The sequence below is a fragment of the Triturus cristatus genome, chromosome 4_2 (genome assembly GCF_964204655.1).
Source record: "Triturus cristatus chromosome 4_2, aTriCri1.1, whole genome shotgun sequence".
NCBI classification, from domain to species: Eukaryota; Metazoa; Chordata; class Amphibia; order Caudata; family Salamandridae; genus Triturus; species Triturus cristatus.
Genome location: NC_140586.1, coordinates 287,534,540 through 287,822,897, shown reverse-complemented (window position 1 = coordinate 287,822,897; position 288,358 = coordinate 287,534,540). Strand labels below are relative to the sequence as shown.

Here is a 288,358-nt window from a genome sequence, read left to right as displayed (position 1 = left end):
TTGATTCTAAACTGTTTAAATCCAAGGAAATTTGTTCTTACTTCTATACATGTTGTATATTGTTGTTTAAATGTATGATTTGTCCAAATCGACCATGCTGGCTCTAAACTGTTGACCCGACCTTCATTCCATCGGGTGGGATTCTATTGAAATGAGTCTACACCTCTCAGAGCCCCTTGCATACATTTGAATGCGCCCAGTTCACCCATTCATTCACTCAACTCTGTTCATAACGGGTTGAACGAGATTGAAGAGACCGCTAGACAAATGGGACAATTCTAACTCTCTGAGTCTCCCATGTCTGATTACCTGCATGCACCATACATACGTCAAATGAGCCTGCGGGTCCCTCGACCCTTCCCCCCCGCTCTAGAATCACCTAGTCATTCAGGTCTTGACCACAAACATGAACTCAGTAGCATTAATCACAATTGTAGCTTACTCACTTTATCACGCATTGTCAGCGATTTAATGCATTGATTCTTAATTGTTTTAATCCAAGAAAGTTTGTTCTTACTTCTATACATATTGTATATTGTTGTTTAAATGTATGATTTGTCCAAATCGACCATGCTGGCTCTAAACTGTTGACCTGACCTTCATTCCATCGGGTGGGATTCTATTGAAATGAGTCTACACCTCTCAGAGCCCCTCGCATACACTTGAATGCGCCCAGTTCACCCATTCATTCACTCAACTCTGTTCATAACGGGTTGAACGAGATTCTATTGTAATGCCCCTCGCATACTTGAATGCGCCGAGTCTACCCATTAACCGATCACGCCTCCGGCGGGTAGCGCATATTGAGTCGCATACACCACGTAGCCGGTTGCCTAGCAACGAGACCGGGACGCTTTTCCTTTCCCTCCCTTGACTCGCATGACGGTGGGACGTCATACGCTTAGCGTGTTGCCTAGCAACGAGCCCTGGAGGCTCTCACACACGCTACGTACACGCGCTCTGCCCTACTATGAAATAGACGCCCAGCGGCACACTTGTTGTCAGAGCTCGAGTAGATAGGACGTTAGCCTGCACCCACGGACCGGAATTAATTCGTTTTTTTCCCGGCACCATTTTCATTGAGGTAAGCGCTGTAAAACAACAGCTGATGGCGCAATCACTCAGACGCGATTCTCACACTAGGTGACTAATCCCCTCCCAACCCCTTTTTCGCAGAATCGTAGAGTGATCTTCATTATCACAAGAAACAGGACGATTGCCTGTAATCCTTCACCACATCGAATTCTTTACAAATCGGAAGACAGGGGTCAATTCCCTTCACTGGGTAAGTCGGCCGCCACCTCGATATAAAGTTTTAGTAAATCACAGAAATTTTTAAACAATTAGAGATCTAAATAACGCTAACTTTCCCAATTAGGATACCCTCTTTAGAAGAACCCATGCAGTACACCTTTGTTACTGCATACACACCCGCCCTCTGAATCACCACGGGCCCCAGTAGGTGAGTCCTTTACCCTATTACCCTACTAACCTTGATTTATTCAGTCTTTCACGTCAACACACCTGACCATACATTACTATTCTCCAGGCTGTCCCCATTTTCCTTGTCCTGATGAAGACCCGCATTGACTAAGACAGTAATGCCCTCCTGGGTTGAAACGTCGACATATCCCCTGGACCAGCTGAAAGACTCTGTATAAAGACTCATTTATTCAGTCTACAGAACTATTCAAACAGCCGTTGTATTCTGGCCTTTTAAACGTCATTATCACGAAAGTCACTTTGTATATATTACGCACCTCACTATAGCACTGAGCACCACTCTTCACTTTGTCACACATTACAGTTTACTTTTTATAGTGACAGCCATACAAATTGAATGTGGGGATTTATAAATGACGTAATTTATAAAACTTTTCAAATACCCCCTCTTTTGGTCTCTATGTGTGTTGCTTATGAGAATTTGTCCTTTATGAAAATTAACCTTTGATTGATTCAATGTTTTAAGAAATAGTACACACCCGACAGAACCATTGTTTGTTTTATATATGATCGCCCAGGTTCTGAGGGATACTGGGTTACCCCATTGTTACTATAATTTGTACTCTACAGGCCAACGGTTCCATCGCCAGTGCGAATAGCAATGGGGACAGTGGGCAGCCCTGTCTCGTCCCCCTGCATATAGGCATCGGGTCAGACACATATCCGTTTACTCTCACTCGCGCCGTCGGGGCTGTGTACAGCAGCTGTATCCATTGCAGATAGCGCAGCGGAAATCCCATCCGCCGCATCACCTTGTGCAAATACGGCCACTCAAGGGAATCGAATGACTTGGCCGCGTCCAGGAGGACCGCAGCCGCCCTAGTCGTTGGTTGCAAATAGTGTGACAGTGCAAATAGGGTGCGCGTATTGTGCGTGGTTGATCTGGTGGGGATAAATCCCGACTGATCCGGTAGAATCAGTCGGGTCATTAGCGGCTGTAGCCGTTTCGCCAACAGTTTGGCCAGAATCTTCACGTCAACATTAATGAGGGCCAGCGCTCTACCCGGCCTACCACCTTCGCCGTAATTCCTGGCCATTTGTCGTTTCGATATATATTTCAGTTCATCCTCTGCCAGTGTTTGGTATTCGGTTATGTGAGAAAGTGGGTTTCTGTTGCAGTAACCCCCCCCTTTTTTTTTGCCTAATAGCTGATGCACTTTTCCTTGTTGTGCCCTGGGCTCCTGCCAATCAGGTGCCCAGGGCCTATGTTCCTTCCTTAAAACACACAAACTCCCAATTGGCAAACCCTGGCCACATGTCAGCCCCTGGTAAATGGTACCCTAGGTACCCAGGGCCTTGTGACCAGGGAAGGCCTCTAAGGGCTGCAGCACTCATTGCGCCACCCTTAGAGGCCCTGTACCCTTACACACACACACTGCCTTTGCAGGCTGAGTGTCTGGGTGCAGGACAAAACAAAGAGTCGACATGGCACACATCTCTGTGTGCCATGCCCATTACCTATACTGCCAAGGCATATGTCAGCCACCCCTCTGGCTGGGTGCCTTATGCCTATGGTGTGGGCACAGGAGCAGGAGCCCTGTGCCCCTACAGTACCCAGGTCCATTCCTGGGCACTGTAAGTACAGTGCTGCCTTTTACAAGTACATGGTGCTGAGAGCTCGTCAAACACGAACTCCACAGCACCATAAGGGCAACACTGAAGACTGGGAAGTTTGGTATCAAACTTCTCAGCACATTAAACCCACACTGATGCCAGTGTGGGATTTAATGTACTAAGCACCCCAGAGGGCATCTTAGAGATGCCCCCTTACAGCTAACCCACAATCCACGTCTGCTCTGAGGCTGCCCAGGCTGCCACACAGCAGACACGTTGCTGGACCCCTGGGTGGGAGAGCCCCTGCTCTCCCGGGCCTGCAACAATGCACATCCTGGGTGAGGTGAGAAATCTCCTCCCCCAGGATGAGCAAAGGGAAGCTTCAAAGGCATGCCGCCAGTTGGAGTTTCCCCAGGCCACTGCAACCCCCCACTCTGGCAGGAAGCTTGGCCGGAAACCCCATACAAGGACAGGGGATGTGCCAGCCTGCCCACCCCACCCCTCAGGTGGGGGAGGCGAGGTGAAGCACATCTCCGGGCTCTCGCCATCTTGAAGATGGGAGGCCCTACCCTATCAGGATTAGGCTACTGCCCTCCTCCCACAGGAGAGAGGCAGGATAGGGGGTGTACCCACCCCAGGACAAGGACCCATTGGTCCCTGGCCTTCACCTACCTGTAACGCCCCTAAATCTAGTATTTAGGGGCCCCCTGAACCTTCCTTCCCGAGATTCCAGATAGAAACCTACAAGAAGAGCAAGAAGAAAAAAGACCTGCCCTGCAGCTGCTAAAAAGAGGAAGACACCAACTGCTTTGGCCCCAGCCCTACCGGCCTGTCGACCCTCGAACCTGCTCCTGCTCCAGCGCGGCATCTCTTGTGGCCAGCAACCTCAAAAACCCCGGAGGACCTGGCTACCTTTGACCTCTGATTCCCTGGGACTCCCATGAGTAGAGGCTCTACTCGAGAAACCTAATCCTAACTCCTGGCAGCAGCCCGGAACCGCGGACCCAACCCACTCTGCACCAGCCAAGCCTGGCCAGTGCCGGAGTGGACAAAGACCCTGAGGACGACCCCACGGCGACTGTGACCCCGAGTCCTGCACCCAAGGACCCCCCTCGACATCCTGGACGAAGCCTGCAGCCTCAGAACCGAGTGCCACCCCAGCCGCGATCAACCAGAGGGTAAGATTCCCGACGTCAAAAGGCACCCCTGCACCCGGCGCCCTGCGGCCCCCTGTGCCCAATCCCGGGGTACCCACCTAACCTACAACTACCCAACTTACCCCTCGAAGTGGTGGTGGCACCGGAAACATCCTCGTCCCCGAGCCTGCAGCCTTTTTCCAAACCGGAACATTCCCATTGACTTCCATTGAGCGCCCGAAGGCTCAAAAGCACCCTGCACCCAGCCGCCCGAGTGGCCCTGGCAGTGCACTCTCTACACTAACTTACTTCCCCACTTGCCCTGAGTAAGTGACCAGGAGCCCAGCTCCCACAGACGCGTGGCTTGCCAGACAGCAGCCAACAACCAAGGCCCCCCTATCCCTCATAGGATAACATTGGGCCTAACTCACTCTGCACCCGGCCGTCCTGAAACCGCTGAGGGTGAACCAACTGTACCTACCTGACACTGGGGGACCCCTGAGTCTATGCCCGGAATTTCAACTCTGCCAGTCGAGTACTTACCCTTAAACCGCTAACTTCATTTTCCTCATAGGGTAACATTGACTGGCTTTTTCTTGAAAAATCTTCTAAGTGTGAACTTTTCAAAACTGCAAATATTCACTAAAAATCAGCCAAGTGACAAAAACGAATTTACTCACCTGCTCTTAGGTGAACTCCCAGTGCTGGATCTTGGTGCCCAGCCCTGACTCTGAAAAGTGTCCACAACTGTACTTACCTCTAACTCATTTTTCTTCCATAGGAAACCATTGTCTGCTTTTCTGTGAAATTTCTTCTAAGTGTCTATTTTTGCAAAATTGAAATATTCTTTTAAAATCGTACCATTTCTGCAAACGAAATTACTTACCTGTTTCTGATAAGGACCCCAGTCCTGGGTCTAGGTACCCAGTCCTGGATTACTAAAGTAACGATAAAGTACTCTACCTGCAATTTGAATTTCTTGCCATAGAGATCCATTGAATGTTTTCTTTGAAATATTTTCTAAGTGCTAACTTTTGAAATAGCTAAATATTATTTAAAAATCATTACAGTTATTAAGTCGACTTTCATCACTTGATTCTGAGTACTGACCCAGAGCTGGATCTAGGAGCCAGACCTGGAATTTCAAAAGTAATCTGAAAAGTAATTTATTACAAGATAACCTGAATTTACCATTGAGCTCAATGCATTGTTATGTTTAGGAAATAGGATTGTTTATTGCAACCAACTGTGACTGTTTACACAAATTTATTGCCTAAGACAAAAGTATTTATATTCAACCTCTCATTCTGAGAAAGTATATTTTTACTCCCTTTGTGGTTCTAAAAATAAAACAAGCATATATTTTATATATATAAATCATTGGCCTAGAGTTCAGTTATTGAGTGTGTGAAACCATTTGCTGACTGAGTGTGTACAATAAATGCTTTACACTGTCCTCTGGTACTGCCTTACTGCTCGACCAAGCTACCACTTTTGAGAGTAAGGTCATACCTAACTTTGACCTCTATCAGCCTCTGGGGGACTGTGGACTCTGTACACCCTGTACCTATTAGGGAACAGTATATACAGAGCCACTTTCTCACATTGGTGGATCAGCGGTGGGATACAAACTTGCATTTGTTGGACTACTTGGTTACCATCTGATCACACGACAGAACTCTTAAAAATTGCCTTTAGAATTCTGATTGGTTTTTCCAAAATTACTAAAAGTCTTGCTAGGGCCTTGCTTAAGTCCCATTAGAATTTTAGAAAAATAAAAGTCACTATAGTCAGGGTAGAGGGTTAGAACTGTCAGGTTAGAATGTCTCAAACAAACCCAGCTATTAGTGATAATAATAACATGGACCTGGTGGAGGAGCTCGACCTCACACCTTACTTACACTTGTCTTTCAAGGAATTGAGGTCCTTATGTAAACTCAAAAATTTACAAATGGGTCAGCATCCAACCAAACAAGGGCTCCAGGAGCTCCTGGCTGAGTATGCTAAAGACCACCCATCTGAACATGGTGATGGCCAGTCAGATGAGGAAAGGGAAACAGGGGAGGAGGACAGCAACCTCCCCATACTATTCCCTAGGGAGGAGATGGCACCCATACCCTCCAACTCAAGACATAGCATCTGGGCACCTAGAGACCACACAGGTGGCTCTGGTCCCAGAGACAACACTGGGGGTCCCCCCAGTGAAGAGGACAGCCTTATGAGGCTGGCCAAAAGAATAGATCTAGAGTCCAGGCTCCTGGCTCTAGAAAAGGAAAGGAGAGAGATGGGTTTAGCACCCATCAATGGTGGCAGCAATAATAAAAACAAGGATAGGGAGGAAACTTCTGACCTTAAAATCCCCAAAGGGATTGTCCCTAAATTTGAGGAAGGTGATGATATCACCAAATGGTTCACAGCCTTTGAGAGGGCTTGTGATATCAGGAAAGTAAAGAAACCTCTCTGGGGGGCACTCCTGTGGGAACTGTTCTCTGGTAACTGCAGGGACAGGCTTCTGACTCTCTCTGGGCCAGAAGCAGGATCCTATGACCTCATGAAGAAAGCTCTGATTGAGGGATTTGGATTCACCACTGAGGAGTATAGAATTTGATTCAGGGGGGCTCACAAAACCCAGACCCAGTCCTGGATTGATTTTGTAGATTTCTCAGTGAAGACACTGGATGGTTGGTTAGCTGGACATGGTGTGCAGGATTTTACTGGATTGTACAATTTATTCATGAAGGAACATATTTTGAGTAACTGCACAAATGAAAAGTTCCATCAGCATTTGGTAGACCTAGGTCTAAAATCCCCCCAAGAATTGGGAAAAAGAGCAGACCACTGGGTCAAGACTAGGGTGACTAGGATGTTCACTGGGAGGGACCAGAACCAAGGGGTCCCAAAACCTCCCCAGAAGAAAGAGAGTGAACCCCTTGTGGATAAAAGAAAGGAGTCCCAGGTAGCCCCCCAAAAACCTGACCAGGAGGGTGGGCCCAAAGACACCTCACAAACTAAACCAGGGTACCAAGGTAAGAATTGGGATCCCAACAGAATATGGTGTTTCAACTGTCAGAAGGCTGGACACCACACCCAGGACTCTAGCTGTCCTAAAAATCAGGTTCCTAGTACAGCTCCAGGGGTGACTAGTGTAGCCCCAGGGGTTGCCAGTGTAGCTTGGGAGGGAGGGTCCTCAGATGAGGAAGTCCTCCTAGCTTTCAACTGGGGAATGGGCCCAAGAAGCAAGCTGGAGATCCCAGAAGGAAGTAGACACTTCCACCACCTACTGGTGAATGGGATCCCAGCCACTGCCCTGAGAGATACCTGTGCCAGTCACACTGTGGTACATGACAGGTTGGTATTCCCACACCAATATGTCTCAGGGGAAACAAGAAGGGTAAGAACTGTCCCAGGGGGAGTCACTGTTAGGCCTGTGGCTATCGTGCCCCTAGCCACAGCTGGGTCCCTTAGATGGAGGAAAGTGATAGTCAGTAAAAACCTCCCCCTTGATTGTCTCTTGGGGAATGATCACTTAGATGTGGAACTGAGCCAAAGAGAGGTGCTGGCCCAATGCCAGGCCTCGCCCAAAGAACCTGTGGGGGCTCAACCTGCAGTCAGTGCAGCTGAGTCCCAAAAGAGTGAGAAGAAACAGGGTAGGAAAGGTGGGCAACTGTTAGCCACAGTTCCAGAGAGCCAGGGAGATTCTATCCCAGTAAGGGAAAACTCCCACAATGGCACTGGTAAAACCCCCCCTAGCCAACAGCAAGACCTGACTAGTCAGGCAACTGTCCAGCCTGAATTAGTGGCTCCTCAGGTGGCAGAACAAGGGGTAGAGGAGGGGTGTTCCCTACCAAGAGTAGGGACCCCCTATCCTCAAACAGACCAACAGCCAGGACCCAAAGAGAACTATAAAATAGCCCCCTCACTTGCCAGTCAGGAGCTAAAGGTATGGTACTGGGCACTGACAGCTGTCAGCAGCCTCTGCTGGGTGTTAGCCTTCATGGCAGCCCTATCATTGGCATGGTGGCCTAACCCCCTGCCAAATAGCAAGTCAGGCCCCCTGACCTTATTGGTCATGGTGGGGTTGCTCAAGCTGTGGGTAGCCTCTGTGGGTAAGGTGGGCCTAGCCCTGGCTAGGTTAGAAACTACCGAGGTATACACCTCAAAACCCAAAATAGAAAGATGGGACCAGGACAGTAAAAGACAAGGAGAGGAGCCTTGGGAGTTAGGTCCTGAAACTAATAAGACAGGCCAGCTCCCCAAAGGGACTGACCTAGGCAGAAGGATGTAAGGCAGAGTAGGCCCTGCAACTTTCAAACCACTTCCCCAACTATTCCTCGCCTGAAAGACTAGGTAGACTCTCCCAGCTTTGGCAGAAGTCTCCTGGCCTTTGGGCTGGGGGGAGCTTGTGTGAGAAAGTGGGTTTCTGTTGCAGTAACCCCCCCCTTTTTTTTTGCCTAATAGCTGATGCACTTTTCCTTGTTGTGCCCTGGGCTCCTGCCAATCAGGTGCCCAGGGCCTATGTTCCTTCCTTAAAACACACAAACTCCCAATTGGCAAACCCTGGCCACATGTCAGCCCCTGGTAAATGGTACCCTAGGTACCCAGGGCCTTGTGACCAGGGAAGGCCTCTAAGGGCTGCAGCACTCATTGTGCCACCCTTAGAGGCCCTGTACCCTTACACACACACACTGCCTTTGCAGGCTGAGTGTCTGGGTGCAGGACAAAACAAAGAGTCGACATGGCACACATCTCTGTGTGCCATGCCCATTACCTATACTGCCAAGGCATATGTCAGCCACCCCTCTGGCTGGGTGCCTTATGCCTATGGTGTGGGCACAGGAGCAGGAGACCTGTGCCCCTACAGTACCCAGGTCCATTCCTGGGCACTGTAAGTACAGTGCTGCCTTTTACAAGTACATGGTGCTGAGAGCTCGTCAAACACGAACTCCACAGCACCATAAGGGCAACACTGAAGACTGGGAAGTTTGGTATCAAACTTCTCAGCACATTAAACCCACACTGATGCCAGTGTGGGATTTAATGTACTAAGCACCCCAGAGGGCATCTTAGAGATGCCCCCTTACAGCTAACCCACAATCCACGTCTGCTCTGAGGCTGCCCAGGCTGCCACACAGCAGACACGTTGCTGGACCCCTGGGTGGGAGAGCCCCTGCTCTCCCGGGCCTGCAACAATGCACATCCTGGGTGAGGTGAGAAATCTCCTCCCCCAGGATGAGCAAAGGGAAGCTTCAAAGGCATGCCGCCAGTTGGAGTTTCCCCAGGCCACTGCAACCCCCCACTCTGGCAGGAAGCTTGGCCGGAAACCCCATACAAGGACAGGGGATGTGCCAGCCTGCCCACCCCACCCCTCAGGTGGGGGAGGCGAGGTGAAGCACATCTCCGGGCTCTCGCCATCTTGAAGATGGGAGGCCCTACCCTATCAGGATTAGGCTACTGCCCTCCTCCCACAGGAGAGAGGCAGGATAGGGGGTGTACCCACCCCAGGACAAGGACCCATTGGTCCCTGGCCTTCACCTACCTGTAACGCCCCTAAATCTAGTATTTAGGGGCCCCCTGAACCTTCCTTCCCGAGATTCCAGATAGAAACCTACAAGAAGAGCAAGAAGAAAAAAGACCTGCCCTGCAGCTGCTAAAAAGAGGAAGACACCAACTGCTTTGGCCCCAGCCCTACCGGCCTGTCGACCCTCGAACCTGCTCCTGCTCCAGCGCGGCATCTCTTGTGGCCAGCAACCTCAAAAACCCCGGAGGACCTGGCTACCTTTGACCTCTGATTCCCTGGGACTCCCATGAGTAGAGGCTCTACTCGAGAAACCTAATCCTAACTCCTGGCAGCAGCCCGGAACCGCGGACCCAACCCACTCTGCACCAGCCAAGCCTGGCCAGTGCCGGAGTGGACAAAGACCCTGAGGACGACCCCACGGCGACTGTGACCCCGAGTCCTGCACCCAAGGACCCCCCTCGACATCCTGGACGAAGCCTGCAGCCTCAGAACCGAGTGCCACCCCAGCCGCGATCAACCAGAGGGTAAGATTCCCGACGTCAAAAGGCACCCCTGCACCCGGCGCCCTGCGGCCCCCTGTGCCCAATCCCGGGGTACCCACCTGACCTACAACTACCCAACTTACCCCTCGAAGTGGTGGTGGCACCGGAAACATCCTCGTCCCCGAGCCTGCAGCCTTTTTCCAAACCGGAACATTCCCATTGACTTCCATTGAGCGCCCGAAGGCTCAAAAGCACCCTGCACCCAGCCGCCCGAGTGGCCCTGGCAGTGCACTCTCTACACTAACTTACTTCCCCACTTGCCCTGAGTAAGTGACCAGGAGCCCAGCTCCCACAGACGCGTGGCTTGCCAGACAGCAGCCACCAACCAAGGCCCCCCTATCCCTCATAGGATAACATTGGGCCTAACTCACTCTGCACCCGGCCGTCCTGAAACCGCTGAGGGTGAACCAACTGTACCTACCTGACACTGGGGGACCCCTGAGTCTATGCCCGGAATTTCAACTCTGCCAGTCGAGTACTTACCCTTAAACCGCTAACTTCATTTTCCTCATAGGGTAACATTGACTGGCTTTTTCTTGAAAAATCTTCTAAGTGTGAACTTTTCAAAACTGCAAATATTCACTAAAAATCAGCCAAGTGACAAAAACGAATTTACTCACCTGCTCTTAGGTGAACTCCCAGTGCTGGATCTTGGTGCCCAGCCCTGACTCTGAAAAGTGTCCACAACTGTACTTACCTCTAACTCATTTTTCTTCCATAGGAAACCATTGTCTGCTTTTCTGTGAAATTTCTTCTAAGTGTCTATTTTTGCAAAATTGAAATATTCTTTTAAAATCGTACCATTTCTGCAAACGAAATTACTTACCTGTTTCTGATAAGGACCCCAGTCCTGGGTCTAGGTACCCAGTCCTGGATTACTAAAGTAACGATAAAGTACTCTACCTGCAATTTGAATTTCTTGCCATAGAGATCCATTGAATGTTTTCTTTGAAATATTTTCTAAGTGCTAACTTTTGAAATAGCTAAATATTATTTAAAAATCATTACAGTTATTAAGTCGACTTTCATCACTTGATTCTGAGTACTGACCCAGAGCTGGATCTAGGAGCCAGACCTGGAATTTCAAAAGTAATCTGAAAAGTAATTTATTACAAGATAACCTGAATTTACCATTGAGCTCAATGCATTGTTATGTTTAGGAAATAGGATTGTTTATTGCAACCAACTGTGACTGTTTACACAAATTTATTGCCTAAGACAAAAGTATTTATATTCAACCTCTCATTCTGAGAAAGTATATTTTTACTCCCTTTGTGGTTCTAAAAATAAAACAAGCATATATTTTATATATATAAATCATTGGCCTAGAGTTCAGTTATTGAGTGTGTGAAACCATTTGCTGACTGAGTGTGTACAATAAATGCTTTACACTGTCCTCTGGTACTGCCTTACTGCTCGACCAAGCTACCACTTTTGAGAGTAAGGTCATACCTAACTTTGACCTCTATCAGCCTCTGGGGGACTGTGGACTCTGTACACCCTGTACCTATTAGGGAACAGTATATACAGAGCCACTTTCTCACAGTTATGTTGTGTCGTATATCGGCCAGTAGTGTCGTGTTTTGTGTACATTCATATTCTCTCTCTAACTCACGGATTTTCTGCTCACGGGATGCCAATTGTTGGCGAATATCTTTCAGTATGCCCGCACTTGTTCCAATGCAGATCCCCCTAATGGTAGCCTTAAACGCCTCCCATAGCAACCCGGGGTCCTTTGTGGTTGGCGCATTTAGTTCAAAGTACTCCGTCACGGCCTTACCAATTGCGTCTTCATATAAAGGGTCAGTTAGTGCTCTAGCATTAAATCTCCAACTAAATGGGGGGGGGTGTAATTCGGTATCACAATGGTGAGTTTTACCGGATTGTGATCCGAAAGGGTCCTAGGCAAGTGGCATACGGATCTCGTCCACATGAGCACCGCCTCATTTCCCAACCAGTAATCTATCCTGGACCAGCTACTACTAATCGCTGTCGTATGTGTCGCCTCTCTGCTCTCCCGGTTCCTGGCTCTCCAGATATCCTCAAGTTCCCTATCCGCCATTATGGCCAGCAATTTCCTCCTGGCCCTAGTATGTGGTTCAATTGCGTTACTGGACCTATCCCAACCATCCTGCAACGCTATATTAAAATCTCCCCCCCAGATCAGTGGTATGTCAGGTAGTTCACCCAGTCGAGTCCATACCTCAGCATAGAAGTCTGGGTCATCTATATTTGGTCCATAAGTGTTCACTAATGCCACTTGATGACCCCGCAGTCTGCCCACCACTAGTACAAAGCGCCCCATCTCATCTTTATGCGTGGACTCTACATCAAACTGCACCCCTTTCTTAATCAGTATCATGACCCCTCGGGAATAGGAAGAGTATGACGAGTACTGCACCGTCTCCGCCCATCGACTACCCACCCGCATAGGGGCTGCCGGCGTCATGTGTGTTTCCTGTAACATTGCAACATCAATGTGATGCCGATCCAAGTATGCCAAAACTTGCCTTATTTTCTTGGGGTTGTTCAGCCCTCGTATATTCCACTTCAGGAATGATAACTCAGTATCACGCAGCGCACTACCCTCCATCATTCACCCATTCGGTCCATAGTGTCACAGCCTCTGTCCTGACGTCGCCCCCATTGCAGTCAACCCCGTAAATCCTACCCGCACCTCGTGTCTCAATACCACCCTTCATAGCTTTGTTGCTTCTGTCGTACCAAAACCCAATAAACAAACCCCAACGCCCCCCCACCTCCCCCCACCCACTTTAGCAACCCAACTCTGCCAAAGACATTTCCCATTATCATGTAACATTTCAACCCAACTGGATTTGGGGAACACCCGCGTGGGGGATCCACCAAGAGCGCACTCTTCCATCCAACCTAATGGATGTGGTCAGTTGTGTAATCATAATACATGCAAGATCCCAGCACACCCTTCAGCTGCCAGCATAACGGTCATATATCCTAACGTCTATGGTGCTATCAGGGAGTCAATACCTCACAAGCCGGGAGATCATCCAGCCCTTTCTTCCCCACAAAGCTCTTGCACTCACGTCTGCCATGCCTTACTTCTCCGTGCATTTGCCAGAGAGCTTGTGTCCACCAGATTAAACAGCAGAGTCTGCAGCTTACCTCCCTTGTATGCTCTATCTTGCAGTATGCTTTCCGGTCGACACACACCCCCCAAAGTTCGTATTTTCCATCCGGCAGCGTGTATATCACCACACTCAATCTCCGTCACAGCCGTGACCCTTATCATCTATTATAACCAACAGTACACTTATCCACATAGTAGTTCTCAGTTCGAGTCTATGGCGGGATCAGCTCGACGTTGTTCCTTTCGCCGATTAACGATCCTTTTGATGAAGTCCTGTGCTTCCCTAGGCGTCTGTAGCAGCGCCGTTTTCCCGTCGTATGTGACCTTCAAACGCGCCGGGTACAACATAGCATATTCAATTTGCAGCTCCCGGAGCTTCTTTTTAACCGGGTTAAACTCCTTGCGTGCCATCTGGACCGTTATTGTGAAGTCCGGGTAGAACTCCAGCTCGTTGCCCTGATAGTTGATCTTGCGTTTTTCTCGGGCCATACGTAGAATGGTGTCGCGATCTCGGTAGTTCATGATCCGCGCCACTATAGGTCTCGGAGGTAGTCCAGGTTTCGGTCTCGGAGCCAGTGTTCTGTGCGCGCGTTCGACCAGGAAGATGGGTGAGAGGGATTCCACTCCACACACAGTTTTGATCAATTCCTCCACATAGGTTTCCATCTTGGCTATGTTCGTGGACTCCGGAACTCCCGCGATTCGTACGTTGTTGCGACGGGACCTCGCTTCCAAATCCTCCGCCTTGTTTTTTATAACGTCCAGCAGCCGCTCCATGTCCGTACACTTTCGGGTTGTGGCGTGCGTTTCATCCTCAACCGCCGATATCCGGGTCTCCGCTTCCACCAGACGCTCCCCGTGGCCATCCAGCTTCGCCGCCATGTTGTCCACGCGAAGCGTGATAGAGTCGAGCTTGCCATGTATGTCCTGCAAGCTTTGCTGTATGGCCTGCAGGGCACCCTCCATCCCCACTGGCGCCGTCTGTGCAGTCTCCGCAGCCTCCTCCGATGGCGCCGTGTGCGCTTTTGCAGATTTTTTTGCGTCAAAGTGTAGCTTCGTCTGGCCTCGGTCGGCCTTTCCCATGGCGCCACACACCTCCACGTATGCTTCGAGCCCCGTCTTCTGCGCACTGTGTTTCTGGAGGGGTCGCTGCGGCGCTCGCACCTGCACTTCACGGCAATATTTAGCACTCCAGGAGTTCCTCCTCACCTCAAACGGCTCTCCCGTTTCCCCGACTGTCGCCTCGCTCCCAGGGCCAGTTGTCTTTTTCAGGCGCTCAACGCACCCTCCTCCAGTTCTGCAGCGCACAGCCTCACTTGAACTCTCAGCCTGCAATCAGCCCGGCAGTCCATGCACCCGTTGTATCACCCGGTTCAGCCGCTTTCCGCCGGTCACCACCGGTCTCCTCCGAGTAACGTTATGTGTATCAAGGCTGCGTCTCACACATTGCATTCAGGAGCCACATACCTAGTTCCCCTCTCCGCTTCTCACTCGTGTTCTCCTGAAGGTAGCAGAGTTCGACATGACGGGCGCTATTTTGCCTCCGGGTCGTCCTCTCGTCCGCGCCGTCCACCTCGCTCTGCCTGAACGCCGGTCCGGAGCCGCGGCTCCAGAGATCTCCACCTCCAGCCAGCAGCTCCACAGCGCAGCGACGGCAACTCACTTCGTCTCCGCAACCGATCCCCGTTAGTCTCGGCCCATATCGCTCTGCTACTCCAGCGCCGCCATGTTGTCCGCTCCCCTGTCAGCCACGAGCGTCCGGAGCATAGTGTTCGTCGCGGGTCTGCAGCCCCAGAGTCTCCAACCATCACATATTTATTTCAGCATGTGTAAAGGGTCTGGTACGCCGTTTGTATGTCGCTAGGATCACTGCATGTCGCCGATATCTGCTGTTTCCTAACACCGACCAGCGGAGCAGACTTAGCAGGCGGCCATCTCGCCGTGCGCCCTCTAGCGCCCCCCATGTATAATCTATTCTTTAAATGTGTTTGTGAAATGGTCTAACATTATCATTGTAATAATATTTTAGTAGAAATTGATTATTGATGATGTCTAGAATTATGATGTAATGAGCTTTACAAGTCACAGGGAATCTATATTTTACCCTGTGTGATGTTAAGTTAGCCTAATGGTAGGCCTGAATATTGTTTAACTTGTTTCCAACTATCGCTTAACTTCGCTTTTGCTTGTACTGTGAAATGTTTCATGTATTTGTCTTCCCACTGCAGGTGGACCGTACATCGCCAGTTTAGAGATGGGTCTATTGTTAAGTCAACAGCTTGGGGAGAGGAGTTGGCCTAACGGCTACGGCGGGGGACCTCGAATCTGGGGAACCGGGTTCAAGTCTTGGCAATGACACTGAACATCCTGTAATTCTGGGCAAATCACTTAATCTCCCTGTGCCTAACAAAAAACAAAAAAAAATGAATGTGTCCTCATGTAACGCAACTGGTGCTATGTAAAGCGCTCTGATTCCCGATTCGGGTCAACTTCGTGCTATATAAAACTCTGTAAAATAAAAAAATAAAAAATAGGCCTGGGAAGGAATACGATAACGAAGACTAAATGGATTGGGATTTTTGTGGGAGACGGAGATGGCACCAAAGATGTGTGGGAAGTTTACTGTGTGAAACAGGAGGTGGAGAAGGGAGTCAATGAAGGTCGTTGGGACAATGGAAAGTTACCCAGTTGTAGGAGGTGCCTGTATTGGATGGTTATTCTGTATTAATGAACTTAGGGACAGCTGTCACTTCTCTTGCGGACGCTTTGAGGTACAGACGTCTCTCATTGATTGTGGCATTAGGCTACATAACCATAGTTAGAGTTTTCTCTCAAGAATTCTCCGATGGCTGACACCTTTTTGCTTTCTTTCGTGTCATGCTCAGTCTAGGTTTCCCCTTTTACGTAGTGTAGGGATATTTAGGGAACTAGGACTTTTACTTCTTTGAACACTCAATGCAATCTAACTCACATTTTTTGTATTTTGATAACCTACGAGGCTATACCTGAATTGGTAGTTTTCCTTTTGTTATATAGAGTGAATCGGTTCTGGAGATTTAGCATCATTGTATTCTCTTTATATTTTTATACTATCATGCTAAGATTTATAAATTTGAATCTGTTTTAAAAATAATTTAAAAACAGACTAACCAGAGTTTGTTGGGGACCTGAGTTCCTGAAAAATTCCTGTCTTGGAGTGAAGTGCGTTGAGGAGTTCCTTACCTCTCATACTGCTTGAAAAGAACCATCTGCAAAAGTTGAGGCAATTTTCCACGCTACCAGCATCACTCCCCTATGTTCCTCCTCTGACCCCCACTATCCATCCATGCCTGCTCTGTTTCCCAGACTCCGCCTACATCTATGACCCCTTCTTCATGCCTGGTACTACCTTTCCTCTGTGCCCCACCCCCCAACACCTATGCTCCCCCTTCTCCTCTAAGTTCCTGGTCTCCCTTTGCCTCTGCGACACCGCCCACCCATGCTTCTAGACTCCTCCCACATTGGTATCCCCTCCATTCTGTAACCCCACTCAGCTTTCCATTCTTGCTCCACTCCACCCCACCACACTCAGCATTTTTGCCTCCTCCTCCTCGTCACTATTCCTGGACCCACCCTTATTCTCGACACACACATGCACATGTGTACACACATACACACACACATACACACACACACACAGAGCAATTTGCCCATTTTAAGCAGCCTATAAATGAAACATTACTAAGCATCTGGGAAAGGGTTAGTAGCCTTTTCTTTAACTTTCACAGGCGCTATTTGACAGCTGTGTACCTCCTTCACACACTTTCATACAGAATCATGTTTATAATTGGAACACCTGATCATATGCCTCTGCTGAGAGATGTGTATTTATTCTGACCCCTTGTGATCCACTGTCATGGATTGCGAGAAATTAACATTGCCTTTGGCTTGAATTTCACAGCGCTCCTTCGTTGATCTTTATAAACACCCACCCATAACCTGAACTCATGAAAACATACACACTACACGTGAGTAATAAGTTGCCTGAAAATAAACACAGAAACAGATTCTGGAAAAATCAAGTACTCCTAGGGAATTCAAGTGTAAGTAAAACGGGGTGCCGCTCGAGGTCCGTTTCCCTGTTGCTGGACATTGGGGCTTGTCAACCACAACGGACATAGCACTCTGGAGCCATAACGCTGTTTGGAATCACTTGCTGCAGGGGAGAGTCTGCTAACTGAAAACCACGCATTCGGGACTGCGAGGACCAGGGAGCTGTGCGTGCTCCACACCGGCTGCACCTGGCCCTCTTCCCGACTCCTCCCCCGCAGAGCATATCACGACTCGCGGCCCCCGCTTCGCGGGTGCCGCTCGAGGTCCGTTTCCCTGTTGCTGGACATTGGGGCTTGTCAACCACAACGGACATAGCACTCTGGAGCCATAACGCTGTTTGGAATCACTTGCTGCAGGGGAGAGTCTGCTAACTGAAAACCACGCATTCGGGACTGCGAGGACCAGGGAGCTGTGCGTGCTCCACACCGGCTGCACCTGGCCCTCTTCCCGACTCCTCCCCCGCAGAGCATATCACGACTCGTGGCCCCCGCTTCGCGGGTGCCGCTCGAGGTCCGTTTCCCTGTTGTTGGACATTGGGGCTTGTCAACCACAACGGACATAGCACTCTGGAGCCATAACGCTGTTTGGAATCACTTGCTGCAGGGGAGAGTCTGCTAACTGAAAACCACGCATTCGGGACTGCGAGGACCAGGGAGCTGTGCGTGCTCCACACCGGCTGCACCTGGCCCTCTTCCCGACTCCTCCCCCGCAGAGCATATCACGACTCGCGGCCCCCGCTTCGCGGGTGCCGCTCGAGGTCCGTTTCCCTGTTGTTGGACATTGGGGCTTGTCAACCACAACGGACATAGCACTCTGGAGCCATAACGCTGTTTGGAATCACTTGCTGCAGGGGAGAGTCTGCTAACTGAAAACCACGCATTCGGGACTGCGAGGACCAGGGAGCTGTGCGTGCTCCACACCGGCTGCACCTGGCCCTCTTCCCGACTCCTCCCCCGCAGAGCATATCACGACTCGCGGCCCCCGCTTCGCGGGTGCCGCTCGAGGTCCGTTTCCCTGTTGTTGGACATTGGGGCTTGTCAACCACAACGGACATAGCACTCTGGAGCCATAACGCTGTTTGGAATCACTTGCTGCAGGGGAGAGTCTGCTAACTGAAAACCACGCATTCGGGACTGCGAGGACCAGGGAGCTGTGCGTGCTCCACACCGGCTGCACCTGGCCCTCTTCCCGACTCCTCCCCTATCTCCGCCCCCCTCTTCTATACCATCACATTACTGTTCTCACGCGCTAGCGGGACGCGTGCGGGACGAGAGCCGGGGCGAAGACCGGGCAAAGAGCGGGCCCTCTGAGGCCCTCAGAGTCACGAGGAGACTGGACTGGGGCAACTCCCCATCTGCAACATCTACTAACCGTGAGTCTGCAGCTTGACACTGCCAGTATCAATATGACTGATATTGTAGCTATTAACTCTCCTGCTAAACATGGCGTCCTAACTAAAGGTACATTGGTAGACTATTTTAAAAAGATGACAGTACCCACGGACAAGGAGACTACACTCGCTGAACGAAGGGCCGAGAGACGCCGCTCCATAGAGTGCATGAAAAATAGGTCATTACTGGACAGTATATCACCTCTGAGTCCGTCCCATATTGTGTTAAGTCCTTCTACCTTGACGCAGGAGGCGCTAGCCATGGACAACGTCCCAGAGTTGTTAAGAACAATTGATCCTGCACCCAGTAATTTTAACTCGTTACCAGTTTTAATTAATTTGCCTCCCGCTAGTACTTCTACTATTTCTGGAAAGGAAATCGATATTGTTGTTACTCCAATTGAACCGAGGGCTAAGACCACTACTAAAAAGACAGCGAGGGTACAGGTGTCCAAAGTTATAAGGCCCCCCCCGTATAAGAGAAGAAAGAGGCTAGGCAACTTGCCAACTCGCAATAGTAATCACACTGATTTTGGCAAGGGCCCCACACTAAATGAGAGCTCTGCATCGCTGATAAAGGCTCTATCACCACCCTCAACTACACGCGATCTGGCTGTAACACCCTCCACCTCCCTGGTTCTTCCCCCTCCTGACTTGTCTTGCTCTCCATTGCCCCTACCTGAATTGTGTACAGTGACATCACACCTTGAGAGCATAGAGAAGCTGATTAGATCATTCACTCTACCTATTATAGAAAGGTTAAAAAATATAGAGTCACGACTGGGGAATTTAGAATCTTTATTCTCAAAACATCCAGGGACATCGAAAGATTCCACTCATTACCCGTCTCTCTCTATGGATTTAGATCCTTCTTGCACGCACACTAAGATCAGCAAGATAGGTAGCTCCAATCCTCAGTGTAGGGATAAGCCCAATCCTACTGCAATTAATTCAAGTCATGGCCAACACGTAGATGGTGAAATAAGGGAAAAATTAGTAAACGCTAACAGAGTAATATCCCCAAATGAGAAGGGGGAAAATCACCTCTCAGTTAGAGTGAGTGATTCACGTAGCCATCAAGTTAATTTGCCCCCAGAGGCGGTACCATATGTGGTGGTGTTAACTGAAGTTCCACCTCTGGATAAGGGCAGAAATGAGGGTTATTATAACCTAAAAAACAAAATCGTGCACTGGCTTAGGACAAATAGACCCCTTCCCCCAAACATTAATGGGGAGATATTGCATGTACGGAGACTTCCTTGGTTGGGCCGTAGAATCAAAGATCTAGAAGGGGATGTAATCATTATCAATTTTAGAGACCCTAATGCAGTCAAATACATCCTAGACTATCCCTTGGGCTCTACACGGGGATCTATAAACCCCCGTGTATTATCCTATTTTTACCCAAGATCAATGGTCTCTTATAATGCACATCCCAGGGCTCCAAGAAAAACAGTGGCCCTCTTTCATCCATTTGCAGCACCATTTGTTTCCCTTGCTCCACATTGTAACACGCATGCATTTAGTCAGGTGGCATATGAAAATGTAGCAGAATGGACTACGGTTCCTCCTAGGAATCACAGAATGGGACCTCGGAGGGAGAATTATACGCTACCATTTACTCCCCTCGAAGTTGCTAATAGATTTGGGGCCTTATCAGGAGTTGATGACTGTGATTGACTCAGTAACTCTTTTGTTTGTGGGCATAGCACGCAGGGGGACCAGGATGAGGGTATGGATCTGATTCTCAAACGGTCAACTTGTTGTACACATCATTCTACCTCTGACAGGCAACTTGTGCCCTCACTGGCGGCTCACTTAGGACCCCTGGAACACGCTCTGGTGGCCATAGATGAATTAGCCACCGAATCTCACCGTTCTGCATACAGGGAGAACAGGGTGGAGGCGGTGGGTGGCTGCCTCCCACGAAAGGCTAAAGAATTACAGGGGTTCTCATGTAAAGCACAAAGTGACCGGGAGGTCTGTGCTCTCCAAAGGATAGAAGAAATTTCTCCGCATGAGGATTTTTTGTCTGTAATTAGAACTACGAGGGCTCTAGAGATTCTGTCATGGAACGTGGCTGGGCTTCCCAATAAGTTAGGCAATACTGATTGGGAAACCTTTATTAAAGAACATGATATATGCATGTTCCAAGAGACGTGGGCTAGAGAAAATCTTAGCCACCCCGGTTTTGCTACCTTTGATATTCCAGCTAGATGGGGAGGGAAGGGACGCCCGTCTGGTGGCTTATCAACATGGATTGCTTGTCATTTAGGTTGTACTGCCGAGGTGGTAGAAACTAACTCTCTGGATATCTTATGTGTTGTCTTGCGATGGCCCAATGGGGTGGGTTTGAGACTGGTAAATATATATTCTAGACCGGCTGGAGTTGCAGCCACCTCAAGGACACTGGAGGATCTAGGGCTTTTTCTTGACTCCCTCACTGGCCCAGATATACTCTTGGTCGGAGGGGATTTCAATATTCAGTTTGAACCACTCCCGACGTATTTAGATGGGATCAGCAGTGAGGAGGATGATTTTTGGGGAATTCAAAGAATTACAGGTCCGCCAGCCAGGGTAGCATCACCTCTCTTATTGCAAGTTCTAACATTAATGTTGGCAAATTCACTCAGAGCATGCAATGGTAGGTTCAAGGGGGATAACCCGCCCCAGCCAACTTTCAACAGACCAAGGCAGGAGTCTCGGATCGATTATATATTGATTAGACTCCAAGAATGGAAATTGGCACTAGACTTTAAAATAGATCAAAGGGCTGACAGTGACCACAACCCCCTAATCCTCTCATTAGCTGCGGATGGCTTCCTTAGGTCAGAAATCCGCGGAAATGGTTTACCTGCTCCTAGCCTTACTCTGTCTAGCAACAGACGAAGACTAAGGTGGGAGAGACTACTAGAGAAACCGAACCGCATAAGGGCCATATATGAGCAAGTGGCTGCAACTCTGGAAAGCATGGAGAACCTACTCCCTCAATTGCCCTCGTTGGAAGGCTGTTCTCCCCTTGAGGGTATCCACCAGACTCTCTGTGCCAACCTAGCTGAGGTATTGAATCCTGTAGTCCGGGGCAGGAAACCGAGGAGTGAAAGAGCCTCTTGGTTCAATGCCAGCTGTAGGGTGGCAAAGAAAGATCTCCTCCAAGCACTTAAAAACAAGGAATCATCCTCTGTGATCAGGGAAAAGAGGGTGGCTTATAAGTCCAGTCTTGAAGATGCGAAAATAGATTGGGACTGGGAGAACTGGTCAGAAATAACATCTGCTCTCAAATTTAGAGATTCTAAAAAATTTTGGCACATAGTCAGACATGGTTCTGCTGAGCCTGTTAAGGCTATAGAAGGCAATGTTACAGCTGAAGTCTGGGAAAAACACTTTTCGTCCCTTTATAGTAGTGTTGGGTTAGACCAAATGGGAACTCCGCCTGAGAGCTTAGTGAACCCCATTGATAGTTGCATTGTGATGGAAGACTTTAAGCTGGAGGAAGTGGAAAGGGCAATTACTAGCCTTTCCTTAGGAAAAGCGCCAGGTCTAGATAAGATCCCAGGCGATCTCCTAAGGCACGAAGTCAGAATCTGGGCATTGTACTTTTTGATACTGTTCAACGCAATTATCCATGGGATGGCACTTCCCCTAACTTGGCTGGGGGCGGAGATTGTGCCCATTTTTAAAAGGGGCTCACCTTTGCTCCCCGCCAATTACAGACCGATCAGTCTGATAGACGTTCCACAGAAACTCTTTGCGAGGCTTCTGTTGGATCGTCTTTTGGAGTGGATCGAGGAGAGGGATGTCCTGACCCCTCTTCAGGCTGGGTTTCGTCAGAAGATCTCTACCGTGGATCAGGTCTTTAGGCTGTCCCTTATATATTGGAAAATAATACAGCTGGAGGGTGGCAGCCTCTATACTGTATTTGTAGATTTAAGGGCTGCGTTCGACCTTGTTCCGCGTGGTAAGCTCTGGGAAGTCCTGGCGAAAGTGGGGATGCCAGCTGATCTCCTGAATATGATCATCCGCCTCCATACAAACACCTATGCCCGTGTGAGGTGCGGTGCGCAGGGCGCACTCTCGAATAAGTTTCCCGTTGAGAGAGGGGTAAGACAGGGGTGCGTACTTGCACCGACCCTGTTCTGCCTCTTTGTTAACGGGGTCATTGACCATCTTAATGGGGTCCCCAATTCGGATGTCCCGAAGTTGGCGGGAAGGAGGGTCCCAGCAATTATGTTTGCTGATGATACCCTCCTTCTCTCCAAGTCACCTATGGGAATCCAGCGTGTTCTGGATGGTTTTGGGGACTTCTGTAGAGAGCACGGACTGGAAATTAACACCACAAAGACCAAATTTATGGCCTTCAATCCGCCACCCAGGTTTCACCGTATCCCTCGCATTGGGGAAAATGTATTAGACCGAGTGAGCACGTTTGAATATCTTGGTGTCACACTCAATGAGGAATTGGAGTGGGGCGAACATCAGGAGAAAACAAGGGTGAGGCTGGCGCAACATATTGGCGGAATATTAACAATGGTGGGGAAGAATAGGTCAACCCTTAAACCCATAGGCCCTCCTCTTCATATTTATAGGGTCCAAGCAAGAGGGGCAGTTACCTATGGGAGTGAGCTATGGGGTCATAAAATCCTGGACAGTCTGACAAAGGAGGAGAACAGATTCCTTAGGTGTCTAGTAGCTCTTCCTCCGAGTACACCGCTAGTGCCGTTAAGACTTGATCTAGGCATTAGACCACTGGAGGAAGAGCTGGCACTTCGTCCTGTGATCTACTGGCGCAGATTATGGACGGTGCCTGAATTGATTCACTATAGACAGGGTCTCCAGGAAGTTCTCAGCTTCTCAAATTCGGGAAACATTCCTTGGCTTAAATTCATTAGGAACAGTTTGATGAGCCTAGGACTAGATGCACTCTGGAATGATCCTGGCAATGCCTGCCCCAAACTTTCTAAAAAGGCTCTAACCAAGGTGTATCATGATTCTAAGGCTCCTATACTCCGACCCTCTAAATCTCTAGGGTCCCTAACAAATCAATTCCTTCTTATGAAGAGTACGTATACTTTCGAATCGGCCTTGGACAATGTTTACCCCGTAATGATTAGGAAGCTCTACCTGCAATGGAGGCACGGGTCTTTGCCAATTCGTGCCTTTACTAGCTCCTGGTCCATGTCAACATCCAGTATTTGCCCGGCATGCAGCGCAAGTGAGGAAACTGAGCTGCATTTTATATTTTTTTGCACGGGCTATACTGAGTTTCGTAGAAAGTGGATCATTCCCATTTGTAGGAACCTGGGTTTCGTAAGGTGCCATCAAGCCTTTAGAATTCTTAAGAGCGAAACGGCCGCGCACATTGTGTTTGCAGTGGCTAAATTTTTGGGGGCTTTCTGGCAAAAACGGAAAAAATACCTAAAAATGTCGATTTGATCTAGGAATGTAAATATTATGTATTAGCTGTCTGGATGCATTATTTTAAAGATTTTATCCATTATTGTCAAATGCTTTACACTGATTTTATGTGCTTTTATGGATTTATTCCGAAATAAAGTTTCTTTTGACTTTGACTTTGAAATGCAAACAAGAACAGCATCGCTCTTTCCAGGCTGAGAGGCATGTGCCCACTCCACGCCCTCTACCGACCGTTTGTAGCATCAAGCGCTTAACCCGCTGAGCTACCTAGAGGACATTTCAGAAGCATTAACGTTTGATATGTGCCAGTCACGTTCTCTATAATAATCAGCCTGCTCGAGGTGATCAGTATCGCACCTCCGCGTGCTCAAGCTCGCGACTGGAACATTCCGTTTCGCGGTATTACCGGCAAATGGGTTTAGCGTTCTCGTGTGCGCCATTTAGCAAACCCACTCTCTATTTTCAGCCTACTAAAAGCAAATGCATGTTTTTTGGTCAGCCCTGAAACGCGTTCTAAATAAAAACAGCTCGTTCTGTTGGAAAGACGCCAATGACAGAGAAATGGAAATTTCTGCACCTTTCGTCAGCGAAGAGAGCAAACAGGCGGGGCTAAGCTCGCCCACAATTTACCTAGGACTGGCGCTGGCGTACGTTTGGGTCTGGCATCGCCGCTGCCACTTAAAAGAAGGAGAAGCGTGCATTTCTGAGACTTCCCAGCTCTCATGAATTTAGCATGGCACGCATTACTTTTTGATGAGTTTCACGATTCTAGAACGTTTCGTCTGTCGGAAAGCCTGCGTCCTCTCATTCCGGCATCTCCTCTGACTCTCTAATGAAATGAGGGGCGTGGTCTACTGTTATGGTCACGTGACACTTATATTTGTCACATTTGAATGGCACATTCATCAGCGCGGTCTATAAAATAAGAATATAAAATGATTAAGTTGATAGAGTGTTGTGATGCGGTGGATCATCAGTGGTTTTGTGAAGGTAAGGGCAGGGGATTGGCTTTTGTGGAGGTATCACAACGAATTTTTAAGATTTGATGGGGGGGGCAGGGGGTGTTGCACATGAGGGTACGGGTCTCGGGGCTTGCGACCCCGCCCAGTGCGTGGGCTTATTACCAGTGGCCCCCAAGTGCACGGTCGAAGGCTCAATCATAGCTATGGATGGATCGCTTCTTTCTCGTGATCAAATTGACCTACGTTCCCCAGCCACAGCCTAGAGAGCTACTCGTTCCTACTTATGCACAGATCAACTCATGATGGCCACCCAGCCCGTCTTCCTGAACAAGTACGGGTTAAAGCGTAAATCCAGATATTCCCCCAACCACTTGATGGATTTTGGATCAATTTATGGGGATCCGTTCCTCTTGGCCTCCTCTAGAATCCCACTGATCACATCCAGGCCAGAAGAGAGGACATGGCATACTCAGGGTCCTGATGGGGGATACCGGCGATACCGAGGGGGGTCAGGGGCAGCGGGGCTCGCCACAAAGGATCCCGTACAGCTGGACCTCCCCCTGCTTTGACAGTAGTTCCTTGTCCTACCTGCACAGACGCGGGTTCCTCTTATAGATAGAGTCATCTCACCAAGTCGCAGTTCCTGCACCCCTCTGCACAGTGAGTTGGCATCTTCCCTTGATGGATGTGCAGCAAATCTAGCAGGGTTATAACCCAAGACATATTCACAGCTGCTTAGTGGCAGGCAGCCAGGCTGATGGCTGCAGAAGGCAAGTGGTTCTCTGGGGTTTGTAGCCCAACAATACCCTGGACCCGCAGGCAGTCCTCCTTCTCCAGGCAGTCATCAGCTCTGCTTATGTGTCCTTTCAATGGACTTGTCCCTACCCTGAAGATGAAGATGGCAGTCAAAGACCTTTGCACTGGCACTCCAGTACCTCTCAACCACACCTCTGTGTAGGCACTGACGCTGGTCAATGAAAAGCCTGGTACCCTGATCACTGTTGATTCTCCTCTTGGCCAATCAAATTCTCTGTCAAGTTCTATCCAGAGATTCCTGTTGTCAAATCTTGCATGCCCCCAGCATGATGAGAGCGTGATAAGGACCTGCTATGGGTGTCTTCCATAGGAGCACCGGTTAAAGCGATTTACAGCAGTTCTTGTACTTTGAGCAGTGACTTCAGACTGCTACTGTAACAACCGGTGTCACCCAAATGCAGCAGGAACTAGCGGTGGAGCTGGAAGCACCCATACAGGGAACAGGAGACCAACCTACTAAGGGAAGAACAATCCATCCCCTCTTCCGGGATACATCACCCTACTTATGGTGACTATCTTGGGGCAAGGGGTAGGGATTTTCCGGTGCTCGGTCTCTATTGAGGCAAAATGCAAGATATTCTTCCCCCGCACATTGGCCACCAGAGATGAACTAAAGGGAACACCTCAGAGAGCATTCCAGGCCTGCTGCTCCGGTCAAGCAATGGGACCTGGACACCTTCACATAACCCCCCATTTGTATAGCCATTGACACAATGGATCCAAAAATGGATTCCTGTGCCCATACATTTCTGCACAACACACACACTCAACACTCACCCTACCGACCTACATGCACGGTGAGGATGCACTCTCCACCCATGTCCCACTTAGATGGAGTGAATGCCCTGACTTAATGAGGCTATTAGACCATTTAACAGTAGGCGGCCCTTCATTGAAGGCGATGTGCATACAGTGCCCGTATCTTACAGTATAATGAAAACTTTTGCCACAGTTTCTCAGCCCGTTGAGAAGACAGTAGTCACTCAACAAAGGATAGGTGTGCTTTTGGGTGCCTCCCCTGACCCTAGAGCCACACTCCGGGGACTCAATCCTTTAACGGGAGGCCATCAGTGAACATGTGTGATTGTCATGTTGAGTGAGGTAAAAACAAAAACCTGCATAGACATCCCTTGACTTTGCTGACAGTCTTATATTGTGTATAGATGCAGGGCCTTCAAGCCATTTCTGCCCCGACCCTCTTGTTACCACTTTAGGTAGTATTGGGCAGATCATCTGATTACGCCTCATTCCCATATGTGCCTAGATGGGAATATTGGTCTATGGTTTGGCACTATGTGCTATGCAAATAAAAAACATATGTATGTTGCCTTGCAGAATGTGAAGATAAGTGAGAGAGGTGTAGACAGTACGTCAAAAAATAAGTTTATTGGGATCATGGTCAATTAAACAGTTTCAATCGTATTTAAAGGAAAAGAATTTAAAAAAAACATTGTTATAAAATTCCAAATCTTTACAAAAACTTAAAAATCATCAATTCTGTTAATGCCCAAAATTCACATAGCCAGATAAATTAATGCCCCATACTTTTCTCTTCAGCCATTTGTACAAATTTCTTAACTGCACTTATTACCTCCAGTGAATGCATAGTACATAGAAACTGTTGTGCTCTGTGGCATGTGTTAATATCAAATCTAATGAAAATAGGCTTTGGCATTCTTTGCTTTTCCCCTATATAAAACCAACATTCTAATAAGATATGCACAATTGTACACACTTGTACAAGAGAAGTGTATTGGCTCCCGCTACATCTCAACCTACTTCATTTCAGTGCACACAGAAATTAACAAACATTAAAATTCAAAATTTTTAGAACATTTATTGCTCACATTTTTAGATCATTTAATTTCATGTACATTTGTGTTTCTACCCAAAGTAATTTGTCCCACTTGATTTTTCGATGACCAGTAAAACTTACCTGCTACGTCTCCTCATTTCCTGGATTTACCTTCTATATCCACACTTTACATTTGGCGACGAGCTGGGCAGCATCTTCACGAATTTTGTACAGATTTCTTTGTCCCCCATCACCCGCCTTCTTCACGCTTCGACCTTGTTTCTTCAAACGGAACAAGCATCCCTCGCAGTCACGGATGTGACCTCCTCTACATTTTTTAGCGAATTTTGAAGCATTTGGTCATTTTTCGGCAACCCACATCATCCGCTTTGACATCCTCTAATCTACGTCACCTGCTTTAACCTGCTCTACCAAACTTGATGACGTAACTACGCTACATGCCGCCATCTTTGAAGTACTCGAAACGTAAGTGTCCATCTTGGATTCATTCAAACTTCACCTCTAACTCTAGCCTTTCCTTGACGTCATTACGCTGCTACGCCGGTGGCCATCTTTATTTCTATTTTCGAAGCGCAATTGTTTTCCTCACACGATCAGCAAGTGAACTGTCCTGTGATTCACATCACCACTTTCTTCGAAATTCGACACGGAAAATAAAGGTAATTTCTTTCATCAAAATTACTTTTCTATGACATTTTAACACTCTGTGACTATTGCTTTTATTCAAGTTTTGGGATTTAGCCTTTCTTCAAGTGTCCTGCAAATACGTATCCAGCCTCTTTACTTATTTTATTATGGCATCAAACCTTCAAGTTGTACATTTAAACCATTTTCTTCCGGTCCCAGGTAAACCGAATGAATCATGGAAAATATGGTTTCGCAGTTTTGAAAGTTATTTAATTGCAATTGATGCTGAGGAATATTCACCAAAACGCAAATTAGCAATATTATATAGTCATTTGGGCAGTGCAGGTCGTCAAGTGTTTGACAATCTTCCAACCTCCATTCCCCTTCCTGGAGATGGGGATGGTTGGAATGTCTACACAGATGCAGTTCGGAGACTAAATAAAAAGTTTTTGTAACAACCCAATGTAATGCTGGAGCGATTTAACTTTATGAAACGCAAACAAGACTCCAACGAGACAGTTGAGGAATTTTTCTCAGTACTTAGGAATTTGGCTGCGGATTGCAATTTTGGTGCCTCCCTCGACATGTGCATCAGAGACCAGTTTGTGTGAAGTCGTTTTCATAAAAAGATACAGGAGCGCATTCTGAGTTGTAGAGACCCCACACTATCAGAAGTTATAGACATGGCTAAGGGTATTGAGAGAGCCATCATCTCTTCGAAATGTATCTTAAATGAAAGTGTTTCTCCTGTCAATTTAGTACAAAATGATTCTGTGATTAATGCTATTGCTGTTAAACACACATTTTCCAAACCCTTTCATAGAAGAACAAACACTGCCTGTTATAGGTGTGGTTCCAAGACACATCTGGGTAACAGTCCCATTTGTTCAGCACTTGGTAAGAAGTGTACAAATTAACACAAAATGGGACATTTTCACTCTGTTTGCAGGAGCAGGCAGCTGGTTCAGGTTAGTTCAGTCTCCTCACTTGAACATCCCAATCTTAATGTCTCTTCTCTTGATTCCTCTTTACAGAGTCTTGATATTAATACCGTGGATTTAATTTCTCAAAAGTCCCCACAAAAGATAATGTTATCTATTGATTCCAGGGAGGACTTGTCTAACTCTGAACATGTTGAAGATCCCACTTGTGAAGTTTTTGTCTCTCAACATGATGGCAGATTCTAGCGCACCTGTAACCATAATTTCCGACACTGTTTGATATTCATTGGTCTTCTAATGTTTCCTTACAATGTTTAGACATCATTCCAAAGCCTACGGTGATAAACACATAGATATGTTGGGTTTCTTCCTTGCTGTTCTAACTTGTTTGGGTAATCGCATCAACACAAAAATGTATGTTGCTATCAAGGGGAAAAACATTATTGGATGGCAAGATCTCGCTAAGATGGGTCTAAAGCTGGCTCCTGGGTCAGAAAACCCAGTCCAACTCAACGATGTTTCTATTTCCTTAGTTTCAGAAGATTTGGGGTCACTCATTGATGATATAATTTCAGAATTTTCTGAAGTTTTTAACACTTGCACAGGTAAAATCAAAGATTTTGAGCATTTAATTAAACTCAAGCCTGGTGCAATACCTATCACACACAAACTTAGATCCATTCCTCTAACTTTGAGAGAGGATCTGAGGAAATTACTAGATAAAATGGTTTCTGACGGTATTATTGAACCAACCAATTCATCTCAATGGGTCAGTCCCATTGTTATTGGGAGAAAGAAAGATTCTAGTATCCGCCTGTGTGCCGACCTTCACTCCCTCAATCAAAGCATAATTGTTGATTTTCATCCCCTCCCCAGGATACAAGATGTATTAACTGGCATCAGTGGTTCCACATACTTCACATTACCCGATCTCCGCAGTGCATATCATCAAATTCCCTTATCTTCCCAATCCTCTGACCTAACCACTTTTATTACTCCTTTCGGAGCATTCAAATATCTGAGGTTGCCGTTTGGCCTGGCCTCCACGTATAGTGTATTTCAAAAATTCATGGATTGTTTATAAAAAACATTCACTTTGTTCAAGCCTATCAAGATGACGTTCTTGTTTTCTCGAAAAATAGGAATGAACACATTCACACTTTAAAAGAGGTCCTGTCTTGTTTCAAAGATGCTGAGATTACCTTGGGCAGAGACAAATGCAATTTTTTAAAGACAGAAGTTGATTACCTAGGACACTCAATTTCTGCCAATGGTATCAATCCCAAATTTTCCCTAACCCAGGCAATTTCCAGCGTTCCAATTCCCAAAGACAAAGACTCCTTGAAATCTTTTTGGGGAATGACCGAATATTACTCGAGATTTATACAAGGCTACTCTCAAATTGTCCAACCTTTATGTGTCCTCTTAAAAAAGAATGTTAAATTTGTTTGGTCTCCAGAAATTGATGTTGCTTTCAATCTCATCAAAAAGGTTATCATTGAAGCACCTGCATTGTCTTCTTTCACTCCAGGTATCAAGTGCTCGATCTCCGTTGATGCCAGTCAACATGGATTAGGTGCGGTACTTTGCCAGTGGATTGGTGCTAAAGAGCATACCATAGGTTTTGCCTTCAGAGCTCTTTCCACTGCTGAAATAAATTACAGCACTATAGAAAGGGAAGCACTTGCCTGCTCTTGGGCCGTCGAAAAATTTAAAAGTTTTATCTGCGGTTCTCATTTTATTCGGTTAAGTGATCACAAACCCCTCGTACACTTACTCAATGGCAACGGAACTGGCAAAGCATCCGCAAGACTAGTTCACATTCTTTCTAGATTGCATGATAGCATTCAACATATTTCTGGGGGACACAATGTCAGTGCAGGTTGTCTTTATAGATTACCCTTGCTGGGTAATTCCTCCGACTCAAAATACGACGATATAGAATGTGTAGTCGCTTCCATTTAAGACTCCTTCCTCACACCCCTCACACTTTCACAATCAGATTGGTTTCAGGCATATGCTGATGTCCCCACACTTCAAGCTGTCAAAATATGATAATCTCTGGTTGGCCCAAAGAGCGTTCCCTTCCTGCTCCTCTGAAATAGTACGCTCAGGTTTCTGATGAACTTTCTATTTTCAACAATGTCATCATGTGTGGCGATCGATGTGTTCCCCCACGTCCCTTCACTCCAAACTTTTTCAAGGGGCGCATGAAGGCCATTTGGGTGCAGGTGCCACTTCAAGAAAACTAAAGGAACATTTTTGGTGGCCCGCCTTAGACAAGGATGTGACACAATGGATTGACAGCTGTGATACATGTTTACTCTCTGATAAACACTGAAAAACCACCAAACTTCCTCTACATAGCATACTTGTACCGGAGGAAGCTTGGTTCAAACTCGCCATTGACTTTTCAGGTCCCTTCGAGTTATTAACACATGATAAACGTTACATTATTGCTCTCATTGATTATCACTCAAAGTGGGTAGATTGTGACTTTTGTGAGACGCCCAATACCCTTTTAGTCATTAATTTCCTTAGAAAGAGTGTTTCTATCAGAAGGATCACCCAGAGAAACAGCTATCGACAATGCCTCTCATTTTTGTTCCACATTGATGCAAGATTTGTTAGCTGTACACGATATCAAACACCTCAAAGTTGCCCTATACTCTCCCTCTTCAAATGGCCTCATCGAAAGGATGAACAGATTTATTAAGGAAGGCATACAGTCAGCTCTATCCTGCAATCTTGATGTTGAACCTTTCCTTAAAAAAACAATTTGGTCCTATCTGGTCACTTCACATTCCACTAAGGGCATTTCATCTTTCAGGTTACTCAAAAAAAGGGATCCCAATGGAAACATTTGTACTGCTTGGATTAGGCTCCTTAAAAAATGATAGCTCCTGTTTAGCTTGCCAGGACAAACTCCTTCTTAAAATAAATGTTCTGACACAACAGAATGTACAGAAGAAACATTTTGATTCCTCTTACGCCTCAGCCTCACATGATTTCCAAATTGGAGATTGGGTCTTAATTAAGAATCCCAACAAAGTCAAGAAGTGTGCTTCAAAATTTTCTTTACCCACTCAGGTCCTAAAAACTTCCAAAGGTTCCCTCTTCTTGGATAAGAAGGAGTGGTGGAATAAAAGAGCCATAGTGAAATTAGTGGCTGAACAAGCCAACAAACGTCTCTCTTCTAAGCATTCCTTTGCAGACCATTATGACTGCTCACATTTTCCTGTAGGAGCATCATCTGACAACTCCTCCCACTCTGACCAACTCACCTCCATGCTACAAGCCGCCACCACGTCCTCTTTACCTTCTGCTCCACGGTCAAATAGGACATTTCGCAATTGTTCTGTTCCTGTAAGGTTTAAGGATTTGTATATGTCTTAATTAACTATTTTCTTCATACAGGTCACTCCTTCATCTTTATGGAAAGGGGGATGATGTAAAGTGTTATTCTCCTATATTGTGTCACACTGTTCGATGTTATGCTTTTAGTCCTTCTTTCATGTTAATTCTGCTCACCACGTTCTGCATCCTATGTAACAACCTCAGCGTGTGCATCTCCAAACATGTTTGTTTGAAGGTGCATCGCTTGTGGTTCTGTTTTCCAATGAAGCTCCAACTGTTGAATAAGCCATTCAACAGTTGCGCTTCTTCGAAGACAGCTGTGCTCCCGTGATATGCTGCTGAGACAGAATAAAGCTTCACTGAAACGTACCTGCTACGTCTCCTCATATTCTGGATTTACCTTCCATATCCAGGCTTTACACCGCCATTGGGAATCCTTTCATAAATGGTTTAATACGAATGAGACCAATGTCGTAGCTGTAGAACTCATTAAAATTTTGGAATTTTTACAGGAGGCCTGGCATCTTCGGTCTGTCTTCCATCTCGCATCTTCAACATTAAGATCACAATGGGCATTCTAAGGGCATTTTAAAGTCATGGTTTTGAAATATTGGAAGCTGTAGTATTGAGACTAGTAAAGAGTTGTATTATGAAGAGGCCAGTTAATCATAACCATGTCCCAGCCTTTTGAACCTCTTACAGAGGTAGATGTAAAGTTTCTAACTTTTAAGGTTTTGTTTCATTTCTTTATTATTTCTTCATAATTGTTTTACAACCAATTTCTTGCGAAATCCCAATGCGTTTCTGTCTCACAGAACAAGGTCTCTGTGAGACCGAAACGCATTGGGATTTCGCAAGAAATAGGTTGCCAATCAAATATGAAGGGATCACAATCTACCCGTGAGGGCGACCCAAACCTTTACATTTGTAAAGCTGGAGGTTGGGTCGCACCTACTTATACAAAAATCGCCTCCTCCTTCGTAAATGAAAACGATGTTGGCACTCAGTAGGTTTGTTATCAGGCTTTATTCCATACAGTGTTTCGGCCGTTACCTCACGGCCTTGTTCATGATGTCAAGCCACATACAGATTTCAATTTAAATACTTAAAAAACTGTAATGCATAGGCATAGACATTGAAAGAGGACAGTCACTGTTCATAGTTGTACACAAAGTAATCTCACAGTAAAAAACGTGGCGGCCATCTTAGAACGTATTATTTTCACATTACTTCAATGCACTTGATTAAATGAGGGAAGTTCCAAATACAATACAACTTTTTCCTGCATTGATTCTTTTTTCAATACTCAATTTCTAGTTGTATAATACATTTAATGTGATTTAGTGCATATTTAATACTTGTAGTGACCATATTTAATTATGTAATTTCCTAATCATCATCAACAATGGCACCACAATTCCAGAAGTCATTTTTCTCAAACATTTTCTTAAAGTGCTAGTGCTTAAAATGTATAAAGTGCTAGTGCTCCAATGTGCTATAGTTTAAAGTGCAATCCTAAGGCTTATCTAAAGTGCATGGTTGTTTTTGATAAAAAAAATTGTATCACTTCCCAGCGATGAATTCCCAATGACTGATAGAGGTACATTTAATCTGTCTTATCTCTATGCATGAATTCCTGTAAATAAAAACTGCCATTTATCTTAAGTGCTCTGTACTTATTTTCTAAAGTGCAAGTGCTCAATCTCTTACTTGTGGTTCTATGATTGAAAATAATATAATTTCCTAAATTATCTTATGCTGCTCCAACTGATAAAAATACTTTGCGAGAATTCATTAAAGTTTTATTCAAAACAGGCATGTAAATAAATCCTCGTCCAGATTAAAACCATTTGGTTCCTTATCATATAGTTCAAGTAAATAAAAACTTTCCAATTTTCTCAATTCTCTCTCCCTGTCCCCTCCTCTCCTTTTCTTGGGCACTTGAGCTAGGCAGCTATATGTCACGGATGTTGGGTCACTCTGGTCTTCTTTTTCAAAGTGCCTTGCTATTGGATAGCTCCTGTCCCTATTAATGATGGTCCTCCTATGCTGCAATATTCTTTGATGGACAGGTAGTGTTATGCTCCCTATATAAACTTTCCTACATAGGCACCTTATAATGTACACCACAAAACTTGATTTGCACAATAAAACCCCTTTGATTTTCATGATTTTCTTAAAAGTTGTCTGCAATGATGACAGGTTCTCCCCGTGTTGGCAAGCCTTGCATTTCGTACATTTATAAAAACCTCCCCGCTGTTTAAGACAGGTTTGCTGCGGGGCTGTCCCTCCATACTCGCTTCTTTCTCACTAAATAGTCTCTCAGGGAATTAGATTTTCTATAAGTGATTTCTGATCTCTTTTTCACTTCTTGCCCCAATATCGGGTCTTCTACAATAAAGTGCCAGTGCTTGTTTAAAACCTGTCTCATCTCCTTGTGCCTCACATTGTACGTTGTTATAAATCTATGTGTGCTACTTTGACCTCTGTTTTTCTTCCTCAATGTCGTTCTAGAGGGTTGGAACAGCACCTCCTCTCTGTTCAAATTTCTTGCTTTTTTAGATGCTGTTTCCAAACTGTTCATCGAATAACCTTTTTCCATAAATCGGTGTTTCATATCCTGCTCTACTCTGTCCTATATACATATTCACTGGAAAAATCAAAGGTTATAGGGGCGTTATAGTTAGGTTCAGATTTCACACAGACAAAACCATAGTAATTCAGCAGTTATAGTTAGTGTTACCTGAGCCAACTAAAACTTATGCCCCCACAATGCACTGCTTTTCACCTCACATATTACATCACTCATGACATGGTCAGTGACATCACTGATGACATCATCCACAGAACCACTGACACACCCACTTACATCACCATAGCACCTCTCATTTACCCACTCCCACTCGAGCACAACCCTTCACATACTCATTCACAGACCCATACCAGTACTCACACAACCAAACACTCATCCATAGTGCTAATCACACGTCCACTCATTCATACTGCCATGCATACACCCACTCAATCACCCATACATAAACTCACACAGCCACTCACTCGCCCATACAGGTACTCACATACCCACACACTGACCATACAGCCACTCACATTGCCACTCATTCACCAATACAGCTAGTTGCACATCCACTTATCCATACAGCCATTGACACAGCCTCACACTCAGCCCTACAACCACTCACACACCCACAGGACTAGTTACATACCCATTCACACATCCATACAACCACTCCCACACACTAGCTCACCCTTACAATCACTCACAAAGACATTCAGTCTCCTATAAAGCCACTCACACACACTCACATACCTATGTAATCACTAAAACAGCTACTCATTCACCCATACCACCACTCACACACCCACTCCCTCGCCCATACAGCCACTCACACAGCCACTCAATCACCCATTCAGCCACTCACACACCTAGGTTGCCTCTCACACAGCTACTCACTCACCCATACAGCTACCCACATACCACTAACACATCCTCACAGCAATTCTCATACCCATGCAGCCACTCAGAAATCCACTCATGCGCGAATACATATAGTCACACAACCACTCAGATTAGATATGTTAGAAATAGTATCACTAATTACTAGTACAGAAAGAATAGTAATTTAACGTATGCCGTAGTTTAGTGTATATATCTTCAAGTGTCAGAAACATTTATGAAACAGTTACAATCATGGGATGATGTCATCAGTGATGTTATTTGAGATGTCAATGACCATGTTGTGAGTGATGTACTATGTGAGGTCATAAGCAGTGCATTGTGGGGGAGTATGTTATAGTTAGCTCAGGTAACTATAACTGCTGAATTTCTGTGGTTTTGTACTAGTGAACTCTGAGCCTAACTATAACGTCCTTGTAACCTTTGTTTTTTTCAGTGAATTTCTAAGCTTTTTTCTTTATTCTGTTACCTTACGGTAACATCCCTGTAACCTTTGTTTTTTTGTGTGAATTTCTAAGGTTTTTTAAATACTATTTCCAGGGGTGGCTCCTCCATGTGGATGGAGGAGCGTCGCCCCACAGCTTTCTCGCAGTGTGAGAAGCAGAAACATAAAATGGTACTATGAATACAATTTTATGTTTCCGCTTTTCGCACTGAGAGAAAGCAGAAGGGTTTGGTTGGGACGGGTGGGTGGGCGGTCCTGCTCGAGGGTTGGGGATGAGTGGCTTGCCCTCTCTGAGGACGCTGACTGTTTGGTTTCCCCGTCGACTAAACCAGTCATAAGCACTCTCCCTTTTCTCCATGTAGGCTGCATGCAGCCTACATGGAGAAATTGCAATTGCAGCTTTGTGATTGGCTTAGGGGAGGGGAGGGGAGGGAGGCTGCCTGCTTCCTGTGAGGAGCAGGGAGAGAAGGAGATGCGATGCGGCACCGGACCGGTCCGGCGAAGGTAAGCTACACTTTTTATTTTAAATTAAACCTCCCCCCACGCGACCCTTTGCCCCCCCCACCTGCAAATCATGCCGGCCGTGACTGCCTATTTCCTAACTATAACGTCCCTGTAATCTTTGGGGGGTTTTCAGTGAATATATGTGTTTTTTTTAATTTTAGTTCCTAACTGTGACCTGTAAACTTTGAGAATGGATGTGTGAGTGGCTGTATAGGTTGGAAAGTGGGTGCATGAGAGCCTGAGTGTGCTTGTGAGTGGTCACATGAGTGTTTGAGTGGGTGCATGAGTGTCTGAGTGGGTCTGTGAGTGGTGCGTGAGTCTGTGAGTGGTGCCTGTGTCTCTGAGTGGATGTGTGAGTCTCTGAGTGGGTGTGTGAGTGGGTGCATGGTTGTCTCAGTGGTGTCTGACTAGGTGCACAAGTCTCTGAGTGTGTCTATGAGTGAATGCATTACTGTCTGAACCAGTCTGTGAATGTATATGCTCAGGTTTTTAATTCCCCGAAATCTTTATGCAAACAAAAGCACCAAATGGACAGGGTAATTGGCAAGTAGACTCCCCCTGTAGCATACCAAAAGAGAGAAATGCCACTCCCAAAAGTCGTCATTGACCTTTCATGAGAGACATGTTAGTCTCTCTCTAACCCACCTCTCCTTCACTGTGCTATTTGTATGCGCTCTGCCTCACCGCTCTGTATACCGCCTCTTCATGCCTCGCCTCTAGTACAAACATATGCACCAAAGTTATGTTGTTCATTGTATTTTTTTATAGGACATGTCTTAGTTGTGGAAGTAGAGCCAGGGATGGCAGCTTGCTGTAGATTGGGGTTTTCTGCTATGTGGCTTTGACCCTCTCAGTTTGCCTCAGTTGTTTGCTGGGGTGGCTGCTGGCAGTACTGGTATTTCACCTGTTAATGAAGTTTTAGGGCGAGCTGGGCTCATACCGTTAGTGCGACAGGTGGGCTGTGTTGGTTAATAAGATGCCCAAGAGTACATTTTTGGCTAGATGTATCCCTATTGCAGATGCCATTGAGAAGGGGGCTAGGATTGGGCCTTATACAAGCTACTGTTACGAGGTCTGCTGGCTGATTTGGAAGTCCAAAATGTTAATTGGGAACTCAAGCTGGGGGTGAAGGTCTTGATACTTTTGGTCTGGATACTTTTGGGATCATTTGCTATAAGTAGTAAAGCATTGCTGACAGTGGAGTTAAACAGTCAGCACTTTAAGACGATATTCGATCTTCATTACACCACAGCAAAACTACTTAAGTAGGGTAGGAGATCTAATGATTGCTGCCACCGCTGAAGGGGCAGGAAAGGCCGAAATAGTGCATATATTGTTTTCATGCCTGGCATTAGTCCACGTTTTCCGGGAGATTTGTTCTTTCATTGGGATGATTATAGGGGAACAGATTCAGGTTAACTCTACAAAGGTGCCTATAGGGGTGCTAGATCACACGATGGGCACTGGGTCAGTTAAAAAGAGTCTTCTATGGTTTTTATTGCTATGGCAGTTGCACAGATGTGTATTGAAACAGGCTGGCTGGATTCGGAACCCCCCACATTTATTGAATGGAGGTCCAGGTTCTTGGCAACATGTAACATGGAAATTAAGCTGTATGAGTGCAAAGGGGGAAAATCACAAAGATGGGGGCTCGGATTTGGCAATCAATTACAAAATGGACGGAGAGCATTTTATAAACTGTAACATTCGCTAACCTAGCCTGACCTGGTTCTCCCCCTCCTATAACTTTATATATAATGGAATGGTTTCATTTTTTATGAACCATGACTGTATTGGTATCTGCTTTATGGCACTCCAATTGATTCACCCTTTGAATTCTTAGATTTGGAATGCCTAAGCTGTTATTGTACTCTACATGGGACTCTATGACCTGTTACATACGACCTATGCACTTGCACTTTGTTTGCTTTTCACCATTTGAGTATTGCAGGATATATCTTGTATAGAGTTCATCTATACAACAGTCTCGATTCTCTGGGTCATTTGCACTGTGTACGTCATATACGAATTTTCGTACTGTATTGTTTGTTTGTTGCTACTGGTGATTTACTGTAATTGTCTTATGGAATTCCAATCGAGTGGTCCTTTGAATTCTTAGGTTTTGAATGTCTATGATTTCATTGTACTTTACAGGAAGCTATGTGACCTGTTATGAACTGATTATGCACTTGCACTTTAATGGTTTTTCACCATCCGAGTGCTGTATGATATATCTTGTATAGGAGCTTATTTGCCCAGCAGTCTTGATTCTCTTGCTCATTGCACTGTGTATAGAATACATGAATTTTTGTATTGTATTGCTTGTCTGCTACTACTAGTGACATTGTAATGATGCTCCTGCCTTGATTTTAAAATGCAAAAATAAAAACATTTTAAATGGTGTAGTGGAGTGACTGCGGCTCTGCACAAACTGAGTGCAGGTGCCTCTATTCTGTTAATGTTCCGGTACTTATTTCCTGATATAAATGCCCTTGTTTCTGTTAAGTTTGGAAGAGCAGTAGCATTATCTATCATCTGCTGCTGGCTCCCAGAGAAATCCAGGAGTTATAGTTACCTGAGCTAACTACAACTTACACCCCTGCAATGCACTGCTTATTGACTCACACATTACATCACTCATGACATGATCAGTGGCATCAGTGATGATATCACTGATGACACCTCAAATGACATCACTGATGACATCATCAACAGAAGCACTCACACACCCACTCATATGACATACAACCTCTTATACACCCCACTCACCCATCCACACAGCCACTCACTGACCCATACAAGTACTCACACATCCACTCACTCATCTATAGAGCCACTCAAACACTCACTCACTCATACAGACACTCACACAACCACTCACTCACTCATAAAGCTACTCATACAACTAGTCACTTACCCATACAGCTTCATGCACTCACCCAAACAGTTATTCACACACCAACGTATTCACCTATACATCCACTCACATACCCACTCACTCATCCATACAGCCTCTCAATACAGCCACTCACTCACCCATGCAAGGACTCACACACCCTGTCATCTATCCACACAACCACTTATATACCCATTTACACATCCATGCAAGCACTCACACATCCGCTAACTCAACCATACAGCCATTCACACAGACACTTACTTTACAATACAGCCACTCACACACCAACTCACTTAACCAAACAGCCACTCACTCACCCATACAGCCACATACACAGCCAGTCACTCACTCATATAGCCATTAAGACACCCACTCACTCACCCATACAGTCATTCACACACCCACTCATCCACCCATACAGCCATTCATACATCCATACAGCCACTGGCACATCCACTCACTAATCAACATAGTCACACACACAGCTACTCACTCACCCACACAGCTAATCACATACCTACTTATACACCCATACAGCCACTCACAAACCCACTCACACACCCATACTAGCACTCAGACACCCAATTGCATACGGATACACAAAGTCACACAGCCACTCACATAATACATGTTAGAAATAGTATCACTCATTTGTAGTATAGAAAGTATACTATTTTAACCTATATAGTACCTTGGAATATATGTTTAGAAAACATGCACACTCACTCTATGATGCCATCAGTGATGTCATTTGACATGTTATCAGTGATGTCATCAGTGATGTCACTGACCATGTAATGAGTGATGTAATATGGGAGGTCATAAGCAGTGCATTGTGGGGACGTAAGTTATAGTTAGCTCAGATAACTATAACTGCTGAATTTCTCTGGTTTTCTACAAGTGAAATGTGAGTCTAATTATAACGTCCCTGTAACCTTTGGTTTTTTCAGTGAAATTCTAAGTTTTTTTAATTCTACTTCCTAACTATAACATCTCTGTAACTTTTGATTTTTTTCAGTGAATTTCTACCGTTTTTTTATTCTATTTACTAACTATACCATCCCTGTAACCTTTCATTTTTTCAGTGAATTGTAACCTTTGAGAGTGGGTGTGGAAGAGGCTGTATAGGTAGGTTAGTGAGTGTGTGAGTCTCTGAGTGGGTGAGTGAGTGGGTGTGTGAATGTCTGAGTGGGTCTGTGAGTGGTGCTGTGAGTGTCAGAGTGGGTCTATGAGTGGGTCTGTAAGTGTCTGAGTGGGTCTGGGAGTGGGTGTGTGAGTCTCTGCGTGGGTCTGTGAATGGTAACAAGGGCTGGGCATAACATTCCACTCTGGTGGCAGAGTTTTTGAAATTCAGCAACTCCGCATTCTGCGGAGAACGCGGAGTTACCGATGAACTCTGCAATGTAACAGAATTTTTTGAGCCATAGCTGAACACGAGCGACTGTTGCTGCAACCTGTACTGCGCCAGGAGACCCAGGCCCTTTGCAGATTGGTTGAGAAAGGGGTGTGGGGCCTCCGATGATGTCTAAATATCCGTGAGCACGCAGAACTTTCACGAAGACGCGTAGTTTACTTTTCCCGCCCGTTCGCGATGTGTTTTTGCGTGCTTGCGGGAAAATATATCTCTAACTTGCCCATGCGATCACTAATGGGCACGGCCATGTTGCTCGCGATGCTTATTTCCTGTCCTGGGTCGAATGACGTGTTCGCGATCGCAGACTCTCGCGGGATAGCGCGACCGGCTATCAACAATCCAACATCTCGTGGTGCACGTGAATGGATAGGAAAACTTGTCGGTGAACGCAGGGATCCGGTAAGTCGCTACCGCACACGCGAGAATGCATTTTTAAAGCGCAAACAAGAAAATACTTCTGCTTTCGCAGTGGATCGCTGCAGTTTCGACATCTCTGTGTTCTCCGCGGAACGCGGAAATGCCAAAACTTCGCAACTTCCGTGAGCGTAACGGAAATTTTCGCCCAGGCCTAGTAACAATAGGAATTTATGGACCCCAATGACCCTCAGCAGCCAAGGGGACATCATCCCCCAACCAGTAGTTTGCCAGGGGTCCCCTGTGCAGAGTGGTTGAAAAAGGGGGTGTGCACTCTGACCACATCTCAGCACTCCCGCTCTGGAGGACTTACTTGTCACAACAATAGGGATTCTTGGTCCCCAACGACCCTTAGTAGCCAAGGGGACTTCCTCCCCTAACCAGTAGTACACCAGCAGGCCCCTGTGCAGAGGGGCTGAGAAAGGGGGCAAGGCCTCCGACGATATCTCAGAATTCCTCCATGGGGGACTTGTGACAAAAATAGGGTTCTTGGGCCCCAACGACCCTGACCAACCAAGGGGACTTCATCCCTAATCAGCAGTGCACAAGGAGGCCCCAGTGCAAAGTGGTTGAGAAAGGGGGCTGAGCATGTGACCATGTCTCGTTTCTGACATTTATTTTGTCTATCTGCTTGTTTCTGACCTTTATTTTGCCTCTGCCTACTCATTTCTGACCTTTATTTTGTCTCTTTCTGCTTGTTTCTCACCTTTATTCACCCTCCTTCTGCTAGTTTCTCACCTTTTTTGCCTCCTTCTGCTCATTGCTGACCTTTATTTTGCCTCTTTCTGCTCCTTTCTCACCTTTATCATCTCACTTTCTGCTAGTTTCTGACTTCTCTTCTGCCTCTTTCTGCTCCGACAATTATTTTGCCTCTTTGTGTTCGTTTCTCACCTTTATTTTGCCTCTTTCTGCTCATTTCTCACCTTTATTCACCCTCTTTCTGCTCATTTCTCACCTTTTTCTGCCTCTTTCTGCTTGCTGCTGATCTTTATTTTGCCTCCTTCTGCTTGTTTCTCACCTTTATCATCCCTCTTTCTGCTTGTTTTAACCTCTATTCTGCCTCTTTCTGCTTGTTTCGCATCTTTATCTTGCCTCTTTCTGCTCATTTCTGACCTTTATTCTGCCTATTACTGCTAATTTTTTACCTTTATTCTACCTCCTTCTGCTTTGTTTTCCCATTCAATGGGACTGTGGGGGGAGCCTCAAGGCTTCCCGCCTCCTGCGGGAGTGAACATTGCTCTGACAAACAGGGGGCTGCTGGAAGGCAGCTCCCTTTTTGTCAGAGCAATTGTTCATGTTTCCCCGCATGCATATGTGCATGCAGGGAAACAGATAAAAACTCTGCTTTCTGCAAGCCTGAGCTGTTTGACAGCTCCAGCTTGCAGAAAGCAGAGTTATGTTTGCTTTTGCTTGGTGGGAGCTGTCAATCAAACAGCTACCTCCCAAGGGTGGGAACCTTGAGAGGTAGCAGGAGCCAGCCCTGGGGGGTGGCGGTCCCCAGGACCATCCATCGCTCCACGAGGGGGGGCGCACGGTGCCCCTCCAATGTTTATTTCAGCCCCAGGTGGTGGTGGTCCCCGGAGCCTGGGGCCACAATGGACCCCCTTCATTATTTTCTTTGAACCCCGGGGAGATGTCGGTTCCTGAGGTTGCAAAGGGACCATGTGGGCCCCCCTGCATTTATTTTACATTGTTTGCCCCAGGAAAGTGGCGGTTCCTGGGGTGCGGGCTGGCTCAGCGGGCCTGCCCGCATACATATTATACAGTTCCTTGGGGAGGTGGTGGTCCCCATGAGTAAAGGGGGGCCGTACGGGACCCCTGCATTTATTTTACATTGTTTGCCCCAGGAAGGTGGCGGTCGCTGGCCTTCCTGCATGCATATTTCAAAGTGTCCTGGGGAGTTAGCGGTCCCCAGGGCTTCGGGGCCATTTTACATTGTTTGCCCTGGAGAGATGGCTGTCCCCGGGCTTTCATGAGTCCTAGGAGGGGGCATTATATAATTACTCATGCCCCCAGGACCTGGCCCACCAGGGGGCTTAACATTAGAGAAGTGCAGGAGCCCTTTCATCATTTTATTTGGGCAGGATCCATGGATCCAGGGCGGCTACCGCTGATTTTTTTTTCAAAAATGCTTTTTTGCCATGGTGGGGTCCATCTGGGATCTCACCACCTCATCTAGGGGGTCAGTGTATTCCTACCCTGCCCCCTTTTCTTTTTGAAACTTTTTTTGTGGGACTCAGCTGAAACCGAGTCCAAAGGTCGCTGCCAACACTTCCTGGTTTTAAGTGGGGTTTTTTTAAATGCAGATTTATATAGCGCAAACTCGACCCGAAGGTATTGGAGCGCTTTACATGAGCACCGGTTACATTACACAAGGACACATTCAGGCACGGGGAGATTAAGTGATTTGCCCAGAATCACAGAATGTGGACGCGACCCCGAGGCTTGAACCCTGGTTTCCAGCACCAAAGTCGGCAGTCTAGCCTGTCAGACCATATCCTCGTGGCAGCCAATCAGATTTGAGGACGGGACTGTTGGATCCTTGGAGGATCCATTTCCCTACATATACAAATTAGATTTTTCCTTAATATTTCCAAAAATACTGAATGGATGTATGGCAATTTACAAAAAGATCGCTTTATGGACCAACAGCTACCTTTTTGCCAAATTTGGTCTAATTCCGTTCAGCAATTCAGGCTGTAGTCATGTCTAAAACCTCCATGTGAATTAACATGGGAAATACGCGTTTTGGAAACAGCTGAAGTGAGCAAAATTACAAGTTTTGAAAAATTTGCGAGGGTTCCTCAAACAACTCCCAAATTATTGGCAAATGAACAAAAAAAGCTCTATCGGTAGAAACTAGGTCCTAACTATAACTACCTAATGGCGACTGCCAGCAAGTAATATGACATTTCAGACTGGATAAATTGACATCAGGGCGTGCTATGATTGAATGCAATGCTAAAACACTGATTTTGGCATTCTTAAATAATTATGAAAAAACCATGGTTTATGCAAGCAATTGAATCATTGCATTTAAATGTATTTATTGCAATAATAGATGTAATTTTGATATTCAGCTGAATCATGAATTATCAAACTACGAGTCTGTCTTTAATTGTCTCCACTAAAGTAGTTTTCACGTGACACGGAACAAAAAAATGTGTTTAAAAGAGATTGCATAACTTTACTGAATCGTTGGTGAGCAAGCATGCTGGGCAGGCGAAACGCGTCCGATAGTGGCCAACGAATAATAGAATTTTGACTCTTAACATGACGTTGTCATCCTTGTGTGTACGAGGTTGCTGGTGAATTCGTAGTGGACCGTGCCTGGGAGGTCCAAAAGCACGTGATCAAGGCCGTTTGCCGAAACGCGTTGTGTAAATAAACTTGGACAAAGATATTGGTGTTCTGCTTTTTTTCTACCCGAGAGCATACGGAATTAGACTTTGGATTTGGATATTAAGTGCCATTACGCTCTGCCGGCTTGTACGCCACCCTACTTTGGGTCCCAGCACTCCAGGAGGAGCAACTTGGTTTTTGGATATATATATATAAAAGTTTATTTTTTCTTCTCAGAGAAGATACCACAAACCTCCTTGTAGTGGCAAATGTGAATTTATTGGCCCATCAATCAATTATCAGTAGATTTGTAGACCACTTCTTGTCACCCGTGGGGGTATCCAGGCGCTGGCCCATGTTTACCAGTCTTTCATGCATCTGTGTTAATGTAGTTTGTTTTCACTGTTTTGCACCTTTTTTTAAACTCAGTTTGGGTGTAAACCTCTGGGCCTCTGAACAAGGAGGTTGGTCTCCAAAACAGGTCGGAAGTTGCTGTCATCAATGAATTCACACTAGTCACTACAAGAAGGTTCGTGGTATGTTTTCTGAGAGGAGAAAGGAACTTTTGGAGTACATTTGTAGGGACTTACACCCGAACCACCACCCTAAGAGGCCGGGAGTTATGTGAATTGAGGAGTCTACAAAAAAAAATATATATATATATGTGATCAAGGGCCGGAGGGCTCGAAACGCGTCATGATGGCTGGTGTCTGAAGAATCTGAATAAAATTCTTTTGCGCACTGATAACGTGGTCCGTGCTCCGTCACTCAGATCAGCGGCAGAAAACTGCAAGTGGAGTGTGCTAATATATATATATATATATTCACTGAAAAAACCATAGGTTTCACACATGTTATAGTTAGCGGAAATTTTACTGATAAAAAACCAATGAAATTCCCCCGTTATAGTTAGTGCAGGCAACTATAACTCACGCGACCGCAATCCTCTGCTGATGCTAATACTGTATTTAGACACTTATTTGCCCATGTCTTCTTCCATAAATTTTTAGCTATACAGATATTACAAATATTTTTTTTTCATAAAGACACATATGTCATCAGCAGAAGATTGCGGTTGCGTGAGTTATAGTTGCCTGCACTAACTATAACGGGGGAATTTCATTGTTTTTTTATCAGTAAAATTTCCGCTAACTATAACATGTGTGAAACCTATGGTTTTTTCAGTGAATTTGCAAGGTTTTTTAAATGCTAATTCCTAACTATAACGTGTGTGAAACCTATGGTTTTTTCAGTGAATTTGTATGGTTTTTTAAATGCTAAGTTACTTTACGCCATTCGTGGCGTGCGCGCCTACTTAACGCAGTTCGTTCCGTGCGTGCACGGTGCGCTTCGCGCACCGTGCGCGCACAGTGAGCACGCACCGCGTGCCCACTTTACGCAGTTAGTGCCGTGCACGCACAGTGGGCACGCGGTGCGTTACGCGCACCGCGTGCCCACGTTACGCTAGATGGGCCATGTACGCACGATGCGCTTCGCGCACCGTGCGCACATGGAGGACATATGATGCACTTCGTTTTGAAAGGTAATATTTTAATTTTTTGTATATGTTATAAGTCATGCACAAATGGTGTCCTTCGGGCACCATTTGCACACGGGGTGGAGAGAGTGTGGATACATTTTTTTTTTATTATTTTTTTTTTTAATATTTTAGTTTAACTCATCTTTAATAAGCCATGCTCAATTGGTGCCCTTCGGGCACCAATTGCACACGGGGTGGGGAGAGTGAGGATAATTTTTTTTTTTTTATAATTTTTTACCGTACGCGTACGGTAAGCGTAATCGGCGAAATTAGCGAAAAAATTAAAATTCCGTTTTTGGACTTGGGGGATCTTTGGGGACTCCCTCAACATTGCTATGTGTGTGGGAGCTGTCTAAACAGCCCCTTTACATGTTTTTGGGCTTAATATTTTAAACATCACTCTCAGTGCGAGAGAGAAAATGGCGGCCGCCGCTTCCTGGTTTCGGCCGATTCGAATGTTTACTAAGATCTAAGAGCCAATCAGAATCGCGCTCGCGCACGCCACCGTACGCGTACGGTAAGCGTACCGTAAGCGCACCGTAAGCTGGCTCAGATATATATATTGATTTAAAGGCTATTTTCTCAGAATCTACTGAACAGATTTACACCAAACCTACAAAAGGCACTTCCTTTACCTGAGGACTACCTCTCTGCCAAATTTCTAGTAATTCTGTTCAGCCGTTCGGGCTGTAGCCCTGTCTAAAGGTCCTATGGAAAAATGCATGGGAAAAACGCGTTTTGGGACCCCCCTTTTATCTCAGCCCCCGCTTGACGAATCCCCCCGAGACTTTCAGGGAAGGAGCGGAGCGTAGCGCCCCACCTATTTTGAAAAATTCGCGAGGATTCGTCGACCGGCGCCAAAGTTATTCAAAATAGAATGTTGCGGATTTCCTATGGAAACGTGGTCCTAACTATAACTACCTACTGGCGACCGCCAGTAGGTAATATATATATATATATATATATATATAAAAAATGCGTGTGAGCATGGCATGTGTGTTAGTTTTCACGCAGACACATTTAGGATATTAAACAGGCACGCCCGTGCCCTACTGCCTCGCTTGACTCTGTTTCTGTTCTTGGGAGATAAAATGCCAGCTCTTATAAATAGACTGCACGATGGCAAGGGTGAGGGGGGTGGGGTGGGCCTGGGAGTTTATGGGCTCAGTGCAGATTACAGCAGCCTGGAAGGGACAAAAGCTGATCAGCCGCCCGGTGGGTTTTGGCATCTCTGCTGCTGCTCTCTTTTTTAAGCCCTTGTCTACTGTACTTCTATGTGTGTGTTTTATGTTTAAGATCTCGCCATTTGTCCTGCAAAGGCCCCATCACTCAACTCAGCAGCCCCCATTTTGTCAGTCATTGTGTGTGGCTAATGGCCAGAGCTGCCGACTTTGGAGCTGGGGAACCACGTTCGATCCTGGCGTCTGCTCAACATCCTGTGATTCTGGGCAAATCATTTAATCTCCCCATACCCACTAAACCATGAATGTGTCCTTAAGTAATGTATCTGATGCTCATGTAAAGCGCTCCAATACCTTCGGGTCGAGTTCGCCCTATATGAAACTGCGAAGAAACCCCTTCTGAAGGATGAAAGGCTGCGTTAGTTCCACAAAGATTCGAGTTTGGGGGCTAGAAAAGCATGCAAGTCTCTTCAGCGACGACTTTCAGCCACTAATGTCTCCTACTTGGGCGGGATTTTGCCGCCAACCGGTTTCATATAATGTCGTACAAGGTCGCGATCGACCGAATTGCATGCGAGGGACATGGGTCCTAGAGGCTCACAGTTACATCATAAAACGCAGGCATAATCAAAGTGCTCCTCACACCTGTGGGCTGCGGTGCAACTGCACCTGCTGCACCACTGATCATTACTTCCATACTAGTCTCTCCTGCAAGTGGATTACCGCAGATAAGTATATCAGCAGGTTAGAGGCTTGTGCGCTAGATGAGTGGACTCAGTGGGAAGTGCAACTGAATTTCCTGAAAGAGTCTGGGGCCTGCGTCCGGCAATTTCCCACATTTGTGCAGTAGGTGCATTACCTTCCGAGCTGTCTCACTAGGGCTGGACCGTCTGAACTGCAGGTTGTGGACAGAACTTCGCAGCAGGCGCATCACCTGAAGCTACTATCTTACTCGGATTACAAACAGCGCACTACTCCAGTTTCCAGGCACCCTCCGAAGCAGGTGGGCGCATTAACCAAGCGAGAGCCCGTGGTTCCGTGAAGGGGATGGGGGAGGGGCCGACGGCAGAGGGGGCGGAGCTTGCGGCGGAGAGCAGGATGCTCTGTAGCAGCGGCAGCACCGGCAGCGGAGGCATCCCGTTCATGCCAGGCTGCACCACGGACGACGCGCCCTCCGGCCGGGCGTCGATGAGGGGCTGCGGGGGTGTCCCGCCCTGCCTGGCTGTCAGGGTCGTCAGCTGCCGCCCGCGCAGAATGCGCCTCTAATTATAGATCATGTGCGGAGCACAGGGCTCCCTCGGCGCCCTCGCCCTGCCTCGCTGCCACTGCGGGGAGACTGCAGATGGCGAGAGACGGAGCCGGCTCGCATCTTCCTCCTCGGTGACGCTGCTCATGCCTCCGTCCGCCACCTTCGCTCCTGCCTGCCCGCTGCCCGGAGGCTGCCCGGCGGGGCTCGACGACCGAGGACCGCTCCTACCGACCGTGCCGGCGCCCGGCCACTAGGTGCGGTGGTGTCCCTGGATGGGGGTGTGTGGAGGACTCCGGAAAGAGCAGGTGGGACAGCCGACCTCTGCAGGACATGGCCTTTTAATGCCAGGCTCCAATGGACATGGATATTGAACTCCGACCTCAATAAGACTGGCATAGATTTCTGCTCCCTGCAAGGCATGGGTCTTTGATCGAAATCCGCATAAGACATGGGTTTTGAATTCCGATCTCGATAAGAGCTTGGCGTTGGCTCGTGATGTCTACAACACATGGGTCTTTGATCCCGAGCTCCATAATGCATGGATATTGAATTCCCATTTCAGTAAGACTGGTGGGAATTTCTGGTCTCTGTAAGAGACACATCTTTAACCCCTCTAAGACATGGCCTTTGAAATTCGACCCTGATAAGACATTGGCATTGATTCCTCATCTCTACGAGCCATGGCAATTTGATCTCCATCCCTATAGGACATGGGTTTTGAATTTCGATCCTGATGGGGCATTGCCATTGATTCCTGATCTCTTTAAGGTATAGGTCTTTGATCCCTACCCCTATAAGACATGGGTTTTGAGTTTCGACCCTGATAAGACATCGGCATTGATTCCTGATCTCTTTAAGACATGGGTCTTTGATCCCAATCTTTATGAGACGTGGTGTTTGAATTCCGATAAGACATTGGCACGGATTCCGAAACTCACTAAGACATGGGTCTTTGATCCGGAACTCTATATGGCTTGGGTCTCTGATCCCATTCCACATAAGACATGGGTTTTGAATTCCAATCTCAATAAGACATTGACAGAGATTCTGAAACTCTAAAAGGTATGGGTCTTTGATCCTTAACTCCAAAAGTTATGGGCCTTTGATCCTGAAATCTCCTAAAACATGGGTTTTGAATTCCGATCGCTGAAAGGCATTGGCTTTGTATTCCTTCCTCAATAAATCATGGGTTTTGAATTCTAGTCGCATTAAAACATTGGCCTTGAATTCCAATGTCTGTAAGGCGAAGACTTTGAAATTGTTGTAAGACACTGTTCTTTGATGCCACTTTCTAGAACGCCAGCGTCTTGACCGCTGATCTCTGTAAGACATGGACGTGGCGCTCCATTTGTTTTAGGACACGGTTATGGAACTTCGATCGCTGTAGGACATGGCTCTTGGACACCGGCGATGAATGGCCCGGGACCCGCAATCGAACCTTTGCCCCTGCTGAAAAGGCAGACACAATCTGTATGTTCAATCGTCTGCAGGATTTGGTGGTTTTATTTTCTCACCCCTAGGATGCCGACCATTTTAGAGGGGCTTTGATGCAATTGCTCAGCCAGGTTACGTGGACGCCTTCCCCCCCTGGCCTCTCCCCTCCCCCCACGCCATGGGCTGCATCCAGAGCATCACCTGCAAAACACGGATCCGGAGGGAGAATATCGTGGTGTATGACGTGTCGGCCACCATTGACCCCTGCCCCACTGTCATCGAGGAGACCTCGCCCATCGTCCTGAGGTACAAGACCCCCTACTTCAAGGCCTCCGCCCGGGTGGTTATGCCCCCTGTGCCCAGGAATGAGACCTGGGTGGTGGGCTGGATCCAAGCCTGCAACCAGATGGAGTTCTACAACACCTACAGCGACCTGGGCATGTAAGCGAAGCCGCGTTGGTTCATTTCAGTCGTGTAGCTAGCTGCCCCTCCCCCACCCTCTTGAAATATGAAAAGCCCCTCAGTGGTCGTCATGCACGTGCTTCCCCCTCACTGCATGCCTGGGGAGGGGGCTGGGCTCCATATTCAATTCATAATGCATGAGCCCCCTTCACCTCACCACCACCCCCTCACGCATGCATCATTCACTCTCTCCCTCACCACACACACCCACACCTCAGGACACCCTGAAACACCGCCAGAGCCGCTTGAATTAATGAAGCCACTTTACGTTTGACAAGGGAAGGAAAAAGACGAATGTGCTTGGGGCAAGCGTGGCGAGCAAGTGCACGTGGATGAGAACCGGACAGCTCATAGTGTCACGCTTTGGGGAGGCAATACGGTTTCTAGAAATTCATGACTACACGGTAATGAATATATGGGCACTGAGAGGTGAAGGAACAGGGTGGGGGCTTCCGTACCTCATTAATTGTTTTCTTTTTTTGTCACTGAGCATGCATTATGCAGCAGTGGTGTAACGAAAAATCATGTGGCTCCTGCAGAATGTCACCAGGGTCCCCTGAGTCTCACATATATTTATTGGCCTTGGGCTGAAGGGCCTCCCTTGTGAAAGTTTGAGGGCCCCCCTTAAAGTGCTGTCCCCTCCATTACACCCCTGCTATGTAGGAGTTTACATAGGGCAGAATAGGGCCACCGTTTCCCCAGCTATCGCACCACCTGCATTCCTTGGTCTCCAGCTGTATCCTAGTTCTGCTGTCTTTGTATACACAGATTTTGAAAACGCTTCTTTGCATTCAGCACAGGAGAAGACTCCATTAAGTACATCCTAGTTCCCGGCAGGGCGCTCCAAGACTTATATTCTATTTAACATGGCTGCTGTTCTTCCAAAGGCATTCTGGTACTTGTAGTCTGTTTTTTAGCCTCATCCGATGAAAATGTGGGAGGTGTGTACATGCACAGGCCTTATAAAATCTTCTGGTACTTTTCAGTTAACTTTAGTAGTCAGACACTTCTCGGTAAATACTGGAATTCTCATGTGTATTTCAAAATTCTGGGCAATCTTAAGAGACAAGTTTTCATAATTATACCTTTCTATGGCATGTGTGCCCCCTACTGATATACCCAAGTTGCCCTGGGTCCTGACGCAATAAAGGAGAATCCCCCCCATCTATAACTGGAGTGCAGTGGGCCCCTCAGACCTCTGGGCCCCTGTACCACTGCACCTGCTGCACTAAGTATAGCTACAGACCTATTGCCCAGTGGTTAATTTGTAAAAAATAAAAATAAAGTGCCGAGGCTCTTGTCAGGATGCAGCTTGCCCAAGCCCATTTTGCCTGTTAGCGATGCCTAAAACAGAACCAACTACTAACCTTGAAATTGGGGAAAGGATGTGTCATACTGGCCGGGGCTGCTGACTTCGTAGCTGGGAAACAAGGTTTGAGTCTCGGCGTCGGCTCAACATCCTCTGATTCTGGGCAAATCACGTAATCTCCCTGTGCCTAGCATAAAGGAATGTGTCCTTAAGGGGTGCTCATGAAAAGCGCTGGCTTTGATGTTTAAGTGCCGGTGCTGAGCACCGGAAACCACCAGCTCAAATTAAGCACTGCCATTGCCCTTTACACTTTAACAGTCTTAGACTGAGAAGCGTGAACAGTACAAGTGCAGAATGCCCGGGGAGGCCAGCAGCTGTGTCAAATAAAAGACAAGTGCCAATATTCCTAATCGGGTGCTACTAGATTCTGAAATGTGTTTTATTTGTAAACAGATAAAACGCCCTCAGTGTTATCTATAGGCAGGGCCTCTGGAATTATGCAATTTTGTGGCTGCAGCGTTTTGTGCACATTTATGGATTTGCTGCATTTGTCACATGCAGCATCTGCTACAATATCTGCAGAAAATATGTTTCAAGCTGAAACCGCTCAAAAGTTACTAAACACGCAGTGACACGTCTTGCAGCGCAGTGGAAGGTCCTTTGCAAAGGTTGACTGATATCCTTTCTGTTGCTAATTGCTGTATTTGGGTGTTAAACGGGTTCTAATGATGTGAAACCATTTCCCAGACTGTGTCAACCTGTGTACAAAATGATAAAAAAAATTGAGAAATACTATCACAAAATATGCCCTCTTGCACTGCATAGCTTGCCTTTTCTTGTCGCATAAGTTTGTCAATCCTGCCACATAACTTAGCCCTCCCATACTGCATAATTATAGTAGCCCTGTCTATAGGCACAAAAGCACCCTGGAAGTACTAACATTTGCACCCAGTATCGAGGATGTTTTTGCACCCATTTAATGTCAAGGTGACATAAAATGTGGGAGTAGCATGCCCAAACGGGTTTTGCATCCAACTTGCATGTGTCGATGCACCATTATGCACACCGAGGTGCAAAACGTAAATGCAAATTGTGCTCAGCTCATGATAGGCGCTTGTTGAAAGCAAGCAATCAAAGATAAATGATGCTATATCTGTCTGAATTTTGTCTTCTCTCACTTTGACAATGACAAGAGGCCAACAACTCATATCAAGTCCAGAAAAGTCCCAAATACAAGCATTTTCTGTCAGCCCTCACCAATTACCTCTCCTAGTTAAGTCATCCAGAAAATACGAGGGTGGGAGCAGGGCTTAATTTGCACCGGTGGTTGGCACAGGCATTCTTTTTCAGCAATCTGGACTTATTTTTCCTTGTCAGACTTTGACCCAGCGCAAAAGAGGAAGGCAGCAAACTGAGAAAGAAGAAGATATAGAAAGATATGAAACCAGTAACAAAGGTTGAAAGCAGGGAGGCAAAAGAGCCTGCAATAGTGTGATAAGAGATAAGTGTAGGGTCGAGGAAGAAAGAGGCTTGAGGTGAAATCAAGATTTGGCAGCCGTTATTTGCAGCTCCCGCCCAGGGAACAAGCGCTAGTACTTTCAGTACAAGAATAAAGCGAAACCAATCTGAAAATGAATCTTGAACAGTGTAGAAGTTGCCTATCTACGAGTTTAGATGATATTTTGAAAAGTGTGGTGCGATCGGTTGCGGTCCGCATTAGACAGTTTAGAATTATCCACAGTAGTTAACTTCCATTTTTTTAAATACATCCTCCTGCTGATGTTCAGGGCTGGCTTTAGCACTGATGGCGCCCGCTGCGACAATCATTTTTGGCGCCCCCACACTCCATGACCGCCTCCTCTGATTCTCTCACCACCACCAGGCAAAAGTGCCCCCGATCTCTCCAATTATAAGTTATTGCTAAACACAGCACCCCCCGCCACTGAGGTCAGTGCCCCCTCCGCAGGTTAGCGCCCAGTGCGTCCGCACTGGTCGCACTGCCCTAAAGCCGGTCCTGCTGATGTTCTGTATGAGCGCTCCCGAAGTTGGCAGTTAGTGCTCTATGGGAAATGGTTTTGCCCAGTATGACACAATTTGGACAAGGGGGGAGCCGGGATTAGAAGTGTATAGGTGTGGGTATTTAGAAAGAATAACCCTAGCAATCGAGCAATGTACATTATGAAGGTGTATGGGAACGGTGATGAGGTGCGCCCCTGAATAACGACTCAACAGTATTGAATATCAGGGACAGAATCCTGAAAATAAAATATCAACAGGTAAGTAAATCTAGATTTTCGATACCTACCAGTGCTTAATTTGTAAACATAGGTGCCAGGGCCCTCCTCCGGAGGCCACCCCAGCTGGCACCACCCTTTGCCCCTGCCAGAGTTGCCAGTGGCAGCACCAACACAACCACTAACCATCACACTCTTGAAAGTGTGACAATTCCAGGCCCCCAAAGCTATAAAAATGACCTGGGTGGTAGGCATTAGTCATTGTTATTGTGTATTGATTTAATAAACAGCTGTTGTCCTTATCTCAAAATTTAACTGACAGTGCCACCTCATGGCAGACTGCCATAATTGCCGGTGCTGAACACCGGAAACCACTAGCTCAAATCAAGCACTGGTAATTCCACATATATGCACCCACGCAGTACATATATCTTCAAGGTACATAGATGTAAAGTTAGGAGCAGTATATCTATACTTGCCTATATGCACTTATCTTTCAATATGTTGTCCCTTGATATTCTGTCCTTAAAATTAGTATGCCACAATATTGTTGGTACAGATATACAGTACTATAATCCAGTTCTTGGATTATGGTGTCGATTCAGGATTGTGTGGAAGTGGAGGCAGAAAAAGGAGAAGCACAGAGAAGCTGAATATTTCTTGCCAATGATGACTGAGAAGTTGTTCCATGAAAATAAAAAAAGGCCTAGGGGCATATTTACAATGAGGATTACGCCACCAGAACGTCACGTTTACCAACTTTCCGATGGGGCAATGAACTGCACATTATAAGCAAAGTGGCGTTAAGCCACTTTTTTGTGGTTTACCGCTGCTTTGTAAATATGGGACTCTTTCACGCAGGTATCTGCGTGAAAGGGGTTGTGCAATTATTGCTGCTGTGGGCGTTCCTCCGCAACACCCATTGCTTTTTCATGTTGTCCCAGATTTACAAGGATCTGTAAATCTGAGACAGCACCAAAAACGAACCTCATGTAATATCAGGCGTTAGAATGGCTCAACGAGGAGAAATACTATTATTTCTCCTCCTTTTTGCTTTTTCGATGTGTGCTGCATCTGCACATCTGCCATTAGGGATTCTGTATGTGCAATAAGGTGTCCCTTCCTGCACATAAACAATCAGAAAATAATGGCAATTTGCTTCATCAATGTGTACTGCAGAATGCAGGAAACATAGAAGTAACAAACCACCATTGTTAATTGTTTATGTGCAGAAAGCGACACCTTCCTACACATCAACAACCATTCCCTGCAACAAAGGCACCCTTGCACTACGGCACAAGGGTGTCTGTGTTGGTGCTAGGTAGCTATTTTTAGTGCCAGCTCTAGTGAAAACACAGAGGTGTGCAGTATTGTTGCAAATACGACTCATCCCAAGAAGTGATGGAGCGCTCTTCAAGTGTGGAGAGATGAGGGCCTGATTACAATTGGGCTGTCAAATTGCCATACCTGCGTAAGCACCTGTTTGCGCAGGGATTGAAGTGAAAAGTTGTGCGATGTGCATTACTGATGATAATTGCCATATGCGATAAAGATTGCACTCTTCATTACATTTCGGCAGCTCAAACCTCCTGGAATTGAACAAAGGGAAAAGGCCAGGCACTTAACAGTTTTTTGGTGTGGTAAGCATAAAAATCCACGTTAGTCCCCAGAAAATCAGAATATGCAATAATTATCACATCCAATAAATTCGGAACAGCTCTGTATCTGATTTTTATCAGATCATTAATAAGGCCTTTGGTGCGTAGAGGGTGAAGGTTTGTCTCCTGATCTTTTCTTAGCTGTATGTCTGGATTTCAACTCACCTCCTTGGGTTACATGGGCTTCCTGCAGGGATTAGTCTTTTGACCAGGTTGGTTGGTTCACTGTTCATTACTGCCTTGTAGGTGAAGAAGTCGTTCTTTAAGATAATGAGTCTCCCCAGGGACAGCCAATCCACTTTGCTAGGAGGCCAGTATTGAAATCATGTGGTTCTACTCTTTGAGGAGTCTAGCAGTGACCCACAGGACAATCTTCACAAGTACGCCTGGAAGAAATTTAAATTACGGAGGTGTAATTTGCATAATTTTTGAAATTTTGCATTACTCTTGCGACACGAAATTCCGTCACTGAGCTGCTTCGTGTAGTTATGCGCCATTCGCTGTAAAAATTGACAGTGAAATGTGCCATTCGAGATTACCACAAAAGCACAGGAACAACAGAATGTGAGCAGCTGTTGTTCGCTGTCTTTTATTAAATGGGCCCTTGCGCCAAAAATTGGCATGAGGATTCATTTGACACTAATATATAGTACAAAATGACTGAGTTGCATTTTGCATAATTACGTGTAATTTTGCTGAAATTTCAGGTAATTACAAAAAAAACAGATACATGAATTTCCCACACTCCTACTCACAAGGATCAGGGTCAAGTCTGGAGCTCCAGGAGGGTCTTTGGCCCACATTGGAGTGAGAGGATCAGGGTTTAGATGGCGGTTCTGAATCCTAGTTTTGAATTATATGTTTTTATCCTGCGTAGTAGTGAGAATTTGTTGCAGGATCCCTGGGTTTTCGTTGTTATTAATGTTTTGAAGAGGAGGCAACTGCAGTGGCAGCTCCTCCGCTATGGCGGAGGCGCATCACCCGCTGCTTTCAAGCAGTGCGAGATTGAGAAGCAGAAACATAAAATGATAATAACTTTCAGTTATTATCATTTTATGTTTGTGCTGCTTTGCAGGTGGGCGGGTGAGCGGGGCTGCTCTTTTCTCAGAGCAGGGCTGGGAAGGAGTGGTTTGCCCACTCCTAAGTGCGCAATGACTCTTTGGGCGGCCCTCTCGGGCCGCCCAAACCAATCATGCACACTTTTCCCATTCTCCATGCAGGCTGCATTGCAACCTGCGTGGAGAACATGCCCAGGCCCCCATTCCCGGGTTCAGCGTCAAACCAGGACGCTCAAAACCAATCACAACACTACATTGCAGAGTTGTGATTGGTCAGGGGAGCCTGGGTGCCATCCAATCACAACGCTGCATTGCAACATTGTGATTGGTCAGTGGGGCCTGGCTGTGCTTCCTATTCCGCTAAGAGAGCAGGAGCAGAGACGCGGGACCCGGCGACAAGGTACGTTAATTTTTGTATCTATTATTATGCGCACTCCCTCGCCCACCATCCGCGAGCCATGCAGGCCATCACTGGGCAACTGTTCATGGTGAATCTAATTGAAATGGGCCCAATTAAACTAAAGTTTAGTATTGAACCAACTGTTGTAATGAAACGAAGATCCAACTCCAGGGTAGCTTAGGTAGTATTTATTAAGATGGTAAGATCAAGAGTAAAAGTACAGACGGCCCCCACCAGGAGCAGCCTTCCTGCTGCTCAGCCCATGCACCAACTGCCAACCTAACTCATCCAACATTCCACAGCATCATTACGCGCCAACATTCCACACCACACTCACACTGGCTAAGCAGCAAGTATAACACATCTCCCTTCATTACGGTGAACAAGAAAACAATGCAATGGTCCAAGAAAAAGTACGCATTGGTAAAAGGTGCATACATAGAAATAACATGAGAACCAATTGCAAAGACCTGAAGATGACTAAAGGGCTTTCAAGTTAAGATCAAAAACAAAGAAAGCACAGTACAATGGGCATGCAAGTTAACACCAAGAATGTAGCAGTTGACTTGAATCTTAACATATGATATGAAATGATGCAAATATGACAATGCCCACCCATGTACTCACAATAATGAAAGCAAATAACTGGGCAAGAAAAGAACAGTCTTTAAGGAAGCAAAAAGACTACACCTCCCCACATCTTCTCCCTTTCCACACAAAACAAACAAACCCACATTCTACTACACCACACCACACATAACCAACCAAACCCCTTAAGCTACAAACAAACCAGCTGGCCAGACTGGAATGAAAGTGAACACACAGGGAACCAAACCCTAATGGTGCAATAGTGATGTCAGTACAAGTGGGTGTTACCTAAAGTCATCCACCAACACATAACGGTGGTAGATACGAGTGACCCTACCCAGTCAACTCAAGCACCACACCAACAGGGTGATCTGCCTAAATCAACCCACAACCACAAACAATAGTGGTAGACCAGAGAGGCTTAGCACCCAAAAGCCTTCTCACACACACACCACCAACAGTGAGGGATTCACTTACATCCCCCAACAACCACACCATGGTGGTAACCCAGAGTGACTTAGTACCTAAAAGTCAACTCACACATCATACCAACAGGATGATCTGCCTAAATCAAGCCACACCCACAAAAATAGCAGTAGACCAGAGAGGCTTAGCACCTAAAAGCCTTCTTGCACACACACCTCCGACAGTGAGGGATTCACATGTATCCATCCACAATCACACCATAGTGGTAACCCTGAGTGGCTCAACACCTACTAGTCAACTCAAAACGCCATACAAACAGGGTGACTTACCTAAATAAAACCCACAAACATAGTGGTAAACAAGAGAGGCTTAGCACCTAAAAGCCTTCTCACACGCACACCAACAATGGGTGATTTACCTAAATCCTCCAACAACCACAGAAAGATGGTAAGCCTGAGTGACACAACCACAAGTGGCACAGTACTTAGACCTTTCGTCCAGTTGCAAGACGAACTATCCATACATGGCGGTTTTGTTTTGTTAAGGGGCGAGAGGTTTTTACCACCTGAATCCATGACGAATAGGGTGATTACTTTGGCCCATGAAGGGCACCTGGGACAAACTTTAACTGGCAAGAGAGTCACAGAAAAGTTTTGGTGGACAGGTATGGATAAGCAAGTGAAGGATTAGGTGGAGCTTTGCAGTAGGTGTAAGGAGTCAGAAAAATTTTGGGAAGTTGGACTAGCTAGACCTGTTCCTTTTGAGCATGTCGTTGGATTGGAAGAAGTTTGGCAAAAAGTTTGCATGGATTTTATTGGTCCGTTCGGTGACTTGCAAGATAACGTAAAGTTTGCGGCAGTCTTGGTAGACGCTTGTTCAAGGTGGGTGGATGTGGTTTTCATGAGAAGTATGCCCACAGAATCCACTATTAGTCTTTTAAGTGACATTTTTAGGAGGGAGGGCATACCAGCTATTGTTGTTACGGACAATGGTACACAACTCAACTCAAGAGAAATTGAATTTTTTTTTACAAAACTGGTTTGAGACACGAATGTACTTCACTGTATAACCCACAGGGAAATGGTCTGTGTGAGAGAATTAACAATCTAGTCAAAGGGACAATGCAATTAGCGGTCGCTTCAAACATACTTGTGCAGCGTGCCATCAAGGACATGTTATGGGTGTATCATACCACTGTACATCAAGGTATGGTCAAGACTCCTTTTTGAGTTAATGAGGGGAAGGCAAGCTGGCACCAAAATAGTTCCAACTTGGTTGCACAGCGATTCGACCAATTGTTTTTCTTCTAAGCACAGCAAAACTTTGGTTTGTGGTAATAGAAACATACAGCAAGGTGCCTGGGTGAAAGTCAAACCAGGTGGTAGAATGAGGGGCTTTAGCAAATTCAGAGGTCCCTTTCAAGTGAAGTATGTAGGGGGGAGTTGGGTGAAGCTACAGAATGGTCAAACATGAAATCTAAGAAGGGTGGCATTGCACCAAAAACAGGAAAAGGGTGTGCAGAATCCCATGGAGGTGCATGAAGAGGTCTTCGGATGTACACCCATAGCACGTAATACCCTCGAGCAAAAAAAAATAAAAGATCATTCCTCTTCTCCGGAGATATCTTTACCTGAACCAGGGGATGGCAAACAGATGGGAAGAGTTCTCAGGGAACGAAGGATGCCGCAGTATTTGAATCCTTATGTCTGTTACTAAGTTACTCTACCCTCAACTCAAGGGAGGGAGTGGGCATATTGGTATGTCTTCTAGGTCTGTCTGGACACTTTCACGTGTGTCGTGTATGGGTTCACACTCTATTTTACCTTCCTCCATGCATAATTTGTTGTTCTACCCATTTTACTTTCTTGTTTTTACTCTTTTCCTTACATTTATACTTCTCCAAACCCTGGACTTTTGCTTATGCTGTTCAACATATCAGAAGGTTATGTCAGTTATTTAGTATCATGTTCAAAGATGTATTCTTTTCATTTCTTTTTATGGAAGACAAGGAGATGTGTTAAAAATTGTATAACATTATGCAGCTCTCCTCGTGCTGCCATGCTGGTGCTGCTATCACATGTCCATCGTTCTGTGACGTGGTGTTGTTCTGTGACGTGGTGTTGACATTCTATTGTGTGGCGGTTGGGAGTTGGATTTATTGCCGCTAAGCTTTGGGTGCATATGGCACAAAGGAGCATAAACGACATCTGTGATCAACTTCTGCATGCATAAGATAGTCGGGAGGGTTGCAGAACCATCAACGCCTGGAGTTGCACAGGCCTAATTCCTCTTACTAGTGTATGCACAGTGGGTGTAACATAGACGGACAAGCTCAAACTGGCCAGCCAATCAACTAAAACAGTGTGGACGGCCTTTGCATGCGATTCTAATGGCAAAACAAACCAGGTGCAAACAAAAGGCAAAAGGGATATTGTGAGATATTCTGACACATAATGTATAATTTAAGCAAAATTGCATATCTACGCAGTTTATAGTTTGCCAGCTGCTATCGCGTAGGAGTTTGTAGACAAAGGTGAAAATAGCCTACAGGCAGCATGCAAGGCACCGCTGCTTCGCCTTTGCATCGCAGCACTAGAGCAGTGTTAATACACTGTTTTGCATGAGCACCAGTGACGTAGCAATAAGTAGTGCAGCAGGTGCACCGGCACCGGGGCCCATGGTCCTAGAGGGCTCCTCTGCATTCCAATAATGGCTGTGTATTACTATGTAACTGGTACCAGAGGGCCAGGTTTCTTGCTTGCATGTGTTGCTGTGGCACCCTTGCGACACCACTGACGACCACTCCAGATAACTCAGCGTGCAAATTGTAATAGCTTTGATTCTGCACAATTTTTCCATAAATTTTCACGCACTTCATTATGTGATCAACAGTAACTGATGGCCTTAGAGTTCGCGAAGAGTAGGTAAGTAAATCTCTTCAGTGTTATGTTGCGGAGCCAATCCTGGATGTCTTCTTTTGTGGAACTGTTGGCTATAGGAATGAGTCTAGTTTTAGTCAGTCGTGGCTGTTACAGTTAAGCGGGTGGAGTTGTGGGACGGGCTGGGGGCGGGTTGGGTGGGAGGGGGGAGTCGCCAGATGATGGAATAGGGAAAATTAAAAAAATAAGTAAATCCTTTTCCGTAGTCTGTCGACTCCCCCCCCCCCCGCCCCACCACGCTTACTTGCACCGGCCGCAACTGGTTTTAGTCCAGTTAGATTCGAGGTATGCGCATGACACGGAGGCTTGTATGAGAGTGAGGCAATCTCTGTGTGGACAGCTGTCTTTCGTTGTGGTTTTCAGAGTTGAGGGCGGGTTCTTAAGGTACTTCACCAAGGCCGGACTGGCCATAGTGGGCACCGGGCGTTTCCCCGGTAGGCCCCTAGGGTAGGGGCCGGTTTTGTCCCCAGGGGCGGCCATTTTTGTTACCAGGGGTCGGCAATATCGGCCCCCTGTAGCAAAATCGGATGAAAACTGCAAACTGCTCGGCTGCACTCCCCCTCACCCCAGGGGGGTGGCGGCTGAGCAGTTTCTGTTCCCAGTCTGGCCCTATACTTCACAGTCAGAGCCACGGAAATTATGCAGCAGGGGAGGACCAAATTATGTGGCAGTGTTCTCTAAATTATGCGGCAACAAAAGGCCTCTTATTAACCTCAATGAGGCGCATTTTGTGACAATGTTACTTCCTTATTTTGTCAGTTTTGCACGTTAACACTGTCTGGGCAAAGGTTCCAGTTCATTAGTTACAGTTTAACACTAAAATATATTAAATATCAAGAGAAAGATCAGCCTTTATGAAGGGCCTTCCATTGCACAGCAATACGTGTTGCTGTGTTTTTAGTAACGTTTTGATCCGTTTGAGGTAGAAACAATTTTTTTGTTAAAATCTTCCAATTATGGAGCAGATGATCTATGTGGCAAAGGCAGCACATGCATAATTATGCAGAAAATGCAGCGGCCGCAAAATTGCATAATTCCAGTGGACCTGTCCGCAGGTAATTGGCCACCACTTAGATCTGAGAAATCAGGGTTTCCACTTTGCATTTATCAATGTGAAACGTGCCTACCACAGGTAGGGGTGGATTGGAGAAGGAGTGGGGCTAAATCCTTGTTTTCTGGGTATCCTTAAACTCCTCCCTATATCCTGCCTCTTATCATAAATGGCGAGGCAACAACCTACAGCAGAGTACCATCTTTTCTTAAAGTGGGGGAGGGGGGCGTGAGTCTACGGAACAGCGCACTGCCACCAGTAAGACATACTTTTAAGTAGCCAATGCTCATGTCTATGAGGTTTTACAGATCTAAAACCTCATAGACATGGGCATTGGCTGGAATGTCCTGCCTCCGTTCAGTTCACTCTCATCACATAGCCCTACGGTGGACACTGCAAAGATGTGTGTCATATATTGAAATCCCAGCAGAGTTGACTCAACTTTTCACTCTATAAATATCAATAACAAAGAGTACTATTGAGTTAGGTCTGTAAATGCCAATATAACACATGCTTATTACAGTGCCTCGAAGCTACATGACTGTTGCAGAAAGCGCTGTAGAGAACCAAGTAATTACTACTGGTAATCTTGTAGGTAGATTTTTCTGGGATTGTATATATGTCGAATCTCTCTTTTGTTTTGTGGGACAACAGGGAATAGATATGTAATGTTTTTTCATGTTTTGGTGAGTTGAAGTAGGGATTCACATGTCTGCAGAGCAGCTGCTATACTTTCCATATGTACATGTGGAGGACGGGTTGTATATTCCGGAGACTGCGCACACTGGCTATACATTTACCCCCACTGGTAAATATACCACGAGAACAAGCACTCCCCCCAGCCAATTGAGTAGTTTCCAGTCCATTTTTAATCCCTCAATTTCTAGTAGCTTTTACATTGATTCTAAATACTTCCAATCTTGTTAAAAGAGAGGAGAGGAATCAGATCAAAACGGAGAAAGAATGAGAGGATAATGAACCAAACTCCAAGAGCAAAACATGACAGGCCGGAAGTGTATTCAAATGACACATGAATACAAATTCGACCCACAATCCTCTCAAAAGAGTGCCAATAACTCAAATCCAGGCCTTCACACGATTAAAACAAAGAAGGGGGGATTCTAGCCCTATAGACTGACAGGACATGCCCAAGATGACATCGCCCACAAATTTTATAAAGTCTGTATAGGGCGTTGACCTGAGAGAGGACTCTGCTTGGACAGAGCTTCATGTGCTCAACATCCCTCCCATTCTTAGAAAAAACCTCCCAGAGGTAAAGATACAAGCCCACTATTTCTAATTTGTATGTACCCAAATACCAATGAAAATTCCTCTTTAGTCCTGACGCCTTCTTATGAAAAATCAAGATTTTGCTTTAAGAAATACTAATCTTCAAAAAGTGTTCTGCATAGTTTGCTACAAGACGACGCACCAAGCCAATATGAGTTAAGTCCATAATGGCTAGATTGTTAGGGTATAGGAGGGAGCCAATGGACATCGCACCAATTCTGGGGGGATCACCCTTCACTTGATTTAAGGTGCCTGGAAGATCATAAATATATAAGGAAAACAGAAGGGGAGCCAACAAACAGCCCTGCTTAAGATCGCTCCAAGTTTTAACCTTATGGGATGAACCTTGTGTCCCCCCGATCAGGTATCCATATGTAGCTCCATAAGAAGACCCGCAAGGTGGTGAGGAACACCCAAAAGAAGAAGCTTTCTCCCCATCGTTTGATGACCAACTCTATCAAACGCTGTGGAGAAATCAATAAACGCTGTGTTTGCTGACATACCTTGGGAAAAGGAGTATTTTTCCACTATCGTTTTAAGGACCGCGATATTGTCAAATGTACTATGATTCCTCCTATAGCTAGCTTGTTCCGGGGAATAATATTCTAATCTTGATCCCACTGTTGTAAATGACAGAGTACACTCTTGGCAAAAAGTATGCCAGGGGCGCCCAGCAATGCTATCTATCAAAAACGTGCCGGGCAGGATTTAGGACCCTTCTTAAACAGTGGTACAATAACACTGCCCCCCCCAGGATTGGGGGATTTTCCCGGAACGATAACAATAATTCAATAATGGGGCAAGGAAGGATCCCCAAGCTGCAACCTCCTTTTTAATGACTGTGATGAACTTCGTCAGGCCCCAAAGTGCCAGAACCTATGGCATTCTTTATAAACCCCACAATCTCGTTAACAGAGGGAGCACCAAACACGGAACACAACACCTTGTCCACACAAAGAGTCACGGGGATATCTAGCTCAGTGTTACTTATGTACAACTGGGAAATATATCCCACCCAGACATTTTCGGATAAAGGGATTTCCTGCGCGTTCACCCTAGAGTCACAGTATTCAGCAATTAAATGCCTCTCTTAGATTGATCCATTTTAAATTGCATTCCCTCCTACTTTCCTAGAGTTTACGTCGGGTTCTTAACCATTTGAGGCGGTCGATTTCATGCTGTCTAACTAGGGAAAACAGTAAATACTGTTTTCTTATTAGTAAATGTATTTCCTGGTTTATTGCCTTAATCGGGAACAGTTGAGGTACTGATGCTAGAAGGAATGTTATTGACCCCACCTGCCCTCAAACTCTTCACATTATAATCCTTAGGGAAATGCAATTTTCTTTTTCTGTTTAGGGGTTCTTCTTACATTTTATTTTTTCCTTTTCTTAGTCAAACCCTTTTGGCTCCTTACAGGAGACTCCACCTTACCCTCCATTATAACCCTACTTGACTCGGCCACAATATGATGCAGTGCAGTCGATGTACTAGCAATGGCGGATTCCCCTTTCAGCCCCACTCCTTACTGTGGTACTAATCCATTTACTTTCCCAGCTTCTTGGTACCTTTTTTACCCCTTTTTAAATATTGGAAAGATCTCTATCTTGTCTATGCCAAAAGAGGGGTTCTAGTTCCGGTCCCCAAACAACATACTTAAGTCTAGCTCTTCATTTTCAAGAATACAACCATTTTTTTGGGGACATCACATAAGGTAGCGGTGTACCAACTTGAACAGAAATATCTTTTACCCTTCCTGGGTGCACAATCCTTTTAGTTTCGTTTTTTGTTTCACAGTATTATCCTTAAATGGACTTACAGTTGACTTTAACTCGGAAGGGCCTAACTTGTTTACAATCTGCACTTCGAGCAAAATTGCAGACATCAACTCCAATACATGATCAGAGTTTAACACCGTTTTTTCCAATAGAGACAAAATAGAATATAAAATCCTTTCAATAAAAAATAAAATATCAGATTAAACACCATCTCCTTCATTGACAGAATTCAATTGAGTGCTCAGGAGGAAGACTTCATGGTCTAATTCTGAAAGGGACCCACCCCCAAAATAACACTTGGATTTGTAGAGTGCGGCTAATCACCCGTGAGGGTATCTAGATGCTGTTCATTTTTGGTAGGAAAGGGGAGATTAAGTGATTGGATGGAATCACAGGATGTTGAGCCGCTGTTGAGACTCGAACTGGTATCCCCAGTTGCAAAGTCGGCAGCTCTGGCCGTTTCCCCCAAGGGAGAGTAGCTACAGTCCAGTGGAGGTAATGATGGAAGCTGAGAACCGGGGGGGGGGGGGGGGTTGTGTTAAGAAGGCTCTCAGCATTCAGCGTTTTCAAGGAGGGTCCATAAATGGAGGAACCCAACTTACCCTCCATAAGCAAATAGAAGACAATTTCAGGAAGAGTAAAATCTTCACCAAACACCTCTTTGATGGCAACTGTAGCAGCTTCATTATAAATTTCGCTTCTTGGGGACACTTCTGAGGCTAAGCATAACCCCTCACGGAGGCCACCTTCCTGGGGTGAGCTTGAAAAACAATCTTTGATAAGGATATCGGAGGGGTTAGAGGATGTTGAATAGGCAGCTGCAGGCGACTCATAGAAGATGAAGTCGGAGACAGATGAACTGGACCCTCCTGTATCCCACTACCCACCAAGGCCTCAATGTCATCACTGACCGTCTTTGGACATCCACGAGCTGAAGATGAGGACTTAGCTAAGAGTGGAGACAAGAAGAGACAAGAAGTCGAGGCTTCCACCACTGCCATGAAGGTGACTTTAAGCATTTTCTGTAAACAAAATATTAATACTGGGATGAGATTTGTAAAGCTATTGCTGGGAGCTTCTGGTGCCACAGATGGATTTCTTTACTTTTGAGTTTTGACTCGGGGAAGAGGACATTACTCACCCAGAAAGCAATTTCTTCAATGTCATCGTGTTCTCACGAACTCCCCCCCCCCCTAAAGACCTTCTAAGCCTGCACCCACTGACATTTAGGCTGCTGAACAGGTCGGGGAACTCATCGCACACTGTTCAAAAACTCAGAGAACGCTCAGCCAATTCCAGAAGGCCATTGGATTACACAGAACAAAATGGGGAGCAAACCTCCATAAGCCAAAGGGAGGAAGCATACAATATGTGCGTCTCCTGGACTCGACCACAAGTCACACCCAGACCTAGCTGGGCCGCTTCCGTGGATCCGGGCTCACTTTCAGACAAAGCAACTAACAACAGACAGTGTTAACATGTGAGCAAACAGCAGGCAGCAGGGTAGAATTCAGGGTAGAAATCAGGATCAAACACTGACTAGTTTGTAAAAAAAAAAAAACAAGTGCCAGGTCTCTCGTCAGGAGGCCACTGCAGCTTGTACCACACAGTGCCCCTGCCATGCCGTCACTGGTAGTAGCAACACAACTACTAACCATCACACTCCTACAAGTGTGACAATTCGGACTGTTCCAGGACCCCAAAGCTATAAGAATGACAGAAGGTAATAGTAATTTTTAATGTACACTAAATTAATAATAGACCGTTGCTTTGCTCATCTCAGACAGCGGCACCTTGGGGTAGTCTCTTGCAAGCGCCGGTGTTGACACTTAAGTGCCGGAGCCGAGAACCGGAAACCACCAGCTCAAATTAAGCACTGGTATCAAACTGCCAAACAGCAAGTGAATGGATAAGCCTGTAGATGAGTAGATGTGCAGAGGGCAGGCTCTCCTCCAGGAGGCACAAGCTGCACAGGCCTTATGCCGGCCGCCTCTTCGCCACTGAGGAGGCTTGCAGCCTAAGCCTCTACCTGCACACTGCTGTCCTCAGAGTCACGGATCACAGCTGTCCGACTCAGACTCCCTTGGGTTGCCGTGTGTCACTGTAGTCTGTCTCCTACCTCACAGAGCGGGGGAGGAAAAGGCAGCAGGCCAGCAGAAGACAGGAAATAGGAGATAGAAGGCTGGCCATAAAATGCTCCTACTGCCGGCCACTATTGTCGCCACTATCGTCTCTGTGCCAGGGTCGGACTGGCCGTAGCGGGCACCGGGCAATCCCCCAGTGCGCCGCACGGTGGGGGCCGGTCTTGGGCCCCTGGGGGCCGTTTTTGTTACAGGGCCGTTTTTGCAGCATAGCTGCAAAATCGGCCCTGTAACAAAATCGGCGGAAACCGGCCCTGGCAAAGAGCTCGGCGGCACCCTCCCCAACCCCTCCCCCGTGGGGGGAGGCTGGCCAAACACTTTACCAGGGCCAGTTGTGGTACCCAGTCCGGCCCTGCTCTGTGCTCTGTAGGCTGCAAAAGATGGAGCACACCTCTGCCAAAGCAGAACGTTAGCCTTGCTATGGCGCATTCTATAGCCGCTCGCTTCCTCCGTTCGCATATGCTGATTCTGGTACCTGACGTCAGTAGGCGTGTTGGCTCACCTGCACAGAGGAACCATTCTTTGGTGAAAACGCAAAACATGATTGCCCAAGAGCACACAATTTTGTCAAATGGGAGAACAGACTTTAAAAACATGTCTGCTGGTTCTATAGTTTCCAACTACTCAACTTGGCCAATCCAAGGAATTACCCTTTCCAGATAAATGTCACTGTGCTTTGGGCCTTGTCCAGATTTAAAATTCAGTGCTTATTTTTAGCATATTTTGGTAAAGTGACAAATCTGGGATTAAATGCCACGTCTTTTAGTTCTATGGTTAAAGGAAGCCTTATTGCCTAATTAGACTAACAAACTTGACAGTAATGATTCGTAGGTCAAAACTTTAGGATTGCAGAGAGTGTGTGTGGTGACCCGTATTTTGGTAGTGACCCTACTACTGTTAGTAACTCTGTCTAATGTCAAAAAACTTAACTCGGGTATTTAGGCCTCAATTATAACACAGTTTAAGTCTTGGTCACGGCTCACAGTCCCTTTCGTTGCCTTCTAGTGATCTCACCACTGGATTTTAGGAGTAGTTTTATTTTGGTCCTTGTCTTAAAAATGTCCCTACAGTCCCTGGTAACTCACTGCTCCCCGTCGTTGCAGCACCTCCGAGAGGTTTGGGAGGGGGATGTGGGTCAGCTGGAGGAGGAGGACTGGACAGAGGCTCTGGCCTCGCCACGCGGGGCGGCTGTTGCTGTGAGCCTTCGGCTCATCCAGTTTAAGTATTTGCACAGAGTCTATTTCACTCGAGTTAGGCTGTATAAGGCGGGCCTGGTGGCCTCTCCGCATTGCCTCCGCTGCCTGACTGCTGAGGGGACGCTGCTCCACACGATATGGGACTGTCCTGTGTTAACTAGGTTCTGGCGGGGGGTCTTGACCTGTCTGTCGGAAGTGCTGGGGTGGGATCTCCCACGGTCCCCCAAACTGGTGCTCTTGCATGTGATGGAGGATATAGGGGGCAATGTCTATAAGCGCCATCTGATGCTCCTGGGTTTTACGCTAGCTAAAAGGGATATAGCGAGGGCGTGGAAGGCGCCAGTTGCACCGTCCATATCTGTCTGGAAGACCGGTCTCGATTTTTGTATGGGATTGGAGGCCCCCATCTATGTGGCGCGGGGCTGCCCCCGTAAACATTATAAAATATGGAAGCGCTGGGCAGACTACAGGGGACTAGATTTAGAGCCCATGTTGGAGGAATAGTTGGGTGGGGGGTGGACCGTCTCCTTCCAGCCCTACAGAGGCATGGCACACTGGAGTGCCGGGCGCAGCCGAGCTTGGGGGGTATGGGTCATGGACGGCACAAAATAGTGGTTGAGCATAGATCTGCTGCCTTGACTGGATGGACAGTGCGATGGGTGGGGGAGGGGGGTGGGGGGTGGTGTTATGTTTTTTTAAGGGAGGGGACTGCATTGGTTCTGCATGTCTCTTTTGTAATTTACACACGATATCTCATGAGGAAAATGTCAAAGCTGGTATGTTGTCTTCTGATATGGCTGAAGTCTCTGGGTCACGGAGCTTCGCATGACGTGTCTTTGACGAATAAAATTTGTTTACAAAAAAAAAAAAATGTCCCTAAAGCAGATATGGTGAAGTCACTTGAGGAGGTAGCCATGTTTAGGTGTCCTCAGAAAGTTGAAAACAAATTGCTTAGTCAAAGGGGATGCGTACACACCCCAGCAGGAAAAGGGTCAAACTTCACTGCTGTGACCACTGTGTTCCCCTTTTTGATTGTTTTTTCCTAGAGCAGTGGTTCTTAATCTTTTGACTTCTGTGGAACCCCACGTAATCATTATTCAAATCTAGAGATCCCCTCTGATTCATTATTAGAATCCAGGGCCCCCAACTGAGTCATTAGTGGAAGCTGGGTGCCCTGGTTGAAGCAATATCAATGATTTGATACTTAAAACACTGCCCACAAATACAGAAACAACATTCATCAAAACACATATACACAAGCAATGAACTATTTTATTTAGTCCACAAACATTTTTTTACAAATCTCAATTTTCATTTTAATGGGAAGATTGAGGCTTATCTAAATTCAACTGAAGCCACCCATCATCCACGCTGTATTCTGTAGGGTGCGTTTGAGCTGCTCCCACGAATCAATCCGAGCACAGCAAGTACAGTTTTAGCCTCCAATTTCAAATTCCTTAAAATTTTCAGTTTTACATTTTGCTTCTTTATTCATAAAGACTTTATTAATATGTTATTACTTAATTTCCTAAGTAGTCGCTGGCCCCCTGAGTAGGCATCATGCACCCCCATGTGTCCCAGACCACAGGTTAAGAAAGGCTGCACTAGAGAGTTACAAGAATTTATTTATACGTTTTATATAGCGCTAGCTAGAACCGAAGGTATCAGAGCGCTTTACATGATCGTGAAAGAATACAATAAATCAGGCATGCAATAAACATATGAAATGAGACGCAATAGATAGTAGTACACATCAAAGAAAATAGTAGCATAAACTAAAACAAAAGAACAATTCAATAGGATCTGATAGACAGCATAGGCAAATTATTATTATTATTATTATTATTATTGAGTCTTGTATAGCGCGTGGTTACCCTTGGGCATCCCAGCGCTCGTCCAGAGTACACACCAAACCAGCAGAGCACTAAGCAGGGAACAGACGAGTCTTTAAAAGACTCAGCCAAAATAAACAGCCAACTATGACAGAGGGTCTAGTCCTGTACAAGAGATGATTAACCAAGTTCGGTAATCTAAGAGTTAAAGTATTTGTTGAGTTTTAAGTGTCGTTTGAAGCAAGGGCAGGAGGGGTTGCATCTAAGATCGCAAGGTACAGAGTTCCATATACTCGGAGCATTTACGGAAAAAGAGCGAGCATTGGTTGCTGATTTTTTTAGATCGGGATGTAGGAACAAAAGTGCGTTGGAACTTCTCAAAGATCTAGGAGTCCCTGCTTTCGTAAGCTTGTTTTCTAAGTGGTTGGGTGTATGTGAGTGAAGGGCTTTGTGGGTGATGTAGGCAGTCTTGTAAGTACATCTTCTTTCGATGGGAAGCCAGTTGAGGCTCCTGAGGGCAGGAGTGATGTGTTCAAACCGTTTAACGTCTGTAATGAGCAGGGCTGCCATGTTTAGAACTGACAAGGGGGGCGAGGTAAGAATGAACAGTCTCACGCAATTTTCACAGGTGTAGGAAAGTTTGATGTATTTATTCTAAGGTGGTTTTAGCCCTGTGCTGAAATATGCAGAATTGCTGTTATTTTGGGGTGGGACAGCCAGGCTAAAAAAATCATGAAAATTGTAGTCTGACTAAGACAAGTGTCTGACTGTCAGGTAAATCTGGCGCACCTTTTTATTTCTCTCCCACTTGTGTCTGAAAACATCTTTTATTCTTCCCAAGAGGCCCCTCCGCCTTGATAATAGGCAGGTTCTTAAGGCAGAAAGTCAAGGACTTGTTATTAAACGCTTACTGGGCACGCAGAAGGCCCCCGAACGCAGTGACACATGAAAGATTACCATAGAACCATCTATGGAATAGTAATTCTGGATCTATGTATGGGACAAGATATCGTTTTGCATACATTGTGAGGATATTGCAAGTCACTGAGGATTTGCACTAACATATCGTGCAAGCACACCGACATACAACTAGTTATGTATTATAAAAACGTATTTGCAGTTCAGTGCAAGCCCCCTTCAAGAGCAGCTACCGTTTATAATGCAGGCAAAATGCAGAGAGAGGGCTGCTTTTGTGTAATGAAATATATACAGCCTGGGAAAAACCCGAACATGCTTCCATAAAAGGCTCGTTTCTGCGAACAACTATTAATTTCAGGAAAACAGTTCAGAAAAGTTGGAAATCTATTTGTGTTCGCCGTTGAAACAGCAGTTGTAACCCTGCTCTTACCTGAACTGTGATATCTTCTCTTGAGCAGCTTCGCCGGTTTCGTATTACCGGCGAGTAGTGATGTCACAACTAGACTGTAATATGAAAGGCAGCGAAGGGGTTTTATGCAGGGATTGCTTCCTCCTCTCTCATACATAGGCACTGAAAGGATTGAAGTGCTGCTCTGGGTTAACTTTGTTTTGTCATTGCTTCTGTGGTCTTGTTGTTTCGAGGAAGAGATTTTTTAGGTCATTTTGCAGAGAGGGCTCAGAGTGGGGTTTTCTCAGAGGGTGGCCATGATCAGGGTCTGAACTTTTGGGTCTGATCACTGATAGTGCCTTTGAGTGAGTGGGGGTGGGGAGGGAGAGAGAGAGGAGAGAGGAGAGAGAAGAAAGAAGAGAGGAGAGAGACTGTGTGTAAGCTTCTTCCTCCTAAATTTGAGGTTGTGCGGTGGTAGAACATTTTCAATATGGTGGTGAGGGCTTCTAGGATGCCAATTCTTGTCCAATCCTGGGCTACAGCGGTTTTGTCAGCCATCGATCAGCTCTTACGGTGTCCTAGCTGTTGTAGATTGTTGCTTCTAGTCTAACCCCAGATATGTGACACGTTTCTAAGCCTCTGTCTTTCCCATCTAGTCAGCTTCTGTTTGGTTCATGGGGTGGTCTTTAGTTTTCTAGTGCTGTACCCACATTGTGAGGCTAGTTGCTATGCCTGAACATGCTGTAAAAATACAGGACATAAATATGATGGGAATGCCGGAGTTAACATTTCCAAGCCAGTGGAAAAACCTAGCCAGTATTTGGGATACTTTTTAAAATCGCTGTGTTCTTTCCCATGCATAATTCCAATGTTTTTCTAAAAATGCCTCCACCAGTGCTGCCAGATGCCAGTGTTACCGACTACCAAGGATGCTTAGTTTTGTTTCCACCTTATGCCTCCATCGTCCACCACCCTACACTTCCTATCTCTGTGTCTCAATTTTGCAGGCTTAGTTCCCTCCTTTCTCCCTTTGTCACTGTGTTCATATCTTTCTCTTCCTCCTCACTCTTTCTCACTTTTCTGCCTTTCTGTCTCCTCCTCTGGGTTATAGTCTGAGGATGAAAAGTAAATTCTGAGGGCCTTATTTATGAGGCCCTTGCGCCACCGTTGCGTCACTTTTTGTGACGCTGCGGCGGTGTAAAAAATGTGCCACACTGCCTTATATTTACAAAGTGGCGCATCTAGGCAGATGCATCACTTTGTAAACCCCTGCGCCACATAATACCTGCATCAGCAGGCATTACACCTTAGTGCCAAGACACCTCCGGGTATTCGTGCACTGTATAAATCTCGATAACATTAACATCAGGTATAATGTATGCAGGGTGGATGTCCCGTCGCAGCAAAGCCATGTAGAAGTAACTCCACGAAATCTATGAGATTTCACAGCTCCACTTCTAGGGCGTTACTACGTCAAATCCTTACTCCTGCTTGAACAGGCGTAAGGAGTGATGCAGGCCTTTTCACATGGGGCTTGCCCCATGTGAAAAGACACATTGCTGGAGTTGTGCCTGTTTTCAGACACACTCCAGCAATCCACCAATTTTGCACCTACAAGTATGTCAGGAATACTGACGTATCTGTAAATCCTTCCGACATGGAGCGCCATACAGCAAATATGGTGCATCCATGGTGTCGCAAAGATGGCGCTATGAAAAGTGTAGATTGGCTGTTTTCTCGCAACGATGTGACACTTTTCATAAATTAGGCCCTGAGGCACAAAAATCGAGTACCGGTGCCTACCACCTACATCCACCTGCACACATTAAGCACTGGTTATTTCAGGAGCGCACCCATGTGATGCTAAGCGGTCTAGAGCAAGCATCAAAGGAAGGTGCCCAAAATCCATCGGTGTATGAGACATTTTGTGTCCGCTTTATGCCTCATCACTACTGTATCTTAAATCTATTGTGGTAAATGAGGAAGGCGTCCACAACTGGACGCAACCATTCCTCTTAGAGATATATTTTTATAGCATTCAACTACCCGAAAGCTTGTTGGAGCGGAACTGACTTATAGAAATTGACCACAGAGCAGAACCATGATAGAAGCCATTGTGCTGCAAAGAGGTCTTTAACTATTGACTGAAAGCAAGATGGTCCACTGGCATCTGGAGACAGGGGGAGGGAGTTCCAGAAATCAGCGGCCTGGAGAGTAAATCCTCTTCCCAGTACATAGTCAGTCAAAGGGCCAAATATCCGTGTGCATGCCTTTTAACTCCGTTTGTCACATGGTATCAACACTCATGGACTCCAGATGAAGAGACTGATGGAAACCCTCGTCGGGCGTGGGTTTCCAGCTCATGTGTGAGCAAACTGGTGTACTCATGTAGTCCATTGCTTGTGTTTCAACCTCTACAGGACTGACAGGCACTGTTGGGCCCTAAAGCAAATTCAGCCTAATCTCACTGAGGACAGGCTTCTGGCCATAGATACTCCCCCACCCTCCCTTTCCAGCCATAACACCCCCCACGCAAATACACACGGTGGTGCATCAATTGCCATCATCTAGTGCACCCCCCCACAAACACACACAGGACAACACCCCTGTTCCCACACGAGCAACGTTCTCTCACATGCATCTCGCCTACCACTCTCTGAACCTTGATAACGACCCCACAGGAGGACATTTAACCAGTAGTGGCCCATTCCCTACCAAAGTGACGGGGCGGGCCGGGCCGGAGGAGTGAGGTGGGTAGAGGGAGGGGAGGTCCGGGGGACAAAAAAATAAATTTTAATAAATGTAAAAACTTACCTTAATGCTGCCGCTGTCTCCCGCCGCATTGCGCTCTTCCTGACTCTGGGCATAGGCTCCCAGAATACACTGTGTCCAATCCTGACGCTGCATGAAAGCTGTGTCGGGATTGGCCTGAGCACCGGCAACTTGTGCTCCCAGGCAGACTGGGAGCCTGTGCCTATTCTCTCCAACCCCTGCAATGCAGCTGGGGCTGGAGAGAGCTTTGCTGCGCATGAGGATTTGGCTAGCCTGGGATGGCAGGCCAAACCCTCATGCACAGTAAAGGGAGGACCCACCACTCCCCCACCAGCAGTGTCATCCCCTGAACCCGCCCCCAAGACTCATCAGAGTCCTGGGGGTGGATCCAAGGGATTCAAATAAAACTGGTTTAAAACCTGTTTTATTATTTGCTGGTGGTGGTGGGTGGTGGCGCTCCTCCGCTCTAATGGAGCAACCACGGCTGAGTTTAACCTTATCAACAACAGACCAAAATACAGAGTCCAAATAGGCAGGTTGATAGATATCCGAGCACCAAGGCACCAATCATTACTTCCAGTTAATTCACATAGATCAAAACTACCAACAAAGCAAACCAAATAACCCAGTTTATACGTCAGCAACAAGGTTTGTCCTCTGATCACACCCAACAAATGTATAATACATATGTTAGCAACAAAACATCAAATATCTTTATACCCTCATACTGCCTGCATCTTACCACAATTTACAAACAAGTTTCAAACTGTGATGAATCATTAAAGCGTGCATGTGAAGGTACCAAACCAAAATGGCACTCCGAGGACATATTAGTGTCAGACTAAATGGCAGATAAATGCCTCGGCCCAGACTTTCTAAGATTTTGCGTCGGGGTTGAGTCACTTTTTTGACACAGCCCACGATGCAAAATCTATTCTGGGATTTGCAAAGTAATGCAAAGCCAGATTTGTGTGACTTTGCATGGCTTTGTAAAGAAAAGTAATTCAACACAGCGCATAGCACTGCCATGTGTTCCCTTGTGTCAGGTAGGCATTACATGGTTGGGGTGTTGGCATTCCTGTGAATACACCCATGTATTTTGATATAAACCCATATTAACAAACATGTGTAAACACAGGTTTGTGCCAAATTGGTGACCCTATCTGAGGCTGGTATAACGAGGAGAAATATCTTTATTTCTCCTCGTTATTTCTACGTTGCATGTGTGTCGCATTTTGCAGAACACATACAAAGAGGAAAAAGCCTCAAAGGATAGTTTTTATGCAGAAAGGGAAGCCTTCCTGCACAAAACATATCCTGACCACATCACTGGCACCCTTGCGGCATGATGGAAGGGTACCTGCATCAATGCTAGGCAGCTACAAGTGCTCCATGCTAGGAAAACGCAGAACTGCACCTTATTTCTGTAAATAGGACACAGTTCTGCTCTCTATCTTTCAGGCAATGCAGCACCGCACAGCAATGCAACTTCCTTTGCTACGCTATGTTGCATGAAATCTTAGTAAATCCGAACCTTACAGCATAACAGGCATTCAATCCTAAAACACCACACAGTCTTATTTGAACTGTCCCTCCCAGGCGGCAGTGACATTATTGCTGATGGAAAGATGACTGCACGAAGACTGCTTCTGCGTGCACACAGACTATTAGCGCAAAACACTTCCTAAACTTCAAAACAATTCACTCTTGTTCCTCCTAGGGCCATATCCCAAAAAGTGCCCCAGCGGCCTACCACAGGCCCCTGCAGCCTCTGTGTCACTGGTGGACCCCCAAGTCATCAAGGGCCCACAACTCTGCGGGGGGCCCATTCAGCCCAACACTAATGAATTTATGTGAGATATGGGGGACTCAAAGGTCCCTCTTCATATGCTGCAGGGTGGCACCATCATTTTGTGTTACGCCATTAAGGAGCCCCACAGGCTCAACGGGGGGTGTGCCTGCTTCATGTGGGCCCAGGCACCATGGTATTATAAAAGAGGCTACAGATGCTCGTGTGGCCCCATCTATGAATGGATGATGACAGCACATATTGTTGACCATTGCGATCATGAGGGGGCATTGTGGCCTCATGCAAATAAGGGAATATTTTGCCTTTGTGCCCATGTCATATTACAGATGTGTATGCAGAGGCAAAGGAGCTGTCTGGAGGCGTACGCACTGCGCCACATAAAGGTGGTGCACTGTCAGTGTGTCACCCTGAAGGGTGCACCTTGGGACTGGAGCACTGTGGCCCAAGGGACCCCCAGGGACTCCCGGGTCCCCATGTAGGGAGGTGCATCTCTGGCCACGTTCTGAAACACAGGCTGGTTTGCAACCTGCAGTGAAAGGTGGACCAGCTTCAAACAGCTGATTCTCCTTCCACTAGTGAGGTGAGATCACCAGCTGAGGGTGTGCTATGGCACAGACTGGGACAGTGTTCCCTATACATAATACGTCTACCAGACAAATACCAATTAGCCCAGATTTGCAGACACCGTCACAGACCTTGTAACAGGCATCATAACAGATCCCTGCATGTTACTACCTGAACAACGCCACAGTAAGCTCTCAGACAACAGGACACTGCACCACGGACAGTCAGCTAAGGCACAGTTACTCGGCGGGCCACACAATGACCACAACTTGTAGCCCAGGCAAGCTCAGAACATTAGCCCCTCCACTCCCATGACTTTGTGCCATGATTTGGAAATCTTTATCAGTCATGGCTATCAAGTGCTTTCGAGCTAACCTAGTGCCCTCCTGTATGAAAACATTGAACTCCCAGGCAACAAACATTCCTCCATCCTGCAATTCCATGACTGCTTGGTGCAGAGGTGGGTATTGTTAAATCCATGAGCCCTCATTGGTAGATGGGATTCCAGGGTCACTTGTTGAGAGGAGCTTTTCAATGCACATCTTGGTCCACATATGGTGGGGGTATGCTGAAGGCCTAGGAAGTAGGAACATGACAACTTCCTAATCAATAACACATATTCTTCCCAGAATGCCCCTCTGTAGTTAAAACCCATACAAGCCTCTGTTCTTTTTTCTCATCCTCAGGCTTTTAGCTACTTAGGATGATGTTTGAGCTAGTAATTGTATCCGTTTTACTTAGCTTTGGAGATAATATACATCTCAGAGAGATTTGATCTAAAATATCTATTTCCAGGATTTAGAAGCACGTCTGTACTTTGAAATAGTGCCTTGTGTATGCATGCAAGCATCTCTTTTAAAGAAGAATTGACAAAGCCTGTAGTTTGGGCATCTGTAGAGTGCATACACACAGCAAAATAAAAGACATTCACACACCGGCACCTAGATCCTACACACACACACACACACATTCAGGGACCCCTTCACATGGATCAACAGGTACTATTGCACAAGGATGGACATGCTTGAAGGTGGTCTGTAATTAGGTCAAGAGAGATAGAGGCATGTGTGCAAACAGGGCAAAAGACAGATGACACCAATGCACACTGTTGAATAGACATACATAATCCAGCAGGCAAACACCCATGCAAAACAGGCTAACATATAGAGAGGCATCCATATACATATACATAGAAAAATACTCACTAGGCCTGGGCGGAGTTTGCGGAGTTCCGCATGACCAAAAAACTCTGCATTGCTATGCAGAGTACCACAAGTGACTGAGTGCATTTAGTCGCACTGTTTTTTAGCGTGAGGTGTTTTTCCCGCGCTGTAAAATCAGCACAAATGGTACCACACGCAGCGTAAGAGGGCACTGCTTTTTTCTGCCGCTCAAGTAGATGTTCTACTCGAGCAACCGCTTCCTCAATGTGAACAGAAGGTTTCTCAATGCGAGCTGTAGCAACCATCCACGATCGCCCGTGTTGAGAAATCTCGCCAGGAGGTAGTCTGGAGTAAGATTTCCCTGCTCATGCTCGCCAACTTAACGTTGGTGAGCACGAACGAGGAAAAAACTCTGCTCCACTACACGGAGCAGAGGTTTTTGGAACTCTGTGCGTTACGCGGAGCACAGAGTGGGAAAAACTCTGTAAACTCCACGAGCGGAGCAGAATTTCACACCCAGACCTAATACTCACACACACAGAGCACCCATGCTTGTTATCACAAATCATGTATATAGAGACAACACACACACATGCACAAATACAGGGTGTCAGAGATGATGGAACAGAGGTCTGAAAGTATAGACACATGGATGCATTGAGGCAATATTGGTGTAGGAGAAAAGGAGACTCCACTTAATCTTTAGCCCCTTTTTAAGAAATTGAAATGTAGATTAGAAATGAGGGGATGTCAATGTCCTTTCAATCGTCAACCTCTCATTGGAACTTCCTTCTGTTGGTCGATAGAAGACTTCATTCTCCATCCCATTCAATCTTTCCTCTTTGTGAAGTGATCTACAGTGGGTTGCAATACACTGCAGTTTGCATACCCATTTGAACCTTGGCCTCTTTGGTATAATCATACACATGCCGCACTGCACCTCAGTTCCTCCATCTCTCCAATGCTAACAAAAGTCACACTTACGGCTGCTGGACCGTTCCATGTATGTTGAAACCTGTCTATTGATTCCTGAGCTTCGCATTTTACAAATCATTGTCACCGGGCGTGTCGGCGAAACTGGAGGGAAGACAATTTGAACTTCCAGATTGGTTGGTGAAAGCCCAGGACTTGAAACTTGTTGTATGACATGTAAGGAGAGATCTGGCACCCCTAGTTACACTGCGGTAAACATGCATCAACTTTAATAGCTTAATTTACATCACCAGAAAAAGATGTGGTATTTATGATGTTGACAGTGTCACTTGTGTTTGTTTCTCTGCTTTCAAATGAATTAATTGAATTTCCTATTGCCATTTTTGAATAGTGTGGAATGTGGAAGAAAGGATGACAGTTTATTTTAGCCAATGACAAGCAAAGACAAGCAAATGGTTGGCTCTAAAATGTTTCCTGTGAAGACACATCTTTTTTGACTGGACCATCAATGAAAACAGCAGATTCCACCGTAACATAGTGGAAAAAAACCCATGAATCCACTCCATTCGCAAAGTCGACAATTCCACATAGCAAATGTGAGTCTCTTTATCCTATGTTTTTGAAGATTTAACAAGATTACAGTGCTTAATTTGAGCCAGTGCTTTCTGGTGCTCAGCACCAGCACTTAATTGGTTTCCGGTGCTCGGCACTGGTACCTAATTGTCAACACCATACTTAGAACAGTCTACCACATGGTGGCGCTGCTCATCTAATTTAGAGATGAGCAGAACAATGGTAGTTTAGGAATACAATATACATTAAAATAGTACTAATACCTCCCTCCCCAGCAATTCCTTTAGCTTTGGGAACCTGGAATAATCTGAAATGTCGCATTTACATACGAGAGAGTTGGTTAGTAGTTGTTTTGGCAGCGATGACAAGGGCAATAAGTGTTGCAAGCAGCAGTGGCCACCTGGTCAGAGCTTTGGCACTTAATATTTTACAAATTAAGCACTGCGCAAGAATACTGCTTTTGACAGTCACTTAGCCAAACCTAACAATCTCTGACAAAGCCAATAGGTATGATGTTTGTATGGCGAGCAGATCTTATGTGCACTTGCCATACAATCGTCAAAACTATTGGCTTTGCCAGTGTTCCTCTGCTTGACACCACTAGGGAGTGAGCATAGGCAAAAACATCTAAAAAATGAATGCTAGTAAATGACAGGATTGCTTTCTTTTCTTTTGCATCCATTTCACAGATGCTTTTGTCAACGCTTGCTCCCCAGTGCTTCTGGCACACCTGTTATGTGATTTCACATATAAAATGGTCTTACATGCATTCCATTGGAGGCAAAAGGACACACCTGCACAGCCAATAAAAAAACAGTGAGACTAAAATGCTCTTGTAGGCAGACCAAACAAGTGATTACCATTCCCACTCCAGTGAGTGCAACAGTAGGTAAAGTGTTGGATAGCGTAGGGGTAAAAATTACTATTCCCACTCCCGTGAGTGCAACAGTAGGGAAAGTGTTGGGTAGCTGAGGGGTAAAAATTACTATTCCCACTGCAGTAACAGTAGGGAAAGTGTTGGTTAGCGTAGGGGTAAAAACTACTATTCCCACTCCAGTGAGTGCAATTGTAGTAAAGGTGTTGGATAGCGGAGGGGTAAAACTAACTATTCCCACTCCACTCAGTGCAACTGTAGGGAAAGTGTTGGATAGCAGAGGGTTACAATTTACATAGTTAACATTTCAATAATTATTCAAAATAAATACCCAATTAATAATTCATTATTTGTAAATTATTTATAAATACGAATAAATAAATATTAATAATTACTTTTTATAATTAAATTACTTCCCACCCTATTCCCCTATAAACCCACAACCCACTCATATAAAAAACACAATTAATTTAATTATCAATACATTAATTAATACTAATTAATAACTAAATGTTTAATTAATTATAAATAATAACAAATATTAATAATTACTTTATTAAAATTAAATTACTTCCCACCCTACTCCCCTATAAACCCACAATCTGCTTCTATAAAAATAACAAAATGAATGCAATTATCTATTATGTAATTAATAATTAATAACCAAGTAATAAATAATTATCAATTAATTATAAATACTAATAAATAGTTATTAATAATTACTTTATTATAATTAAATTACTTCCCACCCTAGTCCCCTATAAACCCACAACCCACTACTAAAAAGATTAGACAATTTATATAATTTTCTATTAATTAATTCATAGCAATTAATAACCAATTAATAATTAATTAATAATTAATTAACTATAATTACACTAATAATTACTTTGTTACAATTAAATTACTTCCCACCCTATTCCCCTATAAACCCACAACTCGCTACAGAACTAAATTATGCAAAACTTATTTTACATAAAAATATTTACTGCTAAAAATGTTACACATACATTAAAAAAAAATACACTTATACACAAAAATTACCTCACATTCTTTTAACACACATACTAAAATACAGAACACTGATATAAACATCGATATTATTAGCAACAATATTTCTACAAACGATATTACTGTCTTTGATATTAAATAAAACGATATTTCTTACCTTACTGTCGATATTCTGCACCACGATATTCTTGATGTTGATATTCTTGACCTACGATATTTAAAACTCGATATTCTGGTAGGTCAAAATAAAAAACTCGATATTCTGTCTGTTCACCAAGGAAATGCTGAGGTTTGTGATAGGGAACCTGCCACCCTGATTTGGACCCCCGGCCTTTCTTCCTAAATTACAACAGAACTCACATATTTTCCAATATAGGCCCTGATTCCGAGTTTGCCGGAAATAAGGTGCAATTTGTTGCACCTGATAAATAACAAATACGATGCCGTCCATTATTTATCAGTTGAAATTAATAACACCTATCACAGCTTTTTGAGAAATAACCGCACCCTTTTTCCCCTCTTAAATTACGGCGCGACCCTGCCGAAATTTAACACAGGGCGAGATATTAACACACCCGGTAATTACTGGATGCAGTAAATATCACCCAACTTGGAATTCCTATCCTTGTGGAAACAGGGGTTTAGGAAAGGGTCGAAAAATTCTGATCAATGTGTAACCAGGGCAGGGCACAAGTCGGGGGTACACGCAGGTGGACGGCGTCCACCCACTTTTTTCACAGGGTGGATGCCGTCCACCCTGCCAAGAAGTTGGGCCCCACTGAAAAAGATGCTGAATTCGTCCCGGTGTAATTTACAAACACCGGGACGCTTTCAGCAGCGCCTGCACGTTGTTATTTGCTTTTGATCCACAACAACGTGCAGGTGGGGACGGGGCTCTCTTATTTCTGACTCCTGCTGGGCCCATAACAAAGGCCTAATTTGAGGGGTGATCAGGCCTCCTTTTGTTCAGTTTCCTGGCTGGGAGGGAGCGGTCAGGAGCCTCACACCTGGAAGCAAATGCAGCAGAAGGGAAACAAAGGCTCACACCTTGTTAGCACTTCACACATATTTCAGAAAGGCAGCTTTTCACTTTGTTAAGTTCAGTTTTTTTTTTATCTCGTTTGTCATGGTTTTTATTAATCAACAAATAAAGTATTTCTCTCACTTTGTTCAGGCTCTGTTTAGGAGATATGCATTGACTGTAAGAATGTCAGATGTGTTGATCTTTCCCAGTATTTGCACAAAATAAATAGCATTAATATAGTGCTTACTGCCCCTGAGCAGGCGTTGCAATAGTTTAGATATCACTATTTTTTCTTGTGAAGCACTATGGGTGGAGGAAGTTTACGCTGACAAAAGGCAACATTGGTTTATGTGAAGCTTCCAAAAATGTGAATCTTCTACCTAAATCAGGAGGGTTTGCAAGTATACTCGAAATGTGCTCAAATGTAATCATGATAGACCTGCTAAGCATATACCTGAGGGCTTATGATCTGATGTCACTTCATGTGATGCCGCTTCCTGTGATGTCACGCGCCTTACGCTCCGCGATGTCACGCGCCCTGATGTCACGCGCCGTGATACTACTTGCATACTGATTAATTAGGTTAGTCCCCCCGCTTATGTTTTTTAGGACTTCTGCCTTGAACCAGGGCCGTAATGTGTACGCTGATGTCACCTTCTCAACCCCCTACCTTCAAAATAATAGCGCCATGCAGTGAAATCAAACCCTCCTCAGCCCGTAAACAAAAAGTACAACTGCACAGTCATTTTATTTCTATTTACAATGTTTGATATTGGGCTAACTTTCTGCCTCGCGGCAGTCGCTTCGAGGGTCCTTGGGGCTCTATAAACGTACGTGGGGTTTCACCAAACACAGTTTAGTGCACAGGATGCGCGCTGCATATCACGAGAGTGCGCACGACAGGAACGAAGCATACTCATACGTACCCTGGTGGAAACTCTAGTTGGTCAATTATAAACGGTTTCTCCCTCATGTGGTTACTGGCAAAGAGAGGGGTTTGGAACGTTTAATTTACAGGGGGAAGAGCGCTCAGGATTTCAGCACTCGGACAGCTCCGCTGGAGAGCTGAGGCTGAGCGAGGCAGGGTGGGCGGGGCGCAGGGGCGGGGTGTCGACGCAGAGAAGGGAGAGGGGCTGTTGGGGTGGCGCAGGCTAGAGAGGGCCCTGGAGTAGATGGGGCAAGTAGGGATGGAAGAGAAGGCGGGGACAGTGTTGAGGGGAGAGGTGGAAGGGGACTCAGTGCTCAGGTCCACGTAAAGAGGATCATTTAATGTCTAGGATTGTGTGGATCGAAGAAAGGTGGAGCTGGGAGGAGGGGTCCCACGGTGCACTTTGGAGGGGGCTCTTGATGAAGGTGTAGACAAAGACACATAGGGGTGGGGACGGACTCGATGATGTGGTCATGAGTTGCGGAGGAGAATAAGATGGGTTAGTTGAGGTGGGGGAAGGATTAGGCGAGTGAGCTGTAGGATGTACGCGGGAATGCGACCAGTGATCGACGGAGGGGGAGGGGCCGGGGCGGTTGAGGGGAGCTTGCACATGGAGCCAAGTTGAAGTAGACTGGGGGCAGAGGCTGGGGTGGATTTGGCTACGAAGCCAGGGATCGGGCCGGGGTTGTAGCGTGGGGGTGGGTTGCGTGGTAGTTGGGTGGAAGCCAGGGATGGGGTTGTGGTGACGAAGGGGGATGAGCGTGAGTTGCAGACAGATGGGTTTAAGAGGGAGGTGCACGTGGAACCAGAGATGGGTTTAATGAGGTGATATTTGTGGGAGACACTGCAGACATCCTGCGCCTGCTTCTCCCTCCTGCCCTGGTCTCGCTGCAGATCTGCGCGGGCCTCGATCAGCCATGGATGGGGGAGGGGCTCCGATGGTAGGCCGCTCACCCGTTTCAGCCTCTCAGCTTCAGGGGCTTAACTATCAACAGTGCAGCAGGAGCAGTGACACCAGGGGTCTAAAGGGCCTACTTCACTCTAATTATAGCATTTTATTTATTTCCAAACCTGGGATGGCGGGGAACGTTCCTTGCTTGCATCAGGGCCCATGGCGCAGTTGCTACAACAGAGCTATTCAACACAGTGTGTGGTCGTTTCTCATTTTAGAGAGTTTTTTTTATTTTACCTCAGCTTGACTTCTGAAAGAGGTCGATATTTGCCAGCCTCATTACACTGAGCAGTGACATTATTTTTTTCCTTTTTATTAACACTTTATGCCACCCTTAAGTTTTATAGCTCTAAGGAGGAAGCGGGACTAGGGAGGAAAGGAGGGCACGAGAACAAGAGACAGAGTTTTTGGTAAGAGGCAGCATTCTGCTGTGACATGCAGGCTACTTCTCTGTTGCTTACAGTTGGGTGCGGAAGGATACCCCCTTCCCTCCTTTGTTGAGAGAGTGTCTCCTGACCCACCCACCCCTTTCTAGTTTGAGTTTTGACAGTGCAGCTGTCAAACAGACCTACTGCTAACAACATAGTATGTGTCTGTCTGTTTCAGCCATTCGCTTTCTTCATCTAACCTCTTTCAGCCATTGGTTTGAGACTTTTGTCAGTTTCATCATGGCTCAGCCCAGAGCAGTATTGATCTCTCATTGATCTCTTATCCAATGCTTGTGTTAAACTACATAAGAGACTATTTAACAACCGCGCCCTCTCTGTTTACTACAATTGGCTCCCTCTCATGTGCATTAACACATTCATTCCAGACCTACTAGTTTTACCACTCCTTGCTTTTTAGGTCGAGCCTGGGCAGTGCATGCGAGTCATGCTGTATTGGAGTATGTACTTGAAGCTCCGCCCACTCTCCGCCCATATTTGTCATTGGCTTGTGTCATTGTCCTTCGTAAATGCTGGCTTCTGATTTGTTATTAGGCTTGTTAGTCGCTCCTTAGTACCACCTTGTCTTCATTTGTAACCTCCCATGAGGACTGGCTCTTTTACTTCGGTGTTTACATGGTACAGCTTCTTTAGTCTGAAGCACTATTTTTTTAAGAGATTCTCTTACTGCAGGAGGGCAGTAGGGTCTCTTGTGCGCAGTTGTGACCACCGGCATGTTTAACTCGTAGCAAACCGGGAGCTCTTCAGGGGCCATGGGAGACAGAAGGGGGCAACTCAGCAATGCCTTCAAGCATTTGGAATGCAATAGGTCTTGCATTTGCGAGAGCTTAAGCTATTGGCATTGTGAATGACAATGCCTTTTATTTATCGTTTTTTAAAAACAACACATAAATAAAAGGCATTGTCATTTAACAGGCCAATAGCTAAAACTCGCGTAAATGTGAGACCTATTGTATTGCCTATTTCCCAGATTTCTTTTCTGGCTAAGGTGCTAGAACAACATGTGCTGAAAACCCTATCCCACCACTGAGAGAGCAACCAGCTCTCTCATATGAAACAGGCCGGTTTCAGGGCTCACCACAGCACAGAACTGGTAATGCTGGCAGTATTGGACAAACTCAGACTGATGGCCGATAACAAGAAACCTTGCGCCCTGGTTCTCCTAGACCTGTCTGCGGCATTCAATACGGTCAATCATGGCATACTCTTGTCGCGGATCAGGGAGCTGGGAGTCCAGGGGGTAGCATTTCAATGGCTGGCGTCCTTCCTGTCAGGCCGCTCTTAAAAGATCCAACTCACTGACCAGGTATCTGATGCGGGTGAGCTAACATGCGGCATTCCTCAGGGATCGGCACTGTCCCCCCTCCTCTTCAATGGCTACCTCTAGCTATTGGTGACCGCATTATCTTGTATGGAGTGCCAAGTCTTCAACTACGCGGACGACACTCAAATCCTCATCCAGATCGACAACTCCCCCATGGCACATGCACGGCTGCAGAATATCCTAAAGTTCACAGTCAACTGGATGACCGCCAACTACCTAAAAATCAACCCCGATAAAACCGAGGTCCTGGCCATCACCATGACTACTAATCCTCGGAGTGACCTCTTTTGGCCACAAGAACTTGACCCCACTCCAGAGCCCGCCCCAGTCGTAAAGAGTCTGGGTATAAAAATAGATTTAGGAAATTTGAGAGATAAAGCAGCAGGGTTTTAGGCGAGTGCACAGCCTAGACTTGTCACTAATCAGTAGTGAAAGTATTGCCCACCTCAAATGGCCAGCTGCTTAGGTGACCACAAATATAACATATATCCACAAGTATGAAAGGCAACACAAAAACAAAAGTATTGAGTAATTTTCAAAGTGAAAAACTGAGTGTTGAGTCCACACAACTGTAGAATATTTTCATAAATCCATTTATTTCAAACTTCAGTGCGACCTGATCCGCAGCCAACGCGTTTCGACAAACATGGGCTTCTTCAAGGCTAGGTTAATAGTATATGAGCGCACGTCAAATTGAATTACGTAGAAGCGTAAAGAGAACAACTGGACCCAGAAATGAGTCTAACTAGGTGATAGGCCAGTGATCGTTGAGCGTCCGTTTGGGTGTGCACCAAAAAGAGTCTATACTGCCAGGTTCTAATCACGCCGTCTCAACACGACGTGATTCATCGCGCCTCGGACTCTGGCTGAACTTTACTCACGGAGATTCACACAATTCGACCGATTAGAACCTGGCAGTATAGACTCTTTTTGGTGCACACCCAAACGGACGCTCAACGATCACTGGCCTATCACCTAGTTAGACTCATTTCTGGGTCCAGTTGTTCTCTTTACGCTTCTACGTAATTCAATTTGACGTGCGCTCATATACTATTAACCTAGCCTTGAAGAAGCCCATGTTTGGGCGAAACGCGTTTGCTGCGGATCAGGTCGCACTGAAGTTTGAAATAAATGGATTTATGAAAATATTCTACAGTTGTGTGGACTCAACACTCAGTTTTTCACTTTGAAAATTACTCAATACTTTTGTTTTTGTGTTGCCTCTCATACTTGTGGATGTATAAAAATAGATGCCAAACTCTCCATGTCCCACCAGGTTTCTACCGTGGTGGGGACATGGGTGAGCCTGCTGAGATTGCTGCCGAAACTGCCCCCCCCTCCTCTCATTCACGGCACTCCGTATGGCAGTATCAGCACTGATTATCTCTCGCTTTGATTACGGGAATTCTCTGTATGTGGGCCTCCCGGAAAAACTGTTGTCAAAACTCCAGGTAGTCATGAATGACGCTGCTAGACTGGTTATCAGGCTCCCAAGGCGAGCCCACGCCACCCCCTTATTGCAGCAGCTACACTGGCTACCGGTTAAGCAGAGAACCAGATTCAAGGGGCTGTGTATAGCCCACAAGGCCATCCATGGTCAGGCCAAACCTTTATTAAGTAACGCCTAGTAAATTATACGCCAGGACGGCCCCTCCGGTCCTCGGCTGCTGGCTTGCTGGCCTGCCCCCGTTTCTAGACCTCTTCCAAAGGGGGCAGAGCCTTCTCTACAATGATCCTTCAACTTTGGAATGAGCTGCCGGCAGAGCCCGCCCTCTTCTCATTTAGGAAAAAATAAAAAACTCTCCTCTTTACCGAAGCCTGGGGCATAATCTAAACCAAGTCGGGGCGTACACTCTACAGAGGTGCCAAGGCTGGGCTTTCTCTCAAAGCGCTTAGAGACCAGTGGGTGATGATGCGCTATAGAAATCCCAATTAACATTAACAAACAAGTCGTCTGTTGGACATGCCCCCTCACCCCCCCCTCTAACCTGCACCGTGCGGCAATCTTAGGGTCTGCAGTGGCAGTATGTCTAGCTACGCCACTGCTTCGAGTTCAACCAGTATTCATTTTGGATTGTGATTTTAGTTTCCCTTGCACTTTTATTCTTATTGCAGGGTGCTCTCACAACCCTCTTTTCCCAGTGCCTTATGTGTGCCTCTTTTTTTTCTGTAGGTGTCTGCCGCATGCATCCCCTTTGATTCTATGCTGAGGTTCCACTTCACTGACCTTTCTTTTATATCTCTAGCGTACTGTGCTTCCCTTACTTCAGCCACTTTTAATATTGTACCTCACCTCCCTCTGACAAATCTTATTCTGTTTTCTGCCCCTGGCTGTGTCTTGTGACCCAGACTTTATTGAGGTCATACCTGGTCGACTTCCCGAACATCAAAAGGAAACAGCAATCTTTTCAGAGAAAAGGAAAACTGGCGGATGGCTTTCACCTTTCCCCTCAGAGTTATGCTTCTATGGATAGGCCTGCTCCCTAGAATCAGAATATACACATAGGTATTGGTATTTTATGTTATATGAGTATTTATTATACAGTATTAATGCACATATAATGTGAGTAAAAATTATTGTAAATAATATAAACATCTTAGCAATTAATATACACAAAGTGGAAAGGTTAGATGCACTCAAATCATATTCCATCACACATCCCTAATCAGTTAGTCTAATGCCTACTGATTAACAGGTAGTTGTGTTAGTTTATCTATGCTGACTCTACATGGCTCATACCGAGTCATTTATAATTTCCTACTCCTTACCCTGCATACCTTTTCATGCTACCAACCCTGAAGTCAGAACTGCCTATTTCAGCGTCTTTCTAGCAACCGGTCCATGTGTGAGAAACCAGTCCAAGTCACTGGTATCTATATACCTTGTTAGGTTGAAACCTACCTGAGCAGCTGTTTGGTTTGCTAGAGACATCTTGGGTACATTCAGAAAGCTTCCCTGGGAATGCATTCCGCCAATTGCTTACCATCGGCTTTGTGGTTTGTAACTCACTTTTGCGTGGATTCTATTTTCTGGCTTTATTTCTCTTAGGCTGTCCAGTTTGAGTTCTTCTCTTCCCTGGCCAATACCTTATTTACTCTATCCTTTAATCTATCTGTGTTGGATTTCTGTAAACAGGCCTTTAAATCGTGTTCTTATCTTGTCACATTTACTGTGCATTCAAAAACAGAAATCAAATGCCAGGCACTGTCTTCCAAAGGAGCTTGGTGTTTACCTTTCTTTCTCTGACTTCAAAGTGAGAGGATTTATATGACAATCGTTCTGGCTACTGGGGGTTTGCTAGAGGAAGGCTGGTCGATGTTATTTTTTTTCTAGTACACAACACAATAAAAATGTCTATAAATGAACTGTTCACACATTTAAGAATATATCAGAATTAGGAAAGCACAAATTAAATCAATACACTAGGTGATTTTGTATATCGTTTGTGTGCTGTATGGTTTTATCAGTACAACTGTATGTCTGTGCGAATGTAACGGTCATTTTAATTGAAGATATGTTTTCCCTAATGGCAGTGCACTACCTCACCATGCATACTCCACATTATACCACTCCACTCTACACCACTCCATGCCACTGCACTCTACTCTATGTCACTGCACCACCCTACTCTACTGTGCACCACTCCACTCTACGCCTCTCCACTTATGCTGAAACAATCTACTTTATAGCACTACACTCTACACCACTCTACTCTACACCACTGAAACCTATGCTGCACCACTCCACTTCACTCTGTACCACTCTACTTGATGCCACTGCACTCTACTCAAACCACTGCACTCTACACCACTTTACTCAAAAACAATGCACTCTATGCCACTGCACTCTACACTAATCTGCTGTGCACCACTGCACTCTACTCCACGCTATTCTACTCTGCACCACTGTTCTCTACACCACTGCTCTCTGTCACTCTACTCCACACCACTACACTATATGACCCTCTTCTGTGAATCACTCCACTCTATCCCACTGTACTCTACCCTGCACCACTCCACTGTGTGACACTCTACTGTGCAACATTGCACTCTCTGCCACTGACCTCTATGCCACTCTTCACTGCACCACTGTACTCTATGCCACTCTACTAGACTCTATGCCAATGCATCATTTGTCACTACACGCCACTCTACTTTGCATCACTCCACTCTATTCCACTGTACTCTGTGCCAATCCACTCTAAGCCACTATAATCTACTCTGCACCACTACACTCTATGCCACTGCACTCTAATATGCACCACTGCACTCTACCCTGCAACACACCACTCTATGCCTCTTCACTCTACTCTGAAACAATCTATTCTACACCACTGCACTCCACGCTAATATGCTCTACTCTGCACCACTGTACTCTTTGCCCCTCTACTCTGCACCACTCTACTCTTCGCCACTGCACCCTACGCCACTGTACTCTACACCCTGCACTCTATGACACTCTACTCTGCAACACTGCACTATCTACTACTGAACTCTACTCTGCACCACTGAACTCTATGCCACTGCACTCTATGCCACTACACTCTACTCTGCACCACTCTACTGCATTTTATGTCAGTGCACTCTACACCACTACACTGTACTCCACTCTACTCTGCATCCCTCCAATATATGCCACTGCACTCAACACCACAGCACTTAAGGCCAATCCTCTCTACTCTGTACCACTACACTCCATGCCACTCTACTCTAACCCACTACACTCTACCATGCACCAATCCACTCTACCCTGTACCACTCTACTCTATGCCACTTTACTCTGAAAAAATCGAATCATTGCCACTGCACTCTACTCCACTCTGCGCTACTGTACTCTATGCCACTGCTCTATTCTACTCTTCACCACTCTACGCCGCTGCACTCTATGTCAATGCACTCTACGCCACTCTACTCCGTACCACTGCACTCTACGACACTCTACTCTGCTCCACTGCACTCTATGCCGCTGCACTCTACTCTGCATCACTTAACTCTACAGCACTCTATACCAATGCACTGTATGCCACTACACTCTACAATACTGTACTCTGCATCACTCCACTCTCTATCACACTGCAGTCTATCCCAATCCACTCTATGCCTCTCTAATTTACTCCACACCACTGTAGTCTACCCCACTGAACTCTACATCACTACACCACTGCACCACTGTACTTTACGCCACTTCACTCTACTCTGCAACAATCTACTGCACACCACTGCACTCTATGCCACTCTGCTCCACTGTGCGCCACTCCACTCTGTGGCACTGTAATCTAAATGCACCACTTCACTCTGTGCCACCCTGCACTTCACCACTCTACTCTATGCCACTTCACTCTACTCTAAACCACTGCACTCTGCGCCAATGCACCTTTCACCACTTTACTCAAAGTTGATGCATTCTCGCCTCTTCACTGTACGCCTATCTATCATGTATCACTGTACTCTACTCCACTTCACTCTAGGCCATTCTACTCCACTCTACAACATTACACTCCATGATACTCCACTCTACGACACTCTTCTCCATGAAACCCTACTTCAATTGTATGAAACTCTGCTCCACTCTATGCCACTCCACTCTACAACACTCTAATCCACTGTATGCCACTCTACAACTCTCGACTCCACTCTGTGTCACTCTACGCATCTCTCTCTATGCCATTCTATGCAACTTACAACACACTACTCCACTCCATGCCACTCGACTCCACTCAATTCTATGCCCCTCCACTCTACGACACTCTACTCCCTCCACAACACTCTACGCCACTCCACACCACTCTGCAACAGCCTTTAGCTATGCCAAACAGCAGCCACGCTGGTGTACAACATGGCCAAAACACATTGGCAAAGCTAATAGCTATTGCATAGGTGAGACCTATTGGCTTTGCCAATTCCTGCTTGTATGTGGTGCCCTGTGAAGCGAAGAGGGATCAGCTCACACTCTGTCCATGTTTTGATGCTTAGGACAGGATACTTCCTTCAGTTTATAGAAAATACACAGAAGCCAACTGCTCTGAAAACTTCTCTCCTTTCCTCAAGACCAAACGTAAACACATTTCAGCTGCATGTTTGTTCAAGGCCTTCAGAGCCTGGAACAATCCCTTCTCCACCAGGTTAATGGGAGTCTCAGAAAATATGACAACTGAGCACGTATTTAGTTAGTTTGCACAAACTGAATGTCTCGTTATAATAAAAGTAGGCCTGTTTTCTAGGCCTAATCCCTCACTTCAATTCATTCATTGTCTGAAAAATGACACTATTGCCCTACAACAAGGCCGGTATTGCATGGAATAGTATAAAGCACATAAAAGTCATGTCACAAGTCATGATAACTTGTGAAATCTTTTGCAGAGTACAGGAGTAGACACACTAGACAATGTACAAGAACTGAACACATTTCGGGCACTGCAAAAGTGTTTAGCGATGGAGACTAGACACTGGTAGAGGACGGAACAACTGGGTAGGCTTTTTACAGTGTTTAGCAGTAGACAGACTAGACACTATTGAAAGACTACGGTGCCGATTCCGATCCTGTAAAACCCGGGTACAAATGGTCGTACGGAGCGTTTTCTCCATACGACTCGTACCCGGGAATTCCACCGTACAAACCAGCAAGTACGATTCGTACTGAAATACCTTTTCCGTACGAATCGTAAAAAACACCGTGCGGCTAAAAAATACATACAATTCCGATCCTGGACAGCGCGTACACGACGTCCGCACGGACTCAGGCAGCGTTTTACGGACCAGCAAGTACGATTCGTACCCACAGCACTCCGCACGGTCATATTTTTACGGGAGCCAAAAAGTGGCGGAAAAGCTAAGTACGCCGCGATGCACGAGGAAAAGAGGGCCCGGTACGTGCCGTACCCCCACCCCCGCATAGCGCTGGGGGTACGGCGCGTACATACGGGGGGCTGGGGGTATGGCGCGTACATACGGGGGCTGGGGGTACGGCGCGTACATACAGGGGGCTGGGGGTACGGCGCGTACATACGGGGGCTGGGTGTACGGCGCGTACATACAGGGGGCTGGGGGTACAGCGCGTACATACAGGGGGCTGGGGGTACGGCGCGTACATACAGGGGGCTGGGGGTACGGCGCGTACATACGGGGGTGGGGTACGGCACGTACATACAGGGGGCTGGGGGTACGGCACGTACATACAGGGGGCTGGGGGTTCGGCGCGTACATACGGGGTGGGGATACGGCATGTACAGGTGCGGGGCTGGGGTACGGTCCTGAGGTACGGGGCGTACAGGTGCGGGGCTGGGTTACGGTCCTGGGGTGCGGCGCGTACAGGTGCGGGGCTGTGCTACGGTGTTGGGGTACGGTGTGTACAGGTGTGGGGCTGTGCTACGGTGTTGGGGTACGGTGCGGAGGGGGGGTACGGTGCTGACATACGGGGGTACGGTGCTGACATGTGCAGGGTGAGGGGGGGCTGTACGACTCGTATCCGGGCCAAGTTTACCCTTGTACATGTGTGCTACAGCCTTCATTCCGTACGGGGCCTTTTACATGCGGTTGTGTATTCGGACGGGCGGTACGGATCGTACTTGCGCGCTCGGACTTCTGTTTTACGATTTACACGTAAAAATGTCCGGCTCCCTATTGGACACTTTTCCCGACGCTATTCGGACGTAAAATTTTGCGGCTCCCTCTCGGACCATTTTCCCGACGCAATTCGTATGTATTTTTCACATACGAATCGTACTTCGCAGTTTGTACGGTACTTGTACGATTCGTACGTGAAAATATACGGATATGAGTCGTACGCAAAAATTTTACCCGGAACGTAATCGGCACCTAAGTGTCTGCCTAGTCTATCTACAATGGTTAGCTCCTGTTTCAGGCTTATTCCGAGTACCGCAAAATTATGAAATCAACCACAACTAGTGTTTACACCTGAATTCACATTCTACGTCAGGCATATATTGCATCAGTTATAAAAGGGGAAACACTTAGGTCATTCCCTATTTTGAATTGGAAACTTGGTATCAGCTTGTAACACCACCAAGGATATTATCACCATCATGTGGTAAAGGCATTACCCCATGTTATTTACATGCCCAGTAACTCAGTCCGCCTCCAAATCATGGCTGAGGTGCCCACTGCCAGCTAGGGGTTGCTGCAAGTTTTCTGTTCAGATATTGGTTCTGTTACTGCTGTTGTCTTAACTTGGGATGAAAGTAGAATAATCTGAAAAGGTCCCAAAACTAAGAGCGGTCACCCACCGCATACATTTAGGCCCTCCTTATGGTATTTATGGTAATGAGGGGTTTTCAAGGTGTGCAGGAACACTGGACCTCAAGGCCTTACCCCTTGTGTCATCATACCGGCTCTTCCAAACGGGATATAGAGTGTAAGGTATCTTCTGGTGCATCATCCAATCACGGGGAGATATTCACAACAAAATGACGGAGCGCGGTGTTATGTCAAAATTGGTAAGGCCGCGCTCCGACATTTTTTAAATGCAGGGATGCGCCTTATTTATAAAAATACTGCACACACCCCGGGTTTCACCTAGCGCTGGAGCTAATAAAGCTGCCTAGCACCAGCGCAGGCAACCTTGCGCCCTGTTGCAAGGGTGCCTGCACTGCAGAGACGATTGTTTATGTGCAGAAAGGGGCACCTTCCTGCACATAAACAATCTTGAAAGGTGATTTGCTCTTTCTATGTGTGGTGCAGAATGCAGCAAGCATGGAAAGGGCAAAAATCGACGAGAAATTTGTATCACCAGTTTAAGACCAGGTATTCCCTGGCCTTAGTTTTTGGCGCTGCCCCAGCCTTGTAAATAGGGGTTAGCATCAAAAAGCAATGGGTGTTGTGGTGAAACGCCCACTAAAACACCCATTACAAGCCCCTTTCACGCTAGGTGAAGCGTGAAAAGTGGCCTTATTTACAAGGTGGCGTTAAGACACGTTAAGTGGCTTGACACCGCTTTGCAAATATGGAGAAGGGGATATCGCCACTAGAACCTCGCTAAATGTGACGTTCTGGTGGAGATATCCCCTTGTAAATATGCCCCAAGTTTTCCTGGAAGGGTATGCAGCCCCAGGTAGAGAGGTGAGGACATTACATAAAATGGAAGAATTCCTTGAAATATATATGTTTTAGCAAAACACGTTTGCTAGGAGAAACCTAATGAAATATGCACGAGGAAAAGGCTTTTAAATGGGGAAAAACCTGCAGAAATGGGTGTGCAGACAACAATTAATGCAGCAACTTCCTATTCCTGCTATGAAAACGGTAATAGTTAGTGCTTAATTTTAGCTGGTGTTTGCAGTTGGGGGGTCACCAGCAGTAATTTTTTCTTACCACACTCTGATTCAGAGCAAGAGAGGAAAAAACAAACAAGGGGGAAAGAAGGAGGAAGAGAAAAGTTTTTAAAAATCACCTGTGCCGGCCGGCCACCGCCTCTCCTCTGTCCTCTTCTTCCTGATTCCGGTCCTGCGGCAGGAAGCAGGAAGCAGCAGGGAGCACCCGGCTCCCAGCTTCCCGATAGCCAATCACAACGTTGCACTGCAGTGTTGTGATTGGTCTGAGCACTGTGAATTGGTGCTCGGCCAAGGAATGGGGACCTGGTCATGTTCTCCATGCAGGCTGTAATGAAGCCTGCTTGGAGAAGATCCGAGAGGGCCGGCCAAACAGTCATGTGCACTTAGGAGTGGGCAAACCATTCCTCCCCTGATCCTCTGTCATCAGAGCAGTCCTGCCCCAAACACAAAGCTGCAGCCGTAAGAAATATAAAATTATAATAACGCAAGATAATATCATTTTATGTTTCCTTTTCTTCACTGCTGTGAAGCAGTGGGCGGAGGAGCTGCCACCGCTAGAACAGGCTCCCCTCTTTGCTGCTTTTATACCCCTTAAGTACTTGCATTGATCTCTAGCTCTCGTCTTTGAGGCTGTGCACTTCTCTTAGCAGTCCCTTCTTCAGATCTGCACTGTATCGCGAGCCCTCCATTGCGCGGTCTCTAATCTTTCTTTATTCTTTAAGTGACAATGAACAGACATAAGCCTCAGGGCCAGATGGGATACTCTCCAGAGTGGGTTTTAAAAGGCTTATTTCTGTTTTACCCACACCCCTTGGTCTATGTTTGGAATTAGTAACCTAATCTGATTCCACTCCTGAACACTGGTGGAAGGGATGGGTAGTGTCAGTTTAAGGACGGGCCAAAGTGGAGTCCAGTATCTGCTAGTAGATTTAAAGTTTGGTTTAATACTCAACATCTGATATCCAGTATGAAAAACATGACATTGGTTATAATATGTTTTGCTGTCGAACATCTGCAAAGTCAGGTGCTAATCTCTATTAACGCTGTGATACAAGGCAAAATAGGCACAATCCAGCGTTGTGGATGCTACTCTATGAATGCCATTAAATCAGGCATTATAAATTAAATATTTGAGTAGTTGGACGCTAATGTGTATGAAACTATACAATTATACATAACGGTTCTGTTGTTGAACATCTGGAAACTCATTTGCTAATCTGTATGAAACACTGTGAAACTATGCCCAATTAATTCTATTGTCAACCATCTGGACGTTCAAGGCCTAATTAGTATGAAACACAGTGTAATTGGGCCCAACCAAGCTGATCAATTTAATCGTCATCTTAGTGGTTGACAAAAGCATGGCTCTGGTTTGGTGGATGTTGTATACTTGAATTTTACATACTCCTGTGATGCCTTGCCTGTGATGAAGTCATATTTGGTAATCAAGTGTGCTTTTCAAAGGTTGTGAACTCTGCACTTCCAGGCCAGATTACATGATTACCATATAGTGGTTTGACTTTTAGGATCCAAGTCTTTTTCGAATTATTAGTCCACAAGGTGCTGAATACTTCCACTTATTCTAACCTACATTGTAAAGGTCAACTGCATTTGAAGACTGTGATACTCCACAATCTCCCTTCCGATATGGGTGTCAGCCCCCTTGCCAGATGAAGGCTTTTCCCATTTATTTTGCCAAGCCGAAACATGTCCACATTCAAAACGCACAATGTCATATTTTCCCTGGTATGGAAAACAAGAGAATTCTGATCAAACAAGTAGAAGAGAACTGATGGTACCACGAACAGGGATCACCACTTATTCAAGATATTTAACAATCAAGGCTGCTGATGCCTTTAAGTTTTTCACTTGAACATTGCATCACTTTCTTGTGTTTATTATGCCACATAACATATATGATTTATTTTACGATGATCTCAATAAATACCATCAAGATAGTAAATCATTTCACTAATGTTATGAATTTAGACAGGCACATCACAGAATGTGAGACTAATTGATGAACCCAAAACTAATAATAATTTTTAATTCACTTATATCTCTCAGCCTAAATATTGCCTTCTGGAACACATACTTGTTAAATATGAGAAAATACTTGTGCCAAAGTTACTGGCAGAGGAGAAGATGAATTGAAACCAATGATTCTCTGAAAAGGAGTGCTAAAGTTTTTTTTTTTTTTTTTAAATGTGGCTGATCAGAGGTGCTGAGGACACCAAAAATCAACAAGTAAAATGTAGTGCAATTAATATGTAGAGAACATAAAGGCGACGTGTACCTTGATATAAAAATAGTTAAAACGTGTCAGTTAAATACCGCTAAAAAGTTAAGTGTAAAACTATGAGCAGTTGGGATAAACATTTTGTATATGGGCCTATGAGTGGGTCAGTTAATTCTGACCCAACTTTAAACCCTGTTTATGCATGGGTTGGAATTATGAATTTGAAGGAATTCAACGCATCCGATAATTATCGGATGCATTAAGTAACTCAACCTTTGTTCAATTTTGGCAGGTTAAACTTACCGAAAGTTAAGGGGGAAGAATATTAACTGAGTCATTTGGACTTTAGTGCGTTAAACACAAAAATCCACATATTATTCCTCACAAACTTCTAATAGGTGTTAAATACCACATCCAATAAATAACGTACCCCTTGGGATCATTAATTGTCAGGTGCATAAAATAACACCTAAACTTATAATTCGGCCCTATATATTTTATATTATAAAAAATCTAAAATCCCTTAATTGATTTACAGAACATACAAAAGAGGGAAAAGAAAAAAACATCAGTTGGGTTGTTAAGGAAAATTACTGCGATTGGTGGAGGAAATGCTACATTCTGAGGTCAATCCGCAGGGGGAACTTCCTCCGCCATTTGAAGAAGGATATTTGACCAGTGGACTCCCCTAAGTATATAGAACTTCTAAAAAATCGGAGGATTTTCTCTTACCACTCTGAAGCAAATCAGCCCACTAGATGGCCTTACCGAGTGCAGCAGCTCAGGCTGGATTGTTCCTATGAGAAACAGGATCAAGACAGATTTGCATATGGTTGGGTCCAAAGTACTGAGGTGTCTTGGTGGGCAAAAAATTATGGATTGGAATGCAGCCCGAGCGATTGCCAGTGGCTAAGATTAATTCTAGCATTCCATCCATCACCTTGTTATTTTTGCTTATTTATTTATTTTGTTTATAAAGTTTTATATAGCGCAAACATGACCCTTGCAGGTATCAGAGTGCTGTACAATAATCAAAGCCACATGTATAGAAATAACAACCTCATCCAGGAGGTATGAGGTATGGTAGAGTCCCCTAGAGAGAAAGCAACAGTTTTCCAGGCGGACAACAACCTGTAGAATAACATAAGAACAGAGTCTGTGAGAAATAAGCATGCATGCAGGCTACAGGCTAAATCATGACCTGGGGTATAGATCATGCGTTCTATGGCATCAATTTGTTAATCAGTATCCTTTAACTTCTTCCTTGAATGCGGCAGTTGAGAAATTTATTCTTTTCAGGGGGAAGGGCATTCTAGATTCTCAGGGCTATGCCTGAGAAGGCTCGCTTATAAGTTATCTTTTTATAAAGTTTTCGTGTTTTCTGCAGTAGGGAGCTAGAGCCTCTGGATGCTCTGCCACCACCAGACAGCTCTGGGTTTTTGTGCAAGGTATCTCGGAGTGTTGAAATGGAGGGCTTTATGGGACATGCAGGCAATTTTCAAATGCATCCTTGCCTCGTATGTAAGCTAGTTAAGAGATTTCAAGTCAGGAGTGGTGTGATTGTTTCTTTTTGAAACTGTAATGAGCCTAGCAGCAGAGTTGAGAGAAGCCCTTAGAGGGGCCAGCTTACCTCTGGGTAGGCCTCATAGGGTTACGCCCCCATAGTCCAACCTGGAAATCACTAAAGGTTGAACAGCAGATTTGAGGTCATCCTGGGGAAGGAAGAGATGTATTTGTTTTTAAGATGCTCATATGGAAGCTCGCTTCTTTGGTGGCTGAGGTGATGTGCTCCTACATGTTCGGATTATTGTCCAGCGTTATTCCCAGAGATCTCGTTGACTCTATAATGTGACTTATGCAATTCAGTGCTGTTGGTTCTTTCATCCATTCTGCGATGTCCGGTGAATGTTTGGGTGGGACAATTAGGAGGAATTCTGTTTTGAGAACATTTAGTTTGAGGTGGTTACCAGTCAGCCAGCTTTGTGTTTTTGTAGGGTTGAGTTTAGAGACCTAAAATCTTCAGGAGAAGAGATTTTTAAGTACAGTTGTGTGTCATCTGCGTACATGTGATAGTGGATGTTAGATGAATTCAACAATTCTGTAGGGGTTCCATGGTTAAGTTAAGGAGTGTGGGTGAGAGTGAAGACCCTTGAGAGAGCCCTAGTGTGACTTGTGGAGGGTTGGATAAGGACATATTGACCTTGATTCTTTGGGTTCTGCTCTGGAGAAAAGAGGCAAACCAGTTAAGAACGGTCCCTGATATTCCCATCCAACATTTCAGTAGGTCTAGGAGGCTGTCATGTTTGACTGAGAGCAGGTCCTCAAACAGACCAAGTTACAGGCAAGATAGTCTGCTCTGCACAGGAGGACTACCTTTGAACACACCTCAGTTCTGTATGATTGTTTTCTTTCCCTTTGGGATTTTTGGTGATTGAGGTAATAAGGCACAACTGTAGGGGTGGGCCCATGTCAACCAGCCGTAGAGTCCGGAATGAAGCCTTAAATGAAGTACTTCTATACTCAGGAGCACTGGAAGTACACGACTGTGCAGCTGCTGTGATTTGCGCATATAATTATAGATTTGTCTCATTTGCCACATAATCCATCATCTGCTGCATAATCTGCAGAATTTAACCCAAGCAATTGTTTCTAGCTCAAACAGTTCAAAAGTTACTAAAAATGCAGTGGCATGTGTTGCCTCGTAGGGTAAGGCGCATTGCAAAGGTTGACTTGTCACCTCTCTGTTGCTTATTGCTATATTTGGGTGTTAGACTGGTACTAGTGAGTTGCAGCCAATGCCCAGCCAGTATTAACAAGTTTTAAAATGTCAAAATAATGACGTAATTGTGTCACAAAATGTGCCGCATTGTGCCGCATAATTTGTCTGTTCTTGCCACATAATTTGACTCTTCCCTGTCACTTAATTTGACCCTTCCCTGTCACATAATTTGACCCTCCCCTGCCGCATTAGTCCAGTGGCCCTGCCTATACTCTGCAGACATGTTTGTAGGAATCCACTGGACTCCCATGGAAAACATCTAAGTATCATAGTTGCGATATGAGAGGGTCTTGTATCACTTTTTTTCCTGAGTACGCACCTTATGTAAAACAAAAGTCTTGCGATATTTCGGCAGGAGACTTGTTAGTGTAGAAAATATCTCTTCACAAGACATTTTCTGTGCAAACCAATCTCCTGCTGGAAGACTTTTTCAGCATGTTCATGTATAGAAAAAGATAGGTGAAATGGCATCATTTTGCCGGCTCCAGGGCCAATGGATGGCACGTGACCTGCACCCATCACAACTGTGATCAGGGGAGTACGTTCCACCAGTGCAGTGGCACCAGGGCTCAAAGGTCTCAGGGGCCCACTCATCCCTGTTTATTGCTGTATTTCATTATTCAAACCGAGCCAGGGGGCCACTTACTCCATTACACTAGGGCCCATGACACACTGGCTACTGTCTCTCTCTCTAGCTCTCTCGCTCTCTCTCTCCCTCCCCTTCTCTCTCCCTCTTTCTCCCTCTCTCTCCCTCTCTCCCTCTCTCTCCCTCCCTCCATCCCACCCTCCCTTCTGTTCTTCTTCTATTTTCTTTGTCGTTCCCCTGATCTTACCCTTCCCATCCCTCTCTCTCTGTCCTGTTAAATCTCGCTCTCACTCACCCCTCCCTCCTCTCTCTGCTCCTACAACAACCTCCATATGCCAGGCCTGTATTTGGCTCACCATTTCCAGACAGGAGGACACGGCGCCAACGCTCATTGTAACACTCCAGTGATTTATGCGGACCAAATTATTCGGCAGGATTAACAAAATTATAAGGGAAGAAAAGGCAAAATATATGACATAATGCAGAACATTTTGTGCTAGTATTACTTAACTGTCATCTTTTCACGTTAACACTGTCTGGGCTAATAATTCACCTCATTAGTACCAGTTTAATATCGTAATACAGTGCTACGCAACTGAAAGATGACCAGTGAACCTTTGCACAGGGCTTTCCACTGGGGTTGTCGCATTTTTAGTAATTCTTGATCCATTTGAGTTTGAAAACATTTTTTTTGTTAAAATCTGCAGATGATGGATTATGTGGCAAATGGGGCAGATCCATAATCATGCGGAGTACGTCCATTAGAACTGACTTAAGTGTATCTTTAAAGTTACATTGCAGCCTTCTGATGCTTCTATGTAGGGTTTTAAAGCAGAAATAATATGTTTTACACAGTGGCACTCATGTTTCAAGTGAGTATGCATTCTAGGGAAAGAATTGTAAATTATACTGACTCACGAGGGTTGAGCAAAGACATAGAAACAGACACCTTCATTTTAGGGTTAAAGGGTACAGCTAGGCTAAACAATCCTGGATACAGGAGAGGGAAGAAAAAAGATGCATCAGGAATCTGTGCCACCTCGTGAACAGACCACGTGCCTCTATGTTGTCTCTCACACAAACCATGGATTTTTGCGCCCAGGGGTGCATGGGGGATTCTCATGTGGCCTGGGTGTTGGCCAAGCGTGGCACGTATGGTTACACCAGACTGGTGCTCACAGACAATGGCGTTGGATTCATATTTAAAACAGGGGTGCATGTGGGTGCTGCTCACACTGACCTTGAGTCTAAGGCTAATGTGGCAGTCAGGGGTGTGTGAGGGGCCTCCTACGTTGACCACAAGTCATCCATGTCTGCTACCACCCTGTGGTGCAGGAAGCGTTTCCCACACAGACCACAGGTCACCCGAGGCTCCTACACTACCCTGGGGTCCCTGAGGAGTCTCCCACACAGACCACAGGTCGCCTATGTCTGACAGCACCCCAGGGTGCCTGAGGGGTCTCTCACACAGACCACCCTGGGGTGCATGAGGAGTCTCCCACACAGACCACCCTGGGGTGCATGAGGGGTCTCCACACAGACCACTGGTCGCCTATGTCTGATAGCACCCTGGGGTGCATGAGGGGGTCTCCCACACAGGCCACAGGTCGCCTATGTCTGACAGCGACCTGGGGTGCATGAGGGGTCTCCCACAGAGACTACCCTGGGGTGCATGAGGGGTCTCCCACACAGACCACAGGTCGTCCATGTCTGATACCACCCTGTGGTGCATGGGTGTCTCGCACAGAGACCACAGATCATCAATGTCTAACAGCACCCTGGGGTGCATGAAGGATCTCGTTCCCTGAGCACAGGTCGTCAATGTTTGGCAGCACGCGGGGCTCTTGTTCAGCCTCTCGCGCCCTCCTCACTTGCTTTCCATGAATGGGGCGGGGGGGGGGGGGGGGGGGCGAGGGTCAGTGTCTCCCTCAGTCAGTTCATTGATTTAAAGCCAGCATCCGGAAGCCTGGAATTAGATCATCAGCTGAGAGCTCCGTCCTCATCGAGCAGAACTGGGACGGGTGTCGAGTGAGGTAATGTGAGGGGGAGGGTCAGGGGAACGTGAGGAGATCTTACAGTAACGTGAGGGGAGGGCGCGCGCAATCCCTGCGGATGTTAAGGGTAATGTTGTGATGGCATGGGGGAGGGGCCGGGTCACCTAAAATGTAAGGGAGTAATGTAGCAGTGACGTGGGGGAAGGGCGGGGTTGCTGGAGATGGTAGGGGGTGATTGATACTACAATAAGGGGCGGGGTCACTGGGCATGTGCAGTCTGTTTTGCAAGCCTTCATTTCCCAGGGGCTTATTGTATGTGAGTGATGCATGCGGCGAGTCTACCATCCTGGGTTCTTGGTGGGGGTCGGGCCGTTTCATGGTCGTGAAGGCTTTCCAAGTAGTCGGGCGTGTTGATGGCTGATTGGCTGCACCAGCACGCGCTTTAATTTGCTAATGGACATTTAGCTGCTGTATTGAACGCATTGCAAATGAATCCACCTTTTCACCTCAAAGTAGAAGCGTGGAAGGCGACACAAGCAACGGAAGGGGCTCCAGGCCCACCGGAATCGGCCACCCAGGGCTCAGGGGGGCCACTATGTAAGACCGCGCTTCCCAAATCTTTTAGAGCCAAGGCCCAGTTTTAAAATGGGCAAACTTTCGCGACCCACATGACTAACGGACACGAGGAGGCGGGATGATTTTGGAATGAAACTAAAGCATCGTGTGGTAGCGCTTTGTCATTTAGAGAGAGCACATTTTCCATTGAAATGGCCACAAAATTTGCGCACACATACAGTTTTACTGGTAAAAATATCTAGCAAACACATGATAACGCGTGGAAATCGGGCTTCGGTGAATGTTTATCATTTGTGCATCACCAAGTAAAGTATTTTGATTTGTTTTGGTCCTAATAAAATCTGTTTCCAGCACATTCAGAATTACAAAAAAATGTGCTTCATTTTTGCTTTCCCAACTGCTGAATGCATAGAGCTCCTTTACAGGTATTTACATTTTGTTGTGAGTTGCAAAAAAGTGACACCCTACAGCCTTTCCTTGCCACCCCCTGTATCCCAGCAAGAGTGTCACATAATTCACTTTAAAGACTTGGCAGTCAGAGAAGGAAAAGTAAGCACCAACTCACATGGTATAAGAATAAACAGCAATTTGTCAGACAACATAGTATGACATTTGACTTGTGTCTTTGAAGCGAATCAAATGTGATAAGATAAACACAGAATTTGAAGACACAATTATTTATTGCTCGGATGTTCCCGACTCACCAAAAATCGGCTTGAGACCGTTTGGGGAACACTGATTTAAGGGGTTGCATCCTAGGGGAGAGGTGACTTCTGATCCCATACCGATAGTATCTACGGCCTTTCACTCAAACCTGTTTTCTTGGAATAGAGGACAAGATGCCCTCTAGTACTGAAGATGAAGAGCTCTCTTTACCCATTCAGTCCTTGGCAGTGGTTAGTTTGTAAAATTAAAAGTGCCGGAGCTCTCCTCAGGAGGCAGCGCTAACAGGAGAAATGTGCTGGTGCAAACTGCCTCCTGACTAAAGCCCCAGCACTTATTAACCTGGAGAGGACTTGACCTAATGGGTAGAGCTGCCGATTTCGGAGCTGGAGAACCCGGTTCGAGTCTCGGCGTGGCTCAACACCCTGTGAGTCTGGGGAAAATCACGTGCCTTCTAAATAAGTGTGTCCTTAACTGGTGCTAAAAGCACCGGTGCCGAGGATTAGGTGCCAGTGCTGAGCACCGGAAAGCACTGGCTCAAATTAACACTGGTCCCTGGCCTCTCACTCCAGGCATCTCCTCTAGGATAAAAGAAAGAGAATGAGAGACGTACGTTCCTATGCCAGCGTTTCCCCAACTGTGGGCCGCGACTTTGGTTTGACGGCAAAATCTAAGCAATAAATGAAGATGCCTTTAAATTTTGTGTTTATATTTGGCACATTTTATTTGCTTCAAGACACAAGTCAAATGCCACACTATGTTGTCTGACAAATTGCTGTTTATTCTTATAGCATGGGGACTGGGGTTTACTTTTCTCTCTCTGAGTGGAGGTTTTAAAGTGAATTATGCAACAATCTTGCTGAGGTACAGGGAGTGTGAAAGGAAAGGCTGTAGTATATCATTTTTTTTGCAAAACACTACAAAATGTAAGTTCCTGTAAATGAACTGTAGGCATTCAGCAGTTTGGATGCAAAAATGAACCTCATATTTTTTTTGTAATTCTGGAGTGAGCTGGAAAAAGAGATTTCAATAGAGTCAAAACAAATCAAGAAACTTTGCTTGGTGATGCACAAATGATAAATATTCACAGAGACCAGATTTCCAAACATTATCATTTGAATGCTATATACTTTTATCTGTAAAACAACATGTCTGTGCAAACTTAATGACCATTTCAATGGAAAATGTGCTGTATGTAAATGCCAATGCAAAACTACACGATGCTTTAGTTACATTAAAAAATCACTTTCCTTCATGTCCATTAATGGTAGGTGAGTCGTGAAAGTTCGTCATTCAAAAGATTGGGTCATGGTTGTAAAAAGCTTGTGAAGCCCTGCCCTCTGTCATACTTGGCCTCTCAGTACAGGCCTGGCCTCTATAAAGAGAGTACCGTTTGTACCAATTCAGTCCCTTTCATCTCACCCCATGACGTCTCTCTAGCATTGGCGATTGAGTGTCCTCCGTGCTCAAGAGTCCCTTACTCCAGGTTTCTAGCGTTGTACAGCGTGCACTCTTTGCCCGTGTAATATAGGACTCTGCCAAGCGGCCTTCCCACTTGGATCTGGTACTGGGTCATTCACGGGTCATACAACCCATAGCTTCAATGTAGGTAGTATCCATGTGGACGGTGAGAAAGTGGTCTTTTCATGCCCAGTCTTTCCTTGACCTCTTTCTAGCAATGTACTGAACCTCGACATTGAATGGACATTCGATAGAAGTTGTGCAAAACTTCCGATATTTAATTCAGCAATTTATTGTTTGCCCGTTTATTATCGACTAGACAGAGTTATCTTTAGTCAAGTGCTGATTCAGATTTTTTTTTAATTGACCTGCAATTAACTATTACCAGGGTCACTGGAATTATGCGATCCTGCAGCAATTTTCGCATATTTATAGATTTGCCGCATTTGCCACACAATCCATCATCTGCAGCATATTCTGCAGATTTTAACAACAAAAAACTGGTTAGCTTTCTGTTGCTTATTGCTATATTTGGGTGTTGAACTGGTACTAATGAGGTGCAACCAATGCCCAGACAGTGTTAAGTTTAAAAATGACAAAATAATAATGTAATACTATCACAAAATGTGTGGCACTACGCTGCATAATTTACCTTTTCTTGCCGCATAATTAACTCAACCCAACACATAATTTGGCCCTCCCCTGCCGCTTAATTCCAGTGGCCCTGACTATTGCTTACAGCTAATTTGTTATTTTCTGCAACATTGCTTTAACTACCTGGGAGGCGATAAAAGCAAAATGTATTAAAAATCGCAATGGAAAAATTTGCACCTTGGCAATTATTGTGCTACACTAGTCGCTACTGCACTATTAATTGCGCCGCAGTTCAGTACAGATATGCAGGTGATGTACTAATTAACAGTGTTGTAACCCAGTACAGAAGTGGCAGCAGCGTACCAATTACCAGTGTTGTTGTCCGCGACAGAATCGCTGTGCTGTACATATTACATTTTATGGTCCAGTTTTGATGCGCCGAGGGCAGCACTAATTAACAATGTGGTAGAGCAGTACAGAAGTATCTGTACTGTACTAATTAACAGTACTGTAGTCTAGTGCATACGTGTGAGTAGCATAGTAAGTGACAGTTATATATTTAGCCCAGAAGTGCTGGTACCTAGTTAAAACTGTCGTTATCCAGTGCAGGGGAGCTGGTAGTGTACACATGTTTGTACTGTACTAAGTATTGATGTTACAGCCCAGTACAGAAGCATCAGCACTGTACAAGCTAATAGTGTGTTTGTCCAGTACAGAAGCATCGGTACTGTACAAGCTAATAGTGTGTTCGTCCAGTACAGAAGCATCAGCACTGTACAAGCTAATAGTGTGTTTGTCCAGTACAGATGCATCGGCACTGTACAAGCTAATAGTGTGTTTGTCCAGTACAGATGCATCGGCACTGTACAAGCTAATAGTGTGTTTGTCCAGTACAGAAGCATCGGTACTGTACAAGCTAATAGTGTGTTTGTCCAGTACAGAAGCATCGGCACTGTACAAGCTAATAGTGTGTTTGTCCAGTACAGAAGCATCGGCACTGTACAAGCTAATAGTGTGTTTGTCCAGTACAGAAGCATCGGCACTGTACAAGCTAATAGTGTGTTTGTCCAGTACAGAAGCATCGGTACTGTACAAGCTAATAGTGTGTTTGTCCAGTACAGAAGCATCGGCACTGTACAAGCTAATAGTGTGTTTGTCCAGTATAGAAGCATCGGTACTGTACAAGCTAATAGTGTGTTCGTCCAGTACAGAAACATCGGCACTGTACAAGCTAATAGTGTGTTCGTCCAGTACAGAAGCATCGGTACTGTACAAGCTAATAGTGTGTTCGTCCAGTACAGAAGCATCGGCACTGTACAAGCTAATAGTGTATTCATCCAGTACAGAAGCATCGGCACTGTACAAGCTAATAGTGTGTTTGTCCAGTACAGAAGCATCGGTAATGTACAAGCTAATAGTGTGTTCGTCCAGTACAGACGCATCAGTACTGTACAAGCTAATAGTGTGTTCGTCCAGTACAGAAGCATCGGTACTGTACAAGCTAATAGTGTGTTCGTCCAGTACAGAAGCATCGGCACTGTACAAGCTAATAGTGTATTCGTCCAGTACAGAAGCATCGGTACTGTAAAAGCTAATAGTGTGTTCGTCCAGTACAGAAGCATCGGTACTGTACAAGCTAATAGTGTGTTCGTCAAGTACAGAAGCATCGGTACTGTACAAGCTAATAGTGTGTTTGTCCAGTACAGACTTTCTGCTACTGTGCAAGTATGTTTTTACTCCAGTACATAAGTGCTTGCACTTTCTTACTTAATAGTTGCAGTTCCAAAGAGCAGTGTTGTCCTTATTTATTTCATTTCTTACTTTTATAGGGAGCTTTATTGGCCAAGGGGCGCAGCAGAGCGGCTATAGGAGGAAGGGGGAGAAAAGATGGAAGGAAGGGTAAAGTCATTCAGGAGTGAGCTTGGGGCAGAAGAGGGGGTCTTCAGTTTCTTTTGAAAATATCTGATGTTAGTTTTATAGGGAAGATGTGGTGGAAGAGGCAGTGCTTGATTTGTAAAAAAATAAGTATTGGCGCTCTCTTCTTGAGGCCACTGTAAATTGCACCACACATTTCCCCTGACATGCTGCCAACCATAGTAATACACACAACTACTAAGCATCACACTCCTGCAAGTCTGACAATTCGAGCTGTGTCAGGCCCCTCAAACTATAAGAATGGCTTGGGCAGCAGGTAATAGTTATTTTTAATGTATATTGAATTAAAAATTAACTGTTGTTGTGGTCATCTCTAAATTAGCCAGAAAGCGCCACCTTGTGGCAGACTGTCACAAGCGCCAGTGTTGACAACTAAGTGCCTAGCACCGGAAGCCACCAGCTTAAATTAAGCACTGGAACGAGGGCTCCAGGGGGAGGAGCCTTGTAGGCAGTCATTGTTTTGAAAAAACATAAGTGCTGGGTCCAAGGTTTTTCTTAGGAGCCTGCAGCTGGTGCACCCAATGCTGGGACTGCTCGCTCTTAGATTGCACCTCATGCCTTTTTAGGTCTTTCCTAGGCAGCATTTGCGCTGTCTCTTTGAGACATGTTGTGTTCAGGATATGAGCTTTAAGCTCCACCCATTGCCCGCCCATGTTTTCAGTTGGCTCTAGTGAATGTCCTTTGTCAATGCTTTATTGTCTTTGGTTACTTTGCTTACTAGTCCCTTCTTGGTCCCTCCTTTTCTACTCTTGTAACCTCCTATAAGGACTGCCCCTGTTACATGTGATGTTACTCACTATGTTTTATTTACAGTTTGTGAGCACTTTTGTTTATGAGTTCTTCGTCGTAGCTGCAGCTGTAGGCACAACAGCTACACACTGCCCCAACCGCACTTTCACGACATGTTGTTCTTGTAATTGTTCTTGTAATTTTAGGTGTGTTTTTCTATGGTTTTGGTTGCATTAGTGTGCAAGGTACCATTTTATTTATTTATTTATTTTTCCAGTGCAACGCGCCTCGCTTGATCTTTAATAATGGCGGCTGCACTTCTTTTCTTTTATTGTGCGCGGCTCACCCAACTCAACGTTTTATTTTTATTTTTAACGCAGGATGCTGCACTTCATCTTTGTTGAGTGTGACTCGCCCAACTAAACGCATGTGGCTGTATGATATCTAGTATTATCCTGCTTCAGGCGTCAAACAGGGGTGTCAGAGGGGATGTTTTACAGATAATATTGAGCTAATTGGGTTGGATGCAGGACATCCGTTCACACATCTACGATGTGCCAATCATCCGTGCAGCAGTTTTGGAAGACAGTTACTGTTTATGTGGGAGTCATGGAGCGGCAAGAAAACACCTGGAGTAGGTGTGTACATGCCGCCTTCATGTTGCGTCCAACCCTCTATAGAGTGTGCTTGGATTGGTTTCTATATCTAACACTTGGTTGAAATGTTTTTACAGATGAGGCTTCCGTGTTTCTTGGCACCCTTCCTAATAGCGCGGCAGCCAGCGATCCGACGATATATTGTCTTTCTGTTGTTTTGTCCATGGCATCACCATTGGCAGATCCTATCCTTTAAACGTTGTTTCAAGTGATATTTTCAATCGAATTATGTGGTCCCATCTCTGTTCTCATTACAAAGTGAGTGGTCCTTCTTCTCTGCCCACTGAGGCTCACAGTCCCTCATCTATGTCGTTAATAATTTAGTAGTCCTTCCTCGAAGGCTGAGTCCTGGCATGCAGTGAGCCGAAAAGAGCGAAGAATGCAATTTTCAGCTCTCTGGGTTCAGGAGCCGATTTGTAGGTGCATCACCAGCAAGGTGCGTGTGCTTAATATTTTTATGCTTCGTGCTGCCTGGTATTCAGTTGCCTACTTACTATATGACATTTCCACTTTTGCAGTTTTTCAGTGTCTGACATTTAAGTACTTTAGAGGTGACAATAGGTGAGATGTATCGCAGTTATGCAGTTTAAACAAATCAATTACAAAATTAATGTTTTATCTACATGCTTACAAAATAATGTAATCTGGTGTTCATGTTAAGCATACTAATTCCCCCCTGCAAAGTTCAAGCTATATAAAACTGCACAAAATAAACAAGAGAAAAAACACCAGAGGAAAAGACAGCAGGGGTTGAAAAGCACTGTAAGAGTGAAATAAAGGGGCAGACGGTGTAATGTGGTGGAAGAAAGAGACATAAGGGGGGATCAAGCCTATGCAGCCGTAACATTCTTTGGTGCAGGCTTCTCAGAAAAACCTTGTACACCACCAGCACGTAAAACAAATGTGTCTACTGCCTCACCCGTTCTCATCTCACAATCCGACTGCCCCCTTTCATCCTGCTCACACATACTGAGAACATTTTTTTTCTCGTGCCTTATTAAGGTTTCCTTCCCTCAAACCCACACTCTCCAACTCTTCTTAGGTCTTCTGCATACACAGGTCTTTCCACTATATGCATCTGTGGACTGCTCTCCCCTTATTTCTCCTTCTCACACACTCTTTCTACTGCTCTGTCTTGAGTTCATTCACATCTTCCAGCACAAACTACCTATCCATCTCTATCTTACTTTCTACCTGTTCTATGCAGCTCTCACCCCTATCTATTCACCATAGCACATAATTTCACTACACAAATACACTCCACACCACACAATTCCACAACTAACAATTCCAGTACAACTCACATAAATCCCCACCTCATACATCCACTACACTCAAAACCAAAACATATAGGCAAAAGACACTCATTTACAACGCCAATAGCTCTAACTTTACCAAATGCAAGACCTTTTGCATCGTAAATGCTTGTTCTTCCTACTCCCTACTCTTGCTGTCATGTTAATTTACTCTTGTGGATTCTTTTTCATTTTTCCTTACTCCTTTTCTCTCTGTTTCTATATCTTTCTCTTTCCTCCTTCTTTCTCCATTTTTTACCTTCTCTCTGTTGCTCTGGGTCAAAATCTGACGACGAAAAGTAAGTTTTAGTTCCCCAATACGAGTGCTGGTGCTTACCACCTGCACAAATTAAGCAATGTCTGTGGGTGCTGAGCCCTTTCCCTATACCATTTCAGGTTTGAAATTGGTCCCTTGATGTACAGGCAGTGTTGTGATTTTGATGTGAGGGTGATGTGGAGCTTTCAAGCAACAATGGAGTACAAAAGTGATGGTCTGAGGTCTTTGCAGTTTACTCATGGTTTCGGTTGGGTCCCCCATAAACTACATTGTTATGTGTGGCTTTCAATGTGCGCCACTAGTGTGAAAATAGTAATTCACTGCTATATCATAGGCTCTAAGTGACATCTTAATCCACAGGAGGTACGCTCCCCATGTCCATTTCATGTCACTCAGACCCTCTTGATAAAAATTATCCCTGTAAACTACTTTTTTCCATCATTAATTCTACATATAGTATTCAATGCATGATAGGAGAGCCTCTCTGGCTTGAGTTTGGGAGAATTCTGCAGAGGCATTAATGGTTAAATAACACATTCCTGGTCATGAAGTTGCCTGGGGTGGAGAAGATGACATCTATATTTTTAATTGATTGAAAGAGGTGATATGAAAGCTGAGAGAGTGAGGCAGATTGTGGCAAGAATCTCACATTTTCTGGGGCCAATGTTTCTGGTGACTTAGTGGTCTAATGCATCCACAGCAGAAATCTGTGTTTGACCTTCTGGTTGCAGGTTTAAATCCCGGTGGGTCCACTCAGCCATTCATCCTTCCAAGGGTGACAAAATGAGTGCCATTCTGATGGGTAACAATAAACATCTGTTATTTCAGCACCAAGATACCCTTCTGGGTGAACGTGCACTACAAACAACGCATTATGTTATGTACGTTTTTTTCGTTGTTTAAGCAACACCATTAGTCTGTCATCAGTTTTTGGACTTGTGTACTTTACTACAGTTTTCTGGTTCTTTTGGGATCTTTGTGTGTAGCTAAGCATTATTGATATACATATGGTAACGAGGACTGTCAATTGCTGCAAGGGGAGTCATGTAGGCGTTGAAGGCACACAAGGCTCCACATAACCAATGCCCCACCTACATTAACCACCGCCTCAACTTCCACCAACCAGCGAGAAGACTACTCTCCGCCTCCAGTGGATGCGTCTAATGTAAGGGGAAATATGCTGACGGAAAGGCACTCTGTGACTAAGCCTTGCAGCCGCGTTCTGCATCATCTGAAGTCTGTGAATCAGATAGCTGGGCACTCCAAGGAATAGATCATTAGCATAATCCAGATAGGATATAACCGCAGCATGAACTACCGCCCTCCTGCTCTCCTAGTTGTTGTTAACACCAGTGCAACAATGCAAATACTGGAATATGAGAGGTTATTTCGCATGTCATTACTTTGCATGCTATTACTACGCGGTTATTACTTAGCAATAACTGTTACTACACAAGTTTTTACTTCGCATACCATTACAATGAAAGTGTTAATGTATGCGAAGTAAAAACTTACCTAGTAATAAGAATGGTATGCTGAATAACGTGTCATACTACCTTACACCTCTAAAACACTAAAACACTACAAATACACTAACACACTACACTACCCTACACTACTGAAACACCACTACACTACCCTAAACCCTAAATCACTACCGCCTGCATAAACATACACATTCCCCTACTCCTGTCCCTACACTCATTCACTACCTATCACAACCCCCTGACACTACACTAAACCCTAAGACACTACCCTACACTTCACTAATCCCACAACACTACCCCAAACCCTAAAACACTAAACCCAGCATGACCCTGACCCTACCCCCAGTCCGTTCCCTACTCCCAAACACTACCATTCACGACCCCATACAATACACTACAACCAAATACACTACTTTACACTACACCTACAAAACCGTACACACAGCTTCACTTACATCTCTCTCCTTGTGGATCACCTTCCACTGCTCCAGCTTCCTGCGTCTTCAGAGTCGTGCTACTTTTTTTAGAAACGGATGCACCTAAATAAAAACAACGATGTGGATATCCTGCGAAGTAACGGTCATGCGCAGTAAAACCATGCGAAGTAATGGTTTCTGCGCATTAACAATGCGAAGTAAAGGCAATCCGAAGTAGTGGCCGCGTAGAAAAGGTCACCCACCCAATACTGTACTAATGAACAGTGGTGTAGTCCAGTACTGAAGTCATGGCCTTGCATTAATTATTTTTGAAGTCCGCTACAGAGTGCCGGTGCTGTAGCAGTTAATAATGGTAGTATGGAGCTGGTACTGTCCGAAGTAACAATACAGTTTCGCTCAACCAAAATACTGGTTCTGTATTCATTAACAGTATTTGATTCCAGTCCAGAAGCACTGGTACAAAACTAATTAACAGTATTGTAGTTCAGAACTGGACTAACCCCGGTACCTTACTAATTGATCAAGTTGTAGCCCAGTATAGAAGTGCTGGTACTGAACTAATATAGCCTACTATGTGTGTGAGTGCAGTGCAGCCTAAGTGGGAAGTGTTTCTGTGTTATGCATGGATGGGATTGCCTTCTCGGCCATCTAGCTGCACCTATGCAATGGGTGTAGAAGAGATTCCTTCATGTATGTGGATGTATCATCTCTGGAGACGTTTGATCTATACAGTATACGCCCACGGTGGCTAGGGAGGTAAAGATTGCTACCGTCTGAGGTGCAGTTTGGATCAAGCGTTAAATATTGTCTGACGTCCACCCATGGGCTGTGGAGGAGCAGCCTATCTGGGTATTATGCCATAAGAAGTGGTACATGCCCTGAAGATTTCCCCCAGGAGAGGCAAGGAGCAATCCATAGAAAGGAGTAGGGCTTTGAGTGGGACAGGTCACTGCCAGGCCAAATCCATGTCTGGGATGCAATCCCTCTTTACATTTTACATGTTTTACTTCATCTTGCATCCCTTAAGATAATTTGCTTTTTCCAGATGTTGTGTTTCTCTAGTTGTGTTTCATGCAACATGTGACTCTTCTGTACTGGGTCACTACTAGGAGTATGAGTGAGATCAGCATATGGATGGGTGTTCCTAAGGGGCATGATTGAGATCTCTGGAGTTGAGGCTGAAAACATTGATAACAGAAATGTTTATGCTAGCGGAGGGCTCAGCCAACTCTTTCAGAAGACAAAGTAAGGCATCATCCTTAGGGCACAGAGCAATAGAAATTTGCCTTCAGCGCTGAGAATCCTGGTGTCATTCCTGGTCGAGGAATAAGGGGAAGCAAGAAAGCGACCAGGATGTCTGCGGCATCTGCCCTGAGATCTGCCACGAAGAGGTGGTATTTTGCACCAGTTCCTATCTCACTTCCGGGGTTTTCGCCAATGGCGTCCAGAGGACTTGACTTTATTGAAGTCTCTGGTCGGAAATCATGTTTTCATCACATCTCAATAGTTAATTTCAGAGCTTTTAGCACAGCTGGAAGCTTGTTACCTGACAGTGTGGGTTCGAGGTGAAGTGCTGCTGATCAATGAGGTAATTGATTGGCTATTCGGGCAGCTCTTTTCAGATTGCTAATAAGCACTTAGTCAATTGTACCACATGGGACAGATGAAAGAGTGACTCTGGCATGGAAATTGTGTGAACGAATAACACCAGGTATAGAATAGGCCCAGATGAACTTTGTGTAACGCTGGCATAATTAGTGTAATTTTGTGTTACTCTTTTTATGCAAAATTCCTGAAATTACGCTATTGTGACACATCACATAGTTACACGCCATTCACGGTAAAAATGTACAGTGACTGCTTCATTTACTGTAAAAATTTACCACACATAGATTGATACAGCCCAAAAGAAAGAGTGCACATCTGTTGTTTGCAGTGCTTTTGTTAGGTCTCGCCTGAGCTATCGCGTAAGGGATGCTCTGCGAGACATTTAGTAGGTGGGTTTAGAAAGTGCTACCCACATTTTTGTGCTGGCGACAAGCTACAGTGCACAGCTGCTACCTGCATTCCCCCCTCCCTTCTCGCCCAGCCATCTGCCTTTCCTGCACCAGCCTTCAGCACCATACCCCTCCCCCACCCCCCCGCTGCTGCGCGCGCATCCCTAGCGTGCGTCATCGTGATTACGATCACTTTCGCTTTTAGAGTGATCGCCATCGCGTGCGCACCACCCCATCCCTACTGCCTCTCCATTATTTGAAAACAAATGTGCTTTCACTTCATTCAGACTCCATAAACTACACACACAACTTTCCGCTGAGTCAGAGGCAACACTCCAGACACCTCTCACAGCAGTTACCATGTAGGAGGTTTAAGTTATAGGTTCTCTATGCAGTCGTCTTTTTACGCGAGTTCTGTGTTCTGTAGGTTGCTCTTGAATATAACCATCAATAACTATTGATGGATAAATATTTTAAAACAATTTTTTTTTTTTCAAATTGAACATATGTTATTGGGTTTATCATGTCCTATTTTGCAAATACTGAGGACCAGAGACGTAGGCATTGCCCCAGGGTCAGGAAGCACATATATGAGTCTGTCTCTGTTGCATTTCACTGTACACTGCTATCAACAAAGTCATGTGCTGGCCCAGTAAAGAGATCATACTTTCAAGACTTTTTAAAAAAAAATTATTTATTCAAAACCTATTTTTGATATAGCGGAGATTTCATCCCATTTTTCGTGAGACAGCTCTCTTTTTCTATCCAATTAATGACCCCTTGCCGAGTTCGATAGCTCAGATGAAGAAGGGCTTGCTTGCAAGTTTTATGTGTATGTTTATGTTGTTTATGTTTATGTTTATGTGTAGCCTACAGGTAACTCATTAAAACACAAGCAAATAGGTCTTTACCTTTTATCATTCTTAGGGTGACAAAATGAGTGGCACGCATTTGGGTAAAAATAACCAGCTTTTTACATTAGCGCAACATGCGATTTATTTTTTGGAGCTGAGTAGTTGAAATGCGGTGCTTTATGCTAATAATAACCATCACGTTTATTCCCTTCTTCATGTCTAGTGCCTCTCTCATTCTCACACTCCCTCCTTGCTCCAGAATCTCACTACAGACACACTCTGCAGAGATGAAACTAATAGCGTCTATGTACTGGCGTCTTTCCTCCCACCTCACTCTTAACTTGTTCTCCTTCTGTCCCCTTCGCTGCCCCTGTGATTCTGTGCCTTTTTTCCTTCTGTCCCCTTCGCTGCCCCTGTGATTCTGTGCCTTTTTTCTCCTTCTGTACCCTTAGTTGCCCCCCGTGATTCTGTGCCTTTTTTCTCCTGTCCCCTTCGCTGCCCCCCTGATTCTGTGCCTTTCTCTCCTTCTGTCCCCTTCTCTGCCCCCGTGATTATGTGCATTTTTGCTCCTTCTGTCCCCTACGCTGCCCACGTGATTCTGTGCCTTTTTTTCTCCTGTCCCCTTCGCTGCCCCCATGATTCTGTGCCTTTTTCTCCTTCTGTCCCCTTCGCTGCCCCCGTGATTCTTTACCTTTCTCCTTCTGTCCCCTTTGCTGCCCTGTGACACACCACACACACAACCACACAACCACACAACCACACAACCACACACAAACAACCACAAGCACACACACAAGCACACACACACAACCATAACACACACAACCACAACACACACAACCACAACCACACACACAACCACACACACAACCACAACCACACACACAACCACAACCACACACACAACCACACACACACAACCACACACACAACCACAACCACACACACAACCACACACACAACCACACATACAACCACACACAACCACACACACAAAACCACACACACACAACCACACACAACCACACACAACCACACACATGACCACACAGTCAGTGCACACTTTCACCAAGCACAGACACCATCAGTCGTCAGTGCACGCTTTCACCGGGCACAAACAACACCAGCCATCAGTGCACGCTTTCACCAGGCACAAACACCACCAGCCGTCAGTGCACGCTTTCACCAGGCACACACACCACCAGCCATCAGTGCACAATTTCTACAGGCACAAACACCACCAGCCATCAGTGCTCACTTCCACCAGGCACACACCACCGGACATCAGTGCACGCTTTCACCAGGCACACACACACCACCAGCCATCCGTGCACGCTTTCACCAGGCACACACACACACACCACAAGCCGTCAGTGCACGCTTTCACCAGGCACACACACCACCAGCCGTCAGTGCACGCTTTCACCAGGCACACACCACCAGCCGTCAGTGCACGCTTTCACAAGGCACACACACCACCAGCCATCAGTGCACGCTTCCACCAGCCACACACACCACCAGCCGGCAGTGCACACTTCCACCAGGCACACACACCACCAGCCATCAGTGCACACATCAATTGTTAACGCATCCACAATTAAATATTGTAGCAATCGCAGTATGGCGCACTTTACTTTTAAACATATTCGTCTAAAGCGCAGCATGCCACCATTGCTACAAAAATAAATACACATTTTTTGGGCCTACAATTTATAGACTTTGGTTGCAATTGGTGTTGCAACATTTAGCAATGCCAATAGCTCAAACTTAATTAATGTGAGACCTATTGGCTATGCCAATGCTTGTTTTTTTGTTGCCCTTTTTTACATTAAAATGCATTCTTGCAACTGAAATAGACGCAAGGACGTATTTCATTCTCAAATACAGCGCCAAATAGCAGTTTTGCATTTCGCATAATTATATGTGCCACATTGTCCTTCACCGTGTGTGACACTTAAGTCAGTCCTTGTTTTTTAGCCTACAGAAATGAGCATGCTGGGTCAGTTAGACTAAGGACACTTCAATTGTGTAGCAATGGAAGATGAAATTATGCGGAAGGGTTGACTTAATTACATGACAAGAAAAGGCAAACTATGTGGCGCATTCAGTTGTAGTAATATTTCACTAATTTCTCATTTGAACAAACATTAATACTCCCTGGACAAAGTGATCACCTCATTAGTACCAGTTTATCATTGGGATACAGCAATCCACAGCTGGAAGGTGACAAGATAACCTTTGCAAAGGGCCGACTTCTGGACTGCACTGCGTGCTGCACTTTTCTTAGTAACTTTTGATCCATTTGAGCTGAAAATGATTTTTTGTTGAAATCTGCAAATTATACAGCAGGTGATGGATTTTGTGCAGGGCCACTGAAATTATGCAATTTGCGTGCACGATCATTTTTGCATTATTATAGATTTGCCCCATTTGCTACATAATCCATCATCTGCTGCATAATCTGCATATTTTAACAACAAAAAAATGCCTCAAGCTCAAACGGTTTAAAAGTTACTAAAAACACGGTGGTACAGGTTACCATACTGTGGAAGGCATTTTGCAAATATTGACTGGTCACCTTTCTGCTGCTTATTGCTATATTTGGGTATTAAACTGGTACTTATGAGGTGTACCCAATGCCCAGACAGTGTTAACAAGTGTAAAAGTACAAAATAATGAAGTAATACTATTAAAAAAGTGCCACAGCATGCTGCATTATTTGGCTTTCCTTGCCGCATAATTTACTCGACCCTGCCTCATAATTTGGCCCTCGGCTGCAGCATAATTGCAGTGGCCCAGATTATGTGGCACGTGTAGTAAATTCATGTGCAGAAAATGCGGCAGTCACAGAATGCCATAATTTCAGTGGCCCTGGTGTGGTGCCATGTTTATAACATGTTGGTGAAAAAGATACTACTTTCTGGAGGTCTGACCTATGAGATGGGAACTCTGATGCATTTGCTCTAGGTCTCAGGTACAGTCTATCCGTCTTCCTCTCTGACTCCAGTTGCCAAGGGCTACAGTGAATCAGACTGCACCAATCTAAACTAGTTAGTTGCACTCCCCACTTTGGAACTATGCGCAGATAAACCGTTTTGTAAAGCGCCTTGACAGCCAGTTTGCAGGGTTTTGATCGTGCTATATCAAGAAGTGTATTTTAAATTTTGGAATCCACTCAAGCTGTCGCCAATCCAGGTGGAAAGGCCACTTAAATGCCGGGATCCACACCCTGTATGTTCACCCACAGCGCATCTGCAGGGATTGTAAAACGCAGCAGCACTGTAAAATTCAGGGATCAACCTTGTGAAAAGACGGCCTTACGAGAAGACTCACCCTTGTGAATTCAGATAGGGTCCTGGCTGTTACTGCAGAGTGACCTGGGAAAAATGAATAATAGGCTTCAGTCAATAATTTGCCTAAAATCCACTTGTATTGGCGTAATATGCGGGGCGTGTCCAGGGTGAGTTTTCTCGTAAGGCTGTCTTTTCACAAGGTTGATCCCTGAATGTTACAGTTTCACTGATCCTAAGGTTTGTATGATAGATATCTATCCAATCTGTCAAAGACCACACCGGCAATCACCAGAACGGACAGTGTTTTCATTCTGGGACACGGGTGAGTCTCGCCTCCCTTATGCAACCGCCCTGAGTTGTTTTAAGTTAATTCTCAGCAAACATGATAGACCTCAAAATCCCAGGCCTAATCTGCAGTTTTACTCACCCTACAGGACATGATTGTACTCAACATTGTCCTCCCCAACCAACAAGCATTTATTTTATCGCTTGCTTCGTTCGCTCTCGGTGAGTTCCATTACTGGCTCTTCCTTTTCTACCACAAGGTCAATGACACACCCTAACATGTGTCCATTTTTGTACCCGTTTTAGGCTGTTAATAGGACATCACACAGTCCTGAAGAAGACCCCAGTGATGTTTCTCCAATAACACGTACATCTTGGGTCGAAACGTCGACGCTCAATAGTATCATGTCCAGAACCACTACACCCTTGAAATAAATGTGAATAATAACACATGGTTTAGTTGGCAACAATTGGATAGATAATCCCAGCAACATCCTTGTGTATTTTGATTCTTGTATCAGTTACGTGTTTTATATATATATATATATATATATGTGTTGCACTTCCCAATATATGTTCTGTCACTCTGGTATTATTATTATTTTGTGTCCTCTAAAACCATGGTACAGCAGCCTTATATTCCATGTAGCAATTAATGGATATATAATGTCTTTAATCAACACAGTTTGTTTTGTTTGTGGTATGTCTCCGTATTTAACTATCTTTGAACCTTGCAAAATTTCGCCAACAATTAGTTCTTGTTTAAAAGCTAAGCAACTATTATACCCGACAGAGTCGTTTATAGCAATTATGAATTCCACCCAGGTTCTGAGGGACACTGGGTTGCCCCATTATACTTTACGACAACACAGTGGTGGCCGGCATGGCTTGCGGGTGGCTGGGCGGGTGCAGGGAAGGGGTGGCACGTTTGGGTGATGGGGTTGTGGTTTATGTAAAAGAAAACACTTACCTTGCCTCCGGGTCCCGCGTTTCTGCTCCTCCTCTCCTTGTCTTGACTCGAGGAACAGCAAGCACAGCCAGGCTCCCCAGACCAATCACAATGCTGCAATGCAGCGTTGTGATTGCTAAGTACCCAGGCTCCCCAGACCAATCACAATGCTGCAATGCAGCGTTGTGATTGGTAAGCACCCAGGCTCCCCTGACCAATCGCAACGCTGCAACGCAGCGTTGTGATTGGTTTTGAGTGTCCTGATTCGACACTCAACCAGGGAATGGAGTCCTGGGCAAGTTCTCCATGCAGGCTGTAATGCAGCCTGCATGGAGAATGGGAAAAGTGCACATGACTGGTTTGGGTGGCCCAAGAGAGCCGACCAAACAGTCATTGCATACTTAGGAGTGGGCACACCACTCCTCCGCTGCTCCCCTTTTATGTTTCCTTTACTTTAACGTTGCACTGCTTAAAAGTAGTGGGGCGACGATCCTCTGCCATAGCGGAGGTGGCGCCACTGTGGGCACACCAACCCACTCCACTCCACATCTTCATGTCGATAGCTTTGGTACCTTAGGGGCCATCCAGTGGGTCAAAATGTCTCTTTTAGCCACCAGCAAGGGTGTACCTAGAACACCCTATCCGCCGGGGAAGCTCCCACACCTTCGTCTACCTCCAACAGGACCAGGAGAAGGGAGAGGTCCAGTGTCAGTTCTAATAGATGTGAGAGCTAGGATAAACCCACCTCCCAGTAGCGTGTTATGTTTGGGCAGGACCATACCATGTGAAAGAAATCTGCTGGTGCTTGAGAGCAGTGTCCACATCCAGGACCTGTTATAAGGCCGGCTCTGAACAATCTGGCAGGGGTGAGGTAGGCCTATCTTTATTTATTAATACTACAGTGAGTTCATACTGTTTCACTAAAAAGAGTTTTCTCAAACAAAGCCACTAAATTATTCCAGCCTGTTTCTTTACTAATGCTATTTTATCGAGAAACCTAATCCAGAGAGAAAAATGCAGTTTTATTCACCCAGCTGAGAGCCCTGCTTCTTTTCTCCCTCTCCAAAACAACATCCCAAAGTCCACCAAGCATCCAGAGGAGCTGGCAGATTATCATAAAATGGCTGCCAGTGTGTCGCTTTGACTTGCCATCAGATGTTGTGCAATCCTTACATTAAATTAAATACATTTTGCTCCATATCCCCTAACTCCTATTAACGGACTCTACGGAATTAAGAGGGTTCCCCTAATAAGGGTATTAAAGCTAATTCTTCATTATCCTGGCTAGTTTACTTTGGAGAGGGGCCAAGTGCTGAATGAGCAAAGAGGCCACCCATAATCCATTCTGGTTTCAGTGCAGGACTGGCCATAGCTGACACTGTTAATACGCCGACTAGGCAGATGGGGGAGATTGGTTTCATGGCTGGAGGGGCTGATGGCTTCTCAAAACTCCTAACTCTCAAAGCAGCCCTCAGGGAGCAAAATGTTGTTTTCTTATAGGCACATACATGATTTGCTGCTGCAGAGGACTCATTCTCACCAATACTGTGCCAGACCTTGAAACCCAGGAATATTTCAGGAATTTCGTTTAGGAACTTGCTGTAAAACACACACATTTCATGCAATAAAATTTAAAAAATATGATGTAAAATAAATAGTTTTATTCTATTAAGAAAAAAATGTTTTAGTTGCATACTCAAAGCACCCTCCCAAAAAAATAAGGTCCCAGGAGAAAATCGGGCTCACTTGTTCCGTGCATTTGCTGTGACACTTCTGTGTAGAGTTTGTGCACCTGGTCAGTGTCACTTTCTTACAGCCTCCGCCCTGACTTTATCTGGCCTACTGGTGAAATTATAGCCCAGATGCCTGCACCTCTTGTGATCAAAAAGTTTGTATAAGTTGCACATTTCAAATAGAGCTGTGCAGAGTTCACAGAACTCTGCGAAGTGCCAAAAAAACTCCACTGCGCTCCGTGGAGTTCTGCAAGAAGTGGAGTGTGATAATTCGCGCTGCTTGCGCTGATTTTTAGCGCTGGGAGTTTTTCCCACGCTGTAAAATCAATGCAAATAGCACCACGTGCAGCTCAAGAGGGCGCTGCTTTTTTCTCCAGCTTGAGAAGATGGTCTACTTAAGCGGCAGCTTTCTCAACGCGAGTGGCAGGTTTCTCCGCGCAAGCGGTAGTGACCTCCCACGACCTCCTGCAATGAGAAATCGCGCCAGAAGGTGGTCTAGAATATGATTTTGCTCACTCGCCAACTAACCGTTGGCGAGCCATGTGAAAGGAAAAACTCCTCTCTGCTCTGCGAAGTTTTTGGGAAATCTGCGCATAGGCAAAATTCTGTAAACTCCACCAGAGTTCATCGCCCACCCCTAGTTGTGAATAGAAAAGAAAAATGCTAAATAAGCCACAGACACCTGAGGAGGCTAATGTTCCTGCTGCAGAGATCTGTGTTTAACCGGTAGTCAGAGCTCGAAAATTAGATATCATTGAGTTGGGTGATTGTAACACCTGTTACTTCGACTGCTGTGAAAAAATAAGACACTGAGGCGCTATATGAAAATGCATTAAATACTACCTGTAGGAGGTCTCGCCATCCATCCATCATAGCTGTAAAGGAAGACTTTAGACGAGGGTAAGCCAGCCTTCCTCCATGCAAAGTGGACCAGACCCGGAATCAACCCCCCAATAGACCTTCTGCAAGTTTCGGATAACCTAGCTCAGTGTGTTAATGCACCTTCAGATAGCAGCAGATCACAGGCTTCAGTCTTTGCATGGAAGGCTCAGCCTTTCTTCATTTTTAAGCTCATCAAAAGATCTCCTGGAGGCTGAGATAAGAGGAACACCTATAATCCTAGCGCCAGCCCATCGCATGGGTTGGGATATGTAAGCAGTGTATCTAAGAACTAGAGGCTGTTGTTTACCGAACCATGAATATCCCTTCGCCGCGATGCTTTAGGTAGTAGCAGTTACATCACGTATCGTTTGACCCCCAACCGTATTATAGGGTTTGACCACTCGGTGCAGCCATAGCTCCTCAACAGACTCCCACTTGTTTCTTAGAGCAGTGCTTCAAAAGGGCCAGAACACAAAAGTCATGAGTACCTGCATTTCTTTATTTTGAGAGGGAGAGCACCTGCACTTCTCAGGGAGGGTCAGGGTCAGACTGGACGTAGTGGGCACTGTGGGCCAGAAGGGTGGAGGGCAGTTTTGGAGCAGTGGGGTGTGTTTTTTGTTGTTGCTGGGGGCCAGTTTTGAAGCAGTGCTGCAATATCGGCCCCCTGTAACAAAAGCAGGAGCAGTGTTGCCCACCAGCACCCCCCTCAAACTCCCCCCCCCCAACCCACTCGGGCCGGCCCAACTTAATTGTCAGGGCTGGCTTGAGTCTCAGTCCAGCCTTGGGGGGGAGTTCCATACTTTTAATGGGAGAGTTCCAGCACTTCTCAACAGCACACATGTATTTTTGGCTGGTGAGTACCTACACTCACATAATTCCATTTCAACCATTGACTCAGGGCGTAGGATAGGGTGAGAATGGAAGCATCAGCCCTGTTTGCTTTCCTTCTGTCCCTGCCTTCAATACAGTAGTCACCTCATTCCAAGCTACCATAGACACTGTTTACTGCCTTGGGTTTTCATTTGGGAACCTATTGCATTCTGGATATTGTATCCCTGGGTTGCTTCCATTTAACGGATTAAACAAACACACCTGATAGTGGTAACCGTGCTTAATTTGAGCCAGTGGTTTCCGGTGCTCGGAACAACACCGGAGATTATGACAGCCTGCCACGGGGTGGCACTGTCTGTCTAATCTGGTGATGAGCACAACAACAGTTGTTTATGAATTCGGTATACATTAAAAATGATGCATACCTGCCACCCAAGCCACTGTTGTAGCTTTAGGGGCGCGGATAGTCTGAATTGTCACCCTTGCAGGTATGTGGTGGTTAGTAGCTGTGTTGGTACTGTCATTGGCAGTGCTGGCAGCGGGAATGGATGGATCACGCGCCAGTTGCCTCCTGACAAGAGCCCTGGCACTTATTTTGTTACAAATTAAGCTCTGTACGAGTAGTGGAACGGGGTGCTAATACTGACCCCCTATTTGACATCTTTGGGGCTGACCCGCCCCTGCACCTCCTTCCAGGATGTACATTACTGAACATGATATTACAATGCAGTCTAACGTGCAAAGAACTCATTCACCTCTGACTTCATGCCTTGGCGTTTCTAGCTGGCGTTTTTTATTTCTTAAACAAGTTATGAATATTTTGTCGACCAAAGATGATGAAAGGCTGAGTAGGTCCACACAATATCTAGACTTTAATCGCACTGTTCAACGCAGCCGCCTGCAGCGGATACGTCATGACGCCGCCCTTCTCTTTGGCGCCTTCCTCTAATATGGCGGCGCCGCAGACAGGTGACAGATGCCGTTAATTAGTCTGAGACCTGCTCTGATCACAGGAGACCAGGGGAGGAGATCAAGGCGCTCATCTGCTCCAAGCAACGGGAAGAGCACTTCCGCGGCGTGGCAACACCGTGCTGTCAGGAGAAACAAGGAAACTCAAAACGAAACCCAAAATCTGTCCCTCCATCCACCAAGAAGTACCTAGAGGCATGTTAGTTTGGAAGGATTCACTGCACACCACCCTGAGCGGTTTACCTTCCCCAACGCCGCCCCCCAGCGTTCGGGGATAAGCATCGAGGGTAACAGACTTCTTTATGATATATGGGGGGATGGGGGCTACCATAGACCCTTCTTTGCGGCTCTCCCAGCACAGACACCTAGAAATGTTATTCCAGAGATGTATGGAGTACACTAAACCCGAATGTAGGGATCGCTAAAACACAGGATTGCATTGGCCATATATAAGACTACTATTATCAGGGCCACTGGGATTATGCTGCGGGAGGGTTGGAGGCACCAAATTATGCGGCAGGGCTGAATAAATTCTGCAGCAGGAAAAGGCAAATTATTAGGCATAATCCGGCACATTTTGTGTAAGTATTGCTTCATACTTTTGTAATGTTTTCACATGGTAATACTGTCTGGGCAAAGATTGCACCTTATTAGTACCAGTTTAACAACCAGAAATAAACTACTGAGAAATGACCTGTTAACCTTTGCGAAGGGCTTTCCACTGCGCGCAGACACATGTTGTTACATTTTTTAATAACTTTTGATGCGTTTGAGCTACAGGCATTTTTTTTGTTAAAATTTGCAGGTTATTCAGCAGATGATGTGTTATGTGGCAAATGCGGCACCTCCATAATTATGCGGAAAAAAGCTGCAGACGCAGAATCGCATAATTCTAGTAGCCCTGACCATTAGATGAAGGTGGGATCGCGGTTCCAGATATGGAGTTGTATTATCTTGCAGCACAACTGCAGTGGCCAGCTAGTTGGAGGGATGTGCTATGGCGCGGCTCTGAAATATCGGAGTTTGATTTTTGAAACATTTTTAGTGAGTTTAACAACAACGTATTCTATTGTTAAGACAGCATCAGGGCTGGTTTTAGCCTCAGAGGCACCTGGTGCAACAGTTTATGTTGGTCCCCCCCCAATGTGCTCCTTCTCCACTGATTCCCTCTCTATCACCTTCCAACAGTGCAACTCATTCCTCCACAGACCCTCTCTCACATGCATTTCACTTTTTTATTGCGCTACACATACAAACCCTAGGGTGTCGGAGCACTTTACAACACCCAACTCGTTATACAGAGGTAATGAATCATACAGGTGTAAATCGGTCTATCGGAAAACTTAATGGCTGGACTGACCGTAGTGGGCACCGGGTGTTATCCTGGTGAGCCAGAAGGGTGGGGGTCGGTTTTGGGCCGTGGGGGCCGTTCTTGGTGTGGGGCAGTTTTGAAGGAGTGCTGCAATGTCGGCCTCCTGTACCAAAAGCAGCAGCAGTGTTTACCACCAGCAGCCCTCCCCTCCCCCCCAGACTTATTTGCCAGGGCCGGCTTGCATTCCCAGCCCAGCCCTGGAAATGTTACCAAAAAAGACAATGGTGTTTACCGTTCTGTGATCTGTATGTACACGTTCTTTGCAGCCTATATATTCACTCTCTGTACTACTTTAGGCTGTGTCAAAGCTGCCACTAGACAAAACTTTCATCCCTCTCCAGCGGAAGCATTAATCCCCTGGTTATCTTGACATTTAAATTGTTGCTTGAAAACTGCTAGACAGGCAAGGAAACAGCAGGTGCCTTTAAAAACAAAGGTTATTTCTGAACACAGTACTTCTTCCAAAGTCAACACGAGGTGCATCTACACTGGTCGCCCTAAAGCCCTCCTTAACATATTCACTGTAAGTTCACACCTTCTGTGCCGCATAATAGCATCTTTTAACTAGGCCCGGTAGGTATTTCAACTATGCTGGAGTATTCAGAGTAATTTCAGTAATTCCGCATTACTCTTTGACATGGAATTACCGATAATAACGTGATTACTCCTGCGTGTGTAATTAAGAGGATTTTGGAAAAAGCAATTCTACTGCAAAAGCACATTTAGCGAACCCGAGCAGCCGCTCGCACAAGCTACTCGTGCTCTGCTGCATCTAGCACTATTTCTTCGCTTAAAATGCATCCTTGCAACCATTATGGTCGCGAAGCTGCATTTTGCACTAAAAAAAATAGTGCTAAATGCTGGAGGAAAATTCAGGAAAATATACACCAAGAGCACATTTTGCAATTGCAAGAGGCTGCTCGCTATTCGTGTTCTGTTGCATTTAGCACTATTTCTTAGCGTAAAATGTATTCTCATGGCTATTTAGGATGTCAGAGGGCATTTTTGCAGTAAGAAATAGCGTTAAATGCAAAATTGCTCTTCTTATGTAATTATACATAATCTCACAGAATTCTTTGGTAATTCTGTGTGATTACACTACACTGAATTATACAAATTACACCATCCCCTACTATTAACATTGAATACACATTCCTCACATGACTAAATTTGCCATGTATCATCTCTCATGCTATTTATTGTTTGAAAACTGGTTGCTGTGGGGAGTGGAAGGCCGCCAGGCGAGCCTCCTTTTACCCTAGCAAAGGGTGGAATCTTTTAGTCTATGACTAGGACACACAAAGTTAAGTGTTGTTTAGGTGTTCAGGCTATAGCATGTTTGCAGCTGGGGTTACACCTATAGATGCCTAGTCTTTGTTTTCCCTGTGCAGGGGTTCCCAAGTTCCCTGTATTACCATGTATGTCCAGTCCTTTGTAGTCTTACAGAAGCTCTTCCCAGTCTTGTGTGTACTCCTGCTTGCCAAACCCTTCATGGCTTTCCTTACGCATTGTCTCTAATTCATTGTCAGTCCAATGCGTTACAGACCTGGTCCAATTCTGCACCCTCTGCCACCTTCCACACCATTGCTGTGCCATGTTTTGCCAGGATCAAAGCAAGGCTTCAGAATTTATGGCCCATTTTCTTTTTCTTGGATTGTAGAAGTAAACCGTACAGGAAGTATTTTGGGTCGAGGAGGGCTGATCTATTAAGAGTACCTTCTAACATGCCTGTTACCGTGCTCCAACAACACTCCATTATGTGGCAGGTCCACATCATGTGGAAGAAGCCAGTGTCAGTGTGGGTATCTCCTGTCTGTTGAAGGGCATATGAGACCTATTCTCTTCGGGGTGAGGTACGCCCTGTGCAAGAAGTGTAACTGCTGCAGTGTGAATTGCCCCTCCTAGCACCTCTCGTCGGGTATTTCAGTGTGCCCTTTCATTTACTATCAGTGGATCCTACTTCCAGGGCTTGACTCTATTTCGATCGTAATTGATTGAGATCCCTGTCTAGGTCCTCCTGAAGGGCCCTGTACAAACATGTGATTGGTTTCTTGTTGACCCTATGTCCAGCACTGCTTGGAGTGTACGACTCAGATTTGGCTCTATCGTGAGCGTGTGCCACCATTTTTTTTGCAATACCCCAAAAAGTCGCCATATATTAGTAGTCGTCCTGTAGTACTGTGTACATTTCTATCATCTGTGTGAAGGTTTTCAACACCCCTACCTGCACGTCTGCCACTTATGCTATGCCGCATTGCTCCCAGTTCTGCATTTCATACCTCCTCCCTTTCATCAAGATTTGAAGTGGTATATTTGGCAAATAGACCATGCCATCCCTAAGCCTATGTTTACAATTTGCGCAAGCTTTTGCTATTACCTCTAGGAAAACCGGTGGTTCTGCATCACTCTTTACATATCCAGACAGTAGGGTGTACAAGTGTTCATCATGCGTCATCCCCCCACAGCCCAACTGTAGGAAAGTATAGTATTATGTGTTATAGCTGGGTGACCTTAACATGATATATTTTCACAATACCCCAAAGATGGCCCTTGGGTTCAAACTGATACATCCTTAGATCAGTCCTGGTACAGTGACAAAGAGCTATCAGGCTTTACCAGAGGAACATGTAATAAGCATTTCAGAGTACCAACAAGAATGATAAGTAATTGGCACAACTTGAGAGAAATCCAATAACAATTTATAAAAACAGTGTATTTTTATCTTATTTAAGACACATAAATGAACATAATATCAAACAAATAACTAGAAGTATAGATTTTGGAATCAAAATTAAATTAGAGCAGTAAGATACAGAGACAAAATGACATTGTGTACAATGGCGAAATACAAGAGTGAAAATTGGTTGTGTGCAGATCAAGTTACTTGGAACCCTTATAGGGGTATGGTCATGTTGGCCCCAGGACCACGCCACAACAGTCAGATCAATGTTGCTAGTTCAGGGGAGGCTGAGGGGGCTTCTGGCTTCCACAAGTGTCCCTCTTTTCATGAGTGTAGAGTTTTGGCAAGAACAAGGGTATTCACTCTGTTCCAATTCTGTTGTCTCGGGGACAAAGTATCCCTCTTTTGCTATGTGCTGGTTGGCAAAGTCCTGTTGTTTGCAGCCGACATTGGTCTCCTCTTGGTCCTTCCTTGAAGTAAGTTGTTCATACCTAAGGTTCTGGTGTCAGGGGCATCCCCTAAATCCTAGATTTAGTGGGATTAGGGGTGTAGAAGCTAGTAGCCAATGAGCAGCTAGTCCCTATAGCTAGTGTGGCCCTGAGGTGACCACATCCTGTGGTGTAGGTCACCTTTTCTATCCAGAACCCACTATTTCTGCCATCCTAGAGATGGCAGAGTTACATTTTAGGTGTACTGAGCAGGCTGCCCACCCTAGAGGTGTGGCCTGCCTTCCTGGGGGTGTACACCTCTTGCATAGATAATTTCCCACCTTGCCCAGGTGCAAGCATGCCTGGGGCAAGGGGAGGGCCATTTCCTCCTCAGGGGGACAGCCCAGATGCATATTAGAGGGGGTGTAGCCTTTCAAGTTCACCCGCTCTGATGTGCCAATTCACTAGCTTTCTGGGAGGAGGGAGGTGTGACCCCTTCCTGCCCAGCCTTTGCCTCTAACTCTTGGGAGTGATCACACTGCCTGGCAGGAGGTCAGAATCTTGTCTTTGTGGCAGCAGACACTGCAAAGCATGGTCTGGTCAGCCAGAGCACAGTAAAGCTGGGAGAAACCAGGGGTTAACCTGTAAGGTGCCCTCTTAGTGCATGCCACGTCACCCAGGACGCAAGAATAATGTCAGGGGTGTGATGGCACGTTGTTTGATATCAAACATGACTCATTTTAGTGGTCTCATAATGGAGCTGCCTATCTCGAGAGTGCCTGGTTGGCAGCCCATGTTTTCCTATGGACTGCTAACATATATAGTGGTTTCCAATGGGGAAAGCCACTATAGGGACATATAGGCTTGCACTTACATGTCCACACCTGCACTCTGCCTCCTGGGCTGAGGAAGCCTTCCTTAGTGGTGCCTTACATACATTAAAGGCACTGCATGTGACTGTGCCACACATGATGACGCCACAGTCGAGTTTGAGCAGTTTGTACTGCTTTTGCAATGGCAGACCTGCTGTCAGTAGGTTGCATGGGTCACCCGGGGTGGTACAAACCCATGCTGCAGCCCTGGGGGCCCCTCTACCACCAATGCCCCAGGTACCCCTGGTACCATATACTATAGACTTATAATGGGGTAAAACCTTTGCCAATTTGAGATTACCAAGTCAAACATAACAGTTTTTAGGAACGATCACAGGCACTGGGGTCTTGGCAGCAGACTCCAGTGCACTATCAGAGTCATAACCATCAGCCTTTGGAGCAAAAAGTGAGGTGGTGACTATACAAAAAGGGGCACTTTCCTGTACCCACTGTGACTCTAGTGAGGGTGCCCACTGGAGCTGGGCATCCATCTGGTAATATATGAACTTAGGAACTCCCATGCACTCCTTCTTTGTGGGAAGTTTGGTTTTAGAAAGCGCAACTGTAACTTCCTGCCCGCAAAATCAATGACACCATCAAAGAGTCTAGTTCTTTATAATAGCTAACAATTGGAATGTGATGTTCCCTGTCGGCTTATTATGTTGACTCTCCTACTCAACCCATTTAGTAAAGCACGCTATTGAAAGGAGAACCTTTTCATATGACGTGTCGCTGTGTGGGACTAGAGCCCTTCAGAGAAGGCATAAGAAGCTTCAATACACAGGTGAACTGCCACTAGCGGTTTTATTAGCGCGGCTCGCGAGTGCAACAGCAGTGGGTTACATGCATAGGTGGGGCAAGGGCTGAACACAGCAGGTGGGCTGTTTGGGGATGGTAGACTAGTTATTAGCGCGGCTCGCGAGTGCAACAGCGGTGGGTTACATGCATAGGTGGAGCAAGGGCTGAACACAGCGGGTGGGCTGTTCGGGGATGGTAGACTAGTTATTAGCGCGGCTCGCGAGTGCAACAGCGGTGGGTTACATGCATAGGTGGAGCAAGGGCTGAACACAGCGGGTGGGCTGTTCGGGGAAGGTAGACTAGTGGCGTTTCAAGGTCTAGTTAGTGAATATGGGATTCCGGCACAGCACTTTCTCTTAGATGGGGCATTGGCAGCTGGAGTCCATAAGTGGTGGAAGTTGGTATTTTGGAACCACCAACTCATGTTTGCTTGAAAGATACACACACAATTAACCCCTTTGGCGCGGATTTCCGCGCCACGCTGAAGGTTCCGTGCGCGGGCGGGGCCATGACGGAACGGTTCCGTCATGCGCACAGCGCAACCGACGTGCATGACGGAACCGTTCCGTCATGCGCGTCGAAGGGGTTAAAGGAAAACATAGACTAATTACCCTCTTGTATAAAGCGTTGATTATGCAATCTAGGTGTGAGTTGACTGGGTTGCGGAACCAGTGGTCTGCCGATATGGTAACATCACTCAAAGAAGGGGATTGAGGCACATCTCAAAAGATACCCCCACCCTTCAGGGAATTTCAGGTTTATACTTATTCAGTAGTATTTTTTACACAGGGTTTATCTCACACCTAAAAGGATTAAACTTATTTTTGCAAATGCACATGCGGCATGACCTCGCTGCATCTCAGAGGGAGCAGACTTCTATTATATGGTGTGGGAATGTCCTATGCTTGCAAATTACTGGGAAACAGTGGTGCATTTCATCAGTGAATCCACAGGCGGGAGCATTACCAACACTCCAGCGACTTGCCTTTTCCCTCGGGCTTAGTCGAGTGCTCGTCACATCTAGACACACAGACCTGGCATTGATACGGTCTCCTAGACAGCTCTCTTTGAGCTGGAAGGCCCAGAGTGGGCATAGACAATGGGGTGGATAATCGAACAGCTGAAGAGGGCAGGGTGCAAGGGAAATCAAAACAAGGGTTGAGAAAGCATGATTGGATGCAGGCCTGGGATGCAATATTGCAGGACTGCTCCTGTATGGAACGCAACAAGCCAATACGTCCTGCTCCTGATGACGATGCTACCAGGGTATAATACGATGACAACCTGCCGGAGGCCCGCCCCCTTTTTTATATTTCGTTATTATGTATGTGCTAAAGTAGGTCCTCAAGTCATGACAAATGGATTTCTGTTTGGCTACACTATCTTTCTTTGTTCCCTCATATGCTCCCGCCCTTCAAAGACAACATTATAAATGCATATTTCTGATACATCTCCAGTGGTTTTGCTAATTTTCTGTTATTCTTTTTCTATATTGTTTTTTCTTGATATCATGTAAGTATTACGCAGTCAACTGTCTGGAAACGACATAGCGTTTTTTGTTCTCTTGTCATCAGGGGTGGCTCCTCCGTTGGAGCTGAGGAGCGTCGCCCCACTTAAATTACCCCCAAAGATGAAAAATAAAATGGTAATACATTACCATCCTCCCGTCCTGAACCGAGCATCAGGATGGGGCGGGGTCACATCTAAATGACAGCAGCAGGGAGGAGGGTGGGCTGTTGGGGCACTTTTCAACGTGCGCAGTTCTCTTTGGCCGGCTATCTTGTGACGGCCAGCCAGACATACGCAATTTGAAAGCTCTAACCCGGCTGTCTTATGACATCTGAGTTTGAGTACGTGCATGCCTTCAGGGTGGTGGGGAGCACAGAGTGAGGCCACTCCCTCCAATCGGGGCGCTGCTCTCACAGCCTGCGAGCAGCACCAGGATTGGTGTCCACAGAGCAGAGTGCAGTTCATCGGAAGTGGTCTGGAGCGGAGGATGTTGGTTCAGAAACGTTTTTTTCATATTATTTGCGCACGCGCCTGAACACCCCCCTCCCCATAGATGCCCACTGCCACTGTTGGTCATTGACAATATGATCCTTAATGGACACTGTGACAACTCCTTTTTTTATTACTTGCTCCTATATTGATGAAAAGTGTGGAAGAGTATAATTAAGTAAAGATTATATTGAAAAAGGTAATGGCTGATGTATCATGATGTACTGTAAGAAATAAAAATAAATTGTTTTAAAAAAGTCAGTTTGTAGGGTACACTATAGAAGTTCCTCCATCACTAACATACCTTTCATGTAGCCACCTAACCCAATGTAATCATGGACATGGTTTCCAGTTCTGCCTGCCATCTTGTGGGGTTAGTGCTCCCTCCCGAGGGCCTTTATCAAGGGCATGATAATGCAGACGCGCTGCAAGGTCCAGGCGCTACGCATCCTGATAATTAATTTTTAATTGTTGGGCTGAATTGTGCTACTTTATTCACTGTTTTAGGATTGTGTTGGGGATAGGGTCATTACCTTTATTTTGTGCCATGCTGCAGTGCCCACCCCTCAGTCTGCCTCAGATTTCTGTCTGTGCGGAAGGGGTTAGGCTACTGAAGTTTCTCCTCACTTCCTGGCCACCATCTTTTGGGGTTAGCGCTCCAGCACTCCCTCCCCGGGGCCTTTATCAAGGGTATGAAAACCCGGATGTGCAGCTGACACACGCAGTGGGAGTGCCACTGATGCGCCAACGTAACACCAAAGGCAAGCCTGTCTGCGTCTGTCCACGCCTGGACGACTCCAGGGGCCAGAACACCTGGTGGGTTGGTATCCGCCCCTAGCCAGTAACCTAAACAGTTACTACTGGATCTTGCAATGTCCCGGCCGTTAGCCTGCCGCCATGTGTCAGACCCAGTACAGGTAGAGCTGTGGGTATTTACTCAAATCTTGGCCAAAGAGTAATACCGTGGGTAACTTAACCTTTACACCCCAGCCCACAGCAATATTTTATTCTATTAATTGAGGGTCACTAGTTAAACATAAAGTGGAAATACATGATTTCCTGGAAGAGCATCGCCAGATGCGGTCTTCTTCACTGTTGGACCCGGCCTCGTAGAATGGCCCTCCATGCCCCCGCACCACCGAAACCTGGTGCCTGCAGCCCTAGCACGCGGCCCAGCCGACCTTTCCCACCAGGACACCTGCACCAACCCCGGACATCCCCGTCCATGGCCTCTCTCCTTTCGGCCACCCCGGGCCCGCGTGCCCACTCCCTGCAACAAGATGGCCGCCCGGCTCCAGCGTGACCCGGGCCTCGAGGCGCCACTCCGGCTGGAGGACATCACGCTTCCAGGGGATGAGAGAGGGAGGAGCAGTTTCTATCGCACCTCTGAACTCCCCTGGGACGATGGGTTTCGATCGGCCCTCCGGCCTCCCTGCGGGCTGGCTCCGTGCCTGCTGGGTGTCTGGGACTCCTCCCGACCCGGCCCTGAAGGGATCAAAAGACAATAGCAGGAAACCCCGACAAGCGGCCCCCAGGTGACAAGACCCCTGCCTGCGCAGACTCCGGACATCAAAGCGGGGTCGACCTATAACAAGGGGTGCTCTGGGACTGTCCGCCAGATTCGACGCTGGAACAACGAGAGCCTGCTGACGTGGTCGCGGCTCCTGGAACTGGAACTCACCTGAGCCCTGCTGAGTGACTCGCGGCTCCCTGAAGATCGTAAGACCTCCGAACGTGTACCTGAGCCCTGCTGAGTGACTCGCGGCTCCCTGAAGATCGTAAGACCTCCGAACTTGTACCTGAGCCCTGCTGAGTGACTCGCGGCTCCCTGAAGATCGTAAGACCTCCGAACTTGTACCTGAGCCCTGCTGAGTGACTCGCGGCTCCCCCAGACTCTCACGGTCCCGCCGGACCCCGACTCTGACCACGTATCCCCCAGCTCGAGGAATGTGAGCTGTGCGCCGGATACGTCCCTGCTTTGAACCGTTACCAAGAGACAGTCCCGCTACCCCCTACCTTTCCGAGACTCTTGAGCCCGTGCTCACCTTGTACATATTTGCAGTGATACCTATTTGATAAAGCTTGTTCTGAGAATACCCCGTGTGGTCTCTCTGTGTCGTGTGGTGCCAGAAGTACGATCCTAGTTGCGAGATTCCTCCCCCTGGGGAATCTCTCGCCAGTGCCCGGCTACAATACTACACGGGTGGGACTCAGGGAAGTCAGGACCCCTTTCCGGGCTCCTCTGAGGTCGCCGTCTAACATTGGTGGCAAGCGACGGGATTCGGGCCCATCACCTAGAGATCGTACAGTGAACAACGGACGCACGACCAACAAAGATGGCAGAAGGAAGCGCCATGAGCTCCGCAGAAACCAACGCCAACAGAGTGTTCCAGGTGGAGCATCTGGAAGAATACACACACAAAGAGCTAAAACAATTTTGCAAAGAACTTAAAATAGCTACCACTGGCCTCAACACTAAGGAAGACTTGCAGAAAGCACTGAAAACTTGGGTGGAGACCGGGGCATCCCGCCCGGAAGGCACGGGGGAGCGCCCCGACGAAGCCGAACCCCCTCCAAGTGAAAGCAGCGACAATCAGGTGCAAGGCATTGTACCAGACGGGGGCCTACCCCGGGAGAACTCGCGGACAGAGAGAGAAGCCGCAGTCATGAACTCGAGTTAGCCAAACTCAAAATCGAGGGCGAGTTGAAGTTAGCGGAGAAAAAGCTAGCGGTAGAGCAAATGCGCGTACAAGGCGAACTGGAAGAAAAGAAGCTCCAACGGGAGCACGAAGGAAGAAAGCTCCAACTAGAGCACGAACGCAGCTTAAAAGAACTCGAGCTCAAGGCCCGAAATGAGGACGGGAGGCCCTCGGGGAACCGAGAGACGGCCCCCCCAGCGGAACAGAAGGTCCACATCCCCAAGGATGTGGTCAAAGAATATTATAAAAACGATGACATTCAGCAATGGTTTCGGGCCTACGAGGTCGCCATGACCTCCCATCGGATTCCACAGAAGGACTGGGGGGCGGGGTTGTGGGGGCGGTTTCTGAGCGAAGGAAGGGACACCCTGCTCGACCTACCCCTCTCCCTGCAGACCTCCTACAGCCACATGAAAGAGGCTCTCCTCACAAGATACGGCCTCACCCCAGAAATGTACCGCCAACGGTTCCGGGACTGCAGGAAGATCCCGGGCACCACCTGGGTGGAGTATGTAAACTTTTTTAGTCGGGCCTTCGATGGGTGGGTCAAGGGCAGCAAGGTCACCACCCTTGCCGAACTCACTGACCTCATGTTATGGGAACATCTGGCTGCGAACTGCTTCGTAGAGCTACGTCAACATCTGCTGGATAGCAAGCTCACAGATCCCCGGAAGCTGGCTGTGGAGGCCGACCGCTGGACCAACACCCGGGTCTCCCGGGGCATGGTAGGAGAATACCCCAGAACCAGTCAGGGACCACCCCGCCAGAGAGGGGGAGGGAACCAGGGAGGGCCGAGAGAGTCCCAGCCTAGCCCCCCGAAGACACCACCTCCACCTTTCCCGGCGCCCCCCCACCAGTAACAGGGCCCCCTGGGAGACGAGGACACCGGGTGACCGTCACATGTTTTCGTTGCCAGAAACCCGGGCACTACGCCAATGACCCAGAGTGCCCCATGGCCACCCAAGTCACCCCTGCGAGACAGATAGCCAACGTAGCCCTGGGGGAGGAGGTTGAGGAAGCCGAGGAGTGGGAACCCACCGCTATGGCCCTATTGTCCCTGGGAGATAGGGAAATGATCCCTGGTAGCCTCCTACCATCCAACACGCAGAAATATGGGCAGCTCGTCAAGATCAATGGCCACCAGGTAGAGGCCCTGCGGGACACCGGGGCCAGTATCACCGGTGTCCTCAGGCACCTAGTTCCCGAGGAGCAGATCCTCCCCAATGTCTTTTGCCCCGTAATATCTGCAGACAATAGGGAAAGTATGTGTCAGGTAGCCCTGGTGCCATTTGAGTGGGGAGGGGTGATAGGTAAACTCAAGGTGGCCGTAAGAACCTCCCAGCCGGTCGACTGCCTCTTAGGGAACGACCTGGAGAGTTCTCCCTGGAAGCACGTAGAGCGCAAGGCCCACCTAGGAATGATGGGACTCCCCGAGTGGGTGTGTGCCACCACCCGATCTATGACAGCCCGACTCACTCCCCAGAGAGAAGTCGAGAGCCCCCCGGTCGAAGGAGCCCGCACCGTCCCCGCCGAGGGTCCTCCCGTTCCCCCATCCGAAGGGTCCGTCGCCAGCGACGAACCCGCCCCATCCGACCCCGCCCCGGTCCCCGAGTTGGGGGATCTACCCGAGTTGGCCCATTGGCGCCACGAGGGCGGGCCCACCCGGGAAGAATTTTGCCGGGAGCAAGCCACCTGTCCTTCCCTGGTCGGGCTGCGGCGCCAGGCCGAGGGCCAAGCCGCAGGTGACCAGACCGGAACGCACCGAATCTATTGGGAGAATAACATCCTGTATAGTGAGCAGAAATCAGTGGAGCTGGGATCCGGACGGGTACTGGTGGTACCCCTCCGCTTCCGGGATTTCCTCCTGGGCTTAGCCCACGATGTCCCCCTCGCTGGTCACCTGGGTCAGGACAAGACCTACAGCCGTCTCGTGACCCATTTTTATTGGCCTAAGATGAAAGCAGCGGTAGAGGGACACTGCAAGTCCTGCCCCACGTGCCAAGCCAGTGGGAAGAGTGGGGGGAAGCGCAAGGCTCCCCTCCAACCCTTCCCGGTCGTCAGTACCCCCTTCGAACGAGTCGGAATCGACATCGTGGGGCCACTGGACCCCCCCACCTCCCAAGGTCACCGTTTCATCTTGGTCCTAGTGGACCACGCCACCCGCTACCCAGAGGCTATTCCCCTGCGCACCATTACGGCCCCCGTGGTGGGCCGGGCCCTGATGGGGATCTTTTCCAGGGTGGGTTTTCCCCGCGAGGTCGTGAGCGATCGCGGCACTAATTTTATATCAAGGTATATGACGTCCCTGTGGCAACAATGTGGGGTGTCCTATAAGTTCACCACCCCGTACCATCCCCAAGGGAACGGCCTAGTAGAGAGGTTTAATAGGACTTTGAAAGGGATGATCGCTGGCCTAGAAGAGCCCCTCCGGCATAAGTGGGACGTCCTGCTCCCCTGCCTCTTGTTCGCTTACCGGGAAGTCCCCCAGAAGTCCTTAGGGTTCAGCCCGTTTGAATTACTCTATGGGCACCCCGTCCGAGGTCCCCTCAGTTTGGTTAAGGAAGGGTGGGAGGCAGCACCCTAGACCACCCCCCGAGATGTGTTCTAATATGTCCTGGCCCTCCGGAACCAGACCAGGAGGTTCCGAGAACTGGCCGAGGCCAACCTGGAGGCGAGTCAAGAAGAAATGAAGTGCTGGTACGACCAGAATGCTACTCTGGTCGAGTTCCAGCCGGGCCAGCAGGTGTGGGTCATGGCCCCCGTGAAGCCTGGCGCTCTCCAGGACCGATGGACTGGGCCCTACAAAGTGGTTGAGAGGAAGAGCCAAGTCACCTACTTGGTAGACGTCCAGTCGCCTCGGGATCCCCTCCGGGTCCTGCACGTAAACCGCCTCAAGCCTCACTTCGTGCGGACAGAACTGAGCCTCCTGCTGGCCACCGATGACGGGGCCGAAGATGAGTCGGATCCCCTCCCGGACCTCCTGTGTGTCAAGGAGCAGGATGGCTCCGTGGAGGGAGTGAACCTCTCCCCAGCCCTCACTGCCCAGCAACAAGCGGACTGCCGCCAGCTCCTCAGACAATTTTCTGACCTCTTCTCCCTGACCCCCCGGGTCACTAACTGGTGTGTTCACGATGTGGACACCGGGGACAGCCCGCCGGTGAGACACCGAGCCTACCGGGTTCCTGACCGGGTCCGGTCCTGTATTCAAGCCGAAGTCTCGAAGATGTTGACCCTGGGGGTGATCGAGCCCTCTGACAGTCCCTGGGCCAGCCCCGTGGTCCTGGTTCCGAAGGCAGCAGCCCCCGGTGTCGCCCCCGAGCTCCGGTTCTGCGTGGATTACCGGGGGCTCAATGACGTTACCCGAGCCGATGCCCACCCCATTCCACGAGCCGACGAGCTCATTGACCGACTAGGGGCCGCCCGGTTCCTCAGCACTTTCGACCTCACCTGCGGCTACTGGCAGATTGCGCTCACCGAAGGGGCCAAGGAGAGGTCTGCTTTCTCCACCCCCGATGGGCACTACCGCTTCCGCGTGATGCCCTTCGGGATGAAAAATGCCCCGGCCACTTTCCAGAGACTGGTAAATAGGGTCCTGGCCGGGCTAGAACAGTTCAGCGCGGCCTATCTGGACGACATCGCTGTCTTCAGTTCAGAGTGGAGTGAGCACCTCCAACACCTCCGGAGAGTGCTAACCGCCCTGCGCCAGGCAGGCCTCACCGTAAAAGCCAGCAAGTGCCAGATCGGGCAAGGATCCGTATTCTACCTGGGGCACCAAGTCGGGAGTGGCCAGGTCGCTCCTCTACAGCCAAAGATCGACGCCATCCTGGCCTGGGACCCACCCATCACCCAAACGGAAGTCCGGGCCTTTCTGGGACTCACGGGCTACTACCGCCGATTCATTGAACTCACGTCTAAAAAACAGCCAAAGAAGGTGCAATGGACGGCTGCCTGCCAGGAAGCTTTCGATGCTCTAAAAAAGGCCATGTGCACGGCCCCCGTCCTCCAGGCTCCCGACTACACCAAGGAGTTCATAGTCCAGACCGATGCCTCCGAGCATGGCATTGGGGCCGTCCTGTCCCAGGTGAATGATCAAGGCTTAGACCAGCCCGTCGCCTTCCTCAGTCGGCGGCTGCTACCCCGAGAACAGAAGTGGAGCACCATAGAGCGCGAAGCCTTTGCCGTGGTCTGGGCACTCAAAAAACTACGACCCTACCTGTTCGGCACTCATTTCAGGGTCCAAACTGACCATCGGCCCTTGCGATGGCTCATGCAGATGCGAGGAGAAAACCCCAAGCTACTGCGGTGGTCAATCTCCCTCCAGGGAATGGACTTCACCGTAGAACACCGCCCTGGTACGGACCACGCCAACGCTGACGGCCTCTCCCGGTTCTTCCGCCTCAGCGAAGAGAACCCCCCAAGGTGATGGGCAGTTCTCTCCGGCTTTCAGCTGGGGGGGGGCGCGTGTTGGACCCGGCCTCGTAGAATGGCCCTCCGTGCCCCCGCACCACCGAAACCTGGTGCCTGCAGCCCTAGCACGCGGCCCAGCCGACCTTTCCCACCAGGACACCTGCACCAACCCCGGACATCCCCGTCCATGGCCTCTCTCCTTTCGGCCACCCCGGGCCCGCGTGCCCACTCCCTGCAACAAGATGGCCGCCCGGCTCCAGCGCGACCCGGGCCTCGAGGCGCCACTCCGGCTGGAGGACATCACGCTTCCAGGGGATGAGAGAGGGAGGAGCAGTTTCTATCGCACCTCTGAACTCCCCTGGGACGATGGGTTTCGATCGGCCCTCCGGCCTCCCTGCGGGCTGGCTCCGTGCCTGCTGGGTGTCTGGGACTCCTCCCGACCCGGCCCTGAAGGGATCAAAAGACAATAGCAGGAAACCCCGACAAGCGGCCCCCAGGTGACAAGACCCCTGCCTGCGCAGACTCCGGACATCAAAGCGGGGTCGACCTATAACAAGGGGTGCTCTGGGACTGTCCGCCAGATTCGACGCTGGAACAACGAGAGCCTGCTGACGTGGTCGCGGCTCCTGGAACTGGAACTCACCTGAGCCCTGCTGAGTGACTCGCGGCTCCCTGAAGATCGTAAGACCTCCGAACGTGTACCTGAGCCCTGCTGAGTGACTCGCGGCTCCCTGAAGATCGTAAGACCTCCGAACTTGTACCTGAGCCCTGCTGAGTGACTCGCGGCTCCCTGAAGATCGTAAGACCTCCGAACTTGTACCTGAGCCCTGCTGAGTGACTCGCGGCTCCCCCAGACTCTCACGGTCCCGCCGGACCCCGACTCCGACCACGTATCCCCCAGCTCGAGGATTGTGAGCTGTGCGCCGGATACGTCCCTGCTTTGAACCGTTACCAAGAGACAGTCCCGCTACCCCCTACCTTTCCGAGACTCTTGAGCCCGTGCTCACCTTGTACATATTTGCAGTGATACCTATTTGATAAAGCTTGTTCTGAGAATACCCCGTGTGGTCTCTCTGTGTCGTGTGGTGCCAGAAGTACGATCCTAGTTGCGAGATTCCTCCCCCTGGGGAATCTCTCGCCAGTGCCCGGCTACAATACTACACGGGTGGGACTCAGGGAAGTCAGGACCCCTTTCCGGGCTCCTCTGAGGTCGCCGTCTAACACTCACCAAGACGTGGCTCACACAGGACACCTCTCCTGATCTTCTTCAAGCTATCCCTAAAGGTTTTGCCATCGTGAGAATGGATGGACAAGGAAAGGGAATCCGGTGGATCGCAATCATTTTCAAGCACGCGGTACAGTGTACCCTTTCCAAACTGTGCATTGAAGGCAGTGAAGCAGCTCGCTTCTCGTTGGCATTGACCAACAACTGCACAATAACAGGCAGCTTGATCTATCATCCACCAGGTCCTGCCTCTAAGTTTGTTTCACGATTAGCAGACGTGGTGTCTCCCTTGGTTCTGCGGTATTCCACTTTAACCTGCATTCTCATGATGTCATCTGTTCGGCAGCAAAATCAGTGATTGGAGATCTGGGGGGTATACAGCTGGCCCAGTGTGTGACTTCCCTCACACATAGATTGGGGCATATTCTTGACCCTGTCTTTTCTAACCTGACTGGTTTAGTCACTGACCACCCTATCCCTCTCCTTTGGTCAGATCATATGGCAATTCCTTTTTCAATTTTCTTCTGAGAAGTTGCCTGCTAGTTTTGCCTCAACCTCGTCGACCCGAGTGAAAAGGTGGGCTAAAGTTATTACTCCTAAATTGTGTGATGCTCTGAGTACTAGTCGGCCCACTTTGGATAGTCATGCACATAGGTTTTGATGCACAAGTGGACAATTGGATTAATGGAGTGCTAGACAAAATAGCTTCATTAGAGAACCAGATCTTTCCCTAGATTAAATCCATCAGGTGACTGGTTCAATGAGGATCTGCTGTTCTAAAAAAGAAGTGCAAGTGTCTCGAGCGCAGGTGGAGCAGAGAGTATGACCCTGTGTGTAAGAGGGACTATGTGGCTGCACAAAAAATGTATCACTGCCATATCAAGAAAGCTTGCCGTGAATTTTACACAAATAAAATTCAAACAGACCAAGGTTCGTCCTGTGAAATCTTTGCAGTAGTGAACTCACTCTCATCTCAATCTCGAGTTTCAGCGTCAATTGCACCCTCTGAAGAGGGGTGCAATGTCTTAGCCCAATTCTTTATGGAAAAAGTGGCCAAAATATGCAAGTCTTTTCCTGAGAGAAAGATGCCTCATGCTTGAGCTCTTGGTTCAGTGGCCCAGAGGATAGCTCTAAGCTATCAAACTTCAGGCCTATTGAGCCTGAGGAGCTGCCCCCGCAATGTGCTTCGGTAAAATCAGGGTTGCACTGGACCCGGTCTCTCCGTCCATGCTGGAAGGAGGGGTGGAAGTAATTCTACCTGTAGTAGGTGAATCGATTAATGAAACCCTGGCATCTGGCCAGGTTCCTGGGCAATGGAAGCGTGCTGTGGTGGTTCCACTATTTTTAAAAAAAGGCAGCTGGATCCAGCTAAGCCAGAGAATTTCCATCCAATTTGACTACTACCTTTTTTCTCTAAAATCACGAAGAAGTTTGTTAATAAACAGCTCTCTGCCTTCATATAGAGTCGTAACTTACTACACATGATGCAATCAGGCTTTCGCCCATCACACAGTACTGAGTCAGCCTTGTTGCTGGTGACAGAGTCAGTCTGTAAGATTTTGGATTCAGGGGATTCAGGGGATTCAGCGCCTTTGCTATTATTAGATCTTAGCACCGCGTTCGATACTGTGTCCCATAACTCCCTGCTGGAGTGACACTGCAACTGTGGAGTGGGCAATAAAGTATTGAGCTGGGTCACCTCCTTTTTGCAGGGGTGCACTTTTCAGGTAGCACAAAAGCTGTACTTGTCAAAAGTGTTTCCAGTGAACCAAGGAGTACCACAGGGCTCGTCTTTGAGCCCTACATTGTTTAATGTGTACATGCAACCGCTTGAGGAGGTCATCGAAAGCTATGGGTTTATCATCATCTTATATGCGGATAACATGCAGCTTATTATCACTCTGTCAAAAAACTCTTCCAACATTGCCTCATCCTCGTGCCTCTGCCCTGCAGAAGTTGGAAGGTGGATGGACTGGAACTGTCTTAAGCTCAGTGCTGCAAAGACCGAGGTGCTAACTCTTGCTATGCAATCCAACATCTGGCCTACAGCTTGATGGCCTGTGGAGCTAGGTGCGCTACCTGAACCTGAAGCTAAGGTGAAGGACCTGGGCATTTGGCTGGACAGTAAGCCATCTTTTGGCAGCCAAATCACTGCAGTGGCTGGGAAATGTTTTGGAATTCTTAAGATGCAAAGGAAGATTCTCCAGTGCCTGCCAGAGCCAGCTTGAAAAACAGTGGTCCAGGCCCTGATTGTGTCAAGGCTTGATTACTGTAATGTGCTGGACCTGGGGGTCACACAGAGTCGGATCAGGAGGCTCCAAAGAGTGCTGAATGCTGCTGCTTCTCTTAACCTTCCTAAGTGTGCACCAATGGGGAACGCACTTAAGAAGCTGCTCTGGTTACTGGTCCGGCATAGGTCTGTTTTTTAAAGCCTTGTACTTTTGTCACAAGGCAATTACAAACAAGCAACAATGCAATGGTCTCGGCATTGGTAAAGTTAGAGCTATTAGCTTTGCTCATGACATTATTTTTGTTTATGTTTTTGTTTTTAAAACATTTAAAGAAACGGCATTGTTATTTACAATGTCAATAGCTTAATCACTCTCAAATGCGAGACCTTTTGCATTTGCACTCACACACAGAGCCACACACACACAGCCACCCACACACAGAGCCACCCACACACACAGAGCCACTCACATAAAGCAACCCACACACAAATAGAGCCACCCACAGAGCCACCTACACACACAGATACCCACACACAGACAGAGCCACCACGCCTAGAGCCACACACACAGAGCCACACACACAGAGCCACACACACAGTGGCTTCCACAAACCTTCAAGCACCTGTGACGAGAAAAGCAATAAATCATCAAAATGCAAGTTGGGCGGCACACTATTCTAAGCACAGCTGTTTAGCTTACGTGTTTGAAGCCACGCCCTTAATTACATTGACGACGCCCCTTTGAGACCCACCCCCCCCACGCCCAATCTTTCATCCCACTTAAGGCCCTGCCTGTAACCCTTAAATTTCAACACTGGAGAATACAGGGTTACTTCCTCCTAGAACATAGACGTCACACAGAGTAGTCCAGCAGGCTCATGAAAGAACTTTTGAAGGCACAAGTCGGAAAACAGAGGTAATTGCTGTTTACGACTTGTCCTGTCTGCATTCATTAGGTTACATTTAAAGTTTTATGTGTATATTACCTTTAGACACCTCAAACGCAAAAAAAATGGCAGAGTCAACGTAGTTGTTCTAAAAGAGTAAACTGTATTTTTTTTTTTTATAAAAAGTATTGTTTTCTAAAAACCCAGGTTTGGCTGGAGATGTAGCTTGTGACACGGCCACACAACAGCTATGTTTATAAGACTGAGACACCTTAGGTTTGTCTACGTGGGCAAGTTGTTATACTGAGCGGGTACTGCGCCCCTACAAGGCAAGTAAGGTAGTAGCCTCAGGGCACCATCTAGTGGTAGCACTGAATGATTGTATGGGGAGCGCTCCAACATGCACATTTGATTTCGCCTGGAGGACTGAAAATTGTCGCAACTTTGCTATGCAATTGGCTCTATAAAACTATACAAAAGTGGATAGCAAGGTCATCTCAGAAATGAGGGTTTAGGCGCTGATGGAATTGGCAAGGACGAGGTTGTGATATTTTTAGCCACATAATTTCAATTATTTTCACAGAGAGGGAACAAAGACCTCGCTCAAAGGCGGCCACTGCGCAACCTTTATTGAGGCGAAGAGGTGGCTGAAGGCTGTCCGTGAACACGCTGCAGGAGCTCAATGGGGAAGGGGGAAAGAGGCAATATTGGTTGGGGGGAGGCCCGCTGGGGCCGCCGATAAGCATCGGGCTCGCCATAGAGCGTCAACCCACGAAGAGGCGAGTCACCTTTGAAGCCAGGACCTGCCCCGCTGCGGTGAAGCACCGAACAATTTCCCGTGTTAGGTGAAGCGGAGCTCGTCTGCATGATCTCTCGTCCACCCTAAATGCGGCGTGTCCCTCTCGCGACAGACGGCCGCGGTACAGCAGTTTTTAATTAAACTGAGACAAATGAACGCTTAACCCCACCCTCTGCTCTACACAGGCACGCAACACCCATTGGACTCACAGGGCTTCAGCCCCACACGTCGTGTGGCAGCCCGGGATGAGACCGCTTCCCGGGCAGACACAAAGCCGTGCCCGAGCACTTCACAGGTCTTTAAAAGACCATTTGCATGTTAATGAGGCTTCGATGTTGTTTCACCCCTTCTAAGAGCCCCTCCAGCTCCACTCTGCCTAGATTCAGCCCCCCCACCCCGAAATCAGCGCCACTCTGCCTACTGTTTAAAGACTCAGCCCCCCCCCCGAAATTTTTGCTTAGCCCCCCCACGAAATTTGGCTCTAGTTGCGCCCCTGGCTCTACAAGTTCGGATCATGACATAACAGGGAAGTGAAAGTGCGATTGAATGTAGTTTCTAACTGTGTCAGCAAAGAGACGACTACGGTTCTAAATTTGTAACGTTTTCCTGTTTCGCTCTCTACCGTAGCCAGATTCCCTATGCTCATGGTTCCTCACCGCGCTAATGATTCGAGTCACAGTCTGTGGTTGCCGCAGAAACCTCTCGAGGTTGAAACCGCCGCCAGCACTAGGCGCTCCATAAGCCCCTCGGGCCGCTCCGCTTCCGCCGTCTTCCATCAGCCCGAGAACGTGTACCGACCTGGCTACCACCTCAACTGTCAACCGCTTCACCGGGAGCGACCAGAATGCAGCCAATCGACTCTTGCGACGTCATGCGACACGCGCATCACGGGACCTCGGGCCAACCAGAGTCACGAGATTTTGGGCTAACCCCTACACCGGCAACTTGGGACATGCGGAAAAGAAAAACGTAGCGTCATCTCTACGAACCCCCAAACGATTTAAAATCAAATCTTTTACTTGCCAATGAACCTCTGTTCTGCTTTTTTCAAATTGCAAATGAACTTAGTATACGTCTTAAAAATTCCGCCAAGTATATTAGACTTGTTTACGCTTTGATAGTCGCGAAGTCTCAAAGAAGCTGCCATGTTTGTGTCAGGCACAAACTCACCATATCTTCGGCCCACAGGTGGCCAAGAAAAAACTTTACGCGTAACAGGAGTACTAGGGCGATGTTTGAAGAGATTAAACAACGATCATTGTCACATCAAACCTTGTAATGTTTGCGTATGGAGACGAAGTTATACCACGCATATTTAGAACAAAACAAGTGTTTCGGTATAACTCCCGTACCACAAAGAACAGGAACAAGGAAAGTGGCTGCAGTAGTTGCAAGTTCTAACGTTACCGATTTAAAATCTCGGGGTGAAACAAGGCAGAGCAAAAGGCACACCACTGCCTTTCTCCGAGGTCAAGAAGAAATGCCTCGGAGAAAGGCAGCGGCATTTTCGGATTCGGGGGCGTGTTTGTCTTTTCTCTCCTCCAGCCATTGGCTGAAGGAGAGAATGAGACTTTCTTTAAAAAACACGCCCCCGATCCGAAAAGGACGGGGCCTGATCTGAGTGACGGGACCTCTTCTCCAATGGCTGGCCAGCATTCAAGAGGCCAGCCAATGGAGAACAGGGGAGAAGAGGGGCGGGTTCAAGCCCCTCTTCTCCAAGTCATTAAATCTCGCGAGCGAGACTGCGCAAGCGCAGCCTTCGCTAGCCGAGACCTAAAAAGGACCACAGTACCTTCAATCTCTGATCAGACTATACGTACCAGCTAGAAATCTAAGATCGGCTGGGGAAAGGCTGGTGTCTGTTCCTAACATTAAAAGAACACGCTCAGGTGGGAGCTCCTATGGCTACCTGGCACGAAACTATGGAACTCCCTGCCTCTGACAGTTCGTCAGATCCAGTCGGAGTATGTTTTAAGGATACAACTCAAAATGTGGGTCTTTAAGGGTGGGAGCTAGGGGAGCTCTCTTGTAAAGTACTTAAAGAAAAATGTATCACCGGAAAAAGTGAGCAGTGGAAGTACACAAGTAATGTATCCATGATCTTGGGCAGGGACAAATACATGAAGCGGAAGGAAAACTACGAAATCTGTGTAATAAGAAGCAAGCAAATATAAGTGACAATGAGGCCATGAAAGTGACAAACAGGCCAACTAATGGTAAGCAATGAGTGGCCTCTAAGTACCCTAAAAGGCATCAAAAGGACTTGCACATGTGCCGTCTACGGAGAGACCTAAACAACCCTGTACGACTAGTAATTTTCTTTTGTTATCACGTCCACCATCTTGGATAGGTAAAGAAAAAAAGAAAATGGTGTCCCCACTAATTAGTAGGCACTTGCCTACTGAATGACGCAGAGTTAGTACTGTCATGATGCAAACACACTATACGCATGTCACCTCGTGACACATTTTATCTTTCTTTTTCTTTTGCTGATGCTGCACAGCAGCAGCAAAATGCATTTTTCCATTTAGTGAGGCTGTATAGCATCCCCAAAAATGCATTGCCAAAGCCAATAGGTTCCGAAGCAGAGACCTATTGGATTCTGAAAAAGCTGGTCCTATAGCTTATCCTCCTGGCTCAATTGACTTCCCTGCCATGGTCTACCCCCAGTCGTTCAAAAAATCCATCAAGACCTATTTTCTGATCTAGGTATTCTCCATGTTATAGGACTTGTTGATGTGGCCCACTGTTTTTGGCCATGAAGCGTCTTGACCCCTTGCACTCTATGAATAAAACTCATGCTCATATTTCTCGTCTGTAACTTCTGGTGTACGGTGCTGGTACACCGAACACGGGGTGGGGGAATACTAATTGGTTTTGTGTCTCCAATCCCCATGTTACATCATTTAAACAGAAATCTATACTGGGGCACTACATCTAGCTCCTTTAATAAGTCCCAGCACAGGTTTGTTGAAGATTTTTCCTTGCCTGAGCCAATAAGACTTGGAAATATTTCTGTCTATCATAGAGCCCTGCAGTGCTTAATTTGTAACCAGTTAAGAGCCAGGGCCCTTCTCGGAAGACCACTGCAGTCTGCACCACCCATACCCTGCCAGTGCTCCCAATGACAGTACCAACATAACACCTAATCATCGTGTGACAATTTAGACTATTTCAGGCCACGCAAATCTATAATAATGGCATGAGATGCTGATATTATTGATTTTTTATGTATATTGACTTAATAAACACGGTTTTTGTGCTCATCTCAAAATTAAAAAGACATTGCCACCATTTGTTGGACTGTCACTAGAGCTGGTACTGACAATTGAGTGCTGGTGCTGAGCACTGGAAACCACCGTCACAAATTAAGCACTGGAGCCCTGTAGTAATATACACTTCAGTTGTTTGGTCTATTGGTAGTAAATGCATTGAGGCATAATACAGCATCATGAGAAATAGGCACTGATCATCTTTCTCAATACTAGAAAATTAAATCGAACCAGCCCAGAGCCACAGCAGATTCCTGATCTGAGAAATGATATGGAGTTTGTCTGATTTCTGTTAATTTCCCCTGTCAACAGTGAGGCACAAAAATATGTTTCTTTTTAGATGGCCCAGCTAAAAGGAAATTGTTTCTGCTAATAACCTCTGTCTGCATTTGTCTGCTAATAAATGAAACACATGGGCACCTCAGAAGCCCTCAGAAGCCTTCTCTGGCAGCACAAACCCCGTTGTGCCATCCCTGATCAAGCATACATCAGCTACCATCTTTTCTCGAATATAATTTTTCCTGATTTTTTCCAATAAAATCCACAGTTTACTTTGGCAAACATCTTATTCCCAAATCGATGCAAATTCATAGCAAAGCTGCCATTCTTGGTCTGTGTCTTATAAAATGTCAATGCGTTTTCTGAACCCAATTTCTTCTCAAAATTAGGCTTCTAAATCTATACTTTAATGGGTAGGCGGCTTGATTACTGAGAGACTGTCCTAGACAATTAAAATAAACCTCTATGTTCGCGGACCCCACGGGAATCCCAAATCCCACCAAAAGCTTGCCAAAATGGGGGCGAGGACACACCAAAGCCTGATTCGAAGCACACTGAAGGAGGCAGCCAGTAGTGCAGCAAGGAAGTCATGAGCCCCAGAGCAAGTAAGGAAAATGGCCCCATAGGCACTGAAAGCTAAGGATGAGGCCAAATGTAAAAGAAAAATGGCATTGAAAGTTAAACAGGAAATTAATATTCTCAAAATGAAATGGACTGGTTACAGAAGGCACGTTAGGCCAAGCAAAGGTTGTTCTTTGCAGTTCAAGCAGCAAAGGGGGGATTAGCTGATGTGTTGCTGCATCACACCATGCCCTCACGCATGCAACAGAGGTCAAAAGTCATAGAGATGCCAAAATTAATTTGTATTTCATTTGTTTTTATATCGCGCGGCAGAGATGATCACTGGAAAGCTAGAGCTCTTTAAAGATACACCGGGATGTACTAAACAATTTTGCTGTTGCAAAGTCTGTGATTCGTAGAACTGAAGCATTGGCAGCTGCAAAAACCTGGGACCATATTTATCATGTAGTTGTGTCGCACTTGCACTACGCAAATCACTGCGTTGCTTTACCAGGGAGGCGTTCGATGGGTGGAGCGTGGGTGTTCCCACAAAACAGAAATAGATTTTTACATATTCCCAGATTGACCTTAAGTGGTAGACCTGGGAATGCACCGAAACTGCTATGCCTCCCTGGGTAGGGCATAGCGAGGATAAATGTTTTATTCCTCTTTGTTTTTTCCTTTTTCTCTGTGCGCTGCATTCTGCAGCATGCATAGGAAGAGTAAAATGCCTAATGGGATTGTTTTTGTGCAGGAAGATGCCCCTTCCTGCACAAAAACAATCTTGCACCATGGTGCAGGGGAGCCTGCATTGGCACTAGGCAGCACATTGTGCGCCAGCGCTGGGAAAAGACAGGAATGCGCTGTATAATGCTACATACGGCACATTCCTGCCCTTTCCCTGTCACACAGTGCAGCAAGGGGGCTTGCTGCGTTGCATGACTTTTTGATAAATAGGCCCCTTGATTTAGAATGTGCAAAAGGAATATTACAAGTCGCAAATGTCTTGGTGACTCAGAAATTGTATGAGACTTCTTGTGTTTCGCAGAGAAGAGGTGCCCTGAAATGGCCACTTTCCCGCCTTAGGAATTGTAATTAAATGCATCAATGCTTAGCAACAGCAATTGCAGCCCCAAGCCATTGATGACATGGCATCTTCTCAAATGCATGGTACTGCATTTGCAAAGCGGAAGCTGTCTGTTTTGGCATCGTAACAGCATTGCGACAGATAGTAGTCCGGAGAACCGCTACATTTTCCCCAAGCGATGTCCATTCACATTATGCCAGTTTTTAAAAAAACATTGCATCCCTATCCCTTTAAGGGCCAAGGGCTGCAATGTCAGCATTTTACAGATACAAATGCAGGCATGAAGATGTGCTGTCCCTCACAGGCCTCCATCTCTGCATGTGCAGCCCTTTCGGTTGAATTCACAAACAGAATCTTGCCTCATTACTGTTAATTGAGTAGCAGCCTGCAAATCCTAGCAGATGGTCATTTTTGGCCTGTGATATATTGGTGCATCCATTGAAGTGCAAAAACATGTTCAGGAAGCAAACCTGTTGGCGCTGCTTTGCGACCAGACCCATGTGGCCTAACGGCTAGGGCGCTCGATCTCAAATCTGGGGAACCGGGTTCAAGTCTAGGCAATGACGCTCAACATCCAGTGATTCCGGATGAATCACTTAGTCTTCCCTGTGCCTAACAAAAAAATGAATGTGTGCTTGCGTAAACGCTACTGGTTCTCATGTAAAGTGCTCTGATACCCGATAACGCCAGGTCAAGTTCGCGCTATATGACACTCCGAAAAGAATATATAATACATCGGGTTCCTTGTTCCCAGCAAAATGAAGGCACCAAAACAGAGAATACATAGTGAATTTTCAAGCTCAACAGATGTTTTAATGGTTTAAGATACTTCAGGTACATTTTGCCAATATTATACAGGCTGTCGGGTTAAACAACAGAACATGCTAGACAGTGCTTCCCCCATCAACACAGCTCCAAAGCCATGCAGTTGGCAAAGCAGTCCTCCCTCGCAGTACTATTCACTTCACGGCAGTCAGTACACACACACACCAAAGCTGACCAATGCAAAAGAAAACAGCAGGCAGTGCACCACATTATGAATGTGGTGCTCTATACCACACCATAGCCACTTGGGGCCTTTATCACGAGTGCCCTGCTGCAGGTTTTGTTATTTGCACAACTCTGGAGTTAATAAGAATGAGGCTGCAGAATGAGTGGGGTTACAGGCTCATCCTTGGGAGCAGGGGTGGGCGACTCGCTTAAGACTTGGTCGTTGCTTGTGCTAGAAGTCAGGCTCTGGCTCGGCCTGAGGGCTGCTGGGAGTCCTGAGCCAGAAGCGAACCAACCCAAAACGATTGTATGGCACAACCACCCATTCCTTACCAACCCGGGCGGAAAAACTAATGCTTCTGAACCACGCATTCCATTTGCAACACAAGTTGTTACAATGACTTGCCTTAGGGGGCGCTAGACTTTGGAATAATATAATTTACTATTCCAACTCCAGTCTCCGCAGCAGTAGGGAAAGCCTTGGACTGTAAAGTCCAACACCGCTTTACCTTACGCATGTCGTTGTAAATTGAATGCGTGGTTCAGGGGCATTAGTTGATCTGCCCGCGTTGCAAAGGCAACGCATTTTTCGACAGTCGTGGTATTTGCTGTTTCTCACCTCAAACACAGCTGGTTTAGCCTTTGTGCACTGTCACACCATTCTCAGGACCCCATGGGCGCAGCAGTGGGGAGGGGGGGGGGGGGATCAGTACTGCTCGTTATTTGCATTTCCACATGAAAAAGAAAAAAGCCCATGACACTGTGCAGTGGAGCTTGAAGAATGATGTGATAATGAGAAGAGGGGGTGAGGAAGGGCTTGGTGCAAGGAGGCTGATAACCGGGTCTACAGGCGGGAGATAGGAAGAGAGAGCAAGAAAGCAGAAGGAGAAACAGAGAGAGGAAGAGCAAGGGGGAAAGTGCAGAGCATAAGGGAGAGGCAGTGGGGCTAGGAAGTGAGAGTTAAAAAAGAAAGCGGGAGAGGGCAGGAGAGAAAGAGATACAGGGAGAGATAGAGGAGGGAGAAAGCAAGGGAGTGGAAAAACAGAAGCGGAGCCAGGAAGAAAGAGTGGAGAGTGAGAGAAAAAGAGAACCAGAGAACGGAGAAACAGAGTGTGTGTGTGGAGTAGAGAGACAGTGAGAAAGAAGGAGCAACGCCCGGGATTCCCATGGATCTCCATGGAAAATATGACATGTTTGTGTTGTTTCCACCACGGACGTGCGTGTGTGTGTGCGTGCGTGCGTGTGTGTGTGATATCACCTTCAGTTCCGAGAAAAAAAGACACTATTACAAATAATACCGCTGTTTTGGGAACTGGAATTCAGTGACTCTTTATTGTGATTAATATTTGCTTGACTCGGTATTTTCGAAAGTGTAATTATGAGCCAGTGGAATTGCCTACACAATCCTCGTGCTCATGTGCCTCCCAAACATACTCCTGGCTTCTTCATGGCTGCAAAACGAATTGCAGACGCACGTGCCCTCGCTAAGCTGATTCCTGCCAATCAGTTTCCCTTGGTTTTGCCAGAGTGGGGATGAATGTGGGAGGCGCACGTTTAAAAGAAATGTGTTCATTCGGGTATGTTTCTTGCCTCCTTCTAAGGACACCACTAAGATGGCCGCCCCTTTTCGGTGGGGTGGGGGGAGGACTGCTACCCAGTGTGACAACAGAGGAACCCTGACAGGCCCCAGATATAGCCGTGGTGGCGCGTGCCTGGCATACCCGGCGCGGCTGGGCTGATGCCAGCGGTTGCCCTGCCAGGCATCTTGATGTACATTCTAGTCCCGGCAGGTGCTCCTTAGCGTCCGGTTTCAGGGCGGGGGTGGGGGCTATTTCAGGCCCGGATTCCCCTCACATCATCGGTGCCTCCTCTGAGGCCAGGGATGAGCGTCGTGGGCGAGTGGAGGATGACTAGGAGAGGGGATAATCGTAAAGCCTGCTGCGTCACAGACTGACAGAACCAACACCCTCAGAGGCAGGAGAAATAAAACAAAAAGAAGCCCTTAATGTGCAGAAGAAACGATACAGAGCCTTGTTTATGAATGCCTTGAGAACTTTTATGCCACTGTTGCGTCACTTTTCGTGACGCAGCGGCGGCGTAAACAATGCGCCACGTTGCGGCACATTTACAAGATGACGCATCTAGGTAGATGCGTCACGTTGTAAGGGCCTGCGCCACATTATACCTGTGTCAGGTATATTGTATGCAGGGTGGCCGTTCCAACGTAAAAAAAGGTCGTAGAAGTGTTGCAGTGAAATCTATGAGATTTCACTGCGACACTTCTAGGACTCCTCTGTGTCAAAACCTTACGTCTGCCATGCATTAAGGGGACGCAGTGCAATGTGAATAGGTCTGCCCCATGCATTGCTGGAGTTGAGTCATGCTCGCAACACAACTTCAGCAATGCGTGACTTTTGCGCCGACAGATACGTCAGGATTCCTGACGTAGCTGTCATTCCTTGCAACATGGAGTGCGGTACATTAAAAACGGTGCATCCATCGTGTCGCAAGGAGAGCGCAGTGAAAACTGTTTTAATCAATGTTTTATCGCAGCGATGCAAAATTTTTCATAAATGAAGCCCACAGCGCGCATAATAATCTGCCAAAGTCATGGCATCCAGGCAGCACTGAATTAATGATTTTTAAAATTTGTAATCCGCTTCATCCACGGTCAAGTGTTCTCATTAATGCACAGTAAAATGCAAATAAATTAAAAAGTACGATGGAAACATTTTACTGTTAAAGAAAAAGCAAATGACAGTCTTAAAGGAATGGCGGATGTGGTTAACCAAGCAGCAGGGGTGGTGTTAAGTGAGTGCACTGGCAGGGGTAAATCAGTGGCAGTGATGGGGTATAATAGCAGAGTGGCAGCTCCAGAATTAACCCAGTAGTAGTGTTTATTGAGCTCTAATGGTAACCCAGTGGTGCTGTTAAATCAGAGTTACAGCAAGCAAATGATAGACGGAATGCTGACAATGCAAACATTCTCACCCAGTCAAAAGATCTGGGTTAAATCCATCGTTCTTTTGCCCACTACGCCACCCCAGTTTGGACCCAGCCATATGCAAGTCAGTCTTGACCCTGTGTCTCATGGGAACAGTCCAGACCGAACTGCCAGGCCAGGTCCTCCCTAGACCGGAAACAAGCATCCTGGGACCGGTTTCAGGGTATGTCACCCTTCATCAGCCAGGCTAGCTTGAATCCAAAGGCACAGTGAGCAAGGGACCCACGTCTGGGCATCCCACTTAGGGCGAAAAGTGTTACAGCAAACAAATGATGGACGGAATGCTGACAATGCAAACATTCTCCCCCAGTCAAAATATCTGGGTTAAATCCATCGTTCTTTTGCCCACTACGCCACACCAGTTTGGACCCAGCCATATGCAAATCAGTCTTGACCCTGTGCCTCATGGGAACAGTCCAGACCGAACTGCCAGGCCAGGCAGTGGTAGTGTTAACCCGTGGCAGCAGTAGAGATAAGTGAATGGAGAGGCACAAATAAATCAATGGCTGTGGTGGTGTGATCCCAGAGGCAGTGTGAACCCAACGCTGCAGTAGTGTCAGGTAAATGGCGGCATTAGCAACCGGTGTGGTCGGTAAGGAAGAGCTTTGGTAGATATTAAAAAAGATGAGGATGGAGGTTTTGGTGACCTGCAAGGCGATGAGGGAGTGGATATAGCGGGCATGATAGATCGATGACCTGCAACACTAAAGGTAAAATGGCAATGTACTGTTGGAGTGCTCCTGCTTCACTTAAGATACCCCTTTTTAGTCCATTTGTAATAATTTGGCACTGCCTAGTGGAAGCACATAGCATGCAGTCTCACAGTTGGTTAGGCCTCGGTGGTGTAATATAGCATGGAAAGGCACCTTACCTGTTGTCTGAGGGTGTGATGAGCTACCCTGGATGCAGAGACCAATACCCTAGGGAATGTTAGTGTTAGTTACTGTGAACAGTGTGGGACAAATTGCCTTGTCTCTATAAAAGAAGGATAGCTAAGTCCTAGCCCATGGTGCAAACAGGCACTTGCAAAGGATTGCTTAGTAGGCATGTCTTCATTTACTTCCTGAACAGCATGGCTGAGATCTCAGAGTCCAAGTTAAACCAAAATATGGACCCAAATGCCAGAAATGCCCCTTTCCTGTTCTGTTGCACCATTTGGGCAGATCCTGAGGCTAAACTGGACCTCAGATTCTGCTTGGGGCGCAGGGCCTAATTTGTAAAACTGTATTTGCCAGGGCCCTAGGGACTCCACAGAAGCCAGCACCACCCACAGCTCTTGCCATTGCAGCCGAATGGTAGTGCTAGCATTACTTACTAACGGATGTATGACGTAACAACGCGTGTGTTTACAACGCGTGCAGTTAAATCGCGGTGTTTACAACGAACCGATGTAACCACGCGATGCCATTACAATGCAAGTCTTTACATCGACTTGCGCTAGATGGCGTGCTAACATTAGAAAAGCGTAATTTACTATTCCAACTCCAGTCCACTTAACAATAGGGAAGGTATTGGAATAGTAAACTACACTATTTGTAATGTTAGCACTCCATCTAGCGCAAGTCGATATAAAGACTTGCGTTGTAATGGCATCGCGTGGTTACATTGCGTTCGTTGTAAAATCCGCGATGTAACTGCACGCGTTGTCAAAGTTTCGTTGTAAAGGTTGTTCCCCCTTACTAACCATCATGATTACAAATGTGTGAAATTTTGGACTACTGCATGTTGTAGAGATGACATGGAACTCCGAGTTTTATCATTTTTGAATATTTTGAATTGCTGAACACTTGTGCTGAGCTCAGTACATTGTCTGAGAGTGCCACCATGTGGTGTACTCTCATAAACATGTGCTGATGTTTAAAAACAAGTGCCGGTGCCTAGCACTGACAAACACCAACATAAATTAAGCACTGTTGGGGTGAGGGCCGGGGTATAACACAGGGTCCTGCATCCCCCATGGCGAGAAGGGGGTCAGGCTCCAGGTTCTGAGGGGGGCATCACTTATCTTTCATCTTCCCCCTGAACGTCTGTATGGGTGTGGGGAGCCCTTCCACTGACTCCGCTGTGGGGCTCTCACAATTCTCCATCCATCCCTGGGTGTAGGCATGGGCCCTTTTTAGGTTTCACCTGCACAGCTCTTGCGCTTTGCTTGTGAAATCTATTGTATTACATAAAAATCTTATAAGGGGCTTACGCCCCACTCTTACTTTTCATTGATTTGTGAGCATGCCACTGACTTTTCCTCTGTTTCTGTTGGCCGTAGTATACTATTTCCTGTTGTTCCTCGTGTGTTTCTCTTATCAGTGTCCCACGGCCCAAGTTCAGTTTTCATCTGCATTGCTGAAACTTCTTTTAAGTGTGTCTGCAACTCTACGTGCTTTGTAGGAAGCCAATGCGCCGATCGCAAACGCCCACGCACCAGTCCCCCCAAGGCTGAAGCAGGGACCCACTCTAGTGCTCACTAAAGTTTGAAAACCGAGCAGCGTACTCACTAGTACCCCCGAGACCAAAGCCGGGACCAACTCTAGTTAGTTAATCTGGCTGTTTCTTTACAAGTAGCAGCGCACCAAATGAACGGCGCCACTTTGGAACGCATAAATGCACTGCGTTTGAATGGTAGTCAGAAAAATGTCAGCCTACTGCGTGTGAGGCTTGAAGCACCCTAAGATCACTTTGCACACCTCTTACATAAAGAAACACTGGCACCGCCATATAACAGCAGCTTATTACAAGCGAGGTTACATTCTGCGTGCTTTCACACAGTCCAATTCAAGTGGAACATGCCTTAATGTTCAACAAATATCTGCATATTGCAGAGAATGGTTTGGCAACACATTTCTTTCTTTTTTTGGCAAAATGTCAATTATCTTCTTTCTTTAATTTAACACACTTTTACACTTGATGTCCAGGCACTGCTTTGAAATTCACTGTTAAAATGCGTTTTCAATGTTGGTTTTCAAATGAAAAGCTCTTCACAGGGAAGGGTTGACTTTCTGTGTATGCATGGCTTTCTTTAATTCCTCTCAACATAGATTTTTTATTCTATATATCAATATGTGTGCACTGCAGACCATAATGGGAACAAGCCTGGTTCTCCTTTCAAAATATGGATTTATTTAACTTAATGAGACTTTACAGACGTTTTAATTCACTAAGACATTTAATTTTTGCACAGGTGCATTTAGTTTATTTAATTTCTAACAAACGCAATGTATGTCGTTGGTGTGGCTTTGGAGTGCAGAATCAGAGCTGCTGGGTTTGAAACTGGGGAACCAGGTTCGAGTCCGGCGTCGGCTCAACATCCTGTGATTATGGGCAAATCCAAATCAACTTGACTCCCGGGAGCGTAGAAATGAATGTGATCTTGTGTAATGTAACTGATGCTCATGTAAAGTGCTCCAATGCCTTTAAGCAGAGTTCGCACCATATAAAACTGCAACAAAATAAAAGTGGTGGGGCTCCAGGCTTTCACATGGTGAGCAAACGTCTTGTAGCTTTGCATGTCCACATAATGGCCTGTGCGCTCTGGTACTGCTGTTGTATTGTATTTATACAGTTGCTCTTACTACCATGACAAGGTATTGAAGCACTTTAAGAATGGGGTTCACCTCTGACCTTCAAGCCAAGTGTCACACCCCCTGAGCCCGTGGGTTCACATGGTAAAAGCTTTGAGGTTAGCAGTAGTTCTCCAGACCACTGGTGTGCTGACCTTGGTTTTCGAGATCGTTGTCCACAGGCAGGTCTCAGGCGATAACTTCAGTCACACGTCCAGGGTCGGAGTGGCCTATAGGGCGTGAGGGAGTGCCTGATCGGCTGATCTGACATTTCAGTGTGTGGGTCACTTTTTTAGCAGATTGTGGGCCTGTTTTACGACCTTTACCTAATCTCCCCATGGCTGCACCCATTTCAAGTGTACTTATAGGGTGCATGGTTTTTATTCTTTGTCCTCCGCCCTCTACCTTATCTCTCCATTTTATAGTGCCACCAGTAGCAGCACAATATACTGTCTTTCTCAATAAACAAGTCATAACACTTTAACAGAGTTTCAGTCACTTATATTGCACAACTGCTCACCAAGGTGCAATTTACAACAAAAAACAGCTTATTATTATACGCATAGGTGAAACCTATTGCATTTACCAATGCTTGTTTTTTATTTAGATGGGTCCACACCTCAGAACACTTCCAACATGGACTACGGGATCCTGGTTCTCATTGTCTGCTTAATCTTGAGTCAGTAGAAGTGGATGGGAGTAAAGCGCCAATAAGAGACAATGAGATTAAAGTTTAAATAACAGACCGTGTGTACGATTAAATCTCCAATACCAGTCTATACATGTGATGAAAACTACTACAACCACAGACAGGTCTGGGGTTAGAGCTTCAATGACTGACAATTCTTGGGATAAAACTCCAATACTACACTGCGGTTGGGATTAAAGTTCCAATCACAGACCTTGGATAAGATTAAAGCTCCAATAACTGCCCTCATGTGGAATACATCTCCAATAACAGACTACGGGTACTGCTAAAACTCAAATAACAGATGGATGTTCGACTAACATCTCAATCTCACGCTAATTATGGCTAAAGCACCAATAACAATTTGTGGGGAGGTATTAAAGATTCAATAGAAGACTCAGTGCTTAATTTGTAAAACATTAAGTGGCAGGGCCCTTCTTGGGAGGCCACTGCACCCTGCCCAACCCACTGCCACTGCGAGTACTTCCAGTAGCAGTACTAATTGAACTTCTAACCATTGCACTCCTACAAGTGTGAAAATTCAGCCTATTCTAGGCCATCCAAAGCTATAATTTTGGTGTGAGTGGCAGGTGATGTTCTTCTTTAATGTATATTGACTTATTAAACCCTGATGTTGTACTTAACTTAAAATTAGGCAGACAGCGCCACCATGTGGTGGACTGTCTCTAGAGCCAGTGCTGACAATTAAGTGCCGGTGCCGAGCACTGGAAACCACCGACTCAAATTAAGCACTGAGAAGACTGTTGGTGGAATAAAGGCAACAACAATAATTATGAAGCAAAAATATCTCTGTTTTGGGCGCAGGGTGAGATACAGAGTATGGCAGAAGGATCCCTAACCCTAATTCAAAATCAGGCCAGTTTCCTGGTAATGAAATATAAAGCTGCTGTGCTGTCCGTGTAGTCTAGCCAGCGTGTCATGGGCCCTACTGTAAGGAACGAAATGGGCCCTCCAACTGCTCTTTGAGTCATAAAATACAGCAATTAGCAGGGTTTAGTGCAACCCTCAGGTCCCTGTGGCCCGGTGTCACTGCACCTGCTGCACCAATGGAAGTTAAGTCCCTGGTTCAGGTGCACAATCTGGATCTTGCATGATCTTGCAATCCAGCAAATGGTCCTGATTAACACCAGGTGCACCCACTAAGAGTGTGCCCATGGCAGTCCTGGACCGCATGCCCTCATTTTTCCATGAATGGCTACCACTGTGCCAGGCACGGGTTCCTTCATTCCAGAGATGGCCCCAAATGCCGGTTGGACGGCCTTTTTCAGGTGCCAAGGAATGCTCAAGACGCAGCGGTTGCTGCAGAAAGGGGTGTGGCTCTGTTTGGGGGAGGGAAGGGGAGACCAAATTTACTTGACAATAGCGAGCATGCATTATGACCAGTCACCAATTGAGCGTTCATTGAAATCTGTTCAAAATATTCTACAGAATTAATTTATTTTTTCCCTAAAACATCATCTCAACTCCCTAAAGTACTAATTGTCTTCTCAATGCCAGCTTTCATTTCTAGTAAACATGCTATTTTTGTCTCCAAACATCAGCTTGTTGTCTTCTTAAGATGCAGATTTTTGGTCCTAAATAACAGGTTTTCATGTTTGGTAAATGAATTATTTATTCCCTGATGACAGCTTTCATTTTTCTTAGAACAAACATATTTTGCCAGTTTTAGCAAATGCACCAATTTTGTCCACAAACACTTTTTAGAATTCTTTGTAAATAAGCCCCAGACTAGTTCAGAAACACTAGCGTTATGAATGTGATTATGTTGGACGCGTTGCAGCGTTTCTTGTGCACAAAGGGACTCGTTAGGAGGTCCCAGTAATCCTGATTTTACAGTTATTAGGAGTTACCAGCAGAATCAGGATTACAAGCAGGGCCAGACAGGCCTTTTATTCCACCGGGCACTTCTCCCATTGGAGGCCGGCTTTGAAAGCACAGAGCCACTCCTGGTTCCATAACTGCCGACTCACACGGTGCCACCTTGCTACAGACGATATCGGCTCCCATTTTTTTTTGTGCATCTTTTATATAGCGCGAACTCGACCCGAAGGTATTGGAGCGCTGTACATGAGCACCGTATTTACATTACACATTCAGGCACGGGGATATTAAGTGATTTGCCCAGAATCACAGGATGTGGACGCGACCCCGAGGCTCGAACCCTGGTTTCCAGCACCCAAGTCGGCAGTCTAGAGGACGGACCACATCCTCTCCCATAACATGGTCTCCCGGTGAGGAGCTGAGGTCATATGATGGCAGGGAAAACAAGCTGAAAACCTCTGTAAAGAGGGTTTTTCCAGCTGGTTTTCCAAGGCTTTGAACTGTCGATGTCCATTAAGCGTGTGAAAATATCCCAGGGGGAGGAGGGGGCCTGGAGGCGGGGTTGGGTTCAAAAGTGCCTTGTAGGTACTTCTCGGCACGAGGCCCCGTTCACTTCAAGGCCCCGTCCCCTGCTTACACAGTGAGATTATTCTTCAAGTTGGCAGGTATGCTGTTCCTCTGTCACTTTCCCCAGCTCTTCATAAAGGAACAAAATGGGGAGTGGAGAGGTACCACTCAACAAGAGTAGTGGAGGTGGATACATCCTCCCGAAGTTAAGTTTATAAACATAGTGATCCACCCACAGGTGTGTATGTATGTCAGGTCCTCCCAGATGAAGTATGTATCCCCACAGTGGTGGAAAGTACACACTAGTTGTTTAAATACCCTTCACACACCAAAAGGGCCCTTGGTGTCATGCTTCATCATAGGGGCCTTCCCGCCCCTCTACAGTACGGGGCGTGCTGCGACCTACGTTTGCGTGGAAGCACTGTTGTTGTGAGACAACTATGTGTTGTGTAGGGATGTGAGAGGAAGGGTCAGGAGTGGATAGGAAAGTGAATTAAAAAATACCTGGCTCGGTGGTCTAAAAAACTTTAATATACATTAGAGCTGGTATCAATAAAAGGTGGGGGAGGAGGTGTGTATGCCTCAATGAACTATGCCTCCTACATCTGCCGACATGTTTCGAAGCTCCCCAAGCTTCTTCTTCAGGACCTTAAGGATCCCTTCCTATACTCACAGTGATTTGTTATATAGTCATAAATGTAAGGTGTAAGAAAAAATACTACAGGAGAAAATACTGCATGTAGTTATGGAACCTCAATGGGTCTTTGTAGTCGTTAACCTGTAAAAAAGAACAAACGGGGAAAGAAAGAACGTACTTTATAAGCTAAATACTTAGTCCATTATGAGCATTGGTGACCTGTAAATAATAGTGATATAAGGTTCCATTAAAATTAATTATTAGTGCAATGAAGTGTCCTGGCGTGAGAAAATAAATGAAGGACAATAACAAAAGACAAACACACACACAACATGAAGCACACACTCTATTAAAATGGACTTCTGTTAATGAGCCCATCGAATTCATAAAAGGGCATAAGCCTGTGTTGTAGCGCTATGTTGGTGGCAAGATGGCGATATCCGATAGGAACTTCACTCTAGCGAGGATATCGCCATGGACTACCGAGTAATCCTCTCTGGTAAAAACTTGTTTTCTTTCCTAGATAGCCTATCAGGCACTCCCTCCACCCGTTCAAAGGCTCATGGTGCTTTAACCTTACAAACTTCAAGTAGGTTATTTTCTGTTGCCTTGCCACCAACAAAGCGCTACAACACAGGCTTATGCCCTTTTATGAATTCTATGGGCTCATTAACAGAAGTCCATTTTAATAGAGTGTGTGCTTCATATTGTGTGTGTGTTTGTCTTTTGTTATTGTCCTTCATTTATTTTCTCACGCCAGGACACTTCATTGCACTAATAATTAATTTTAATGGAACCTTATATCACTATTTTTTACAGGTCACCAATGCTCATAATGGACTAAGTATTTAGCTCATAAAGTACGTTCTTTCTTTCCCCGTTTGTTCTTTTTTACAGGTTAACGACTACAAAGACCCATTGAGGTTCCATAACTACATGCAGTATTTTCCCCTGTAGTATTTTTTCTTACACCTTACATTTATGACTATATAACACACCACTGTGAGTATAGGAAGGGATCCTTAAGGTCCTGAAGAAGAAGCTTGCGGAGCTTCGAAACATGTCGGCAGATGTAGGAGGCATAGTTCATTGAGGCATACACACCTCTTCCCCACCTTTTATTGATACCAGCTCTAAGGTATATTAAAGTTTTTTATACCACCGAGCCAGGTATTTTTTAATTCACTCTCCTATCCACTCCTGACCCTTCCTCTCACATCCCTACACAACACATAGTTGTCTCACAACAACAGTGCTCCCACGCAAACGTAGGTCGCAGCACGCCCCGTCCCGTAGAGGGGTGGGAAGACCCCTATGATGAAACATGACACCAAGGGCCCTTTTGGTGTGTGAGGGGTATTTAAGCAACTAGTGTGTACTTTCCACAACTGTGGGGATACATTCTTAATCTGGGAGGACCTGACGTACATACACACCTGTGGGTGGATCACTATGTTTATAAACTTTCCCCAGGTTAATGGGATGGGGAGGCTTCAAGAAAGGGAGAGAGAGGAGGAAGATAGAAAGAAAGCGATCACAGAGGGAGAAAGACAGGTGAGTGGAGCCTTGCACTGCATTCTTATCTAGGAGCACGAGCGGTTGTGCGACATCTGCTCTAGCTTTTAAAAACCAATTTGCTTTCTTTCAGAAAACTAAATTGCTTTTAAACTCAATATTTATTGTAAAATCTAATTGTGTGGAAACCAGACTGATTACGTGTTCAGGGAGGGGAACTCAATCATAGAGTTGCATTTTGCAATTTCTAGAGAGACGCTAGCGAAGTTAGCGCTCTAGATAGTTTATAGTGCCCTTAAATGTCACCTGAGGCGCGGGCACGCCTGTGAGTGAAGCGGTGCACCGCATTCTTATCTAGTAGCATGAACGGTCGTGCAAGAACTGCTTTAGCCTTTAAAAACCAAATTGCTTTTAAGCTCAATTTTTATGGTAAAATCTAATTTGTGGGTACCAGACTGATTACGTGTTCGGTAGGGGGAATTCAATCATAGAGTTGCATTTAGCACTTTCTAGAGAGATGCTGGTGAGGTTAGTGCTCTAGATGTTTTGTCGTGGCCTTAAATGGCAACTGAGATGTGGGTGTGCACAGCAAGCGTGTTGAAGGAGTGCCAAAGGTAAGCCCGTCTGCGCCCGTCCATGCCCTACCAGGGGCCAGGACCCCTGCCCAAAATGCTACAAAACAGGTAAGCTACCAAGCTGAGGCCCTACTCGCGATCCGGCCCAAACCTTCCTTACATGGCAGTTCTCTCCTGTGGCTGGAGAATGGGGAACATCACAGCTCTCAATGTAATAATTCACAATGCAGAACTGAGGAAGGCAGGACCAAATGTCCGGCCCCCTTAAAATAGAAAATGTATCTTATCAATTGTACCTCCTTACCGTGCCATAAATACAAGCTCTTAAATTTAATAGAGGATAAACAATTTGATGTTTAATTTCTAACTGGTCTTAATCAAGCCCTTCCCCCTGGATATTTTATATGCAGGAGAGACTGACCACATAAAAATGGCAGCGGTATTGCTATCTTATTAAAGGACGCATATAGATGTACTAACAACCCCCTTCCAATTTCAGAATGTGAAAATTTGTGTTTGACCATAAACCTTTTACCTACCTTCTCCTTTTCAGGAATTTTAATATACAGATCCAGCCTGGTCCCTGTACTAGATTTACAGAATCCCTACCCAACATCGCGGGCCAGCTACTTTACCAAAAAAACAAACTTTACCCTTTTAGGGGATTTTAATGAGACTGATAATCCCATGGTTGCAGGGATCCTGCAAGACCATGGCTGTCTGAAATAACACAAAGGGTAACAGGGCCTACCCAAAATAAAGGCCATTTGTTCGACCCTGTATTTTTAGTAATGCAAGCAATCTAAAAACGAATACCTCTTGTACAATGACCTGGACAGACCACGCCATTATCTCTTTGATCCTAGAAAGTCCTTCAACACTGATGAATAACAAGGACCCTCCCAATTTGAAGATGGTCTGAATTAAATAAAGAAACCTGGCTAGCTGCATTGGCATCAGCTAAACTAGAACTTGGGAATGACTCCTTGGCCTAATAAATTAAGTGGATCAGTAATTTTCTTGATGCCACTATCCCCCTTTACTACTCTGGTAAGGGGAAAGAAAGGAACATTGGCACCATGGTTTAATGCCCATCTCCTCTCCCGTAAAAAAGGTTGTAAAGCACTGGAAAGAAAGTGGAGAAAAATATATGACGAGAAGTTAAAGGTTGCCTATTGGTTGGCAACAAGACCCTATCATCAAGGTATTAAAAAGGTGCAAGCATTATACTTTGAAACCTCAATGGTTAAAGCAGTCAATGCTCCCGGGGAGCTGTTTAGGATTGTGAAAACCTTGATCACTCCCAAAGCAGAAATCCCACTACCTCCCCCTTCTGTAGTATACTGCAACAAATTGGTAGGATACTTCCAGGACAAAGAATCTAGAATCTATAGTGAATTACAAAAGACAAAATAAATCATACCCAATATAACAGAGATACCTACCAGATCCAAGGAGCTGCCCTGTTTCTCCAATTTTTATCGATTGCTTCTTAAAAACCAAGCTGGTGGTGGGGGAAAACAATTATATCCCACACACAACATTAGGCTGGCCCGACTGCTTAGGACCTTCTCCTCTCCCCTAATTCCCTATAAAAAGTTTGGATATGTGGTTGGGGGGTTCGCTAACAATGGAAGTCCAAACCAAAAGACTGACTATATCTTGCTTTGCCATGTTGAGAACCTTACAAAAAATCATAGCTATATTTCCTCAACAATCTAGGAGAATTGTGGTCAAGACGCTCATTCTTTCCCACCTGGACTACGGTAATTCTCTGTATATGTGATCTCCAAAATCGGTCATCAAGAGACTTCAGGTGGCTCAAAATGCTGCAGCAAGCACAATGTATAAGTTGTCCAAACATTCCACTGTGAAAAGTGCCCTTGTCCTCCCTGCACTGGCTCACAGAGTAGGAAAGGATAACATTTAAGGCTCTTTGCTTGGCCCACAGAGGTATAAACCATAGAGGGCCTCCCCTGACCAGTGCTCTTGTATCAGCTTACCTGCCCAACAGGACTTTAAGATCATCAGGTCTCCTGAAGGTTCCATGTGTTTCCAGATCTAGATGGGGGTGGCAGATCATTCTCCTATCTGTCCCCCAAACTATGGAATTCCAAGCCAAGGGAATTAAGAACGGAACCTATTGAGACTAAGTTTAGGAAAATAAATGGTTAAAACTTGTCTCTGTCCTCATTAGTTTAGTCAGGCATTAGCTCTTGAGGATTAAGGATACACACTTGACTAACTCAGTGCTGGGAAGCCTCAGGTAGCTATGCGCTTTATAAATCCACATAAGATAGAGATAAGAAAGAATGGATGCATGGATGGAAAGAGAATGATAGCCCCGAGGCGATGAAGGAAACATGGCTGGCATGAGCATTTTTTCATGGGCTGCTTTTGGTTCCCCAGTCTGGCTCCGATTACAGGATCTGAGGTGACTCCATGGACCTGTGGAGTTTTTCCCCAAAAAGTAGGTGGAGTCTCTGAGTGACAACAGGTCAAATATTGGAGATATTATTGTGGGACTAGGGACTGGAATTACATGTTTCCCTGGGAATTCATCATATCTCAGAGGACCTTCAGTGCCCCTGTTTTAATCCCCGTTAACTCCTCCCCCTGGAGCTAGCAGTACCCCAATATCAATAGTTAAAGGGGACAGAGTTAACAGGGAAGCTAGCAAGGCACCTCGTAATGAGGCCCAAAGTATACAGCAGCTGCTACTAGTGCACAGTATTCATGGATTTGCACATTATGAGAAGAGCAAGTTTTGCTCTACACAACCTTTTCGCACAGCTGGTGGTGTTGCCTTCCTTAGATAGCCCTATGTGTACCATTCCAGCCATTTTTAGCAGTAGGAAGGCATTCGCCTATATTTTTGCGCTAAAAGAAATTTTAAAAAGTGAAAACAAGTAGAGGGGCCATGAGACAGTCTGCACAGCAATATTTTTTCATGGCCGAAGAGGTGCCACAATATTGTATGCTATTTCCATCTTACTAGTACCTTCAGTGTGTTAACCTCTGTCACACCTTGGTGGACTTCAGGTAGCACTCCCTTAGCGGCTCAACAGCGCCAGCAAGGGGCTCGTCCTCCGTCACTGATAGGTGGACTCCATGTATCACCCCCTTGGTGGCTTAACTCTGCCTCTACTTGGCTGGTCCTCTGTCACTGATAGATGGACTCCCTGTAGCACTCCCTTAGTGGCTTAACAGTGCCAGAAATGGGCTGGTCCTTTCTCGTACCAGGGTGAACTCCTATATTGCCCCGGCATAGACTCCAGATAGCACTTCTTTGGTGATTTAACTGCACCTAAATGAGTTGGGTTTTGTGATTCTGCTGAGTGTACTCCATATACCCAAGTAGTTCCAACAGATGCACATCAAAAGCAGGTTTCTACACATAGTGTCCTCCTTGAAGTTGGTAAATTCTTGCATGCATGAGGGTACCTACTCTCACATTCTTGGCTACACTTCAAGCTTATCTGTGGAGGCGTTGGGAAGACAGTGCTTCTATCACGTTGCTCAAATCTGTCAGCGTGCTCGTCCCACATGGACCAAACTACAGATAACACCCTTTCAACCACCACTCAGGACCCCAGTGGAAATCGGAGCGCTTTGCGACCTTGCCTGGGGTATGAAACACTATACAAGTAATGCAGTTGGACCATCAAAAATTAGACTTAGGTGTTGCAATGTGTATGAAAGTGCTACAGAAACACCAAACAATACTTTCTGCTCCAGATTTTCTTGACCTGACATAACATGCATTATTTAAGGGCACCAAGGTTTATGGTTGCATATGCTTTCTAAAGGAAGGTGGCTGAGATTGAACTGATGGATGGGGTATTGAGCAAAGTCCTACACATCTCTCAACAGGGTCACATCTGAAAACTATGTTGAGAGACCTAGACATCCACAATATGAAAGCTACCTTGCACCGTAGGTGAAGGTTTTCCCTTAATGAATGTAGTGTCCTCCCTCCACACACATAAAGGCCAATTTGAAAATGGATTCTATTGATTAGTACTAGACATATTTGCTTCCTATGCAAGAGAGTATATGTTGGAGACCTCCTAACAGCTATATCACCTAGGAAGTGTTAGAGGTTTGAAACCATCGCACTTCCACTAGCACGATTACATAAGACCACAAAAAATGCACTGTTGCTCAAAGTTATTCCGAAGTCATGCAGTGACCTGATCAACTTAACAATACAGTATAGATTGGATGAAGCAGCCTCACCCACACTTTTGTGGCATGCTTCATCATAGGCATCATCATCCTACCCTGATAAGTTGGTACTACCAGAGTGGACTCAACCTTGGTGAGAGGAAGTTCTTAATAAGAAACACTAGATAGTTTAGAGATCTAGGTTGTTATATAAAATACCTCAGGGAAACACAAGGGAATTCCTTTAATGATGGGTACTAATGGTGTAATAAAAAGAAATACTTCTAACAGACCATTTCAACGAAGGTCAGCAAAAGTAAGGAATAATATATACTGTATGAGAAGTGCAGAACTACCTGGTACTGAACGGGAAACTCTCTGGGTCTGAATCACAAAGATAAACATGCACCTTTGTGTAAGTTTACGATTGTTTGCTATTCACAAAGGTATTTTACAAGTAATATGTTTACGACTGCCAAGTCTCAACACATAAAAAGATAGGAAAGTCCTAACTTTTTATGTGCGGAAGCTCCGCAGTCATAAAGATACTACTCGTAAAATACCTTTGTGAATTTTTAACAATCGTAAATTTACAAAGTGTTACTTTACCTTTGTGAATCTGGCCCTCTGTTTAGCTCCTAAAACTCCCCTGCCAACATTTAACATCTGCGCCACGACAGGGATAGCTGTTGTGAGAGTAAACACAGACGAAACTCCGTACAAAATAACAAAGATGTTAAAGGAAGTACAGATATGTACAACTGGTTGAATGACGGCTTTTGAACGGTGAGTCCATTTGTAAATATGAGCTACGTTCTCAGTAAAGTGGCAAGAAGACGCGGGCCCATTCACGAGCGGGCCAGAACACTGCCCAGTATTTCTATCCTTCTCACTCACCTTCAGAACAACTGGTAACACGGGCTTTGGTACTTCCGGCTGGGCAGAAATACTATTCTCCAGAATATATGTTTTTGGAGCACAACATGTGGAAATGTATGTTTCTGCCCAGATTCTCCACATATCTTTCTCCATTTTCTGGCAATGCTTCTGTGGTTGGGGGGGTGGGTGGCCGTGGGCTGCATAAAAAAACCACAGAATAATTAAAACTTACAATGCTGCTGCTGGGTGCCGTGTCTTTTGTCCTGCCTACCTGTGTCTGACTCCAGGTCGAAACAGGAAGCAGGCAGCCAGGCTCCCACCCCTAAGCCAATCACAACGCTCCAGGGGCTGGAGGGATGTGCATATTCTCCATGCAGCCTGCATGGAGAACACGGGAGCATTGCACACTCAGGTGTCGGCAAACCAGTCCTTCCCTGCCCTGCTCCGTAAGCAGAGCAGCCCCGCCCACCCGCCCGCTGGCAAAAAAAACATAAAATGATAATAACTGAAAGTTCTTACTATTTTATGTTTCTGCTTCTCACACTGTGAGAAAGCAGTGGGGCGATGCTCCTCCGCCATAGTGGACAAGCCGCCACTGGGTCTGGGTGAAAGGGGCCCACTGCTTGCCCTTCAAAAATTAAACGAAACTTTTTATTTTTTTATTTTTTTTAAATGCATCCCGTTTTCCTTTATGGAAAACCGGCTGTATTTTAAAAAACAACTGCTTTATTTAAAAGCAGTCCCAGATATGATGGTCTGCTGAGCCCAGCATGCCATCATACCTGGGAGGGCCTGCCATTCCCAATGGGGTCGCAAATTGCGAGAGGCTCATTAATATTCATGAGCCTCTCAATTTGCAACCCCATTGGGAATCGCTAACAATGTGTTACAACATCCAAAATAGCGCCTTGCAAATTACGAGTCACAAAAGACTTGCAATTTGCGAGGTGCTATTTTGGGCGTCATACATCTGGCCCTCGGCCTCGATGTGAGCAGTCGTATATGCCATTTTTAGCTCGAGCCTGGGCAGTGCAAGTGCTACTCTGTGAGGCATACTGTATTCAGATATGGACTTGAAGCTCCTCCCACTCTCCGCCCATCTTTTCAATTGACTGCTGTGACTGTCCTTTGTAAATGTTGGCTTTTGATTTGTCAATAGCCTTATTAGTCCCTTCTTTTGTAACCTCCCATGAGGACTGGACTTTTTACTGTGTCCTTACTGTATAGCTTGTATCAACCCTTCGGGAGAACTCTGTGCTTAATTAATGTAAAGAGCACTACTGGACACCAGCTTAAGCAATGGCGGCCGTTTTGTTTAGGTATTTGCAGCGCGCTATGTTCGCTTTCACTGTTGTTTAATTGGGCGTCACCTGTGATTTTTAAATATGCCCGACCAACTCCCCCCCATACGGACACTGCGCAGGCGGACGCTGTGTTAATTAGAAAAATCTGTGGACGCTTTCTTCATTTTTACTTATTTGTGCTCGCAGCATGACTTTATGCTTTTGCTTCAATTTGTTTCTTTGTTTTGAGCAGTAACAATGGCAGCTGCGTGGGTATGTGCAGCTTGCCAATACAGTTTTTTAGTAACTCAGTGTGGCGCCCACTTCAAATATGCTCCATTCCTTGCACTCTCACCCCGCTGCACAGACCTGCGCTTCACGGTTTGTGAAGCGGGCTCTGTAAATTAAAGACTCTGTGGAGGCTTCCACCATTTTACATTGTTCCCTCCCCCATCCATGCACTTCAAGTGGCTTGATTTTTATTTATTTTTTTACCCAAACGCAGTGTCCACTCCATAGTGTCTGCACTTTTTTTTTTTCATATTGGGGCAGCCTTTGTTAACCTGTCCTCCCGCCTCTGCACACACTGCGCTACTTCTCCTCAAGTTGCAATCAATGCTCCTGCAGCTGCCCAAGACCCATCTTCTCCACTTTCAGGATTCCAGCCCGGTCAGGGACGAGGGGGGAGGAGGATGAACCTCCCCAGGGCACGGGTCAGAACGTGGTTAAACTATATACAGACGTGGAAGATTTGTGTAGACATATAAGGTATTTTTTATTTAGATTTAATGATTATTTTTGCTCAAAAATACTTGGTTACTTTGAGTCCTTTATTAGTGTGGCGTCCACCAGCCCCTTATTTTTTCGAATTTGTGGCCTGCGGCACAACTTTATTTCATATGGCGTGCAGCTTGGAACTTATTTTTGTTCATCATGCAGTTCCTCTGTGATACGTTTGTCAAACTATGACTGCGCATTTGTATGACTCATTCTAAATACTAACAAGCATTTGCAATGAAAGGTCTCGCATTTACGCAAGTTTGAGCTATTGACATTGTAAATAACAATGCCTTTTATTTATGTGTTGATTTTTAAAACATAAATGAAAGTCATAGTCATTTTCAATGCCAGTAGCTTAAACTCTCCCAAATGCGAGACCTATTGCATTGCAAATGCTTGTTAATATTTCTAGCATGAATCTACTTGCCAGTGCTGGTTCTATAAGAATTCACCCAACCAGAACCTAAAAATAAAGAACATTGCTGCAAGAACACCTTAGAGGGAGCCTAGTCCTTATTTAATTGCTCATACCGTAAATAAACAACCTTTGCCGTTGAAGGGGACAAACCCTGCAAAAAAACACTGCACCCCTTTCAGATATCAGCTGACAGATGGAAAGAACAGCTGCAGACCTGACTTCCCTTGACAAGGGTTCAGCTCTCGCTTTGATCCCCTGGCTCTCAAGCAGGGGGTGAAGGTGACTTCAAAGAAGGGGACAGTGTACCAATCGTACTTTTTAGCAAGGTGAGATGCTGCAGTTTTAGTTTGTGGTATTGTGAGTATAAAATTACGTAGACATAGCTAGGCGTATTTAGCTGGAACGTCCTACAGATTTATGGCCCCAAGACCAAAATGGCGCTCACTCAAAATGGCACCTTCTCTGGTAGAGCAACGGCAGCATGGAATTTACTATTGATCAACATCAGAGTCCAGCCATCTCCCCTTATCTTCAGGAAGAAGCTCAAGACACATCTATTGCTAGACTCATGAGAACTCAACCACCCAGCTCTCTCTGTTTCACCTTGACCATCCTCTTTGCTTCACCTCTTCCCCCAGCATCTTCATGCCTCCTGCTCCTCATTGACGTTGACTCATAATCCCCTCTTTCTTTCTTCTTCTACTTTTTCTGTAGTTTTATTTAGGGCTAACTTGACCCGAAGGTATCAGAGCGCATTACATGAGCACCAGTTGCGTTACACAAGGACACATTCATTGTTTTTGTTGGGCACGGGGAGATTAAGTGATTTGCCAAGAATCACAGGATGTTGAGTGTCATTGCCAAGACTCAAACCCAGTTCCCCAGATTTGACATCAACCGCCATGGCCGTTAAGCTTCAACTTCTCGGTTTTCTCTCAAGTTATTCTTAAACACTGGTCTGTTCAATGTAAAGCATCTAAATGTTCTTAGGTGATAGTGTGCTATAAAATGCTAAATTAAACTAAATAAGCAGGCTTTCCTCCATGACATAGGCAGAAGTTCAGTAAAATGTGACATTCAATAGCCAGATTAAGACTTAGCAAAGGTCAATAACATTGTTGAGGGTAGTAGGTTCTCCCCCAGTCAGGGAGGAAGAGAAAGAATGGTGGAACAGATGGTGCATTCCAGCCATCAATCACCATCTAACCGGCCAGTCTCTTCAAGGGAACTGTCATCATTCCAATGTTCTAATAAAAGGATGCGGATGAAATTGTAATCTGTGTTTTTCTGTACTTTCATTTTGTATAGTGCTTTGTAGCCATGTTTGGCCCTGCTGTGCTGTCATGGGCAGTAAAGTAAGTGGCTCCCTGATTTGTTGTGCGCGGTTGGTAAAGTGTATGTTCTTAGGAAGCATTTGGTGTTGTTCCTGATGGCCGGAGGGGTACTCCAATTGAGTCGCTGCAAACCTGCCCACTATTGAAGGGTGCAAGGTAGACAGAACCTTGCTAAGTCCTACGTTACATCCTCTAATCTACATATTTGGATCCACAAGATGCATTTCTGGGTAGCAAGATGTTGTCAGGTCAAAAACAATCATGCCCTCTTTCCTTACCACATTATTCTGTCATTCCGTCTTCAAAAATTTTATATTACTCTTTGAAATGGATTACATTGCCCTTTCAGATGTAAATATCTGGAAAGGGGAGCCTCTGCAATGTATGTTTGCTATGTAATGGCAAAGGCATCCAGCATTGATCCAAGAGCCATGAAAGAGTTTTGAGCTATCACTTAACTGCGTAAAAGACTCCTGTTTAGATGCATTGCCTCTCTGTCCAGTGCACATGTTAGTCATGCTCTGTTCCACTGTACATGTCAGTTTCTTTGCCCCACTGAGAGTGTATGAATTTCCTTTTCCGTGTTTATACCTCCTTGTCGAAGTGTTTCAGTTCCTGTGTGTATCTCTGTACTTCTCTGTTCCACCATGCACTGTTCTTTTTCACCATTACCCCCTCATCCATCTGCCTTGTCCCAGTCCTTACTGGGTAAGATAGTATCTCGGCAGAAATGTTTATAAACAATGGTTTTTCTTAACGAAAAAGATACCTGTAAGATGGCTGACTTCCTCTTCCTGTTACAAACATAAACAGAGGACACCACCACCCTAACTTGCTGTAAATAACAAGCAAAAATATACGCACACCACAACAACCTTTCTGATTGCCGATACCCCACAGGGAGGGTAAAGCAGGGCTGTGACAAGGAAGACCGAATCCTGGAGTAGTGAATATTACAGATAGGTAGCAGTAGTGAAGATTACCAGTATGTAACCAAAGCATCTCCACCCCCTAATACCCGTGTTTGTCTTTCCTTCTCCCAGTTATGATGTCTTACTAGAAGTGGGTGCTAGTAAGTACCTCACTGTCGCTGTGTGTGTTATCAGTGTCTTTCTACCCAGTGCATGTGTCAATGACTCTGTCTCGTGCATGTGTTGGTAACTCTGGACACTGCACGTTAATGGCACTCTGCCTCATTGGGCATAGGCTAATCATCTCTGTTCTGGTCATTATGGACACAGGTTCCAGTCCTGGGCTTTTGTGTTTTTGCCTAATGCATTCTGGGTGTTGTAGTTTTTTTTTGTTTCCATTGAAATCATTAGAACATATCGAAAATCAATGATTTGTAGGTAAGAAGTTCAAGATTGGCTGAAGCAGCGTCAATGACCTGGAGCTAGGTGGTCACCCTGATTGGTTGTATCACTGTCTGTGTGCCCCACTGTGCTCATACCCCCCTTGTGCACGTTTCTGTGTCTCCCTGCCACAATATTGGTCTGATTCCAGGGTCATCCTAAGCCTATGTGCCTATTTCCCTTCCTTACCACCCGTGTTAGTGTCTCCCTGTCCGAGTGTCGGCATCTCTCTATGATAACATGTCTCTCTCTCTTCCAAAGCACATATCAATATCTTTCTGCTGCAGTGCGTACATCAGCCTGACCTTGTTCTACTGAGCTTGTCATTGTATTGCTTAGTTATTGCACTTCTATAGCTCATGGTACCCCAGGAAAGGTTTTGAAGTGCTTATCCCTCTGTCCTAGAGTCGGGCTCTCATTGTCTTAGTGTCAGAGCTCATGTATTACTGTCCAAGCATCAGTGTTTCCCCTATCCCAATGCGTTCCCTTTCTGTATGCTCTCGCTGTATTACACTTTTCTCAAATGGATATGCTGAAGCCCCCGGCTCATCTCCAGCAATGTGGTCAGCACTGCACAGCCCTGTCCTAGAGCAACTGGATAAGGTGCATTTGTGAAAATGAGGAAACCCAATTTCTCTTTCTAAAGATGTCTGGGGCATATTATCAACGGCCAGCGATAATTATCGCTGGCCGTGCCTAGCGATAATAATATTATCGCAGGCTATCTCTGGAATTTATCGCCCTGGTAGCGCGTTATTAACAATGTGTTTCTCCAGGGCGTTAAAAATTCCAGAGATAGCGAGGTTATCGCCCTTTTGCAGGGAACATCACTGGTTTTCCAGCGATTTTCCCTGCAAAACGGTGATAACCTTGCTGATACGACCCACAGGGTCATTTCAGGATAATACACCCCCTATGTTAGGGATGGCTAAGTCAGGATTTTAGCAGATGTTAGAGTTTGGTGAAAACTGCCGTTTTCGCCAAAATCTAATGTCTGCTAAAATCATGTGGGCTGCCTTGTAAATATCGCGATTTAAACATCAGCGATATTTGCAAGGTAGTCCATCCGGGGTACGCCCAGTGACGCCCACTTTGCATCTCACTGGAGATGCAAAGGGAGGCATTGGGAAAAAGGGTGCTAACATGCGATTATGCATGTTCGCACCCTCTTGTGAATATAGCGCTGGTTTTATCTCCACTTTTTTGGCTTTGTAAGCCAAAAAAGCGGAGATAAAGCCCTTGTAAATATGCCCCTCTAATTTTTAGAAATACCTGAATTTGTTAGGTTTCCCGGTAATCAGCTTCCCTTCAGATGAATAACTGCAGGAGCGTCACTTATGAAATTTCCACTCATTGCTAATGAGCCCCCCATGATCTTCTCTGGTTGATACCGTGCGTATTTTGTCCGCCATTACAAATAGCTTTAAAATTTGTTTAGTATTCCACTTAAAACTTGTTCTCAGATAGATGAAAAATGGAGCCTCATAATATATATTTTACAAACAAAAGTGCCCAGTGGATTAAATACTGTGGAAGACGTACAACTCTTCTGTGATAGGACCTATAAATAGAAGAAAGAGACATGTATGAGTTTTCAGGTCAAATATTATGGCTGAGATATGTATGAAATCTCCTATAGGAAATGCCGTTTTGGGTGACAACCTTATTTTTCCTCTGAGTACATATACGAATTCATTGTCTATACAGGATGAGTGGTATTTCGAACGCAGCTATGTATATTTCTGCACAGTTCATGGTATGCAGCTCTAACCCAGTCCAGATTTTATATTTAATATAAGCATACGAAAATGGTGGCTTTGATTTCCTTTAATAAAGGCAAAGTAGCTGATCTAAACTCTTCAAGCTTAATATGCACCTTTTTGCACATACTTTCTCTTTTTGCACTCCTGACCTGGCAGAAATGGTTTCCTGCAATAGATGTTTAACAAAATGAGAAAATAATGAAAATAATTATAGACCTTCATTTTTGTACCTTTGAAGATAAATGATTTGCCATCATCACACCCAAATGATGTCCCTGAATATCTATGCCATTGTATCTAATGCTGTGGATGGTGATGAGGAATGACCCTGAGGCCTAGTTCTGCTGCTGGTTAATTCAAAACACAATTCTTTGACAAACTAGAAAGGGTGTTTGTCTACATAATTAGTTAAGGTCGGAATATTAAAAGCTTTATTTAATATGACCCATAACTGTAGATTACACAAAATATATGTTTTAATTTTTCTTAGTGCAATTTTGATTGCATGGGAATTCTGACCAGAGACATCTGGGGAAAACACACAAGGCACCATTTCTCAATTCAGAAATTTGTGGTTTATTTTACCAATAAATTTCAAAAATATAGTGCATGAACATGTCTAACATAGATCCATTTTGTAGCAAAAGATGTAGTTAAAGAACTGCTTTCTGCATGACAGCCTCCATTCCACACAGAATAAGCATTGGCTAAGCCAGTGGGCCTCGCCTTTGCAACCTATTGACTTAGCCAGTGGTTTTAGCCATGCTGCACAGCATCCTAGATGCTGTACAGCATGGTTAAAAAAGAGAAGAAAAAAAAACAATATGTAGGAATGCAAAAAAAGCAAGTGCGCACCAACAAAATCACATGAGTACTATTTTTTCCTTTTGTTTACCGGTCCGAGTTGTGTCACTAAGGCAAGTTTACACTGGGAAGTACAGATGTTCAATTCTTAACTCCACATCGAAGTACCCTGAGATATGTCGATAGTCAATATTGTGTAGTAGATGTAAATGCAGGCTGATGTTATAACGTCAATATTGTGGTAGAATACCCATCAGACAGGCATTTGTTTTATATATACTATACTTTTCTCACAGCTGATTACTCTTCACTGCTTTTGGGAGAACTTTGAATAGACACATGGGTTGCCCAAGCGTTACACAAAAACAGTTAATACAACTAAAATGAATTAAATCTAGCATGTTACAAAAGCACAAATATACTTGTGAAAGGCATTCACCTGTTACAGGAGGTTCATAAAATTCTGATGTAAGAGCTGGATATCTTTCAGCAGGTGCAACAGGCTGAAGATAAAACACACCTCTTTTGCCACAATCTTTTGTTGACTTTTTGAGGAGAACATACCTTTTTTATTTTTTAAACATTATGGCATTAAGAAATATTAGGGTGTTAGAGACTAATCGGCCAGCACTCAGACTCATGCGCCAGCTACCCTTCTGGTGTTATTTTCAGTTCACAAACAAATGTTATTTTAGAGACATCACAATACAAAAAAAGAAAACTGAAATCCAAACATTAAAAAAAATGTTCTCTTACTATTTTATTTACTTCAGATGACAACTTGTCATCCAACGATCATAGTCCAATTTCTGATTCGCTTGTTCATTCTGTGGTTCATCATAGTTTTTATTCCACTATATACTTCAATACCATATAAAATCAGTTACTTTCTGCTTCACTTTAAAGCCAGCGTGTGTTTATTGATAATGGTGCGCACATCACAGCTTTATTTCAAACAAAAATGCTGTGCCGAATAAAAGAGATGTTTAAATAATGAAGGTACAACAGATATTCAAACAAGAATGAATAAAGATATCAAAGATATACTTAAATTGAGATGTGCAGAGTGTGACAATGTTTTTATAGCCTTGATAAAGCTGTAGATTAGGCGAAACATGTCAGCTGTATAAAGGAAGCAAAAGTAACTGATTTGTGGAGTTGAACCTATGCGCTGTGTACTGGTATGTACACTAGGGTGAACCACGGAAGGTATCAAGCAAGTTATAAATTGTACTAATGTCTTATGACAATGTGTTTTCAGCTGAACTAAATAAAATAATTGTTGAAGAAAAAAATTGGCACTGTTTTTAATTCTATCTAGTTTTGTATCATGTTCCACCAAAGTAATATTTATTTGATCCCAGTATGTGTGGTTTAACAAGCAGATCAACAGCAGCCTGAAAACATTGGATATTAGTAGATTATCATAATTTCACAAAAAAGAATAGTAACGTGCCTTGATATCTTTCATACAATAAAAGATTCTGAAATGTAAATGTGATAACATACATAAGAAAGGGAGCTATTGAAGTCTTATGAAAGGTGAAGGCACTTTCCAGGGAATTATTGTTTGGATTTGAAAAAGGAAGACCTGGGTTAAAGAAGAGGGGCCTACCACACCTAAGTTAATAACTACCTGAGAGCCCCCCTCGCCCCAATTGGAGGATATTGGTATTGTAAATCAGAAACAAATGTAAATGTGCAAGTCACAAAATTCTTTGTTAGATGCTGTGGTTTATCAAGGTACCATATGGGTGGGAGGTAACATGAAATGTTGGTGATACATTTTTGGATGACTAGACTGCATCATATGTTGCCCAGTGGCAACCTGAGTGTTCTATTGGAATCTACTGGAGTGGAGTGTGTGGCAATATGTAGAGTCATAGCAAAGAAAGAGCTTGTTGATGTTAGTGGCAATTTAAATCATTTACTGGTGTCACCTTACTACTTCTAGGACTGATGGAAATGTACAGTCATTGTATTATGTCTAAATGTTGCTACCAACCTGTGAGTCAATGCTCCATCTTTAGTTTTAGTATTTTTATTGATTTATCAAGCAAATAAATGCCACACAGACAGTGTCACAAAATGTAAAGAAACTTGAGAGGAGTTTATGGATTAGGTGTATACAATGAGAATAGGAGGTCAGAAAAGTCAGGAGGTCTATAAAAGAAAGCAGGGAAGTAAAACAAAGAGAAAGGAGAGACAAGGAAGCAAAGAACCAAAAAAGTGTTGTGTGTAGATCTTAGGCGAGGGGGGGGGGGGGGCGGACAAGTGCGACTAACATAATATTCAAAACCTTGCTATATTCAAGACAATATTCAAGACACTACAGAGGCATAGCTTGCTCTGTAAGATTGGTGGGGGGGGGGCTTCAACTTTTCTGACTATTAGGCTGGCATATAATATTTAAATACATTATGACAAGAAGGGTATGTGATAGGGGCATAAGGGGCATTGCAAAGGAAGAGGAATGTGATTTGATAGGGGTACTAAGAGAGAAAACAATATTTTGTTTTAAAAAAACTACATTTTGGAGGACTTTCAAAATTGCGAGTGAGAGTGTGTGTGTGCGTTTTTGTCTGTGTATATGTAAACATTCCTGCTGAAATCTGACTGGCATCTCACAATCCTTGACTAAAAGCACCCATACCCAGCTATTTATCAAAATATACATTTATTAGTGGGTGTAACACCCCAAACACCCCATGAAGCTACGCCCCTGTTGATATAAGCATGGAAGGTAAGCTTACAGCCCTTCCTATCCCCCCCTATGTTCCCCCTGCTCACATTTTGCCCTCAAGACTCCCTTCCGACAATCCTCACCCGAGCTCTCACTTTTCTCCCTGTGCCTCATACCCACTCCTCTATCACTGGTGCTCTTTTGCCCCTCTCTGTTCTCCACACTTTAGTCTAAACACAAGAAATAAGGCCTGTTCACCATCCACTTGTATTGTGTTTGCCATTGCTTGTTTACTGAGCACAGTCAATAGCTATGGGGTTCATTTTGAACTGATAGACGCAACTTGAAATCATCTTGGAATTGTATAGCAGTAATACATTCTAGAACATACCGCTATTGACATTGCCAATGTTTGTGAGCCATACATGCTTTGTCAAAGCTGATACCAACAAGTTCATAATTCTACAACCATAAGCAAAGCCAATTGCGCAAGCAACACCGATCGGCTTTACCAACGCTTTTTATATTGTGATTAAAACGTAAGACAATGTATCTGTACAAATAACTTATATTTTAAAATAAGTACCGATCTTGGTCAAACAAGGTGACTTGTTCATGCAGCAACACACATTACTGCACGGCTCCGACACAGCAGAAATAGATACAATATTGGGGAATTAAAATCCAATTTATCAATAATCATGGCACTAGTTTATCAGACAAAAGACCTGATGCAGCACTCTTTGTTAGACATCAATTTGTATTTTAGCTCAGGTTTGTGGTATTGTTTTACTCTTGTACAGCGCTGAGTAACTGTATAGCTAAATGCATGTGAGCAATGAGTAACTGTAATATATGCTTGCTTTGGCTGTTAAACGCTAAGGATGTTTCTGGTTTGAAAACATTGCAAGTACATGGTTCTCTAATTTTCTTTTTACCCACCCCACTACTTCCTCAGTTTAAACATCATTTAGACTAGGAACAGGCAGTGCTTAATTTGAGCCTGTGGTTTCCGGTGCTCTCCTCGGCAGTTAATTTGCAACACCAGCACTAATGATAGCCAACCACATGGTGGCGCTGTCTGTCTAATTCTGAGATGAGCACAACCACAGTGTTTACTAATGTAATATACATTAAAATGAACACTACCAGCCACCAACGGCATTCTTATAGCTTTGGGTGGCCTGGAATAGTGTAAGTTGTCAAACTAGTAGTTGTGCTGGTACTGTCATTGGCAGCAGGGCAGGGGCAATGTGTGTTGCAACCTGCAGAGGCCTCCTGAGAAGAGCCCCGGCACTTGCTTTGTCACAAATTAAGCAGTGGGGACAGGTGATAAGAAACCCTTGTCTTCCAACTTGTGATTTCTCCTTGGTGAAAGAGGAAGGAGGTCTACCATTGGTGTGTTTGTCTGGCGGTTTTCTTGCCACTGGATCTCTCACCAATGAAAGGTGGAACATCCCTGAGTGGACATAAAATTCTGTTGTTGACAGGGGATGAGAGCCGAGCACAACAGGGGATGAAAGAACCTCAGGTCCACACAAGCCCAAGGACAAAACACCTCCAAAGTGTCTCAATGGACTGAGAACACAGTCCTTTTAAGAATATCCACATTATGCCTTAGTGAAATGTACATTAGATGGCGTATTGCGTGTAATTTTGAGAATTTCGCTTAACACTTGTTGTGCAAAATTCCTAAAATTATGGCACTTCACATAATTATGTGCCATTTACGATACAAATTTAGCGCAAAATGCGTAATTCGCAGTAAAACGTTACGCGAGCGTAGGGACATCAGAACTCAAGCACCTGTTGTTCATAGTGCTTTGGTTTGCATGCATCCTCACACCAACAATTGGTGCAAGGATGCATTACACGCTAAAATATAGCATGACACGGCAGATTGGCATTTCGTAATTTCACATAACTTTCCTGAAATGTTTCCCAAATATGCGAAAGCAAATGACAGTGATTTTTTGATTACATGAGTCTACCAAACTCCTAAAGCTGGCTCGAGGCCAGACCTAAAAATAGTGAAGTGGACTGTCAACAACATAGCTCAGTGGCTGGGCCCCCACTGTGTATCCTGCAGGTCTAAAGTTACAGACCCAGCAGGACTAGCAGAGGCTTCACATTTCCAAAGTTTAAAAAAGTGAACATCATTGAACGGTGTTTAAAGAGGTACCTGTTATTTGAGCACCAAGAGACGATTCAATCTTTGATGTGCACTATTTGCATGGTGAATATCATGGGTACTCGCAAACATTTGTTCAGGGGCCACAAAGTACAGGCTGTGGTGTGCCGAGGGCAGCACTGATGCCAGCACGGTGGCGGTAGGGGGTCTGGGTGGGTCGGGAATTGTGTAAAGAGGTCTAAAAAATGTTTAATGAACGCCAAGCATTTATTTGCAGGGTGCTGCTGTTCACCAGAAGGGCCACATGTAAAGGTCAGGGGGGCCCCTAGGGTGCACTTTGAGTATTACTGGTGTTATACCAACACCTGTAGGGCAGCTAAAAATTGAGTTGTATCTGTTAAAAAGAAAATACATGTAAAATGTTAGGTGTACTCAATACTGGGCCCATATAGAGTTTGGCAGAGCAGGAATACCACCGTAAACTGTGCTACCACCCCATCAAGCGCAAGGTGCCCCCACTCTGTTTAGCGTCAGAGGACGCACTGCGTTTACATTGGTGGAGAATCCGCTGCCTCTGACAAGGCAAACTCTCACCCGGTTGGCTATCTGCTAAAGGGCTGAAAGGTCACAGAGCCCGTCATTCCGCCCTATTGAGAGTGGTGTAACCGGCACTCATTTGGACTGCCCGTGGCTTCCATGTAACCAGAGGCGGCTCTTCAATTAAGGCAGAGGAGCATGGACCCACAGAATAAAATGCACCCCATGTCCCAGTGATGAAAAATAAAATGCTAATACAGTTAATTTTACTTTTCAATAACCCTATCCCCAACCAAGCCTCAGGACGGGGCGGGGCAGCTGATGACTGGCAGCAGCAGAAAGACGTTATGGGCAGGGTGCTTATATTTAAAGTGTGCATGTCCCTTTGGCCAGCCATCTTGCGACAGCCAGACAGACATGCGCACTTTAAACCTCAAAACCCAGCTGTCTTGGACAGCTGAGACCAAGCAAAGGACTCCAGTGCTCTTTGGAGCGCTGGGAGAGCCTGCTCCATCCAATCCTGGTGCTGTTCTCACACTGAGAGCAGCGCCAGGATTGGTTAGGGGAGTTGCAGGGGCTCGCCCTGGAGGAGTGAAGGACACTGGACGAGAGCACGGATGTGCCGCAAGGTAGGTGAGTTTTCTTTTCATCTTTTTAATCTCCTAAATGTATTTAATGTGTATTTAATGTGCACCTAATCACCAGTATGCATTACATTACCATATTAAAGTTACATTAATGTAATGCATGTCGGCAATTTTGTGGATGTAATGTTGCCATGCACTGGCACCCATCTCCCATTTGCCTGCCTCACCACTCCCCGTAGGTGGCAGCCGCTACTGCATGTAACGCCTGGTGGACACGGACTGCGAACCCGATGCACAGAGAGAAAATTCCCAGTGAGTCTGGTCTGTTTAATTCCAGTATTGAGAAAACAAACTCCAGCTTTGAGAGTTTATTTTCTCAATAGAAAAAGATTTCGCTTTAAACATGACGCCCCCTCTGCAAGCCATCAGTGTTGTGATGGGAAACGCCGGATCGCTAAATATGGTGGGTGGTCCTCCGCCAGAGACACGAAATGCCATGTCCTTTACACCCCCAGTAGACTGGCAGCAGACTGGCAGACAGTGCCAGGCAGAGTTGAAGGAGCAGAGAAAATAGACTCTGGTGTCAGAAACATGGAACCCTACCAGAGACTGAAAACCCTACCGCACTCTTGTAAATTCACACCGTAGATTATTCGGCATGCCAGCGGCAGGTGTTGCTGTGGGTGGGTATGAGAGTGCAATTAGCACATGACAGATTGCAGCTGAAGACGAGCATATTAAAATAGATTGTATGCATACCTAGCATGTCTTGTTGGTAAAAAAGCCTCCCCTGGAAAATTGAAGTGTTTAAGCAGAATGAATATGGCAATTATTGTGCGTTTCAAGTACGTGATTGGTGTTTTGCGGGTTTGAAACTACTGCGTTTGTGTAAGTATATTGCAATTATTGTGTGATGAGGCTCGTAACTTGAAGTGGGCCTTATAGGTGTGAATGGGGAATAGAATTATTTGATGTTTCAATATAAATGTGATGTGGGGGTGACAGCCCAAAGTAAAGTTATAAGTAAGGAAGGTACAAACACATTGTTTTTTCTTTGATGCCCCTCCCCCCACTGGCCTCCGGTGGCTGGCCGAACTGAATCCACCCCTGGTCCAGCCTCATCGGCCAGAAATATGCGAATCTTGTTCGATTCAGCTCTTTCCTTTGCCTCCCAGATCAGGCGTATCTGGTCGATCTGCTTCTGGAAGCTCAGATCAGTCAGGAAGCTGATACACTTACTTCCAACTGAGACACGAAAAACAGTAATCCACACTCTTGTGAGATCCCGCTGGGATTACACTGATTGTCTTTTTTTGGGTCTGCCTGCCTATATGATCCACAGGCTTCAGATCATACAGAATGCGGCAGCTAGGCTGATAGGGCGGATTCCTTTCCACCATCACATTTCACCGAATCTGAGGCAGTTCCATTGGCTTCCTGTAGCAAAAAGGATGAAGTTCAAGGTTCTGACCCTGGGATTCTGAGTACTTGCAGACAAGGGCCCTCATTACCTGAGAAATAGACTCGGTCGGTACCAACAGAAGAGATCGATGAGATCGAACCTCCTCTGACTTATGCGTATCCCCAGGTTTTCCATAGTTCGTCAGGGTGGTAGACCCTTTGCCGTACTGAGTGCGAAACTCTGGAACACCCTACCTATCAATCTCCGCATGGCTGAGTCCGAGCACCGCTTAAAAAAAGAACTAAAAACCTCACTCTTTGATCAAAACTAGATTTAGTCCGGCCCTGTACGCAGTCTCCGCTTTGAGCACCGGGACGTTTCTTCTGAAGCAGCCAAGTGAGGTACAAATTCAACTGACTGATTGATTGGTTAACTGGTACAATAGCTCAGTAGGTTAGTGTGCCTGTATCCAAATCAGCTTGTGACCTGCCGATCACGTTTATTCCCATCTGACCGACGTATTCTTTCAGATTTTCGAGGATGGTTGAATGAGTACTATTGAAATGGATGATAGGAAAAGCCGTTAGATACTCAAGTTGGGGAAGGGGGCCTTCCAGTTCTACTTCAATGGCTGATTAAGAGGGATCATAAACACAGTGCTTGGGGGCCTTATGCCTTCACAGGGGGATTAGTCCTATTTTTATTTTGTTTGGAACTATAGGTACTCAGGGCTCTCTTTGAGTCAGGCAGATTTGAATACTTTTTTCAGGAGTGAACTGGAGGTGACTTGGTTTTAATTGTAATAATGGTACCTTGTTTCTTATGTAGCTCTTTCTCCATTTCTGAGCACTGTAAATAAAAGGTTTCAGTATCACTTAACTTAAAGTGATGGAAGACTAATTTGGCCTTGTATGGATTTGAACTTGTGACCTACACATCACAGAAAGTATCAGTTGTAAGGGTTTAATTCAATTAGCCCTCTTGCTAGCATATTGTAGGCCCATTACATTGATCATTGGCTCTCTTTTATCTTCCAGTTAAATTTCATCTGAGTAATTAGCTGGCGTTTCCTGACCTCTGGTTGTGGCATACTGTACTGTGGGGTATCTTCTCCTGGTGGTATTTTGAGTCTGTGCTCCAAACTCTTTGGAGGTGATGACAAGTAACTTGACTTTTATTCTCTGGGTCCCTCGGAGATAGTGCAAAATGTGAAATATTGAGCAGGGATTCAGGAGAATAACACAAGCGCCTGGAACCGTCTGCGGTGCAGGTGGACCCCAACCCCTCAGGTGGGGCCCCATTCTGCCAATTTCCAAAGAATATTTGTAAGATATAGAAGACTCAGGGGTCCTCTTCACATTCTGCAGGGGGTCCCATCATGTTGCATTACGTCACTAGAGGTGGTCTGATCTCCTAAGGTTGAAGCAGTGTATGGCTACTTGCTTCTGGATTTGTTGGAGTTTCTGGATTTCATTCTTCGGGCTCAAGTGTAGATTCTGTTCCAGTATACCAACCAAGACAAAATCAAAGCACTTCTAATTTCAACATGGTGGGTCATGGGAAGAGCCCATTGAGGCATCAAAAGTTATTCATTTTAAGACTAATATAAGCTGGTGCATGCAGGAGAACAGGTAGTCAAACCATATTCAGAGTCTTTTTTACGTCTGGCTTGACAGCGCAGATATCACTAGACTTTGTGGTAAAAAAGAGCATCCAAGAGGGACTGTGGCTCCGCGCTGAGGTTGGTTCATCTGAGTTCAGCTTTGACTTGTAAAAAGCTGCGTGCTTCCACAGAAAGAGCGTTCACCCTCCAAACAACCGTGATCCTTGTGTATTCAGATGCTTGACCCAGGCTCCTTATCAAGCAACGGTATTGTGTTTGTCCTCTCATCACACATATGACGCTGTGGTAGATAGAGTCCGCCCTTTAAGGACAGACAATTCTATTGTGATGCTACTAATTAACTTCTCCATGTAAGTAAATCATTTTGGTGTTTGTTCCTCTCTGTATGCCATGTGGGAAGAAAGTTTATGCTCAATACCACGGGGCTTTGCTTGTTGCGGTGGTAACCCAATGACAAAGGCTATAAGATAAATCTGTTTATTATGAATAGTCATGATAAAGTCAATGGGCTGACTGATTTGAAGAAGTATGTTAAAGCCAATAGGCATTTAAGGGTGTATGTTATTACTCGATTCAACCGCTGCAGAGAGGTATTTTGTAACATGCAATCTTGCACTTTACCGTAGTAGGCAATGGTTTTAGGGTTGATTATCCCCACTGATAAACCATGCGGCTAGAAGATTTTTATTTTTACTATGCTGACCCCTAAGTAGTATATACTGCCTCATTTTCGCCTTGATTGTTGGGGAGGAAGGATTGAATTGGTAGTGAGGCCTGCTGGTACACACCCATGCCGGTAGCCCCTGCCTCTCTTCTGCTTTTGTTCAGGAAATCTCTGGGATTTTCCCAGTCTGCCACGCATCCTCCGGCTGAACTTGAGGTGCTAGGATAGTGCATTCCTTCCAAAGTGCCTTGTAGCTTTTCAAGCCTAGGCGCTCTGTATGGTGTGGGTTTCAAATGGGAACACGGACTTCAGCAAGGCAATGGTACTACTGCTGTGCTTATGTATGTTGTGGGCATGTTGGGGAATTTGTGAAGCGTGGATCCAGCTGGAGAGCAATGGACCATCAAACCGAGTCAGGGTCATGACTCCATTCTCTATCCTGTGGGCCGCCATCCCGGGTTCCACCCACCATTGACTGGCAGCTCCTGTAGTCTGCTGCGGCCCGTGCTGATAAAGGCAGTGGGGCTGGGAGTGGGGGGGGGGGGGGGGGGGCATTTCGACAGACAACGAGAGAAAACCAATGATTTATTTAATTTCCCCTCATGGTCGTCTGTCAAATTCCCCCACCACCAACCCGGCGTCACCGCTCTTACCTGCATGGGCCGCGGCTGCCTGTAATTGAAGGCAATGACTTCTGAATGCGGTGGCAGTGTGAACGCGGGTGGTGGCAGGGTTGTGCCTTGCAGATTTTAATTGTTTCGAGGCCCCAGTGTTGCAATGGTGCATAAGTGCTTGGGATTCTAACAGCTCTGAAGGAAAGTTACAATCAGGGTAACATTAGTATCTTAATGCTTCGTTTGTAACTAGTTTTGAAGTTTGACACTGTTTTAAAGTTATGCTACTAAGTATCTATCAGTGGCAGCAAACAGTTGAAAATAGTAGATTATTCTGAAGTTCTGATTGTTACAAAAATAATCTGACTACAGATGTAAAACAATAATCATGATAGAATTTGGGTACGCCTATAAAGTTCTAGCAGCGCTGGAGTAAAGTTAGTATAGATGTAATGTTGCTGGCATAGCTCTGCTGTGGTAGCAGAGTAAAGTCACCTTGGATGTAAAGTTAGTTTAAAAAAATGTTTAATTACTTACAACTTTTCCATTGCTTCAGGGGTATTTCTGCTATCATAGCTCTTCGGTGGTACTAAAGGCATTGGTAATTATGTAGTGCACACCCAGCTGGGTAACAAAGAAGCAATGTACTTCATCTGGGAGGCACCGGGAAACAGTACTAGGTTGTTACATCAATTGGGGATTTACACCTTTGAATTTCACAATGACATTACATGTCAAACATATTTACAATTGTGGGCACCAGGGAGGTTAAACGATTTGAGGAGAATCAAAACATTTTAATTCAAGAATCTGAGGCGAGATTAGAACCCATGCTCCAAAGCCGGTAGTTTAATCATTAGACACAAACTCCTCAACATGTAATTTGAAGGTGTTATTACAAATGCAAGGTTGGTATATTAATACAAAAGCTGTGTATAGTGCTCTGAGGGCCTCATTACGAACTTTCATCAGAGCAGTGGCATGGTGGTTCAAACTGCAGCTCCACTGAAGGTCTCTGCCACCTGCCCGCCAGATTCATTCTTTTCAGTGGTCTGGCAGGCGCGTGGCATGGCGGTTCCCCCTGCAGTGCCCTTTCAAATCCGGCAGTACCTTTTAAAATGGCACCGCAATGGGGAGGTTCCTGCAAGGCATGGACTTGAAAGTCGCATGTTATGCCCACCGGTGTGCATTCACATATGTTTGAGGCATAGGGGGACCTTTAGAGTCCCCTTTGTTTCCTCTCTGCCAGGCTTTTCATGGCAGTGGAATCACCATGAAAAGCCTGACTGAGAGGAAACTCGTAATATGCTTGGTCAGAACGTGGGGCTCCCGCCAAGCATATTGAGGCCTCTGACCACCACTCCGGTGGTCCTAGGGTGGTCCAGCTGTCTCAGTCGTAATTGGGCGGTCGGACCACCAGTGCGGCTGTGGATGGATCTGCCAGCGCCACGTCACTACGAGGCTGGTGGTCAGGGGCGGATCCTCCACTAGGGCAGAAGAGCGTTGCCCCACTGCTTTCTCGCAGTGCGAGAAGCAGAAAATTAAATTGGTAATAACTTTCAGTTATTGCCATTATATGTTTGGTTGCAGGCTGGTGGGCGGGGCTGCTCTGCAAGCAGGGGAGGAGTGGTGTGCCTGCCCACTCCAGAGTGCGCAAAGACTGTTTGGTCGTACCCCTGGGACCGCCCAAACAAGTCATGCGCACTCTGCCCTTCTCCATGCAGGCTGCTATGCAGCCAGGATGGAGAACATGGCCTCCCCATAAACCCCTGGCTGGGGGGCGTCCCAACCAATCACAACGCTGCTTGCAGCATTGTGATTGGCTTTGGGGAGCAAGCCTGGCTGCCTGCTTCTGCTTCCTGTTCCTGCTGGAGGCAGGAGAGCAGGAGCAGAGAAGGCGCAGGACCCGGCTAGTGGAAAGGTAAGTACAATAATAAAAAAATTAAAAATTACCCCCCGTGTGACCTCCCCACCCCATGCAACCCCCACCCGCGAGCCATGCCAGCCGCGACTGCTGGTGGTCCTCCGAACGCCAGACTCGTAATTAGGCCCTAAGTGTACTGACGTAATGATGCTGTTGCTTTAATGCTGCTGCTACTAATAAAGTGTGTTATTCTAAGCTATTTAGCCTGTTCTGATGTTCTATAAGTGTTAACCAATGCCACAGAGCTCTTGCTCTCCACCCTCCCATGATTCAGCTCCGTCAACAGCAATCTCCCACACCCATGTGATTGCCTTGGCAATGCAAAATACTGTGTGTGTCTTTGTATTTTTATGCATGCATTTGTCTTTGTGTGCATGTATACACAAGTGTGTATGTATATTTTAGTGTATGTTTTGACCTGTATGTGTGTGTTTGTATTTTTTGTGTGTTTGTGCTACAGTTTGTATTTGTGAGCATGTGTGTTTGAATTTGTGTGTGTGTTTGTGCACCTGTGTGTATTTGTGTGCATATGTGTTTGTATTTTGTGTATTTCTAAGTGTGTATTTGTATACGAGAGTGTGTGCTGGTGTTTGTTGGGGAAGTTTGTCTGTGAGTTGTGTCATTATGCACAACTCGTCACATATCATTATGTCCCTCTGAATGTATTTACTCAGGCAGATGTTGTCCTTCTGAACCAGCTGGTCACATGTTCAGCATTTCTTTCCCAAATGCCATCATGCCTCACAAATACAAATATGGAAGTAACGCCTGAATAATTGTATATTTTTCTGAAGTTAAGAACTACTGAACTGATGTTATGATAGGTGTGTGATAGCGTTGTGGCTCTACACTGTTACTCAAGTCGTGTCCACCTCTCACGCCGAAGCCTTCCCTGAAGATCTGCTTAGGATGGTAATGCAAAACTTGTGTCTAGTTCTGAGGCCATGGGAGTACTGAAGTAATGTTACAACAGCTGTCTTACAGCTGTTGCAACTCTGCTGTGTCACACAAGGTGCGCCTAATTCCCACATTGTAGTCTGGTTTGGAGTTCTTTGGTCAATTCCATAGGGGAAATGTAAGATGCCTATGTTGAGTATGGTTTTGTAGATGTAGTGTAATAATGCTACCATAGGTGTACTGCATGTAGACGACTTTATACATAGTTCTCGTGCTGGAGCCTACTCTGCGGTTTTCTCACATTGATTGTGATGTTAGGACAACAGTGTTAACATTGTGTATAACTCTGTTGCTCTAGGAGTACTGAATTAATGTTACAAAAGGCGTACTGCAGCTTCTGTAGCTCTGAAATGATGTTGCAACAGGTGTAATGCAGCTGTTACAGCTCTACTGTGGCACGGAAGGTGAGTTTCTCAGAGTGTAATGTTGGTATTTCAGAACTCCTGGGGCTTGATTACAAGTTGGTCGGTGTAGTCTGACTTGTGCGTAAATCCCTGTTTATGCAAGGGTAAGAATTATGAGTTTGAAGGTATTTAACACATCCGATGATTATCAGAACTCAACCTTTGTTAAATTTCGTCAGGTTAAACCTGCCAAAATTTAATAGAGGAAAACCATATAGTAGTTACTGTATCATGTGAATTTTGGTGCATTAAAGACCAAAACCCACGTTATTCCCCACAAACTTGCAATATGAGCTATTTATGGGCCCAGATAAATAACGCACCCTGTGGTATCATTATTTATCAGGTGTGATAATTCACACCTACACTCATAATCAGCCTAGTAACCACTCTATCAAGGGTGATGTCTTCAGCCAGTCTTGGTTTTTTAGTTAACAGCACTTTGCATGCTGGGATAATCCAACCCATCCGCCCAGTAGTAAACACAAAATTACAAGTCCCAGAATGCACCTTGAAGTTGATTAAAAAGCCAAAACTGTCTGAAAGTGTTACACAAGGCAATCAGCCACTTTACAGCTATGGTCATTTTCCATTCTCAGCAACTTAATCAGGCCAAGATGGTGGCTGAAATAATCACAGCAGCAGTGAGTTACAAGTTATGCAGGAGGACGGACCAGGGTCTCTGAGAAAGGAATGCAGGTCTGGTTAGGACTGCCACTTGACCAGTATTTTACCGACATGGCTGGTATTTTCATATCAAGGACTAAAATTTTTCGTCTTTGAAATGTGAATTTAAGTTTAACTTTGTTTTATTGGCATTTGCGGCAAATGGAATACAAACAATCCTGTAAGGAACATAGATACTGGTCATGCATCGCCACTCAACGATAAACCCCCACTTGTAGAACAAAATCTAGAAATCCAATAGATGCCATTAAGAATTCCCTCCCCTGCTGCCGCGTGAGGCGGCTCGCCGCAGACAACAATGAGGGACAAAGCAATAACGCCATTAGAAAAAGAACAAACCCCCCCCCTCCCCACCCCCCCAAACCCACCACCCTTTCCCACCCCGAACTGGTGTGCTCTCCCTATGTACCAAAACGAGGCACAGTGGCCGGGCAGGCCCCACATAGACCTCCGCAGGTTATGGCGCCAGGGCCAAGCTGGCGAGCCGAAGGAGTCGAAGATATTTAGGACATGTAATCTCATTCATTTCCTTCGATAATAAAGCCAGCAGGGGTTGCCAAGCATCAACAAAGCCAGCCATAGTGTCAGAAAGAGAGGCTTGTATTCGCTCCATTCCCAGGACATGCCACAGTTTATGTAGCCACCCCAGTCATGTCGGTTTCCGCGGGGTTCCCCAGTGCGAAAGAATGTTCTGTGTAGCAGCTCCTAGAGCTTTCCCCATAATTCTGCCCCGCCTAGACTTGAGTGGATACGTAAGGGGATTGGGCAGACCCGGTATCACATAAGCCGGGAAACGCGGAATATCAGTGTCAAATTGGGAATCGACATCATCTAACACCTCCTTCCAATAGGCCTGTAACTCTCCACACTCCCACAGAAGATGTACCACAGTGCCGTCTTTCCCACAGCCACGCCAGCACAATGGGCTACGCGCCAGGTTGCCCTTATGCAGACGGGCGGGGGTCAAATGCCAATACATGGCCACCTTAACTGCCGCCTCCCTGCTAGTCGTGTTACGCGCTGTATGATTCGCGCGATAGTAAATGGCTGCCCATTCTTTGCCTGTCAGCCGTCGCCCCAACTCCCTCTCCCACCTTCGCTGTCCCGCAGTGGGCTCTGCAGGAACCCCCTCCCTAAGCATATCATATATATCAGAGATCATTGCCTTGTCTGTGTTTTTGTGTTTTTAAGATAGAGCCACTTCTCAAACTTAGAGAGCGTTCGTGCGACATGAGGGCGAATATCCGCATGCAAGAGCCAATGCCTGAGTTGAAAGTAACAAAAACGCTCTGAATCCAGGAGTCCATAAACGCGTTTGAGCTCCGGAAAGGGAAGAATGCCCTCTAAATCAAAAATGTGACCCGCCAACCGGCACTCCGAAGCCCTCCAGGCCGAAAAAAGCCCTAGCGTCCACTCCTAGAGAAAATTCTTGATTATCAAAGAGTGGAGTCATGGGAGAAGGGAAGGTCGTCAACCCCCGCCGCACTGCAATGCTGTCCCACACTCGCAGCAAGGTCTGCGTGACCGGGGAAACCCGAAGGCCGGGAGTTCTATGAGACCGACGAAGAAAGGGGACCTTCCAGAGATCCATTCGAGCTATGGACCTGTCCTGAAAAAAACACCTTTTGTCAGATTCCGGACGCTTCCATTCAACTAAATAGCGCAATTGCGCCGCGCGGAAGTACGCTAGAACATTAGGGATGCCCAAGCCCCCCTCGTCTGGCTTCAGATAGCCCAATTTCTTGCGGAGCTGAGGCCTTGTTCCCCCCCATATGAAATTGATTAATAGCGCTCTGCAGGGTAGACAGTACGCCTGGGGGCGGCAGACTGGAATGGTTTGAAAAAGGTACAAAGCCCGGGGCAGAAGCGACATCTTAACCACGGCCACCCTGCCCAGCAGGGAAAGCGAATGCCGCCTCCAAACGTTCAGATCCCAGACAGCGCGTCGTAAACATTTTGAATAATTGAGCTGAACCGTATGGGACACCGACGCCACAAGTTCTATGCCTAAATAGGGGATGGAAGGGTAAACGAGTATGCCCGCATATCGTCCAGTGACCCCTGGGTAGTCCGGCCCCCCCTCCCGAAACCAAAGGATTGAGGACTTCCCAATGTTAACCCGTAGGCCCGAAACCCGACCAAACTCCTCCAATTCCTGCAAGAAGGCAGGGACCGAACCCGCCGGCGACTCCAAGGAAGCAATGATATCATCGGCGTATAAACTAACCGCGTGCCGCTCTCCCAAAATGTGAATTTAAAACAGCAAATACGAGAAGAAGTTGGTTTAAATGTGCCCTCTGGCTTTTTTATAACTATTCCTTAAACGCTGTTCAAAGCAAAAAGAGACAGAGTAGCCATTATTAAAAAAGATTACAGAGAGCTTCACACTAATCATTGTTCAAGTCCCAGCTCCTGGCTCTTCCAGAATGTCAGTACATGAAAAATAGGCAGTATTTTCCTCAGAAAGCTGGCGGCCATAGTTCCAGTGTGGTTACTAGAATAATAGGATCATTCTGGGCGAGATGTGCTGTTGGCTTCCATTTTGTAATGTAGGCGGGGACACCTGTCACAATGTTTCACACTGCAATGATGTGCCTTCTGCTTCCTGTGCGGCTATGGAGAGCAGGAGAGGAAGGGGGTAATGCCCAGAGCGGGCACAGGAGTTCCTTTATCTGGGTCTCTCGTATAAGATCAGAGACAAGTAGGAAGGGGTTTAATCTTGCTGCCTCGCCTCCTGTCAGTCTACAAACACCACACATCAATAGTCTTTCCTTGAGGGCTTACACACTGTTTCTAAGCCAAACCCAAAAATTAACTGAAGTACATTCAGATCAATATAGTTGTTAGAAGTTAAGTTATTGCAAAGGCTAGGGATTCAAATAGTATCCATGGACTAGAAAAAGGGAACAGTTACAGCAGTCTTAAGTCCCTGTAAAAAAATATCAACCTCAAAACAGGGCAAATGTATCAACATGAGCTTAGCGAGTCAGTCATCTGCTTCCGGGAAATTGATTTTACCCAACCCGGCCCTGGAGTCACAGATGAAGTCTGTCCAGTGGCGTAGCAAGGTCAGGTGGTACCAGGTGCGGAAAATTTCTTGTCACCCCCGGCTTGACAAAATGGCAAAAATGTGTGTTTGAAACACCCCCCTCAGTGATGACACTTATCACCCCCGGCTTGACAAATTGGCAAAAATGTGTGTTTAAAACACCCCCCTCAGTGATGACACTTATCACCCCCGGCTTCACAAAATGGCGAAAATATGTGTTTAAAACACATACTTTTGTCATTTTGTCACCCCCCTCAGTGATGACACCCAGGGCAGCATACACCCAAATCACCCCCCTTCCTACGCCATTGAGTTTGTCCTTGTTAAAGTACTCGCCATAGGTAAAGCCAGTTCTGCAGTTGTCTCCCCAAACCTTCTCTCACCCAAGGCAGTGTTCAAACTAAGGAAGTCATTTTGACCCTGGCGGTTGGTCCATGTGGGGGAGGCCCACCCTTCCTATTTAGAACTCCCAGCCTGGGATCTCGGTGCTGTCAAGGGAACCACTGTCGCCATAGCTCCTTTCACAGCACTGTCCATTTGCTGAGCCGGCGCCATGTTTAAGTAGGCCTGGGCGGAATTATTAATTCCACCCGCAGAATCGATAGGAATTTGGTAAATCTGCATTACTATTGCAAGCGGAATTACTAATAAATTCCACCACTCCGCTTGGGGAATTAATTGGCAGTGTTTGGTTTTTAAGCAGCGCTGGAAGCGGGAGCAGCCCCCTCTGTGTTTAAAAACCATTGCAGACTAAAGTTTAATCTGCAATGATTGTTAAACATTGAGGGACAGCTCCCTCTTCTGGCCCTGTTTAGAAACCACTGACTGCGCTGCAGGGCATGCCCCTCTGCACCTTATGTACTCAAGGGCATATTTTTAAGCCCCTTGCGTTGCTCTTGTACCACGCAATGTGGTTCAAGAGCGACGCAGCTCAAAAAAGAGATTTATGAGGTCACACAAGGCCACCTTGCTTGGCCCTAAGTGGTCCTGAGTGGCTTCATAAATTGCGAATAAAGCAACGCATCGCAAATCGCTGCATTGCCCTGCTTTGCACCAGGGAGGCGTTCCATGGGCGTTGTGTAGGTGTTCCCATTCAACCTCCATGGGTTTTTACGCATTCCCAGATTTACCAGAACTGGTAAACCTGGCAATGCACCAAAAAGATACGCCTCCCCAGGTGAGGCGTATTGAGGAGAAATATCTTCATTTCTCCTCGTTACTTCCTCTTTCTGTTCTGCAGCACACATAAAAAGAGGAGTTTACCTCTCAGGATTTGTTTTGTGCAGCAAGATTTTTATTCCTGCACAAAAACAATCATGGCTGGAATGCAGGCACCCTTGTACCATGTGCACAATGGTGCAAGGGTGCCTAGGTTGGTGCTTGGTAGCCAAAACGGCACCAGCACAGGGGCAAGGATATGAAAGAATTGGATTATTTTAAATACAGCGCATTTTTGCCCTTTCCCTGTAATGCAGCGCAGCAAGGTGACTTGCTGCACTATGTTACTTTGCCATAAATATGTCCGTCAATTATTACTGCAGAGGGTGTAAGGGCGCCGAGGGGTATATACTACTGTGCATGACCCTCGGCGCCCTTGCATACTCTGCAGTAATCACTGCCGAGTATGCAAGGGCGCTGAGGGGTATGCACTGCTTTGCATTTAGTATTTGGTAGCGCTATTTCTTAGCGCAAAATGCATCCTCGTGTCCAATTTTAAACGCAAGGGTGCAATTTGGCCTTAGAAAATTGTGCAATATTCCCACTTCACCCTGTCGCAGAATTCCACGAGATCTCACAGAACTTTAATGTAATTTCATGCAATTCCGCGGAATTAAATTCTCCCCCACCCCCTCTTTAAAATGCAATTTCACAAACTTTTATTGGTTCAAAGAAACTTCCTATCTCATTCTTGCAGAGTCTTTTTCATGCTTTCTCTCGTCACAGTTTTCCTAGTTACCTTCCTCCTTATTTGCCCCTTTCCAGCCTATCTCCTGCTCTGGGTAAAAGCAAACAGTGGAAGTAAGTCCTGGTCTCCAAAAACGATTGCCACCTGCAACTGCCTGAACAAATTAGGCACAGTCTGTTCTTGGCTTCTGTCCTGAGCATCTTCGGAATAGGGCATCAGGCTTCTGATAAAGAGATCTAAATTCCAAAAGAAAGTCCCTAAATCTACTCTCTACTATCCTCGATGCCACACAATCTTCCATTAGTAATAGCATCTCTGCAGTAAAAATATCAGTGGGTTTGAGACACCAAAAAGATATAGCAATGGTGCTTGACTTCTGATTGTTAGCAGGGGTCTCCAACGGGTTGATAGCGAGCTACCAGTATCTTGCAGGCGGCCACTGAGTAGCTCACTCTTGATAATTGCCTGTCAGCGGGTTTGAGAATGCACAGCTGCCCACCTGACACAAGGCCATTTAAAACACTGTGCCTATTTCTGTGAGGACTGCGAAGCTGACAGGGCAGGAAGATGCAGTCTACCCTCTTCCACAAAGTTATTTATTTCTTTTCTTCATTCTTTCTTGCCTCTCCTTCCTTCTCTTTCTTTTTTGCTTGCTTTCATGCCTTCCTTTCCTTTCTTGATTTATTGTATCCCCTCTTTCTTGCTTTTTCTTATTTGTTCTCTTTTTTTCTTCCTTTCTTTTAATACTACTTATTTCTTTCCCTGGTTCTTTCTTTCCCTCCCTCTTTGTTGTCAATGTTTTCAGTTTCTTTCTTTCTTTTTTCTTCTTGCCTTTTTTTTTTACTCTTGCTTTTTCTCTACTTTTTTCGCATTTCTACTTCTACTGCCCCTTCTTTGTTTCTTCTTTTTTTCATTCTCCTTTTTCATTCTCTTTACTTTTCCCTCTTTCTCTCTGCTTCTTTCTTTTCTATTTTTTTATTTACCTTTCTTTTTTCCTTATTTCTCTCAATAAGTCTTTCCTTTGTTTTTTCGTTTATTTTTCCTACCCTTTGTCTTTTTTCTTTCTCCATTTATTTCTACTTCCTCTTCTCATTGTTGATTTCTCTCCTTCTTTCCTTTTGTCCTAAATCTTTCTTTCTCTGTTCTTCACTCTTCTTACTTCCCTCTTTTCTTTCAGCCTTATGGTCTTTATCTTTTTTATCTTTCCTCCTCTGTCTCTGCTTTTCTCTTTTATTTGTTCTATTTATTATTTGTACTTTTTTTCTTTTCTCTCTGTTCTTCATTCATTGCTGTCCTTTTCACTTTTTCATCCCTTCTTTGTTTCTTTTTTCATTTTATTGTTTTCTACTCTTTCCTTTTCTTTATCTCATTGTTCCTTTCCTTTTCTCCTTGTCTTTTTCTTTCTCTTTTCTTCTTTCTTTTCTGTCTTACTCTTCCTGCTCTCTTTTTATACTTCTTCCTTTTATCATTTGCTCTTTCTTCATCTCCTTTCATTTATTAATTTCACTCTTCCTTTCCTTTTTTCTTCTTTTATTTACTTCTTAATTTCTTTCTTTCTTCGCCTTCTTTTTTACGCCTTTCTATTTTTTTTATTTTTCTCTCCTTTAATTTGCTCTTTTTAATTTAACTTTTTTCTTTCTCTCATTACTTCATTCACCACTGTCATTTTCACCATGTTACCTAGTCTTTCTGATTCTTTCTTATTTTATGTTTTCCTCTACTCTCTTTCCCTTTCTTTTTCTCATTTTTCATTTCCTTTCTTTCCATCCTTTTCTCATGGTCTTCCTTTTGCCTTCTTTGTTTTCTCTTTTTCTGTCATGTTCTTCCTGCTCTCTTTTTCTACTTTTTCTTTTGTCATTTGTCTTTCTTCCTCTCATTTCATTCATTCATTTCACTGTTTCTTTGCTTTTTCTTCCTCTTTTATTTTCTTCCAAATTTCTTTCTTCTTTTTGCTCCTTTCTCTCTATATATTTTTAATTTTTCCTTGTTCTTTCGCTCCTTTACTTAGTTCATCTTTCCGTCTTTCTCTACTTCTTTCTACCTTATTTTCCTTTCTTTCTCTCTTGCCTTTTTCTTTCATTCTGTAATGTGTTCATTCAGTCTCTTTCTTTCTTTTCTCTCTTCTGCTCAGATTTTCTATCAAGTGCTCTATCTCCCTTTCTCTAATTTTCTCCATTTCTCCTTTTTGTTGTCTCATGAGCAAATGGACTAAACCAGTCCTCATGGTCACCAAATATGAATATTATATGATACAGCTCCTGTGTTATTCATTCTCTGTGGTCCCTGCAGCAGGGATGGTGTTCTCTAGGGGCAGTGTTTATCTTATTTGGCCTCTGTGTACATGTATCGATCCCTATTAGGCAGTAGCTCAGGACTATTTTTAATGATCAGAAGTACCTCTCGCTATTCAAAAGTTTGGAGAACCCGATCTGTTGTCTGGGGCGGTAACGTGGGATGAACACTGATGATGTTTAGGGAGGCTTTTTCCACTGTGAACTGGCAAGATTTTTAAGTTATCTGTATGATCTGTTTAATTTAACTAAATTTTGTACAGTGGGAGCTTACCTCTATTTGATAAAAGCAAGACCCCTTCGTTCAGCATCCATACCATTTCAATCTGAGCCTTTTATTTGAATTTGCTGAACCATGGGTCCTGCAAATATATTTGTTTTGCAGAAGTGCCTGCTGTAAATGTGGGTCTCTAGAACTCTATGTTGTAATTGCATGCTTTCTTTCCACCATCTGCATGTATCAGCTCAATTTTGGTTGGGTAGTTCCAGCCTGTCCACTGGATACTCAATAGAAGCAGTGGGCAGCTCAAAATGTCAACAGGCATATGTGTGAGAACAACATGAACAATTCTGATTGGCTAATTCCCACAATGCGATTTAGTTCAGAAAATTGAGGGACCCTGTCTATGTCACTTTTGATCTTCCACAGAATTCAGACGACTTTTCTTTTTCTTTCTTCAGGTCAAGCTGGGAGCTTCCTGATCTCCGAGAGGGAAAGGTAAAAGCCATCAGCGACTCAGACGGCGTCAGCTACCCTTGGTATGGGAACACCACTGAAACTGTGACCCTGATGGGCCCCACTAGCAAAATCTCCAGGTTCTGCGTCAGCATGAATGACAATTTCTACCCCAGCGTGACTTGGGCTGTGCCCGTGAGCGACAGCAACATGCCCCTCCTCACCCGCATCAAGAGAGACCAAAGCTTCACCACCTGGCTGGTGGCCATGAACACCGCCTCCAAGGAGAGGATCATCCTGCAAACTATCAAGTGGCGCATGAGGGTAGACATCGAGGTGGACCCAGGGCAGATGCTGGGCCACCGGGCCAGGCTGGTGGGAAGGACTCAGCAGGAGCAGCCCCTGCTGCTCAGCCGGATGGAAACCATCCCACCCAATGCACTTGTGAAACCCAATGCCAATGATGCCCAGGTCTTAATGTGGCGGCCCAAGAGGGGGCCGCCCTTGGTGGTCATCCCTCCAAAGTAGGGGAAGGCTGCGCAGTTGGGAGAAAATGGACCGCTGGATTTCTGAGCCAGCGCAGGTGTATCAAGAGAGGCGAGTTTGCCTCTGACCTCATAAGCAAGGAGGATATTAGCCTGTGCTCCTGCTTAAAAAGAAGTGGCAGTGTTTTCAAAATGGCTGCCATCTCTTAAATCATATTTTGAGTGCAGGAACAGCAATGGGCAGTCTTTCTACCTGAAGAGGGAGTGCCTCCCAGAAGTCATTATTGGAGGGGTATTTTGTAAAAAAAAAAAAAGTATGGCGTAGGAGGGCAGGTGCCTTCCTGAAAAGAGGTTTCTGTCCTTCCAATATGGCTGTTGCCACTACGGGACGATTTTGTGAACAAGAACGGCGATGGACTATCATCCTTTGTAACAAGAGCGGCGGTATCTCGAGGATGACTGGTGTCACTGCAGGGATACTTTGTAAAAAAAAAAAAGTACTGCGATGGATTTTCCTGCTTCCTGAAGTGAGAGGATATAACTTCAAAATGGCAACCTCCACTGCAGGGGGTGCATTTTGTAAACAAGCACTTCCAATTATTATTTTTATGACGATGGGAAAACGGATTGAGGAAATGTTTTTTTTATTATTATTATGACTGTTTCAAATGTACTTGCTTGCCATGAATGAGTAGACAAAACCGGATCTGTGCCTGTGGCCAACGCTACTTTTTGTAACGGCTTGACGTGGCAGTGGAACACACTCCATACAGCAGGCATCCTTCCACCGACTTCCGGTACACTATTCTACCGACATAAAAACAAGAAAAAAGGGGGCGAGCTTACGAACGTGTGGAGGGGACTGGAATAAAGTATACACCTATGCATTGTGGGGTGACGTCAACTCCACGCAAGCCTGGCGGGGTGGGTGGGCCTCAAGGGGGGTGGGGGCGGGGGACTGAGCTGTGGCAGGGTCTGGAAGCGCTGAGCGAGCCCGGGTGTTCGTGTAGGGCTTAGTTGCTCATCCTGCGGGGAGCTGTCCCTGGTGCTGAAACAAATTCCTTTTTTGCCAATTTTCAATGTAACCTATCGGACGTGTCCTTTCTTTCTCAAATGTATTTATTTGAGGTCGTATATATCCGGGATATGTTTTTTTTTCTTTTTGCATGATCTTTCTGTAGTGTGAGGCCTGTTTGTTAGAACGCCAGAATGCCTCATGTTTTATTTATTTATTTATAATGGCATTTTTACTGCTGTACGTTTTTTTCTCATGCCCTCTCCTGTCCACAAAAAGATCATGGGAATAGTATCATTTCTCACCATTGGTAGAGCACACGCGAATGGCTGCTGGCGCTTTCGTGTAACCCAGAGGTTAGTAAAAAAAAAACACGAGCACAGCCGCACATTTGAAAAGGTAGAAGTGGAGAGATGCCCCATGTGTCTGTTCCGCTGTGTCTAGCAGCTGGCGCCAATGAACGATTTTAATTTAAAGCGCTGGCTGCCATCCTCGGGTCCTTTCTGCGCTATAAATGCTTGTAATGTTTACTCAAGTCAATTGCCATCCTTGGAAGCATGAAAGGCTGGGTGGGATCTACAAGTGAAATGAAACTGTGACTGGCAGGCTATAGAAAGATCTCGGCCGTAGGTATCTTTTCCCACTGAGCTATCTCACTGAAATTGCAATTAACCCACTGAGCAATAGGTGGTACTGCAGGTCACGTCAGGGATCGCCAGTGCGGTAGCGGCCTCTTAAATGAAGGTTCACAGTTCATCGGCTGGTAAGCCTAAACCAGAGCATTGACGTAGTAACACAGTTTCTCTCGTCAGTCCTAAAGCACCCGCCCACCTGGGCCTACCTGCTTCCTGCGCCCTCAAAGACCCAAAGAAGTCTCACCTAAGCTTCCAGCACGTTCTTGCGTGTTCCACAGTTTCATAAACGTACACATCTGTTTGTTCCCACTTGTCAGAGCTTCAAACCCCATCTTGCCTTTGGCAAGGGGAGTATCACAGGCTCACCGTGCCCCTGCAGTGCACGGGGTCCCACGGGCTGCTGGTCCAGGAGGTGGAGGCACTACCACCTGTCATCTTCACCCTGCAGGTGTGTTCGGGTGTGTGGGAGGACTCCACACACCTCGCAGGCTGCGCTAAGATTTCGTTACGCCTCTGCCCCCACCAGGGCCTACGACGGTCCTTTTTAATCTACTGCCTTAGAGAGCTCCCGCCCCACCCCCTACTTGGCCAGTCAGACCGGCAAAAGAGAGTGACCTAAAGTGGACGCACCCTAGGCGACTTCGGCAGAGCCGTAAATGAGTCACCCACCCGATCAAGGGCAGATGGTACCTTCCTGACCGCATCACCCGCCAAAATAAATGCTCCCTGGGCCTCGGGTTCGTCCATTGGGACCCCATTCCAATGGAGAGTCGCGGGGCACTGGTTCGAAACTAAGGAAGATCGGTGGGTTCAGCGCAGGTATCTGAGGTAAAGTTCATGCGGGGCTTATGAATCACAGTAAGATAGTGCAAGAAGTCCACGTGCCTACTGAAGAGACGTGTGCGGAAGGGCGCATTGTAACCTCAGCAAGATAGCTCAGCAGGTTCAGTGCCCGCACTGATAGCCATGGGTATCTTACAGGGCACAGGTTTGAATTCTGGCAAGGCTGACGCAGACTGGCATTATGTACCAAGATGTCAATTTGTGGTGTGGGCTCCAAACACGGCTCATCGTTATTAGAGCGCGACATCGGCCCAGTTCCGCCTGAACCTCCCCTCTCTTTAAACAACAAGGATGAAACATCTTGGAATTGTCAGCCCTACTGACGTCACTAGTTATAGGGTTGAGCGAGTGGCAGGATGTGTTTGTTTGAGTGGAGCAGCTGAAGGCTGACATGCTATAATCATTCAGACGTCAGCCCAGCTTGCCCATCTTCCGGCACCAGCCGCTGGTGGTGACGTAAAAATCCCGCTAGAGGGACCGCCCAGGTGGGTGCAAACGAGTAATGCTCGGGATTTACCAGGAAGCGGCTCATCACCATAGAGACATGGGGGCAGATTTATGACGACTGGCGCATCCCTGCATATCAGCAGGGATGCGCCAGTTATGATGCGGCACTGCTGCGCCACCATGGATGCGCCGCATTTATAATGCGGCGCACCATGGGGCAAAAACGGCACAGATGCTTGACGCATCTGTGCCGAAAAGTGGCGCATTGCTGGAGTTGCGTCGCAACCGCGACGCAGCTCCAGCAATGATCTGGGGGGCCCTATCTGTACAATGCTGCGTCAATCCTTACGCCTGCTTCAAGCAGGCGCAGGGTTTTGACGCAGCATGGGCCTAAAAGTGACTGAGTGAAATCTTGTAGATTTCACTCAACCACTTTTAGGAGGCGTTCCTGCGCCGGAACGCCCCCACCTGCCCTGGAACGCCTACATGTGGCGCAGGGCTTTACAACGTGACGCATCTGGGAGATGCGTCACGTTTGTAAATGCCCCGCACCATGGCGCAGGATTTGCGCCGCTGCTGCGTCACAAAAGTGACGCAACGGCGGCGCAAAAGTGCCGCAAGTGCAACATAAATCTGCCCCATGGTTTTATCATCCTCGCTGGGGGCTAGAGCAGGAGACCTCAGGGGCTCCCTCTACAGGCAGAACAGGGGCATCTTCACCCAGACGACTATCACTCGAGTCTGCCGCTTCACCGTGGACAGACACACAGCGGGTCCTTATACTTCTGTCCCAATGTCCTCTTCACTGTGGACAGACACCAAGCGAATCTGTAGCTGTCTGTCCCTGCATCTATCAAATGCAGTGAGGAGCGGCATCAAACTAATCGTTAGCTTTGTGCCTCGGTGTCTGTTCCCGTTCATGGTGCTCAGATACCAAAACAGTCGTTAGGGTTGTGGCCCTTAGTCTGTCCATATGATCTCTAACCGTGATGTGTCTGACACGGTTCCCTTCACTGTGAACAGCCACCGAGCTAATCTTTTATTCTTCTCCCCTGAGCATGACCCCATGATCACACACCAACCACACCCAGCTATGTACCCCCGTGCCTGCCCCTTAGATATGCACAGATTCAAACCCGATTCAGATCTGTAATACCGAGTCTGTCACAGTCATTGGGGACAGACACCACCGGGCACCTAGTCCTGTAACACTGAGTCTGTGGACAGGCACGGCCTCACCAGAACTGTGTCAATTTCCTTCAGTGAGTGCAGCGACCACTCTCACCCATGCCTATATGAAAATAAGCAGGGCCACTGGAATTAGGCAATGTTGTGGCTGCCGCATTTTCCACATTATTTTATATTTGCCACATAATCCATCATCTGCTGCATAATCTGCAGATTTCAACTCAAAAAATGTATAGCTCAAATGAATCAAAAGTTACTAACATGCGGTGAATTGTGTGCCACGCAGTGGAAGGCTCTTTGCAAAGGTTGGCTGGTCACCTTTCTGTGGCTCATTTCTGTAATTGAGTGTCAAAGTGGTACCTGTGAGATGAAATTTTGCCCTGATAGCGATAATGTGTAAAAATTCTAAAATCATAAAGAAATGCACAAAATGTACCACATTATGCCACATAATCAACCTTTTCTTACCTCACCATTTAGTCAACCCTGCTGTATGATTTGGTCCTGTCCTAAAGCTTAATTTTAGTGGTCCTGGCCATAAGCCTGCCCCTTGCAAATGGACAAGTACAACCTGGTCCCTCACTGTGCGCCCTGGAGTCTGTCCCCTTCAAAGAAGACATGCACTCACCTTACAACTAGCTGTGTGCCTCTGTCCCATGGGTCACTGAACCCGGCCCAATATCCCCCTGAGGGTACCCCAATATGTATTTGAATCTGGTCCCCTAGGATCCTCAAACTAGTCCTATGGGTAGGGTGACCAGGCGGTCCAATTTGCCAGGACCGTCCCGGTTTTCCACCAGCTGTCCCTGCAGATTTTGTGAAATTTAGCTCATGCCCCGGTTGTTTAGAGAAGATCAACTGAAACCATAGAGAGGCAGAGTTTTATGTGCTCAAAGGTAGGGCGAGTTAGCAACTCTTCTCAGAGCACAATTTAAATAACACCCATGCAGCGGGGTCATGCCATGGGCGGTGCATGGGCATTGCCATCACAGTACTGGAATAGCACAGAGGATTGTCCCTTGGTATTCAGGCTCTTTGGAGGAGCTGTGCTTGGACCCGGGAATAACAGGTAGTACTGCAGTCCTTGATCGAGATGTTTTTGCAGAGCTGTGTGTGTGTCAGTACTGGAATGAGAGAGGGTTCAGTCAGCAAGGTTTAGATGCATTTGCAGAGCAGTGTGTGGGTCTCATGGCTGTAATGACAGGGGTACTGTAGGTAGGGATTGAGGCGCACTGGTAGAGCGGTATGTGTATCTAGGTGAAGGAATAGCATGGTCTGTTGGTGGTAACTGAGTGTGTGTAGGCCCAGGTTTTGGAATGTGAGTGAGTGTTATAGAAGACAAAGGATGTACATTCACAAAGCGTATAAGGGGTTAGCGGTCTAGCATCAGGGTCGTACTGATCATACCAGACATCGGGCGTTTCCCCGGGAGGCTGGAAGGGTGGGGGCCGGTTTTGCAGCAGTGGGGGCCAGTTTTGTTACTGGGGACCGTTTTTGCAATTTTTGGCCCCCAGTAAAAAAAGTAGCAAGCAAGTGTTTCTAGCCCCGCCGGGACCAGGCAGTGCTTCCCCAGGAGCTAGTCTGAGAAAATTGCCAGGGCTGCTCAGGGTTCCCAGTCCGGCCCTGTCTAGCAGGGAAATGGTAGGGGGAGACTGAGCCTCGTTGTCAGAACTGTAAGTGGCCCAAGTACTAGTAAGGATATCACCAGCACTTGAAATAGCACACGCTCACCAGAGGTTTCTTGGCGCTGACCCAGTACTGAATTTTGGGAGGGAGTGGAGACTTATCGTCAGAGATGTTCGTGAGTCCCAGCCATGAGGTTGCTATAGATCTGGAATTATGTGCAATGGTAGAGGTATGCTTGTTTCAGTAACGGTATCCGGGCTTGCTCAAATCAGGATAGAGGCGCCTTGGCAGAGCTGTTCACTGTTTCTGGGTCCCAGTACTCGAATAACAGGTGTGTTGTAACGTTACATTTAGGTGTCTTTCCAAACCTGTGCGAGGGCCTCAGTACTGGAGTACCAGGGGGTGGTGTAGGTTAGGGTTAAGATATCTTCCCAAAGTTGTATGTTGGTGCCCAAGATGGAATATGAGGTGGTGTAGCAGGGCAGGGTTGACTAGCATTGGTAGAGCTGGGTGAGGGCCCCAGTACTGTAATATCAAGAGCCGCAGGTAGAACGGAGAGTCTGCCCTGGAATGGAAGGGTGGTGGGCAGTGCAGAGGTGCATTAGCTGAGCTTACGGTCCCAGAACGAAACCAGCAGAGGGTGCTGCAGGACAGGGTGGAGGGGCATTGGCAGCGGCATGGAATGGCTCCGTAATGGAGTAGGATGTGGTGTAGGGCAGTGTGGAGGCGCATAGCTCCCAGACCTGAATGATCAGTGGGTGCTACAGCGCTAGGTACATGTGCACTGGCAGAATTATGTGGGGGGCCAAGTATTGGGATAGCAGGGGATGTTGCTTGGCATTGTTGAGTTGTATTGGCAGAGCTGTGTGTGGGTCTCAGTCCTGGGTGCTGCAGGGCAGTGTTGAGAACAGATGCCCACCTTCATGCCTCTCTGTCTGCCTGGCTTAAGGAAGATTGACAGGTAGATGAACCAATCACTTTGTTCATTGAACACGTTGGGGCGGTGCATGCGCGAGGCGTCAGTATTCATTATTGCTGCACCCAAAGATGGTATCATGTCAAAATACCCATTCGCTTGAATTCCCCCTTCGCTGTCTATAACGTCAGCTCTTCCACTCTGACTTGCATATGAGGCCATTTTATATGGTACCTGTTGCTCCTCTGGCCAAGCCCTGCACCCCGCAGCCAAGGAGTACGAGTGCGTGCATCTGCAGTGCCTTAAACCTCTGTATGCTCTTCCATGTCCGCTAGGACAGTGACAGATTGGGATACTGCTGGGGTTCCCACTGTCCTGTTTTTAGGGGCGTCTCTATCGTTTGGATACAATGGTGCCATGTTGTCTGTTCTGCCCTTTAATTTGCTGCTTCTCAACCCCATGATGTTCAGTCCTATTTCCCTATATGGCCCAGGTTTGCCCAAGAATGCCCTGCAGATCTGCGTTTGAGAGGTGGCAACTCTAATATGTATCCCAGAAGGCCTTGCGGTGTTCCACCGAAATCTGGAAGTCGAAGTGTTAAATACAGTATGTGTTGGGAAAAAAAAACCTTGTCTTGTTTTCTTTTTGTTCAACAAAGACCTGAAAATAATGAGGTCCAGAAAGCCCAGCCTGAGATTACAGGGTTTACATTGCAGACTGGAGTCTGAGCGGCCCTGGGCTGATATGTTCTGGTTTAGTGTTTTGATTAATTTGATTCGACGGCAGTGTCATGTCCAATGAGCTGTGGGTGTGTGATTTGTGTGATTATGGTGTCTGAGATGTCTGCAGCAAGGCATCTCTCCTAGGTATGTTACACGCCATTTTTCCTGCTACAAGGATGGGGCTTGTTGGATGGTGTCTTAGAGACAAGTGCGTGAGATCAAGGTATTCCACTATTGGGCATATTGGTGGTCTGCTGGATCCATAGACAGTGGCTGCTGCCTCGGAGCGGGGGTGGTGGGCGGGAAGGGAATGAAAACAATGAATAAAATAAACTTACCTTTGAACGCTGCTGCTGCTACCTCTCCTCTGTCCAGTAGCGGCCCGTGTTTGGGATGAGTGGTGGAGGGGGTTGAGGAGGGGGCATAGGGGTGGGTGGGGGGTGGGGTCATGAAGTTATAAGCAGGGTCCTTATAATATATGTTTTATATGTCCTGTGGATACATAATATGCACATTTCCCATTGTAGTAAAGTCCCTCCCAAAATCGACTTTGGTGCCATGAGCACTGTGGGATGAGGATTCACATCAATTTAATGTATTCAGGACCTCCAAGGTCTCCACTAGGTGTCCCAGGGGTGGGGGGGGGGGGTGTCACGTAACTATAAGCAGGGCCTTTATAAAACATGTTTTGTATGCTCTATTGGTGGAAACATTTCATATTTCATTTTCCCCGTTGTAAATACCTCCCACAGATCCATGCTTGCACCTCATATTTAACCTCAGAAACCAGAGGATCAGCCAGGGACTCACCACCCTACTCAACACCTCTTACCTCCGCAACATTTCCCGATGCCTAGAAATACACCATAGTCAGACCAGTACTAAAACAAATCCACCGCCGACCCCAGCACACTCAAAAACTACTGGCCAATCTCCCTGCTCCCATTCCCAGCAAAGGTAGTGGGAGAGATCATCAAAAATCAACTCATGACCCACCTGGAGCAGAACCAGCTGCTCGGCGCCTCCCAGTTCGGCTTCCGCAGCAGTCACAGCACCGAAACCACCCTGACTGCAGCCACTGATGAAATTCAAACCCTCCTCGACCGAAGAGAAACAGCAGGTTTGATCCTCGTCGACCTCTTTGCAGTCTTCGACACCATATCCCACCACACGCTGATTGCAGTACTCCACCACATTGGCATCCAAGGGGGCGCACTCAGATGGAATACCTCCTTTCTCACCAAATGAACCCACATAATCCACCTCCCACCTTTCACCTCCAAACCCAAGGAGAGCACCTCCGGTATCTCCCAGGGCTCATCCCTCAGCCCATGCCCTTCAACGCATATATGACCCGCTGGCCAACATCATCAGATCCCACGTTCTCAACAAAATTTCCTATGAAAATGACATCCAACTTCTCCTCTCACTCACAGATGACCCCACCACCACCAGAACCAGCTTCCACAGATACATGACAAACCTTGCCGACTGGATGAAGAACAACTGCCTGCAGCTGAACACAGACAAGACGGATGTACTGATCTTTGGCAATAGCAGCAACACATGGAATCACTACTGGTGGCGGTCAGATCTAGGACCCGCACCCACTCCATCAGACTACGCCAGAAACCATGGAATCATCATTGACAATAAACTCACCATGAAATCACAGATCAACGCTGTCTCCTCCACCTACTTCCTCACTATGTGCATGCTATGTAAGATCTTCAAGTGGATACCCCTACACACAAGACCCACCATGACACAGGCCTTCATTACCAGCCGACTGGACTATGGCAACACCCTCGACCTAGGAATCGCTGCACACCTCCTATAGAGATCCGATTATACAGAACGCCGCAGCCAGACTCATCCTTGGCATTCACATACGAACCTACATCACACTCCACCTCAGACAACTCCTCCGGTTCCCCCTACAGAAGAGATGCCAATTTAAGCTCCAGACCCACTGACACACAGCTCTACAAAACCAAAGACCCGCATACATTAACCACCACCTGAACTTCCACCAGCCATCGAGAAGACTACGCTCCGCCTCCCTTTCACTTGCCGATACTCCCCGCATCTAACAAAGCAGAAGTGGAGGATGCGCCTTCTCCCATATCACAGCAAAGACCTGGAACAGCCTCCCCATGCACCTCTTGACCATCACCTCACTTCCAGAATTACGAATGGCCCTCAAGACCTGGCTGTTTGAATAAGCCTCTGGGACCTGCAAGCGTCTGGATACCCTATTGGACGATTAGCTGCGCTTTATTAATCCTGATTGATTGGTGGAGATACCTAGCTACAGGATATACAGCTATAGGATAACATTGCAATAGTTTATGGACGCATAAATATTTCTAGGAATTGATTAAATGTCATTCAAAGACTCAGAAGATGCTGAACTTATCCTAAATTGTACAGAAAAGTAGTTGTAAGACCTTCTGTCTGTAAGCCACAATTCAGCCTTCCTACAGTCTGCACTGATTGGTCAGAGCTAACAGGAATAGCCAGGCTGCTTTGATGAAGTGATAAGTGGTTCACCAGTGGATAGGGCTCTGCTACATAGAAATGCCAGAGCAGGGGGAAGGGGTCATAAAGCATGAGGCTTTAAAGAAGGAACAGAACAGGCAGGGAATGACAGGCTTACCTACCCATCCCCTGTGACCCAGCCAGATAGCAGGTTTAAAGAAGGAATCTGCAGATGTTGGGGGGGGGGGGGAATCTATGGAAAGGAGCCACACTGAAGGCTGGTTAAGCTAGTTCTTGCTCCTCTACTGAGATTTCAACATTCATGAATTTTGGAGGAATAATGCTTTCTGGGACAAGAATAAGCCACACTTTGGAGGAAGTTGTCATGCTCTGGGGTGTTGCCTTGACCCTCATTGGACAGGAGTGCTCTCCTTGACTCCAGAGAACACTGAACAAATATGTGAGAGGAGCAGAGCCTATCAGATCTGCAGCTTGAAACTAAGAGATGAAGAAGGATTGTCATGCTGGAAACTTGATTTGCACCACCAGGCCCTGCATTCTGACTGACTGTGCCCTCTGCACTATCTGTAGCTACAGCCCTGTGGATGCATCTTGCTTCAATAGGATTAAAGAGTGGACTCTCCGCAAGCTACAGGTTAAGAGAGCTCACCTCACAAAGGTGCAGGGACAATAAGAGGTGCTGAATCCGGGCAGGGTCGCCCAGTCTCAAGAAATGAAACCTGCACTCACCTGGAAGCATGAGCCAGGTGTGTGATGAATTGCAGCACCCATAGCAGTCTCAAACAAAGCACACATGTAGCTTGTAGCTCATAAATTATAGTTACAGGCACACGTGTAGCTTGTAGCTTCTTAAGGTATCCCCGGCAGCATTTGGGGCTAAATGGCACAGGGCTTTATAAAATTGGCTGAAGAATTCACTACCTTTAATGGCGCTTAGTAAACCCGCAACTAGGACATGTGGGCCAGCACTGGTAAACTCCACTACGCTACATGGGAGGTGGAGTTTTTTGCCGAACTGTGGGAAAACCTTGCGAGCTCAGCCAGCGGAGCGGAGTTCACCGCTCACGCCTACTTGTCACTTCATCAAAGAAGCTTGGCTAATTCTCTTAACTCTGACCAGTCAGGGAACACTGCAGGAAGACTTAATCTTGGCTTACAGACAAGATAGTCTTATAACTTCTTTTCTGTACAATTTAGGATAAGTTCAACAATGGTATATTGCAGGATTTATCAATACCATTCTTCTAAGTCTTTGAATGATATTTAATTCAATTCTTAGCAATATGTATGTGTCCACTAACTATTGCAATGTTATCCTATGTGGCTAGGTATCTACAATGGGGAAATGAATTGTGGAATCTGTCCATCACCAGGGTATACAAAACATCTCTTATAAAGGCCCTGCTCATAGTTACATCAACACCCACCCCTGGGACACCTAGGGGAGACCTTGGGGGTCCTAAATATGTAAACGTAATGTGAATCCACACCCCACAGTGCTCATAGTATCAAAATCAATTTTTGGTAGAGACTTCACTACAATGGGGGAAGTGAAATGTGCAATTTCTACATTTCCAGGGTATATAAAACATCTTTTATAAAGACTCTGCTTGGAATTACACCCCCCCCCCACCCCTGGGACACCTGGGGTACCTAATATGTGAGAATCATGTAGATTATCACTTTTCAAGTGCCCCTCCCACCAAAGTCAAGTTTGGGGACAGTTTACATTTAAAAGCAGTGCTGCAGAGCAGGACTGCTTTTAAAGTTACCTCAGCCACTCAGCAGCGCACTAATTCAAGTGCAGAAAGGCTGCTGGCCTCTAAACTGTCATGCTGTATTATATCCTAGGGACTTAAAGGTATTTTTAATCCCCCTTGCCCAATTAGCTAGCAGGGACTTATAGGGTGGGTTATGCCAATTATAGGTGTACGCTAACACATAGTGTACCCTAATACATGCGTGTGTTTTAACATAGCACTGGTCCTGTCAACAGAGCCTATGGCAGAGTCAGAGTCAGTTACCAAAAGTATCCTTCAGCAAGAAATGGGGGTGCACAGGGCACACAGGATGACTTTACAATACTTGTACTTGGCAGAAGATCTCAAGTCGGTCACGCCTGAGCCCTTAGTAGGTTGTGTACCCCGTACACTAAGTGGTTGACAGGCTACTGTCCAGCCAGAACTAAACCTATCAGAATCAACCTTCTGCTCCCACCACTTCACGGAAGTTCAAATCTGTATTTTAGATCCCAGATGCTCCTGCAGGGTAGGTGTAAATGAGAAGGAGTACATATATACAGGATCCCAAAGTCCTACTCAACCCTTTATAGCTGTAGTCTATTGTCAGGCTAAAGTTTTAAGGGGCATATCAGCAACAACCGGCGATAATTATCGCTAAGCGCACTTAGCGCTAGATAATTATCGCCGGCTACCGTGGATTTTTATCGCTGAGATAGCGTGCTATTAGCAACACTTATCTCAAAAGCGATAAATATCCTAGCGCTAACTGCCTAACGTGAGATTATCGCTGGAAATCCAGCGATAATCTCACGAAATGTGGCGTTAGCTTGTTGATAGGGACTCACAAACATAGCCATGATATCCACCTTCCATAGGATATCATGGCTAAGTCAGTCCTGAAGCAGGCGTAAGGAAAGTAGCGATAACAGCGGTTATCGCTACTTTTCTTGCCGCTATGCTTCATAGCGTGGGGCTTGATGATAGGAGAAATGTCGCTTAGCAACATTTCTCCTGTCATGTCAGGTCAGGAACGCCCACTTTGCATCTCATTAGAGATGTAAAGCTGGGCGTTAAGAATAGGTGCGCTAATGCAAGGTTTCACACGTCAGTGTGACCTTGCTAATTAGGCGATAAAATTATCGCCGCTTTTCAGCCGAAAACGGCCGCAAAAGCAGCGATCATTTTCTATCGCCGCCTTGTAAATATGCCCCAAAGTAAGGTGTACGTGTGCATCTGTTCTGGGTAAGGTCAACTTTTCCCTGTGGGTTCAAAGTTGACATTCATGAGATGCAACCACCAAATAAGCAATGAAAACAGTAAAGATCCAATACTTGAATGTACAGCAAGTCATGACAGAAAAAGGTACAACTGAACCTAAGAAACAAGTTACTATTTTATTTGTGTTACAATAACCATATTGGGTAGAATACTTGCAGTCTTGTTATTCTTCAGCTAGCACGTGTTTCGCCCCATACTCTGCAAAAGGGCCTTGGGCTTTTTCAAGGCTTAGTTAGATACGTAAAGCCCCTCGTTTTTTGACAGACCTTCACATGGATCTATGTCTGATTTAGCATCACAGAATTAGTTGTTAGGTTCTTCCTTTATTATGAATCTGGTTGAACTAGTTATGCCTTAGTGCCATGGTATTCCATTGTGAGTAACATATCAATTTTTAAGTTACCAGAGTTGCCTTTGCTGTTTGCCTCTCTTTGGAGTCAGGGCACCGTGTGTGGTGTTTGAAGGTAAAAGCGAGGGTGTCAATTCAATTCAATTTGATTCAGTTCAATCTTTATTCGGTCTGTAAAGCCATAAAAGAGTATGCCACATAAAAACCATTAATATACAGTTAATATATCATGGCTATTAAAATTTAGAGACGTACATAAAATAAATTACAAAATGACATATGCATTTAATAGATTATCTGCCAGTGGCAAACAAATACAATGCTATGAGAATTGAGATCATAAAATGATTGTGCCTAAATGATCCACTCCCATATTCCAGACTCATAAAAAAAGCTAAGAACAAGACAGATAAATAAATCACCATAAAACATTACTTCCGCACCATATTCCTCAGTCTTACTGCGGATGATATACATTTGTGTGCCATTGTGCAGACAAATTAAATTTACAACAATTGCAAATAAAAAAAATGCTGGTGTGCGCTTTCTAATGTTCCGAGACCTAAGTAGCGGAATTAAAAACTGTTTCCTTGGGATGGCATACAGTTTACAAAAAAAGGGAGAATGTCATCCAGAGATGCTGTGCAGAATATATCCAGCACTCACATTCAGGACAGCACCATGTCGGGTGCTGCTGTGGGCGCCAACGGAGCAGCATATAGAACCGGACAGCACCATGCTCCACAGTGCAGTGGAGCATCTCCCCTTGTAGCTGTCCAGACTCAAATGCCTCATGTGGTCCTAATAGAAACAAACACAAATATAAGAGAGTCCTGTATTTCTTAGGTTCATTTGACCTCTTTTTCTGTCATGGCTTCCTATAAATTCAAGTATTGAATCCCCAAGCATAGTTGTGACAATTTCTGCTTTTATTGGTTATTTGGTGGTGGTATCTCATTACTGTAAATAAGAAGGAATCCTTTACACAGGTATGGTATGCAGCAGGGGTCTCCAAAGAGTAGCTCAGGTACTAGTGGATCATTAGCCCCTTTGAAGTAGCTCAGTGGTGAAGACACGCCCTGGACTTCATTCAGATATGCTGTGCATATTGGAGAAGTCAGCACTGCTCTTTTCAAGTGACAACCAGCCAATCCAGTAGCAGGGCCTCATTATAATAATTAAATACTCAGTTATCCTATGTGGTCTGCCCCATAACCATCTATCTCTAGTCTCAATCTCGCTATGTCAAAAGGGGATTGGTCATGGTGTAGGCCCTAGTCTGTCAGTCAGACAATGTGTGAACAGAAGGGCACGAAAGAATAGTGCCAGCAGTAGCCTGAGCAGTAACCAGTGCTGACCCACTGCAGTGCTAGACTGCAGGAGAGAAAGGGAAAAGATATTAGTTGGGTGCATAATGAGCCCAAGAGCTGAGGTGAGCAGGGTAAGGATCTAGAGCTGAGACAATTAAGACCCTCATGTGCATTCACCTGTGTGTGTGTGTACGCCTGTGCACATTTATGTGTGTGGGTAAGTCCTTTGTGTCAGGGGGGTGTGATGCTTTGGCTGTTACTTAATTAGTCAGATGGAGGCTTTTAATAATGATATACATTTTTCAAGCATTTCTGTTTGTAACCTCGTCTGAAATGTTTGGGTGGTGACTGATAACCCTGTTTAGGATGAATATAGTGTGATGTTAATATGTGTGGTCACTATTTGACAGTGATAGAATTTGCTAGTAGCTCGGGAGTACTTATCCTCTGCAGAAGTAGCTCTCACTACAGAAAAGGTTAGCAACACCTTATAAGCATGCCTGGTATGAGTGAATGATCAACCTGACCTCCAAATGTGTGAGTCTCACTCATGATATGTGAGAATTGAGGTCTCTGGATTTGCCAAAGACACCTGATGTTTTACCAGCTTCAGGCTATTAGCCACACACACCCTGTGTATTTTTTGTTTGTTTTTCTTTTGCTAACAGCCTGGTGTTGCGGTTGCTGTCTTTCTAGAAAGCAGAGGCATTGTAGTGGGTCTAATCTAAATGAGTGCCTCACTTTGTCGTCCTCACTTCACCTCCTTGTTCCTCCTGTGGTAATGTGCTGAGTCCACAGCAGTGGTTGTCAAGATTTATTTTTTCTAGCACACAGATTACAATAAACGCTCGCCTGGACATTGTCACTCATTCAACAAACCTAAGCATCCTCCCCAGTGCACATTGCACTCTGATAGAACAACCCCATCAAACTCTGCTAACCCAGTCCAGGGCCCAATTGGCTATTCTGCCACTCTGGCATTTTCTGCCTTGGGCTTCGGGTTGAGAAGTTGCTTCCAGAGCCAAATGTGCTGCCATGAACCAACCATGGAAGCCCCCAGTGACCTCATTCCAGCTTGGACCTCCTGCAATGTGGGGCTGGTTTGAACTTTTTTGCCTTGGATGAGTTTGGTTTCTACAGCCTGCCTCTCTCTGAGTGGGAGGCCTTGCATGAAGAAAGAAAACTCTACAGGTTTCAGTGCAAACGGAAGCGTCCCTTCTGAGTGAAGGCATGAGCTCAATCAAGTGCTTAGTTTGTAAATAAAAGTGCCCACTAGCCACACTGCCAAAAGGTGGGGTTGCTGAAAACCAACACTGCTTAGTTTCGATTCCATCTCATGCGTCTTTCTTACACCATCCTATACTCCCTGGGCCTCTGTTTATGAGTCCCCATGTGCCGCCGGTACGTCACTTTTTGTGACGTTCCGTGGCGCAGGAGCCAACTCCATATTTACAAGGCAGCTATAAGCCACTTTTTTTGGGTTAATGCTGCTTTGTAAATATTATTCCCTTTAACTCTGTTTTCTACATTAAAGGGGCGTGCAATGGGTGTTGCTGGGGGGACTCCCAGCAACATACATGGCTTTTTGACACTGCCCCAGATTTTCGAGAAATCGTAAATCTGAGGCAGCACCAAAAACATACGTTGCCCTAGGAGAGGCGGAAGGGAAGCACAACGAGGAGAAATATCTTTATTTCTCCTCGTTTTTCCTATTTCTGTGTGTCCTGCAGCACACCTAGGAGGAAAAAGCCTCTTGTGATTGTTTTTGTGCAGAGAGGTTTTCCTTCCTGCACAAAAATAATCATCCCTGCAACGCAGGCACCCTTGGACCATGGTGCAAAGGTGCCTGCTTTGGCACATGGCAGCCCATTGTGCACCAGCGCTGGAGAAAAAGACAGGAATGCGCCACATCCGATAGATGCGGCGCATTCTCACCCTTTTCTTTTACCGTGGGGCAGCGCAGCAGGAAGGCCTGCAGCGCTGCCCTACTGCAAAAACTCGAAATGAGGCCCCCTGTCTCTTTATCGTACTGTTGCAGGTTCTTTTTCATCGCTGCAGTCTCCCTTTGTTTCTGTTTTCCTATCGTCCTCCTTCTTTCTCCCTTTTCTGCCTTTCTTTTTCTTGGTCTTTGTTAAAGTCTGATGATGACAAATCTTAGAGTTGTGGTGCACTCCACCTGCTATCATCTCTACAAATGAAACCTTGGAGAAAGGGCTTCTTATGAGGTGTGTCCCCGCCTCCCTCTGAACCCCTCCTCCTTCTTTTGCTGCTGATCAAAATGTATTGGAGTCCTTCTTCCTTGTTATTAAGTAAGCCCACTTCTTTCAATTGGTCTATTTAGGGGTTATCTGACTGGTGATGGCTCCCTCTACCCTGATCACCTTCTCTTAGTACGAGATAGGCAACCATTGTAGGCTGGTCCCTTTGGCATGAGGTTAGTAACTTAGGATCAGGTGTTCTTGCAGGTGCTCTGTGCTGGTTGCTTCATTTAAAAAAAATAAAAAAATGATCCATTGTATACTGTGCAGATTTTTTTCTGGCAGCACCATCTTCCACTTGCAATATGTGCCTGCTTTGTTATACGTGCAACGTACTTTAACCCCTTCGAGGTGAGAATTTTGCAGCGGCGCTGGGGGGTGTGGGGTGAGCGTGGCGCCGCCATGCTCGTGACGGAACCACTCCGTCATGAGTCACGGACGAGCTGTACTCATGACGGAGTGGTTCCGTCACGACTCCGCCCACTCGCTAATTCGCCCGCACAGGCGGGTAATCAGCGACACGTGGGCAGCGCGGCCGCAGCATGACGGAACCACTCCGTCATGAGCACACGCCGCCCGTGGCTCATGACGGAGTGGTTCCGTCATGAGCGCGCAAGGGGTTAAAATAATGGTATGAACTATCTACTGCTAAGGGTTAGCTTAAAAGAGTTGTTTCCACCTTATTTGTCTGATTTATCCCTCACGTTTGTTGTCTCCCTCCTACCCCTCATTCCCAATTTCCTTTCCCTCTCTCTGAGTCTCTCAGTTATCCCCCTTACATACCATGGACCCCTAGTCCATCACTTTTAGTCATGCCTTTTTAGGGGCGGAGCGTATCCAGGCAAGCCCCCGTTGCTCAGGCTTACAAACGCCTGAAGGACTAGCGGGACGCCATCCTTTTCAACCAGGGTCCTGCCATAAAGACTCCTGGGATTTTGGCATATAATGCACCCTTATTGTGCTCTTGAAAGTGTACCCCTTGTACAAATCAGCCTCCGAATCTCCCTGTAACTCCGCCTGCAACACAAATGTATCCATTAATACGTTCAATCCATTAGCCAGCCCCACCGCCGGCATGCAGGGTAAGCGGATGGGAGGGTGACAGCGTGTCCAGCGGGGGACAAAGAGGGTGGCCAGTGGGTGGGGGCTGGTAAAAGTACCCGGCCCCAGGCCACTGTGCATCGGAAATGAAGCCACAGTGGCGCAGGACGTAGGAGGGACTCCCAGAGTAGGGGGTCCTCTGAGTCTCACCTTCATCCCTTACTGCTTGTCAAAATTACTTTGAGTCCTTAAGTGAGCCCTTATCAGTCAATAGGCTTTTCTGCCCTGGCATTCTTTCCTCAGCTAAACCATCAAAATATTTATTTATAGACAATCCAACCCAGGCGCCCCAAGTAAAGGAGGACCAGAGCATCTTTTCTTTTTTCTTTTTTTTTTGCAGTTTTATATAGCGCATACTCGCCCCAAAGGATTTGGAGAACTTTACATGAGCACCAGTTACGTTACACAAGGACACATTCATTTTTGTTAGGCACGGGGAGTTTAAGTGATTTGCCCAGAATCACAGGAGGCTGAGCAGACGCCAAGACCCGAACCCAGTTCCCCAGTTCCAAAGTCAGCAGCTCTGGCTGTTACGCCACATCTCTTAAGTGTTTGGGCCTGGTAGGGCTGTGAGCCAGAATCCATGCCGGGTTCACACACACTTAACCAGCCACTTGCTCTATATCCCATATGTTTTATTTTTGCAGAATCACTGATCGTGCCCTTTCTCATGTTTCCTTAATCTAACCCATCCTGGTGACTTTTGTTTCACCACTGCTGGGTGGTGCCCAGAGACCCTTATATGACTGCTGAGTCACTGGTTTGCTCTCTGTAACTCCTGGGTGGGCCCAGTGGCGTGACATAGCATGATAGCCCTCCCTGCAGAATGTGATGAGGGCCCCCTATGTCTCACAGATAATCATTGGCTTTGGGCTTAAAGAGGAATCAGTATGTTTATTTGTGTCAATAATTAAAATTAATACAAGTGCTCATGATGAATCATAAAATAATAATAGTTAAAGCATCATTCTAAGAATATCCAAACTTTAAATAATCAATTTATAAAAATAAGTAGTTCACTTTGCACCGTTACTGCTCCAGCGATGGCAGTGGGCGGCGCAATCAGGGCCTTCGCTTTCAAATTGCAATGAAGATCTCATTCACAAATTTTCCAAAGTGAGCCAAGTGCATGGGAACGGGAGTTGTAATACAAAACTCCAAAGCATCCTTGCAGGTGGAAGCACCATAAGCCCTAAACATCGGTTTTAGTAAGGCTTAAAGAGGGGCCCAAGAAAGCTTGGCGCTCACTGAAATGAGAGGACCCCCCTGTAGCATCGTGCTACAAATAATAACAGACGCTCTTTAAGGTTTATCAGGAGCTTTATTCTCTACTTCTTATCTCTACCTCGTCCCTACTCTAACTGCCCTTTCTCCCCGTGACTCCTCCCCTTCCTCTGACCTCTTGGATCCGCCCTCCTTAACCACTAGACTGCTGACTATCGTACATCTCCCCTTTTCTTCATAAAATAACAGAGCAACAGTGCTCTAGTCCATCTCTTCGATGAGTCTCCGGGGTGGCCGGATCTCCAGACGTGGCCGCAGTGACGGGGTCCCGGTGGACGCGCTCGCCACTGGCTCACTTTGCTGACCTTGGTCCCCAGCAGTGATAAGGTCATGTTCTTCACCTGCCGGTGAGAGAGTCATGTCTTTCCCTGATCCGTTTGTGTCCTGCAGACACTTCTTGAAATGGGAAACATTTCGTGTTATTCTGCGGTGCTCAGATTCTGCGGTCAACATGGTGCCCTTCTGGCGGGTAACCACCAGTGGTTCATCACGGAACCGGGAGTCAGTTTTCTTCCGCTGTTCTTGTTTGACGAGAACCATATCCCCTTCATGCAAAGACGGAGACCTCGCCCTTCGTTTTGCATCAGCATACGATTTCATTTTGTCTTTATGGTGCTTGTCCGTCGCTACTATTTCCTGATGGAGGAGGCCTGGTGATACAGCTTGCAAAGCGCCTTCCCATGTTGGGATGCGGTTCCTCATTGGGCGCCCTAGCATGAGGGTGGCAGGGCATTGTCCAGTAGTCGAGTGTGGTGTTGTCCTGTATGCTCTGAGAACTTCCGTCAGAGCGGCCTGGAGTTCTTTCTTCTCGGCGGATGCCTGCTGAAATGTCCTTTTAATCGTGGCCATGAACCTCTCAACAGTGCCATTTGCTTGGGGCCAGAGCGGCGTGACTTTCCGATGTTTGAAGTCCATGTGCTTTGCAAACGCGCTGAATTCCTGTCCATTGAACGGGGGCCCATTGTCTGTTTTGACCTCTCTGGGGACACCCCATGTTGCAAATACATCGTCTAGTACTTTTAGAGTACAAGAGGCGCTGGTAGATGAAATCATTTGAGCTATGGGAAAACGCGAGTATTCATCAATTATGACGATCACATATTGGCCAGATTGCAGTGGCCCATAGAAGTCCATGGCGATCTCTTGCCATACTCCGCTGGGTAAGGTGGTCATTTGCAGCGGTGCCGGTGGATTGCATTGGCTGGTTAACTGACAGAGATGACAGTCTTTTAGCGTGGATTCTACCATCTGATCCAGGAAAGGGAACCAGACACGTTCCCTTAAGGCTCTCTTCGTGGATATCACCCCTCTATGTCCTTCATGAGCCAAGTCGATGACTCCCTGTCGCAGCTGCCTGGGGATGACGAGTCGGTGACTTCTTAGAATGATTCCTTCCGTGGTGACTGAGAGTTCCTCACATACATGCCGAAATGCCTGTATCTCCTTCCGGATGGTCGCATCGGCGTCTTCCTCTGGTGTCATGTGTCTCCATTTATTCATGCGGATCCGGTGTACCACTGATTGCAGAATGTCGTCCTGAGCAGTGGCCTCCCGAATGGCTTCCATGGGGATGGCCGGTGGCAGTGCTCGATCAGTCACGAAGTGAATATATTCCTCGGCAATCGATGGACTCGATTCCACAGATGGTTGAGGGTGACGAGACATATAGTCAGCCGGGTTCTCCGCCTTCCCTGGTTTATGAATAATTGTGAACGTGTACTCCTGAAGCCGGAGACCCCATCTCTCAATTCTCGGCGGCATCTTGGACTTGGGGTTGCCATATATGGTGAGAAGCGCCTGATGATCCGTAATCAGGGTGAAGTGCTTGCCATAAATGAAAACGTGGAAATGTTCGCACGCCCACACGACAGCAAGACTTTCCTTCTCCGGCTGTGAGTACTTCTTCTCAGGATCCGACAGGCTGCGGCTGGCATATGCAACGATCCTCCTTTGGTCAGCGTCGTCATCATATTGGGCCAGAATGGCACCCAAACCAACAGGGCTGGCATCGACAGTGATTTCTGTTTTCCGTCGTGGATTGAAATAGGACAGGCTGTCGGCCGACTCCACCGCCTGTTTAATCTCCTTGAACGCCCTCTCACACTCAGGTGTCCAGTCAAACGGCTGACCGAGCTTGGTCAGGACTCGAAGTGGGTGACTGATGGTCGCGTAGTCCCGGATGTAGCGGGCACAATAGCTGGCCATGCCTAGAAAGGAACGCAAATCATTGACGTCCTGCGGGCTGTTGGTGTTATTCAATGTCGCAATCTTATCCGGGTCAGGTTTCATGCCCTCATCAGAGAAGATATGACCGAAGAACTTCAGGGTGGCCTTGTGAAATTCACACTTCTCCTTGTTCAGCGTCAGATTTGCGCCCAGCAGGGCATGGCAAACACGATCAAGAGCGATGTCATGCTCAGTCACGTCCGTTCCATAGACCAGGATGTCATCGCTGTAGTTCAGCGTGTTCGGAATGTGGTGGATGACTTGGCGGATAGCTTCCTGAAAAATTTCCGCAGCGGACGAGACACCAAAGCTCAGCCGTTTGTACCGGAACAGCCGTAGGTGCGTGGCGAATGTGGTGATGTAGCGAGACTTGACATTCAGTTCCAACTGGTGATAACCTTTATTCAGGTCCAGCTTTGAAAACACCCTTGCGCCATTTAGAGCAGCGATCATATCGCTCAGGTGAGGTCCGGGGTGTCGTTCACGTTCAATTGCGGTATTTGGCAGTCGCATGTCGACGCACAATCTCACTTTGTTGGGGGTCCCTTTTTTCGGCACGATGACCACTGGGGATACCCATGGCGTCGGTCCCTCAGTGCGCTCGATGATGTCTGCTGCGAGCAGGTCCTGAAGTTCCTCTTCAACCGCCTGTTGTAGATGATAGGGAACCCGTCGCGGGTGCTGCGCAACAGGCTTGACTTGTTCATTAATGTGCAGCCGAACCTGGCAACCTCTCAGCTTGCCCAGACCCTGAAAGAGTTCAGGAAACTTGGTGACATAGTCCTGTGTGTTGTTGATGTTGAAAAGAATCTCCACCAACCGAAGTCGTTCGGCCGTGGGGAGGCTGAGGAGGCAGTCGGCCTCAGGCCCTTCGATGACGTGTATGACCGCCTGTATGGTAATGGTGCCGTGCGTGAGCGTTGTGTGAAATTTGCCCAGGCAAGGAAGTGGTTTGTCAGACATCCACGTGAACACGCGGACCGGTGCAAATGTCAGTGGAGGCTTCGGGACCATCTTGTCGTGCTCTGTAACTGGAATGTAGTTCAGTGACGCACCGCTATCCATGACAAATTTAGTGTTGTGATTCCCCACCTTGATGTCTAGCCGCGGATATTTCTTCAGCTGATCAGGATCTGCAATCATGTTCAGATACTCCACTGTGTATGCGGAGTCTCGGGAGGATGATGAGGAGCTCGAGTCCCGGGACGGAGATCGTCGATCCCAACACGACCGGCGTGATTCCCGGCTGGAGTGAGATGAGCCGGGGGACCGCACATTTTCTCCTTGAACAGCCCGTATGTGATGTTTTCGGGTGCCTGATCGGGACGACCTCGTCTGCTCGCTTCGCTTGTTTCGGTGATAGTCCCCACACATTGCCTCAAAGTGATTTGACCGCCCACATTTCCTGCACCGCTGACCCATGGCCGGACAGGTGCCCACATGAGGATAGTCACGACCACACCGGTAGCACCGCTTAATCCTTTCAGTCTTCCTGTCTCTTCGCCGGGCGTCGCGTCTTCCATACTCCGGACGCCGTTGGTGAGACGATGTGCTGGACCTCCAGTTGTTCTCAGGGGAGTATTTCCTTCTGTCACTCGGGCGTGCCTGAACACGATGTGCTTGCTCATGGCTGACAACGTGACCTGTTTCAATGGTGGCAGCGTGTTCCTCCGCCTGATCGTAGATGCGAGTCATCTCTTCAATCTCTTCTAGATCATGAGGCTTCCTCAATAACCGTCGCCGAAGTGTCTCTGAGTGGCAGCCTGTAATAATTTGCGATTTGATGGCCGCCTCCGGCGAGAACCTTTCGAACTCGCAGTATCTCGACAGCCGTCGCAGTCTCATGATGAACGCACACATCGCCTCCTCCTTTCCTTGGCGTGCTTGATGGAATGCATGGCGCTCGTAATCGACATTTCTTTTGTGAAGGAATTTTTTGTTCAGTGCGTTCCGCACATCGTCATATGTCCCCGTTTCAGCCGACGGGAGGTCCTTTATTATTCTGCTTATTTCTCGGCCTGCGAGATTGCGAAGGGCAATGAGCTTCTCTTCGTCTTCCGTCACCTTGGATCCCTCAATGTAGTCCTCGAAATCCTCTAACCACTCCTGCCACTTGGGGCCCATGCTCCCTCCTGTGGTCACAGTCAGGTATTCCGGGGCTCGCAGGTGCGATCCTCCCACAGCCAGGGGCTTCCGTCGTGGTGATGTTGCCATTTCCTCGACGTCTTTCTCCTACCTCCTTGATGACTCTCGTTTTGTGCTATGTTCTCGCCAATGCTTGTTTGGTTATTCGTGCCAACGCTTCTTTATTTCGTTTTTTTTTATCAGTGTTCGTTCGTTTGCATTTACCAGTGCTTACTTGCTCTTGTCAATGCTTGTTTGCATTTACCAGTGCTTACTTGCTCTTGTCAATGCTTGTTTGCATTTACCAGTGCTTACTTGCTCTTGCTTTATTTTTTTTTTATTTTTTTGCTGGGTGCCTGACTTCAAAATGGCCGCTCTTCAATATTCAAGGGAGTGTCCCGAAAGCTGCCTGATTTCAAGATGGCCGCCGTCCCTGCACACACGCGCGAGGCTCTCTCCCGGCTCATTCAGTCTACTGCAAGGTGGACTCACCGACGGGCATCTTCAGGGGTGGCACCCTCCAGTCCCTGCTCATTCACGGCGGCGACAGCTACCAGGTGAGGTCGGGGTGGGCTCCCGCCTTGTTCTGCAGCTTCCCGCTCTACTTGCGCGCCGACCCTGCCAAAGCTCACGCATCGGGCGTGAGATCAGCCGGCAGCGAGGGATTTTCAGTCTTCGTTTTTTAGCGCGCTCAACAGCGCTTGCAGGCAGGCTTTTTGAGACAGCGTCTCCAGCGTCAGGCACTTTCTCCTTCACTCTGGGGGCACGAGGCAGGGTCGGGGTAGGCTCCCGACTTCTGTAGTTACTGGTGGCATCCAGAGGTGCTCAATCGCCTCAGGCAGGTCCGGTTCTTCACCACGCTCCAGAGCTCTGTGACTGGTGTGGGCTTGCTCATCCCACCCTCGTCGCCAGTTGTAGCATCGTGCTACAAATAATAACAGACGCTCTTTAAGGTTTATCAGGAGCTTTATTCTCTACTTCTTATCTCTACCTCGTCCCTACTCTAACTGCCCTTTCTCCCCGTGACTCCTCCCCTTCCTCTGACCTCTTGGATCCGCCCTCCTTAACCACTAGACTGCTGACTATCGTACACCCCCTGCGCCTCAGGGGCTTCCTTTGAGCATATGGGTGGAATTCCTCACTCCCAGTGCTTGAAATGGGCCGGTACGGAATACTGGCACTTTTTTATTAGGTTTTGCCTAGCGACGCAGCGCGAAGCGCTGTCGCTAGCAAGATCTGTTGTTGTCGACTTGAGTTTGGAAGGGGGACAGGAGATGTGCACGCGTACAGACATGCGATGTGCACGTGTACGGCGTCTCTTTTACTGAGGAGATGTGCACGCGTACAGACACGCGATGTGCACATCTCATGTCCCCCTTCCGTCGCTGCAAGCCTCATGCAGTTTCATTTTCTTAACGCGCATGCGCGCTCCCCTCCCACCTCCGAAACAGCATTGAGCAGCGATCGCCGTGGCTCCCCTCCCACCTCATAAACAGGAACGAGAAGCAATCGCCGTGGCCTTATATTTATTTCTTTAATAGAGCGCGCCGGGATGCTTGCAGGCAAAGAACTTTAAACTTCACTCCGTCTGTCCTACTTGCCAAGAATCACAACTTAGCTGCGATTTGTGATGAAGCAGTCAGAGATCCATTCATAAGGATAAAAAGCCGAGTCTGCCCAGGTAAGGTGCTGTAAGCGATCTCAAATTAGTGGTTTAATGAAAATTAGTGTGATTGTGAATCGAAGTTTTATAATACTTTTTCTTAGTATTAACAGCGCACGTAATGTGTTCACATAAAGGAATTGAGGGGAAACATAACTCGTCTATTTGCCCAAGATCACACAAAGCTCAACCTCGATGTAATGCCTACAGGTTTCAAAGCCGCTATCTTCAGCATTACAGCGCTGTTGGGTTCCCTCACCCCACTGACCCTCCACCATTTTCCCACATTCCCACCCAACCCACAGTATCACCTCACTCCCCATGGCTGCCGCTGCTGTCTCTCACAGATGCCGAGGCTCCGGGCTGCGGAAGGGCTGGGGCCGAGTCACACCTGCTCCTCGAGGCATCGAGGAGGAAGCAGGCGCTGCAGTCACTTCACTGGGGCGGGTATGATGATGTGTGAGTGAAGAGATAAGTGCGAGTACTTACAGGGTTACAAGTAAAGTGAAATAAAGTGAGGTGAGTGATTCTACATAATGCGAGTGACGTGAGGTGATGTGCATGGGTTAAGTGATGTGCCTAAGTGGTGTCACATGATATCATAGGGTGTACATACTTTCCTGCAACTTTCAATACGCAATGCTCGCTTTCACTTTCTAAGCAGCTCGGGACAATGGCGGTTGCTTCTTTAAAATAAAATAGGTCTCGTATTTATAAGAGTTTGAGCTATTCACATTCTAAATAACAATACCTTTTATTTATGTGTTAATTATCAAAATATAAATAAAAGGCATTGCCATTTGCAATGGCAATAGCTTAAACTCTCGCAAATGCGAGACCTATTGCATTGCAAATGCTTGTTTTAAGAGGGAAAGTGCCTGTTTCCATTTCAAGCACTGCTCAGTCCCTATAACATTCTGGTTGTATACGGCGCATTCAATCAATCAATCAGGTCACTTGTAAAGCGTGCTACATACCCGTGAGGGTCTCAAGACGCTGGAGGAGGGGAGGGTGCTGCTACTGATCGAAGAGCCAGGTCTTGAGGAGTCGGTGGAGCGGAGCTGGCGGGTGGGGTTGTAGAAGCTGAGTCGTCTGTTGAGGTATGCTGGTCCGGTGTTGTGGAGTGCTTTGTGTGCGTGGATGAGGAGCTTGAAGGTTATCCTCTTGTTGACGGGGAGCCAGTGCAGGTCTCTCAGGTGGGGTGTGATGTGGCTGTGGCGGGGGATGTCGAGGATGAGATGTGCAGAGGCGTTCTGGATGCGTTGCAGCCGTCTCAGGAGCTTGGCCGACGTTCCAGCGTAGAGAGCGTTTCCGTAGTCCAGCCTCCTGGTGACGAGGGCCTGGGTGACTGTTCTTCTTGTTTCGGTGGGAATCCATTTGAAGATCCTGCGGAGCATTTGGAGGGTGTTGAAGCAGGATCAGCAATCAGCGTTGACCTGCTTAGTCATGGAGAGGGTGGAGTTGAGGATGACCCCTAGGTTGTGTGCGTGGTCGGTGGGTGTCGGGGCTGTTTCCAGTGTTGTCGGCCACCAGGAGTCGTCCCAGGCTGAAGGGGTGGAACCGAGGATGAGGACCTCCGTCTTGTCCGAGTTCAGCTTTAGTCGACTGCTCCTCATCCATTCGGCAACGGCCTTCATTCCTTCGTGGAGGTTGGTTTTGGCAGTGTGAGGGTCTTTGATGAGGGAGAGGATCAGCTGGGTGTCTTCGGCGTAGGAGATGATGTTGAGGTCGTGCTGTCGGGCGACGTGGGCAGAGCCCTGGGGTACGCCGCAGATGATCTTGTTGCCATTGGAGCGGAAGGGGGGGGGGTCGGACGCTTTGAGCTCTGCCGGAGGGGAAGGATGTGGTCCCGTCCAGGGCCTTCTCTTGGATTCCGGCGTCGTGTAGTAGTGTGCGGTGGCAGACCGTGTCGAAGGCGGCTGACAGGTCCAGGAGGATGAGGGCGCATTGGATAATATTGGCCCTCCTTGTAAGTGTATTTCCAGGGCCAACTTACACTGGCATTTGCAACATTTCCCAAAATGTGTCCACCCAAAAGCAGCCGTTCCCACATCAGACATCCCGTATTCAAGAGAGAAAATCCTATTGTCATAGCAACAAGCTCAATACACGGTGGATTTCAGCCGCCATTGAGGAATAGTTGTACTACTGCAAAAATGGCAGCGGACATTCCAAGAGAAAAAAATATTATAAATTAGCCTTTAATTTACTTCAACTACTGTAATCGGGTTATGCTGGACGCTGACTACCTAAGACCTGGGCGAGCAAACAGTCTGTGGATGTGGAGCACGAAAAAGGGTGACCTCTCAAATGATGGTGCAGTTGGAGTCAGTCTGCCGAGAAACGCCCAGCGCCTGAAAAGTGGCTGGACCCACGCAGGAATTTAAAATAATCTTTAGCAGTGAGAAATCCGTTCAGACAGACACTCTGCGCTGAACTGCACAAACGACGCGAGCCTCCGGTAAAATGTTAATGTGTGGCAGTTCTAAAAAGCTTGGGCTATCAGCAATCTGATCTCATGCCGGTGGGGGGATGCTCGCCTCCGGGGAGCGCCTGAAGCCAAGCCAGCGGTTGCAGTGCCTCGGGGGCGGCGCAGTCAGTAAACAGAGCAGCCTCCCTCAGCACAGCGCTGCGAAGCTTGGCGCTTTTAAAGGCAGGCAGCTCAACTTTCTTATAAATATGCCCCTTTGAATTTACTGAATCCCTTACACTGACCCTCAAAGAGGCACATTTATCTCCATTTGGGCTCTGCAGTCAGCTACCGCAGTTGATTTCAGAAAATGCAGGAGCCCTGGTAGGCATATTAGCAGGTCCCGCGAGCTGCTCCCTCATTGTAAATTTCACCAGAGAACACCCCCCACAACAATAGTACAGGGCCCAACCACAAAGGAGGATTCCCCCCTCTCACTTATGTCCGGCCAGAAGCAGAAAATGATGCCTGGGCAGAATTCAAGTATCTTGCTGAATTTCTAAGTAGTTCCGCCTCATTACGCTACACAGAACTACGCGAATTACTCCCACCCCTCCAGAAAATCCAAGAATGGCCGGCCGTGCGTGGTGAAACACGCAGCAGACTGTGAGCATAACGAATGTCTTAGAGGGACATGCATGCAGAGCTGATTAAAGTTGTCAGCTTACAAAAACAATAAACGGCATATCCGTTTTCGTCACTTCCTCATCCATTACACTGCTAACCGCTGCATCGCATAACGCATAATCGCGCCTCGGTGATAATTACGCACGACAAGCAAACACTTCCCACATAGGATCAAAACAAAGGCAACACCCTTCCAACCTCGCACCCTGCACGGTGTAGCATGCTACACATTTAGTAAAGCATTTCAGTGCCCCACATAGAGATAGTAAGAGCTATATAAATGTTACAATGCAATACAAGAACGCAGAAGGGCTACCGATGGCGATCAAGAGCTTGATGGTGACGTCCTTGAGCAGTTTAGGATTCAGTTACCTTAACTAGACCCTAAACAATTTGGAGAGCCCTCTAACTATGGCTGTGATAGAGTCCACCTCACTAACCACAGCATGGACCCACTTCCACTTTCCAATAGAGGGGATGCATGGCGTTTGGAAAATGACATTGGAAGAAGTGCGCTGAAACCAAATGGGCACACAGTAGAATGATTGAAAGCACATCTCTCAGACTGCCTCGTCCCCTGCTGTGCCTCAGAGATTGAAGCTTACTAGATGCAGCAGTCCACACGGTTCTGTATCGACTGAGACCCAGATTTACTAGGCATAAGGCAAAGCAAATGCTTAAGTACAATTTACAAAGCTAAGCACATGCCAATTTGCACCGCCTTGCACAACTTTGTAAAGAAATGTGATGCAACGCAGTGGGTTGCCGCGTTGTGTTACATTTCATAGTGAGAGGCGTTCCATGAGTGGAACATTGGCGTACCCGTGCTTCCCCCCCATGGAATTTGATGCAATCTCAGGTTTACTGAAATTAGTATACCTTGGATTGTGCCAAATGGTACGCGCCACCACAACCATGACACCAGGAGGAGAAATATGCTTACTTCTCATTATTTCCTTTTCTATACAAGATGCATTCTTCATGTCACATAGACTAAGAGTAAATTGTCTCTTAGGATTGTTTTTGGTCAGTAAGGTATACTTTTATACACACAAAAAACTATCCTGCCCATAACGCAGGCATCCCCGGGACATGGTGCAAGGGTGCCTGCGTTGACGCTAGGCAGACTCAAGTGCGCCAGTGCAGGTAGAGAGCTGAAGAGTCGTATCTTAGATACCGCACTGTTCTGGCGGGTCTGAGGCGAAGCTGGCGCAAGGTGAGAAAGGGCAGTGTGAAACTTGGCAGCCTACGTTGCAAGAAGCCATAAGTGTACCACAAACCCCTGATAACGTAATGTCTACAGTTGCCACCGCTCCTTCAAACCAGACAGAAGGGGGCTTGACAGAGAATACTGAGAGCCCCAGCAAGGCAACCCACAGCCCAACCCCCGAGCGGCGCCCTTGAATTCTTCCAGCAATGAGCAAGCCAGCGGCAATGACCTACAAGTCTTTGTGTTGAAAACACCTGACAACCAGGATAAATTATTTTCCCTTACCGAGGAATCCGAATTCTCTGACATTAGCATCTCAGTTTCAAGCAGGGAGGAGGGAGCTAAGTGGTACAGCAGCTCAAACACTAATCCTCTGAAACACAAGCAGCTCCCCAAAAAGGCACAAAAAAAGAGCAGGGACCAACGTAAAAAAGACTACGATTCTTCTGACAAAGAAAATAACACCGAACTGAAGTGGGACTATGAAGAAACTGCTCTCACGGTATTCTCTAACCCCGAATCAACCTTGGGCAGCAATCAGACTATCACGGAAAGCACCAAAAAGAGTGAGAACCAGGAACACTACGAATACAGCAAGGAACCTGCTCTAACTGACATCTTACAGTCTATTGAGAGCTTCCAAGCTGAAACTAAAGCAGACAGCCGGAGATCTCGCCTAGCTGCAAAGAAACTACAGGGGGCAGTCAGGAAAGTAGGAAAGACCTGTGCAGAAATTACTGACCCCATGGCTTCAGTTGAAGTAAGAACTGAGCAACTCGAAGAGGATGTCACTAAGCTAAAAAAACAAAACGATGAGCAGGAGGGAATTGTTAAGGACCGGATGTGGAAGGTAGAGGAACAAGAAAACCGGCAGAGGCGTAACAATCTGTGAACCCTGGGGGTTCCAGAAGGAGTAAAAAATAATGAGCCTAGGAAGTTTATGATTTCACTCCTGAAAGGGGCATTTCCAGAGCTTCAGGACTGGGACTGGGACAAAGAAGTTCAAATAGCTCACCGGTTTCCTTTGTTCCGTAATAAGCGGGCCCAGGCATCACAGCAACATCCCCGGGCCATGCTGGTATTTTTTGGAAATGTTTTGCTCTGGCAAGTACTCTATGATCTGGCTAGACCCAATAACAAGCGATCATTTGAAGGTATAGCTTTTTTTACCCGACCCAATTTTGCGCACGCCACGTTCGAGCGCAGGTGGAGACTGCGGCAGCTCTTTGATCCCTTTCAGAAACTGGGGGCTACGGTGTACCTACAGAATCCGGCTAGACTTAAAATTGTTTTTCAAGGGGCTACACGAAGCTTCATTTCTGAAATTCAGGCCAAAAACTATTTAGAGGAAATTTCAGGACATTAACAATGATCGCTTTAGCAACAATGATAGGTGGTCCATTGTAGGCGCACCCACTCGGAAATCAGATCCCATCTCTGTATCCTCTTTGTTTTTCGTCACTGAATGTACTCTTACCCCACTGTGTGCATTATAAGATGGTTGGTATTATGAATCTGATTAGACGTGTTTTTTTAAAAATGTTTTTCTTGAAATGTTAGTTAAATACTTTGCATAGGTACTTGTATACTCATAGCCATAGTTACTACAAACTCGTTAAACGCTTCAATTCACACGGGGGGGGGCTTAGCGGGATCACAGGGGGATAGGATGACAGACGTCAAACCCCTGGCCCAGCGGCGGCCAGGTAACCTCCAAGATTGGTGGTGGGTGGGAGGGGCGGAATAGGTGAGGGGGGAGCGGATGGGTCGGACAGGTCACCAAAACAAACAAGAGCAAGCGTTTCAGGGAGTACAGAAGGACAAAGGGAAAATGGCAAGAGGAGTCGATATAAACTCAGCAAACTAGACAATCGCGGTGATATCTCTAGGACACTTATCTCAAAAATATGGGGAGGTTAAAAGTGTTATGCCTAAACATCTGTGGATTGAACGATATTAAAAAAAGGCAAATGGTAGCAATAGGATTACGAACCTGGGGGGCGAATATTGTATGCCTCCAAGAAATGCACATAGAGGGTTCTCAAAGCCATATTTTAAACACATTAGGGTATAGGTTGGTGTGTACTACTTCACAAGGGGCACGGGTACGGGGGGGTTGCAATTTTGGCAAAAGGCAGCGGGTATGTTTTTAACCATTCTAAATCCGATAAATTTGGTCGATGGGCTATTACGGAATGCCAATACGGAAAGGGTCAAAAGCTGACTCTATGCGCTATATATGGGAGCAATACGGATGATCCAGCTGTCTTTGACGAAATCTCCAATGAGCTCGCGCATTGGCCTCTTCCAGTAATGGTCTGCGGGGACTTTAACATCAACCTTCCGTCAGATTGGTCTCTGAAAAATGACTGGCTGTACAAAGGCCGTAAACCAAAGGTATTTAGGTCTCTGAAAAATATATGCCTCGTACACGGACTAGTGGACGATTGGCAAACATCCAACGCTAACGACCCAGGGCACACTTTTTATTCTAATCCACACGCTACGCACGTAAGAATTGATTATGTTTTAATGTCAAACTCACTCAAAAGTAATTGTCAAATCGAGAAATTGCGTCGGATATTATCAGACCACAATCCCCTAATCTGTACCCTGGTCATTGCACCCGTAAAATCAGAACCAACACCCTGGACCTTTGAAAAAGCCCTGCTGATTGTTCCTAAATACTGTATTCATATGAGAGATTGGATCCCCAAATTTCTGGCCGATAATATCGGCAGCGCCTCAATTGACTTCGTTTGGGACACCCTGAAGGCAGGGATACGTGGAGAGACGATGCAGTATTCTTTAAGGGCTAATAAGCTAGAGAGGGAAACTATGCGGAGCTTACAGGGCAATCTCAGGCTGGCTGAAGAAGAATTGGTTAGAGCTACAAGTGGGGAAAATGCGGCCGAAGAAATCTCTAGATCCCTAAGTCAGGTAGCAATTGCTAAGGCAGTTATCACTAGCATCTGTATCGACAAGTCAATCAGGAAAGCAACCGCTCGAAAAGAACTGGTGTATGAAGTCAACGAATAAGTGAGCCACCAGTTAGCAGTGCGAATGTGACAACAAACAACTTCCAATCTGATCAGGGAAATAAAACATCCTGTTGAGGGTCAATTAAATGATCCGGAAATCATTAGAGAAGCATTTTGGCGGTTCTACAGAGATCTGTACACAGAAGAAGGTAGGGGGGACTTAGCCGAGATTGAAAGCTACTTTGATGTGGAGAAGTGTGGCTCAATGGCTAGAGTGGCAGACCCTGATGCAGAGTTCTGGCCCGGGACCAGAGTTCAATCCCCCGCCTCGGTGGGTCTTGGATTCAATTTCCTTGGACCTGATAATTCTTGCCTCGGTGCCTATTCTAATCATGGGTCCCACGCTGCAACTCTGGGCAATAGCTTGCTTAATCTCCACTACAGCCCCAGCAGCGCTGGGATGCCTGGCTTCACCATGGGGGTGCCCAGGAGTGGACATTTCACAGGGAAAGGCCAGGAAGGGTTCCACAGCGGTATGAGTAAAAGCGCCAGGATACCCCCGTTGGGGGGGCAGTGCGCTATAAAAGTACATACACATGGAGGCGAGCTTGAGAGGCTTGAGGAAGAAGACCAGACCATGTTGGAGGAACCCCCTAGCACAGATGAAATCCTAACCACCATCAAAAATCTTCCGAAAGGGAAAGCCTCCGGTTTGGATAGCATCGCTTCTGAGTTTTATTCAACGTTTCTGGAGCAAATCAAAAACACTTTAGTAGAATTAATTATACACATATTTAAAGGTGGCCATCCTCCAAACTCCTGGTCTAGAGCTAAAATAGTTATTTCCCCCCAAAAAAACAAACCTCCAGAGCAGCTAGGATCATACTGTCCCATCTCTCTCATCAATGCTGACTCGAAAATATATTCGAAGATTCTGGCCAGCAGGGTCGCCCCTATGATAAAAAGTGATAGCCAAGAGCCAACATGGCTTTGTGCCAGGGAGATCAACCATCAACCACATTCAGAGAGTGATCACACTACTTGACGGTACGGAGACTGTGGGAGACTCTATGGCATTGATCCTTCTCGACGCCGAGAAGGCTTTCGATAGGGTCTCCTGGCAGTTTCTTTGGAACTCTATGTTGAAGGTTGGATTCAAGGAAGGATTCATTCGGGCAGTACAAAAACTGTATATTAACCCCAACGCGGTGGTACTGATTAATGGAAGTTTAACTAAAGAAATCACAATATCCTGAAGAACACGCCAGGGCTGCCCATGCTCACCATTGCTTTTCGCAATATACATTGACCCTTTCATTCGCCGGCTAGAAAGGAATAGAGACATTACCCCTATCGTGTTACAGGGATACTCAACAAAAACACTTGCATATGCAGACGACATTGCTGTCGTCTCCACTGATCCTACGACAGCCATGCCCGCCATTGAGAGAGAAGCTAGCAATTTTGGTCTAGTCTCTGGCTACGCGCTTAACCAAGGGAAGACACAGATTGTTTTGAACAAAAAAAGCAGCATGGATGATTGTCGAGTGGTGGACAAAGCTACGTACTTAGGAGTCGCCATCTCCTCTGATCTCGAGAATTTGGTAGACATTAACCTAAAACCAATGCTGTGCTCAATACAGAAGGATCTACGCCGCTTAGACAATCTTCATTTATCTATAATTGGAAGAGCAAATGCAGTTAAAATGTTTTTTTTCCCTAAAAGTTTATATTTGTTCAGAGCAATCTGTCTCGAATTCACGAGCCAATGGTTTAAATCAATTGAACGCTTCTTTTCTAGTTTCATTTGGGCATATTCGCAACTCCGGCGGGCCTATACATTTCTCACTGTCCCCAAGGACAGAGGAGGGCTAGCCCTCCCAAATCTAAAAGCTTATTACTGGGCATCAGTGCTACTCTATAGCAGGGAACTACTACAAAATACGGGAACGGAGGAAACGGGTGGGGACGACAATAGACCATCCATATTACAACTCATCCTGGGCAATACCAGTAGAGGGTATCTATGGAGACATCTGCATGATAGCTACCACAAAAAAGTCAAGTTCAAAACACTCTATAGGGGGTCTAAGGTTTGGAAGGTGGTAAGGAAGATGTTAGGCTTGGGGCAAATCTCACACTATACCCCCTTAATGGATAACCCAATGCTACCGGGAACCATCTTTAGTGATAATTGCATAAGCAAATGGTATAAGGTAGGAATAACTCAGCTAGGATGCCTTTTTACCCCATACGGGGTCAAATCTTTTGAAGCCCAGAAAAATGAATATCACTCGGATTGGCGGGACTTTTTGAAATATCTGCAAATCAGAGATTTTCTGTTACGCAAGCCAGGGGGGAGGACACTAGGTGAAAAAACAACTTTAGTGGAGACAATCATTCCCACTAGGAACCACACCATTGGCGGAGTCTACGCCTCCCTAACCGCAATGTTCCCTGATGATTTAGAGAAAACTTCACAGAAGTTGCAGGGAAAATTAGATACAGATTTTTGTATGCTTATCAGCTAGCTCAAACTATCCTAATTTCTACTAAGCTCCAGGCACAATTTTACAAAACCTGCTTCTTCTTATACTACACGCCAGATAAAATCGCCAAGTGGGGGAGCGGCAAGGGGACCTGCTGTCCTAGATGCATGCAGGTTAATGCTGACTCTATTCATATTTTCCCCACCTGCACCAGATTAACAATCCTAAAACAAGACATAGAGAGATTTTTTACGTCTGTTCTCCATAGAGAAATCGTTCTATCGAGTGAGTTAATCTTACTAGGGGCCGATGATCCGGATAGTCCTGGCAGTGGCCACGAGCTTCTTTTTGTTGCAATGGTGGTCTTGAGATTATGTATTGCTTCGGCTTGGCTAGATCCTATAGCACCCTCTTTCCAACAGTGGCTAGCTAGATTATTAGCCATATCCAACATTGAGGTAGCCATCTACAAAAGGAAGGGTAAACAACGGCATAAAAGGGGGCTTGGGATTTGGACTCCTCTTACACAATGGTGCGTCGCACAAAACTAATGGGAGTGTATTGTATTTTCTTTTTGTCTGTTTCTTTGTTGTTTTCCTTCTTCCCTTTTTCCAAGTGAGATACTTGCTCTTGGAAAATAACCAAATGTATGATGAAGCAGATTCCTTGGCAAAGTTACACTGTAATGCTCATGAGTTCATGTGTATTATGGAATCAATGGTATACCTGTCCGTCTCCGGGGGATGGGGGGGGGGGGGGGGGTTCTAAGAGATGAAAATTCTGAATAACGATATTTAAAAAAAAGGAGTGCACAATCACCCAGTAAGTGTAAATGAGGAAGGGCACTGGAAGTGAACGGTGACGCGATATAAGTCAGAGACTTTATCAACCAGATGTGAACGGCTACTCAGTAATGGTGATTAGTGAGTGTTGGAACTGGCACTTTCTGGTGGCTGAAGCATGGTACGAGCCAGACAGAACCTACCACTCCCATTAGGGGTGTGTGTTTATACTCACTGTCTATAACCTATGCTCACCCTTAGGTAGCTTGGCACTGAGCAGTCAGGCTTATCACAGAGGTAAATTGAAGGCATCGGCACAGCATTCACTCACAATAAACACACTGAAAGTCACAAAAGGATCTTCACATGTGATGTATGTAAATAATGTTTGTATTCAACACACACAATAATCAACACAACATGAATACCCTGAATTTCTGGGCATAAATCACACATGGAAATATTACTAGTGGCACTAGGCCCAACCGTGTTGAAATAACATCAGTAGTATGCCCACTTGGGAAAGGTCCTGTTCTAACCCCCCCAGCACCCTTTTGCGGTGCAAAATGTTGTCAACCCCAGGCCCACCCTATCAATTCTTATTATTAGATACTGCAAAATTAAAGGGTGCACCCCAGGTCACAACAATTTCAGAAATATGTACATACAAAAACACTTTTTTGCAGCACCACTGGCCAAGGCCTCATGGGTAAAACCAATATTTAACATAGTGTTGTTCTGGCAAGAAATCAACATGCAAGTACACCGCAGGCCAGTGTCGTGAATCACAGGTGGTCTGCAGACTATCACTCCCACACACACACTCAGCACCAACGGATATCAGGCAGGTCTGCACGGAACGCTCTCGCACACATACGCATACAGCACTGTAATGCGGTGCAACTGATACCCAGCAGGTCAATTGTTAGCACACTGTAGAACCCATGGTCCAAGACTCCCTCTACTCTCCACCTCACCCGACTACCCTACAGCCACAGATTGGTGATAACCAGCCCTCCCCCGGATACTAGGCTGCACATGGCCGAACTTACACTTAGTCAGGGTCCCAGGAAAGTAGGTGGGGGTAGGTAGCAGGACTAATAAAGAGGTAGTAGTCAAATGGGGGTTTGACTTCCACTTGGCAAGTTCCCCCACAGGATGAGGAGCAGAAGCGGTCTGAGGTCAATAGTCGGTCACTCACAATGGGGTTCAACAAGTGCCTTCCGGCCCAGTTCTGCGAAGCACGGGGAGGGGTTACTCAGTCTTTTGACCCACTTCTGATCTATCTCTCTCGGAAACGTTCCTTCAGCCCAGTCCATCATTCTCACTACCGAGGCCTGGTTCGGGCAATACTACCTGGCAGCACAATAATGTATGGGCCAGGTGAGGAGCGGGCAGTTAGTCTGCCGCACTGATTGCCAACAAGGGAAAAATTGATGAATGGGGAATGAAGCAGGAGAGCTTCTCGGTAGAAAAAGGCACCCCATCAGGTACACACCAATAAGAGTTGCACCTAGGCAATCTGGACACAGCGACTGGTGCGCAGTGATATAAGTGGCACCAGACAATTCCGGCTTTCCACAATGAAGAGTCACACTCTCAGTACCTCCCTGGAAGGGAGGCACAATGCCTTGTGTGCATTAATATGTGTCGCACCAGGCCAATCTGGTCACACACAATGAAGAGTTGCAAATTTCATGCCTCCCTGGAAATGAGGCAAAACGTCCAGTGCGCGTTGATATGGGTCACACCAGACAAATCTGGTCAAACACAACAAAGAGTCACAAAGTCCATACCTCCCTGGAAGTGAGGCACAATGCCTGGTACGCATTGATACTGGTCACACTAGGCAATTCTGGTCCCACACACAGGCACAACTTTAGCAGTGCCACACAATGTAGAATGAAGCACTACTACATTTATGCCACATCCTCTGAGGGTTGCAACCTTTGAATTGGACACCACACACAATGAGCATGCAGTCGGCGTGTCGCACAAGAGAGATGCAGCACGAATGACAAAGAGGTCCATGCTCATCACCAACAAGATGCTTATGCGTGTCAAGATCCCCAAAATGTAGGGACCACAAGCATGAGATGTGGGCAAGAGTTCTGGGGCTCCGCACAAGGCAATCCGGTCTCCAGGCACAAATTCTTAGCTCTACGCTCACGCCGCGCTGCCAGCTGGTGTCCAGCAGATGATGTGGGCACTTAGGAGGGCACCATTCTCCAGATATCACAAGTAGATGGTGTAGGTCCCTGGTAGGAGATTTTTGATGTCTCAGAAACCTAAAAAAAAACAAGGGGCAAGCTAACAAGCCCTTGGAGAGCACACTCCAGAATGCCCATGCCAGCCACTAGTCAGGAAGGGCGCACTGTCCCTTTCAATGGCAGCAATTCTCTTTGTGCACAACAGATTCCTCTGGCAACGTGCACCAAGCAGTTCCAGGTCCTCCAGCCCCACATACCCACAAGTGTATCTCTGCTCTGCTGAAGTATCGCACCATTAGTTCTACTGTAGTGAGCCTTTGAAGTTGGGGTGGTTCAGAGGGTCTTTCTTTGAACAACAGATGTCTCCCCTACATTTTAGTCCTTTTTGCCATAAGGCCGTGCAATGCAGATCTTTATCTTTAGTGGGGCCATGATCTGGCTCCCAGAGGCCAAGTGACAAAACCTCTTCCTCCAATCTATCCCACCAGGCCCTCAAATGGCAGAGGACTGTTGTTCCACTTGCATGCTCAGGTACTTATTCATAAGCCCCTGGCAACGCTGGTGTGTCACTTTTTGTGATGCTCCAGTGGCGCAGGAGCCTGCTCCAAATTTACCAGGAAGCATGAAGCCACTTTTTTGGCTTAAAGTTGCCTTGTAAATCATTCCATTTACCACAGTTTTCTGCTTTAAAGGGATGTGCAATGGGTGTTGCTGGGTGCGTTCCCAGTAACATCCAAGGCTTTTTGACACTGCCCCAGATTTACGAGAAATCATATCTCTGAGGCAGCACAACCAGGAGAAAAATCTTTATTTCTCTTTGTTTTTCCTTTTTCTATCTGTGCTGCAGGTTACCCTTCCTGCACAAAAACAATCATCCCTGCAACGCTAGCACTCTTGCACCATGGTGGAAAGATACCTGTGTTGGCTCACAGCAGCCCATTTTGTGCCAGCGTGGGGGAAAAGTACAGGAATGTACCACATCTGATAGATACAGCGCATTCCTGCCCTTTTCTTTTGCCATAGGGCAGCACAGCAGGAAGGCCTGTGGCGCTGCCCTATAGCAGAAACCCATAAATGAGGTCTCCAATGTTTTATAGCTGTTGTTGTGGAAATCCCAGATTTGCGCCCCCAGCCTCCAGTATGGACTGGAGTCAAGCTAAAAGGCACACAAAATGTTTTAGAGCAGAGAAATGCCCACTTTCTAGACGTGTTATTTCTAAGTAATGGCAAAACCCCTTTTACCACAGCAAAGGGTTTGTCATTGTGAATCCAATTATATGAAACATGATGAGGCTGCTCCACTGCAATCTACTATTGCAACCTGAAGTAATTTCAACCATTTCCCCATATTAGCCTATGGGAAGAGAAACCCTCATAGGTAGTGAAAAAACACATAAGTATTCCTCACTACCTGCCCCGCCTTTCAGCTACCACTCGTTTCACCTCTCAAGACACACTCTAAGGGTGCTCTAGCTGTAGTGAAAGGTGCTCTCAGGATGGGCTAGTGTAGTTAGAAAGGCCAGCCTGAGCATAAGCGCAATGCCCACACACAAACCTGCAATTGTAGGCTGAACATTTCACAAAGCACACCACGACGCCGGACCAGCATACCTCAACAAGCGACTCACCTTCTACACCCCCAACAGCCAGCTCCGCTCTGCCGACCTTGCCCTCGCCACCGTCTCACGCATCCACCAAACAACCACCAGCGGCAGATCCTTCTCCCACCTCGCTGCCAAGACATGGAACACCCTTCCAATCCACCTTCGACAGACCCAGGACCTGCTGACCTTCAGGAGACTCCTCAAGACCTGGCTGTTTGATCAGTAGCTGCTACCCCCCCCACCCCCACACAGCGCCTTGAGACCCTCATGGGTGAGTAGCGCGCTTTACAAATGTCTGATTGATTGATTGATTGACATATGTTTGAAAACACCATAGGTGCCAGTTCTCACACCGGCCTGCAATGGCAGACTGGACACATGTTTAAAATCATAGGTGCCAGTGCGCCGACACTGGCCTGCAATGGCAGGCCTGTGATTTGTTTTAAAAACATCAGGTAAGCACCACTTCCTAACGTATGTAGGATGGGCACACACACTTTTGTTATGCATAAGCAGTGTGAAAGTGCCCAGAGCCCTTGGGTTACTACAAAAGAATCATCACATAGCAATCTGGTGACCCATTAATAATCCAAAGGACCTGGGTAGTTTATGATACATGACACCAGCGGTCCAATCAGAATGATCAACTATGCAGATAAGGTTTCAATAATTAAACATATCCTAACAATCTTTCAATAGCCCCAATCCATGTAACGCAAAGCTGGGGATAGGTAATCTTTCTAACAGTAAGGAGAATTTGCTTATATTATAGTCAAATTATAACATCACACAGCACATTTGAATGTATACATTTTTTGTATTTAGAGAAACACCAAATATAGCTGCATTAAATACATTTATGGTTGCTCCAAAGAGATACATGAAGGGGTGGTCAGGAAAGATGTGCTTGTGTGTGAAGTTTTTGGAGAGACAAATAGCCTGTTCGTATATACTTATTATCCAAAGTATGGTCACATCTAGACAGAGGTAACCGTATTATTAATAATTGCCCCTTTGTGGAACCAATTGACAATCCAGGCTGTGGGAGATGTTGAAGTTTTGACCAGGAAAGAAGTGAGGGATGGGGGCCAATCAAAGTGCAGGTCTTCATCAGGACTGGATAACCATTTTGAAACGGGGAGCAACCTGGAAACTCATCTAATGTGAAGACTGCAGAATTGATAATGACCGTGACAGTAGCAATCTGTTTTGATTCTTTACTACAAGAGAGGTGGAATAAATAGGAGGCCCCCCTTTATACTTTAAAATAATTTGACTCTACCACTCTGGTTTGAGCAAGGACATTAACTCACTCCTACTCTCGGGTTACACGTGTTATTCTTATTTCAAGGCTGACATCATCCTTTTGCCTTAAGGATTAACTTCACTACCATATAGGAGCGGCCCCTGTCAATTGCAAGATCAATTCTGCAGTCTTCACATTGGATGAGTTTCCAGGTTGCTCCCCATTTGAGAGCTTTAGTTGACTCTACTGGCTGAAACCGTGGCCTCTGCTGCCCGTCCGCCACAGGACTGTTGAGTCATAATGCTGGATGACCCGCTCCATTTAGAGTGTGGCATCTATCACTTATTTTTTTTCTGCCTGGGTCTGCCATTGTAGGCAGTGGTATATAAAAGGGTGCAGGTATGAAGATATAGGTAGGGATAAAAGTACTAGGATTCAGGTACGGCTAGTAGTCCAGGATAAAGAAAAAATGTGGTTCACTTAGAAGGGGGAAGGGACCGACTTGATAATAGGAAGTGTAAAGAGAGGAGGTGAAATTGGGGTGGCTGGCTGCCCCAAGAAAAAAAGACAAAGGGGCAGATTTACAAGGACTGGCACATACCTGCATATTAGCAGGGATGCGCCAGTACCGATGCAACACGCAATTCTACCCTTGTGCCACCACGGATGTGTCGCATTTAGAATGCGGCGCACCGTGGTGCAGGGATAGACAGATGAGAGTCGTATCTAATAGCATAAGGGCGGCGCATTGCTGGAGTCGTGTCTCAAGCGCAACGCAACTCCTGCAATGTTCAGGGACCGCCCATACCTAACGTGCTGCGCCACTCCTTACGCCTGCTTCAAGCAGGTGTAAGGTTTCGTCGCAGCGGCCTCTGAAAAGTGACTCAGTGAAATCTTGTAGATTTCACTGTCACTTTTACGAGGCTTTTTTCGACGGAACGCCCACCCTGCATACATTAAACCTGATGCAGGTTTAATGTGGCACAGGGTTTTACAATGTGACGCATCTCCCTAGATGCGTCGTGTTGTAAATAAGTCGCAACGTGGCGCACGGTTTACGCCGCCAAGCGTCACAGAAGTGATGCAACGGGGGCCTAAATGTGTCGCAAGGGGCTTGTAAATCGTCCTCAAAGAGATAATAACCAGGAAGAAGGACACACCAGGGTGTGCGGTTTTCCCTTGTTAAAGGAATACAATGGATGTAAGTTATCCTGAGGAAAATACTTCAAGTAATTTTTTGGGACATCAAAGGGCATTCACCAAAATGGACTGTACAGCTAGTAAATCCAATTCATTTGGAAAATTTGACAAAACAGGTTTATGGAGAAGCAGTCTGTAGAACACATTTCCTTAAGTAAATTTTTCTTCAGAATCACATACAACCACCTAAATACCACATAGGAACTGGAACTCATCATGAAAGACAATACATCATCTCAATAAATTAAGAAAGAGCCCAATGGGATATTTTACTTCGACAATGCTATTTTTAAGTGAGACTGTATTTTTTCTTCTTTATTATGATTTTAACATATATGCTATTGAAGTCTAACGTTGGAAGACAACTCAGGCACAAAGGAAGCAATGCGGGAGATAGCTGTCTTAGGGTCCATTAGAGTAGGAGTGTAACACATGTTGGCCATTTAAAGTTCAATGATGTGTGATGGATAAACATATGGGTGAGGTATTTAAATATAATTTTATACGGGTGATGTAAATGGAAAATCTTGTTAATAAATTTTCTAACAAATTGCAACAAGATATTGCACTAATTCTGAAAACCCAACTGAGCATGAGAGAAACTGAAATAAAAGATATAGGGTGTCACAGGGGAATCTTCGCATGACTCCCTTAAGAAAGTGAACTGACCAGCTAGACTTGTTCATCAGCCGCCTACTAAGTACAGTGATCCAGGTTTTAATCTCCTTTCTAAAGGTGAGCAGGGTAGGCAGGGCCCTGATTTAGGGGGGGAGGCTGTTCCAAAGTTTAATAGTTCCGGTGACAAAAATTCTTTCACCCCAGTTCAGATTCCTGAATCTGGGGATCGTAAGTGTTTAAGCCCCCAAGAAGCGCAGTGGTCTGCTGGGTGAATACCACTGGAAGATATGCCTCAGAAACCCAGGGCCAGTACTGCGCAGTGCCTTATGGGCGATGCAGAGGGCTTTGAATTTTATGCAACTTCTCATTGGATGTCAGTTTAGTTTCCGGATACCAAGAGAGACTGATTGGAATTTAGGGATTTCTAATAGCATTCTGGCCTCAGATTTTTGCACCATCTCCAGTTTGTTATCATGCTTTTCTTGTGGATTCATGTAGAGGCCGTTACAATAGTCTAATTTGGATAGTACTAAGACGGTGATTACTGCCTTTTTGGAATTAGCTGGAATGTAGGGGCGTATTTTTGTTGATTATCCTAAGGGAGAAGAAGGTTGAGGACACTACAGGGGCCAACTGAGAGCCATAGTTAAGCTTATAGTCAATTTGTACACCCAAATTCTTGGCTTAGCCACGGAGGTGGGGGTGGGGGGGGCGAGCTCAGCCGACACATTATGAACATAAGCTATCAAATTACGTTTATACAATGTCATTCTGGCATGCCCTTAATACTTTGACAAAGGTCTTCAGACAGAGAGAGCATCAGCCTGGATTTGTCCATGTTTTTGATTCAGAGATTTGGATGAAATGAAACAGTTGCACTGCAGTTAAAGCAACAAGCTGTGCTGCTGGCTTTTTCTGATTAGCTGTCACAGAGGATCACTCGCTTCTTTAAATCCTGGCAGCAAAAGGGAGTGAATTATCCTTCCAGGAGGTATGCAGGGGAAGGTAGCAAAATAACCTGTATGTTTGAATAACACTTAGGAGAAGCTATAGAAGTAGATTGCATCTAAACACAATCGTATTAACGGGGGGGCACAACAAATGTTAAATGAATTAGAGGTTATCGATTTGCGGAAAATAAGCATTCAATCATTGCCAAATATCTCAAATGTATGGTTTTGTGTAAACATACACTGCAGACAACACTAGAAAAAAAGGGAAGTTAAGAATTGAAGAAACAAAAGATAAAAGTGAAATATAATTGATTGGTCACCTTTGCAAACAATCTAATATAGGATACCTAAGATAAAGTGTAGGGTAACTGTGCAACTGAAAACAATCAATCATTTGAGACAATGCTGTTGAGAAAGCAATGGTGCAAAATATGCTCTCAAGCACAAGAGAAATAATCAGACATTAGGATAAAACTATTAAATATTTACAATGTTCGACAAATCGCTGCATGCTTGAGGGCAGGGATGAATGAAGATCCGACACATGACTGAAGATTGGAGATGAAGAACAGAAAGAGCCCATTAACACAACAAAGGTAGGCACAGCTTTAATAAACAAAAAAAACCTGCAGATCATCTCTGGGTGATTGATCTTTAGCAACATTTCGTAAAGTATGGGAACAGCAATGGGAACAATATATGCACCAGGATAGCCAGGTCAAGTGGCAGTAGCCCCTTCCTATTATGGCGCGGCTACAAACAAGGAGTAATGTGCAGGGACAAAACTCCTTGTGTGTCAGGGCCAATGATGTGTCTGTCTTTGTGAAACAAATTCCTGCTTTAGAAGCCTGTTTAAGAAAAACAACAAAACTTGCTGTGCAAGTAAAAAAACAAACTAGCTGCCCATTTTGCATGCATCTGCACCTTCAGTACATTTGCTGTGGCAGCTGATGATTTGCCGACACAGAGAATCCAGACCAATGGGGTGGGGGGGGGGGGGGGAGGTCTCTAATTATGGTGGGTGGTGCATTCACAATGAAGCCCAAGAAAGACTGAAATTTCTATTAGTTGATTTTCCCCATTCTGGATCTTGCTGAGGTTGGCGAGCGGAGCTTAATTTGTGCCTTTGGAAGTGGTGGCCACCGGGACTCAATGTTAAAATCAGGACTTCATTTTCATAATCACATTTAGGCCCACAGTAAGAACGGAAAGGGCAGAAAATGTTGATAGAAAGGAAAAGGGAACGATCATAAAACAATGGGAAGGAAAACATGCATTGGCAAAGTGAATAGGTCTCGCTTATGTGAGAGATATTGACTGTGCCAATGTTTTTTAGCCATGTTGTACAGCAGTGTGGCTGTGCAGCATGGCTAAAAGCAAAGACAGTGTGATCCTAGAAGATCCCCTATTCTCTTGAGGTTTTGGAGTAGTCAGAAACGAATTGAATAGCATTATTAGGTTCTCTTAAAAAAACAAAGGCGAGGGGGCTAAACTACTAATATGGGGGTACTGCTGGGTACCAGGGAATAGGGGTCTTTTCCCATCTCCTGACAGTTAAGCTCTGCTGTGTGGCGCCAGCCGGTTTCATGTGTGCAGAAGGCCCCCGGGATGGGCGGGCTGCTCACACCATGTGTGTTTATTTCTATGTATGCCTCTTCATGTGAGTCTATTTATCTGTATCCTGTGTGTGCCAGCCGATGTTCATGAATGTTTTGTGTCTGTCAGTTAGTGCTTATATATGTTTGTCTGTTAATGTTTGTGTTTTACAGTGTGTGTACATGTGAGCCAGTGTTCACGTGTGTGTGTGTTTCTATGGCTTAGTGAGCAAGCTTGTGTGTTAGTGTATACGTTCACACATGAATTTTTGTGTGTCTTTGATTATTTGTGTTTATGTGCATTTGAGCGTGCAATGTTAATATGCACAATTCTCCCTGACTGCGTGCTTGTGTTGTAGCTCTGACTGCTTATGCATGTGAATCTTTCCATGTGTTTTGCGTGTGAGCCAGGGTTTTTGTTCGCATCTGTGATTTTGCATATGTGAACCTTTGGTCGTGCACTCCTTTAAGTCTGTCTGAGTGAACCTGTGTGTGCCTGCCTATTTCTGAGTGTGACTGTGGGAGCCAGGTTGTGTTCGCATGTGTGATGTATGTAAATGTGTACTCCATGCCACTACACTCCATGCTACTGCACTGCACGCCACATCACTCTACTCTGCCCCACTCTACCCTATGCCACTCTGTGTCAATGTACTCTATGCCACTACACACTATGCCACTCTACTCTGCATCATTTCACTCTATGCCACTGCACCCTATCCTGTACCACTCCACCCTACTCTGCACCACTCCACTCTACGCCACTTCACTGTACGCCACTCTACTCTGCATTACTCTACTCTAACACTCTAATCCACTCTAATCTATTCTGCACCACTGCACTCTACGACACTTAACTCTATGCCATTGCACTCTACGCCACTCTTTTCCACTCTGTGCCATTCCACTCTACACCACTCCACTCTACTCCTCTGCAACCTACCCTGTGCCACTCAACTCTACACCACTGCACTCTACTCCAATGCACTCTACACAACTTTACTCAAAAACAATGCACTCTACACCAATCTACTCTGCACCCTTCACTGTACTACAATACATTCTACATCATTACACTCTACAATAATGCACTCTACACCACTCTACTCTACACGATGGCACTCTGCAACACTCCACTCTGCAACACTGCACTCTCTGCCACTTAACTCTACTCTAGTCTGCTCCCCTCTACTCTGCTCCACAGCACTCTATGCCACTACACTCTTTTCCCCCTCACTATACTCTGCACCACTCTACTCTACTCTACGCCACTTTACTGCACTCTTCTGTCAAAGCACTGTACCGCCAATGCACTTTACCCCACTACACTCTACGCCACTACATTATGCCAAATAATTCTACACCACTATAATCTACTGTGCACCACTGTACTCTAGGACACTGAACACTATGCTTTTCTACTCTACACCACTCTACTCTATTCCAGTGCACTCTACCCCACTCTACTATGCACCACTGCACTCTGTCACTGTCTTCTGCACTAAGGCTGGGCGTCATTGGCGTAGTGAGGCTACGCGGAGCATCACGGAATGGGGGCAAATCTACACCCACCCACACACTCCGCGTAGCCCCACTACACGCCACCCACCTCCCTCCCGCCCGCTTTTAAAATACATTAAGAATAATGTTAAACTTTTAAAAAACAAGGTTTAAGTAAATTAAATAACTTACCTGAGCTGCGGCGTCCCGGGGCTCCCTCTTCCTTCTCTCGCCGACGACTTTCTCACAAATGCGCATGCGCGGCCGTCCGCGCATGCGCATTTGTCAGAGCGTAGGGTTACTCTGCACCATTCCAGTTCACTCCACTATACTCTGCATGACTCCACTCGATGCCACTCCACTCTATGCCACTCTGCTCTGCAATACTGCACTAAATTCCACTGCACTTAACACAACTACTCTATGCCACAGAACCCCACCTTGCACCACTCCCCTCTACGCCACTTCACTTGACTTATAAACAATCTACTCTAAGCCACTGCACCACTCTACACCATTCTACTCTGCACCACTCCACTCCAGGCCACTGCGCTTTACACCAATGCACTCTACACCACTGCACTCTATGCCGCTATACTCAACTCTGTGACACTTTACACCACTGCACGCTATGCCACTACACTCTACACCATTGCACTCTGCATCACTGCACTCTAATCCACTCTACTCTGCACCACTCTACTCTGCACCACTGCTCTTTGCACCACTCTACTCTTCAGCACTCTACTCGCCACTCATGTACTGTGCACCACTGTACTCTACGCCACTGTACTCTATGCCAATTCACTCTACACTACTGCACTCTATGTTGCTGCACTCTACAACACTCTGCTCTGTAAGACTGCACTCTCCGCCACTGAAATGAATGCCACTCTACTGTTTATCACTGTACTCTATGCTACTGTACTCCACTCTGCACCACTCAGCTCTATGCCACACCACTACACTTTACACAAATTAACTCTACACCACTACACTCTACATCGCTGCTCTCTAAGCCAATTCCCTCTATTCTGCTCTGCGCCACTGCACTTTATTAAACTGCACTGTACCACACTCTACTCTATGCCACTGAACTCTAAGCCACTCTATTCCACTCTGCATCATTCCACTCTACACCACAACTCTGCACCACTGAAATCTACCCTGTGCCACTCCACTCCACTGTATGCAACTTTATTTTATGCTGCTGCACCCTATGCCACTGTGCTTTACACCACTGCACTCTACACCACTTTACTCAAAACCAATGCACTCTACACCACTGCACTCTATGCCAATTTACTCTGCACCTCTGCACTCTATGCCACTATATTCTACTTGGCAACACTCTATGCCACTGCACTCTACACTAAGGCACATTGCACCACTCTACACTACTGCGCTCTACAAAACTCTGCTCTGCAACACTGCACTCTCTACCATTGAAATCTATGCCACTCTAATCTGCACCACTCTACTCAGTGCCACTACAGTCTATGCCACCTCACTCTACTCTATACCACTCTACTCCACTACATTGCACTCTATACTAATGCACTCTGCCATCAAAGTACTCTACGCCACTACACTCTAAACCACTACACTATGACAATCCACTCAACGCCAGTTCACTCTGTCAAACCACTCTACGCCACTCTAATGTACTGTGCGCCACTGCACTCTATGACAACACTCTATGCTGCTAAACTCTATACTACTCCCCTATATGCCAGTGCACTCTACCCACTTCTTCTATGCACCACTGCACTCTTTGCCACTGCACTCTACACCCCTCCAATCCCGTCCACTCTACTCTTCAAGCCTCAACTTTACACCACTCCACTCTATGCCACTCTGCTCTGCAACACTGCACTCAATGGCACTGCACTCTACATCACTTGTCTATGCTACTGCACTCTACTCTGCACCACTCCACTCTATGCCACTTCGCTCGACTCTGAAAAAAATCTACTCCATGCCACCGCACTCTATGCCAGAGCAATCTATGCCACTCTACTCCACTCTGCACCACTCAACTCCATGCCACTGCATTCTACACTGTACCACTGCGCACCACTCCACTCGACTGTGCACCACTCTACTCTTTCAGTGTGCTCTATGCTAATGCACTCTACACCACTTTACTTAAAACCAATGCATTCTACACCACTGCACTCTAGCACAACTACTCTACATCACTGCACTCTATGCCAATATACTTTTCTCTGCAACACTGCATCACTGCACTCCATGCCACTGCACACTATGCAACTGCACTCTACACCACTCTACACCATTGTGCTCTAAGTCACTGCACTCTACGCCACTCTATTCTGCACCACTATACTCTGCACCACTGCTCTCAGCACAATTCTACTCTGCAGCACTCCACTCTGCACCCCTGCACTATGCACCACTGTACTCTACTCCAGTGCACTCTATGCCATTGCACTCTATACCACTGCACTCTGTGACACTGCACTCTATGACACTTTATTTTGCAGGACTACACTCTCTGCCACTGAGACCAATGCCACGCTACTCTGCAGCACTCCACTCTGCCCCCGCGCTATGCACCACTGTACTCTACTCCAATGCACTCTATGCCATTGCACTCTATGCTACTGCACTCTATGCCACTGCAATCTACTCTGCACCACTCACATCTACTGCACTCTACACAAATGCACTCTAAGCCACTACACTCTACATCACTCCACTCTATGCCACTCTAATCTATTCTGCACCACTGTACTTCACGCCACTGCACTCTACATGGCTCTACTCTATGCCACTGCACTCTATGCTACTCTACACCTCTGCTCTCTGCCCTGAACCGCTCCACTATACCCTGCACCACTCCACTCTACGCCACTTCACTCTACTCTGAAACAATCTACTCTATGCCACTGCACTCCACACCACTGCCTTCTATGCCACTCTACTCCTCTCTGCACCGCTGTAATCCACACCATTGAAATCAATGTCCCTGCAATCTACTCTGCACAACTCTACTCTACGTAATTGCACTCTAGACCAATTCAGTCTACACCACTTTCGTCAAAACTAATGCACTCTGTACCACTGCACTCTACACCAATCTACTCTGCACCACTGTACTTTACACCACTTCACTTTAGGCCACTCTACTCCACTCTATGACACTCCACTCTACAACACTACATTCTATGGTGCTCTACTCCATTAAACTCTACTCAACTCTATGCCACTTCACTCTGCAACACTCTACTCCACTCTATGCCACTTTCAACACCACTCCATTCTATTATACAACACACTACCCCACTCTGCTCCACTCCACTCTATGCCACTCTATTCTATGACACTCTATGCTACTTCACTCTACGCCACTCAACTCTACAACACCCTACTCCACTCTATGCCATTCCACTCTCCTACACTTCTCCACTCTATGCCACTCCACTCTACATCAATCAACTCCGCTCTATGCCACTCCACTCTACAACATTCTACTCCACTCTACGCAACACCCTCTATGCCACTTCAATCTGTTCTACACCAGTCCACGACACTCTATGTAACATCACTCTACGCCACTCAATTCTACTCCAAGCTACACCATTCCACTCTACAACATTCTACTCCCTCCATGACACTCCACAACATTCTACACCAATCCATTGCACTTTACTCCACTCCACGCCACTCAGCTCTACTGTATGGCACTCCACACCACTCCACAACTCTCCACGCCACTCCACAACTCTCTACGCCACTCCATTAACTCCACCCCACCCCACTTTATGACACTTCACTTCACTTCATGCCACTCTCCTTTATGACCCCAACTTTTAGCTATGCTGAACAGCAGCCACGCTGGTGTACAACATGGCTAAAACATATTGGCAAAGTCAATAGCTTTTGGTTATGCAAGACTTATTGGCTTTGCCAATGCTTATTTTGAAAAGACATCCCGTAACTGATAATTCTGAGTGCTGAAATACTTCAGCTCAAGTGTAAGGCAGGGAGTCTCCTGTGCTGTGAAACCAAGGGAGGGGCAGATAACTAAACAATCCTTGACAGGGCGCTTGCTTCCCTCAAAGAGATGTAAATATGCGCAACTGGTCATTCTACAAACGTAAGGGGTGCTGGACGAGGTGTTGGCTTTAATTTATGGAATCACTTGAAGCTTCTTGATGACATATATTTATTCCTTTTCAGGGGCATTGTAAGGGAGTTATAAAAACAATTGCTTAACGTACAGTCTGGGTATCATTAAAATCTATATTCTGAAAGCAGTTTTTTATCTTAGCCATTTTTGTGCATTTTGTAGTAGCCTATCGTGTACTGTGTGTAATGCAAGTTCAAAATAATGGCTTACATGCTCACAGTGCTTTCTCTCACAGTCTGGGACCTTGTAGTCTTAAAGATACACAAGTCACTATTCTCCACTGCACCAATCAGGATTCAGTTCTGTGGCTCTCGGCTGCAGTGAATTACCTAATATAGATTTCATACTGATTAACATAACTTGCATTTAATTTTCGTTAAAGCTGTGCATTTTTTTATATAGTTACTGGTTGGTGAAAAACTGAAAAAGTTACAGAATATTTTGGGGCTTATTTATGAGCTCCTGGCAACACTTTTGCATCGCCGTTGCTTCACTTTTCGTGACGCAGCGGCTGCGTAAACAATGCACCACGTGCCATATTTACAAGGTGACGAATCTATGCAGATGCATCACCTTGTAAAGCCCTGCGCCACATTATACCTGCATCAGTTATAATGTATGCAGGGTGGGCGTTCCCACGCAATAAATCCTCTTAGGAGTGGTGCAGTGAAATCTATCATATTTCACTGAAGCCACTTCTAGGGCGCCACTGAGTCAAAAACTTACGCCTGCCTCATAGCAGGTGTAAAGGTGATGCAGTGCTATGTGTGTGGGCCTGCCTCATGCATTGCTGGAGTTTTGTCATGCTTGTGACACAAGTCCAGCAATGCATGACTTTTGCTCCGACAGATACATCAGGATTCCTGACGCATCTGTCACTCCTTGCGACATGGAGCACCATACGGTAAATACAGCACATCCATCGTGTAGCAAGGATGGCTTGAACACTGTCCTATCGCTGTTTTTACACAGCAATGCAACAGTTTTCATAAATAAGCCCCTTTGTGTCATTTTTAGCCAAACCATGGACCATACCCCCATGCTCACTTACCCCGCCCCATTCCATTAACGGATTTTAATGCACTTCGACCACTGCTTTGCATCGTGTACAAAGTCACTATTACCTAGCACAAAGCACACAGTGCACATGGCGGACAGACAAACACACACAGACTGCCTCCCCCCAGAAAAGAAAGAAGTGGCCACATATATAAACAGATGTTCTCTCCAAATTAATACATGCCAGCTTTAACCAGTAAATTGATACAGCACTAGCGCCGTGTCATAGGCGTTTTTCAGCAGGCCGGGCGGGCAAGCAATGAAGGAAGTGGAGATGGGGTGTGGGTACAGCAAGCAACTAGGACAGGGAAGTGTGCAGGAGGATGCGGGGGCAGCAAATTGAACCATAAGCCGAACGCCAAGGGCAAGCGGCGCGGAAGAAACCAATCAAGTAATCAATCAGTACTTCGGCTATGCTCCAGATAAGAAACAATCAGACGGAGACATGCTGAAGCAGATTCCTGCACACCAATTACAAGCAAAAAACTGATAGTGACAATGAAACCAACAAATGACAAGTAATGGGTGGGCTCAAAGCCATTTGTTAGCGGTTTTCGGGGCATATCATCAAGGGCAATATCGCCACTTCAGCTGCACTTTTTGCAGCTAAAGCGGCAATATTTTTATCGCCCTATCAGCAAGCTGTCGCTAACAGCTGTTAGCGACAGTTTACTGGCAATAGCGCCCCATGTCAGCACGCCTCCCATCGCTAATGAGATGCAAAGGAGGCGTGCCTGACAAGACTCCCGTAGGAAAATATCACTAACCCAGCTTCGTCATATTGACAAGGAGGGTTAGCGATATTTAAAATCACGTTAAGTATGCCTTAACGCAGGAATTTAACGTCTGTTAAATTCCTAAGGCATACCTAACATGGGGGGTGGATTGTGTGGCTAAGACCACAGGCCATATCATCTAGGATATCGCCGTTTCCCACCATGGAAAACGGCGATATCCACACTATCTCTGTAATTTTTATCGCCTCAACGATGCACGTTGTTGATAACGTGCTAACCGGGCGATAAGTTCCAAAGATAGCCGGCGATAAATATGCAAGCGCTAAGCGCGCTTTGTGATCTTTATCGCCGGACCTTGATAATATGCCCCGTGGTCTTTTAGAAGTAAGAGATCTGGTCCAAAGTGACAGCGCATGCATGCTGCCTGCAACCGAGACATAAAAATGAATGAAAAGAACATGTAAGAGTAGGATAAAGAGACTGGAAGTGTAGGGTGGTTGAAGAAACAAGCATGATTTGAAAAGAAGACTAATCTGCCATGGTAATCGACAACCCCAGCATTAGGTATCAGTGATGTGAACTCCTAAGAACATTTTTGGGCCTCTGCACTTATTTTTTAATTTTTCATGATTTTTTTTTTTTACATATAAAACACAGCATTGGCTGCCATGTTGGGTACCCATGACGGCCCCACGTTTGGCTCACGGAGTCCATTGAACCTTGCATGGCGGACCTGGGCAAGGAAACTGACCGATGCGGATGGTCGCCCCGGCTAAACATAGCTGTATTCTGGCAGTCCAATGGTCCCACCATCGGAACAGCGGGGGCTGGCGCAGGTAAGCGCAGTTGGGCGGGGTGGGCAGCGGTGCGGGGCGGGAGGGGATGGGAGTCGACTCTAAATGCAAGTTTGGTGAGGCGAGAGCAGTGTTTTGTCATGCCAAACTCCAAGTGAGGCCCCTAACACCCTTGCACAAATGAGCTGGACAGATGCGAGGTATTTTATATAAAAATTGTGCCACGCTGAAGCTAGGGCACTGGACGCAGAGGTGCCTGGTGAGACGGAGGCAATGGTGGTAGATATAAACTGTTGCTTATGGGCTTCTAATGCTAGTGTGTCAAGCTCCCTCCTTGGTCCCAAGGGAGTAGCCGAAAAATTAAAATACCCCCAATTGAACCATACCTCTTCTCACACTGAGTACATGAGGCAAGCAAACCCTACTCTTCTTAAGAGAGTTACATTCTACCTTTATTGATCCATACATCCATATATACATCCGTCCTTTAAGGCATCCACCCATCAATACGTCCACATATCCATCTACCCGTACTTTCACACATCCATCCTTTCACTTTCCCCACCTTTCCATTCCTTGATGTTCAGTCATTCACCCTGTAACCTATGGATCCTTCTGCGTTCATTCATCCTCTCACCCTTCTGCCTATCAGTCTTTTTTATGAGCACGTTGTGCCATATCTGCAGAGAGACAAGGCCCTTACATTACCATAGGTCCATTATCTTCCAATGAAACCGATACTATAAATGGGGCCCCAATGATGCTAGTTGCAGAAGCAGCAGCACTTTATTAATGGTAGCTCAGTGGGCTCGGTGCCTGCTGCCAAGATGAGTGTGCAGCAGGTAGGTCACAGATTTGAGTCTCAGACGGGCTTGCCCTGCCTTTCATCCTTGCAAGTCCCTTCATCAAGCGCCATGTGACGGGCCTGCATGTTCATTGTGCTTTGTGAGCGCATCGCTCTTCGCAGGATCGTCGCAGGCGGAGAGCAGCAGCTGGTGGCGGCAGGCAGGCCGGCCTGACCTTGTGCTGCTTATTAGAGAACTCAGCAGATCGATAGCTGCTGGCGGGCCCTGCTGCTGCTGCAGGGTGGCAGAATGCGACAGATCAATCGGAAATTACCATCAGGCGCTTTTGTTCAAAATCAGTGGTCCCGCAGAGGACTGCAGGAGCCCTCCCAGGCACAGACAGGGTTAAAAGTGCAGTGGAACAGGGAGACCAACCCCAGTGCCGCAGATGGGGCACACTGTCAAATTGACTCCATTTTGTTTGTTTTTACAGAAGTGCAAATAACGAGCCACTACGGTATTTGGAGTGGTAAAACCGCACTAGGGGCCTTATTACGAGTGCCCCGATTCCAGGCCTGGTTTTCCCCTCTTCCCTGGAGATACTGATGCTGTAGACATAGGTAAGGGAAGAGCATGTGGCTTAATGGCTAGAGTGGCCGGCTTTGAACCTGGAGAAACATCCTCTGATTCTGGGCAAAATCACTCCATCTCCCCTGCCTGAAAATGAATGTGTTCGTCTGTAATCCAACTAGGCCCACATTACGCAATAAGCGCATTTTCTTTGTTTGTGCCTGGCGTAAAAAAGGAAAATGCGGCCTATTACGATGAATGTGCTGCCCCCAGGGTGGTGTATTTTCCGGGTGCAGGTGGCAACCCGCCTGCACTTTTGAAGAGAAATAGAGATCCCCTTGCAGGCGGGTGCATTCAGTGACTGCACCTGCTTGCAAGGGGATGTCTTGGGGGGTCCATGGGACCCCCTTTCCACCCGCCACAGGACTGCCATCAGGGGGCACACTGACAGTGCGCCTCCTGAGGGCTTCTTTGCCTGTGCACCCACATCGGTAATACGGCGCGGGCGCAGAGGCAAAGGGATCCTCTCATTTGCATGGGGCCCCCTTGAAGAAAGCACTGGCGCTTTCTGTGTGCCAGCGCTATCGGTATGACAGACGGGGCCGCACATGCGTCTGCGGCCCTTTCTGTAATACTAAAGTGCTCTAATACCTTCAGGTCGAGTTTGCGCTATATAAAACTGCAAAAAAAAGAATAAATAGGTAAATTCGGGGACGGGAGCATTACCGAGGAAGGTGTACCCTCAGAAATGATGAATTACCAGAGAAATCAGAGTGTTGCATCCGCTGCCCCCATTCGCTAATGTGCAATTACCTCTCCGTCCTGAGTTCTCCACCTCAGAATGTGGGATGATGAGGTAATACTGTATATTTTCCCATGATCTGGATTGCAGAACTTGGAATTCCCAACTCTGATGCAAAATCCAATATAAGCCAGAATTTTGAGTAGAGGCAACAGGTGGAAAGACGGCCCAAATGTCCCTGAATGGAGAAGCCAAAAACAAGCAAGTGGGCAATATAGAGGAGGGCAGAGCTGCTGAATTATACAGAGAATCAACAACAAAATAAGGCGCCTCTAGGGCAGTTATATATTTGCAACTCAAAATATTATTTTATAAATGAGCATATATGAACATCAACATTCGGAAAAATCCATGAAGACAGAGCAGAAATGTGTATGAATATGACTGTTCGTTGTAGAAAAGCATAAATGCATGTATATATTACCTACTGGCAGTTGCCAGTAGGTAGATATAGTTAGGACCAACGTTTCAATAGGGAAAGTCTTTTTTGTTTTGTTAATAACTTTGGCGCTGCTTAACGAATCTATACAAAATTTTCACAAAGCGTCCCCCTTTTGGTTCAGCTGCTGTGTTGAAAGTTTCGGGGTGATCGTCAAGCGGGGCTGAGACAAAAGGGGTGTCCCAAACGTGTTTTCCCCATGTTAAGTCCATGGGGATCTTTAATTTTTTGAACATGACTACAGCCCAAACTGCTGAACGTAATTACACCAAATTTGGCAGAAAGATAAATGTTGGTCCATGCAGAGTGTTTTTTGTGATTTGGTGAAAATCCTTTAAGTAGGTTTTGAGATATCTATCTTTAAAATATATATATATCTGGGTATGCGAGTCCTTGCAATGGATCATACTAAAATTTGATTGCCTGGCAACACCAGGAAGTGTTGGCAACCATCTTGGTATTCGGCGTAAGCCGAGTCCCAGAAAAAAAGTTAATTAAAATTAAAATTATGGGGGGCGTGGCCGGTCAAGATGGTCAAACAGACGTAGCCTGTTTCGGCTCCCGGTCCGCGCACAGTCCTGGCGAGGAAAGAAGCGGCTGCACCAGTGAAGAAACGCCGCAAATGGCAGCTACGGACGCATGAAGCTGTGCGGCATCGGCGATGACTGCCCATCTGCGCTGATCGCACTGAGAACTGCCGTCTTGGATTCCGGCGCCTTGGTGGGGGGACGGCTCTGCGAGACAAGATGGCGGCGTAACTTCTACAGCGACAGGAGTCCTTACCGTCAGCGCCTCGGAGGTGAGGTCGCAACAGCTCTCCTGCAGAGGGCGGAATGCTGTTTACTGCGGCGAATGGCCCGGGGGCACCAGCGGCGGTGTTATCAGTTCCCGCACCCAGCTCCGTATTGAATGTGCCTGACGCTAACATGGCGGCCTCTCCCCATTGAATGGCGGCGCTTTTTCGCGCTCATAGCTTAACGCTCGGCGCTGCGTGGTGTACCTGTTACAGAGGGTTCCCCAAACGCTGCAGGCGGAGTCTCCCCTACCCTGGCTGACGTGAGACTGACATTCAAGCAACCACATGGTAGACGTGAGGGGCAGCTGCTTGCTGATGCCAGATATTGACAGGCCTGCACATTTACCCCTGGGTAAGGACTCTTCAGCGCCAGTTCTTAGTTTCCTGAGAGTTGAGCTCTGGCAACCCTCCCCGCCGCAGGCCGGCATTTCGCTACCCCCATTGTAGTGCCTCCATTCTGGCTTCATCTGGCTGCGGGAACATTGTCTCGGGGCTCCCTTCCTTATCAGAGGTTTCACCACACACTTGAGCATCATGCCTTCACGTAACGCCGGTGGTCTCCCTTGTGCACCAGGGATCTGACTGGCGGGGTCCCTGAGCGGCATCATCAGTGGGCTCCAGGGTGCGGACTCGGAGGTCCCTACTTCTGGCACTATTACGTGACGCTTCAAGGCTGGGATCTCACTTACTACGTTATGAAATCGCTTGCCCACCTCTGTAGATTCCAGCCATATGCCGCCTAAGAAGACAGTGAGCAAGACATCACAAAAGGTCTCCAATTTCTTCTCGTCTGTGGAAAAACGATCCTCGGTGCGGGGGGACGCGAGCTCTGCGGCGATGGCACTTACGAAGGCTAGCCTCTAGGTCATGTTCAAAGACTTCAAATCTGAATTGCGTAGTGACATCAGTCAGGACATCCAATCCTCCATGGCCCAACTGCGATCGGACTTGACGGAGCGTCTGTCCTCCTTACAAAAAGATGTGGACTCCGTAGGCATCAGAGTCCTTGATCTCGAGACACACCACCAGGCACAGGAGCAACTCTCTAGCGAACTTCAGGACGATGTGCGATTTCTTAAAGATCAGCTTCTTCAGTCGCAACTTAAGGCGGAGGACCTTGAGAACAGAGCTCGGAGGGAGAACATACGGATTAGGAGAGGGGCCTGATCTGGAATCTTTCGTGGTCGGTCTCTTTTCAGAAATCCTAGCTCCACAAACTCCTAAAATAAAATTGAACCGCGTCCATCAAGTGGGGGCCCTACAATTTGGAGCGAAAAAACGGCTGCGGGACATCCTGGCCAAATTCCACTCTTATAAAGTCAAAGAGATGGTCCTCCAAGCAGCCAGGGCAAAAGATTCCGTCGCATTTCAAGGTCACTCCTGCACCATTTATCAAGATGTTGCTCCGTCTACTTTGGCACGGAGAAAATTACTCCGACCCGTAACTTCTAAGCTGCGTGATGACAAGATCCGGTATAGGTGGACATATCCCTTTGGGCTCAGCTTCGAATTCCAGAACAAACGCTGCCACATCACCAACCTACAGGAAGGCTTGGATCTCCTGGGCATTTCCGCTGAGGAGGTTGCCCCCTACCAGGGTAAAACTGGTGAATCTGTTCGGGGAGCTCCGCTAATTTCAGCGTGGTCTGCTAGGTCCCGCAGAGGTCGGCGATGACTGCTATCTGGGTGCGCCAGGGGTCGGGGCTCCCAGCTTCCTGCTTGCACGACGTTCTGGTTGCCGTCTCTGGAAGCCTTCGATGATCCGCAGCGGGGGCGGGCATCTCCCGGAGTGCCGGGTGTGTTCCACTCCTGGGCACTCGCTGCTGCCCACATTTTGGCGGCACAGGACATTTTCCATTGAGGAGAACAGCACACGAACTTGGCAGACTTTATAAGTGAGCCTGATGTTGCTTCCTTTTGTTTAATAGCAAGGTGGGCCTAACAGTCGAAGATACTCCTGCTCTTTGATACAGGTTGTGATCCACGTAGTTGCTAATTCTTGTATTCACCATAGTAGATGTCTGCTAGCTGTATTTCACTTGTCATGTGTTTTATTTTTCATGCACCGCACAAATATGCTTCTGGTTGAATTTTCTGTTGGCACAGGCGTGGACGGGGTCCTCGGACCTGCTGTCTCCCATGGTCTCCAGGGGGACTTTTCGGTCCCGTAGGGGTACCAAAGTAATGTTGGTATTGTATAATTGTTTCTATTTGTTCATACTTGTTGGTTTTTTTTTTTGGGTGGGGCAGGGAGGGTTGTGGTGGCGGCTTTTTAACAATTGCCCTGGGGGGTCCTCTATTTTCTGGGATGCACGGCTGGCATGCTTTGACCTTGCACTATCACCAGGGGACAGACTGAGAGGGGTGTTACAACAAACAAATGATGGACGGAATGCTGACAATGCATACATTCTCCCCCAGTCAAGAGATCTGGGTTAAATCCATCGTTCTTTTGCCCACTACACCACCCCAGTTTAGACATGGCCATATGCAAATCAGTCTTGACCCTGTGCCTCATGGGAACAGTCCAGCCCGAACTGCCAAGCCATGTCTTCCCTGGACCGGAATCAAGCATCCTAGGACCGGTTTCTGGCTATCAGCCGTCATCAGCCAGGATAGCTTGACTCCAGTGGCGTAGTGAGCACGGGTCCCACGTCTGGGAATACCCATCCCACTTAGGGCGAAAAGCGTTACAACAAACAAATGATGGACGGAATGCTGACAATGCATACATTCTCCCCCAGTCAAGAGATCTGGGTTAAATCCATCGTTCTTTTGCCCACTACACCACCCCAGTTTAGACATGGCCATATGCAAATCAGTCTTGACCCTGTGCCTCATGGGAACAGTCCAGCCCGAACTGCCAAGCCATGTCTTCCCTGGACCGGAATCAAGCATCCTAGGACCGGTTTCTGGCTATCAGCCGGCATCAGCCAGGATAGCTTGACTCCAGTGGCGTAGTGAGCACGGGTCCCACGTCTGGGAATACCCATCCCACTTAGGGCGAAAAGCGTTACAACAAACAAATGATGGACGGAATGCTGACAATGCATACATTCTCCCCCAGTCAAGAGATCTGGGTTAAATCCATCGTTCTTTTGCCCACTACACCACCCCAGTTTAGACATGGCCATATGCAAATCAGTCTTGACCCTGTGCCTCATGGGAACAGTCCAGCCCGAACTGCCAAGCCATGTCTTCCCTGGACCGGAATCAAGCATCCTAGGACCGGTTTCTGGCTATCAGCCGTCATCAGCCAGGATAGCTTGACTCCAGTGGCGTAGTGAGCACGGGTCCCACGTCTGGGAATACCCATCCCACTTAGGGCGAAAAGCGTTACTACAAACAAATGATGGACGGAATGCTGACAATGCATACATTCTCCCCCAGTCAAGAGATCTGGGTTAAATCCATCGTTCTTTTGCCCACTACACCACCCCAGTTTAGACATGGCCATATGCAAATCAGTCTTGACCCTGTGCCTCATGGGAACAGTCCAGCGCGAACTGCCAAGCCATGTCTTCCCGGGACCGGAATCAAGCATCCTAGGACCGGTTTCTGGCTATCAGCCGTCATCAGCCAAGATAGCTTGACTCCAGTGGCGTAGTGAGCACGGGTCCCACGTCTGGGAATACCCATCCCACTTAGGGCGAAAAGCGTTACAAAAAACAAATGATGGACGGAATGCTGACAATGCATACATTCTCCCCCAGTCAAGAGATCTGGGTTAAATCCATCGTTCTTTTGCCCACTACACCACCCCAGTTTAGACATGGCCATATGCAAATCAGTCTTGACCCTGTGCCTCATGGGAACAGTCCAGCCCGAACTGCCAAGCCATGTCTTCCCTGGACCGGAATCAAGCATCCTAGGACCGGTTTCTGGCTATCAGCCGTCATCAGCCAGGATAGCTTGACTCCAGTGGCGTAGTGAGCACGGGTCCCACGTCTGGGAATACCCATCCCACTTAGGGCGAAAAGCGTTACAACAAACAAATGATGGACGGAATGCTGACAATGCATACATTCTCCCCCAGTCAAGAGATCTGGGTTAAATCCATCGTTCTTTTGCCCACTACACCACCCCAGTTTAGACATGGCCATATGCAAATCAGTCTTGACCCTGTGCCTCATGGGAACAGTCCAGCCCGAACTGCCAAGCCATGTCTTCCCTGGACCGGAATCAAGCATCCTAGGACCGGTTTCTGGCTATCAGCCGTCATCAGCCAGGATAGCTTGACTCCAGTGGCGTAGTGAGCACGGGTCCCACGTCTGGGAATACCCATCCCACTTAGGGCGAAAAGCGTTACAACAAACAAATGATGGACGGAATGCTGACAATGCATACATTCTCCCCCAGTCAAGAGATCTGGGTTAAATCCATCGTTCTTTTGCCCACTACACCACCCCAATTTAGACATGGCCATATGCAAATCAGTCTTGACCCTGTGCCTCATGGGAACAGTCCAGCCCGAACTGCCAAGCCATGTCTTCCCTGGACCGGAATCAAGCATCCTAGGACCGGTTTCTGGCTATCAGCCGTCATCAGCCAGGATAGCTTGACTCCAGTGGCGTAGTGAGCACGGGTCCCACGTCTGGGAATACCCATCCCACTTAGGGCGAAAAGCGTTACAACAAACAAATGATGGACGGAATGCTGACAATGCATACATTCTCCCCCAGTCAAGAGATCTGGGTTAAATCCATCGTTCTTTTGCCCACTACACCACCCCAGTTTAGACATGGCCATATGCAAATCAGTCTTGACCCTGTGCCTCATGGGAACAGTCCAGCCCGAACTGCCAAGCCATGTCTTCCCTGGACCGGAATCAAGCATCCTAGGACCGGTTTCTGGCTATCAGCCGTCATCAGCCAGGATAGCTTGACTCCAGTGGCGTAGTGAGCACGGGTCCCACGTCTGGGAATACCCATCCCACTTAGGGCGAAAAGCGTTACAACAAACAAATGATGGACGGAATGCTGACAATGCATACATTCTCCCCCAGTCAAGAGATCTAGGTTAAATCCATCGTTCTTTTGCCCACTACACCACCCCAGTTTAGACATGGCCATATGCAAATCAGTCTTGACCCTGTGCCTCATGGGAACAGTCCAGCCCGAACTGCCAAGCCATGTCTTCCCTGGACCGGAATCAAGCATCCTAGGACCGGTTTCTGGCTATCAGCCGTCATCAGCCAGGATAGCTTGACTCCAGTGGCGTAGTGAGCACGGGTCCCACGTCTGGGAATACCCATCCCACTTAGGGCGAAAAGTGTTACAACAAACAAATGATGGACGGAATGCTGACAATGCATACATTCTCCCCCAGTCAAGAGATCTGGGTTAAATCCATCGTTCTTTTGCCCACTACACCACCCCAGTTTAGACATGGCCATATGCAAATCAGTCTTGACCCTGTGCCTCATGGGAACAGTCCAGCCCAAACTGCCAAGCCATGTCTTCCCTGGACCGGAATCAAGCATCCTAGGACCGGTTTCTGGCTATCAGCCATCATCAGCCAGGATAGCTTGACTCCAGTGGCGTAGTGAGCACGGGTCCCACGTCTGGGAATACCCATCCCACTTAGGGCAAAAAGCGTTACAACAAACAAATGATGGACGGAATGCTGACAATGCATACATTCTCCCCCAGTCAAGAGATCTGGGTTAAATCCATCGTTCTTTTGCCCACTACACCACCCCAGTTTAGACATGGCCATATGCAAATCAGTCTTGACCCTGTGCCTCATGGGAACAGTCCAGCCCGAACTGCCAAGCCATGTCTTCCCTGGACCGGAATCAAGCATCCTAGGAACGGTTTCTGGCTATCAGCCGTCATCAGCCAGGATAGCTTGACTCCAGTGGCGTAGTGAGCACGGGTCCCACGTCTGGGAATACCCATCCCACTTAGGGCAAAAAGCGTTACAACAAACAAATGATGGACGGAATGCTGACAATGCATACATTCTCCCCCAGTCAAGAGATCTGGGTTAAATCCATCGTTCTTTTGCCCACTACACCACCCCAGTTTAGACTTGGCCATATGCAAATCAGTCTTGACCCTGTGCCTCATGGGAACAGTCCAGCCCGAACTGCCAAGCCATGTCTTCCCTGGACCGGAATCATTCCGTCCATCATTTGTTTGTTGTAACGCTTTTCGCCCTAAGTGGGATGGGTATTCCCAGACGTGGGACCCGTGCTCACTACACCACTGGAGTCAAGCTATCCTGGCTGATGACGGCTGATAGCCAGAAACCGGTCCTAGGATGCTTGATTCCGGTCCAGGGAAGACATGACTTGGCAGTTCGTGCTGGACTGTTCCCATGAGGCACAGGGTCAAGACTGATTTGCATATGGCCATGTCTAAACTGGGGTGGTGTAGTGGGCAAAAGAACGATGGATTTAACCCAGATCTCTTGACTGGGGGAGAATGTATGCATTGTCAGCATTCCGTCCATCATTTGTTTGTTGTAACGCTTTTCGCCCTAAGTGGGATGGGTATTCCCAGACGTGGGACCCGTGCTCACTACGCCACTGGAGTCAAGCTATCCTGGCTGATGACGGCTGATAGCCAGAAACCGGTCCTAGGATGCTTGATTCCGGTCCAGGGAAGACATGGTTTGGCAGTTCGGGCTGGACTGTTCCCATGAGGCACAAAGACTGATTTGCATATGGCCATGTCTAAACTGGGGTGGTGTAGTGGGCAAAAGAACGATGGATTTAACCCAGATCTCTTGACTGGGGGAGAATGTATGCATTGTCAGCATTCCGTCCATCATTTGTTTGTTGTAACGCTTTTCGCCCTAAGTGGGATGGGTATTCCCAGACGTGGGACCCGTGCTCACTACGCCACTGGAGTCAAGCTATCCTGGCTGATGACGGCTGATAGCCAGAAACCGGTCCTAGGATGCTTGATTCCGGTCCAGGGAAGACATGGCTTGGCAGTTCGGGCTGGACTGTTCCCATGAGGCACAGGGTCAAGACTGATTTGCATATGGCCATGTCTAAACTGGGGTGGTGTAGTGGGCAAAAGAACGATGGATTTAACCCAGATCTCTTGACTGGGGGAGAATGTATGCATTGTCAGCATTCCGTCCATCATTTGTTTGTTGTAACGCTTTTCGCCCTAAGTGGGATGGGTATTCCCAGACGTGGGACCCGTGCTCACTACGCCACTGGAGTCAAGCTATCCTGGCTGATGACGGCTGATAGCAAGAAACCGGTCCTAGGATGCTTGATTCCGGTCCAGGGAAGACATGGCTTGGCAGTTCGGGCTGGACTGTTCCCATGAGGCACAGGGTCAAGACTGATTTGCATATGGCCATGTCTAAACTGGGGTGGTGTAGTGGGCAAAAGAACGATGGATTTAACCCAGATCTCTCGACTGGGGGAGAATGTATGCATTGTCAGCATTCCGTCCATCATTTGTTTGTTGTAACGCTTTTCGCCCTAAGTGGGATGGGTATTCCCAGACGTGGGACCCGTGCTCACTACGCCACTGGAGTCAAGCTATCCTGGCTGATGACGGCTGATAGCCAGAAACCGGTCCTAGGATGCTTGATTCCGGTCCAGGGAAGACATGGCTTGGCAGTTCGGGCTGGACTGTTCCCATGAGGCACAAAGACTGATTTGCATATGGCCATGTCTAAACTGGGGTGGTGTAGTGGGCAAAAGAACGATGGATTTAACCCAGATCTCTTGACTGGGGGAGAATGTATGCATTGTCAGCATTCCGTCCATCATTTGTTTGTTGTAACGCTTTTCGCCCTAAGTGGGATGGGTATTCCCAGACGTGGGACCCGTGCTCACTACGCCACTGGAGTCAAGCTATCCTGGCTGATGACGGCTGATAGCCAGAAACCGGTCCTAGGATGCTTGATTCCGGTCCAGGGAAGACATGGCTTGGCAGTTCGGGCTGGACTGTTCCCATGAGGCACAGGGTCAAGACTGATTTGCATATGGCCATGTCTAAACTGGGGTGGTGTAGTGGGCAAAAGAACGATGGATTTAACCCAGATCTCTTGACTGGGGGAGAATGTATGCATTGTCAGCATTCCGTCCATCATTTGTTTGTTGTAACGCTTTTCGCCCTAAGTGGGATGGGTATTCCCAGACGTGGGACCCGTGCTCACTACGCCACTGGAGTCAAGCTATCCTGGCTGATGATGGCTGATAGCCAGAAACCGGTCCTAGGATGCTTGATTCCGGTCCAGGGAAGACATGGCTTGGCAGTTCGGGCTGGACTGTTCCCATGAGGCACAGGGTCAAGACTGATTTGCATATGGCCATGTCTAAACTGGGGTGGTGTAGTGGGCAAAAGAACGATGGATTTAACCCAGATCTCTTGACTGGGGGAGAATGTATGCATTGTCAGCATTCCGTCCATCATTTGTTTGTTGTAACGCTTTTCGCCCTAAGTGGGATGGGTATTCCCAGACGTGGGACCCGTGCTCACTACGCCACTGGAGTCAAGCTATCCTGGCTGATGACGGCTGATAGCCAGAAACCGGTCCTAGGTTGCTTGATTCCGGTCCAGGGAAGACATGGCTTGGCAGTTCGGGCTGGACTGTTCCCATGAGGCACAGGGTCAAGACTGATTTGCATATGGCCATGTCTAAACTGGGGTGGTGTAGTGGGCAAAAGAACGATGGATTTAACCCAGATCTCTTGACTGGGGGAGAATGTATGCATTGTCAGCATTCCGTCCATCATTTGTTTGTTGTAAGACTGAGAGGGGTAGCACGCTGGGTTCCTCGGCGTATGTGGAGAGACGTGGTCTTTTTTTTGTGACATAATGCCGATTACTATCGGAACTTGGAATGCGAAAGCTCCTAATTCCCCTCAAAAATGCCACAAAGTCTGGAAATACATTACTGACCATCACCTCGACATAGTGGCTTTACAAGAGACGCATTTAGCCAGGACCGAAGACTCGCGGCTCCGCCACAAACATTTTCCACTAATTTACAGATCATCAGCCTATTCGAAACATAGGGGGGTGGCGATTATGTTTCGCTCCTCCATACAATTTCAACCTCTGGAGGTTCAGAGTGACAAAGATGGTCGTTGGGTTATGGTCAAGGGGCGCTTGAGAGGGAAGGTCTGCACTCTGGCGGCGCTATATGCTCCCAACACTGGACAGTCGGTTTTCCTACACACTTTCTTGGGGAAATTAATAGACTTTGGTGAAGGTCCGTTGATCCTTATGGGCGATTTTAATATGATTTGGCAGACAGAATTGGACAGTACATCCACACAGCGTTCGGGTATGAGCTCCTTTTCGGCGGAGACACAACAGCGCATACATGACTTGGGCCTTTTAGACGCTTGGCGTACTCTTTTTCCGCAGACCCGCGATTATACATTCTACTCGCACGTCCATCATACATACTCCCGGATAGATTACGTTTTTATTAGTCAGTCTCTCCAAGGAGTTCTGCGGGACGCCAAGATCTTCCCCCTTTCGGTATCCGATCATAGTCTACTCTCTGTTTGTCTCAGTGAGTTTGGGAGCTCCTCGCCTACTCCCAGGTGGTACTTTCCTCCGTCGCTGGTTCGCGACAAGGAATCCTGTACGAAATTAAGAAAAACTATTCCTGAATTCCTCGCTACCAATAAGCCTGACGATACCTCGGAGTTTATCATCTGGGATGCGCTGAAGGCCGTTCTCCGGGGGGAATGTATTGCCCTTAATGCGGCATTGAATAGACAAAGTGCTCGCAAGAGAGAGCTATTAGAAGCCGAATTGACTTCTCTTGAACGCAGTCATAAAGCGCAACCCACCAGGCAGTCGCTTCGCAGCATCACGGCGCTCCAAGGTAAACTCCGGGCCATTTACAATAATAGGGCAGAGTTCACGCTTCTTAAACTACGCCACCTTTCATACACCCAGGGCAATAAAATTGGTAAACATCTTGCCAGACAATTAAAAGATAAAAGAGAGACAGAATACATAGGCGGTATTCGGGGTCCCTCGGGGGAACTTACACATAGAGACGAGGACAAAGCTGAGATCTTTGGCTCCTTTTATGGGAACCTATATACTGGGGACACCTTAGATTCGAACGCCCAGCAGGAATACCTTCGCGCACTGCCCCTGCCCCAGGTATCCGCTGCTTAGAATGCATTGCTAACCGCTCCTATTACAATGGAGGACATCACCATGGCCATTAAAGGCCTGAAGTCTCATAAAGCACCTGGGCCGGATGGCTACACAGCGCTTTTTTATAAGACTTTCGCCTCTGACATTATTTCCGTCCTCACACGTCTCTTTAACAAAATGGCGGAGGAAGGTGCGACCTCCGACACCATGTCCGAAGCTGTGATATCGGTGATACCTAAGCCGGGGAAAGATCCCCAACGCCTAAACAATTTCATGCCAGTCCTCATTCACCCGGACCAGTCGGGATTTATTAAAGGGCGTCAAACACATGACAATACACGCAGAATCATACAATTGATAGAAAAGGCCAACAGACGCAGAATCCCAGCGGTCTTGGTAGGCTTAGATTCCGAAAAGGCCTTTGACCGGGTTGATTGGGTATTTTTATTCCCCACACTTACAGCATTCAGATTTTTGCCTCAATTCCTAAATATGATTAGAGCTAACTATCGTCATCCTAGCTCCAGGGTGGTGATCAACGGGATACAATCATTCTTTTTCCGCCACTCTCGATGCACCCGTCGGGGGTGTCCCCTTCATCCTTTACTTTTTGCTCTCAGCATAGAACCACTGGCCCTAGCGATTAGGATTAACCCTGATATTCAGGGATTACCATTCACGGGAGAATCCCATTAAATATCCTTGTTCGTGGATGATGTACTTATGTCCTTGTCTGAGCCTTCCACGTCTCTCCCGCACTTACAGTCGGAGCTTGAACGCTTTGAACTGGTGTCAGGGTTCAAAATAAATTTAGGCAAATCATATATACTCAATCTTACCCTTCCGCCTACCGAAGTCCTCAGACTCCAGTCTCTTACTCCACTTCCGTGGGCTACCTCTTCCATCCAATATCTGGGGGTTCAACTAACGTCGCAAATTGAGGGGCTATACTCTGCCAATTTCCCCCCCGCCCTTGCACGCATTCAAGCAGAACTCACAAAATGGAAACCACTGTTCCTGTCATGGTTAGGTCGCATTCATGCCGTGAAAATGACCCTTTTGCCTAAACTCCTCTATTTATTTCAGGCCTTACCTATAGAATTGGAGGGTGACTTCTTTCGGAGAGTGAAAACCATGATTCTCCGCTTTATCTGGCAGGGGGCGCGCGCTCGCTTTGAGCACTCACTTCTGCGCCGCTATCGCACAGATGGGGGTGTTGGACTATATTACAAAGTGGCACAGTTGAGAGTCTTGGTTGAATGGTCACAACAGGCCTCCGAGAAGCATTGGCTACATATGGATCAGAGCGTGACGGGGAGGACTATCTGGGACTTGGTCTGGCGCCCGCGTAAGGACAGACCGCGGAATACCTTTATTAACACTCCCACACGCACTACCCTCAGAGTGTGGGACTCGGTCGCAGGAGACGGGCGGTGGACTTCGTTCCGCTCCCCGTTTGCTCCGATCCACTTCAACCCAGCGTTTCCCCGGGCCCTACATGAGGGACTCTTTGATGCATGGCGACGAGGGGGTTGCTTAGCTCTGACACACATATTCCATAACTTTGTACCTCTCACCTTTGATCATTGTAAACGGGATTATGGGTTGGAGGACACAGAAAGGTACCATTGTACTCAATTGATGCATTGGGCCCTTATTCCCCAGGTCCGAGAGGCAGCCACCCGACCTCTGACAAAATTTGAGATCTTCCTCACCAAGACTGCTTCCATGAAAGGGGTGATTTCTTTTTTGTACAGCTTTCTGCTTAAAACCGCCCTATCCCCACGTCCCCGATACATGTCCATGTGGGAAGACTTGATTCACCGTCCTATTTATGACGAGGAATGGACGCACTTATGGACTGACATTGCGCGTTTCAACCACTGCATGGAACTCAGGGAAGCACACCTGAAGGCCATGATGGACTGGTATCTGCATCCTTCCAAGCTTCGGCAGATCTTCCGACACCTCCGATAGATGTTGGAGAGGGTGCGGACTACTTGGGGACTTCCAACACATATGGTGGGACTGCCCGACTATCCGCCCCTTTTGGGAAGAAATTCTGGCGCACATAAAAGGGGTTATCCCATCCCATCCCCACTACCATGGGGAGTATCCTTTTGGGCTTGCGTGACTCCTCCCTAGAGCACCAGACTCGAGCTGATAAAGTGATCATGTGGCTTTGCATTGGAGCTACTAAGATTACTCTGGCAGCTGCCTGGAAGAGGAGGGAGGCTCCGTCTATTTCCCTCTGGCACTCTCGCTTATGGAAACTGCTAAGCCTAGAACGTATGGCTGACATTTTTAGGGATAATTATAAAAACTTTGAATAAAAATGGGGACCCCTAGTCTCCTTCCTTTCAAGAGGCCTCCCATCGGCTGTGTGTCCTTCCACCTTAAAAGCCCTTCATCTCTTTCAATTTTGATTGGAGTCCCGGGGTCGTGTGCCTCCTTTATGGTAGGAGTTTTGCCACCACCACAGTTAGGGTGGGGGAGGGTTTTAGGGGGGGTTACTTTGTCCTTTTTTTGTTATCTCACGTTTGGGATGAGTTGGTTCAGGATCTATGTTTCCTTTTTGTACCACATTCCAAGTGGACGGCTTGGGGATGCTATCATCGCAGAAGACAGTTGCGCTTTCTGCAGTATCGCCTGCTCACGTCTTACCCCAGAAAGGACTCATTTCATGCTCCATTACGTTTAGAAATTGTTTCCCTCTCTTGTGACACTCAATAAGGAAGGGAGCTGGTTTATATTGAGCAAGGCACCCTGTACTGCTGTTATAGGCCTACTGAAGCTTTCTGTCCCCCTGCGAGGGACGATGCGATGGTACTGCCTCAGATTGTAAGCTGTATACAAAACTCAATAAATATATCTTTGAAAAAATAAAACAATTATGTGGGGGGGCCTCGCGGACCCCCCCTGCCCCAGGACTGCTGCCTCCCTGGGGCACACAGTTTTTTTATAATAAGTTGTGTGGAGGAGGCTGTAGGACCTCCCATGCAGCCCCAGGGACCACCACCTCCCCAGGGCAAATGCCATCAAAGGAGGTGGGCCATGCAGCTCCCCACCGGGAGCCCTAGATGGCTCTGGGGACCGCAACCCCCAGGGCTGACTCCAGCAATGTTCTGGGGTGCCTGCCCTCCTGGGACATTGCAGTTTGCTATGGCATGGCATGGCATAGCAAACAGTGTGCTCCGCTTTGAGCAAGCAAGAGCATTTTGCTCTCGCTTGCTCAAAGCAAAGCACTTTGCTTTGTACACACAGGGAGCTTCATGTCAGCAGCTCCCTGTATGTAAAAAGCAATGCCGGCTCTGCAGGAGGCAGGGAGCTAGCAGGGACCGTGAGGCCTGCAGGCTCCCACCAATGTCCCCAACGAAGATGCCTGGCCCCAGGGGATGGTGTCCCCAGGGCTGAAAATGGCCCTGGAGGGGGGCCGCTCGGCCTCACTCCCCTTAAAAAAACAATATATATATATATATATATATATATATATATATATATATATATCCAGTACAATGTCAGCGCCCCTCCTCCTCGGTCGAAAGAGAAGGGCACAAACTCCTCTAATAGTACGCAATAGTTTTTATTTTACCACGTTTCAAAAGTCATGACGTGTTTCGGTAACAGCTGTTACCTTGATCATATATATATATATATATAAAACCGAAAAACCCCTCCTCCTTTCCTCAAATGAAGGCACTCAACAGGTTTTCAAACTGTCACCTGTCACTTTCACACTCCCCTTAAAAAAATTATATATATATATATATATATATATATATATATATAGTCACTGAAAAAACCATAGGTTTCAGGGACATTATAGTCCGTCCATCCAGACACTTATACATCCACTCATTCTTCAATACAGCTTGGTATTTATATAATATATATTTAAATTTTAAAGAAAAACACTTTCACTTGATGATGTCATCAGTGATGTCATCAGTGATGTCATTTGAGATGTCATCAGTGATGTCACTGACCATGTCATGAATGATGTAATATGTGACGTCATCAGCACTGCATTGCGGGGGCGCGAGTTATAGTTAGCTCAACTAACTACAAATGTGGAATTTCTATGGTTTTGTATGAGTGAAATGTCCAACTAACTATAACGTCCCTGAAACCTATTGTTTTTTTCACTGAATTTCAAAGGTTTTTTAAATGCTAATTTGTAACTATAATGTCCCTGAAACCTATGTTTTTTTCACTGAATTTCAAAGGTTTTTTAAATGCTAATTTGTAACTATAATGTCCCTGAAACCTATGTTTTTTTCAGTGAATTTCAAAGGTTTTTTAAATGCTAATTTCTAACTATAACGTCCCTGAAACCTATGGTTTTTTCAGTGAATTTCAAAGGTTTTTTAAATGCTAATTTCTAATTATTTTCTTCTTTAAACCTATAGTTTTTTCAGTGATTTTAAATTATCACTTCAGTGTCAACCTAGTGCAAATAGCCAATATTCCCAGTTTTCTAGCAATACCTTCTACAAAAAAAATTGTCACAAATGAGAACAACAACTAACGGTAATAATATACAGAGTAGACGTCCCCATGCAAAAATGAACACAAAAGCACCAGTTCCCGATATTTTCAACGAGCAGCCAAATCTGGGGTGCGATCCAAAAACAGGGAATAAGCCACATTTGCAGTAGGTATCTAGCATCTGCATTTTACTGGTGTAAACCAGGATGGCTACCTACAATGTGAAAGGGATTGCCGCCCGGATTCACATCAGATGCGCAACATATGTCATAGAGTTGCTGATCACGCAGCTCAAACACCCATGAAGGCCACAATACTCACTGCCACCAGCCTCAGGATGTCCCCCCCCAGACAGCCCCCTCCCTACTACCACTGAGGCAGCGCAGAACAGGACAGCAGACCTTCCAAAAACGGCATGGTCCCTCAACCACACAATACTTGGATGTTGGCAGATATGGAAAACAAAAGTGTGAAGGACGCAACTCATCTATCAATAATAATATTACACACAATACCAAGTGTAGCGGTGATGTGCTAAACAGACCTCACTATACAGATCATAAACCTCTCCATCAGTACATATACTGCTAGTGCTTGTAGTGTTGAGAACAGTGGACACAACCATGTTACCACAGACAATGGGGAAGATCTCGGTCATGTACCTGTGTTGTCGTCCCCTGTAAGCGGAAGCGCAGTGGGCTGGTCCAACGTATGCCACTCCAGCGTAAGAGTATGAATAAATAAGCCGGGGCTCTGGGCGTGGTTCACTTGTGAACTGTGAAGACCAACGAGTGTGCCAGAGCGGCGGGCCTCACCCTGCCACAAGGATGCCACCATGACCGCGGGTCTCCTCGACACAGGCCCCCTGCGAAGCCAGCAGCACAGCACCGCAGACTTATGTCTGTACTGACTACTGCCTTCGATCTACACTACAGACAGCAGGCATCACAATTCAGATGGAGTAGCGATTGCAGATGACGCAGTCCAGTACGCAAGATACATTGCTCCCAGTGCGGCCCTCTCGGAACACGCATCATTGCAGGGTACGCACACGCCGAGTGCTTCAGGTGGCACTAACTCAGTGCACCACAAGTCATCGCCATGTGGCCTTACTGAGGCAGAATTCAATAGACAAAAGACATTGCTCCGAGTGCGGCCCCCCCAGACCATGCATCATCGCTGGGTACGTACACGCTGAGCGCCAAAGGTACTACTAACTCAGTGCACCATAAGTCATCGCCACGTGCCCTTATTGAGGCAGAGTTCAATAGACAAAAGACATTGGTCCGAGTGCGGCCCCCCCCGGACCACACATCATCGCAGGATACGTACACGCCCAGTGCCAAAGGTACTATTAACTCAGTGCACCACAAGTCATCGCCACGTGGCCTTATTGAGGCAGAATTCAATAAACAAAAGACATTGGTCCGAGTGCGACCCTCCCGGACCACGCATCATCGCAGGGTACGTACACGCTGAGCGCCAAATGTACTAATAACTCAGTGCACCATAAGTCATCGCCACATGGCCTTATTGAGGCAGAATTCAATAGACAAAAGACATTGGTCCGAGTGCGGCCCTCCCGAACCACGCATCATCGCAGGGTATATACACGCTGAGCGCCAAAGGTACTACTAACTCAGTGCATCATAAGTCATCGCAAGGAAGAGTGAACAGTTTTATGTCAGCAGTGAGGCATACCATCACTCGAAAATTACCCAAAAATACTTATAATATAAAAAGAACAGAAGAATCGAAGTACATTAATGATTACAATCTGGTGATTTTGAAGATGTGGAATGCAAATATGGACATTCAATATGTTGCAGATAACTCAATTGCTGTTCCTCGCATAGTATCCAAATAGAAGTCCGTACCTGGAAAACACATGTCTATATGAAATACTGCAACATTATAGTTTTTAAAAAAAATGTTACAGAAAAAATAAATGAAGGAAAATATGCTGTAACTGGATCTGATGGATGTTTGGTAAAGTATGCCAAAGGAAATTTGATTAATCACAGGAAATTAAGTTGTGATGCTCCAGATAAGTTTTTCTATTTAGCTCTTCTGCAACTCTTCAAACCTTGGCGGACAGAAATGGAATTACTTGGAGATTTTGACTGCTATGAAGATTCTTTCAATGCATGTAAGGAAATTGCTATCAGTGCAGCCCGCCTGGACCACGCATCATCGCAGGGTGCGCACACGCTGAGTGCTTCAGGTGCCACTAACTCACTGCACCACAAGTCATTGCCACGTGGACTTATTAAGGCAGAATTCAGTAGGCAAAAGACATTTCTCCCAGTGCAGCCCCCTCGGACGACGCATCATCGCAGGGTGCGCAGACGCTGGTTGCTTCAGGTGCCATTAACTCAGTGCACCACTTATCATTGCTGGCTTCACACACGCTGAATTGCCAATACCTGTGCAGCTCTACTGAACGCCACGTGGCAGTGGGCCCTTGCTGACCGCTGCCTCTGGCCTACACTGCGGTCAGCACGGCTCACAATTAAAATTGAGTCTTTATTTATTAAAAACAGAGTCCAGTAGGCAACTAACTACAACGTCTTTGAAACCTAAAAAATATCCTTTTAGTATCCTTACTTCAAGAACTTTTTTTTTCTATCAATTATAGCTTTAGTACAATCACGAAATTCATCTTGCAAGTCCAAAGGAACACTGAATGGCAGTCTACAGTGCGGCCAGCAGAGCTCACCGTTCGAATTCAGTCTTGATTCATGAATTTCAGAGTTCAGTAGGCAACTAACTATAACGTCCCCGAAACCTACACATTTCGACAATGTATTCCATACATATTTCATCTTTTTTTACCTATACCACGGTCAGCAGAGCTCACAATTTACATTGAGACATGATTTATTAATTGCAGACAGAATTATAGTCTATGTCCTCAGATTTTGTCAAGAGGAAGTGACAAAAAGCATTCCTTGATGTCTGTGCTGACTACTGCCTTCCATCTACATTGCGGATAGCAGGGCTCACAATTCAGATTGAGTCGCAATTGCAGATGACGCAGTCCAGTAGACAAGAGACATTGCTCCCAGTGCGGCCATCCCGGACCATGCATCATCGCTGGCTGCGCAGACGCTAAGTGCTTCTGATGCCCCTATCTCAGTGCAGCACAGCTCATGCACCCTTTCTGATACAATATTTTGTGTATAATTTCACATCTGCTGTCCTACCTCAGTGTATCATAAGTCATGAACCCTTTACAATAGAATCTTTTCTGTATGATTTCATTTCTAGTACCCGTCCCTTATTGCAGCACAAATCATTGACCCTTTATGATTGATTGAAACGCTGTGTCTGATCCAATGATTACTGTTGTACTTGTTGCCGGCACCAACCATTCCCAGAGGATTGGCTTACAATCACCCCACACGCATCCACCACAGACGTCACTGGACATGTGACCCTGGCAATAAAAAGGAGTTGAGCGCACGTGCCCATACCCAGTTCCACTATCTATCTGTGTCCGTGTGTTCATTATGTATGCAACATGCTGCCCCTAGGCCCTACCACAATACATAGTGCTTTGAACAGCGTATGCAACCATCTTACCTTTGACAGTGGGGGAAAACTTTAGTTATGTAACTTTGTCTCGGTCATTGTACAAGTACGTACGTAGAGACTGCATCATTAGAGTACTGCAAGAAGAGTGTATAATGAATGTATAAGTGCGTGAGGATCATCGCAGTGATTGTATAAGTACATATGTTGGCGCAGCCTAACTCCGACAACGAGCTTGTCTCTAATTGGCTGCCCTCCATGTGCCAAAAACGGAAACTTCAACTTTCCATGACCATGTATTGCTACGGCTGCAACACTCCACTGAATGTGCAATAAACATTCATATCTACACAGATGTCTCATGTCCATCTTTCTTGTGTGGAATTATGGATGAATATAGGGTCAGTAATTCCCCGTACCTTCCATGTTGCTCATATTGTGGGACTTGGCTCACAGAGTGACACTTTGGTTTTGCAACCCGGGTGACGGTAGCACTACAACACGGACACCGCATCCAGTGTTGTCCGATTTTTGAAGCTTTCTTTAGCCCAAAGCCAACCAAAAAGTAGCCCAAAGTAGCCCAATATTGCTACTTTAGGGAGGGGCAGGGACAGCGTCAAGCAGGCGGTGAATGCATTGGAATTGATGTTGCAGCAGTATGCCAAGTAAATATTTGTCTAATAAAGCGCTTTAACATACTACTTTGCTGGAGCGGTGTATATATATTTATAATCTGGCAACTAGCACAAACCAAAATTTTACCACACAACCGGAAAAATATAGCCCAATTGTGCGTGATCTAGCCCAATCTGGCAACACAGATGGCACAGCCACTCCCTCACGGCTGGTATAAACCCACACCACACCCATCCAGCACAGGCGTCACAGGACACGTGACCCTGCTAATATAAAAGACCGGGCGCACGTGCACTACGCCATTTTAGAGTTTAGAATACATGGCCTCACTTCTTACTGAGTTAGTAGCACCGCAAGCACTGAGCGGGTGTACAACCTGCGATGATGATAGGTGCACTAGTATGTCCTCTGCCATGGCCATATCAAGACTCAGTACCCAATGTGAGACATATTACCTTCCCGAACAGAGCTGCATGATGTAGAGGGTGCTGTGACCGCGAAAAGGTGAGCAGTGAAGCCTGGGTGCGCAGCGGAGGGCAGATACCTCGGGGAGGTGGGAGTGGATGGGGTGCAGCAGCCTGGATGCAGAAAGGCTGCACAGAGATTTAGGCGTACGCAGTCGTATATACCCTGCCATTACCCTTTCTTATTGCATTTTGAACAAGTTTTCCAAAAGCAGGACAGTTTTTACAGTTGGCCAAATGTCCGCCTCTCCCACATCTGTAGCAAAGTAGTTGAGTATTTCTTTTTTCATACTTTGTACCCTTAAAATACCATCAAATTTTGACAAACTTTCCTTTCTCTGTTTTTTTTAAAAGAGGTAAGGTGTGTTGGGAGCATCAAAGCACGCAGACACGAGCGTGACATTCCTCTCACAGCTCGTGGCGGCCTCGCGTCACTTTGGGAATGTTATGTTTTGAATGTGAGAAGTTTGGGAGGTAGAAGTTAACCGGGGTTCAGTCATTCTTAGATTAAATACACTGCGTCGCAACTGCTGCAACTCAATAAACTCCCTAGGGCTAACTGTCTCCATTCGCTGCGACTAGATAGTCCTTATTCTAAATGCCTTCACTGCTCTTTCACACCCGTTCCGTTCCTCCTTCCCCCCTCCCCGCGATTCCAGCCATATATTTCCTTCTGCTAAGCTGTAGCTCCTTTCTCAAACACTATACAGAACTTTTGCTCCTTCTACAAGACTCCGCCCCCGATGTGCTCTTTCTAACCGAAACATGGCTCAACTCCAGCTCCGATCTAGATATTATTCAATCATTGCCCCAGGGATATGTTATCCAGAGACAAGATAGATCCGTTGGTAAAGGTGGAGGACTTGCAATTGTTTATAAGGACCATATCACCTGCCGCCTTCTTGGCTCCCCCATCCAGGACTGTGAGAATGTCCATTTCTCCATACAGTTCTCCCCCTTTCTCTCACTTTCTGGCATTCTGATTTACCGCCCCCCGGGGACAGTGGGCGCCTTTTGCAACTCCCTGGTGGAAACCACCATCAACCTCGCTGGTTCCTCCGCAAACTTCTCGCTCCTTGGGGATTTCAACCTTCACTTCGACGATTGTAAGTCAACAGTAGCAGCTGAATTAGCGGAGGACCTCGCTTCCATCCAGTTGATGCAAAAAGTTTCCCTTCCAACACACTCTAAGGGACACTGCCTTGACCCAGTATTCTCCAATCTGGAGACCCTTCAGGGAAAAGACCCTATCCCCATCCCATGGTCCGACCATCATCTGGTACCTTTTATATGGTCCCCCCCAATCTTTCACGCCTCCGGTCCCCCCTGTCCGGATCCCTATCCGTCCCTGGTCCAAGCTTCCCCAGGAGAAATGGTTCCACGAACTTAGAAAGAACACCCCTCAGACCAGTTCTTGCCCGGTGGCCTCGTATAACAATTTTTGTAGCTGGATAAATGATTCTCTTAACCTCGTCCTTCCGAAGTTTTGAGTCACCAAAAAGCTTGGAGCCACCAGATCACCCTGGTACTCGGCTGATTTGCGCAATCTGAAACAGAGTTGCAAAACTTTAGAAAGAAAATGGAGGAAAGATTTTGCGGCCGAAAGTAAGCTTACCTATAGGGAAGCCATACGTAATTACAAGAGGGAATCTAGGAGAGTCCTTAAATGTCCAGCTCCTCCTATCCCCACAGATCCCCATGGATCCCGTTGCGAATCCCAAGCTAAGTTCTTTGACAATAAAATCCAGATTATTCTAAAAACCCTCCCTCCAATTGACCCAGCGACATGTCCCCTCACAGATCCCTCCTCGACCTCCCATCGTCTAGATTGCTTTCCCCCCCTTTCTATAGAAACGCTTTTGACGCTCCTACCCACAGTGAAAAGTGGCTCACCCAGAGACACGGCGCCCATGAATATCCTAGCTAAAGCTGCCCCTATCATTTGTCCCACAATCACCCATATTATCAATGCCTCCCTTTGTACGGGAATAGTCCCCCCACTTTGGAAGGAAGCCATGGTCAGGACCCTTCTTAAAAAAACGCATCTGGATTCCACAGATCTGGGCAATTACCGGCCTATCTCCCTTTTACCTGGAATTTCAAAAATTGCGGAGAAATATGTAAATCATACCCTCTCCGAGTTCCTGGAAACCTCCAACCAGCTCCACCCCCCTCAAACCGGCTTCCGGCCTAAGCAGAGCACAGAGACTGCTTTATTGGCGGTTGTGGAACAAAGTAGGAAACTTCTAGACGCAGGAGGCGCAGCAGCCATAATCCTACTGGACCTGAGTGCAGCATTCAACACGGTGAATCACTTCCACTCTCTTCCTTGTATCTCACTTTCTTTCTTTCTTAATATTTCTCTCTTCCTCTCTCTCACTCTTTGTCTCTCTCTCTCTCCTTCTGTCTTCCTCTCTCTCTTTCTCTTTTGCTCTCTCTCTCTTCCTCCCTCCCTCTCTCACTCTTTCTTTCTCTTGCTCTCTCTCACACTGTTTCTCTCTTTCTATCTTCCTTGTATCTCACTCTTCCTCTCTTTCTCTCTCCTTTACTGGACGCATAACACACCATCTTACTTTTCTTTTTGTCTTGCAGGCTGTGATTCACAAATTGTCGAGGGATGACACGCCATGGCTGTACATAGTTTTATTTGTTGTTGTTTTCTTTTGATAAAATATTTTTCACACATAGTTTTATTTGTTGTTGTTTTGTTTTAATAAAATGTTTTATATGTAAATCCATACATGACTAGAATTCGTATTTGTCCAACCTCACAAGCATCTTTTTTATTAAAACTGCAACACCAGCCGATTTGTTAGGCTCCACATTTAAAAACGTTCCTGTCACGTTTGTTTGTGGGGGGTGAGCGGGGATGGCATACAACAAGCAGTTGCTGCTGGGGGATGTCGGAGTACTGTTGGGTGTCTGACCTGCATCATCGTTGCCTCCATTGCATCTCTTCTCAGAGACCTGCAAACCAGAGGCCTGGCTTGTAAAAGAGCAGGCCCGAGAAGTCGCACCGGAAGAGCTGCGAGCCCACCAGTGGTTCGCAGAGGGAGACTTGCGGGCCCAAGAAGGTTGTTGACGGTATGCTAGTGATGTGGGAAGAGGGTGCGTTACCTGCTGATGTTGGGAGAGGCAGCGTGAAAGGGGTATCTCTCACAAACAGAGCTCCGGTATGTTTTCAGAAATGCCTCGGACAGATGCCAGCTGATGGACTGAATCACAAAATGGCTTTTCAATGCTCATATAGTAAGACTTATGAACAGTTCGTACCCAGGCTCGCAGAGGGACAACTGCGGCCCGTCCGCTCGACAAACAGAGGCAGAACTATGAGCCGTCCGCTCCCAAAGGAACAGCAGCGTAGTAGCTTGCAGAGGTACAGGCACAGCAGTGTACTAGCTCGCAGAGGTAGACAGCTGCGAGCCGACGGACTGGCTTCTAAAGGCATACCTCCGAAGTGGTGATGTTGGGCACAGGGAGCGTGAAAGGGTTATCTTCCTACTAGTGTCCTGGAGTGGAAGTCGTGCTGCCTGGCGCTCACCTTTTTCTCCTTTATTGTTAATACATTTTAAACCTTCACTGCATCCAAATCATCATTACACAGAGCTCCGCTATATTAAATTGACCCCGGAACCTTTCTTTTATATTTTCACTCGATGCGAGGCACAAGATCGCTGCTAACACTTCCTGGTTTCAAGTGTTAGCAGCCAATCAGAGGACACTTCCTGCTTTGAAGACTTAGCAGCCAATCAGAGGCAAGCTCATGCTCGGGAGTAAGGCACCGACCAGATATATTATCTACTGGCGGTCGCCAGTAGATAGTTATAGTTAGGACCGTGTTTCCATAGGAAATCTCAAAATTCTATTTTGAATAACTTTGGCACCGGTTGACGAATCCTCGCGAAATTTTCAAAACTAATGGGGCGCTCCGCTCAGCTCCTACCCTGAAAGTCTCGGGGGGATTCGTCAAGCGGGGGCCGAGAAAAAAGGGGGGTCCCAAAACGCGTTTTCCCCATGCATTTTCCCATAGGACCTTTAGTCGAAGGTACAGCCCGAACGGCTGAACAGAATTACTTGAAATTTGGCAAAGAGGTAGTCCTCAGGTCAGGGATGTGCCTTTTGCATATATGGAGTCAATCTGTTCAGTAGTTCCTGAGAAAATTGCAGTTAAAGCACATAAATATCTATAGCTGCGCACCGTGCGCGCACCCTAACGTGCGCGAGCGTAATTCTGATTGGTGGTTACATGTCAGTCAGCGTTCGAATCGGTCGAAATCAGGAAGTGTCGGCCGCCATTTTGTTTGTTTTGAGTGCGAGAGTGAAAAAGTAAGGTGGTGAACGTGAAAAGGGGGCAGGGTAGAGAGTTCCTGACCCCCTAGCCTTTGTCAGGGGGTCCCTGAAGGACCCCGAAGGCAGAAAAAAACATTTAAATTTTTTATTTTTTTTTTTAATCGTGGGGTGCGCGCACCGTGCACGCACGGTGAAAAACCATAAAAAAAATATGTATTTTAATATGTACTTTATTGTAAAATAATTATATAAAAAATATCATAATAAATACATAACTTAGCATTTAAAAAACGTACAAATTCACTGAAAAAACCATAGGTTTCACACACGTTATAGTTAGGAATTAGCATTTAAAAAACCTTGCAAATTCACTGAAAAAACCATAGGTTTCACACATGTTATAGTTAGCTGTACATTTCACTCGTAAAAAACCAATGAAATTCCCCCGTTATAGTTAGTGCAGGCAACTATAACTCATGCGACCGCAATCTTCTGCTGATGACATATGTGTCTTTATGAAAAAAAAATATTTGTAATATATGTATAGCTAAAATTTAATGGAAGAAGACATGGGCAAATAAGTGTCTAAATACAGTATTAGCATCAGCAGAGGATTGCGGTCGCGTGAGTTATAGTTGCCTGCACTAACTATAACGGGGGAATTTCATTGGTTTTTTACGAGTGAAATGTACAGCTAACTATAACATGTGTGAAACCTATGGTTTTTTCAGTGAATATATATATATACATACATACATATGTGTATATATTCGCTCCACCAACTCCGGTAACGAACCAAGGGCTGTCACGGGCGGTCCGAGTCAGGATACCGGAACTCCTCGTATAAACTCCTCACTGTCCCCTTCAAACCAAGGAAACACTCGGACACTCCGTAGAAAGCAAATTCTTTAATCCAGCAAGCAGAACGACGCGTTTCACCTTTACGGCTTTATCACGCTTGATAAAGCCGTAAAGGTGAAACGCGTCGTTCTGCTTGCTGGATTAAAGAATTTGCTTTCTACGGAGTGTCCGAGTGTTTCCTTGGTTTGAAGGGGACAGTGAGGAGTTTATATGTGTATATATATATATATATATATATATATATATATATATTCTCAAACATCTGCCAAAGCTTTTCGGGATGCACTCACAGTTTGCCGGCCCTTCTGCGGCTTCATTCAGCTTCTCTCACCCATCCGGTAATTATTCACTGCCTGACGCGTTTCGCGGCTGTCACGCCACTTTTTCAAAGGCTGATTCCATTAATGCACAGAAATGCTTCTTTTTGTTTGGCATGCTTTTATTGGTTATCGGCCCCCAGTGGGCTTAACTTAGTATAGTCTAATTACAAAGCATGCTGGGACGTGAAGTCTCTTATATCCTTGGTAGGTTTCGGTGCAAAATGATGATTAGAATACTTTTGATTATTCCTTAGTAGGATCCGGTTTGGCAGAGAAAAGACATTCTTCATTAGGCGCCCAGTGCTGTTTAGCGGGATTGAAATAGTTTTCATCCACAGCCTCTCTTTGTTACGAGATGGTGCTATCCCGCACGGGAAGGCCCCCGTGTGATTAGATTCTCAAACAACTGCCAAAGCTTTTCGGGATGCACTCACAGTTTGCCGGCCCTTCTGCGGCTTCATTCAGCTTCTCTCACCCATCCGGTTATTATTCACTGCCTGACGCGTTTCGCGGCTGTCACGCCACATTTTCAAAGGCTGATTCCATTAATGCACAGAAATGCTTCTTTTTGTTTGGCATGCTTTTATTGGTTATCGGCCCCCAGTGGGCTTAACTTAGTATAGTCTAATTCCAAAGCATGCTGGGACGTGAAGTCTCTTATATACTGGGTAGGTTTCGGTGCAAAATGTTGATTAGAATACTTTTGATTATTCCTTAGTAGGATCCGGTTTGGCAGAGAAAAGGCATTCTTCATAAGGCGCCCTGTGCTGTTTAGCGGGATTGAAATAGTTTTCATCCACAGCCTCTCTTCGTTACGAGACGGTGCTATCCCGCACGGGAAGGCCCCCGTGTGATTAGAGTCTCAAACAACTGCCAAAGCTTTTCGGGATGCACTCACAGTTTGCCGGCCCTTCTGCGGCTTCATTCAGCTTCTCTCACCCATCCGGTTATAATTCACTGCCTGACACGTTTCGCGGCTGTCACGCCACTTTTTCAAAGGCTGATTCCATTAATGCACAGAAATGCTTCTTTTTGTTTGGCATGCTTTTATTGGTTATCGGCCCCCAGTGTGCTTAACTTAGTATAGTCTAATTCCAAAGCATGCTGGGACTTGAAGTCTCTTATATCCTTGGTAGGTTTCAGTGCAAAATGTTGATTAGAATACTGTTGATTATTCCTTAGTAGGATCCGGTTTGGCAGAGAAAAGACATTCTTCATTAGGCACCCTGTGCTGTTTAGCGGGATTGAAATAGTTTTCATCCACAGCCTCTCTTCGTTACGAGATGGTGCTATCCCGCACGGGAAGGCCCCCGTGTGATTAGATTCTCAAACAACTGCCAAAGCTTTTCGGGATGCACTCACAGTTTGCCGGCCCTTCTGCGGCTTCATTCAGCTTCTCTCACCCATCCGGTTACTATTCACTGCCTGACGCATTTCGTGGTTGTCACGCCACTTTTTCAAAGGCTGATTCCATTAATGCACAGAAATGCTTCTTTTTGTTTGGCATGCTTTTATTGGTTATCGGCCCCCAGTGGGCTTAACTTAGTATAGTCTAATTCCAAAGCATGCTGGGACGTGAAGTCTCTTATATCCTTGGTGGGTTTCGGTGCAAAATGTGGATTAGAATACTTTTGATTATTCCTTAGTAGGATCCGGTTTGGCAGAGAAAAGACATTCTTCATTAGGCGCCCTGTGCTGTTTAGCAGGATTGAAATAGTTTTCATCCACAGCCTCTCTTCGTTACGAGATGGTGCTATCCCGCACGGGAAGGCCCCCGTGTGATTAGATTCTCAAACAACTGCCAAAGCTTTTCGGGATGCACTCACAGTTTGCCGGCCCTTCTGCGGCTTCATTCAGCTTCTCTCACCCATCCGGTTATTATTCACTGCCTGACGCGTTTTGCGGCTGTCACGCCACTTTTTTAAAGGCTGATTCCATTAATGCACAGAAATGCTTCTTTTTGTTTGGCATGCTTTTATTGGTTATCGGCCCCCAGTGGGCTTAACTTAGTATAGACTAATTCCAAAGCATGCTGGGACGTGAAGTCTCTTATATCCTTGGTAGGTTTCGGTGCAAAATGTTGATTAGAATACTTTTGATTATTCCTTAGTAGGATCCGGTTAGGCAGAGAAAAGACATTCTTCATTAGGCGCCCAGTGCTGTTTAGCGGGATTGAAATAGTTTTCATCCACAGCCTCTCTTCGTTACGAGATGGTGCTATCCCGCACGGGAAGGCCCCCGTGTGATTATATTCTCAAACAACTGCCAAAGCTTTTTGGGATGCACTCACAGTTTGCCGGCCCTTCTGCGGCTTCATTCAGCTTCTCTCACCCATCCGGTTATTATTCACTGCCTGACGCGTTTCGCGGCTGTCACGCCACTTTTTCAAAGGCTGATTCCATTAATGCACAGAAATGCTTCTTTTTGTTTGGCACGCTTTTATTGGTTATCGGCCCCCAGTGGGCTTAACTTAGTATAGTCTAATTCCAAAGCAAGCTGGGACGCGAAGTCTCTTATATCCTTGGTAGGTTTCGGTGCAAAATGTTGATTAGAATACTGTTGATTATTCCTTAGTAGGATCCGGTTTGGCAGAGAAAAGACATTCTTCATTAGACGCCCTGTGCTGTTTAGCGGGATTGAAATAGTTTTCATCCACAGCCTCTCTTCGTTACGAGATGGTGCTATCCCGCACAGGAAGGCCCCCGTGTGATTAGATTCTCAAACAACTGCCAAAGCTTTTCGGGATGCACTCACAGTTTGCCGGCACTTCTGCGGCTTCATTCAGCTTCTCTCACCCATCCGGTTATTATTCACTGCCTGACGCGTTTCGCGGCTGTCACGCCACTTTTTCAAAGGCTGATTCCATTAATGCACAGAAATGCTTCTTTTTGTTTGGCATGCTTTTATTGGTTATCGGCCCCCAGTGGGCTTAACTTAGTATAGTCTAATTCCAAAGCATGCTGGGACGTGAAGTCTCTTATATCCTTGGTGGGTTTCGGTGCAAAATGTTGATTAGAATACTTTTGATTATTCCTTAGTAGGATCCGGTTTGGCAGAGAAAAGATATTCTACATTAGGCGCCCTGTGCTGTTTAGCGGGATTGAAATAGTTTTCATCCCCAGCCTCTCTTCGTTACGAGATTGTGCTATCCCGCACGGGAAGGCCCCCGTGTGATTAGATTTTCAAACAACTGCCAAAGCTTTTCGGGATACACTCACAGTTTGCCGGCCCTTCTGCGGCTTCATTCAGCTTCTCTCACCCATCCGGTTATTATTCACTGCCTGACGCGTTTTCGCGGCTGTCACGCCACTTTTTCAAAGGCTGATTCCATTAATGCACAGAAATGCTTCTTTTTGTTTGGCACCCTTTTATTGGTTATCGGCCCCCAGTGGGCTTAACTTAGTATAGTCTAATTCCAAAGCATGCTGGGACGTGAAGTCTCTTATATCCTTGGTAGGTTTCGGTGCAAAAAGTTGATTAGAATACTTTTGATTATTCCTTAGTAGGATCCGGTTTGGCAGAGAAAAGACATTCTTCATTAGGCGCCCTGTGCTGTTTAGCGGGATTGAAATAGTTTTCATCCACAGCCTCCCTTCATTACGAGATGGTGCTATCCCGCACGGGAAGGCCCCCGTGTGATTAGATTCTCAAACAACTGCCAAAGCTTTTCGGGATGCACTCACAGTTTGCCGGCCCTTCTGCGGCTTCATTTAGCTTCTCTCACCCATCCGGTTATTATTCACTGCCTGACGCGTTTTGCGGCTGTCACGCCACTTTTTTAAAGGCTGATTCCATTAATGCACAGAAATGCTTCTTTTTGTTTGGCATGCTTTTATTGGTTATCGGCCCCCAGTGGGCTTAACTTAGTATAGTCTAATTCCAAAGCATGCTGGGACGTGAAGTCTCTTATATCCTTGGTAGGTTTCGGTGCAAAATGTTGATTAGAATACTTTTGATTATTCCTTAGTAGGATCCGGTTTGGCAGAGAAAAGACATTCTTCATTAGGCGCCCTGTGCTGTTTAGCGGGATTGAAATAGTTTTCATCCACAGCCTCTCTTCGTTACGAGATGGTGCTATCCCGCACGGGAAGGCCCCCGTGTGATTAGATTCTCATACAACTGCCAAAGGTTTTCGGGATGCACTCACAGTTTGCCGGCCCTTCTGCGGCTTCATTCAGCTTCTCTCACCCATCTGGTTATTATTCACTGCCTGACGCGTTTTGCGGCTGTCACGCCACCTTTTTAAAGGCTGATTCCATTAATGCACAGAAATGCTTCTTTTTGTTTGGCATGCTTTTATTGGTTATCGGCCCCCAGTGGGCTTAACTTAGTATAGTCTAATTCCGAAGCATGCTGCGACGTGAAGTCTCTTACATCCTTGGTAGGTTTCGGTGCAAAATGTTGATTAGAATACTTTTGATTATTCCTTAGTAGGATCCGGTTTGGCAGAGAAAAGACATTCTTCATTAGGCGCCCTGTGCTGTTTAGCGGGATTGAAATAGTTTTATCCACAGCCTCTCTTAGTGTTTCGAGCTGCATATCCGTTAAAGACCTCTGCTGCAGCTCGAAACACTTCAATCAGGTGCATGATGGGACCGGTAGTTCGTGGCACGGGACTACAGGAAATCAGCACAACGAGTTACAGCTGGGCCCTTCACTATTTGGGTGGGAGGAGCTCTTTGAACATTCAAAGGGGTTTCTTTTCAATGGACTGAGGCATTTGATAAAGGCTGTGCGCCGAAACCGGTCATGACGAATTCTTGCGAATAAAGAGTCCAGACGAGCCTCGCTGTGTTCCTTTCTTCTTTTGTGCTTGGAGGAAGTTTTGGTGATATTTTGCGCACAGCGTGTGGTGCGCTTAAAGGGACCCTTCCTTGATGTGGTCGTGGAATACACTGGCAAGTGGAAACTACGAGTGGAAGCTGAAGTTGTGTCCGAGGTATCGGAAAATCCATGACCCCCTACTCACCTGGTGTTACTGATTTGCTGCTGCTGATTTGCGGTTCAACATTGTGTGAAGAGGCACATTCATGACAGTTGTGTCTCCAGCTGAGGTGCCGCTTGGTGAGAAAGGTGGGAAGTAGGGGACCCAAGGACTCTTATTCCCCCAGCATATCCGTTAAAGACCTCTGCTGCAGCTCGAAACACTTCAATCAGGTGCATGATGGGAACGGTAGTTCGTGGCACGGGACTACAGGAAATCAGCACAACGAGTTACAGCTGGGCCCTTCACTATTTGGGTGGGAGGAGCTCTTTGAACATTCAAAGGGGTTTCTTTTCAATGGACTGAGGCATTTGATAAAGGCTGTGCGCCGAAACCGGTCATGCCGAATTCTTGCGAATAAAGAGTCCAGACGAGCCTCGCTGTGTTCCTTTCTTCTTTTGTGCTTGGAGGAAGTTTTGGTGATATTTTGCGCACAGCGTGTGGTGCGCTTAAAGGGACCCTTCCTTGATGTGGTCGTGGAATACACTGGCAAGTGGAAACTACGAGTGAAAGCTGAAGTTGTGTCCGAGGTATCGGAAAATCCATGACCCCCTACTCACCTGGTGTTACCGATTTGCTGCTGCTGAATTGCGGTTCAACATTGTGTGAAGAGGCACATTCATGACAGTTGTGTCTCCAACTGAGGTGCCGCTTGGTGAGAAAGGTGGGAAGTAGGGGACCCAAGGACTCTTATTCCCCCAGCATATCCGTTAAAGACCTCTGCTGCAGCTCGAAACACTTCAATCAGGTGCATGATGGGACCGGTAGTTCGTGGCACGGGACTACAGGAAATCAGCACAACGAGTTACAGCTGGGTCCTTCACTATTTGGGTGGGAGGAGCTCTTTGAACATTCAAAGGGGTTTCTTTTCAATGGACTGAGGCATTTGATAAAGGCTGTGCGCCGAAACCGGTCATGCCGAATTCTTGCGAATAAAGAGTCCAGACGAGCCTCGCTGTGTTCCTTTCTTCTTTCGTGCTTGGAGGAATTTTTGGTGATATTTTGCGCACAGCGTGTGGTGCGCTTAAAGGGACCCTTCCTTGATGTGGTTGTGGAATACACTGGCAAGTGGAATATACATATATATATATATAAATACATATATATACATATTATCTACTGGCGGTCGCCAGTAGATAGTTATAGTTAGGACCCTGTTTCCATAGGAAATCCGCAACATTCTATTTGGAATAACTTTGGCGCCGGTCGACGAATCCTCGCGAAATTTTCAAAACTAATGGGGCGCTACGCTCCGCTCCTACCCTGAAAGTCTCGGGGGGATTCGTCAAGCGGGGGCTGAGAAAAAAGGGGGGTCCCAAAACGCGTTTTCCCCATGCATTTTTCCATAGGACCTTTAGACACAGCTACAGCCCGAACGGCTGAACAGAGTTACTTGAAATTTGGCAGAGAGGTAGTCTACAGGTCAAGGAAGTGCCTTTTGTAGGTCTGGTGTAAATCTGTTCAGTAGGTCCTGAGAAAATAGCATTTAAATCAATATATATATCTGTGGCAGCTTACGGTGCGCTTACCGTGCGCTTACGGTAAGCTTACCGTACGCGTACGGTGCCGTGCGCGAGCGCGATTCTGATTGGCTGTTAGATCTGATTGAAATTCCCCCGTTATAGTTAGTGCAGGCAACTATAACTCACGCGACCGCAATCCTCTGCTGATGACATATGTGTCTTTATGAAAAAAAAATATTTGTAATATATGTATAGGTAAAATTTAATGGAAGAAGACATGGGCAAATAAGTGTCTAAATACAGTATTAGCCTCAGCAGAGGATTGCGGTCGCGTGAGTTATAGTTGCCTGCACTAACTATAACGGGGGAATTTCAATGGTTTTTTACGAGTGAAATGTCCAGCTAACTATAACATGTGTGAAACCTATGGTTTTTTCAGTGAATATATATATATATATATGTGTATCTATATATATATTCTCAAACAACTGCCAAAG

General features: G+C 46.4%; 1 protein-coding gene across 1 annotated transcript; it reads left to right on the top strand.

The window, feature by feature from the left end:
- The first annotated feature begins 49,084 nt into the window (after positions 1 to 49,084).
- Positions 49,085 to 201,002, top strand: FAM78B (family with sequence similarity 78 member B). The gene is made up of 2 exons (XM_085601542.1): positions 49,085 to 51,113; positions 199,390 to 201,002. The coding sequence occupies exons 1-2, from the start codon at positions 50,851 to 50,853 to the stop codon at positions 199,910 to 199,912; spliced, it is 786 nt and encodes a 261-aa protein (XP_085457668.1). The 5' UTR covers positions 49,085 to 50,850; the 3' UTR covers positions 199,913 to 201,002.
- Positions 201,003 to 288,358: the final 87,356 nt, after the last annotated feature.

Excerpts from the sequence above, each read along its gene's own strand:
- FAM78B (XM_085601542.1), top strand. The coding sequence starts at position 50,851 with ATGGGCTGCATCCAGAGCATCACCTGCAAAACACGGATCCGGAGGGAG. Across the intron at positions 51,114-199,389 it reads ACCTACAGCGACCTGGGCAT|GTCAAGCTGGGAGCTTCCTG; the intron begins GTAAGCGAAGCC and ends TTCTTTCTTCAG.